At 42.8% G+C, this 204,295-nt stretch overlaps 1 protein-coding gene across 1 annotated transcript; it reads left to right on the forward strand.

Annotated features, from left to right (window-relative positions):
• Positions 1-434: 434 nt before the first annotated feature.
• ADAM12 (ADAM metallopeptidase domain 12) lies at positions 435-178,046 on the forward strand. The gene is made up of 23 exons (XM_053949228.1): positions 435-561; positions 16,987-17,120; positions 46,918-46,991; positions 100,013-100,091; positions 103,607-103,683; positions 114,767-114,950; positions 118,822-118,887; positions 119,657-119,728; positions 121,252-121,421; positions 123,393-123,477; positions 128,261-128,409; positions 148,044-148,221; positions 153,164-153,253; positions 154,557-154,752; positions 162,435-162,543; positions 162,648-162,846; positions 165,345-165,422; positions 167,894-168,002; positions 168,491-168,626; positions 169,241-169,349; positions 170,155-170,337; positions 175,530-175,642; positions 176,950-178,046. The coding sequence occupies exons 1-23, from the start codon at positions 435-437 to the stop codon at positions 177,008-177,010; spliced, it is 2,778 nt and encodes a 925-aa protein (XP_053805203.1). The 3' UTR covers positions 177,011-178,046.
• The last annotated feature ends 26,249 nt before the right edge of the window (positions 178,047-204,295 follow it).

The following is a 204,295-nucleotide window of genomic DNA, read 5'->3' on the forward strand; positions in this document are numbered from 1 at the left end:
TTGTGTGTGGAGTAAAAAAAAAAAAAAAAAAGGGAAAACTCGGGGAGCAGGGATAGGAGGGGGGACTCCAGAGCCCCCCTGGGCTGGGACCCTGCAGAGGGGCTTAGGATTAGGTTTGGTCCTTGCCAAAACAACAACAACAAAAAAAAATACACGAAGTAGCCGACACAAACCTATTTAAATAAAGGGGAAAAAAAAATAAAAGAGGAAAGAAAAAAAAAAATCCTCCAACTCTTCTATTTTTTTTTCCCCCTAAGCAGCCGAGCCCAGCTCATCAGCAGCTGAGGCAGGAGCAGGAGGGGTTTTGGAGTTAACTGCATGCAGGAAATCTCTCACATCCTGAGTCCCAGCTCGCTCCTCTCGGTAACTGTATATTATGGGGCTGCTCTCCAGCCCCAGCTGATGAAAGTTTGTCTTCCTCAGTCTGGGCTGCGATGTCAAAGCGCCTCCAGGCAGCGCAGCCGCGCTCCCCCCGTGCGCTGCCCCCGGCCCGGCTCCCCGCGCTGCTGCTGCTGCTGCTCGGCCCGGGCCGGCTCCTCTCGGCATCGCCCCGCGCCCGCGGTAAGTCACGCACAGCCCCCCCCCGGGGCTTCTCCCGACAGGATCCCGAGCCCCGCGCTCCGTTTCGGCCGGACGAGGGGCAGGGAGATGGATTCAGAGCGCTGCTCCCCCCGCCCCGCTGCGGGGATGGAGCGGGGGGTCCCGGCCGGGCACACGCGGAGCTGCGGAACTCCCGCTCCTCGGCGCGGCTTCGCGCAGATTTCCCCGGAAAACTCCGCTCTGCGGCCCCCCGGCACCCCCAAGCCCGCCGGGTGTCATCCCCCGGCACCCCCAAACCTGCTGGTCCTGTCTGTGCGCCCCAATCCCCTGGCACCCCCAAACCTGCTGCTCCCTTCTCTGCGCTCCCATCCCCTGGCACCTCCAAACCTGCTGCTCCCTTCTCTGCACCCCCAAACCTGCTGCTCCCTTCTCTGCGCTCCCATCCCCTGGCACCTCCAAACCTGCTGCTCCCTTCTCTGCACCCCCAAACCTGCTGCTCCCTTTTCTGCGCCCCCATCCCCTGGCACCTCCAAACCTGCTGCTCCCTTCTCTGCACCCCCATCCCCTGGCACCTCCAAACCTGCTGCTCCCTTCTCTGCACCCCCAAACCTGCTGCTCCCTTCTCTGCACCCCCGTCCCCCGGCACCCCCAAACCTGCTGGTCCTGTCTCTACACCCCCATCCCCCGGCACCCCCAGCCCCGCCGGTCCCATCCCGGGGACCCCCCTGTTGTGCTCATTCGGGGGTGCCCTGCAGGGTCCCGGGGAGAGGGGTGGGGGGGGTGTTTGGAAATCCTCCTCCCACGCATCCCCTCCAAACAGCCCCCGGGGCTGAATTCAAAGGTCTGGGAGTCTTGTCAGAGTTTGGGCTCTGTTTCCAGCTGGGAAAAATTGCACGGAAAAGCCAAATAGTGATGGTAAAGGCGTCCTGGCTGGGTAAAAGTTTTCTCGCGGCCGCTGTGCTCATTCAAAGTGAGCTCCAGGCGGGGAGCGGGGATTCAGCTGTGGAGCGCTGTGCTGTCCATGTTATACGGATGGGGAACAGCCTAGGAAGGGATTGTCTCTCCCTACAGCAAGTTTGGGGTTTATTCTGGAATCCTCAGAGCTCCCAGGTCTTCGTTAAGCAGCAGCGGACAGTGCATATTTTATGTGAGAGAGGAAAAGAGAATACTCTAGGAATACATTTAACAGCACCGAGGGGTGCCAGTGTCCCTGAGTGTTACTACAAACTCCTGTGTTTGGCCTTTTTTGTCTTTTGTTTTTTCCTCCATTGTAACTTAAAGCTTTGTAAATGTTTGCTTATCTTCAAATGTACTGACAGCGACTTTCGCTGGGGCTTTGGCTCTGAACTTGCTAAGAGAAAAGATGGGGAGATACTTTAGCACGTGGAAATCCCAGAGGGGGAAAGGACAAGGTGTTGCCTTTGATCAAGAACCTGGAATTTATCTTAATGGATTAGCAGGAGTTGAAGCTTTGCCTTTGGGAGGGGTCTTGGTTTCTCTTTGCCAACACTTGCATTTGCACCAAATCAGTGGCTTTGGGGTGAAGGCTGCAGAAATTCCCTGGCAGATGAAGAGAAATAGGTGCGCCGTGGCTGTTCCCTTTTCGTGGGGAAAGGAAGGCTTGGTTTGGGTGGGAGGATGGCTCCCTTCTCTGAGTATGGAACCCACTGTGACTGGCCAGCCCCTCCATGGTTTGGAAGTTCACTTGCAGTTGGGAAAGTTTGAGGTAAAATGCCTCAAAGTGTTTGTCCCTACAATACCAAGAGGGCAAACTGTGGGTGACTTGGCTCTAGCACACAGATGAGTGAGCAGAATGGAAAGAGGAGGTGGAAATCCGGTTCCTTGTGGCTCAGAATTCCCTCAGAGCCAAGCTGAAGCTCTAAGGTTACCCTCACACTGATGATTTAAGCTCTGTGTAAAGTCTGTGCCAGCTGCTCATCCCTGTGGTGTCTTTAGGTGTCTTTATGGGGTTTAGATGTCTACATTTGGGCAGCTGTGGTGGTTGCCGGCCCCTGGATTTGCCTCCTTGTATTTTCCTGCTTCTCTTCTTTCTGTACCATGTCTGAAATTTGCTCTTTTCCATCCAGAATATTCAGTGAGCATCCCCTGCCTTAATTCCACTTTTTCCTGTGGAAGCAGAGCACAGCTTCAGCCCTGCCAGAGCTTGTGCTGCTTTCTTGGGCACGGAGGTGCTGAAAGTTCCAGGCGCTCCTTTCCACGCTCCCAGTGACAACAAGTGCTCCTGGCTGGGCTGGCACAGCTCCCACTGGGCGTTCTGGAGCCCTGCAGGACATCCCAGTGCTGCCAGGACATCCTAATTTTTACGTGAAGTCATGCTTAGTGATTAAGACAAATTGGAGTTATGATACGCCTCGAGGAGCGGGTTTGAAATGTGGCAATCTGTCTGCCCGAGTGACAGGTCTGGTATTAAACAGAAATTATTAAACAGTGTGTGTTATTAAACAGAAGATATCAGGTTGTGGGCTAGACAACCTAAAAGTAGCCTTGTTGCTTGCTTTTGGTATGTTTTCATTCAATTTTTTTGTGGTTTTACAATTGCCCTCTTAGTTTTCACTCTTGCGCAGGGTTTCTGCTTAAAGGAACTCATGGACAAAAAAGAAAACTCAGGCAGGCCAAGTTAACTTTATTGTCCTTGTGGAGTGGGATATAAAGTAAGATAAGATCTGATCTTACAGTCTCAGTCAAGTACCTTAAAATCTACACCTGTACAAGGTTTCTGTGCTCAAGTCTGTCCTGTTCCTGCAGGGCAGACAAAGTGATGCTGTGGATAGGTAAAGTCCAAATTAGAGATTGTGTGTGTGTGCACAAACTTTTAAATTTCTTCTGAATATTGCGTGTTAGCTGGGAAAACAGCAGGGGGAAAAAAAAAGACTTTTGGGATGACAGAATGGTTTGGGTTGGAAGGGACCTTAAAAACCTTCCACCATCCCAGGTGGCTCCAAGTCCTGTCCAACCTGGCCTTGGGCACTGCCAGGGATAGAAGAGCCACAGCTTCTCTGGGCATGAAAAAATGCAAATCCTAAAACTGCAACACAAAATTCTTTACCTTCAGTTAAAGTCACTTTTGTCTAGATTTTAATTTGCTACTGATTGCAGCTTCCTTGGGTCTAATGGAAATAAATTGCAGGAGAAGAAATGTTGCTTTGTCTTGTGCTCTAAACCTGATTTCTCCATCTCCCTCTGTTTCAGAGCCTGTCTTCTCTCAAAGAGAAGACAGCACTTGTGGCAGATATTTTTGGTGTGTGTGTATAATCACCTCATTGTCTGATGATTATCCTCTTCAGACAGCCTGGAATGAGCTGTCCCTGTCCATGGGGCTCCAGAGATCATGCCAAAATCCCCCAGCAGATGAATTTTATTGCCACTCTTCAGCAGTGTTTGCATCCTTCACCTCCAGCTCGCTGGGGAGCTGACAGGTTCTTCACTGCTGGTTTTTGGGTGTCTCATCTCAGCTCTGCTTGGGATTTTTGGAAAGGTCCTGATCCAGATACAAAGAGCATCCTTGAACTCATGATTGCCAGGCTGTGTTTTGGGTGGTTTTGCATCCTGCTGGGAGCCCCAGTGGGATTTCCCTGATGGCACCTGGGTGACTGCAGCAGAGCAGGGCTGTGTTTATCTGTTTATCCCACTGAAGATATCTATTTATCTGTTATTCCCACCAGGGCCCTCACTCACCAGCCATGATCATGAAATTCTGTTCTAAAAAGGCTCAACTCATGTAAAGGCTTATTTGCTCCTCCACCAGCCTTCCCCAGACCTCACATCTCCTCCTGACAGATTTATCCCTGCTGTTGCCAGCAGATCTGACACTGCCAGGGCAAAGTGGCCAAGGAGTCCAGCTGGGCTCTGGTTTATTTGTGTTCCTGAGCCTCCTTTTGGGCTGTGGCAGAGCGAAGGGCGAGCCCTGAGCTGCCTTGCTGGGCTCTTGGGGTGGGTTTCTCTTCACTTGTGCTGTGAGAGCTGCAGCAATAATCCAGGAATGGACATTTTTAAGGTGCTTGGAAATCTGGAATACTGTCAGGTTATCCAGCCAGGCCCTGCCATGCCAGCAGGCTGTCCCCAGCTCTGCCTCACACCATCCCATCCTGCTTAGGATGCCAGGCTGTCCATATTACAGGGATTTTTTTAATTTAATCCCTTTTTCTGATGACTTTCCTTCCTCTACAACCTCCTATGTTTCACTGCTGGATCTGGCTCTCCCCGTTGCCTGCACTTTGTACTTGTATTTCAAGCAGCTCCTCAAATTTCTCCCCGGACAAAAGCACATCATCTGCACAATTTTGGAGTGCTACATCCCTAAATCACACCTGCAGAGGCTTCTCTTAGGTCCTGCTGAGTCTCCAGGGCAGATCTATGACCAAGTAAATTAAAACCCCACAGTTTGAGGGTAGCAGTTGATTCCTCACAAGGCAGTGCAGCCCAAAAGCTCAATCTCTTTTGTTTCTGGTTAACACAAAGTGCTTCAAATGTATTAAATTTTCATCTTTTTGCTACCCCACTAACTAAGAGAAGGGATTGTTTCTTAGTAAAGTCCTGCTCCAGCATGTTGACCCTTCTCTTTTTAGGGTTCCTGCAGGATTTCGAGACTAAATTGGTATCAAGTGACTTGAACTGCATAATCTAATCAGAAATTAACCTGTTTAATCCCTTCAGGTTGTTCCACCAATATTTTACACCCCATACAAATGAATTTGCTGCTTTCCATGACCTGGAGCTAGGATAAGAAAGAGTTTGGAGGCAGGAAATTGTCCTTTCACAAGGTCAACTTGCTAAAAGCAGTGATTAGAAGAACAAATTCTTTCTTGTCCCAAATCTATGATGTAACAAGGCAAGAAGTGAAATGTGTCATGGCCTGTTAGCTGTGCTGGATAATGCACATCAAGGCAGAAAAAGCTGGACGCGGAATTTGGCACAAAAATATCTTTAACTCGTTTATTTTGAGGTATTTTTTTAAGAGGAACTGTGTCAGCCCCTGGAAATTTAGTTTAATAGTATATATCATATGCATTTAGTGAAAAACCTTTTTCTGACAATGGTGAAAGTTTGCTGCTTTCTTGCTTCTTTTAAATGTGTTCTAATCCTGCAAGCAGCTGAAAGATAAACCCCATGTGTGACTGCTTACCTCTGCAAGAATATATTAAGGTACAAACTTCAACAAATTCAAGTATTTATGGGATTGTTTCGCCATAGTTATGCAAAAAAAAAATTAAAACTTACAAAATCTGGACTTTATAGTTTAGTAAGGGGATCATATGGGCCTGAGCACGAGCAGTGTTTCATCCAGCAGCACTGAATGCAGTGATGGTCTGTGCTGGAGGTCCCCTGCTACTTCAGCTATTAGATGTGAGGAGGATCGTTCAGCCCACATTATTTCAGTTTATATTCCATTCCTTTTGTGCCACTGACAGCACTGTGATGATAGAGAGAGTTGGGAATAAATTCACTGAATCCCTCTGGAGCGCGCAGGGATGGACACAGCGCCTCAGCCATGTTCCCTTTGGAACTGGAGATCACTAAAGGATCTCCAGGTTAAAACCTGCTCTTGCATTTTGATGCGTGCACTGATGCATGAGGTGAGCATCCCAAAAGAATGAGGATTTATTTCTTCATCTCTTGCCTCCTGAGTAAGGCACAGACACCCTTTGGGTGAACACCAAGGTGAAAGTACGGGATTATTGCAGAAGAAATCCCAGAATGGTTTGGGTTGGGAGGGACCTTAAATCCCACCCAGTGCCACCCCACCCATGGCAGGGACACCTCCCACTGTCCCAGGTGCTCCCAGCCCCAGTGTCCAACCTGGCTTTGGGCACTGCCAGGGATCCAGGGGCAGCCCCAGCTGCTCTGGGAATTCCATCCCAGCCCCTCCCCACCCTCACAGAGAGAAATTCCTGATATCCAACCTGAATTCTCCTCTTTTAGTTTAAATCCTGACACTTTAGAAAGAAGGAGCTATTTACTCTGCATGCTGTGTTTTCCTTGTTTCTATGCCTGACCCTCGTTTGGGATAAATTCCCTCCCCTCCATGGACCTGACTCCTTTGTACAGCCTGGTGCTCATGTCCTGTGCTGGCATTTAAAATCCTTTCTGCAGCACCAGAGCAGAGCTGTTGTAGTGACCTGGGGAGATATCCTGCCCTGAAGAAACCATAAAAATAAATGGTCTTTGCTCCTGTAGCTCATCTGCTGGAGGAATGTGTGAAAATCAGGAGCCACAGAGCGACCCAGGGCTCACGGTGACACTTTCTGCAAGGTCACACTCATAAACCTGAGCAGGAGAGGTGGCTTCAAGAACATTAAGTAACTCCAAGTAGTCTTTTCATTCATGTTTTAAAAACCAGAAGAGAATCAGTGACAGCTTGTGCTGGAGCAGGTGCAGCTCATTTTCCTCTCCCTGCTGCTGTGTGATGTGAGGACCAGGTATTCCCCACACAACCAGGAATTCCTGATGGATGTAAACTCCTGATGGATGTAAACTCCTGGATATAAACTCCTCAGCTCCTTTTCTAGGCTTGGGGAAGAACTACAAATCACGTCCCCTGCCTGCTCACCTAAATTAACACTGCAATTCACCTCAGCTGGGTTTGCTGTGTTTCCCAGAGAAATCTGAAGGGATGATTTGTGCCTGTGAGGAGCACAGCTCCCACTCCCATGCCGTGGTGCTTTTCTGTGCTGATTGTACACAGTTAGGAACATCCCTCAGTTCAGCTGTGCTGAGGATCCCTTGTACTCGCTGAGGCAGGTTAGTAAATCACTGCAGAGAGGGATTGCACTGTACCTTTTGAGAGACCAAGAGGAAATTGTATTTTGGAGAGTAATTTGAACTTTACTCACTGAAAGTAGCCTTTCATGAGGCTTTGGAGGGGAGGAGTTGGAGAGGAGCACTGGTCCTGGATTTTCACATAATTATGTGGACTCATTGCTGAAAAGTGAAGATATATTTAGTACCTTTTTCTCTGCCCTTGGAGCTGGGTGGATTCCTTGTGCTTGTAAAGCACAGGTCATTATTTCTCTGCCTCATTGTTTTTTGTAGGTGCTGCTGGTGCAGAAGTTGCAAGGCTGAGTTCATAATCAAAGATCGGTGGGACTCTTTGGGGAAGAAGCAGCAATTTAGGAACAAGCAGATGTGTCCCAGAGTTGAGAGGGGCCATCCTTCACTCTGGCAGCCTGGGAATACCTGTGGGAAAGACACTGTGCAATCCCTGAGGATTTTCATCCATTATTAGCCCTGTCCTGCCTGTTTTTACAAGAGGGAATGGCTGGGCCATTTGATACAGTCTGGATCAGGGCTTGGAAAAGAAACAGCTGAAAACAGGATTTGCAGCAGGAGAACAGAAGTTCTCCTGATCTGCTGTGCCATGGACTTTCCAAAATTCCTTTGGGTTGGAATCTTGCATTTCTAACTTGCCCTCTTCTGTGACCTCCAAGCCCTGAGCTCTTCCATGGGGGGAACCTCTCGATCCTCCCCCATGACCCACTGTGCTGGAATGCCCTTTCCTTCAGAGCTTCACTGCTTTATTTCTCTATATTTTAAAATGTTCTCTTCTAGGAAAAAAAAAAAAAAAAAAAAAAAAAAAGACAACTCTGTCTTTGGACTGGTCCTGAATAGTAATTCCTCAGTCAAACATAACAGCATCCCAAATGAGGCTGGACAGCTGTTTCCCAAATATATCCCTGTACATATTCTGTACACATCATAAAGCTGGGTTTGGGTTATTTGAAACGTTCTGCAGACTCCCTGCCCCCTCCTGCAGTCAATGGCAAATGTTGTTCTCCCAGCTCCACTTGTCACATTTTGTTCTGGAGAACAGGGAGGATATTGAGAGATACTGGCTTCTCTCCTTGACTGCATTTCAATATGTATTTTGTATAATGAGGGCCCAAATCCTTCTGCCATTACTTGTGCTTTAATCACACTGTGCTCTGCCCAGATTGCTTTAATCGCATTTGCATCAGCAGGAGTTGCTCTGTGATGAGCAATATTTCATCTGCAAACAGAGCAGACACATCTCGGGCACTCGAGGAGGAAGGAGCTGCCTGGCCTGAGTTTGTTGCAGCACAGCTCTCCAGTGAAAGATGCTGCAGCATCCTGATTGGAGAAATAGATTTTCAGGAATTAGAAGGAACAAAGCTATTTTTACAGGTTTTGTTTTTTGGTTGGTTGGGTTTTTTTTTGTTTTTTTTTTTTGTTTTTTTTTTTTTTTTTTTTTTTTTTTTTATTGTTTTGTGGTTTTGGGTTTTTTTTTTGTTGTTTGTTTTGTTTTTTTTTGTTTTTTTTTTTTTTGACCTGTCAAGTGTGATAGCTCCCTTTTAATTTTCTAGTAAATGGCTTTTTGGCATGTGCTATCTGCTGAGAAACGCCCGGTGCAGAGACATCATTTTGTACTTCAGCCATGACATTACTCTAGATGAGAACTGAAAAGTTATATAGATATTACACCAATATATAAACCATGTGTGTTAGGAAGACAAGTTCAGTTTTGAAATATTTGCCTTAGCTATGCTTTTCACTTTCAATCTGTGCCAAACATGTGCTTGAATGACTGATGGAGTCATATGGTTCCCTGAATAAAGCACTTTATTGTGCTCAGACTTGGAGCCTTCCAACAGTTGTATTACAGAAGCTTGAAGATTAAGATGATCCAACTGCTTAGGGGGTATGTCCCACAAGGAACATTTTAGTTTTTCTTTTCTTGTCACCCCCCCTTCTCAATTTTTTGTCTTCCTCTGTGTCATCAGTTTGTTCAGCTGGTGGGGCAGTGACATTGACCACAGAGAGTTTGGTGCAGGAGAGCAGCGAGTCACCTCCAAATTTCAGCTTTCCCTGCCGTGTCCACGTGAACATGTTGAACCCATGACGTATTCCAGGCAGTTTATGGGATTTCATGGGGGAGGGGAGAGAGGGCTGTTCCCTGTCGCTGATCATTTCATCAGCAGAATCAGATTTCGGGAAGGAGTAACTGTGCATGAGCAAGTGATGACAGGAGGTAGATCTGAGAATTATGAGCCCCAAATATTGAAAGCCATGTTTTTAATGCTGTTCAGTTAATGGGGATCAGGGAATCTCAGCCCTCCATTTCTCATCCTGGAGCTGCCTGGTGTGGATCACTGGTGATGCTGCAGAGCTTCATCCTCACAGACCCATCAAGCTGGAGACAGGATCTTTTTCCATTAGAAGCCAAAAGAACAGAAAATTAAATTCAGAAATGCATGGAGTCATCTTGCTGCTGCCTCTCCTCAGGCTCATCAAAGACCTTTGCTGACTTCTCATGTTTGAAAAAATTTTGTACACTAGTAGTAATTTCTGCAGTGTAAAAAAAAAAAGACAAAATTCAAGCTCAAGAAGATCCATGGAATTAGTTGGTTTCCAAGGGTTACTTGTGCTTAAATGCCTGAGGTCTTGGGTTTGGGAATTTGAAAGAAGGGAGAAAACAAGTAAAACTTTGTGTGTAGTTTTTCCTTTTTTAAAAATGGTTTATTTTCTAAGCAGGCCATGAAAGAGCTAATTTTCCTGGGTTTTGTAGAAATAATCAATGTACTCCTTAGAGGAGCAAAGGTTAGCTGGGAAAATAATTCATGATTTCGAACTAATAAAAACTTTATTGCAAGAGATAAGAGTTTTACTTATGCACAGTCAAATCTTGGCCAGGCTTTTGTGCTTATAAATAAAGGAGAGCAGAGTCTGGTGCTGTGCTGCCTTTTATGAAGCTGTGGAAGTGCTGGAAGTGGGATAATGGGAAGCATCTTATCAACGTGGTGATTTTTGTCCTCTTTTTTTTGAGAGGGTGTCTGTGTCCTCAGCTGGTGGTTGATGTAAAATTTAAGCTGTTGCTTCTTTGACCCCGTGCAAGTCTCAGGGCTGGCTTTGTTTAACCATTATGCAGTGGAAATCTGGTACTGGTTTATTTTCCAGCATTTTCATGTTTATTATGAGATAAAATTACAGTTTGCTTCTTTTTTTTTTTTTTCTTTTTTAATATTAGTGCCCAGGGAAGTCGTGGATTGCCATCCCTGGAAGTGTTCAAGGCCAGGTTGGAGCAGCCTGGGGCAGTGGAAGGTTCCCTGTCCACGGCCGGGATGGATGGGCTGAGCTTTATGGTCCCTTCCAACCCAAACCATTCTGCTATTCCATGATTTTATCAAGTACCAATTTGTTTTTTCCTGTCTCAGGCAGAACAGGCACCATTTTAGGTGGTTTCAGCAAGGCCTGTGCCTGGATGATGTTTAACTTGAGAAATGTTTAGGCTTTTGCTGGAAGGTGGAGTGAAATAGAGGACTGGAATCACACATCCCCAGACCTTGGCCACATATGACACTTTTTTTTTTTTGGCATGATATAATCTGACCCCCAATGTTGACAATTTCCATTCAAAGCAAGTTGGTTTTTCTTTTCTTTTTGTTTTTCTTGATAGGCAAGAGCGGGATGTGATCCTCTGTGCAATTCCATATTGGAATCCTATCTCACTTTATGTATAGCCACTTTATACTCCTGCCACCTATAAATCAGCACTGGCAAGATAAATACCAAGAGGCATAGAGAGCTAAGAGACAATCATGGGTCCTGTCACCTTTGGTTTTCTAGATTATGTAAAATAATTCTTTTAGTTCCCTTCTTGTAATTCAGACTTTCCACTTCCCTGCTCTCCCTGGCAGCCTTTCCAAGCCACCAGCTCCAGGCTCAATTCATCTTTTGTGAGTGTAGGTGAGCAGCAATGCTCTCACCACTCTCAGGATTCACTTGGATCTCTGGTGCTCCCTGGAAACACCTCTTTTGATGCAGCATTATCAGTGGTGTCCCCAGGACCATGTGTGGGTCATTCTGGTCTCACCTGCTTTGAAGAGCAATGGCAGGAGCAGAAATCCTGATGATCCCTAAGGGTAAAACCCTCCTGGGTTTCAGCCCCTCGCTCCAGCCTGCAAGTTCTCGTGTTCTTTGTAAATTCCTGTTCTTCCCTGAGCAGTCATATCCCACCTCTGAGCAATGGATTTCAGGAGGACTCTTGAGTAAAGGTTGCTGAGAAAAATACACACTGATCCAATATCTTTTCTTTCTGAACTGTGGTAAAATCCTTTCCCTTGCCTGGTTGTGGGTGCTGTGTTTGTGGGCAGTTTCCAATTCTTACCCTGTTTCACTTCCATAAACCTCCATAAACTTACTCTGTTTCACTCCCATAACTTCCTGAAGTTCCTAAGTTCACTTCCATTTCGAGTCATCCCCTCTGTGTGTAAGCTTGGGAATTCTGGATTAAAAAATCCAGGTTTGAATTTTTCTGGAGGTGGCAGAAGAATCATCCCAAAGCAGAGAAAAGCCCCTGATGGGGGGGGATAAAGCTCTTTCCCATCTGCTGGGCCCCCAGGCAGCAGTGGAGGCTCTGGGGTACGTCAGGAACTGGCCACAAACCCTGAGTGCTGGGTGCAGCCAGGTGTAAATCCCTTCTTCCATAGCCAGGAATGACCCAGCCAGGTCATGGATGCCACAAACTGAGAGCTAAACTGAGGAAGCTGAAGAAAATGAGGAGGGAAATGGATAAAGGATGTCCTTCCTGACTTCCAGGGCATTGCCTGTGGCACAGAGCACTGCCAGTAGCTGATTTCAGTTTGCAGGAAGATTACTCTGTTCCATTATTCTTTTCAATCCAAAGATTATTCCAGTGGTTTGGGTGTTTTGCTGCAGAGAAAAAACGAGGACAGGCTGTGACTTAGGATTTTGAGTCAGTTTTTAGTAGGAAAGGTAACACGAGGATAATTTAATTTAATCTTTTTTTTATCCCCCCACTTCTGAAATGTTCATAGCCCAGCAGTAAGTGCGGGGGGGGGGACATGAGGGGTGTTTTGGGGACAGTGTGAGGAGACAGAGCTCCAGTCTGGGGTGGAAATGGACACCCCACAGCATCACTGAGACCTTGGCTGGGCTGGGCTTTTGTGAAGCTCTGGGGCTGTGTCAGTCCTTGAGTACCTCGTGACTGATGGGATCCTGGAGCCCCTCTGCTCTGGGACAGGTTGGGAGAGCTGGGGGGGTTCCCCTGGAGAGGAGAAGCTCCAGGGAGAGCTCAGAGCCCTGCCAGGGCCTGAAGGGGCTCCAGGAGAGCTGGAGAGGGACTGGGGACAAGGCATGGAGGGACAGGACACAGGGAATGGCTGTAAGCTAAAAGTGGGTAGGTTTAGATGGGATTTTGGGAAGGAATTCTTGGCTGTGAGGGGGCTGAGGCCTTAGGACAGAGGTTATCCAGAGCAGCTGTGGCTGCCCCTGGATCCCTGGCAGTGCCCAAGGCCAGGCTGGATGTGGCTTGGAGCAGCCTGGGACAGGGGAGGGTGTCCCTGCCATGGCAGGGGTGGAATGGGATGATTTCCCAGTTCCTCCCCACCCAAACCATGTGGGATTCTCTGAACCATTTTATTTTTGTACCCCTGTTATTGTGTGGGACCAGAACGGGCCCATCCTCACTGGGAAGGAGGCTCAGCACCACAGCTGGGCTTTTACTTCTCTGTGAATCTGTGTGTTAGGGATGGATGTTGTCTATAAACCAGCCCAGGTCTGACTCCTGTCCTGCCCTGTGCTAGGGGGGCACTGGCAGCAGGGTTGGGGCGTGCATTTCGCAGGACATATCCTATTTTCCTTGCACTTAATCCCATTTTATCCAGAGCTACTCAGCACTGGGTGCGTTCACCTCTTTGTTTGTCATGAGGACAAATAAATCGCCCTGCCTCACTAAAAGCTTATTAATTTTAAGTAAATGCAGATCTGGAGAGTGTCTGGGTTTTTTCAGGAGGCAGTGGCCACTAAGCAAAGATGTCACATCACATGCTCGGAGTTTATTTTGTACAGAGCTTGGAGGAATTGAAATAAAGGGCAAAAAGATGAAAACCATTCTGAACTTCTTTGCCAACAAGCCCTTGTATGATACTGTGCAAAGCAGAAAAGTTGTAGAAGTACATGGCAGATGAAAAATATTTAAGCCACACAAAAGTCACTGACAGGTAACATCTACTCATCTCACTATTTGTACAAAGTAGCTTTTATATTACTGGGGGAAAAAAAAGAGAATAAAGGGCGCTGCATCAGCTTGTGGGCTGCTTGTGGATCAAAAGCATTACCTTCAGTGCAGGCTGAAAATAGAAAACAGACACAACTGTGAGGTTTTTCATGTGAAAAAGTGGGAGACGAGCTTGCGTCAGGAAGAGCTGGACAGAATTTCACTGAAATGGAAAATAAGTAGGTGAGTAAGTAGGTGCATGTGACACAAAAGATAGGAAACCTGGGTCTAATCTAACTTTCTGGTATTGCAGATGGCCTGATTTTCTTCTCCTCTCATGACACAGCACAGAAATTTCAATTCTCTGATTTCAATTATTACACTATTTATACTGCTGTAGTACCAGGAGTCCCTAAAGAGAAGAGGCCTCATTATTAATGGAACACAAACAACTCTAATGGTTCAGCTTCAAAGAAAGCCTCCTGAAAATGGGGAAGGGAGATGCAGAGTGGCAGAAGGGAAATACCAGCACGCCTGTGTGCATGAGGAGCTGCAGCCCTGGGAGCTGGGGGGTGGTTTTGGGGTGGTGGAAACCCTTCCTTGGTGCAGATGTGGGGCCCATCCCACGGCTCCTCTCCTGGAGCCCCCGGGCTGCTCTTTGGGAGGGCTGGCTTTGTGCTCAGCGATGGGGTCCCAGAACCCCCAGGAGGAAGCTGGGAGTGGGTTTTGTTCAGATGCTGTGCAAGGACTGGGGGATGTGTCCCTGACTGGGATTGATTCCTTGGTGGCTCCAGCTCAGGTGAGGGCCAAAGGCTCTCCAGGGTACCAGGAGCTGTCCCACCCTTGTGCCCACCTGGTTTTATCCCATTTTTCCCACGTTTCCTGCACTATTCCTGCTTTATTTTTTTGGTCTGACTCTCTCCTTTACATTTTTGGGTTTTTTTTTTTCTTCCTGATGTAGACTATTCCTCTCCCCATGTCTGTGTGCCATTGCTCAGTGGCCTTTCAGATCTCTCCTACTCAAGAGAAGTGTGGGTTGCTCTTCCCTGGCTATGATCCCTTATTTTCTGCCCCGTGTTCTTCAAAGCTTTGCAATCAGGCTGCAGAATCCTATTTAAAGGATTTACCTATTTATCTTCCCCATCTTATCTTTTTTTTTTTTTTTTTAATTTAAAGACTGAGTTAGAGTTTATTTATCAGCTATTCAGGTTTCTTTGTTTTGCACTCTTTCAGAAATATACCCAATCCATAAATATAATGAAATTTCATGAGAAAAACATTATTTGATATACAAAAGGCACCGTACTGTGCTTATATCACACTGAGGGCAGCTGGGAGTTAAGCAAGTGCACAGTGCATGTGCCCAAATTCTCTCCAGAATGAGGCCCAAAATTGGGCTGCAGTGCTTCCTCTGCCTTCCTCAGGAAGCTGTGATTTTTATCACACCCAATAATTTAAATAAAAACATTCAGATAAGCAGCCAAGTATCTGGCTCAGGGAAAGCAACTAGACAGAAATTGATCTCGTGTTTTATAAATGCTGCGGCTTCAGAAGATTTGCAAACCCTGAAGCTTGTCTGCTTTGTTTCCCCCCAAATAAATTATCTTTTCCAATAAAGATATAACTGCTGCCTATAAACCTGTCTTGATGTCTGTCTCCAGACTATCAACACTTCTGCACAATGAGCCTTTTCAGCAGATAAATAAGCACGTGTGGAAGATTAAATTTGCTCATTGTAACCTTGCTTTGTTCTGCACCACGAGCATCACTTCGCTGGGATGGAAGAGAAGTAGGAGTGGCAAAACTGAGCCACACTTGGTGTGGATTTTCCTCCCTTCTCCCATTGTATTTTTGTAGCTGCTGCACCTCCAGACCAGGCTGTGTGTTTAGGGAATAACACATCTGTGCACAAATGCTCATCCCCTCCCTTTTTTTCTGCTGTTTTGGGTAAGTCCAAGCTTCGCAGAATGGTCAGGAAAGGCACATGGAGGAGCAGCAGAGAGACTTTGATGTTTCCTGAAGTCACCCTGGCAGCTCCATGGTGTCAGACTCCATGGAAGCTGTGCAGACAATGCATCCACGGGAGGACAAGGAGCTCCTCCAAGGGGCTCTGAACACTTGGATCTCATGACACTTTCAGAATGCAAACCCTACAAATTAATAGAAGGGCCTGAGTCATTTAATTTGTGTGGTTGAGATTGCTCAAGTGGGCCAAGGAGAAAGGAGAGCGGGGCTGGAGCCAAACTTTTCTCATTTTGCTGAGATATGCTTCATAAATTCCTGCTCTGAGCAGGGAGCTTCCTGCCTGATAATGAGAATAAAGGCTTGGAGTTCTGTCTAGACCCTCCCAGGCTGATGAGATGGTGTCTCATGTGCCTCCCCAGGGGAGAACCAAATCTTGAGCCAGCTTTGGATCATCTCTTCTAAGGGCTGACATTGTGTCCTCCCAGCCCTCAGTCACTTGGGCTGCATTAAAGGGGTGTAAGAACTCTGTATAACAAACAACTTTCCTCTCTCCAATATATTTGATCTTTTTATCTTGTGAGATGGGGTTTTTTTGGGGGTTTTTGTTTGTTTGTTTGTTTGCTTTTTGTGGTTTTTGTTTGGTTTGGTTTTCTTGTTTGGTTGGTTGCTTTTATTTTTTTGTTTTGTTTTGGTTTTCGGTGTGTTTTAGGTAAAGTGTTGTATTTTTACAAGCACGTTGAAAAATACCAGATTTTATTTCTGCTCACATTGGCTTAGCCATAATGACAGCACAGATGTTTTTAAGCTAATCCTAACAATGATGAAATGGGGGTAATTCTGCTCAGAATATGATTCTTGATCCTTCATGAGAGCATTAGGTGAGCACAGAGAGTGTGGCAAACCCCACCAGAGTTTTGACTATGCTGTGGCACCTGGAAGCCATCCCTGTCTTCTCTTTGATTTATTCTCAGTTATTTTTCCAGCTCTTGTCCTGTGATATTGGTTTTAGGGCTCTGCCTGGACAGGCACAATGCCATTAATGTGTTTAGGGAGAGGAAAAACGCTTGATAAATGCTGCATGCAAACAGCTTTTTGACCTGGTGGTATGAATGGAAGTCATCTGCCTGTGGAGGAGTGAGTGTTATTTCAATGAGTTTATATTCTCTTTCTCTTCCAGACCTTTTTTTCCCCCACTAATGAGACTGTGCATCCTCCACGATGACATCCTTGCATCCTGATATCTCTACTCTGAATGTGCAGCCTTTGTCTTCTGCTGCCACCATCTAATCCCCCTCCAGCTCTTCCCCCTGAGCCCTTCTGATTTCTCCCTGAAATTCCTGTAGGTTTTGCCACTCTCATTACGAGTGTCATGTTTAATCCTTTTCCTGAGTTATTTCCTTTTGAATATGCTGCCAAGTCCCTTCAAAAGCAAGGTTCACCTGGTCAGAGGCTCTTCCCAGCTAACCTGAAGTGCTTCTCCCTGTCCTTAGGTGAGAATGTGGACAGCCAAGTGGAGTCCCCAAGGCTGCAGGTGTCAAAGGACCAGTCCAAAGATTATGAGATAACAATTCCCTTCCTTTTGAATGGAGAACAGTGGAGACCAGTGAATGGCATTTATTCAAAGGTTAGTCTTCATTTTGCCTATTTGTTTATTCTGAGGTGTGTAACAATTTAAAGGCTGTAGGGAGAATTTAATGCACTTTCATCCTGTAGGTTATGAGAGTGTTTTGATATAATTGTTGCCACATGTCTGAAATTGCTGCTTATTTAATTTAAGAAAGGCATAAGGTTTTTGGTTGAAATTAATACCTTTTTCCTGCAGAGATGTATTCTTCTTTCTGATGGCAGAAATGAAACTTTAAAGTGAAATAATAGCAATTAAATTGCTTGAGATTCTATCACGCAACAGCAAAAGGAAAACTGAGGGAGGGGCAAACACACCAAACAGGTTTGTTTGAGTAAATAGTCTGACAGCAAGGAATTTAGGGACCAGTGAAAATAATGTTGCTGTGCTGGCTGCAGCCTGAGGCATTATCTGGGCTTAATTACCCCATGGGAGACCCCCAAATCCCATCCCCTGTGTGGACTGGGAGTGAGGGGTGACTCTCCCTTCACACTCTGCTTCCCCTTTCCTAACCACTGGCTCTGAGATTGTTTCCCCCTCTTGACAGGCCCTGATAAGCTTTGCTCCCTGCACCACAACATTTGTGAACAATATAGGAAGCTGCTTTTAGGGAAAAAAGGCTGGGTTTTTTCTCCTTCCTGAAGTATGAAGACAGTTTGTGGTTTATTATCACTAAATGGATCCTGGGACTCTCCTGCCCAACCTTTTAACTCAGGTCTAGTTTGACTCCAGCTCACTTTTTATGTTGTTCTTTTAATTATCTGAATGAGGAAGGGAAAAAGCAAAGTTTTTAAATAGTTAAAAAAAAAAGAAGGAGAAAAAAAAAAATAAAAAACAATGCAAAAAGCCCAGAGAGCCAATTAGAAACAGCTTTTTTTTTTGGATTGGGAAAGTATTCCATGGAGAAATCCTGCTTGACTACTGCCACTGCTTGCAGGACATGGCTTTGGGTCATGTTGCTGATTGACACAAGTAGGTGTGAAAAGATATTTCCAAACAAGGGCTCTGACTTTCAAAAAAAGCTTGTCTAGATTAAATTTTTTCCTTCTTCTCCTCTGTCCCTTCCTAAATAGGAAAGAAGGGCCAGGCCCAGTTCTGAATCTGTGCAGCGATGAAAGGGATATCAGAGTGGGTGTAGAATGGCTTATCTTGCAGAGATAACACAGATGGCTTGGTCCTAGATGTATGTGCAACTCTATTTTTAGATTATTTAATTAGAAACAGGCGTTCTCCATATAGAGAGAGGCCTTTTAGCTACTCACTGGAGCTCTCCGAGAGAGTTACATCCCAGTATCATTCTGTGAGTAATGATAATGTGATTTATATCGTTAATTTGTTTCCCAGAATTACTTTCAGTTTAAGATGAACACTAGAAAAGATTTGTGGCTTGGTAGAAAGAGCCACGTGCTGTATCAGCACTTTTTCCCCCCACCTTTGAATACTTCTTTTCCATGGAAACTTATAAATTAAATACACAAAAGTGCACATCAGGCTGTGGGAAGAACAACAGCTTCAGTGGTAGAGGAGAAGAGTAATGAATAGCTTGTCACATAAATATTGATCAAAAGCACAAAAGTTAAATACTGCTGTATTTGATGGCTAAATGGGATCTATTGTTCTTCAACTCATTTCAAAGTGTTCATCTGCTTTATTTTAATCGTATATGAAGTCAAAAAAAGCATGTACTTGTAAGAGGGGAATGGTATTGCAATAGGATATATAGTAAAATAAATAATGGAGTGGCTATAAAAATGCCAAGGGATTAAAGTTATTTGTGTACAGATAATTGCCTGGCAATGATGGCCCCATTCCCCAATCCTTTCACTGTAAATACTCCTGCTTTACAATTAGTCCCTGGGAAAGCACACTCATCATTTAGTGCAGCCTTCTCTCCCATCTTGGAGATAAAACTGTCCTTTTATTTACCCCAGGAGTCGCTGCAGTATCTGTTGGAATCTCTCACTTGGAATCTGCCAGCAATGATTATTAAGCTAATGACTTTCTCGTTGAGGGCCTACACTGAGCAAAAAATGTGAGATAATTCACACTGTCTAATGGCACAAACACACAGAACTGCTCAGCAGCAGTGAGGAAATTCCATTTACTGAGGGGGGAAAAAAAAGAAAAATTGCTTATCTCTAACCAGGTTTTACTTTAATACACTTGGGATGTGCTTTTTCAAGGACAAAAATCTCGTGATTTCTGTGCTTCCTATGAAAGTTTAAATTAGTGGGAGGCAAACCCCAATTTAAAATTCAGACATGTAGTTAAATTATATTTAAAGAACTTGGGGTTTCCCAAGTGTAGATGAAGTGTTTCGTGCCTGGGGAGAACTGATCATTTACTGGGCAGGTCAAGTTTTCTCTCCACCTTGCCCAGCTCAAGTCAAAGCTCTATCAAACCAAGGCCAGGATTTCATGGTGCCATCATTTCAGAAATGTTGTTGCTTTTTTCCTGTTCAAAAGATGCCCATGCTGATGCCAACACTTTTTATAGAATCATGGAATCTTTTAGGCTGGAAAATACCCCCAAGGCCATCAGGTCCAACCGTTGGCACCATTAAACCACAGCCCTGGGTGCCACATCCAGTCATTTCTTTAAGGCTTCCAGGGATGGGGACTCCAGCACTGCCCTGGGGAAGCCTCATCCAATTCTTATCCATTCTTTCAGTGAAAAATTATTTCCTAATATCCAACCTGAGCACAACTTGGGGCCTTCTCCCCTTGGCCTATCAGCATCCTGGATAGGGATGAACATTTTAAAAATAAAATATAGATACTTAAAAGAAGCTGCTATGGAAATACTTCAATTTGTACAACTGTGCGATGCTGTTTGTTTAGTTGGGCTTGTTAGCATTTCTCCTGGCATCTTTTTTTGTTTTACAATTCAGAAAATGTATCATTTTCAGCAGGAATATTTTGCTGGTACCTAATTCTTCTATTAACCGGAAAAGTTAACTTCTATTAACTTCTATTAACTTCTATTAACTATATTCAGTTGCCAATGCTGAGCAGGCTGCTAAAATGAGTGGCTGCTATTTTGAGGGTCCAGTTGTTGCTGCTCAGGGCTGCTGAGGAGAAAATGCTGCACTTGGGGCCGTGTGGCAGCAGGATCAGGCCCTGAAGGGTTGTGCAACATCACCCCGTGCTTCAAACAATAGCTGCCCATACTCCCTGCAGATGTGATTTCCTCCTTCCCTGGAATTTTGTGTGCATTACAGCACGTGTTGATAGGTCATTATACATTAGAGCTCCAGTTGTCCTTCCACTTCTCTTCTTTCATTTGCTCAGCACTTTGCATTCTGTGTTGATTACCACCCCCCACCTCAGTGCTTGCTTTAAACACACGAGGGTTGGGCTCTATTTTTCTTAAATATTTCTAAGGTTTGAACGAAATGGTTTCATTTTATATAATTTAAGGGCAGCAAAAAAACCCTCTTTCCTCCCCCCCACCAATATTTCCAGCTGAATATTTTTCTTCCAAACTTGGCTCGCGATTCACAAATCAAGCCAAGTTTGATGAGAGTTTGGGTAAGTGATGTTTTAGTACACAGAACACTTGAGGGAAGATTTTTTTTGAAGACCATCTGTTTGGCTTCAGCTTTTATCCTCACACCCTGTTAGGGACACAGAGGGCTTGGTGTGTGCCAGATCCCTGCAGCACAGGAGCTCTGGGTCAGGTAAAATCAGTGGTGTTATTCCGGAGCCTGCAGCACATCCCTCCTCTTGGGGAGACAAGAGCCAGGCAGGAGATGTTTCACGTGGGCATTAAGGGGCTTTTGGCTCCATTTCTGTGCTTTAATGGTCAGCACAGTGGGGAAATGCTGCCTGGCAGGGCAGGCATGGAAAAGCTGGAACGCTGTGGGGATCCCAGTGTGGCATTGCCCTGGGCTGGCACTCGTGTTCCCAGAGGGACACAGCTTAGTGGAGCTGCCTTTGGACCCAGGGTTTGGTGCAGATTGGTGAAATGCATGGAGTTCCTGCGAAATGGGAAGTATTTGGGGAAGGTTTGGTGTGATCAGCTGTGCAGGTCAACACAGAGAGCTCAGGGTGTGGCAGCAGTCGCTCAGGTGTGGGGTTTTCTCTGCTCCTGTCTGTGTAGGACCTGGCATCCCATTGCTGGCACCTGCAGGGCCTCAAAGAGAATCAGGACCAAGTGCTGTGAGAGATTGAATCCTCTCAGTTTTCTAAAAGCACGTGGGCAAGTTAGGTGCAGCTTTCCTTTCTGGGGGATATTCTGCACATTTTGATGGGTATGGATCTTTTGTAATCCTGATCCCTGTACCTGTCCAAGTGCAATATTAACCTGTGGGTGCTCCAGTCAGGATACAGATGCCATTCATAAAAATAAATGAGAATGAAGCTGAACCTGGACAGGTGTTTGAGCACCTGCAGCCTGGAGCTGAGTGTGGTTCCCAAAAAACCCTACGAGAAGCTGGAAAGCCCTGAGATGCTTGAACTTGATTTGAGTTTGCAACTTGCCAGCCCAGGTTGCTTTCAAATGATGGAATTTCGGACAGGGAATTTGATTTTTTGATGTTAAATTTGGGGGATATGTAAATCAATGAGCAAATTTTGCTGTGTGACTTCTTTAAAACAATGAACTGTGGGAAAGTAGCTGCACACAAGGGTTAGACCCTTAATCCACTGGGATCACTGTGAGCCTCACAGGACTCTTTTAAAACACTGTCACTGACCTCACTTCATAAACATAGATTGGAAAATCCACCTCTCCCCCACCTTGCAGAGAGTGAGACCTCTTGTTCTGTGGCTTCCCACACCCCAAGAGATTGGGGTTGTGTTGGAGTTTGAGACGAGCAGAGGAAAAGAAAGAAAGGTGCCCTTGGTGAGCAGAGAGGATGGCAAGACCTTCAGGACATTTCCAGCTCTCACTTCAACACCAGTGACTTCTAAATCCAAATAAATCAGAAATTCTTCTCCCCTTTGGGGAGGGGGCAGTGGATTCAGGGGCCAGTAATGCTGCTTTGCCAAGCTGAAGTTTTCAAGGCCAGATTCTGAGCTCGTGTGAATCAGTTTCCTTCCCTTGCCCAGGCTGGAATAAATCAGGGCTGCAAATTGAAATCTTAAAGAAGGGTTTTTAAAAAAAGAGAGAAAGAAAGATGAGAAGGCAGAGTTGCTTTTCTTGTAGCAACACTATTTTTTTCTTTCTTGGTGTTATGTTATGCTTTGAATATAAACTCTAGCAATGAAATGCGAAGATAAAGATGAAAGCCAGCTATAAAATATATATTTAGACCATATTTCTTCTGGTTTTTAAGTGTGCACTTGTCACAGCTCTAAGATTGTGTATGTGAAGTGGCAGAGGATTACCATTTCCTGCTGCTTAGCATGCATTGCATCTCCCTTTGCTCCTGAAGAAGCAGCTTTTGCATCCTTGCCTGCCCCATTCCTAAGCATTGTGCCATGGATTGGATTCAGGAGCAAACATCAGAATCTTGATTATTTGTGTCGAATTCTGGGCACTGATTGCGTGAATCTCAGTGTGAAATTCTCTGCTATCTATAAAAGTATCATCAGCTCTGACAGTTGTTGCTTATCTTTATGATTCTCCAGATTTATCACATCTATTGAGTGTTACACTGCTGCTTTTCATCTTTTTGCATTTTTTTATGCCTTCATTCTAAGGCCCTAGTTCAACACCTACTAAAATTGGGATATTTTTGCCAAAGTACCGTTGGCAAGAAGAGGAAATAACTTTAAATTTCTTAAAAAGCCACCACAATAATGCTGGAGATTCAAGAACACATTGGGAGCTGCAAACTGGCAGAAGGGGCAAAGGCAGTGATAGCCTGGGTCTTATGCAGAGTTTTGCTCTCCACAGCAGTTCCAGTTTTATTAGGAACTTATTGGGGCATCACACAGACTCACAGATTCCTGGAATGGTTTGGGTTGGAAAGGACCCCAGAGTTTGTCTTTTTCCTCCCCCTGCCATGGGCAGGGACACTTTCCACTGTCCCAGGCTGCTCCAGCCTGGCCTTGGACACCTCCAGGGATCCAGGGGCAGCCACAGCTGGCTGGGCACCCTGTGCCTCCCCACCCTCCCAGGGCAGGTCTCTGTGCTGGTTCCCATTTCCCCTCTTGTGTGACTCTCACAGGCTTTGATACACAGCTGAGGGGCTCACTCTGTCACATAATTAATTTAGAGCTCAGTGTTTTCAAGAGCAAACCCATTCAAGTTTATTTCATGACTGGCATAGCCTTCGTGCAAGTGATAATTGTTTATATTCCCTTCAACTGAGCCTCCTGCTGTTCCTTTTCATTTGAAATAATTACCAAAGTTTAGACTTCCTGACAATTGTATTAAGGGGAATCATACAGTGCTGCTTAAACAAGGCTTTGAAGGCTGAGAGGACAGCTTTCATAGCTCTTTTACATGGTTGTTTTACATATCTTGAGAGAGAGAGAGGCATAACCAGAATTTATAGTGCTCTCCATATTTTTTATGACTCATGAGCATCGACTATAAGAGGCAGAGCTGTGCTCTCTCCACAAGCTGTGTCATCAGCTGGGAATGCAGCTTGGCACAGGCAGAGGAACAGCACTAATCCTCCACAACCTTCCCTGGGAGATCCTCTCCTTGAGCCTTTAATTAATAACCTGGAAGTCATTAATTTAATAGCCTGGTAAACAATCTGATATTTCTTTTGCTTTTCCTCATACCCATACTCCTGCCTTGCAGGGCCACTCTGAGGAGTAATTAGTGCAAATATGCTCTATTAGTTAATAACACTTGTGTGTTTGTTTAATTTGGAAGCAGCATAAGTTTTGCATGGACACAATCGGGGAAGGGAGCGTGGCACCTCCTCTGGCAGTCAGGGGATTTCTGTGTCCCAGTGAGCCAAAGCAGCTCAAAGCCACCCCTCTCACCTCACCTCGTCCAAGAGGAGGAAAACACGTTCCCTTCCTCCCATCCAACCTCGTTTAACCAATTGATCCATCTGATAATTTAATTCATGTCATCTTTTAGAAATGCTGGTAGGTGTGTCCTGGTTCCAGGGACTTGCTGGAGCTCACACAGCAGCTCCAGGGCTGAGAAATTCCTGGAGCTGGGACCACCAATGAAAACCTAGTGCTGGTGATTGAGTGGGGAAAATTCTTTTCTCTGTCTGCGCTGAATCAGTGCCCTGGTTCCAGCTAGATACACGAGGATTCATTTCCTGCACACTGGGAAGTGTTAAGCAACTGGGATTCATCCCAGAAAAGAGTCCATTGCATTTTTAGCCTGAGTGATACAGCGTGTTCAGTTTGCAGAGCTCTGTGTGAGCGTTCCTGCTCAGGTATTATTGGAAGCACTGGGTGTTTTAAAGAGCAGAAAATGGAGAGCTTTGTGGGAACAGCCCACCAGACACCTCCTGCTCTCCGTGGGGGTTTGCAGCCTTCCTTAGGGTGAAACTGTGAAATTCCCCTTCATCAGCTTGTACCACGCTGGGCTGCTGGAGGAATTCTGTCATACTTGGCCAGGGGAGATCACCAGTGATATAATGGTGGGGAGCTCTGCCTCCCAGTACCAGCCCTCGTGGCCAGGGGCTCTGCAGAGGGTTTGGTTGGGACCCACCAGCTATGAGGTAGCGTCTCAGATCCGAGCTCCAGCAATCCTTCAAAAGCTGATGGGGCTGAAATAATCCACTTTAACTTGAGTTTTCAGGCTGGCATTTCAGAAAAAAAAAAAACAACCCCACAAACAAACAGGTCGTGCCTCCTGCAGTAAAATGGAGGGAAAATATTTTTATTTTAATGATGCAGTTCACGTTAGCCACCCTTTAATGTGGAATTAAAATCTAAACCTAAGTTCCTGCCTTATGCTGGGTTTGTAAAGTGCTTGTACTGAGGCATTTTCATATTGAATTAATTTAGCTTATACTTGGCTATTTCACGTCTCTTGCAACAGATCTTGCGAGTGTAAGGTATGAATTTCAGTGTTGGATTAAAAGAATGCTTTGCTTTCCAGCTCTGAGCATGTGATCATTTTTTTTTGTTGTTGTTTTTTACAGGCAGGAGGAGAATCTCCCTTGTTCTTAATTCCTATTGTGAGTGCCTTGGGTCAGACTGAAGCCTAGACCAGAGCAGGCTCTGTCCCACCAAGCACCCCTGGTACCAGGAATGTGCAGCTCCTGCAAGGAGTCCTTTGTGGACTTGGAACAGCAGCAAAACTTGGGGCTTTTCCAAGGACTGAAATCCTCTGAGCAGGGGAAACCATGAGCTGCTGACATATTTTGTGATGAAGACCCTTATTTCAGAAAGCCACAGTAAATTGAGTTGTTCTCAGTGTATATTTTAGGGCTGAAGAAGTAAATTGAGCTGGTCAATCCACTGAGTCCTACAGCTAACAAGCCCAGTGCCTTTGTTGTTGAATTATAATTCTATTTCAATATGATTTACTCGAGCCCCAGTTGATTTGCCTCTTCTATAGGAATATTTCTCATTTTTTCAGAATTGTAATGAGGAGTCAAAGAGGTTATATGCAGTTTAAAGCCTGATAAAAAAATAATTAGGATTGATAACAAGGCTTTTTAAAATGCAGGAATATCTTGACAATAAAAGCCTTTCAAGGTGTTGGTATTTTTCTAGAAATAAAATGACTGCCAAAAAACTCTGCCAGCTGCTTTCAAAAAGCTTGTGTAGATGAGGTAAAAATTATCTGTATCATTTTGATATTGCAGCAGAAAGTTTGTGTTCAGTTTTCAGCTCGTGGAAATCGTGTGTCCCACTTGTGTGGTGCCTTTCCTCAAGGACACACTTCTAAAGCAAAATGGAGCTTTTGGAGCTGAATATTGCAATTTCCAGCCTGGCACAGGGGGTGGGCTGGTGGAGCTTGGAGAGGCTGGGGGTGAAATCCTTGTGAGATGCATTTCCCCTGAATATTGTGAGTGCTGGGGCTGCTGCCAGAGCCTGCAGGGTGCTCTGGACTTGATCACAAATGTGCTGGGGCTGTTTCTGCCCAGTGCCACCATAACTGTGCTGGTGACAATGTCCTGGAGCTGTTTCTGCCCAGTGTCCCCATAACTGTGCTGGTGGCACTGCTATGGGGCTGTTTCTGTGTCTCCATAACTGCTGGTGGCACTGCTATGGGGCTGTTTCTGTGTCCCCATAACTGGGCTGGTGGCACTGCTATGGGGCTGTTTCTGTGTCCCCATAACTGCTGGTGGCACTGCTATGGGGCTTTTTCTGTGTCCCCATATCTCTGCTGGTGGCACTGCTATGGGGCTGTTTCTGTGTCCCCATATCTCTGCTGGTGGCACTGCTATGGGGCTGTTTCTGTGTCCCCATAACTGGGCTGGTGGCACTGCTATGGGGCTGTTTCTGTGTCCCCATATCTCTGCTGGTGGCACTGCTATGGGGCTGTTTCTGTGTCCCCATAACTGCTGGTGGCACTGCTATGGGGCTGTTTCTGTGTCCCCATAACTGCTGGTGGCACTGCTATGGGGCTGTTTCTGTGTCCCCATAACTGCTGGTGGCACTGCTATGGGGCTGTTTCTGTGTCCCCATAACTGCTGGTGGCACTGCTATGGGGCTGTTTCTGTGTCCCCATAACTGTGCTGGTGGCACTGCTATGGGGCTGTTTCCGTGTCCCCATAACTGGGCTGTGCTGGTGCCTGCTCTGAGGTGTGTGTGCTCTCACTGACACAGCAGCTGAACACACTGCTGGTGGCTCTGTCCCTGGCGCCAGGGAGGGCTCCTGTCCCTCCCGTGTCACACCAGGATGTGTCCAGCTCCGTTTAGATCCCCAGCTCTGTCCCTGCCCTTTGATGCTCTGCCCAGGTCCAAGATGTGAATGTGTTGTTTCCTCTGGAGCTGCAGTCACGCTCAGGAAATGAGGAGCTCCTCAGTCCTGCCCTCATTCCTCCTGCCTTGGGATCAGCTTTATTTGGCTTCTCCTGCGTGACCTTGTTCCCCCTTCCTCTTCTGGCCCTCTCCTCCACCAGGGTGGTTCCTTGGCAGGGCTCGTCTCCTCTTTTGTTCCTTCTCTCTCCACTGACCACATCCTTTGAGGAGCATTCCCTGAATAAAAATGGTCTTTTTGGGATGAACCTGCCAAGCCCTTCCCAGCCAGTCATCGTTGTCTGGAGTGATTCCTGGAATCCCAGAATGGTTTGGGTTGGAAGGGATCTTAAAGCTCATCTCATGCCACCCCCTGCCATGGCAGGGACACCTTCCACTGTCCCAGGCTGCTCCAACCTGGCTTTGAACTCTTCCAGGAAGGAGGCAGCCACAGCTCTGCCTCCTTCTGAAGTGGCAGCATTTTACATTCTGTGCTAAATGAAACCTATAAATAATTTTAATATTTATAAGAATTTTACTAGACCACCTCAGCGAGCACAGGAGCAAAGATTTTTAGCCAGAGCTGCTGCCTGGGGACGGCAGGGTCAGATCTTCTCTGAGATGCCCAATTTTTGTTGATTTTTTTGCTGGATGTTATTTTCTGGCACTCTTCATCCTTTGGGAGTGCTGGGCACGGCTGGATCCTCCAGGCAGCAATCCTGGATGCAATCCCACCCTGGTGTCTTCCATTATTTACTTTAGCTTCACCCATTGCCTCGTCTCTGCTGTTTCCCTGCGAGGTACAGCCTGTCCTGGGACAGAAACGCTGCTGGCGAGGGGCAGGGAGACAAAAGCTCTGAGATGTGAGAATTGGGACAGCCAAGAGCCTCCCTGCCCCAAAAAAAGGGCCCTTGCCCTGGCAGGGCTGAACCTGCCTTGCAAAGGAGGTTCTGGACATGGATCTGCTGCAGGGAAAAGTCAACAAGAGGAATTTTGTCCTCAAAGCATCTCCAAGCCTGTTCCTGTGTTAGCATTGCCCACTCCCTCCAGGAGAAAGAGTGGGATCCCTAAATTCAGTGTATCCAACAGAAACTGCCTCTCTCTTGGTTTCAACAGACAGAAACGTTGTTGAAACCAGACTTTTTTTGGCATTTACTGGCATTACTAAGAAAGAGTTGGCCAGGAAAGCTGGCAGAAGGAGATGAGTTGGAGAAGCTTTAAAGATATTTTTTTTTCCTATAAAATGAATATCCAGAAGCTGTGTAAATGTAATTTTTTCAGTTTGAAAAGTGTATAGAAAGACAACATATACACATTTCTGACTGAAATACCATCCAAGCTGGCTGTGCCCTCCAAATTCTTTTCCCTCAATTAAAAAGATGGGGGAAAAAAAATAAAAAGAAATGACAAAACAAAACAACACCTCAGGAAATCCCTAGAATGTTTATTCAGGAGCAGAGCAGCCTGTTACAATCATTAGCTTGCAAAGGTATTTCTGTTATAGTCAGAGGGCAAAGCGAATTTTAACCTTTTATTGCCAAGAGATGTCATGTTTTTCGTGGAGGAGCTAGTGAGGTGTGTAAATCCCTGTGAATGAGTGAGTGGCATCTGTAAAAACCCCAACCAAAACCCCAAAGCACACCCTGCAGAGGGAAACTGAAATCAATTTCAATGCCCACAGTTAAACATTAAGTACTACATTTCATGCTTTATTGAGTTTCTATTTATTACTTAATTTCTGCTTGTAAAAGGCTCCAAGTGAAGCAAAAAGATATTTCTCAATATTTGACTCCCTTTTTCCTTACGAGCTCAGTGTGGAATTGCCAGCTGCTATGGGGTTTTGATTATAAAGGGAAAAAAGGGCTGGACTGGTTTTAAATGTGATCTGTGGGAACCCTCCAGAGCAGGATCTTTCCCAGGAACCCCAGAGGAGAGAGAAAAGAAAGGAAAATGCAGCTCTAGGGAGACTCAGGGTCAGGAGCCTGGGAACCCTGCTCGTCACGGGGGCACATTTAGGAAATGGATGGAAACTCTTGGGATTTTAAAGATGGAAACCTGAATTATTTGCTTTGTGTATCTCCCCTTTATTGTCCTGCCCCTTCCCATCTCTAAAATGGGAATAAAGTTTAACCCGGGCAATGGGGCATCAACTTGATTTTTGTAATGCCATTTTAGACCAGAAGTGTTATTTGTGTTCCTGCTTGGGATGTGCAACCTTTAGGAGCCAGGAAATTGCTGTTCTGGGGGAAAGAGGGATGTCTTGCACATCTGGAAAAACCCCATATGCGTTGTTTGAACGAGGGAATAGATATTTTGAAGATTTTAGGTCTCAAGGAATGAAAGAGGAGGAGTGGTTGCAGTGCTGAGCACGAGGATTGTCACTGTTGCAAACTCAGAGGCAATTTGAAAACATCTTGTAAATATTGTGAAGAGCATTAACTGAGATTTTTATAGGGTATGATGAGCCTATAACTCAGTCCAAGTTTAGACAATCACCTTTCTTTGATGGAGACCAACAGGGACATGAAAACACTTGAATTTAAGAAATATTTTGATTATTAATATTTTGGTTTATTAAGTATCTCTCATTTATATAATTTTTACTTCTTTCAACCATGCAATTTAATCACTAAGCACCATTTTCTTTTTAAATTGCATTTATCAATATTATCCCACTTCCATACATCCATTAAGTAATTTAAGAAGAAATCTTGATGTGTAGAATAGAAATCAGCTCTAATTTCAGAGCCTTCCCAGAATTAGTATTTAGCAGTTTCCCTAAATCTGTGTGAGATGGAGACAACAACAGCTGGATTTGAGTAATTTCTTTTGTAGGGAGCACCACAGTGCTGAATTTTCCTGTATTTGTATTAATGGAGTGGATATATCTATATATATATCAATATGTGTGCATATATATATCTATATATATTAAGATCTCTATCTATACTTACACAGCTCCTCTGTTTCCAACCTTATCTCAGGATTCAGCTCTCGAACCAGGTTTTGAATTTGTTTTTGCAAAGCTCTGCGAGGAAAAAGCAGCTGAATAAGGCTACAGCAAGATCTGGCATTGAAATCAAATCAGAAAATCAAGCAGTGGAGGGGGAGGAGGATGCACAGCATGGAGTGAAGCTCTTATCAGTGCTCTGCTTTTCTAGGACAGGTTATTAGGGAGGAATTTCATTTAGGAGCAGAGCCTTTATCAGTGTGTCCTTGTGATGGACTCAGCAACGCCATAAACTTCATATATGGAGATGGAGTTGTTCTAATTTTAGGGTAAGGCATTGAGGGGAAAAAAAAAAAAAGCATAATGTAAAAAAATAAAGGCTATTCCAAGTGTGGATATTATCTGTGCCATCACTGCACAGCTTCAAATTGCAGGAGGATCAGCTGCTGCAGATATTTTGGCTGATGTGGATGAAATCAGTGTCTTCTGGAGCTCCCCATTATTGTCTACAGTATTTCCAGTAATACAATTACTTTGAGGCAGATAACAAAGGGAGATGTTGATATTTCTGTGCAAAAAAAAAAAAAAAAGCATTTTCAAACTCTTCACAGCCTCATTTACTAAACAATTTAGACAAAGAGTCCAGTCTCTGTTTGAAGGATTCAAAGGCAATGTTGGCTTGTTTTTCCAGCAAAATCTTTATTTTTCTCAGTGCAAGAAAAATCAATACAACCCTGGTAACACAAAGCTTTGTCTTACCAAGGTATATTCCTTAAGCTCAGTTTGAATTCTGACACTGGCCGTCACACTCAAGCCAAATTACTTGGTAATACCAAGATGTGCTTGGTTTTTTCCAGCAGCCATGGTGTAGTTTTTATGGTTTTGCATTCTATATTTTTATATTACATGAAGATATTTCCTTGCCAGAGCAATGAGAGTTTCAGAAGTTCCTCATGAGCCACAGTGAAGTTGTTTTCATGCTCTGTCCTTTTAGCGTGCTGGCTGGCACCTGAGCTAGTGAGACATTTATTCAGCATAAAATAATAATAAATGAATAAAAAATATAGAATAGAATAGAATAGAATAGAATAGATATTGTATAATATAATATATATTGTATAATATAATATAATTAATATAATATAATATAATATAATATAATATAATATAATATAATAATATAATTAATATATACATAAAAATAAAATATTCTGTATTTTTATATTATATTTCCTTGCCAGAGCAAGGGGAGTTTCAGAAGTTCCTCATGAGCCACAGTGAAGTTGTTTTCATGCTCTGTCCTTTTAGTGTGCTGGCTGGCACCTGAGCTAGTGAGAAATTCATTCAGCATAAAATAAAGTCGCAGCGATTTATGGCTGTTGCCGCCTATCCCACAAAATCACTCCTCTGCATTCCTTGGAATGCACAAATTTGCTCCTTCAATTTTAGGGAGCTCGTTTATGGATGCAATGTCACCGTCACAGCCTTGCTGCAGGGAGAGGAAATAAGTTGTATTTAGCCTCAGGCAAAGTTTGTGTGTTCAAGGTGTTCTTATCTGTGAATTTTGATTTGCAAACTGCAATTTGATGGAGTTGTTTGGGGGGGGGGGGGGCACAGCTGCTCTAACTCCTTTATCAAATGCATAATGAAAAGGATGTTTGCTTAAAAACATCCTCGGTGTAAAAACAAGTGTTTGTCGTCTGAGGGGAATAATTCAGCATCCCTCAGCTCAGCAATCTCTTGGGGTGAGTGCACACTGGGCATCTCTGCCCTGCCTAATTCTTTCCCTAAGTGTAACCAATTTAGTCAATCCTCAAATGTTATTTTCATGTGCCCCTTGAGGAGTTGTCAGAGTTCCTCTCTGAAATTCTTCAGTCTTCTGGTGATCAGGACTTCTCATTCAGGCTGGGATATGGCCCTAAAATGTTCCTTCCCTCATCACCTCAGGAAATCAGCACAGTGGGGGATCCCCTGCAGAGCCCTGCTCTATTTATATGTTGATGAGCCTGGAGGAGAATTTCCAGAAATGCTAGATATACTTTTAGACCTTCCAGAAGGCTCTGCCTGGCTCCTGTGCTCCAGAGCCCTGCTCTGAGCACACTGTGTCTGCTGACATTTTGGGATACAACCATGGCACCCCTGTCTGGGAACCACTTCCTACTTACAGGGACACTCCTGAACCTTTCCAGGAGCCTTTGTCTTTTTATTCTGCTAAAATATATAGCTTGGCAGTAAAAAAAATGTCAACAATATGTTATTTATAACAGCAAAGTTTTATACACTTGTGTAGTTGAATGCTATTTAAACAGGTAAGAAGCACAACATTAAGGCTTTTTTTTTGTAAAGGAGTGGTAATTCAGTAGTTTAGGTGCATATCTTGGTCAAAAGTTGGGCTTGTTGCTGTCTGGAAGAACAAAAAGCAGTGTTAAATGGCTCAGGAACAACAGTGGGGTGAGACTCGTTCATTCCTTGGGAAGTGGTGGAGTCGCCACCCCAGGAGGGATTGAAATTTAAGTGGATGTGGCACTTGGGGACGTGGGTCAGTGGTGGCCTTGGGAGTGCTGGATTAAAGGCTGGACTCCATGAGCTGGGAAGTCTTTTCCCCCCTAAAGGATTCCATGATCACAGGGGTAATTTCAACCTAAACCATCCCAAGGTTCAGTGATTAATAACATGGGGACTGGAGGACTCAGGAGTGCAGGTGGGAGGCTGAGGTTCTCACAGGAGACTCAGCTCCAGGGACTGGAGAAGTTTCATAATAGCTCCTCCTTGAATTATTCCTGGGAAGGAAAACAGTCATTAAAATAAATGAGGGAGATAACTCAGCCAAGAGGACATGGGAAGGAGAGCCAGGGATGGCTGGAGAAACCATGGCTGTGGTGAGGAGCAAGGAGCTGGGGCTGTCAGGGTGGACAGGAGGAGGCTGAGCAGGGCCCTGGTGGATCCTGCAGGGTGGAAATGGCTGCAGGGAAATCAGAGGCAGTAATTAGTCTGTGTGACACTGTTAGATGTGCTCCTGTCGAGCAGGGACAAGAAGAATGGCCTTACAAGGCAGCGAGGAAGAGCCCAGTAATAAAGATAATGAGAAAAGGATGTATTTACATGCATATCATAAGGAAGGGAGGATAAAGGTCTCTGAGTGCACTGGAGTTTCAGAAAAGCCAGAGAAGAGCTGCTAATGAGAGTGGTGTTGTTGATCCTGACATGGGGCAGGAACCTCTGAGGTCCCCAAAGCCACATTTTCTATGACTGGATGCAAAGTGGAGGCTGTTCCTTCTGCTTCATGGAAACCTCCTTTGGGGAACTTTGCCATCTCTGCATTACAAGGGATAAGATTTGGATTTTTCTGGATTTTTTAGATACCTGAAACTTTATAGGGAACACTTTCCCTCTGAGGTTCCTGGGCAGAAACCTCTGAGGTCCCATAAGCCACATTTTCAATGATTGGATGCAAAGTGGAGGCTGCTCCTTCTGCTTCATGGAAACCTCCTTTGGGGAACTTTGCCATCTCTGCATTACAAGGGATAAGATTTGGATTTTTCTGGATTTTCAGATACCTGAAACTTCATCGGGAACATTTTTCTGCTGTGGGTGGAAAATGGGTGCCCAACAGCTTTTCTTTCCCTTGTAATTATTGGCTTTGTACAACTTGGAACCAGACTAAATAACACCTAGACAGCTAAAACATTAACTCCTTTCTCAGCTGGGTGAAGAGAAAGAGAATTCTTTAGCAGAAATTCAGCCTTTTGTTCTGTTAAATTTTGTTTTTAATTCAAGGATAGATGCTGAAATCAGAGAGGTGGATCAGTATGCCATGGAGGTTGGGATGTCTAATATTCATCCTAATTGGTTTAGGGTGGAAGCTGTGGCTCTGGAAGGTTTTTTAAATTTTGTGTTGTGCTGCAGTTCTCTCCTACCTTGCCAAGTCATTGGCTTCTGGTTTTGGGGATGGAAGCAGAGGTAGAGTAGGATTATACAAATAATGGAGTGAAAAGAGGGGCAAACACTGTAAAGACAGGACTGAAGGGTCTGTTAGCAACTGAGAGCTGCCCTGGAGGGTGGGTAAAGGCTCCTCTCTCAGCATGGGCTGCTCTGGCAGCCCAGGTTTTGCACAGAAGATCTTGGGAGAAGATCTGACTCCATAAAGAACAATTTAAACCATGTTTGTAACTTATAACTCCACTTGCTCCTCATCTCAGCTGCAGGGCCACTGCTGCTTTCCCCCATTATTCCCAGGTTCCTGACAAGTCCCTATGGACACTGGACTCCAGCACCTGCTGACCTCTGTTCCTGCTCGTTCTTTCTGTGATGCTCTGCTCCATGGGGCTGAGGGTGGGAAATGGAGATGCTCCCTGAGCCTTCTGCAGGATTTTTCCCTCCTTCCCAGCCCTGTGCAGTCAGCTCAGAGCAGACTCAGGAATATTCTTGTTCATTTCTCACTCTGAAGGTGAGAGCAGACTTCGCTTTATGCTTTTATCACGTATTGCAAATGCCTTTGAGATGTTTCTTTCTTTGTTATCTCAAAATTCTGTGCTCTATTGATTTTTGGGTTTTCTCTAAGGGGCTGAAAACTTCAGCAGTAACCCTGAAACCAACTGAAATAATTGATTATCTGTTTTTACCTCCTCTTCAGTTATTTACCTCGTGCCCTTCGATGGAGAAAGGCTGTCCTATTTCTCTATGATTTACTGTAAAGCAGATCTTTGCTGAGCTTTAATATCAATTTATATAACCTTGATCCACGGGTTATTTTTTGAGAGCCACGGGTTTATCTAATATGTCATGGAAGAAGTTGTTCTAGAAATATTTTTTTTATAGCTTATTCTTATGGAACAGATGGGTAATGTGAAAAGAAACATATTTTCTATAAGCTCAGATTGCAATTGAAATTGCTTAAATTATCTCCAAGAGTAACTGGGTGCCTAATGGACTTTATAGCAAATTTAGATATCTTAAAATGCATTTTATTGTGAATAGATACTTTTATATCTATGTACAGGGTTTTTTTTCTTGTGTGGATATTAATGGCAACAACATTTTTATCTGTGTTTTGTCTTTACCTTTGTGGCAAGAAATATACTGGTCATGAATACTTTAAACCTGGGGGTATCAGTCAGAACACCACATGTGTTTTTGTTCTAGGATGAGTGTCCTGAGATAAATTTACTGTGCTTTCCACACTCCTTTGTGCCATTTGTTTTCTCCAAGAATGTCACTGTATAGGTGGGGTGTCTCTGGGCAAAGTCTCTTTCTAATTAAGCAGAAAAATGTGAGATGCTGCCCCCAGGTTTCAGGATAATTTACTTTACTAGGAAATCTTCGGATCCTTCTTTCTCTTAGGGCACATTCCAGGATATAAAAATGATTCATGTGTCTTGGAAGTACAGCTTTGGGAAGTTTGTCAAGTTATCTTGAGTAGCCCAAGAGTGGGGTGAAGTCGCCCTTTTCATTAGTTTAAAAAATATGAATATTTTATCTGCCTTTGTATAAGGCATCCATCATCTTCGAAAGATCACCAGAGACAAATTGTGGTTTGAAAGAGTGGAAGTCAGACCCCGACTCCTCAGTCCTGCCCTGCATTCCAGAGTTTGGGATGCAGCAGGGAACTGGAATCCAGAAGCAAATCGGGGACTGCAATAACAAATTAGCACAGGAGATTTAATCAGAGCCACATAACAGGGAAAGATGTTTCGGGAGAACGAAGCCTGAGCTCAGAGATCTTGGCACAGGCCTGGTGCAGTGGAACTGTGTGATGGGGGGGGGGAGAGGGAGGCTCTGAAAGTGAAGAACAGCATATAAATTAAGCCAAATAAATTAAGTAATTCAAGCATTAATCTAGCCAACCCTCCGAGTTCATTCAGAGAGGCAAAACATCTATCATTGCTTCTCTGGAGATTGTAGCATTGTCGAGAATTCAGTTTAGCCAGGACATTTAGACCAACCCTTGCATTCAAAAAAAAATCCTTAATTCTCTCATTGTCTGAAACTGATTGTATCTTTTTGCCTTTCAGTAAGTTTCACTTAGTTGCAATTACTTTGGCTTCAAAATCTTGAAATTGAATGAATTAATGAAAATGGAAAATCAGAACTCTTTCCTAATTAAGAACTGAGCTTTTCAAGGAATATGAAAGGATTTAATTTAGAGAGAGATGTTTGGAGAGCATGAAATGTGGCTTGAAGGAGATACACGTGCATTTAATAGAACTCACTGAGCCCAGCCAGATTTGTATTGACAGGAAACAAAAAGCATCTGAAATCCTCTTTCAGTGACAGGAGAATTTATGGGATTTCTTGAAGCACTCCGAGTTGACTTCCAGTTCAGGGAAATGGGTGGCCACCTCTGTTTGTGTCTCAGTGAACACAGTTCCTACTGAATTCTTCATTATTTCTCCCTGTGGCAATTTGCTGAACTTTCAGAGTGGGATTTTGGGTTTGATTTTCCATGGCTCTGTAACCCTTCCAGATGGATGGGGGGAAGCCTCTGTCCTGGCACTGCTGCAGGTGACACTGAGGGGTGAAAGGAGTGGCTCAGGAAATGACTCTGACAGTTCAGAATGGATTTTATTCTGTATTATCCCTGAAATCCCATTCCGTTGTGCTGCTCCCCCGGCAGACACACACACACCCCTTGTGTCACAACCCCTGTGTGACACCTGGGGCTCACCTGCTGCTGCCCTCCCCAGGCAGCTCCCACTGAGAGGAACGTGAGCAGATAGCACCTGGAGGACAGGCCATTTCTTATCCCTGGAAATTTAGTAGTAATTATCATCATAATTCTCCTCCCTCACAGTGCACAGCACGTGCTGGGCTCCCCACAAGTGATAATTCCATGTGTGGAAGGGGAGATGTTTCCAAGGAGGGTCAGGCTGGCTGCTCAGCTCCAGCTCTGTTCTGGAACAGTGGATGTGTGGGTGGGAAATTGCAGAGCTATTAGCTGGGAATACCCTCAGGAAGCATGGTGGGACAGAGGGAGTAAGGTGCAGAAAATATAATTACACTGGGTAACGAGCTGATGAAGCCTTTGACGTGGTCCATGCTTGACCTTGGCTTTTTGAGCACTTGGAGAGAATGTGATGTTGTAATCAAACTTCTGGTAAAAGGAGGTCACAGCCCCCATTGTCCTGACAAAGGGGAGGAATTTTATTTTTCCAGACAGGAACAACCCGAACGGGATCCGCTACATTTGCACTGCAAGGTCCTCAAAGAAGTCCATGTACATTTCAAATTGGCAAATATCAACAGCTGCTCACTCCCATTATAATTACCCAAATTGCAAAGGACCGTCTGCAGCGAGCTCTGCTCCATAACTAAGGCAACCCAGCCCCAGTGAATTGCTTCCTGCCTGCCAGCACTATTAAGTTGTGTTTTGTGACAATTTTCTCCAGCCCAGGCATGTTTGTTTTCTTTGCACAGCCTTGCACCAAGCATTGTTTAAGCAGCACATAATGGATTCCAACCAAGAGGTGCTTTCTGCTCCCATCTGTTTGATAGCACAGCGAACAGTTGTGATTCATACGTGCAGTGTAAATACTGGGTAATGACTGTGGCTCTCCTTTGAGCCAATTCCAGGTTGTTTCAATCCTGGGCCAGCTTCTGGGCTGGTTTTGAGGCAAGGAAAAAAAAAAAAATGTCTGAACCCAGGCTTGAAATTTTCAGGCGTTAAATATCTCTGGAACAGAGTGACCCATCTTGGTGCAGAGGTGACAGTAAAAGCTGCCACGAGCAGGAGCTGCCATGAGCTCCTCCAATCTCTAAGGCTGTGTGGTGCCCAGTTGCCTTTTCTGAATACAAGGCCACCCAGACACTCCCCCAGAAACCTACAGGGCATTTTCACTTTAAGCTTTTGGGGCAACATCCCTGGCAGTGCCCAAGGCCAGGCTGGACACTGGGGCTTGGAACAACCTGGGATAGTGGAAGGTGTCCCTGCCCATGGCAGGGGTGGAACTGGATGAGATTTAAGTTCCTTTTCCACCCAACCCAAGCTGTGATTCTGTGAATACAATAAGGAAAAGAAATATAGGGGATGATTCATTTTTTAGGCCATTTTTTTAACCAGACTCTTCAAGGAGTTTTTTTGAGTTTGCTATTTTTTTCCCCTCTATTAAAAAAGATTTTTTTATTTCCAGATCTTTCAAAAACTCAAATCTGTATTGGTGCAATCAGTCAACCTCCTGGCCACCCCCTCAGGGTGTCAGAGGACAGGCAGGGCTCTGGCCAGTTTAGGGGATGGGATGGGATAGCAAACACACCCTTCCATCAGGCTGGGATTCAACAGCTCTGCTGCTCTTGACCTGCTTCCAAGCTGAGATCCTGCTGCTGGTCCTGCTGGGCTGGATGGGAAATCCTGCACTCCATGGAGTCACTTCAGTACCTGGATGAGCAAATCTGGGGTTCTTGGAGAGATTTGTGGAAGCAGCTCTTGACAGATGTTGTGTTTGGGATACACTGCAGTAAATGAGGGCTGGCTAAAAGCACACATATTTTATTATTATTTTTATTGCTTGTTCTTACTACAAAATCAAGTTCACACTTCAGTGCAGCCATTTCATTCAGTCAAAACCATATGCTGTTGCATTTTCCTTTCTTCCCTTTTTTTTGTGGCCTGTGAATCCAAGGAATCCCCTCGGCCAGATGCAGAGCAGACTCCTCGCAGGTCACCAGGCACTCAGGGAAGGGCAATAAATCCCCACCAGAGCCTGCCTCGGGCTGCTTTGCACCCAGCCTGCTGCAAAGATGCAGAAAGGCTCCCCTGCATCCCCTGGCTGCTTTGTGCTCCAGCTCCCAGCCCTCTCCCAGCCCACATCCTGAGCTGGAGGATCCAGGAGCTCGCTCCCCATCGGCTCCTTCAGAGTGCTGGCAGCACCAGTTCCCCTTTTCATAATTCACCCATGTTTGTTCTCTCAGAGCTTGTGTTTGAAAATCTTTCAAAGATTTTTTTTTTGTTGTTGTTGTTGCAAGGTTTGTACTGAAAAGGGAATACTGATTTTGACTTGGTTTTAACCAACATAGTTCAGAGGATAATTGGAGAGCTGCTGTAAAAACCAAGGCTGCCCTATCTGCACTGCTTAGATTCAACTAAAAAGAAAGAACTTATTTTACTTTGTTTTTTTTTTTAATATAAAGCTGAAATTTTTATGCTACTCCCTTTTTAGCTGGTTAAATGCAACTTAATATATTTTAGTGTAACCTCAGTGCTTGATAATGAAAATATGGTGTAACGGTTGAATTCAGGTTTTATGCCTGACTTTTTATTGATACTGAATAAATTCACAACATAACTCAGCCTGACAAGGTGCAGATTTCTTTCAAACGTCAAGCCAGTTATTTTGGATCTGCTCCTAAAATATTTGCTGCTCCATGTTATGACATTTTGAACGTGTTTTAGCCTGGTTATCCTTTGATTTTTAAAAAAATGTAAATCAGGAATAGCTCACAGAAAGGATGTAGCTAAGTTGTAAGCATGTTTTCCCTTTCCAGGAGCAGTCATTAGCTTTGTATTGCTGCATGGAAAGCAGGAAATGGGGAGCTGGAGCTGTGTAATTTTATTGATTTTGGTCTCGCACAATGAACTTCTGGGTTTCCTCTTTCTTGAGCGTTGTTTGCTTGGATTTTTAACTCTGGATAGGGATCCTGGGACAGCAATAGCTGGGAATAGCAAGGAGCTGGGAATTTAAACACAGCAATGGAGATTCACAGGACCTTCAGCAGATGCTGCCAAACAACCTGATGGGCAGAGCCTGGCGCTGGCACTGCTGTAGAGGCAGCACACAGAAATATTGAGATTTTTCATTTGAATTGAAAGTGGTTTTCGCTTATGAAGAGAAGTTTCCCAAATTAGGGTCGTTCCCAAGTGCTCCTATTTTATCTGCATCCCATGAGCTCCGTGGTGGGGTTTTCTGCCAGCTGGTGGAAGGTTTTCCTGCTCATTGCAGGGGGATTGGACTGGATCATCTTTAGAGGTTCCTTCCAACTGAAACCATTCCATGATTCCTGTAAGGAAGCCAGGAAAGGAGCATAAAAGTTAATTTAGGACCTCATCTGCCATGGGTTCTGCCACATCGTGTGGGGCAGAAGGTTTTTAAAAAAATATAAATTAAATTATATATATCTATCTAAATCTTCCATAGATTTATAATATGACAGTGTGGAAAGTAGGAAAAGGAAAGGTTTTAAAAGCCTCACTATCCCCAAGCAGCAGTTGCAATTTGCCATAGGAGTTAAGAAAAAGAAGACAAAAATAAAATTAAAAAAAAAAAAACAAATTTAGCTATTGTGTCTTCCAGCTAGAGGAATCTTGCATCTCTCTGTACAGCCAGCAAAAAAGCAAAAATCTGATCATTCTGCTTTCAAATAATCACTTTAAAATAAACTTGGGGACAAACTTGCAAGTTCTTTGCTTTCCTACATTATTGGACTGGCTCAGCCAATTTGTTAAGGGCTTGGGAGTCTTTGCTAAGCCATTAAAGAAAATAAAAAAAACAACTGCAAAAGGCTCTGTTCTCTTAGTTGGTGCTCATTATAAGCACCCACAGGGATAGATCCTTCTCATCTGAGAGCAGGCAAAGCACAGCTGAATTTGCTGCCCCCAGGAACCTGCAAAACCTTAAGAATTAAATGTTTATGCTTTTCATGTCCTGCACATGAAACATTGCTTAGTCTTGGAGGTGTTTGCAGAAAACGTTGCACTTTGTGTTCACTTCTAAACTGAAGCCAAAAGAAAACCAGGAAATATTTATAGATTTAAAAGCATTGCATACAATTTACAGCATTTGTTGCAGGTTGTAATTATCTTAAATGTATATATTTTGTAGACAGCTTGCATTTGTTGGATTGACTTCCAGTTTCCATGGTAAGATTCCCTGAGTGACTTTATTTCTCATAGATTTCCCAGCTTCTCCCTTTTTGTGTTTTATAGATAGTAGAGGAATAATATCAGCCCAAAGATCTGATACTGTAAATACACCTTTTAGCACTAATACAGAATGTCAGTGTGTGATAAACAAGGGAAATAAAAGGTATTTTCATGTAGATAGCAAAAAATGGCATGGGATTTTTCCCTGCTGGAAATAATGGACTTTTTTCCGAGTTATGCAGTTTCTAATTCCTGGTGTTAAAACTCTTCTGATCCAAGAAAAAAACATATGTATGTGTGTGGAATGTGACTACCTGATAAATTTCAAAGGTCCTTAATTTCCAGAGCCCTGCTTAGGAGATAACAATCTCACAACCCTTGTCTTCTGTGCTGAAATTTCTGGTTTTAAGAGCATAGAGGAGAAAGTGCATGGGATCATGGAATCACAGGAAGGTTTGGATTGGAAGGAATCTTCAAGGTGATATGGGGACGTTAAAGGTCATCTAGTGCAGCTCCCCCCAGGCTGCTCCAGCCCCAGTGTCCAGCCTGGCCTTGGGCACTGCCAGGGATCCAGGGGCAGCCACAGCTGCTCTGGGCACCCTGTGCCAGGGCCTGCCCACCCTCACAGGGAGGATTTTTCTCCCCAAAATCCCATCCATCCCTGCCCTCTGGCAGTGGAAGCCATTCCTTGTGTCCTGTCCTATCATTGTCACTGCTACAAATGAAGGGGTGGGACTATTTTCAGGCTAAGAACGATTTATTGCTCAGATAAACATCAGTCCCAGAGGCCCTGAGATTTTAGAAGAATTCAGCCACAGCTCAAGAGCAGTCACAATTCTTTGTTCCAAGGCAATGCAGAACTTTCTAACCCAATGGACAGTTGCCACAGGGTTTGTTTTGCTTTTCTAACCCATCACCTTTACTCACTTCTGCTGCACTGAGGATACTTTTATCTAATGGGCTTCTAACTCACAGGCACACATCTGCTTCTGTCTAACTTCTAAACTCTTCAGTGTTTAGAAGTTATAATAGAGTTTATTCCATAATAGAGTTTATTCCATACCCACCTTAACCACACCTCTACACTATAAACCCTTCACCATCTTACCCATGCAGTTTCTCACTTACTTCAGGCATATTCTTACTTACAACTATAGAATTATGAGTTTATGATTTTCCTGCTTAATATCTGTGTATTGTATTTTCACATCAATCCAAGCTTCTTCCAGGGCTGCAGATCAAACCCTTCAGGGTCTGTGGGAGTTTCTGTTTTTCTGCTCCCCACACTCTCCCTCATCCCTTGTCCCCAGTCCCTCTCCAGCTCTCCTGGAGCCCCTTCAGGCCCTGGCAGGGCTCTGAGCTCTCCCTGGAGCTTCTCCTCTCCCAAGCTCTCCAGGCTGTCCCAGAGCAGAGGGGCTCCATCTCCCTCATCGCCTTTGTGGCCTCCTCAGAGCTTTCTCCAAGAGCTCCATGTCCATGTCCTGCCCCAGAGCTGGACCTGCTGCTCCAGGTGGGCTCTCTCCAAAGTGGGCCTTGCTCAGACAGCAAAACATCTGTGTTTTTAGCACAGTTTAAAACTGTGGATGAAAAAAATGCTCCCAAATGACCCCTTGGCAGAATCCATTGTCTGTCAGATCATTGACTCTGGTTTGACTTGATGTAGTTTCTCTGTCTTCAGACTGAAGGCCAGGCAGGTAATTATGGAATGTGACACCCTGTGAGGGGAGGCATTTTATGTAGCTCCCTGTGGAATGTCAGGAGCCACATTGCATACAACTAATTACAAGCCATAATTCTCCTCTCAATTATTAGTTTTTCCTTTCTATCTTACCGATTTTTACCCATTTCAGTGCTGCAAGGGCCAAGGTCACCTGGGGCACAGGCAAAGCTGAGCCTGTTGCAGGGCTGGCTTTAGCAAAGTTAATACCAGCTCTGGAGGGCCTGGAAACCACTTTGCTGGATTAAACAAACCTGCCTATTTCAGTCTGGCCCTGTCAGGATATAATTTAAAACTTGGAAACCAGAGAAGCAAAATGACCCCTTTTGGTTCTATTTCTTGTGCTGATCTCTATCCTCAAACAGTGGATTTAGACACTGGATACAGCTGAAAATGCATTTCTGTTGCCAAATGAATTAATGCTGCTGGTTTGAGTTCATTTTCACTCTTTTCTTTATCTGTAGATATTTCTCTTTATTGCTATGATGTAATTTCTAGAATTTATTTAAAGTTGTATGTGCTGATCTAACTCATGCATCTCAATCCAGTAAAATCCTTTATTTTTATAGAGAGGGAGCTGCAAAGATGGATGTGTTAGGACTCCCCATTCCATCAGGTTTCTGCTCTTCAAATGTAATAAGAAATGACTTGGAGTCTTCTCTCCCAGTTCCCAGTAGGGAAAAGCTCACAGCCCTGCAGTGGGATCACAGCCCAAAGGAAAGGGGGATCCAGCAATAATTAAGATTTTGCTTAGTGACAAATCCTTTGCATTCAAATTTCAGAATGGGCATCCCACCAAGGCGAACAAATTTTCTCCAAATGCATCTTCTCCCCAAGTATTTCAGGAATAGAAATGGGTTATTTTGTGGCTAGATGTCATTATTATTAGACAGTATTCCCAACACCACCCCCATATTCACAGGGGAAGCCCTTAGTCCCTAAACTGTCCTTTCTTTTTTCTCCTTTTCTCTTTCTCAGTGAGGATTAATGTGATTTTAAAAGGGAAAAAAAAGAAAAAAAAAAAAAAAAAAGTAGTACTTATGAAACATGTACTAGTTCAAATAGTTTTACTGCAGAACTTTTCTGACTCAGAAATAGGTTATCCCTTCATCTTCTAGTTAATCAAGTGCTGATTTGTTATTTTTTTAAATCTGCTTTATCAGTGAAAATTCTTGCTTGACCTTTGCTTAATGTTTCACTAATTTCCTTCAGAATACTGAGTTTTTCTAACATTAGTTCAGACCAAAACCCCTCAGCTCCAAGCAAGGAAGAAGCAAATTAAGGGGGGCAATGCTTTTCCTGTTTTTTTGTTTTTGTTTTTTTTTTTTGTTTTTTTTTTTTTTTTTTTTAATACAATTTAATGCAGATTTTGGATGCAAATCTTCTAAATAAGAGGGAAAAGTTATGGAGATTCCTACTTCAATCATCCTGAAGTTTGGCCTCTTAGGATATCAGAGAAAAGCTTTTGTGCACTGATGAAATCTTCTCTTATGCCACAAAAAAAAATTGCCAAAAAGCAAAACAGCAAACTGCATTTTTAGGAGAGAAGTAGAAAACTTGAGTCTGTGGAGAAAAGAATGTAGAAGCATAAAAAAATCTTCATTATGGTTTAAATAATGCCACTCTCAGCAGTCGATACTTTAAGGGGAGTGGATAATTTTAAGGGGATCAATGTGGGAATAAGTTGTGGCACCAGCATAGAAATTATTTTGTGGTTCTTAAGAAAGACTTAGAACAAGTGTCTCTCAAACATTCTGAGCAGGAGGCTCTGTACCCCTACAAGGAGCTTTTTTTGATTATTCTTTGTGGAAAATATAAATAGTCATTCCCCTTTCACCCTGCGACTCAGTTTTGAAAATATTGATAGTAAGGGGAGGGTATCACAGTGTTTCATGGGATGTAAAATGAACTTTTAAGGGCTTGTGGCAAAAATGTGCAAAATCTTTAGGGAAGACTCCACAGCCACTGCAAGAAAAACCCCAAAAATAAGCCCTAACAAACAAAAAAACTGAATTAATTTCACAGGAGTTTGGATTAAAAAAAGAGGAGGAAAAACCAAAACACAAACCTCAAATACCCTTTCTGAAAGACACTCATTTTTCTTTACCATTAGAAATTTATAATTTTGTGTGTTTCTGTTTGTAGTCACCCTAACACCTGTGCAGTGGGTAATTTTTGCTGTATTTGTGCTTATGAATTCCAGTCAGACTAAGAAAAAATATAGTCTCATCTCCTCGCAGATGGAAAAGAAGGAAATGAGCCATTTCTGTTTGAAAGAAAAATCCATGGTGAAGCAAGATTCTGAACCTGGGTCTTGTGCAAAGCAATGCAGCATCCATAACTGGGGCCATTATTGTGCTCCATGAGAAGAAGTTTCAGCTTTAGGAATTCTCTGAGAGATGATTTTGTCTCGTAACAGCCTGTTCTATTCTGCAGCTGCTTTTTTAACTTTGCAACTTTACCAACATCCATTGACTGTCAAATAAGTACCACTGTGAACTCATGAATAAACATAGTTGTCATTTCCATATTAAGAGGGCCTTCAGCTGAAAAGAATCCATTTGTGCCACTGCAATATCTTAATTATTTACTGTGTTATATTGTAATTAATTGTGGTTTACTCTCTCAAAACTCCACATTCTGTAGATCTCACGGGTTTTGGAAGCAATGCACTAATACTGAAGTCATAATCAACACTGCTTCTAAATATTCATGCCAATAAATGACTCCCATGTGTTTGCTGAGTGCCAAGGATAGTCTGAAGCATTTATTTAGCATTCTAGTGGGATCTGGTTTCTGCAGAGTTCACAGGGATGCAGAATTTCAATGCTGCTGCTGAGAAAGCACGTTTGGATTCTCACGAGCAGGACACTTTGGATAAAGCAATGGCTCAATAAGGCCTGAGAGCACTGGGGAGTTCTCAGCTATTTCTCATTTGAACAATTTTGTTTAGTCTATGACAGCCTCCCAATAATTTTGCTTTTTGATAAACATCTCTAATTTTTCAAACAATTTTGAAAATCACTGCATTCCATGGGCAAGAATTCTCTGTCTGTCACAGAGGTTCCACTGGGGCTCTGCTGCAGCAATCAGAAATTCAGAAACATTTCTCAATAAATCAATTAAGCACTAGAACCCTAAAATGATTCTAGCTGCAACTGGCTGACACAAATCTCCAGAAAAGCATCATGAGTGTACGGGGGAACAGCTGATTTATGGAGCTACTGTTGGAATTTCAAACAAGGAAATGCTGTCGCGCAATCCAGTGAGTTTGTTTAATGAAATGTAAGTTAAATGTAAACGGTTTTAAAATATATGTGAGCTGAGTCTTTTGGATCAAGAGTAGCCAGCATATTGCAAACTGTGCTTTCTCCTTGGAAGTGCAGTTTCCAGAGCCTGTGTAGGTGCACTGCCCCTTCCTGCAAGTCTTTAAGGCCTCCACTGCTCCAGATCCCCTCTCACAGCTCACCCAAAAAATTATTGGGTTGTCACACTGTGACACGAAATAACTCACAGAAGCAGGCTAGATGTAAAAGGAAAGATAAAGAACTTAAAAAGGTAAACATTATTTTCTGACTCCACTATAGATACAATAGCAAAAATGACAGTGGACTGGAGGGTGAAACTGCCACCTCTCCAACCACACTGGTCAAACCAACAGTCCATCAATTCTCTCCACCCACAAAGAAGAATGCAAAACAATCATTATTTACATGAACATGTGTGAGAAAACTCAGTTGAAATATGTAAATATCAGAAGGCACAGGAACTTTTAGAAGAACTTCAAAACTCTCAGAAGAACAGGGTGACATTGGGTTTACCTTTGGGTGCTTGAGATGAAGAAGATCTGGGGTTTTATTATGAAGATTGCACGCAGTCATGATGGTGCTTGAAAATGCAACCCAGATGTCCTGATCCATGCTGGAGTGCAACTTGGATTTCTGTGGGCTCTGTTGCTGGTGTTTTGTTTAGAAAGTTCTCTTAAATACTTGTATATGCATAAATACTTTGCATGTTGTTGTCACAGAGATACTTGGTAATACTGTCGACCATATTTTTATTGATATTTCACATTTTTTGCACTTGACAATCCTTATGTGTCCCTTTCAACTCAGGATATTCTAGGACCTTCATTCTGCAACACCACTTCTTTCTTTTAAGATGAAACTTAATCATGCCTTATGAAAAAGCTTGAAATGCATCTTAAAAATTTGAAATACATCTTGTCTATTAGGAAGGAATTGTGAGGGTGGGCAGGCCCTGGCACAGGGTGCCCAGAGCAGCTGTGGCTGCCCCTGGATCCCTGGAAGTGCCCAAGGCCAGGCTGGACACTGGGGCTGGGAGCAGCCTGGGACACCATGGGAACTAAATGGTTCTTAAAACCCTTCCAAGCCAAACCTTCCTTTGATTCCATCATGTGTCCATTTCCCTGGCAGAGCTGGGTGCAGGATGCTGGGCTCTGGGTTTGGATTCAGCCAACTCTGTTTTGTTTTTTTCAGAACCACCCAGCAGTGCTGCAGTTTGTAATTCAAGCTGAAAATAAACATCTGGTCATCGATCTGGAGAGGAATGAGTAAGTACCCTGCTGCATGGTCACTTTGTACTCTTGGAGGAGGGTTATAATTGTAAAATTGATGGTTTAAAATTAACCTGGGGCCAGTTTTGCTACTGGTCCCCTATAAAGAATCCCCTAACAAGAGAGTTTTGTTCCAGTTTGGATTATGGGTATTTGTGCATTGCTGATAGAGCAAGAATTTCTATGGTTGTGTGCATTTATGTGGGGCTGAAAATGGACATGTTGCCTCTCAGGGTTTTCCTGTGTATTTCTTTTGGATTTGTCCTCCTTTCCTGTGGTAAGGCCTTTTATTTATAGTAATCTGGAATACCCTACAGTCTCTGGAATTTTTGGGGAGGACTCATCCCTCCTAATGGTGTCTGCACCCATGATCTGCTCCATGCAGTGTCCATCAGGGGTGATGAGTCAAGACTTGGGGATTAACCCCTGCTGGAATGTTAAATGGAGCTCTCTGGGTTTGCTGGGAAGGGGCTGATGATGGGATGGTTGTGCTGTTCCTGCAGCCCAGGACCATTGCTGGGCTTGAGCCTGTGTTTGTGTGCATCTTGGCAAATCCTGCTCATGTCCGTGAGATTTCAGAGAGAGATCAGGGGCTGCTGTAGATCTGGTCCCATGGGCAGAGTTGTTAAAAACCAAAACCATACAGGAGTGAAATAACTGCTCTGGAAGTCCATGACAAATGGAAAAAGTCATCAAAGTCTTTGTCTACCCCACAAGTGTTCAGTTTTCCTCTAAGAGAATCTCAAGGATACATGGTGGGAATCCAGATCAGGATAACTGCGTGCTGTCTGTTAAAGGCAAACCAAAGATCACTCTCAACCCAGGGAAAACTTTTTGTAACAAGGATCTGTGAGTTCTGTAGGTTCCCCTGCTGGGGAATCCAAGCCACAGAGGTATTTTTGTCAGTTTAACAGAGAGAGCGTGGACGTGAGCGATGCAGTTTGATGTGTTAGTTGGAAGGAATGTGCCTGTGAAAGCAAAAGTCCAGGGGAGGCCAGGGACATCCTGCCTCGGGCTGGGGATGGACAACATCAATGGAAAACCATGGGGCACCTCTTTAGTCCTCTGGAGTAAAACAGTGCAAGATGCTTTTTATTCCCAGCCATTTGGATGAACCCCAGCGTTACCCAGCTGTGATGAATTCCAGTTCACTTTATTATTCGACATCGAGCCCAAATCTTGAGCTTCCTTTATGTTATTTTGAATGTCCCTTAGCTGTTGAAAACCTGTCCTTGAAGGGTGTGTGGATCCCCCATGCACAGGTTGCTGTGTTCCAGTAACTAGAGGAGAATTTAATTCCTTTAGTAAACAAGGATTTCACTTTATATTCTCTTAATCTTTGTCGAAGGGTGTGCCTTCCTGCAGGAATGGGAAGTATGCAGCAATTGAGGAAACTATTTACATTCCATGTCAGCGATTAAAAGAACATAAAAAAACCATAAAACTGCTAATACAGGCTTTGGTGAACATACCAAACTCTCTTGTACCTGTAATAAAGTCAGATTTAGAAGATTGTAAGATGCAATCTCCACCTCTTTTAGAAGCAGGGCAGGAAAGTGCAATAAATTACCTCTACAGGCGTCTGTGTGACTGCGTGGATTTGGAGATGTTGAGATCTGCTCCTGAAGAAATACATTTATCAATGTTTATTTTTCAGTTGGGGTAGACTGGGACTGTTTTTTTTTTTTAGTTTGGTGGGGTGTCCAGCTGAAGGTTTGCATTCTGGAAGAGCTGTGTGTGGTGTTGACAACGCGAGGTTCCTCATCTCAGCAGGAGCTTTGAGGCAGTGTTGTGGAATGGGACAGCCAGCCTGGCCTGGGTTGGCATTTGTAGCACACGAGGCACTTCACAGATCCCAAACCACAGGAAAAAATTGGTCACGGTCTTGCAAAATAATTTTTCTCTTTTCTTCAGAGTTTCTGACTTTGATTTTCCTAAGAGATTACGGTCTGAGTGTTGCAAATCCACACAGAAGTTTTCTCAGCGTGTGCACGGTCAGTTTCTGTTTCTGTAAATCACACCAGGCACTGATCTGCAGGACTGGGCTGTGCTTCCCAGGGAAAACAATGCCAAGCTCGTTGTGCTTGTCTGTGGAAATTGTGGTTGTGTTTCTTCTGCCTGTAGTGCTGGTGTTGGGTTTGTTGTCACTGGCACAGGAGGTGACGGGGCAGGAGCATCCTGCTGCTTCCAGGGACTCTGCAGGGGCATGGAGTGGGAAATAAAGCCCAGGAGAGAAATGAGAGCCTGAGTTTCTGCAGAGCAAACATCTGATGGCAGCAGGCCAGGCTGGACCTGTGGGTTCTGGACTCCAGAGGTGGGAAAAGCTCATCAAAAACCTGGGGAAGGGAGCAGGGTTCCCATCCCCGTGTCCTGGGAATCTCCAAGGATGCAGATGAGCCCCTGCTCCCTCTTTCTGATGTTGGTGTGGAACAAGGAGTTCAAATGCAGGCATTGAGCCATTAATCACCTGCTGCAGGTAGGAGGGGAGAAAGAAACACAAACACCTTGTCTGGAGTAGAAAAGTGGCAGCACACGAAGCTCTGAGATGTGTGCTGTTATCTTTCTGTGGTTTCATGTAAAGCATTGGAGAATGGTGGGGGTGGAGGTGCATGGGACCTCTAAATTACATAATTTCTTCATTGGGTCATGCAAAAAAACCCTGGATGTGATTTTCCATGATTAGGAGGAACAGCTGCTTTGAGTAGTCTTGACATTAAACTCCATTTATTGAAAACCTTAGAGATTTTCCAAACCTTGAGTTGTATTTCAAAACACGATTCAGATACATTAGACAACCCCAAGTGGGGAGCAACGTGTGAAACCATCTGTTATCTGTGGAAATACTGAATGTCAGTTTGGTGTTTCCTGATATTCAGACCCATCAAAATGTACTGGGCAAGATGTTCTGAGTGACTTCTGGAAGAGTTACTGGTACCTGACTTGGCAGCCTAGGGTTTGAAATCTCGATGGCTTGCAGCTGTTGAGATTACTTTTGTGGATATTCATTAAATACTTTGGTGATTAATTTCCAGGCACTGCCCATTTGTAATTGCAACCCCAAAATTATTTGTGCTGGATTCAATTTGTCACAGGCAGAAAACCTGAGAGCGAGCTCACGTTGCAAGTACATTCCTTACCATTATTTAGCTGCAAAAGATGATTGCACTCTTGAGAACCTTCAGCTCTGTAGTACCTTAAATGTTTTAGAACACTTGTCATATGGAGAGATTTCCAGAATCAGCAAAGCATCCATCAGCTGCAAAATAAACCACTTTTTGGAGCAGCTGGCTGGGCTGGGGTGCATTACATGTGTAATACTGATGCTCTGCTGGTGTGCAAGGGACAGTAATGTATGCACTCAGAAATCCCTTGGAAGTTGATTGCAGCATGTGGGTCTTAGAGGGAAGCAGTTCACGGCTGTGTCAGTGAAACAGAGCCCCTGTAAGATTAAATCTGAGCTGGAGAGTGGAACAGTCTGTAGCTACTGGCTGTTTGTCTGGGACTGGAAACGTTTTGCACTCTGTCAGGGCTAGGTCTGTACACAGCAAAGCTCTTCGGTGTTCTTTTAACTTTAAACACGTGAATGACCCAGGTAAAGTCAGTGGAATTACTGATTTTCAAAATTAATTTCATGCTTACATGATCTGCTGACAAAGGTCATAATTATGAATGTCAGAGCAATGTAACTCTGAACAGATGCTGGGGAACTTTCCCAGTGCTGACTCCTGTGTGTACCTGAGGCTGGGGATATCACACAAAGACAAAAAGCTGAGATAAGTTGAGGGTGAGTATGGAGGGAGGATGGCTTTGTCCCTGAGGACATCAAGAACATCCCAGGTGTGTCCTGGACAGTTTCCTTCTGCCAGGATTTCATTGTCCAGCTTTGCAGAGGGAGCAGTGAGGGTGACATCAGTGTGGTTGTGGCTGGTGGGCCACTGGCAGTGTCCACTGGAACATGGAAATGGAAAGAAAAAGCTGGAATATTTTAGAGGAGCTGAGTTCACTCTTCATTTCCCCATCGTTTTATGCTCCTTTTTGTCAGGTTTGTAGCCCAGCCCTAACAAAGCTATATAAAAAAAGGCAATATATGAAGTTACATTGCTGCCTTTTATTCCCTCTGTAAAAATTCTTCCATTTCATCAGGAGACAAGGTCCAACTCAGGCCATGGTATAAGCCTCCCTCTCATCCTATAAATCCCTTAGGATCCCAGAGAACTCCAGAGGCTTAGGTCATCTCTGAGTGTCTCCCTTGCACATTTTCCACTTCTTTGTGGAGACCCAGGGTGGGTTGGGATGTAATGGTCCAGTGTTGGAGGTCACTCTGAAAGGATCGAGAAGGCTCCAGCAGAATTCCCTGGGCTGGAAATCAGGCAGCAGCCACCTTCATGCACAGAGCTGATGTGACCAGCTCCAGTGAGGCTTCAGAGTTCAGCAATATTTTGTTTTCTCTTTTTGGTTAAAAGAAAAGAAGACGTTCTCTCCACTTTTCTGCCCGACCTCCCTGAATGGGAGCACTGATTGGTGTGCAAGTGACATTGGAGCTGGATTAATTTAGCAGGGAAACAACCCATCCCCAGTGCCAAAGAAAGTAGCTGACAGGATTTGTTAATGAACTGACATGCTTCTATAGAATCAAGGGCTTGAAATACAGAGAGAGAAACAAATCTAAACAAGCAAACCCCAAACAGAGAGCTGGGACCTGTCAGAATATACTTGCTATTATAACTCTGTGCTGTGTCTTAGCCAAAAAACTGCGACCTCAGCCTGGTTTATCTGCAAGTGCTGGAGCTGGCAGCTGTACTGCAGCATTTCAGCCCCAGGTGACAGTTGGGATTTCACTAGAATTGAAGTTTCACTTGACTGGAAGGAGCAATTTTTCCCCTTTTGCAATGGCAGCAGTCACCACCAAAATATGGCAATTCAGCTACCAGAGCTACAGTAAATTGGGATCAGTCTGTGGCTCTAAGGTACAGTATTTCCCACGGGTTTGTGGTATAAAAATGCAATATTTATCATGGGCATGAGAAACAAAGGTTTGTTCCATGTTTTTTAGCAAAGGCAGTCGAGGTTGTGTGGTCAGGGCTACCTCTGGCTGTGTCATTTTGGAGTGAAAGGGTCCAGCCCCATCAGGAGAGAAACTGCTGCTTTCTTGGTCTGTTTTTTATCTTCATAGTGTCACAGAATCATGGAAAGTCTTGGGTTGAAAGATACCTTAGAGATCACCTAGTTCCAACCCCAACAAACATGAGGAGTTCCCCATGAGGAGTTCCAACTCCTCGCATGTATACCCCAAAAGAAAGGAACAGATATTATATATGAAGAAGATATTTATATGCTGATATAACATGCTGGAAGGGGAGAGGATAAAGAGACTCAGAAATACAAATTCTGAGACATTCTTGTGGCTGTCATAAAGTCTGTCGAGGTCAATCTTCTCTTCCAGTGCCTACAAAACAGCAGGATAATGGGGCTGTGCCAAATTCCCTGGAGAGAAGAGAGGGCTGTGTCCTACTCACATCCCAAACCCTGGTCTTGGGGGCACACTTGGGGTCAGGGGAGTCAGTGCTGTCCCCACCCTGCAGCCTGGGCACGAGGGAAGGACTGAGGGATCAAACCCTTTTCTCTGGGAAAACTGAGATGTGGGAAGTTTCACAGACAGTTGTGTGTGTTCTGCAGAAATACAGACCTCGTTCACACAGCAAACAAAATCAGTCTGGTGGGTGGGACAGGTGCAGGGTTTCTCTGCACGACTTTTCCTGAGCTCCCTGAGTGTCATCAGCTGGCAGCTTCGAGCCAAGTGAACCCCAGGGTTTTACTTTTTCACTCTTGTCAGTCAGAGCAATCCTGAGCTGTCCCTTCCAATTAAAGATAGAACAATATTAGGCAATTGTTAACAAATTTAATATAGAATTCGCCTGCTTTAGGTCCCACTCTCAGAATACATTGCAGCAGTAGACTCCAGTATTTTCTGAGCTGTGTTTTAAGCTCCCCTTGGTGTGCAGAGTGTGAGGTTCTCAGCACTTCCCTTGGTCGTGGCCCAGCAGAGAGGTGGGGAGGAGAGCTGGCTGTGGGGAAAGAGCAGGAATGTTGTTCCCTCCCTCTGCGGGCGGCTGAGCTCAGCCCCAGCGCCGTGACAGCGAGCACACAGCACGGTGCAGTCCTCTAGGAGAGAAAATTCATAACGGGGAGGGGGGGAGACAGGAGATAAAAACCTTCTGGAAACCTGGTAATCTCCTGCTGATAGTGCAGCCCACGTGGCGAGGAGCGCTGCGTGTCCCAGGCCCTTGTGCAGGTTGGCAGGAAAAGGACGGGAGCGTCCAGCTGGAGCCAGGCTTGGCTCACAAACCTCCCGAGGGTTCCTCACGTGGTTTTTCTATCTGCTCCTTGGGCAGGTTTCAGAATCCTTCTGCTTATTGGGTTGTTTTTTTTTTTTTTTTTTTTTTTTTTTTTTTTTTTTTGTAAATTTGTTCCTGACAAGAGTGAGCAGTGAGGGATAAATGCTGAGCTCAGCTCTGCAGCCTCAGTTTCCCAGCATGGCCCGGGGTGTTGGGGCTCCTTCACACAACACCTGTAAAGAGACCAGGCCAGACCCAAGAGGATTCTCCTGACTTTCAGAAACGATTGTGGTTATTGCTTTCTGGCTTCTGAAACACAAGGAGGGCTTAAATAAGTTTTAAAATCACAGTTGAGGGTGGGCAGGCCCTGGCACAGGGTGCCCAGAGCAGCTGTGGCTGCCCCTGGATCCCTGGCAGTGCCCAAGGCCAGGCTGGACACTGGGGCTTGGAGCAACCTGGGACAGTGGAAGGTGTCCCTGCCATGGCAGTGGGGGAACGAGGTGATCTTTAAGATCCCTTCCAACCCAAACCGTTCCATGATTTTATGATTCATGGAATTTTCCCTTCCCTGACTTTGCCCCCTGGGATTTTAGCTGGGGGTTGGATGTAGCAGAAGGGAGATAATAGGAGCAGGAGGAGGAAGACATGGCAATGTGTGTCCATGTCAGAACAAACCGGGAAGAGATATCACAACAGAAAAAAAATTCAAAAACCCAGATGCAAGATTTAAGATTATTTTTATCATGCCTTTCATTCTAATACTTGATATTAATATCCTTGAGATTTTTCTGCAGAGCTTTGCAGAGAAACTTTGCCACAAGTTTTTTAAAAAAACCAACAAACCAACCAAAACCAAAGCCCTGATAATATTGTCACAGTCGTGCTTAAATCCCAAGGTTTGGCAGCTTTGCCATGGTGTGGTCATGGAGTTTAGATAAAAGCCTTCCCCTCGCATCTGCCCCACATGATTTGTGTTTTGAGGTCCTGGGATATGGTTCTTCCAAGGCTACATCCCTTAGAAGAACAAATTTGTATCACAAACTGAGTGTAGGGATTTTTTTAAGGGGCTAAAGAGACACTGGTCATGCTGTTCTCATGAAGAGTTCAAACCTCAGTTTCCTTTAAAGATCTCAGTCAGGAGCTGAGTGCAGGAACTTCCACCTAAATATTCATCTAGCCTGTCTCTCTTTTATGTTTTTTTTTTTTTTCTTTCATCCTTTCATTTTTTCTTCTTTATTTTCTCTTTCCCCCCACCCTTTTCCAAGCTCCCTTATGAGGGATTTCCAGGTGTGTACGAATTTCCATAGGCACACTAGGGCAGCCTTCAGCATTTCAGGCAATTCTTTCCTGCCAGGGCTGCAGGGAAGGTGGCCAATGTGCACAGAACTCTCTCTAAAAACCTTGGGGTCCTCCTCTGCCACAAAATCCATGGAAAGAGGAGGGAAAGCAGGAGAAGGGAGCGAATGTGTGTCCACAGCAGAGTGTGATTCCTGGATGTTTCTCTGGGCAGGATCAGATTCAACATCCCTGATGTAAGAGCTGCTTTTCCATTTCTCCAGCGCGGTGTGCGTGACTCAGGCTGCAGGCATGTCTGCAGAGCTGCTGCTGCAACAGCTGCCTCTCTGCACCTACTTCTGCCTCTGCAAAAAATAAAAAAGGGTGAGGAAAATATCGAATAAAAATAAAAATTAGGGAAGGAAGAGAGAAAAAGGCAGGTGAAAGGTATTTGAGGACAAGATTTTTCTGTGTATGGGGCTGAATTCAGAGGAGAAGCAGACACTTTGCTGGACGCTGAGTTTGAGACGCTTTCCAGAAAATGTCAGTTCCTTTCCAAGTGACAGAGCAGTTTCTCAGGGCTCCAAGGATGGCAGAAAGTGCTGCTGGAGGAATCCAAACCCATCCCTGCCTGCAGAGCGTGCAGGTCCAGGAGGTGCTCGTGCTCTGTCCCAGCCACCCACCTCCCACAGCCCCGCAGGGAAGGAGGGATCCCCGCATTTATTTGTCTCATTTCCTCCCAGCAGAGCTTTGGGGATGAATTTGTTCACATTTTGAGAGCCTCGAGGATGAATTTGTTCACATTTTGAAGATGAAAAGCAGCGAAGTGTTGTGATATCAGCCAAGAGGGCTGATGCAAAAAGCAGAGTCTATATGAAGAGTGGGGAGGAAATACATACATGGAAACATAAGCTTGGCAAGAGGGTGCTTTTTTCCCCCCTCTTCTTTGATGTCTGGCCTCAGTAATCCAGACAGATTCCTTCAAGAAATGGGTCCAATTTATTCCTCTGCTTTTATCTTTCTACCTGCTCCTCATTCATTTGAAGTAGCTGAGTTACCTGGCTGTGTGTGGAAGTGTGCCTTTTGTAGGAAGAAGGGAATTTGAGAACACCAGAATGATCCCCCAGAATGGGACTATTCCTGGCAATTTGTGCTTCCCAGTCCTCCAGGGAGGGGAGCAGAGCTTGCCTGTTCATCTGCCCCACATATTTGCAGTCTCTTGGTGTTGCTCAGTCCAGGAAAAGCTCAGTGTCCCTTTCCTATCTGATGCTCTTCCTTCCCCGAAGGGAAACAAGGGTTATGTTCACTTACACCCCCAGTCAGGGTTCAGTTTCAAGGCAGTCTTTCTCATGTTACATATTTTATCTGCCCAGCATATTCTGTTACAGATTATGTATTAAAAGATCATGTTTTATTACAGGTTTTTTTTCCTGTAAAAAGAAAGAATAAGAAGATGTATCTCCTGTGCTCTGATAATAAAACACGTAAACTTTTGGCTTCAGAAAAGCTGCACGTGACATTTAGGAATAAAAAAGCAAGCTTCATCACCAAATTAATCAGGAATACTTACATACAGCCCACTCTGACTTCAGGGGAATGGCTTCCCATTCACATCAGAAATGAATTTGATACATTTGAATGTTAGTTTCACTCTGGATATTAGATAAAGAAAAAAATGCACAACTGGATGTGAATTAGGAAATGGAAGTAGAAATATTTTTTCAGCTTAGCCTGAAAACCATGGAAATGACAGTTTTCTTTGCATTACACACAGCCCCTCAAATACAGCTTAGAACCTGTCAGCTGTGCCTCGTGCTGATGTGGTTTGCAGACAGCTTCTGCCTTTTCTCCTCAGCACTGGGCCTTGCTTGCACTTTGTGCCCTCCATCCCTCTCCCCCTGCCAAGCCATTGGTGAAGCAAACTGCACATTCCACCCCCCAAACCCATTTATTCCTGCTCTAACTGAACACCAGGGCAGTAAATGCCTTATCAGTTTTGAAGCAGCGGGCTGGATAATTCCAAGCAGATGTCTCCCTCTCCTCAATCACAACATCAGCTATGTCTTGGTCACTCTTGATTAGCTGATTCTTACATAATGAGGAGCTGCAGTTAATGGCCACTTCTCTGTGGGCTGAACTTGCTGAAAAGAGCAGCTTTGCCCCTGGAGAACAAGAGGCTGATGAGGCAGTGAAATCAAGCTCGATGGAATGAGGCTGCATTATGAGTCATTAGGAGGGATGACGCTCTGGGAACAGATGAAATATCTCTGATGGAGACCAGTTGTAAAAGCACAGCTCGGTGCTTAATAAATGTGTTGGGGTGACTCAGAAATCCAGGGGCCACATTTGTCTCTGGGCAGTGTTTCCTGTGCTGGAAGTGTCTGGCCTTTGAAAGGGACACCCTTACACTCGCTGCATGAAAGATGACTCCACCATCAGTATGAAAATAAGAGTGATCAGACTCCTTGAATATGGCTGAAAAATGGGCAGATCTCCCATAAAGTGCCTGTTAGGTGTAGTATAATTTGACTAGGTTTAAAACTCATCTAGTTGAAGACTGGATTGTTGGAAGCTACAGCAGCTCCACAAGTTCCACAGAGCAGTTAACAAGTTCCACAGACCCCTTTCATAGCTTTTCCTTGGACAAATAAAAATCTAACCTAGGAAAAAGCTGAATTCTTGCTACACAAGGAATGAAAAATTGAATGTATCCCTTACCCCTATGTAAGCAGCAAAAAAAAACAAAAAAAAAAAAACAAAAAAAAAAAAAAAAACCAAAAAAAACAAATACAACTAAATAATATCACATTATTAGCTGGGTGATAGTGTTGAGGTAGAAGTGATTGCAGCATAAATACTTCTAAAACAAAAATATTTGGGGAGGAGAGGAGGGGATGTGCTAGAAAGATTTAATTGTTTTATTAGAGAAGTGGGTAGTTATTAGTGTCTTCTGAAAACAAAGCAGTCAGGAGCAAGAAGCTGCTGTTTTCACATGCTTTTGGGTTGGATTAATACAGTTTTTGTTCATAGAGGGGCTTGCATTATCATTAAAATCTTCGTCACTTTGTTTTGTGGATGCAAATTGTGGCAAATTGATGCCTTTCCAAAGGATTCTGTGGATAATGTGGATAATGGATAAATGCAGGGCACGCATTTGACTTCCTTTGAGCTCAGAGGCCTGGTGATTTGCTATAGAGACCTTTTTAAAAGGAAAACAAAGCCAGTTCTTGTTAAGATATTTTCACCTGGTAGCACCTGTTTGATCTAGTTAAACAGTGAGTGCTGTTATTTTCCAAAGAAGAAAATGGATTTTTATACTAATTTAGAGGAGTATCCATCAAAACTGCAGTAGGTCCTTGGGAAGAGTTGTGGGTGCCTCGGTGCAAAGATGGGTTTATGCTGATGAATTTCCCCAACCTGTCCTGCAAGAAACCAATTCCCTGAGCTTAGCAATTCCTGGAAGAAAAAATACTCAGCATTGTCTGGGCAGCGCCAGAGGAACTGCTTTATTTTGGATTTTCCAGGATGTGAATTCATCTGTTTCATTCCCACACCCTCTAATAATTTAATTCAGATCAATGGTGCAGTCCTTCTTCCTTCAGCACAGCTGGCATTGCTATGCACCAAAACCTCTGAATAATAGGGGGAGACAACACTTGCACCTTCTTTTTCTTCCAGTGCTGGTGCCACCAGCCCAGGGGCAGCATCAGTGTCCCCCCGAGGTGTTGGGGGCCAGCACTGAGTCACCAGCAGCAAAAAAGAGCCAGCAGCAAATATATGGTTTTTTATAAGTAATGAATTCACTTAGTAGGAAAAGGCAGGCTAGAGAATGAATTGTTTAACAGATTAATGTGAATGTCTTTTATATTTTATAAACCTCTTAATTCCCCGGTGTGCTGAGCCAGGTTTTGTTTATGTACATGGAAACACGAAATCTTTTCCAGTCCCTGTGCAAATAACACAGAATTGGACTTCATTACTTTGGCTAATTTAACAAGTCCTGGGAGGCTTTTTTGTTACTGGGGGATCGAGGAGGAGCCACGAGCCCAGAAGTGCTGCACCAGCACAATCTCTTGGAATGAAATAATCTGCCTTTGCTTTCAGAGCTCTCCAGGAAGGCTTTGCCTGGGAGGCCTGAGCTCAAAGATTTGGGGCAAAACCCAACTTTCCTCTGGGCTACCCGGGCAGGCAGGAGCCTCGGGGGCAATCTCCAGCCCAGCTCCTGCTGCAGCACACTCTGATATTGGTTCCTCAACAAAGAGGTGGAAGCATCTAGTTTTAGTGAGCTTTAATGAAGGCTTTGGAGATCTTTTCCTTATAATGAAAAGCATTAAAATTCTAAGACTGGGAATTTATTTCTCTCTCATAACTGGTGGATAATCGTGGTGCTGAGAAGCAGGGCATTTAAAACTGCTGATATTATTGCTGCTGTGCCAGTTAAACAGAACTAATGCAAGCATTGCATAAATATTTTAATAGCTTTTTACTGTATTTCTTTGGAAAATGTTTAAAGAGCCACCTAATGTCAGGCAGAGATACTTCCTGAGTAAACCCTTGTTAATTCTCTTTTAATGGCTTTATTAACATTGTGTAATTGAATATTGATACATTTAGCAGCCCTTTAAGGATCCTGTTTTATTGAGGTGTTGCACTCACATATTGATAAGTAGCACAACGTTAGAGCACTGATTAATTGCATCTTTGCTTGGTTCTCCTTGAACTGGTTCAACATGAAAGATGAAGCATAGGTACAGAAGAGCTGTCATTTTTATCAGCTTGATGTATTTTATATGCATAGTTTGTACCACTTAATTGAGCTTCATTTTGATTCCCAGTCTGCCCAGTTAGTACAAGTATGATCACACTGCCAGAGATGGGGGAGTCTAAATATTTTACTCTGTGAAATGTTCTGTCTTTTATCTCTTTTCTTATGAATAATTTACTTGTTGGTACAACTTCAGAAGTGAATCCTGTTCTGCAAAAACATATATATTTTACTGGGAAAAGCAAGGATTACAGTGATATTACCTTTCTCCTTGGAAACTCTCCTCACAATATCAGAAATCTGCAGAGGATTGTGTTGTGTTCCTTGTCTTGTGTTCCTGCAGTGGTTTTCCTGCTTTCCTTCCATCAAAGCTCTGGCATTGCCATTCATATTTAATCATAGCATGGCTGATTTTCTCATCTCCAGTGTTCCCCTTTGCTTCTTTATGCAAATTTTTTACACAGTTCAAGCAGGGTGAAAATTTACCCAAGAGCAGAGGGAGCATGGAAGATCATGTAGTGTCTGCAAACCACATCTCCAGGGCTTCTGCCACTGCTGGAATTTGCATATGAGCTGAGGTGAATTTTCTAGGTCTTCCTATGTTTACTCTGAACCATTGTTAAGATAATTAGAAAGGAAAGAAATCCCTCTTTTGTTGGCTTCCACAGAATCCCCTTATTAGAGGTTGTGGCTTGGTGTGGTCGGGCTCTGCTCCCAGGGAACAGGGACAGGATGGGAGGAAACGGCCTCAGGCTGGGCCAGGGGAGGCTCAGGGTGGACAGCAGGAGGAATTTCTTCCTGGAAAAGGTGGTTTGACATTGGAAGGGGCTGCCCAGAGAGGTGTCCAAGAGACACCTGGATGTGATGGCAGAGAAAAGAAGCTGAGATAAGAAACACACACATTGAAACCTTCTGTGGAAAACCTCCCTTGCCCAGCAAGGTTGCACAGGAGCTGCTGCAAATGAAAACAGAGTGATTGTGGTGAGCCCTGGAAGTCAGGAGATCTTTTATGCACCCAGATGGATGCTGAAACCTGCTCTGCTTTTCACTCCTGGAGGGATTCCGAGATCAGAATTTATCAAGGAGGGATTATTGGAATGCAGAGATAAGGAAAAATTAAGATCATATCTCAATGTGAGCTAAAGATGAATGTCAGGGATTGACAGTACTGATAGGGCTAAACCAGCATTCCTTCAACCCTGGCAGCTGCACACCAGACACGAGGTTGAGTGCCCAGCTGGGACTGGAAGAGAAGGCTGGGAAACTGTCTTTCCCTTCAGGAAATGAAGTCAGGAAAGAAGCATAAGGAAACTGATATGATGTGATCATCCCTGACTAAAAATGGCACAGGAGGCATGGGTTGGATTGTGGGGATACTTTGCTCATTTAAGGTCACCTTAATTTGCAAAGCTGTGTTAATGTCAGTGATGAGCAATTCCTGTGGCTTCTCCATGTCAAGATTTTTCTGTTCTCTTAAATAAAAAGATGTTTTGGAAGAAGAGTGAGCAGGGAGGAAGACAACAGGTGGAAATGGGAGAGAGCAAATTGATCGCAGGAGAGATCCTTTGCTTACAAAACTTGTGGAAAATGGAAAACCACTGGAAAATACATCCTAAAAGAGAATTAAACAAAGCCACTGGTGTGCTTCATTCCTCACAGAATTCCCTAAAGGGAAAGACACTTCCAAGGATGGGGCAGCCACAGCTGCTCTGGGCAACCTGTGCCAGGGCCTCCCCACCCTCTTTGGGAGGAATTTATTTCTCCTCTCTAATTTAAATCTGTCTTTCAGTGGCAAATGAACAAAGACTGGTGAGCAAATGGTGTTGGGTTGAAATTTGGTCAGGGAAAAACTAGGAAATGTGAGTTTTAGGATGTGATTTGAGTTTAAAATTAGCCCACTTTGGAGCTTGGATACCTTAGTGCTTTTTATCAGCTGTGTGTGTTTGGTTCAGAGGGGAATGGGAACTGCACCCAGACATGCTTAGAGAAGAACAAATGTTCTATATTCAGATATTTTAGTGAAATTCAGTTCTCATATATTTCCATGTATTACTCATGTCATTGCATGAATCATTGCAAAAGATATGGAGAGAAAAAAAAAAGTTAAATTGGGAAGGCCTAGTATTTTTCATACATTGCCAGTTATGACATTTAATCTTAATTGTGTCTGAATTTGACTGATTTTCCAATTGCCTGAGTTTAGCAAGAGTTATGTTGTTGCTAGGACACAGAGACTTCATGTGATACAACTGCCATCAACCTAAAAGAATGATTTTAAAGACTGAATCTTAGATTTACACTCACAAGTACATTTTGAGCAGTGCAATCCTAGTGCAGAAGGACCACAACATCCTAACTCTGAGATAAAGTCATCGAGCAGTGGTTAAGAAATGTCTCATTTTTTCATCTTTCTGTGGATAAACGGGAAAGAGGAGCGTGTCCACCCTTGTGGTCATTTCCTGTGGTTCCTTAGTCATGGTTTGTTTGGCCTTTTCATGGTCTCAGTGGTGAATTTGGTCTGTTTTGGTTTTATTCTGTTCCATGAGGTGTCCCAGCCCTGTCCATTTCTGCCACTGGTTTGAAAATGAATCATTTATTTTTGGTCAGAACTCCTGGGCTGTATTTTACACAGTATTTCACTGTGCAATCCCTCCAAGGGCACCTCTTACTGCCATGGCCTTGGGGAATTCAGTGCTTGTGTCCATGTGGTACTCATGCAGTAATTCCAACTCCTAATTCCACACTGGTGACTTCCCAGGCCAGCCTCTGGGATTTTTTTATGGAAAGATTTGAGGCTGTGGGTTTTATGAATCAACTGAGTGCCTTGAGCAGCAGCAGCACGTCCAATTCTGACCCTCTCAGCCCTAAAAGCCCACAGCAGGGTTTCTGTAATGATGTAGAATAAGAGCTGTGGGGTCCTTGCCAGGTGTGATTCATGTCCCTAAAGCCACCAAAGCTCTGCAGGTGGCTTAGATGGAGAATTGCTTCCCCTAAATGTAGTAAATTAACTAAGTGCTAATTGGGTTGAGCTATTTATAGCTGTGAGGCAGCTCCTACAGCAGGTCACAGCTCTGGGTGCATTGCAAGACTCAAAATGTTGTCCTGGCTGACCCGAGAGGTCCTTTTTTAATCCCGAGAGATAACTAGCATGGAAATGGACTCATTAAGGCTCAGCTGTTAGTTAGGAATCTTCCAAATGATGGCCATGTTTGGGTCCCAGTGAGTTCACACCACGCCACAGGATCCACCCAGTCACATTTATTATCTCTATATGGTCAGAAAATCTTTAGGATGGCAGGAGTGGAGCTGAGAAATCCTTTGGTTTCTTGCTCTTCTGTTCTGAAGACAGAAACATTTCTGGATAAAGCCACTAGAATTTTTTTTTTTTTCTTCTGAGAAAATACTTTGCAGGAAACGTCATTTTGTGTGTGTGTGTGAAGGATTGTAGAAACTGGCATAAGAAAACAGGGATTTCTGGACAAAACCCTCAAGCTAACAAATTATTCAAAGTGCAGGGTATGATACTCCAAAATAATCATCATTTTGAACTGAGCATGGAATTATTAAGGTTGGAAAGTCCTCCAAGATCATCAAGTCCAACCATTAAGGCCACCACTAACCCATGTCCCCAAGCACACAAGTAAGGGATCCATTTAGACCACGCTAAAACGTTTAATTTCCCAACTCTATAGAGAATTTTATTTTTATAACTAAAACTTTTGCTGAATACCAACTTTTTTTTTTGGGTGGAACTTAATATTTCAGCACAGGAACGTGGTGCAAGGCCAAGGCCACTGCAGTGTGCGATGAGCACAGTTGGAATGTGATTCATCTCCTGAGTTCTTGATAAACTGAAAGAAGTTTGAAATTGATGAGAGCAGAAGACAATGAGTATTTTACTAGGGCCATTTAGGACTGTCATTTGCATGAAATTAAAGATGGTGCCTTATAAATTTATGTATGAAGTTCTGACAATCCACATCTTTTTGGAGACAGAGATTTAGAGGGTGATACTGGAATAACATTTGGTAGATATATTGCTAGATCAAAGTCTGTTGATATTAATATGAAATTTCAGTTTTCTTTATCTTTTACAAGGAACTTTTTTTTCTGCCCTGGAGGAGTCTCCAGTAATGTGTGGTTCAGCAGGATTTTAACAGGCCCAGGGAAGGGAGGAACCCTCTTTTCCCACACTTTGCTGCTGGATGTCTTTAAATATTTTCTCCAAAAGGGCACTTTCGAGGTGACAATTCAGCTCAGGCAATAAAAAAGCTCCTTTATCCAACGTGAAAGCTCAGTGTGGCCAAAACCTGACATTTCATGGTGTCCAGAGAAACTCTTGTGCTTTGAGGGTGGAGTGGGATGTAGGTCAGATACCAATTCAGATGCCACAGAAGAATGTGAGCAGGAATGTTGTAGGCCAGAAAAATAGGAATGGATGATGTTCTGCTGAAGAAATATGCTCATGTTATCACCCTTGGCTACCAATACTGACTTAGCTTGGGGTTTGGATTAATTGCTACAAATTGTGGGGGGTTGTGCTCACCAGAAAGTGCTTTACTATTACAAATACAGCTGACATCATGCAGCTGCCAGCACCATTTATTTTTAAAATAAATTCCATCCTCTTACCTCTTCTGTGTTTTAATGTATGCATCAGCTTGCCAGGATATCAGATTATCTTCTCCAAGTGTCTGTGGTCACTGACCTGGTCATATCTGAAGATTTTACATCCTGACCTGGTCAGTAAAGTGTGTTCCAGCCCTCCAGTTTCACTCCTTATCTCTATAGTTACAGAATGTATCTCTAATGAATCATTTCCAGAACATCTGGAAGGCTGTGGATAATGATATCCAACTGGAATTTATCTGGTGCTTAATTCATGATTAATATTTCATCTATATGGTCATGGAATCACAGAATGGTTTGAGTTAGAGGAGACCTTAAAGCTCATCTCATCCCACCCCTCTGCCAAGGGCCCACACCAGGTTGCTCATGTGTAGAAATTTTGTCTCAATTAAATCCTTTTTATTTACAAAATACCTGTTTATCCTGATGGAAACAGAGGAGCTCCTCTGTAAAACAGAGGTGGGTGAATGAGTACAAATATCTCCAGATCATTTGGCCATCCAGGTGTTCCCAGCTGTGAGATCAGCTGCTGATGGAGGGTTCTGAGACAGTGGCCGCTCCTTTGATCTCTCCTGCTTGTCCTCCTGTGGCCCAGCACAGTTCTGTGGCTTCCAGGCTTGTATTCTTGAATGTTTTGGGTTTATTATGAGGTTCTGGGAATTTCGTAACCTCAGATGGACAGAGGAGTGAACATTTACAACCAGGTGATTCCTTCTACTCCTACATTCTTGTGACTCCTTTGCAAACTATTAATGTCAGGAAATTTTATCCAGCAACCCTCTAATGAGGTCATTTGAGGATGGAAATACAAAGATCAGGGACCTAGAATATTGCGTGAGCTTTTGTGACCTATTTAAATTATGTCTAAGCATAAAAAAATTAATTAAAATGAAGTTACAATTAATTTTTAATATGTAATAAAGGTCTTACCTGCTGGATAGAAAATATTCCTTTCTTAGTGCAACTTATCTATAGATGGTGCTTTAAAAATACTTTCAATATTAACATTTTGGGTTTTTAACTGAACTCAACTTTCCAGATTATCTTTTAAAACCTCATATATTACGAGCAAACACGTACACAAGACCTGATTGACACTCCAGTATGGTTTAGTTAATGATGTCAACTCAGGAAGATAAAACAGAATACATATGAATTTATTTTTGTGTCCATGCAAGCTCTCTGTAGTGCAGTGACTGATTTCTTCAGGGAAAAAATATCTTTGACCATAGTCTTGGACCAGGTCCCTGCAATCTGTCCAAGTCAAGCTTTCAATATAATTTTCAAGCATGTTTCTTTGAAGAAAGTATTTGACCTAGTAAACCATCATATTTCACTGTCACAATTATGATTCCCTTGGGAATTAGCCATGTTTATCCAATTTCACATGTTCTGTTGTGCTGTTCCTCACTGTTGGGAAGCTGATGCTTTGGAAATGCAGTTCTGGGAGGGAATTATGTGACCTTGAAGGACAGACCTGCAGTTTATATCTACTTGCTCTTTTTCCAGTTTATATCTACCTGTTTCTTTCTCCAGTTTATATTCACCAGTTCTTTCCCCAGTTTATATCCACCTACTTTTCCTCCATTTTATATTTACCTGTTTCTTTCTCCAGTTTATATCTACCAGTTCTTTCCCCAGTTTGTATTTACCTGCTCTTTCCCCAGTTTATATCTACCTGCTTTTCCTCCATTTTATATTTACCTGTTTCTTTCCCCAATTCATATTTACCTCCTTTCCCTCCATTTTATATTTACCTATTTCTTTCCCCAATTTATATTTACTTGCTTTTTTCCCTAATTTGTATCTACCTGCTCTTCATCCAATTTATATTTGCCTTCTCTTCCTCCAGTTTATATCTACCAGTTCTTTCCCCAGCTTATATTTACCTGCTGTTCCCTAATTTATATCTACCTGCTCTTCCTTCAGTTTATATTTACCTGTTTCTTTTTCCAGTTAATATCTACCAGTTCTTTCCCCAGTTTATATTTACCTGCTTGTCCCCCAGTTTAGATTTACCAGGTCTTTCCCCAGGTTATATTTGCCTGCTTGTGCCCCAGTTTAGATTTACCAGGTCTTTCTCCAGGTTATATTTGCCTGCTTTTTCCCCCAGTTTAGATTTACCAGGTCTTACCCCAGTTTATATTTCCCTGCTTTTCCCCCAGTTTAGATTTACCAGGTCTTTCCCCAGGTCATATTTGCCTGCTTGTCCCCCAGTTTAGATTTACCAGGTCTTACCCCAGTTTATATTTCCCTGCTTTTCCCCCAGTTTAGATTTACCAGGTCTTACCCCAGTTTATATTTCCCTGCTTTTCCCCCAGTTTAGATTTACCAGGTCTTTCCCCAGGTTATATTTACCTGTTTGTCCCCCAGTTTAGATTTACCAGGTCTTTCCCCAGGTTATATTTACCTGCTTTTCCCCCAGTTTAGATTTACCAGGTCTTTCTCCAGGTTATATTTGCCTGCTTTTTGCCCCAGTTTCTCTGTCCCTGCTCTTTCTCCCTGCTGGCCCAGTGGGCTGGTGAGTTGCCCTCAGTGCAGGACAGCTCCTGGGGACAGAGCGGGGAGCAGAGCCATGGGCAGATGTTGTGCAGTAAATCAAAGCCTTGCAGGGAGTGCTGATCCTTCTTTATTCCAGGGAATCTGTGACGGGATCAGGGCTTGGAGTGCACAGCACTGCTGAGGGGACGTGGGGATATCAGAGCCAGAAGTTCCATGGTGAACTTGCATGGATAAACTTCCATGAAGGCTTTGGAAACAGGGCCCTGATCTCAGTGGCAGTTTTGTTATGGCTTAGGGAGATGCAGCAGTTGTAGGAGTTGTTGGACTGCAGTGTTTGAGTTTGTTGGGGTGACATTGCTGGGCTCCCAGGCATGGGAAGGAAACCCAGCTGGGGAGGAACCAGCCTGGATCATCAGCTGTGAATCCCTCATTTGCCTGCAGTGGAAATGATGGGAGAGGAATAAATGGAACCTCAGGGGCTGGGCTGGGCTGGGAGGGGTGTGGGATCCAGTAGCACTTTCTAGGCAAAGATAAAATCCATCTGTAAATGGAGCTGAGAAAACTCTGAGTTTGTGCAGGACAGGCTGGGTCAAAACCTGATTTGGGCAGGGAATTAAGGGTTAATCCTTTCAGGGACAGCCAGGGAATTCTTGACACTTGTGTGTCCTCCAGCAACTCTTACATCTGTGTGTGACTTGTCACACTGACGCTGAGATATCTTCATCCAAACTCTATCAACACTGGGCTCTTTTGGGTTTGGTTTTTTTAAAGGAAACTTGTTTCAGTGAGTTGGTCTGAAACACTGGGACAACAACAAAGCATTTGCCATATATTAGCAAGTGTCACAGCTGAGCTTTATGCTGTAAAGGGCTTTTCTACAGAGGGAGCAAAAGCCCAGCCTGGGCAGCAAAACTTCTCTGCTTTGCTCGTGGAGATTCAGAATTATTCCTCTTTCTCTGGGGATCACAAGGAATCAGTGACAGAATATAAAGGCTGTGCATGAGATTTTCCAGTACTGACCTACTTCTTCTCTCATTAAAATCACTGTGAGTCTTACCATTGACTTTTCAGGCAGAGGCAGGCCAATATTGTGTGCTAATGAAATTGCTTTCCAAAAAGCTTCTCCAGTAGTTGTGTCCAACTGTTCCAAGCCATGGGTCACAATAGGATTTCAAAAGCACTGAGGAGACCATCAGCATTGTGAAACGTATTTCCTGGCCCTGGGTGGCTCAAATTTGCATCTCACAGGCTGTGGCAGGAAGGAGGAACCACACAGAGGGCCCTTTCTGGAAGATTCTGTTTGTGCATTTGCCTTTGTGGTCTCCTCCTTCGGGTCTCCCCCATCTTGTGGAGGAACCTGGCAGGAGCACAGAGGGCTGAGTTACCCCAATATGCAACACAGGGGGTGCATAAGACAGGTGGTGTCAGGGATTTCACTGCTTTATTATTTCTACCCTGTGAGCTTTTAACATTTAGGATTTTTTTTTTTTTTTTCAGTTTGTTGGTGATTTGCTCCACAGTTCAGTGTTTCACTCTATCTGGACACTCAAGAGGCCAGAGAGCTCTGCCAGAGGAGCCCAGCCACAAGGGAAAAGGATTTCCTTTGGGCTCAAGGCATTCCCATGAGAAGGAGCTTTACCTGGGTCAGGTTTATCCTCAAGGAAATGCTGAATAAGCATAACAGCCTAAATGGATGGAAGTCTGATTTTCCTCATATTAACGGCAGGATCAGAGCCAGGGATTTGGTTTGGGGCTAAAGGAACTGCAGGATGTAAAGCCGAGACCAAAAGAAAAACAGGATTTTAAACTGTGTGCTTTAAAGTTAATGAATAGTTACACTGTCTGGAGCACTGTGCAGGAAATAAAAACTGAGCTTTTTTCAACTCGTTATTTCAGGGGATTTTCCTTCTTTTTTCCTTGCACAATTCAGCAGTCAGGGATCTACAAAAGTAAGATCTCAGCATTCAGATAATTTGAGGGGATCAATTTTTTTTTTTTTTTTTTTTCAAAGGAAAGAAAGTGTTATCTCTCCAAAAATCGTTGAGTTGAGGCTGTGCAAGGCTGCGAAAGCAGCAGCATTGTGCCCTCCAGTGACGGGAGCTGCTACAGCAGCAGGAGCGACATTCCTGCAAGCTCCCGGGGGACTCCTCCACACGGAGATGCTCGGAAAGTTAATATGAATTAATCAAAAAATGAAGTTAATCCAGTCTAAGTGAAAATATCTACATTCCGCTCTCCCCACTTTCCCTTCAGCAGATGCCTGCCTGCTTAATTTGCTCCTAATTTGTGGTAATCTCCCTACCCCTGGACATTCCCAGAATTGTTTTTGGCTTTTAGACTAAAACACACCAGGAAAGAATGCAGGCTCCACATCTGTAAGGAGCTGCCAGTTGTAACAATTTTATGCTCTTTGATGGGTAGTCCTGCAGGAGCAAGGAGCTTTGTGGTGCACAAGATTTTGATTTTGCGACTGGTTTCCAGAAGGAATGCCACTGGTTTGGGGCAGGGGCTGGAATGAGGGTGCTCAGCATCCTGCCCTTCGCTGAGCTGGAATCACTCCAAGGGCTGGTCCCGGGAGGGAAATGTTGTGAGAGAGGAGAGAGAACCTGGAAGTGCCCAGGGCCAGGTTGGACAGGGCTTGGAGCAGCCTGGGATAGTGGAAGGTGTCCCTGCCCATGGCTGGGGGTGGGATGAGATGACATTTAAAGGTCCCTTTCAACCCACACAGTTCTGTGTTTCTACTCTCTAATTGTATCTTCGTTTAGTTTTCCAGCACTGGTGTGCCCTAAGGGCATCCCCGAAATGTGGGCAATCCAAAGGTCAAAAGTGCATTTCTGTGAGAATATCATGATTGAAAACTGAGCCTTGTTCCTCCTCATGAAGAGGATAAAACCCCTGACAGGTCAGAGCTAAACTCTCTTTTATTGTTTGAGGTGTGAGATTGATGCAAGGCTCCCCCACCCTCCTTTTCTTGTGAACAATGAACAGAATGCAGAGAGAAAAAGAGAAATCCCCTGAGCAGGCAGGGTCAGCTTGGACATCAGGAGTTTCTCCATGGAAAGGGAGACTTGGCATTGGAAGGGGCTGCCCAGGGAGGTTTGGAATCCCCATCCCTGGAGGTGTCCAAGGAAGGGCTGGATGTGGCACTCAGTGCTGGGGAATGGTGGCGATTGATCACAGATCCTTGATGATCTTGGAGGTCTTTTCCCACTCCAATCATTCTGTGATCCCAAAACAAAGAGGATGCCAAGAAAGGGGAATGAGGCCAACGCAGCTGAACAAGAGGCAGCGCGCTTGAAGAGCAGTGTTTTGTTGCTGTGGGTGATGTGGGCAGAGGTTTGCGGGTTGATGAGCAGAAGTTGCCCTGGCTGGCACTGCTGAGGAGCCCTGTGGCACACGAGGTCTGCCTGAAACGTGGGAAGAGGGAAATCCTTCCTCTCCAGTGGAGTGCTCATATGGAGAACAGCTGTAATTGAATTAGAGGCTGATTTAATGAAATGCTATTAGAAGTGACACCGCCTTGCTCTGTCGTGGCAGCCCTTTGGAGCAGCACTCAAAGCAGCTGCCAGGTGGGAATCACCAGCTTTTAAACTCTCATTTCCTGGCTTTTTTCTCCACTTCTTTTTCTGAAGGGGAAAAGTACAAAGAGACCTCAACTTACGCAGACGTGAGCAAGTTATCCTTCGCACAAAAAAAAAGAGATAGTTTGATAAAATAGGGATTTTTTTGGTCAGATCACTGTATTACATCAGCTTTCTGAGGAATATTTTCAGTTTGCACATTTTTTCTATACCCTCGTGGAGTTTTGAAGGGAAAAAGTTGGTTTGCAGAGGAGGAAAAATTGCTGGTTTGCAATAATTGTCATGGAAGTGAGGATGCAGGTTCACAAAACCACCTCGTGTTCCCTGGGTGTTTTCCGTGGCAGGGATAATAGAATTCATAACTTCATAAATAATTAAATCTTTTGGTTTTTAAAGTGTGTAAGTTCTCTTTGCAGTCGTAATTGGTCTCCTTTTTAACGGGAGTCTTATATGATAAATGAATTAACTTGGAGATATTGACTGAAAGCTCTTCAGGATTCGCTGGTTTCGTTTGTTCAGCACTAAGGAGAAAATTATTTTAAATGTATCCCATATTCTTGGACTTTTAGCTTCAAAGTAATAATTAGTAGTAATAGATTAACACAAATTTCTGCAGAGCAGGAAAAAATCAGTATTTTTCTTTCTTTCTGTCCCTGGTACCAAAACTTTCTCAGCCGTGATAAGGACAAGAAATTCTATTGCAATGACAGCTCAAAAGCAAAATTATTAATTTCTATATTTGCTTTAAATCGAGCCACAGTACAATTTTTTTTATTTAATCCAAAAAAAAAAAATAAGCAACTCTCTTTAAATGAATGCTGAAAGAAAACCAGAAAACTATGAATAAAAAATGTCCCAGACATGATAGGGCTGGTAATTCCTGATTAGAAATCACTGCTGTGGATGTTAGTGCTGTAGATCAAATTCACAGCTGTCTGGAGGTGTTACATTTAGAATAGTCTCGTTTGTAAATCATTATCAAACTTTGAACACACTTTGGGGGTTTTGCTTTTATTTTTTTAAAAAATTTTTTTAGCCTTATTTACATCTAGCTTGTTGAAACAATTCCTATTTCTGCTCTTTGTGTTTCCTTCCTGTTTAGTTATTAGGGCAGCAGACTTTAAAAGGCAAATTTATTCATTACAGAGGAGGACTGTGCATTATATAGAATTCATGCTGTTTATCAAAGCCTGAAAAAATAATTATGGAATTTGTGCATGAAGGAATAGAATTTACACGTGTTAGTAGGATGATATTGTTGTTTATCCACCAGAAAAAATTTGTTTGCCTGAGGCCAAGAAGGTGCAGCATTTCACAGGACTCACTTATCAGAAGCCTCCTAACTTTATAGGAATTATTACATGGATTTGACTGCCAGCCATCCTCTTGCCTGAAATAAAACAAAATAAAAGTAAAATAGGAGCCTTCAGCCATTTTTTGTCGGTGGTTTTGAGGTATTTGGCCTCATTCTGACCTTTCTGATCTGTTCAATTTAGCTTCTCCTAGGGAGGGTGCAGCTCAGGCAGTCTGGGGCTGTGCTGAGCAGTTTCTTGGGGGCTGATGTCTGTCCTGAAGAGAAATTACTCAGTTTTGGATCCATGAAAAATTTAAATGCATATTAGACTTGACTTAGTTTTCTGCAGAGGTTTCTGTTATGAAGGTTTAACTGCAGCTTTAATTTTATTGTCGCCATGAATCTGCCTACAGAAATTCGTCCTTTGAAGCCAAGTCATTTTTACTCAGTTGTTTTATTTATATTTGTAAATATTTCAGAAACCAAGGGTATTTCTAATTGCTTAAATCACAAATTATACAGCAGAAGGCTTTAGACTGAATGGTCATCTCCCTCCAAAAAAAATAAAATAAGCATAGAAAACAATAAAGACAACAAATAATTAAGACAATATATAAAGAACAATAAAGTCAACAGCAGAGCCCATGTTCAGCCTTAACTGCATGTTGTAGACATTGTTTTTTCTTTGTAAATCAGAATTTCTGTGGTGTTTATTCAGTAGGAAAAGTAGAGACAAGAGAGTCACGTAGCTGAAGCTCCTTCCACTGCAAAACCCCACCTGGATAATTTCCATGTGAATTGAATCTCTGGAGGCTTTGGTCAGGATAGACATCATCCCAAATACATCCCTAAAAACATCAAAAGAAATCATCAAAACCTCTCCCTTCAAATATTGTCACCAGCAAGGGACCTCCAAACTTCAAGCCAAATGTTTGCATTTCTTTGAGACAAAACAAATATACCCAACCTTCTAATTGCACCACAGCTAAATTAAACTGAATGCAAAATGGTGTTTTAGGACTTATGGAGCCTCCTGCAGTTTCACAGAAAAAAAAAATATATGAAAAATATGTGCTATTTTATGCAACAGCAATTTGGACTGCTACAAAAATAATTACTTTTAAAATCCACGCTGCACATATGCAGATGGTTAACAAACTCTGGCTCAGCCTGCAGATGAAAATGATATTGGGAAAATCCATGCTGCAGAGATAGTGCCATTCCATTAGAAATGTGCAAAGTATGCAAGAACATTACAGCCAGATTGTTTTCCAGAACAGCCTGGATCTCAGTGCCAGATGTTTTATTCTTTGTATATCTCGTTGTAGCTTCACAATTGCTGCTCTCTGGGTTTGTCCAGCCTGGGAGAGGAAATGGGAGGTTTAGATGTGCTGACCAATGCTGGTCTGCTGATGCCTTGTGAAGCTACCCTGGAGCAGAGGCTGGGCAGAGTCACAGAATAAAGCAGGGATTTATTCAAAGGATCTCCTCATGGATCCACCTTGGGCAGCACCAGAGCCCAGCCAGGGCTGCAGCCAAGAGGAACCAAAATGGTCCCAAAATGCACGAGCGCTCCCGGGGGCTCTCACTGGGATCAGCTCTGCTCCATTTGCACCTTGCAGTTCATTGTCCCATTCCAGCTTTAGCCCAGGCACTCCCATCCTGCTTGTTTTTCTCTCTCCAGCCCACGCTGTTTGTGCTCCTGGGCTGAGATTTGGATCATTTGTCCTTGGTGCCCAGCTGGAGCAGGAATTGTTTTGTCTCCCTGCTCTGTGCAGAGAGCTCACCATCCCCTAAGATGAAGCCCAGACCCACACACTAAAGCAGCACAGAATCTGAAAATATAAAAGCTAGAACCTGAGGCATCACTGGGACAGACAGGAGGTTCCAGGTTGTTCATGTTTCTCCCAGCTCCCTCCTGGTTATTCCTGTTCCCTAAATCACACAGGGCTCATTCAGGTTTAACTGCTTTGGTTTTCAACCCAGGTTTAACACATGGCAATGGTAACACTGCAAAAGCAGAGCTCTTGTGCCAGGCAGGACATCTGAGCCAGCTGGAATAAATGGGATTTTGGGGCATGGAATGGCAGGAAAGGGATACATGAGCCCTGCTCTGCCCTCACTGACCACACTCCCAAAGTCTCCTTGCCTTTGTCTCAGTGAGTTTGTTGGTGATAGGAAAAACCTGTCTTTGAAAATGAACATTATTTTATAGATACAACCCTGGATTTTGCTGAAGTGAGATTTGTAAGATTTTAAATCAGATATTTTGTTGGATTTTTTGAGAATGTTGGTATTTATGTGTTCCAAAAACTGCCCTTTGTAGGCTTCCACAGATCCTTCCCTTGACATGGGATCATTGCCAGGGCAGCAGGACCTTGGCACCTACCTGTGAGTACCCTCAGACATTTACAGGTATCCAAAACCCACATTTTTGTGGTAAAAGTAATTTGTTCAGTTAAAACTGGCTGAAAAACAGTACATTTTCCTTTTTTCTTCCTTTTCCAGAGCATGGTTTCCCCCAAAATTTCTAAAGCATGAGTGCATTCTGTAGTATAGAGATTTTTATCCTGAATTAAATAAATTTCAGTTGTCACCCTTTATCCTTATTACTGAGTTACTTAATTAGTAATTTCTGAGAGCAGCCATAACTGTCACAAATACTGTGGGAGAGTCATCAACACTCTGCATGTTGATATAATTGCAGAGTTTTGTTATTTTTCCAAGTGTTCTTGTTAAGCACCAAGTGCCATTGCCAGTGTTTTGCCCACAGTATCCCATGATTGAAGGAAATCCTTCTTTAAATCACTGTGGACTGCAGTTGTAGGCGCCCCTTGAACTGCAATCCAAGTTCTGCAGGAGCATGTGTCAGGAAAAGAATCTAAAACATGGTTTAACAAGCATGTGACAATAAATTAAGGAAATACATTTGGATATGTGAGGAAGAAATGGTTTCCACAAAAATACTCATCTCCTCCCAGTCACAGCTGTGACTTTTGAATATGTATTAAGCTCTGCAAGGAGAGCTAAGCTCGGAATTTGGCAGTGATAGTTGATTCATAAATATACATGAAATGTGAAAAAAAAAGAGTTTGTGGAGTTGGAAGTGAGCACTGGCCAGGGTGAGCACACATACCTTGAGATAAAAATTGCAATTCACTGTCAGCACATGAGGCCTCTGATTTCAGCTGATGAATGTAACAGTGTCATTAGATTTTCTCATCTATTCTGCATTACTTATAATTGAATAGTGTACTAACAAGTGAATGGTTGTTTAAGGGGAGAGAAGGAACCTTCTACCCAGGCAGTTTAAGGTTTAATATCTTCTCTCCAACAGAAACAACTCGTTTAACATTCAAAGAGAGATTTTTGGCTCTTTCTCCCCACTCACTTTACCTCCACAAACCAGATGGCAAATGTCTCTCTGAAAGAGCCAGTGCAAACAGAGTCTGCATCTGCCCATCCTCCTGTTTGCCCTGCCAGCAAAGGGGAAACAACATTAAATTTAGGGTCTTGTATCAAACACTTGCAGCTACATTTCCAGTTTTTCCCATTTTGCATTCTCACACGTCATTGAGCCAAGCTACTGACAGCTCCTACTCATTTTGATCTATAGCAGGGAATGAAATGTATTTATTGACATCCTGTTTCATGTGGCATCTTCCAACAATGAGCAAGTGTGCCTCTGACTGGTACTTAATATTCTCCTCTGACTTGTATTTGATCGTTTTTCACTTATATGTGCACAGAAATCTCCTCATTTCTAATAATTGTCTGTGATTTGAAAATAGGATTATCATGTAAATAGATGTTTGTATTTATATATACATACACCTCTAGAAGCCTTGGTGGTGAAGAGGAATTTTTAGAAAGGAAAGAATATTGGAACAGCAAGGGTAACATATACCAAGAAAGCAAATTAGATATTGGATTGGATTGTGTTTAGTAAGAGCTGGTGGTTGCACCTCACTTATTTTGTATTGAACAGATTCTAGTTTGATTTAGCAATTCTACAACATTTAAACTTTCATATTTAGGGTAGCCAGAAAGCAAATGAGATTATTTCTCAGGTTCTTTGCTGCTTGCTTCACCACTGAGAACTTTCCAGAAGAGCATCACACATTGCCTTCAGATTTCTGGGTTTTTTTTTCCTGTGCCCTGTCAGCCAGTGGGAGTCAAGACTCAGGAAGAATGGAGCATATGGAAAATGTTTCCATATTCCTCCCCATGAAAATCTACTTGGCATTAATATTATCACATTAAGACTTTGATTCCTGGCTGATGAGAGGAAAAGCAAGGTAATAAATGATGATTTCAATGAGTTCATGTGGGAAGAGTAGGTGTGCTTTAAAGGACGCCTTAAATTATGACAAAACTCACAATAGTACAAGAGTTTCTGGTCCAGTTTGGTGGTAAAAAGGAGTTTTTTAGAAAGGAAGGATGTTGGAAGAGGAAAGAAAGCAAATTAAGTATTGAGTTGGATTGTGTTTAGCAAGAGCCAGTGCTTGCTCCTCACTTAATTTGTATTGCACTTATAGATATTTTCTTTATCATTTAACTTCCTTCATGGTGAATATTGCAGTAGAGAGCTCTTTATTGCAACATGGATTTAACATGGGTTTAAAATACTTCAGAAGCCAGATTAAAAGTATATTGTTAAAATAGGAAATTTGAAAATGACGACAGCAGCGGCAGCGCTTCCCTGGGCCTTTTTCTGAAAGCACCACTACTATTTTCACACAAGGGTGAGAAGAGGGAAATCAGATGTTTTAGATTACTCTTGAGATAGAAGATAGATGTGATCAGCTCAAAGAACCAGGGGAGATTTTGTTTGCATAAATTGTAGCTGCTCTACATAGTTAACCTTGAAAGCCTTCTGTCAAAGAAATGCTGTTTTGTTAAAGTGGTACCAAATCTCCTGCTCTGTGATATCTCATTATACTGGAATACTTTGCATTCCCAGGCACTCTAAACACTATTATCTGCTACTTGTCCACTTGAAAGCAATGTCCAAATTGCTTATGCAAAGGAAATAATGGTGTTTGTGGAGAATTCACATTAATTTAGAGCTAAAGTCCTCACTGGAAGTTAATACATGGACTGGCTGACTCATGGCGTTTTCACAGCAGTGTAATTTAAAGAAATACAGATGTATTTTTTAAAAAAACAGCTTTTCCTGATGCGTTTTTAAACTTGCACCACAATCACCTGATGGATGTGCAGTAATTACAGGCAACAATGTATAGCAGTGCTTGAGGAGGATTTCATTAAACCCACAGAGGCAGGAGCACTCTGAGTAGGAGCAACCCCCAGATTTATTGCCAGCAATGCTCCTCAGCTCTGTGCTCTCTGCAGAAGAATTGTGGAGCTTTCAGAGGGGCTGGGAGGACACAGGAGTTGAGATCTCACTATGAAAGGCTTTAATTTAAAATGTTGGTGTTTAGCAGCATCACAATCACCTCGGTGTTCTCCAGACCACTGAAATCCTGCGGCAAAACGGGCAGAGCATCCCACAGCCACAATTCCTCATTCAAAAAAGCCCTCAGAGCTGTTAAGCCCCTCTGTCTCTCCCTTCTTTGCTGCATTCTTCCTCAAACCCACCACTGATCTGTCGGTTTACCTTGGAAAACCCCATCCCTGTGGGATGGTTGCACAAGTGGCCCAATCAACAGCAAAGTCCTTTCTCCCTCATCCCATGAAATCCCTTCCAAGTTCAAATAAGGTGCAGATGACTTGTTTACTTCAAAGTTGCTGATGGCAGTGCAGAATAACACAGCACCTGCCAAAAAAAAAGCTCATGGGATCCCACCAGGAGCTGGATAAGAACATTCCTTGCTGATACTCATTTTTTGCATTTTCCTGCTTCACTAATCCCTGTTTCATTTAGGATCTCCTGCCCATGGATCTCTGCTCAGTACAATACTGGGTCAGTGCCTTACAACAGTTTGAGCCATGTAATCATCTTTATAAAAGCAAACATGTAATCATATCAAGGAATGAAATCATTTTTGCTTGGCATGACCTATTTTCCTCCAGCAGTGCTGACAAAGATTAGATTCCAAAACTTCCTTTGGCTTGTAATTGTTTTATAGGCCTCAGCCCATTTAAAATGCAAGTTTAGGGGTTTTTGTCCTGAATCCAAGTTCTGACATTTCTGACAGGGAGAGCAGCTCACAGTGAAAATCCTGCAGGACAAGTATTGCTCCCTAAAGTGAGGTGGGTGAGCACTTAAAGGGGGTGACTCTTGCTTTGGTGTCTTCTGCAGCCATCTGATAATGGGGGAAGGGAAAAGGGGGTGATTAGAGTTATAAAATGTGCCCTGATATGAAAATAAAGCACATGGAAGCCTTTGTGATGCTGCTTTAAGAAACATTCTTATGTCAGTGAGGTTTGGGATATTAAACACCCTGGACTTAATAAAACCCCCTCTCAACTTCTCTTGCTTTTTGGATTAGGCTCATTAACATGATTTTTGTGTTTTGATTTGAAATACAATTTTATAATTATCATTCTGATTTCCCTGCAGCTTTTAGCCTGCTGGAGAGTGCCTCACCAGCTCAGTTGTACCAGCAGCTGCTCAAACTCTGAGCCTTTGGGTATCAGTGACAGAACCCCCATCACTTATTCCCTTTTAAAATCTCAGTTTCCTAATAGGTGAAGCAAATGGGTGCCATTCAGGCCTGAAAGTGAATATGTGAGTGACAGAAAGGCTGGAATGCAGCAAAATGCTGCATTTGGAGGCAGAGAGCACAATGGGCAGCTGAGGAGATCCCTTCAGTGAAATGCAGCCAGGATCAGATCAGAGCTGGGAAGTGCAGGGACAGGCAAAGCCACTTTCTGTACAATCATGGCAGAATTCAGAGCTGGAGAAACAGCCATTAATAATGTCAGGATCCAGGTCTAGCTGCTTTGTGTCTCCTTTGTGCTGCTCATGTCTGCACCTTACAGAGCACTTGAAAGCCTCGTCCTCCTGAAGAATGGGGGATGATTTTAAATGTGCACTGAAAGTGCACAAGATAGGAAATGTGAGTTCTATCTTTCCTGTATTTTAGCTGGCAATGCTGAATTTAGTCTCCAGGTTCTCCTTCAGACAACTAACTAGTATTAAAACCAGCAGTTTGCAGATTATCTTGTTGAAAAAAATAAGTCATTTTGCAATTATTTTAAAAGTAGGTTGAGTAAGAACAGTTTTTCCACTTGAAAGGACTCACAATTGTTATTTATCCATAACTCAGCATGTGACTCTGAGCTTTGCCTCTTGATGAAATGGAACAAATATGATGGATAAGAGTGGGGATGTAAAAATGACCTTTTTAGTTGAGGGCTTGGACTCTTATTGTGGCTGAGAACAAACCAGTGGCCATTTGCTGCCAGCTCTTCATCTGTGCTTACACTCTTCTTCATTTGTAATTTCTGGCTAAATACCTTTCTAAAAGTTAATTAATACTATCAGTATTCGTTTAGTTTATTAGGATTAATTAATTAATACTACTAGTAATTATTACTGTTTCAATATAATATCGTAGTTGTTGAAAATAGACTAAAACTGCTAAAACATGAATACCTGGCAGCAAAACACAAGAGAAGTTACAGACAAAACCTACAAGTCTAACAGGATTACACTGGAGTTTTACTGGAAAGGTAAAAATAGAGGCACTGATTCAATTCTAGAATTAATTGACAATAGAATGTTGTGTATTTTTATACAGACAGCAGAAAATGTGGGTCTAGCTCGTTACTTAAATAATTTGGAATTCTATACATTAAGATGGATGATGATTGCTGTTTAGGAGTAGTTTTTGTTGTCCCATTTCCTCCCTTCTGGGTCTGTTCTCTCACCTGACAATAGCTTTGTCCTCTTTGTGAACTCTCAAGAGCAGAACATGTAATAGTCCTGCAGTCTTTCTCTACTGGCAATTTGGTAATGTATTTCATGTTGCTAATTAATTGTAATCAGGCTAGAATTTTCCACCATGAGAATATGATGGGGTCTTCTGTGTTCAGCTCTAATTTGCCTGTGGATGTAGCCACATCTCCCCTCTGGAAGTCATGCCTGAATTATGTTTCAGTTTTAATTAAGACTTGGGTTTATCTCTAAGACCTTGCATTAGAAGCCTGATGAAACCAGATGTGAGACACTTCCCATTGTGAATTCCTGGAACTGTGTCTGTCCTGCTGCACAGGCCTAGGTGAGATACACAGGGCAGATCTCCAGGTCCCACTGCCTCCTCTGCAGTGCTGGGGGTGAGACCATGACTGCATTTCACACATGAGGAAACCAAGGAGTTGGACAAATGAACAGAATTCCAGAAGCTGCTTCAGGATAGAAGAGTTAGAAGCAGGCCCAAGGAGTACTTGCTGCTTATTTTTCTCCTTTGTCTCCCTTATTGCTGCCTACTCTCGAGTATTACAACCCCTGAAAGGTGGCTGTGCTCAGCTGGGCTTGGGCTCTTTCTCCAGGCAGCACTGACAGAACCAGAGCACACAGTCTCAAGCTGCACCAAGGGAAATATAGGTTGGATTTAGGAAAACCTAATATCATGGAAAGGGTAACAAAGTTCTGGAATGGCTGCCCGGGGAGGTGGTGCAGTCACCATCCCTGGGTGTGTTTAACAAAGCCTGGATGTGGCACTGGGTGCCAGGGTTGAGTTGAGCTGTTAGGGCTGGGTTGGACTCGATGATCTTGAAGGTCTCTTCCAACTCAGTGATTCTGTGAATTCTGTGGATAAATGCCAGCCTGCAGTGCCTCTTTATCCTCTGCCTGATTTCCTCTTAGGCCATGGATGGATCCCTTCACAGAGCCTGGCCCCAGACTGAGCTCCCTCCCCATCTCACACTGATGGCCTTTGGGGCACTTCCTGCCTTTCCCTTCCTTCTTTCCTCCTGTTTGCACTGGAATTGCATGGTGCCATCAGCTGATGTTTTAAATCCATTTGCAGTGGCTCAGCACTTCACAAGCTCCTCCACTGGGCCCAGCACCACCGAGACACCCAGGACAGGAGAGGGGCAACTCTTTAATCCTCTGTGTTTAAGTCATAATGGTTGGCTTGAACTGGCTATGAACATTTGGGAAACCACATGGAAAAGATGCTTTTACCCTGGAAATTGTGTAGCCACTGACACCTCAGAGGACAATTTGGACCACTTTTGTAGGATAATGATCCTCCCTTGTACTGTAGCACAATTTCTATTGCTCTTCTGCACTGCTTGGCTCAGGATACTGGAGAGCCTGAACATTTTTGGGATCTCTTGCTGGGATGGAAGCACCTGGTGTTGGCCTGGAGGACACAGACCAGTGAGGAGACGTAGAAAACCCCACCAGTTTCCTGGTACAACCTCCAGATTTTAAATTCCTGTAACTAAACTGAGGAGATTAGGTTGTGCTTTATGTCTAAAGCTTCTGCAATCTTCTGATTTTCCAGAGCCATAACCCTTGCCTCTTCCAGTTTCTCTCCATATATGAAAATTTCCCCAATTAATTTTATTATGCTTCATACTGCCTACAGTGCAGAAGTTGCTGATATTGGAACTGTAAATACCGTGAGGGCTGCAAAGGGACTCTTTCCTGTAGTTACCCTTCTTTTATTTTAATGAAGATTTTTGTAGCCTTTTCCAAACTCATATGAGAGTTTATCAGATGTGAGGCAGAAAAATGCTGATAATTATGGATGACCAGGAGGATAATTCTGGTTTTTCTTCCTGTTTGCTGCCTTTTGGCTTTCAAGATACAGAAACACCTTGGCAGAGAGCACCCTGAGCAAACCTGGCCTTGCAGAATGCACAAGCCCCAGTTCAGACCTGCACACTTTGAGAGCTGCTTCTCTCCTCAAGCACTTGTTTACCCAACATTTACTTTTATCAAACAGTTTTCAAAGAAAAACCACACAACAGAACACTTAAAAAGCTTCAGCTGTGTGCTTAAAGAATTTTCTGAAGAGAGCTGGAACTAAGCACGTGATTTTACATAAATGAGTGCTGAAATCTCAGCTGGATCCTTGCCATGATTCTGCAGTTTCTATTCAGGCCTGGTAGGCTTTGCCCATTGGGAAGATGAGGAGGTGTTTGGCTAAACAGGAGAATGAAATTGTCCCCCCCCCACAAGCCATTGGCAGGGGAATAGAGGGAAGAGAGAAAACTTGAAAGTAATTTTCATTACAATGATTGGACTTCATTTCCTTGTCTGCAGTTCACTGTTGGGATAATTGATGCACGTCCACCTCTGGACAGACCCAGTTTAGCTCTCCTGTGTATGATCTGTCTCTGTCTTCGATTGAACCCTGCCTGCTGGAGTACTCCTCCTGCTGCAGATAAACCATATTTGCTGTGATGATTTGAGTGAAATACCAACTCTGATGAAGACAGCTCGGGGTTTGACTGCAGCAGAGAGGTTTTTATCATGTGTGGCAGAAAATGACTGTGTGACCTGTAGCATCATCTGCAGCAGCCAAGTGTGAAATCAGCTGTGCCAGGCAGCTCGTACGCTCTAATGAGGGAATAATTCCTCTGTGGAAATAAAAATATTCATGCTGTGGCACACCTGCTCTTGGAACATTGAGACATCCAGTGGGAAAGGGGATTTGTCAGCCTTTCTCCTCCGCTGCTACTCACAGCTGACACTTTACAATAAACCCACAGGAGGTTCAAGGCTCTGTTACAGCAAGAGCTGTCTCCAGGAGAGGACAGGATTTCAGAATACAGATGTTTGCAGAGGGATGAAAGGTCTGAGCAGCTCTCTGAGTGCTGCAGCAGGGAGTGCTGACCTGGGATGGGTTTGGTACCTGTGGCAGCTCTTTCAGAGAATCACAGAATGGTTTGGGTTGGAAGGGACTTCTAAAGATCATCTATTTACAGCCCTCTCTTGTGGATAAGGACACCTTCCAGTAGATCAGCTTTTTCTTAATTTTTAACCCCTGGAATGCCATTTTCCCTTTCTCCCCATCTTGGCTGCTTTTTGTTTTAATAGCTGTGTTTACATCTATACATATACCCTGGAAAGGCATTGTTTTCTTCAGGATTCCTGTCATGTTCTTCACATCTGCAGTCCCAGGAGCAGATAATGATTAGGAAGTGGCAAAGCTGAAAAAGAGCAGTGCACACTCCCCATCTCCCTGGTGGCTGAAAGGCTGCGGGCAGCTGGTCAGACTGGGCTGCAGAGCTTGAATTTCCATGGCATTGATGCCACGAGCAAAAAAGCTTTCTCCCTTCAGCTTTTCCACTGCAGCTCAGCACATAAGTGCTGTGATTTAACAATTTTACATGAATTTGCCTTTTGGATTAATCTTTGACATCTCGAATTTGGTGTTTTAGGGGAAAAACACGCTGCTGGGGAGTGAATTAGTACTACTGTTGCAGTCAAGAAAATAGGCTCATACCTTTGAGAGGCCGGGAGAGGAATATTCTGGGAAGCAATTTGAGCTGATATTGTTGGGAGGGTAATATTGCCTGACAGATCTGCTGTGACAGCTGAAGATGTGCCGGAGCACAAAATAGAAAAGGAAAAGATTGTTGTTAGGCCAGCTCCAAGATGAAACCCTACTACTTGTGACAGCTGTTGGCAGCATGAAATGACTGTCCTCAAGCTTTGCACAGATCTGCAGCACTAGAAACTTCAAGATCACATTGGTTGTGTGTTTCTGGAGATCTTGTTAGGGGTAATGCTCCCTGGCAGCAGCCAGTTGTAATTGGCAGTGGGGATCCTTCAGATACCAACAGAGAAACAAAACCTCAGTGCTGATCCTCTCCCAGGGCCACTGGTCACTGCTTTCCAATTGGAACCATCTGCAGCTCAAAAAGTTATGAGATTTCTTGTTTCTAGAGCATCAAAGGGGAAAAAAAAAGGGAAGATGTATCAGCCCAGTTAAGCTCAGTGAGATGCAGAGGGAGTTTTGGGAAGCAGGGGAGGCTTTGCCTTCTGTTCGTTGAGGTGTAGAGTGACAAGCCTGTGTTGTAGAAACTTTTAACACCTTTAAAGCTCTGTAGATCTCAGCAAACTTTAAATGAGGGAAATCTCACTGAGAGCTGATGTCCCTGTGCCCTCCCCTCTCCAGACACACTCCTGGCTGTTTTCTTCCCACCCAGGCTTTTCAGGTACTTCTGCTGAGGTTCTGCCACCTTTCCAACTTTTAACCATCAGGAAGCTGAGACAAGCCAAAGAGTCTCTGCTCGGGTCTTGCTGAAGTCTAAAATGCCTTTTTGGCAGAGCTCTGTGTCTTGGCAGATTTGGGGCTCTGGAGCTGCAGTTACTCTCCCGTTTCAGTGACACTGTACTTTGAGCCTCTCATCCATCAGAAAGGCCAAGAAGTATTTCCTCTTAGGAGAGAGGATTTCTGGAATTCCAGGGCTGTGATGTTTTCTTTTCTTTCCTCACCAGCTACAATTACTGTCTTGCATTAAGTTCAAAACTCAGCTTCATGTGTTTGCTGCCTGATGTTAATTCAAAGAGTCTCTTTTGCATTCTATTTTTTGTTGTTGTATCTCTTTCAGCTGATAGGACTCACCAGAACTCAGTGGGAAATTATGAGATTCTGCTGATCTGCCCTAATATTTGTGAAATATTTCTTCCTGTGCATTATCTAATTGTATCCAAAATATTCCCATGAAACCAAATATGGGCATTCATCAGTTGAACTACTTAAGAGTAAAGCTTTTATCAGATCAAGGTAAAGAAATTAACAGCTGCACTGATGATCACAATCCAAGGAAAACCTCCCCATAGCTCTTGATGGTGGAAAAGACCAATATTTTGAACTGCAGAGCAAAGCTCTTCTCTTTTGGTGTGTTATGATAAGGAGAACATGTCTCAGGAAGTCATGAAAATTGCATAACATTGCACTTCCCAAAGTGCAGCTGGAATATTCATCCTGTCTGGAGCGTGACAAATTGGAGCAGACCAAGGGGAATCCAGGAGCAAGCAGGTCCAAGGACAGAATCAAGAGAGATTTCATTAATGGCATCTAAATCCAAGGCTGTGCCCAAGATTATCATAACAGCTTCTGCCTTCCCAAAAAGCCATGGCAGGGGACATGTGGTTTATTGCTAAAATGAAACGCCTGCTTGCAGCTCAAAATGTGAGTCCAATGAATATGGGTTTTTTTAAGGAAACAACAACATCCCATAAAAACTGCTCAGGAATTGGAGAAAAGCATTGTCCAGGTTTTGGCTGGGCTAGAGTTAATTTTTTCTTAGTATTCAAAGCACTCAAAGCAGTGGAAGGTTGCTTCAAAGCATTGCTGGCACCTGGAAAATACCTACAAATATTAACCAAAAAAAAAAAAAACCCACCCATTTCTCTGGTGGTTTTTGCTTTGATTTCCCTTATTTCTGTTTGCCTTTTGTGCCTTTTGTTATTTAGCTGGCTGAGCTGCTGGGCTGCCATCCCTGGGATTGATGAGCTTTGCATGCAGGAGGTGTCAGGCAGTTTTACTGCACCTCTTCATGCTCTGCCCACTCCGTGCACCTCAGCCGTGCTCTGCCCCCTCCTAACGAGGGAATATTGGGAATTTCTGCAGCATCTCCTTCCTGCTCAGCCTGATAACAAAACAGAGAATTGTCACAACTGAGGGGAAAGGGGAATGTGGCTGGACCGGGTCAATTGCACGATGATATCACTGTCTAATCTCAGAGAAGTTCATTTTTTGCAATCTACACATCAGCCATCAGTTAAAATAAAAACCCAAAACAAAGAAAAAAAAAAAAAAAAAAACCACCAAACAAAAAATAAATCAAAACCCTTTGCATTATTTTGGACAAGGATCTAATTAAAACCAGAAGTCTAGAGGGGAACAGCTCAGGATCCTATTACACATTTCCCAAATTGTTGCATTCCCTGCTATTTTGTTGGTGGCTCTGATTGTATCATCTGCTCCCTCACCTGATGGAACTTTTCTGTTCAATATTATTGAGATATCCCTGACAACCTGGCACCTCCCTTCTCTTGTGCTTCCTCTGCAACCTTTGTGGACCAGGCAGTGGGGGCAGACAGACACAGGAGTGGTAGAAACCCTCGTGCCCCTGGCTGAGCAACCAGCACAGCTCTGATAAAACCTGATAAAAACACCTGCTTCTCTGCCATGGAAAAGTTGTAGGGGAACATTTCTCACCAAATTAAACAGCCTTGTTTGCCTGGGAGTATTGACCTGGCTGGAGTGAAAAAAACATCCTTTGTTTCAGGTGTGACGTATTTTATGTCTCTTTTTGAACATTTAAAGAGTAAAAATTCAGCAGTGTGCGAGGAAGCAAAGAGAATTTTTTTATGCTTGCCATGCACTGGATAATTATATGTTGATTGCCTCGTGCCTAAGACAAGGAGAAATGGTTTTAAACCAAAAGAGAAAAGATTTAGATGAGATATTGGGAGGGAAATTGTTTCCTGTGAGGGTGTAAGGCCCTGGCACAGGGTGCCCAGAGCAGCTGTGGCTGCCCCTGGATCCCTGGCAGTGCCCAAGGCCAGGCTGGACAGGGCTTGGAGCACCTGGGACAGTGGGAGGTGTCCCTGCCATGGCAGGGGTGGCACTGGATGAGTTTTAAGGTCCCTTCCAACCCAAACCATCCAGTGATTCTCTTGTGGTATCTCAAAGTTTTCTTTTGGAGAACTCTTTTGGAGGGATTTCCTGCAGGGCTTTTGTCTCTCTGGTTCACTAAAGACCATCCCTCACCTCACCTGATCCTGTCCAAGACCAAAACATGGGTGAACACGTCCTGGCCTGAGTGTACCTCAAATGAAAGAAAGATGATTCTGAGAGGTTTGGTAATGACCAGGAGACAAAGCCAGAAAGTCTGACCTGTTGTGTAATTAACCTTTCCTTTGAGATCCCACCTGTAACAGTTGCCAGGTTTTCCTCTTGGCTGTTGTGGCACCCCCATATATCTGCAGGTTCTGTGGGTTTGGCTTTCTGCAGCTTGCAATGGCAACAGCCTTAGCCAAGGCACTGCCTTCTCCTCCTGTCATCAGCAGGAGACAAATTTAAGGGAGAGGATCACACAGCTTCAACTTTTCCGTGCTGCTGTCTAGCCTTAAGCCTGCTGGCAAAACTTTTACCCTGCTGAATTCCTTGGTGATGAGTGTTATTTCTTTGACTGATGTGCGCAGGCAGGGGAACATTTCTACATCACTGCCCAAACTTCCTAAAACATACTTAAATAATTTACATAAAATCCAAATCTGCGTGTGAAATACCCTCATGAGTCAAAGGTTTATTCACTGTGAATCCATTCCGTGAGTGGGAGGAAACCTAAACTGTCTTAGAGAAAATGACCTTTATAAAATATAGATCAATTTCCTAATATTTATGTCAGATGCTTCTCATTATGGGCTTTTTCTTTCTCTTCTTTCTTATTTCAGTCTGAAACTGCCTCAGCAACCCCTTGCTAGCACTGCTTCATGTGGATGTTAGCACTAAATCAGGAGAGTTTCTTCTGTGTCTGTCTCATTAAATATTATCTCTCCGATTTGCCAGCGTGGATTACAATAGGGACATTCAAAAGACATGCATCTGTAATTGCTTTTTAATGCCACTGCTATTTACAGGTGATCTGAGTTTCAAAGTAACATGGGAAGTCATGTAAAAACATAGAGCTCTTGGTGATAAGGGGGTGCCAAGGAAAATCGATCACACTTGAAGTTAATTAATTCAAGTAGTGTTGAGGATCCTGGAATGAAGCAGATTTCTGTGTGCAGTGTGTTGTGGTTGTGCCAGTCAAACTCAGGGTTGTACTAAATACTGCAACCTCAGAAGCAGCAAAACCCCATCAATTTTCTAGTTCTGTATAAGCATTATTAACAAGAGTCATAGCAGTTCCAGGTATGACAGACATAGCCTGATCTAAGAATAATAGGAAAAAAAAAAGTTAATTTAGTTCTGTGTGGAAATACAACTCTACATCTATCCAGCAATCCCAATTTTCACTTGTGCATGACACAGTTCCCACAGCAGAGCAAGCCCAGCTAGCTCAGAAATCTCCTGAAGGGTTTTGCATCACTAAAAACTTCCAATACATCACTTAAACCTTAGCTGGGGCAGGGGGGCTCTCCAGAATCCTCTTGAACAGTTTCCCAAAATCCTTGTTTCTTCACACAGTTACACAAAATAAAGCAAAGGCTGCCAGGATTTCTCAGGTCAGCAGTAGTAGCATAAACTTGCTGTATTTAAGTGTGAATAAATCTGTGTGGTATAAGAGGATGGGGCACCATGTGCATATATTTCATATAGAAACAGATAAATGTAAGTATAAAATAAAAATCTAAAGGGTTTTTTGTGTTTGTCCAACTTGCCCAAGTGCTTTGGAGAAGGCTGATTTTCAGGGAGTGGTTACCCAGGAGTCTGTAGCTCTCTCTGAATTGGCAATTCATTTTTAAGACTGTTTAATGTATGTGAAAATGCATATAGTACTCCAAAGTATATATATGAATATATTTGTGTGTGTGCACATATAATTTCTGCATGCTTGACTCACATCTGGGTATTTGAATTGTTTGCCTATAATCCTGTGGAACTTAATTTTCTGGCAGATGAGTCTATATTAATTCCTGAAACCCTGAGCAACAACGGAATTACTTTGCAGTGTTAGGGGGGAAAACATTACAATAAAAATGAAGCATACTTTTAATTATCTGTAGTCATTTGGATGAAATCTATAATGAGCTTGATAAATGCTGATGCTCTAGGCATCAATTTTTCAAATGACAGTAGAACCAAAAATATCTGAGAAGGCATTGTTAGCTCAGACTGCACAATATTTTTGAGGTCTTGGTTAGTAGGAATAATTAAAATGACTTATGTAAGATAAGTGTCATATCTCTGTCAGCAACTAAATGTTAAATGTTATTATAAACTAATTACTTCCTGGAATTGAAAAGAAAATTATAATTTTGTGTCTTAACCACTAAAAGATGGAGTCTGATCCTTCTCTCACTAAACCAGCATGTCTGCAGTGACTTCACTGCAGCCTCAGAGTGGGTGAGGAGCGAGTTTGGACCAAAAACCTCACTGCAGAGAGGAGTCAGAATCTGCTTCTGACGTTAATCAGTTCCTAAATGAGTGCAAGAAGAAGGAGCTGCTGCTGTGGGGTTTCTCTCTGTTTTGTGTTTGTGAGTGCAGGAGGAGGAGGAGGGATGCTGGTGGCTCAGCCCTCTGCTGTCCTTCCTTCCCACGTCCATCTGCTCCGTGCTCAGTCGTGGCTCACCTCCCCAAAGCCACAGGCGTTGCTCTGGTGCTCCCCTGCAGTCATTTGCTCTTGGATTGATGGGTTTAATTTGCTCATAAAGGGGTCTGACACATGGCAGAGTCAAGGAATTAGATTCAGGGGAAGTGCCGAGCAGAGAGAGAGGTGAAAAAGCAAAGAAAGACGTTAAAAACTAATTTACCCTTCCTGATTTCACTGATTATTCTTCCTCTGCTGCCTGAAAAACACGAGCATGGTGCCTGACCTGACAGCAGGGGTGGTGAGCAGTGCCACCTCCATTAAAGGTCCCACTGATGCCACATCTTGTGGAGTTGGGCTCTGACAGGTGCCAGTCTCCCACCCTGCTGTGGTACCCACAGGTTTCAGGCTTGTTGAAGAAAAGCACCAGCGTGGTCGTGTTGCTTTTTGTGTTTTTATGTACCAAGGAAAATGTTTCTCCTGTTGAATAATAAACCTCAGCGTGCAAGAGGTGATGAAAGAGGCTGGGGGGAATGATGCAGGGAAAAGGAGAGATGATGGAGAAAGGTTAAAGCAAAATGCAGGGAATGTAGGGACATAATGGGTAAGAAAGAGAAAGGAAGGAGGAATATTTCAACCCCCATCCTTTCAGCTGCCTTCACCCTATAAACTCCCTCATTGCTTGGTAGCTCAGGCCCATGGTTCTGTTTTGAATCACATCCTAATTTTAAGTCATATCTTGAAGCAGAGTCAGTTGGAAATGAGCCATATTCTCCTGAGAGTGTAGCCTGATGTTATTTGAAATATCCCTCCAGGCTTTCCCAGGACAGCACAGTGCCATATTCCAGCAGCTGATCAGAGTTTGGGATGTGTTCCCCCGGCCAGGGGCTGAGGGTGGGGGCAACCCCTGTCTTTGAGGATGTGCTTGTTTAAGAAGTGGATCAGGCATCATCCAGTGACACCTCTGTGCAAGAAATGGTGCTGCTGGCAAAGCCAAGAGCAGCTCTGGGGGTTTGGATGGGAATGGTGTTAACAGGGGTTGACAGGGGTCCCACACAGCTCTGCTTGCCCAGGTAAGAACAACCCTGACACCCTAGAAAAGCCCGTGAGCATTCCCAGGCAGCTCCAAACAAAACCACCCAGGCTCCTGACACGGTGGGAATGTTCCTGGCTGGTTTTCTGTCCCACTGAACTTGTGCTGGGCACTGAAATCAAAGCCTTCTCCACGGGAGCAGCCTCCAGAGCCTGAGCACAGAGCTGCAGCCTGGTTGTGCTGCCAAATTAATTGATTTTCATGGAAGTCACTGCTTTAATTGGGAAGGAAGAGTGGCAGGAGACACTGAGAACAGCCTTGTGAGCTTGTGTTTAATCTCAGCTTCCACCCTGCATTGATCCCTGGCTCATGAAGGATTCAGAGGCAGAGCAGGAGCAGTATTTTGGGGAGATGCAGAATGCTTCTCCTCTTCATGAGTTGTATCCTTAGTATTGGCCACTGGTGGAGACAGAATATAGGACTAGGTGGACCTTTGGTCTGACAAGCTGCCACTTATTTTAGTGCTTTTGCACCTACTGAGTTTTAAAGCAGATTTATAGGCTTGGGATTTAAACACAAAGATCTCCTTACGACCTCTGCCCTCTTCACCCAGCATTTTATAAGTTTAGTGAGAGGGACACTGAGGCACAGGGCAAAATGAAGACATAGCTCTAAAAATCCATAATTCTGCAAGTGAAATATGAGCACAGCCTGCTAAGAGCAAATGGTTCATGCTGGTGGCAAGGAGGAAATTGTGGGTTTAGTTAAAAACAAAAGTACGATTTCATGTTTCAACAAATTGGCAGAAATGGCAATAAAACTTCTTGAAAATTAAAAATGCAAATGCAAGCCTACAGGCACACACTCCAAAGCAAGAATAAGGTACAAAAAAGATGCAATTGTTGTTTGGAGTCTAAGGATAAACTTAGGCTCAGTGACTTTTCATTACTGTAGGAGCTTGGCTTCCTAAAAATATTGCAGATGCTTGCAATAACCTTTTGTAATCCCTCAGCTCTGTTTGCATTTCGCTAGTTCTATTTTAATAAGTTCTGATTTTTCATTGGAGTTACTTAAATTTCTATGTTTATAAATTTTCCGTGTTAAGAGCGGTTTTCTTGGATCTCTTAACCAGAATTCCGTAGCAGTCTGAAAATGTTCAGATGCAAGTACAGTCAGACAATTTGCCCAGTGACATCTGTTCAGCAGCATAATTTTACTCAGCTACGAGTGACATATTTAATTAACTGAGACATTTCAAATAGAATCTGACAGCTTTCCAGCCCAGTATCTCCAAAGTTACTACTGACTGCAAATATGCCATCCTGGGAGTGTTACAGGGCCTGGGAAGAATGTTTTCATTTTATGAAAGGCAGTGCTGGGATGTTGGAAAGGAATGCATTAAAAACATCATGTCTGCCACTTGTTGTGGATTTTTTTTAAGGTTTTTAAATTTTTTTTAAATGTGTGAGATGGTATTTTTTGTTTGGATTCAGATGTTTATTAGTTTTTATTTATATTACAGCTTCACAAACTGTGAGCTCTATAGTAATTTACTCTAATAAGTTAAAAATGGAGTTGTATCTCTTTTTTTATAAGGCTTTTTAAGGATAAACTGTCTAATTAAGAAATGACACTTAGATTATTTTTACTTTTAACTTAATAACTAATTACTTGTGTTCCACAATGTGGATTTTTTAATTTAATTACACAATACTACGTAGACCCATAAAGAAAAAGGTGAAGAAAAAGGTAAAGGACTAGTGTCTGGTTTAAAACTTCTATCTTGTTTTATATATATTATATATTTTAAAACTTTAAACTCTAAGTTTTCTGCTATGTGATATTACACACTTCTATTCAAACTACACGCTCATAATCTCATTTTTATTATTCAATTTTGGAAGTTTTCTCTACGGCTTCAGGTTAAATGTAATGTTTTTTTTTTGGGGGGGTCAGTGTTTGTCAGTACAGAAAGTCTAAAATTCTCAGTAACCAGGGTTCCCAGAACCTGTGATGTATGTGCCTCTGAGCTTCTGAAACATCTCAGTGATTCTGGGGAGTCTTTCAGGCCTTGGTTTTGTTCAGGGTTCCCTGCATCTGCAGCTCCAACTCTGTACTGGGCAGGCAAGATCAGAATGTCATAAAAAGCTTTTAGATTATCTTGTACAAGTTTTAGTGGAAGCACAGCGCTGGGAAATGTGATTTCCATCCAGGACCACAGCACTGCCCTGTGAGGAGCAGATCCTGGAGGGGCAGCCAGGAGCTCCAGAGCCGTGGCAGTCTTTAGTCCAGCCCAAGCCAGCCCAGAATTCTCGCTGGCACAGACGGGTCTGGGCTCAGCCTGCAGGGTGGCAGAGCACGTTCCTGCTGATCTCTGCCCCAGATACTTCAGAGGTGCAGGAGTTCAGTGGTTATTTCACTTTTTTTGCCTCAGGGTTTCACTGAGGCCACTTCCATTACACTCAACGCAGCTTGAGCAGTAAAGTCTGCCCAAAGCAGGCAGCCCACAGGCTGTGCCTAAATGTACAGAATTGTGTTTTCCCATCAAAAATCCATTCACCAATAAGCACCAGCACCTCTCCATCACTGACAACAATCTGTGGCTTGTGTTATTCTGGAGCCTTTCCTGAAATGTTTGCTTTTCATGGCACCCAGCCCAGCTGAACCAGTGACAGGATTTCTGTTAATCCACCACACCGGGAAGCTCAGGGAGCTGATATGAAATATTCCTCACAAGCACAACTCCAAGAGAGGTGCTGTAAGCTCTGGTATATCAGAACTGGACAGTGAAAAGCAGTCAGGAAGTCTTTGAGGTTAACATGGGAATGCTGGGAATCCAGTTGTGAGTTTGGCTTTTGGGATGTGTGAGATGGATCAGCTCCAGTCAAAGTCCATGGAAGTGCTGCCATTCCCTCTCCTGCTGGAGAAGTCTTGCTGTGTCTGAGCTCTCTTGTGGAGACAGAGTGAACCTTGCTGGTCTTCCTTTGATTCCCCCACACGTGCTCTGTGTGTTGTTTCTTCCCTCAACGCCCATCTGAGGTGTTGGGTCACCTAAACCCATCCCATTAGGGATACCCTGGACATCTTGACCAAGTTTAAGCCATTTCAGCGAAATAACTTGTTGTTACCCATCTACTTTGTTGGAACACTGTTATTTATCTCCTTTCTGCTTTCCCCACACACTGCTTAGCAGTAGCCTCTTCATTAACATTTTGGAATTAGAGTGATAAATAAATGCTGAAGTTTTGGCAAGTAAATGGTGACATAAATGTGACAGTGAGTGATGGAAGCAGGGTGTGCACTGAGGGCCCAGAACAGCATGGGAGGCTGCCAACGTGCTGGATTTCATTTCAGTCTTTGCCTATTGAAATTTGGGGAGGTGAAGCTCATGGATTATTTGCCCAGCAGTCAGGGAAGAAGAAAGCTCTCAGTCACTGGGTGATTGCCAGCCAGGGAGCTGCGTTCCTCCCTCAGCTGTTCAGATTTGTTGGCTCAGGCTGTTGGGGTTTCTGCACGCTGCCGCCACATGCAGTGACGAGTTATGAGCACAGGGTGCTTGGAGGCTTGAAAAGGTGGATTTGTCCTTCTTCTCTCCCTGCTCCCAGCAGGCCAGCGAGCAGCTAAGGATGGGAGTGCCTGTTCCCACACACTGTTCAGGGATCACCCGGAGCATGGATCTCACCTGCAGCATGTGTTTGTCAGAACTGGTTCTCAGTGTGCCAGTATTCCACTCATTCCAGGGGATAGATTTTAACTTGGACTCCAGTAGGCAGAGGATTATATGAATTTCTGCATCAAAAGGACTGGGTGCAAGCACAAAGACATATTTTTCAAATATAATGTATGATCTACTCAAATTGTCTATCTCCAGCCCATGTGAAATAGGCTGCAGGTTACTACCATAGAGTTACTATTGAAACCTGGGATGCTTGGTTGGTTTCCCAGCTATTACAGTTTTATTTTACTCCCGTCTTTTCCTCTGAATTGTTGTGCTAATTAAGCTCACGAATTTCAATCTCTCAGGTTCTTCAATTATGACATTGCAGCCCCTCTGTGGCAGCACACTGGAGTGTGGCAGATAGGATATTATGAAGTGGAGACATTCAATGGGAAAATGTCCAAAAGCAGTTCAAATCACTTAAGATAATTAAACAAGGGAAAGAATGTGGTGTGTTTATAGAGTATGAGATGGTTTTGTGAATAGAATGGTGTTAGGTACCCGTGCATGGGAAACTCATTACCCATGCTGAACTCGTTTTTTACATTGTAATGGGAAAGAAGAATTGAAAAACACCTCTGTGAACATCACCTTTGAGCGCCTGCACTGAGACCACCACAGCAGAGGCAGCAGGTTCAACAGACTTGTTTACTCCTCTGGGTGTACCTGGGGGAAAAAAATGCAGCAATTGAAGAAATAACAACTAATTTCAGTGTAAAGGTCAACATGACCTGAATTGAGATACTTAAGAATTAATGGAGTAGGCTGGTGTCAGCAGGCAGAATAAATGACATTTTTTATAACTGCCTGTTCACCATCCTGTTTCAGTCTCTTCACCTCCCCCAGATGTAGGAGAGGTTTCAAATGCATTGCCAGAGGGGTTTTAATAAGAGTTTGTATAACAGAGTGAGGCAGTGCTTGAATGGAGGAGAAGACAGGCACTTGATCATTGGGAAGGACTAAACAGAGTAAAAAGTCTGAGTAAGGTCAGGGGGGCGTGTGAGGGCAGGCAGCAGCCCAGAGGGGAAGGGAGGAGCCCAGCCACACCTGAGCCAGCCCTGCACCACCTCTGTGGGCACTGACACAGGGCAGCACACCGACTGCCACCCTTTTCAAAGTCATGGGAGTATGTAGTGTTCTTCCTAAAACAGCAGTTCCTACAGTAGAGTGACCACACAGAGCTGTGAATCAAAGCCAAGGGGAAGCAGAAGATCAGCCTTCAGAGCACACAGAATGTTATGTTCCTCTCCAGAGGTCAGTAGGGCACAGCACCTTCTCTCCACTGCTGAGAAACCAGGTAACCAAAGGGGGGCATCCCTGTGATGTTGGACCCCAGGGTCTGCTCCTGCTGAGATGATGCTGAGATTTTTCCTGAGTAGCACTGTATAGTAAAAAAGGGCAACCCTGACGGGGAAGAAATGATGATGTCTGGCTCCAGATCAGAAGGCTGAAGGATAGCTTTATTAAAACTATGCTATATTACATTAATATACTATTTAAAGAGAAACTCAACTATTCTACATACTTACTTCTTACTTACTTAACTAACAAACTTGTGACTCTGCTGAGAGTCCGAGCCACAGCTGATCCCATTGGTCACTGACCCCAAACAACCTTCACCGGAATCAACCCAGCAATCACTGCAGGTGAACAATCTCCACACCACATTCCACATGGGGAAAACAAAGGAGCAGAGGTAAAGATTGTTTTCTTCTCTCTGTGTTTCTCCTGAGAGACAGAATTGTGTCTCTCTGTCCAGAGACTGTGAATGTCACAGCACTGACATGAAGAGTGCACAGTTCTTGTCCTTTTTTACAGCCTGATACTCTGTACTTGGTGCTTGGATGGCTGAAGGACAATTTGATAATAATCTGCACCTATGTAAACGACAGATGTACCAAGAAGGAAAGCAATTGTCTCAGCTGGTGAAAGAAGTGGGCTAGGAAAAACTAGAAAAGGCTGGATTTTGGGAAATGCATCATGACAGCAACATCTGTTGGAACGCAAAGTAATCTGCCCTGGAAAGTGGTGGGATCAGCATTGCTCCTGACATTTGCAGCTTGATGAGACAGAACCTGGTTTGATCTATGGCACACTTGGCTTCCAGGAGGCCCTTGGTATGATCCACTAGATTTTTTTCCATCTCTGACTCCTGTGACTGTCTGTCTGACTCTCCCTGGGTGATGAAATATCATTATAACCTTTTGAAATAATATATCGGTGCCTGGAGAGCAGAGACTGATTTTCTCATTTGCAAGTGAGAGGCAGTGTGTTAAATTACCACTCCTGTCATTAAATGGATTGAGGAAAAAAAAAATCTGATGTGCTTGAACCAGGACATTTTTTCCCTCCCCAAACAAGCCACCTCAGATTTCACCTTGTGGGGGGCCAGGAAGGTGAGGATTAGAAGTTTAAATAAAATTCATCATATTTTCTGAGGCTTAGGTTACTTGCTTGACACCTGAAAATGCTTCAGCAAGTCTGACATGGAAGATTTCTGCTGACTTACAGAGGATGAAGGAGACTGTGCTGTGTCTGTCAGAGATCAGGAGGCATAAAATTTATCTTTCTGGGCCATGGAAGCTTCTGCTTGTTCATTTGGCTCTGGGAAATTTGATCCTGAGCAACCTGGTCTAGTGGAAGGTGTCCACGCCCATGGCAGGGGGTGGAACTGGATGGGGTTTACAGTCCCTTCCTTCCCAAACCACCCTGTGATTCTGTGAAATGTGAACAAATCACTGCTGATAAACACAGTGACTAAGTGCATAAGTAATTATGCTCAGGAATTGCACTTTTGGGTCATCAATGAGAAAGCTGTAATGTTGTTTCAGCTGATTTTTTAAAATCACATCAAGCAGCTGATGCAGTTCTTCATAGCATTTGTTTCTGTCTTTCATGCAGGGCAAAGTATTGATAATCATCTGGTACTGCTGAGCATTGTAGCTGGCAACATTTGAAACTCCAGACATGGTGATGAATTGCTCTATGATATATTAATGTTATTTTGATCCCTGCTCTATCAGAATTACATTGATCCAATTAGGTTAAGTAGCTTGCCATCTAAATTAATTTACTTTCCTCTATTAATCTCCTTTACTCTGGGTCAAAACCAAAAATGTAAATCAATCCATTGTATTGCATATCTTTGGGGGGGGTGGGTTGGTAATTAAATTACCTGGTAGTTACATATGCTGGATTGATTGTTTGCTATGTTGAACATCATTGCCATAATTGGAAAGCGAAGTGGTGCACACTCAGTAGTGGAATTTGAGTGCTTGTTACACTTAATTTTCATAACCTGTCAAGAAATGCCTTGCTGTCCCTGGGCACCAGCTCTACATACCCAGCTACACAGCTTTTAGAATATTGGACATTTTGCAAGTGGGGATAAAAGCTCCCTCCTCTGCCAGGAACTTTTGGACTCCCTGGCACCATGTCAGAGCTCCTCGCCCTCTGCAGTGTGGCGAAAACCTTTCCCTGGCTCATTCTCAGGCTGGCAGCAGCACGGATGTGGCAGCAGGGCAGATGTCTCAGCACTGATGTCTGAGTTACCAAACTGAAGGAGGCTTGGTGCAGAGCCCTGAGAAGCTGTCTTCTTTTCCCAGTGGCATGGTTTGATATCATGGAATCACAGAACGGTTTGGGTTGGGAGGGGCCTTAAATCCCACCCAGTGCCACCCCTGCCATGGCAGGGACACCTCCCACTGTCCCAGGCTGCTCCAAGCCCCAGGGTCCAACCTGGTTTTGGGCACTGCCAGGGATCCAGGGGCAGCCAAAACTCTGTGTCTCACACTGGGGCATTCTTTTGCTTGCCTTAGGTTAGTCCAACAGTGGGGTTCCATCATCTTGGTGCTCTCACCAGTCTTTTACAGCTCACACTGGGAATTCTTCCTCTCAGCCAGTATTTTCAGGATCTATACCAAACTTCCATCCTGACAGGGACATTGCTGACACCAGGAATTTGTTTATCTGCTACATTTCCTCACTTTAGTGGGAAGAACTTTCCATGGAAGACTCAAACAAAAATAAAGCTCTGATGTGAGGGAATGAGATCCAATTCAGTGGCTGGAAACTGAATGTTGGCACAGTTAAAATAGATAAAAAGTGCAGTGGGTTTAGGTTGGGCTTAGTTAAAATCCTGCCAGGTTTGTGATAGCTCCATCTTCATGGGAGATTGAGGCAAGGGCTCTTTACAGTAGGAAAATGGATCTGGTTCCTTCCCTGTCATTGTAGCAGAAGATAAATTCAGGTCAGATGACCCCTGCAATGGGGCAGGGCAGGCTGGTGACCACAAATCCCTTCTGGTATTCAAACCTACAGATCTGTGAAGTATTTTCTAAATCTGTGCCTTAGAGCAGAATGAACAGCAGCAGAAAGGTCACCTTTATCATCATTGCTGTCAAACACCTTGGAAACAGCAGAGCACAAAGCAAGTGTGTTGCTCAATCACTTTGCCCTTCTGCTACATCTGTTACCTTTACCTGTACTTTTGTCCCATTCAATGAAACTCACTCCCCTGTCCTGGATGAAATCCCATTTCCAAAAGCTGCACAGTGAAACTCTGTTGGCTTCAGCGATGGGATCTTGCCTTTACAAAGGCAATTAATGCCTGCCAAGTGCAGAACTTAGCAGTGGTAGATAAATAATGATAATTATGAAAGCAGCTGCTCTTTGTCATAATGAGACAGAGAGGGACTTTTTGCAAGAGTGTGTAGTGACAGGACAAGGGGAGTGGCTCCAAACTGACACTGAGTGGGTTTAGATGGGATTTTGGGCAGGAATTGTTCCCTGGCAGGGTGGGCAGGCCCTGGCACAGGGTGCCCAGAGCAGCTGTGGCTGCCCCTGGATCCCTGGCAGTGCCCAAGGGATGTTGGATGGAGCTCTGAGCACCTGGGATAGGGGAAGGGGGTGGAACTGGAGGATCTCAAAGATCTCTTCCAAGCCAAACCACTCCATGGTTGCTGGATACATCCCACTGTGCTCCTGGCAGGGTTTGTGGAGGCTGCAGGCACAAGAGGTGAGATCACCACTGCAGTCAAGTGTCCTCCGAGGCCCCACAGGTGTCCCTGTGGTTGCTGTGATTTATTACCGTGTGTCTAAATCAACACGAGGTGTTTGGTTGGGCACCCCAATCCTGCTGTGGGTGTGGTGGTTACCTGAGTTCCAGTTCCTACAAACCCACCAAAGGCTGCAGTGTTTTAACATTCCATATCTATTAATATGCTAATATTTCCCACAAGCTGAAAAATTTAAAAGTTAAATGTGAAAATCTGTGCTTGAGTGCTCACTATAATGTGTTGGGGCTTCATTTTTTTTGCCTTGCCACTTCCTTATTTTCTTTTTTTCCCTTTCTTTTTTGTTTTTGGTCTTGTTTCCTTATTTTTTTTTCCCTACATCAAGACAGAGGCTTTTAAAGCTGGGTTTTCTCCCTTATAAGTGTTTGTAGAGTTCCTAGCACAACCAGATCCTGATGGAGCCAGTGGATATTAATGTGATGCAAATTAATCAGTAATGAAAATTAAATGTGTGTTTATGCTCCAGTTATAATGTTTATACAAACACAAGAAACGTGTACCACGACTGTGTAATGGTTCCCACCACAATATTTGCAAGGGTGCAGCATTAATCAGCTTTAAATAAAAGAAAGGGCCTGGTTTGTTCAAACGGACAACCCAACACCTCTTTGAAGTGGAACAGAGTGAACATGGTGAAATGCAGAGCCAGGGATTTTCGATATTCTACACTCTCCAGTTTTCTGATGCTGATGGTGGCATTTGCCTCTTGGCTCCTTCTATATCGTGCTTTTGCAGTTCACCAGAAATTTTGTCAAAACTCAAGGATGTTTGTGATGAGGAGCACAACTCAAGACCTGTGCTAGGAGTAAATGTGAATGAGTGTTCCTCCTCCTGGCTTTGTCAGAAATGCTCTTTAGATAAGGAGTTGAAAACAGATCAATAGCAAGACTTTTTTTTTTTTTTTTTAAGAGGCAGATGCAGCTTTCCCTCTTCCATGAGCTCCTACAAAAAGAGAAGTCTTCATGGTTGTCACACATGCCCCTCCCTGAAGATTCCTGTAAAATGACAATTGCAAGTCCAAATTTTTTATCTCATTGCCAAAGGCAGGAGGGGAAGTGTGGAGAGAATGGGAACAGACTGCCTCGTCCCAGACATGATCTTGCACAGTCTCCTGTGAAATCATTATATTTCCATTCCTGAATATCCTTTCAGATGATCAGGATAAATCCAGTGCTGTAAATTCTGTGATGTTCATGCAGTGTTTTCCCTGGAGTGTCAATAGGAGGAGTTTGTTTCACTCACCAAGGGCTAAATTAGTCTTTGGGTGGTCACTTGCTGATGAATACAACAGATTAGATGGAAAAATAAGGAACACAGGGAAAACATTTTCTTTTTCAAAAATCACCATTACTTAACAATACTCTAAACCCCAGGTGTCCCTAGATTTAACCTAAGATGTGTTGAAAATTACATGGAAGATTCAACACTGAAATGTGCTGGCACAGAGTCCTCATTTGGAAGAGAAAACAGTCTGGAAACTTGTAGTCTATTCACAATTACCACAGGAAGTGTTCGTGTCCTGCAGCTTCAATATTTGGAGTTCCATTTTCCCTTATTCCCCATAGCGTTTAATCCTTAATGCCTGGCTTTGATCCTTATCTCAAACAGAGCCACTAAAGGATAAATTCAAGGTGAGGTGGCCTCAATATTCCCTGTGCTCTGTTTTTTCCAGGGGCCTGCTGGCCAGAGGCTTCACAGAGACCCATTATTTGCAGGACGGCACTGACGTGGTTCTCACACGCAATCACACGGTAAGGCTGGGGTGTCCTGGGTACAGATGATGCTTCATCCTTAAAATCCAGACTCTTCTCTGCCAGGATCTGAGCCCTGGGATGAAGCAGCTCAGTGTGTGGCTTTTTATTTTATTTTATTTTATTTTTTACTGTTGCCTTCAGTGTCTTTGTGACTGCTCTGATCCTACATTTGAATTTTTAGAGGCAGCCTTTAGAGGCGAGCTCTGGGGTTTGAACCACATGGCTTTTAACATTTGTGAGGGTTTTTTTTTTTCAGCTTCTTGGAAATAGACCCATTAAAATTTGATAATTATGGCACTCATGTCTGATCAGTTATGGAGAAAAGGCCTGGTTCTGTTTGGGGGAAAAAAACACCCTAAGTATCTGATTTCCAGAGTGCAAAAGTTCATGTCAGAGGTTGGAAGGCTTGGGTGTCTTTCCTCACTGGAGAAGTCACGGGTGGGGTTTGGGGGAGGGTGTTGGTTGAGTTTATTTTTAAATCCAGGCCATAAGTGTGGTGTGGATGTACTTTATACTTGTATTTGTGTGTATGTATGTGTATATTTATGTACATGTATAAATATGGATCTATACAAAATATGGCTTGTTAAAATAAGCAGTTAAAACCTGCTTTTTACAAATAAAAACCCCTTAAGGCAGCAATGTTTTTTGTCCTCTGACAGCATGAATGCCTTAATTAGAAATAATGCAGCAAGCCATTTTAATTACAAAGCTTATCTTTTATCTGCCTAAGTCCCATAAAGTATTTGTTCTGTTATGGTATTTACTCACTGGCACTGTCAGCAGAGACACCATGCTTTGTGTTCCCATCCATAACGGGCTTTGCTGGGATCAGGGGAAGGAATTATTTCTCTGCATTACATCTTACTTCTGAAAGAGCATCTTCATTATAGCTGCAGACACCCCAAGTAAAGCAATCATTTCAAAAGCTTTCAGTGCTTTCATTTTGCTGGGTGCTCATATCGCCTTCAAAATCAGCTCAGGAGAAAATAGTCATTTGTTTTGGGAGCAGGAAGGCTGCAGAGACTCCTGAAGGAAGTAAAAGGAAATAAATGAAACACATGAGTCTTCTAGAGATTTACCTGAGTTAACAGGAGCATGTATACAGCTAATGACAGGTTTTCTGTGCTAAAACACAATATCTGTTTGCAAAATGGCAAAGTAAGTCATGATTAGTAATGACACTGCATTTTGCTGCCTGAAAAAGAGAGCTCAGTGCATTCATTTTTCATTAAATGCTGCAATATGGTTGAGAAAAGATAAGTCTCTGATTTCATTTTTATATCTCTTCTTCACTGAGGACATCAATACAGTCTGGAGTTGAAACCAAATCCGATTTTCCATTGAGAAGTTGCTTAGTCAAATCCTGCTTGGAGGTCAAAGCAAGGCAGGTTTGTGGAGCTGTCACTTGGGCAGTTCTCTAGCACACGAGTCAGTGTCTAGGTTACTTTTCAATTTATAGCACCTGGAAAATTGTCAAAAGCTGCTATTTATTAAATGATCTCAAGCAAGGGTAGAGTGAGGTTTTAAGTATCATGGATCAGCCTTGGTAATTATTTGTTTTTAAGGGGTCACCCATTTTATAGACTCGTTTGCAGGAATAAAAAAGATTTGATAGCAGGAAAAAAATCCTGAAATTCAGTGGTATTACTGAGCTAGAAATCAATTTTCTCCCCGTCCTGTTGCAGGCCATGCTCTGATAAGTTTACATTTTCGATATTGAACTTTGGCATCACATTGCTGGATCTCAGAGAAATTGTGAAATGGGCCACAACCAGGAGCTCAGAGTTAATAAAACGACAAGTTGTATGTGGAGAGGGAAAGAAACCAGGCCCTTTGCCATAATTCACTCTTAGATAAAGACAGCTGGACCACAGCAGCAGCTGCATGGAACAAGATATTGCTCCCCTCCCCATCTCACTGGGGCTCTGCTCAGCTCTGGTGATGCTCAAACCCAAAGATTTCTTTCTCAGGAGCTCTGAACTTCACCTCATGCTTGCTTTAAGTAATGAGAATAAACCTATTTTATTTTTGCTTTTAGCATATAAGAGATCCAGTGCTTGAGTGGGAGGGGCATTGATTTTCCTTCTATCAACTGGATGCATGGAACTGATAACACTGAAATGAAGTGAAATAGTGCACCCACACCAAAAGTTTGACATCCATAGCAATTGTGACTGAAGTGATAACCCCCCAAAAATTCAATCTGTGACTCCCTTCTACTGTGGCTTTATCTTTGCTAATGTGTTACTGACTCTTTATGAGGATTGATGATAAAAATACCCAAGAGTAAAACACTCTCACCCTGTTTCTGTCATCTCTTCCACTGACAAAGATTTGAGATTTGTATTTAGGAAGTCAGAGCTGTTCTGTGTTCACTTGCTCGTGCTGGAAATCAAACAAACGTTTTTCCTGGTGTAAACTTATTAGCAGAAAAGTCCTGTCTGAATCATTCCATCTTGCCCAGACTGTTGCTTTCTTCACCAAAATCAAGCTGCTTTTTAGAAATCTGCTGTGACTGAAGACCGTGCCCCAGCCTGGAAAGGTTAATTAATGCAATAATGAACCAAGCCATAAGAGGCACAGGGAGATGACTGTTAGGTTGCAGCACTGATAACTTCCCTCTGCACTGATCAGATGGGAACCTTTCACAGCAGAGTTTTCAGCTTCCAGGTGGTATTGGGAATGCAATATAACCTTTAGTCAACAAGAAAATTAGCCTTGATTCCAGACAGATATGTGGATGTGCTTAGAAACCCTCTGCTGTGGGTGCCTTTTGCAAGCAGTGGATTATTAAAGAAATATAATAACCTAAGCACAAAATGAAACTGGACTGTTGTCGCTCAAAATAGAAGTCCCCCTTTATTCTTGGTCATTTTTAATAACATGCAGCTTCTTGGGTATTTCAATAAAAAATTTCCTTTCCAACCTGTTTCCCTTCCTTCTCATTTTTATGATTTTTATTTCAAGTTCTTTGTGATTTTTATTTCAAGTTCTAGGGTTGGGATTGGCTTTGTTCTACTTCTCTTTTCACATACCTACCTCCTATAGGGATACACAGATTTAAATGCCCTTAAATAAAAATAGGGGTCTCTACAGCAGCAGCATATTTGTTAATCTGATTATTTTATAAAATATTATAAAATATTAAAGTTATATAAATAATATTAAAATAATATAAAATATTATCAAATATTTAATATTAGAGCTTTAAATACATAACACAGAAAAAGGGGGTCAGTCATACAAATCTAACAGTATTAATCCTGTACAAAATAAAACCAAACAAAAAAAAAAACCTCCTATAACTTTTTGGGATTTAGGAGCACTGATGGTTTTAGGACTATTTGGTCCGTTAAGCACAGAGAATATTTGGTGGGACAGGAAAGGTGCTGTCAGTGTGGTTCTGAGTGCTGTGGCCTGAAAGTGATAATCACCTTGGAATGAAAGGGCTGGAAACCCAGGAGCAAAGAGCGTCTGTGAGCACTGAAATGTTTTCTCTTCCTGCACAGGGTCACTGCTTTTACCATGGCCGGGTCCAGGGGTTCCCCGGCTCCTCCGTCAGCCTCAGCACCTGCTCGGGACTCAGGTGAGCCCAGATTCCAGCAATGTTTGAGCTCCTCAGTGCTTGCTTTGGCTCTTAATGCATGAATCAATACTGGGGAAGGGGCTGGGGGAGCTGGGAAGGGGCTCAGCCTGGAGAAAAGGGGGATCAGGGGGGACCTTGTGGCTCTGCACAGCTCCTGCCAGGAGGGGACAGCCGGGGGGGTTGGGCTCTGCTCCAGGGAACAGGGACAGGAGGAGAGGGAACGGCCCCAGGCTGGGCTCAGGGTGGATATTGGGGAAAATTCCTTCATGGAAAGGTTTGTCCAGACCTGGCCCAGCTGCCCAGGTGGAATCCCCATCCCTGGAGGGATCTAAAATCCATGTGGACGTGGCATTTGGGGACATGGGGCAGTGGTGGCCTTGGCAGTGCTGGGGATGGTTGGACTCAGTCATCTTAGAGGGCTTCTCCAACAGAAATAATGCCATGATTCTATCTCTTTTTCAAATGTTGGACGAATCCCTACAAATAATTTTCCCTCTAGCTGCTCTGAGGAGAAAAAACAAAGAATAGCTAGCACAATTTTGGGTGATTTTCCAAGAGCCATCCCTTCTCTCCTGCTGCCCATCCCTCTTTGTGCCCATTCCTTGGCACATTTTCATACTGGCAGTGTCCAGTGGCTTTCCAGGCCTCTTTGTCCTCAAAACTGTTTCACCAGTGCTGTCAGCACTGCTTTGCCAGCTGTGGAATCACTCGTTGTCCAGCAGCCTCATCATTAGGAGTGGTGGCTTTAGCAATCAGGGACTCAAAGATTCTATGATACAGAGAACACACGTGGCTGTGCAAGCTCAGTAATTGTGTTTATGGCAGGTAAGATGCTCAGCTTTTGGATTTTAGCTGCTTGTTAACAGCAGAGCAGCAGATTCCTATTGCTGAAAATCAAACCTCTTTGAGTTTGACAAAGGAGTGGGCTGACAAAATTTCACATACACAACAGACACAGTTCAGGAAACAATTATCTTTCCTACTTGGACAATCAGAGACTGGTATTTACTCACAGAGCTGTTCCAAATCACAGTAATTAACTGTAAATTGGCTCTATGTTCTCCTTGGAAAACCCAGTTTTCCTGTCAGATTTCCAGCTGTCTCAGCCTTTTCTGGGTTTAATTTATCTACAAACAGCAGGAGTAGCTGGAATCTTTTCCCCTTGATTTTGCATTTTGTGCAATAGTGGCATTGTCAAGGCTTTTGTAAGGGAGCTCTGGGACAGACAGCAGCAGAGAGAGCAGAGTTTGATCCCAGCACCCCATTCCCTATGGGAATGACCCATTTGCTGTAGTGGATGGGATTCCTTTGGCTCATTCCCACACAGAGGGGCTTTATGGGTGCTTCACTACGGATCCAGCATCTTCCAAAAGTTTGATAAACCCCTTGCATGAGCAGTCAGCTGTAAAATATATCCAGAATTTAAAACTGTTTGTAAAAATCTAATGCAGAGCTCTCAGTATTTTAGTTAAAGGATCACAATGCTGCAAGATCCACAGGGAAAATTTGTACCTCGTGGGACAGGGTCTGCATCGATGTCCTTTCTCCAGGACTACCTGGAAATTAATCACTCTCAAGAGAAAATGCCTTTTTCCACATTAGAAGTCTTTTCTTTCTTCTCCAAAGTGCTCTCTTTACAGTTGTGGAGCTCCCGGAGTCATTTCCCAGTTTTAGGTGGTTCAGACCAGTCAAGACAGCAGATGCTGGCAGGGACATTTTCCTGGAACTGTTGCAGACAAGTCCCCAAAGTGCAAGCTGACAGGATTAGGCTCCTTCTCTGCAAGGAAGCAGAGCAGCACCTTTTTCAGTACAAAAGTGCAGAAATTTCCTTTGCAGTGCATGTTTTGTTCGAGTAGGAGATCAGATGAGGACAAATCTCAGTTTCTGTGCCTGTTTCACTGCTGGGATTGGTAAACAGAGTGTCCATGGGTGGGAACAGTTTGTGATAAGAATTCTGTGCCTGTTGATCCACTCCACCAAACCTGTTTCACAGCCCAACAACCAACAGCAACAACTCCCAGACAGAATAACTCCCAGATATTGCCTGTGCTTGATCACAGAAACACAGAATGGTTTGGGTTGGAAGGGACCTGACAGCTCATCCAGTCCCACCCCTGCCATGGGCAGGGACACCTTCCACTAGACCAGGCTGCTGTAAAAAAAGGACAGTCCAGAAGAACACCTTGGCTTACTTTGCTGGCAGCTTTGCTAGCTTGAAAGAATAGATCTGGATAGGATTGGAAAGGATGGGATGGGATATGTGACATTCACAGTCTCTGCACAGAGAGACACAATTCTGTCTCTCAGGAGAAGCACAGAGAGAAGAAGAGAAAACAATCTTTACCTCTGCTCCTTTGTTTTCTCCATGTGGAATGTGGTGTGGAGATTGTTCACCTGCAGTGATTGCTGGGTTGATTCTGGTGAAGGTTGTTTGGGGTCAGTGACCAGTGGGATCAGCTGTGGCTGGGGCTCTCAGCAGAGTCATGAGTTTGAGTTAGGTAAGTAAGAAGTAACTATGTAGAATAGGATAGTCTCTCTTTAAATAGTATATTAATGTAATATAGTAGAGTTTTAATAAAGCTATCCTTCAGCCTTCTGATCTGGAGCAGACAGCAGCATTTCTTCCCATCAGGGGTCATCTGATTTACAATGTCGGATAGGATAGGACAGGATAGGACAGGACAAGATGGGATGGGATGGGATGGGATGGGATGGGATGGGATGGGATGGGATGGGATGGGATGGGACAAGATAATGTACTTGCCACCAGCTTGATGGAGCAGGGACTCTTGTTTTTCCACAGCATGATAAAGACTCCAAGGTGCAGGAGCAGAGACATAAGGTTCTGTGTGGCCATGGAGCCCCAGGTGGGGACAGTCCCTGGAGCAGCTGTTGGAAGGGAGGCCAGGTCTCGTTTTCAGGGTCTGTTCCTGGCTTTGTGACAGTTTCTAAGTGAATCAGACAAATCTCTCTGTCTCAGCTTCTCCATCTGTGAAATCCATTTAATGATTCTTACCTACCTCACACAGCTGCTGCGTGGAGCTGGGGTTCAAGTGCCTGAAAAGCATCTAATGAAAGGAAGTGCGTGCTGTCAGCCCTCTGAAATGCTGGAGAACCAATATCTTCCCCTTCCCAGCAGACAGGCACTGTGGGCATTGTTCCAGGTGTGGATAGGTAGGGGCTGTGCATTTTCCCCCAGACCAGCAGAGTTCATTAAAAGACATGAAAACTACTCATAAAGAATAGGCTCCACATTTCAGTGTGCTCTGAAGCCTGAGTGCTCAGCAGCAGTCAAAGAAGCAAAAGGGATCATAGGAATTACTGAGACAGAAATAGAGGATAAAACAAGAACCCTCATTACCACTTTATAAATCCACAGAGCGCTCACTTCTTGAGTTCTGCATGCAGTTCTTGTTTTCCCCTCTCCTGCTCCATCTCAGAAGAGGAAGAAGCAATATATCCAGAAAAGGTACAGAGAAGGGCAAAAATTGTGATCAAAGGTATGGAGCAGCTTTTATCCAAGGAGAGAAAATAGACGAGGATTTGTCACTTTTGAAAGGCGGTGACGGAGAAAAGGAGCATGATGAAACAAGGTTGAATGTCACGCTGGAGAGGGGACAGTTACTGAATACTCTTCATAACCTCAAAATTAGGAGACATCAGCTGAAACTTGAGAGCAAAGGAAAGTACTTTTTATTCACATAACAAAGCACTGGAGCTGTCACAGGTGGGTGTCAGTGGATCACTGACAGAATCAATGGATTCCAAAAGGATGTGACAATTTGGGAAGGGGAGCTCAGGGAGCCTCTGCAGGGCTGTCAAACCCTGAGATGTCCCTGACACTGCTGCTCTCAGAGCTGGGGCTGCTTGTTCTGTTCTTATCTCTCACCCCTGAGCTGCTGCTGTCAGGCAGGGCCAGAGAGAAGCTGCTGAGCTGGAGGAACCTTGCTCTGACCTCCCCCAACCATCAAGGTCTTCCCTCCACGTGGCTGAGCAGCTGAGATGAGGTTTTAGCTCCTGAACCTTTCGTGATTGTTCTGTGATGAGGAAGAATTGTGTGAAACCTGAAAACTAAGGTTAGTTTGGTTTAAGTTTCTCAGGCAGATAGAGGAGCGAGAGATGAAGAGGAGGGAGGAGGAGGCTCAGCTCTCTCAAGCACACATTTTTCAGCTCTGTTCCATCCTCACACACACAACATATCAGCTCCTCACCTCACGTAGGAGCACAATGGCAGAAATAGTGGGATTGACACTGAGAGCTGCCTAAAATGCAGGTTAGAGGAGAATATAATCATGTCTTAATCTGTATCCTGCTGGCTCCTCCGAGAAGGAGGAGCTGAGTGGCAGAGAGAGCTCGGGAAATGCTGAGTGCACGAAAAGGGAACAATGGCTAATCAGGATTTCTGTGTGTCCATCTACATCAGAAAGCCAATTAGACTGTCAGAGCTTGTGGGAAGGTGAAGGTACGACAGAGTTGAGCCATTTCCTTCCTGTCCTCAGGAAATACCCTTCTGTTTATCCAGCTTGGAGGCTCTTCAAGTTTTTAGCAAATAATTTTGGCCTGTGGCCACCGCTCACATCTTCTGTGATGAATTTGTTTAGACTTGAATGATTTTTCCCTGATTGCTTTCCCTGTGAGTGCTGAGTACACCCAGAACTGCAGCCTGGGGAAGGGCACAAACCTCCCTGGGCCAGGGGCTGGCAGAGGACTCTGGCATGGGAATGTGCTACAAAAGCATCTGCAGTGACCTCTTAGATGGGAGGAGCTTGAGAGGTGCTCCCAAAAATTCCTCGGGAGCCTAAGGATAGAAATCTCCCAGGGAGCCTTTTTCTTCTGAAACCCCAAAATGCACTTGAATATCTTCAGATATTTTACCCAATTGTTAGGTAATTAACCCAGTGACACATACAGAAAGTGTTCTGTCATTGTCCAGCCTCATCAGCAGCTGAAAGATGCAGTGTCCACAGTGACAGGGATGGGGACAAGGCCCCAGAATGGAATTGATGCTCATTTTTACTGGGATCACAGAGTTATGGTACCTGAGGCTGCCAATAGATTTTTCAAATGGTCTGGCTGAACTCACTGCAGCCCAAACACAGTCAGCTGAAGAGGGAATTTAAATGTGACACTCCAGACATCAACTATTGAAAAAAGGAATGGAAGTAAGAAACCAGTGAGAAAAAGAAATGTAAATTCCTCATGACTCCTCAAGCATCATTTTCCCACAGAAGAAGATATTTCATCCAAAAGTTAAGTTAGGAGAAAATCCCTGTTGAGAAAAGCACTGGTTTGGATGTGAGCTTTTCCTCCATACTTTCTGAAGAGCTTTTAGTTCATATAAACATCCTGCATGGTTTGTAGTTTATCTGACCTGGAAACTCCTGGAGGATTTTGAGCTCAACATTAAAAACCATTCACTTTCTGGGGTTTCATGGCTTCTGTGTGCTGCCTGTACCAGAGGAGCAGCTCCTGGCTCAGGGTCACCTCTGTGATCTGAGATGAGCATTGTGTCCAGCCTGTGACCAATGTGTGCACAGGGATCACTGCCAGGACAGGAATGAGGGATGATCCCTACCCAGGTGTTTGAGCTCCTTCTCCGTCCACTCTGCTTCTGGCATTTAGTGGGATGTGCAAGTTGGAATCTTCTTGTCCTGTCTTCTTGTCCTGTCTCTGTTTGCTGCAGGGCGTGATAAAATGTGCTCACTAAATTGGTACCAATGCTAATGCCCCTTTCCTTCTCCTTTCCTTCTCCTTCTCCTTCTCCTTCTCCTTCTCCTTCTCCTTCTCCTTCTCCTTCTCCTTCTCCTTCTCCTTCTCCTTCTCCTTCTCCTTCTCCTTCTCCTTCTCCTTCTCCTTCTCCTTCTCCTTCTCCTCCTCCTCCTCCTCCTCCTCCTTCTCCTTCTCCTTCTCCTCCTTCTCCTTCTCCCTTTCCTTCTCCCTTTCCTGCCCCCTTTCCCTTCTCTTCCTCACCCACACGTGACACTCTCTCTGACAGCACAATTACACCATTACTGTTCCTTGCAGCCCAAATGCTGGACATGAAATCACATTTTCTCTTCCCATCCAAGTAACTCCTTGCTGGAATTCCAGGAATCAAAGTTGCAGCTCGATCTGCGTCCACTCTGGACAGATCTGCCCTGCACTGAGAAAGGATGAAGTGCGTGCTGCAGGAGGCTCTGGCCATGATTCCATTTTAGAGAATATATTTTCTGGTTCATGAAAAGCACTGGCTGGAGCAGAAGCTCTGTGAGTGATGATGTGTCTGTGTGAGAACACCTCCACCACTCCTGTGAGATGTAAATGCAGTGGTGCTACTGCTTCCACCCCCTTTGAGAGGCTGCCCTTGGTTGATTTGGGTCAGATTTGTTATTTTAATAGAATCCTGCTGTGCAGTGTAGTAGGATAATAGGATTGTTTTTCTTTCCTATTGTGCTCTTCATCAATAGATAATGTTTTTTCTGTGGATACTAAAATTTCCTCTATTTTAGAGGTGAGGAGTTGTTGCAAAAAGAGGTGACCAGGGACAGAGGCAGAGACAGGAGCACATCTGCCTCCAGACTCCTGTTCTCTGTATTTCCCAGTCCCTGAAAGAATGACCAAACCATTTGAAAAATATCTAAATATCAGCTCTATTAGAAAAACAGTCAATAGATCATCCTGCTCATTTATCCCCATAGTATCCATCTGCAACTTATTAAAACGTCCTAAAAGTGAAGTCCTCATTCACCACTTCATTTTTCTTCCCCTTTTGTTTGTTTGCCTGCTTACTTGCCTGGGAAATTGTTATACAGAGCCCTGGGAATGCAGAATGAATAATAAAAATAAATAAAAATGCCCTCTGAGTGCACAGATCACCCCTGAGTCGGTGCCTGTTGAGCAGCCCTGCACTCCAGGGCCACAGGGCTCCAATTCTGGTGCCTTTTCACCTTGAAAATCCGTGGAAGAGCTGTGGGATCAGCCCCTGTCTTTGTGAAGCTGTAGCACTGATTGTGGAATGAAGGGCCTGGAGGTTTCAGGTGCCACAGGAGCACTGCAGTGTCTGTGGGCAGGCACAGACTTCAAGTGAATATTTTGTGTGTGAGCACGATTGCCCTCTAATTCATTTCTCACCAACCCAGGACATCCTCATTCCTCTGCCAGTGGAAATGGAGCTTTTTATTATTGTTGTTTGAAAATGAATGTAACTTTGAGCTTCATTAAAACCAAATGTTTAATTGCACTCAAAGATCTCAGGTTTATCAATTTACTTAATTTCCCCTGTATAGTGCAGCAGAATAATATATAATAGTTTCATATAGTGCTGTCCCAGCCAAGTTTTGCTTCAGCATCACAATTTCTCAGACAAGTATGTGTTGATGGTTTGTGTTGGCAGGACCTTTGCTTCTGCTGACAAGTTGGAAAAGAAAAATCCCATTTATATTTTGAGATTTCCTAAAGCCTGTTGATTTATGAAATACGACTGGCCTCGCTTTAGGTTTTGTTTTGGTTTTCCTTTTTAAGAGGAAAAAAAATAATTATATTTGATTTTATTGACAGTTTAAAAAGTGGAATTATTCCATTAAATTGCCTTTCCCCGATTGAGAGATTCCTGGCAATGTGAAATGGTGTGAGTTTTAATTTCTGTTTGAGATGTTTTAATTTCTGTTTGAGACGGGGAGAGCTCTCCCATCCCATACTGACATTCCCAGGAGTCCACGTGGCTCAGAAGGGAGGACAGGAGGCAGAACCCCGTGAGATTTCCATGTCCAGGGTGGCTCAGCAGGGATGTGGAGGTGCTTGGTCTGGTGTTGACCCCAGGCATGAGCAGGGACCAAACCCTGTGCTGAGCTGGAGTCAAATTTAACCAGGCTGGGGACCACACTGGAGCTGCTTCCAGTTGGCCTGGAGCCTGGGAGCTGATGTCTGGACGTGCTCTTGGGGTGGATATTTTCCCTCCCTCTCTGCTACCAGTGATGGAGGAGACAGAGGGAGAATTTCAGGTAGGGTTGGGGCTGTCTCTTGGCTTTCCTGCCTGCCTCGTTTGCAAATCTTTCTGACTTCCCAGCATCTGTAGGTTTGGGACCGAGGAAAACCCAGAATTAGACAACTGACACTAAAATTTGAATACTTCATATTGCTTTTTTCCCCCCCTCAAACATTTGTAATGTTTGGGAATTCTGGTAGCCTTTTGTCCCATAGAAATCCCACAGACCGGTCTTAAGGACTTGCTGAAATCTCTTTGGGGTTCTTTGTATAATTTTTGATTGGGGAATCTGTAGTTTAATATGCCATTTGCCACATGAATATTTTATTTGCCACGGTGGAAAACATTGCATTGTTTAACATTAATGGCTCCTGAAAAATAGAAAAGTTTCTGGGAACATGGGCTGACTCAGGAGTCTGGGAGAACCCTGCTGAAGAGGGAGACACAGAAATGGTGGAGGAGTAACAGAGGCTCCTTGGAAACACCTGAGGAGAGTGGAAGGAACCAGTAGCTACGGATTTATTTTATTTGCCTCAAATTCTCAGCCCTGAATGACTGGTGGGTATTGTTCACACACACAAAAAATAAAAAAGAAAGGAAGCATAACTCTTGACTCGTTACATTTTTAAGGTGCTGTGCTTGGCACTGCACAATGGGGGAAAAAATGCAATTGTAGGGAAAGAAAATTAGTCAAAACCAGAGAGCTGGCCAAGAAAATTCATATTTGATATTCATTATCTTATTACAGATGGTCACAAGCCAAGTGCTGATATCCTGTAGGCAGCACTCAAGGGATAAGTGTGCTTTAAATGAAAAGTCTGGTTTTCTTTCTGCCGAATCCGCAGATTTTCCTTCTCCTGGGATTGCTCCATAGGCAAAATGAAACTGTCCTTAAAGCCCCAGGCTGTCCCATGGGATGGGAATCAGAGTGGTATGCTCAGGAAAAACCCATATTAATCATTCTGGGATCCAATAATTTGTCCATACCCTCAGCAGCTAAAGGAAATGAGGGGTAAAGAAATAGTTATTTAGTTCTTTTTAAAGAAATGGTTATTTAGTTCTTTCAGACAGAGGTTGGGTACATGAGGGATACATTGGAAATGTGGCATTGATGTGGCACATTTTGGATATGAACTCCTGAAAACAAGATGCTCACTTTAAAATATTTTTTAAAAAATTAAAATTGAGAGAACTCTACCCAGGATAGAACTACGTCTCTACCTTTCTAGTAATGTAAGTAATAAAGAAAATTGTTCAAGCTTCTAATTTTGAAAGTGAATGTTCTAAGAAAGGCAAACTTAGCATTAAAAATAAACCCCTGCATGCTTTTCTGCTGTTTCTGAGTTGTCAGCACAGGGAGCTGGTCAGGCTGGCCCATTTCAAAGAGTGACTAATGGAGTCCTGCCTCCAAAATTAAATGATTAATTGCACAAGGCCAAGAGAACAATCCTTATTTGATTGTGCTGATTACAGGGCTGCTGGTTTTTGGAGTGAAGCAAATATATTGTCCTAATTTCCTAAATCCTCCACGGAGTGAGGCAGCTCTGACAATAATTTAGAGCTGTGAGGTGTGAGGTTACTCAGATCATGGGGTGACCTGCCTGAGGTGCCTAAGTCAGGAAGGTTGTTGGGATCCTGGCTGGAGCTGCAGGGCTGCTGGGATAAATCAGCCCAGCTTTTCCAGCCCTGATCCATCACTCCCAGCTGCTGGGTGATGGGTGAACGTGTCTCACCTGCTCTGCCAAGGGGACTGAGGAAGCTGCAGATGAATTATCAGGCCCTGAGCCTTGGTTCAGGTCAGTAAAACAGGCTCCTGGACTGCTGTTAGGCAGATTTTGGTATCGTGGCTTTCGAGGCTGCTTTTTTTTAGCTGTTCCAGTCACCAGTAAAATGTCTGTTGGCTTGGCTGAACTGGTGTTAATGGTGCTCTGAAGCAAAATTGTGCAGTCAGCTTGGAATAATACTTCAGTTAATTTGTTAGCAGACCACAGACTTTGAGTTTTTTCATCATATCTTCCTAATAAGAGGATAATGACGGTAGCTTTACCCTAATAATTTTATTTTTATTTTAAAATCAGTCTTCTAGTATCATTAACCTGCTTTTGGGTCCTTTTTCTCCTATTTCATCCTTCTTTTTTTTAACTTTCTGAAAATCTGTACAGCGACACTGGTCTCACAGTGGTTGTTGTATCTCACCTTTGTCACAGCACAGACAGAAATAAAAAGGGCAGACACTTTTAAAACACCAAAAAAGACACTCTAAGAAAATAAAGTCGCTCCATTCCTTGTCCCAAGTCCCTCTCCAGCTCTCCTGGAGCCCCTTTAGGTACTGGAAGGGGCTCTGAGGTCCCCCTGGAGCCTTCTCCTCTCCAGGCTGGACACCCCCAGCTCTCCCAGCCTGTCACACATTCAGCCTTTTGTCACCTTTGTTTTGCTGTGGCATCTCAACTGGGCAGGACCCAGCGCAAGGACCCTGTTTCTTTCCTCTTCCAGGTTGTAGCTTAAAGAGGTCAGCAAGAGAGCTTTCACTGGAAAATCTGTGAGTTCCTCAGGGAGCAGGTGGTATTGCAGCCAAAATTATTCTTTTGGGCAGTACAATGAGCGAAACAGGAACCAGCTCTTCCTGTGTCTGAGCTTCCCCCTGCTGCCCCGCTGGGCAATATTTAATAATCCATCCTGACACCACGAGGCCTCTTGGATCTGGCAGGGTTTGGTTTAGCAGCTGTAATGGAACTGCAGACTGGAATGAATGTTTTCCCACTGTCCCTTCCTTCCCAAAGCCTTTCTCCAGGCTTTGGTTCGCTCCCGTTTGCCGTGGCTCCGTCGGCGTCGGCAGTGCATCACCGGGAGAATGGAAAACAAATAAAGCACAAATATCATTTTGCTCTGCAGTGCAGCACTTCAGAAGAGACAAATTTCTGTGAGCCATTGGTTCTTTTAAAGCATAGTGTGTGCTGCAATGACAAATGTACAGCTCTGATGTTTCCTGCTCTGCTCGCCCGTGACATTGTAAATCAGTGTTTTGCTTTCTCATACTCCATCACTATTAAACTTGGTGTAACTCTGGTGTAGACAAGCTCCTGAAAACCACGTGTCTCACTCTGCCCTCCTGTGTCCCAGGGGAATCATTGTGTTTGAAAACAACAGCTACGTTCTGGAGCCACTGGAAGGTGCTACAAGAGAACACAAGATCTACCGAGCGGAGAATCTGAGAATAGCCCCGGGATCTTGTGGCCACCAGCTGGACATCCCTGCCACAGGGGCTGCTGCCAGTGCCACGTCACAGCACTCTCCAGCTGCCAGGGTAGGTGGCTGATGTGCTTTTCTGTGTCTGCTTGGCAGCATTTCCATATTACTGCCCACCACAAGAGCCTCTACTGAGCAAAACCTTAACCCACACCATCGGCTTCCCTTGGTGCCGTCTGCTGAAGTGCAGATGAAATTATTTGTTAAAGCTTTATTACTTTTCCTGGACTCTCTGTGCATAACTTGCTTTTCACTTCCTTTTCAACACAGAAAAGTTTATGGGTTCATATTATGGTCATATATTTTGGTTCTTGTATGGTTAGAACCAGAATTTGAGGCTCCCTGAGAATATTCAGCAATGTCTGGAAAAGTTCTTGCCCTCCCAAGATGAAAGAGAACATGATAGCTGGGATACTTTGCTAATACCAGGTTTGGAACCTCTATATTTTAGTAGCAAAGTCTCTTATGCAGACAAAACAAATTCTCAGCATATTATTTTACAGATGTATTACTGGAGTTGCTTTGATGTTGGCAGAAATGTACTTCATGTGAGATGCATCTAGCTAATGGAAATTAGAGAATGAAATGAGCCAAAAACCAGGAAGAGGAAATGCTGTAACAAATTCATCTGCATGTTGGATAAGGGTTGTAGAAAAGGCTGGGTTAGGTGTTCAGGAATTACATAACGATACAAATCTGCCATCAGCATTAATTGAATGTCACATATGGAGATTTGTATTTGCATGTACAACTCAGGCTTTGCATCAGGTCCATCGTTAAGGAAAGTAACCTCAGTGACATCTCTAGACATAATTATGCAATGGAATTAATTTATTTTACATTTTTAGGAATATTACATCTAGAGCATTAACCTTTGCATGTAACATTATAAGAATTAAGTGTATTTCTAAAAGCATGTGTGGGTGGAAAACATTGGAAACACAACTTTATTAAGTTTTCCCCAAATTGTTTGTGACTTTGAATTCCACTGAAGTAGTCAATGTAATGAAGAAATAAAATGCATGCATGTAACAAACTGACACAACCAAAGCCATTTTATTATTACCTTTATGGTTCTTCCATTTTGCTGCTGTCTTCAACTACATCTCAAATTTCACTTTAAATATCTGGAAAATATTTTTGCTGTGGTTCAGTGGACATAATTATAAAACCTGTCAACAGTCACATCATATGGATAGGTACAATATATTTAATGAGGAAGTTGGTTAAGCTTCTAATGTAGGAATTTTGAAAGCTGTCAAATGTCATGTGTGCAGTGAGTTTTCATATTTCAGTGTTGTCACTAAGCAGAATGTCAGTGGGCATGTCAAATAAAGATGACCTGCAAAGTGGGAAGACATAAAGCTGCTCCAAATCACACTGGGTGACAGAATTAAACAGAAATCTGGTCTAAGGTTCAGGGCATGATTAAAATATTTGACTTCTTGACAGGTCTGGGGGAAGATTTTTGTTTGGTTTTATCCCCTGACTCTTCACTCAGCCACCTACACGAAATTGTTATTGAGCAGAGGTGAAATGTGAGCTCAGTGTATCACCAAGGGCTTTGGTTAGATGCTAGCACGGATGAAGGATGGGACAAGCAGCAGCTTCAGCTTCCCAGATCCAAGCAGGAGCCCCCGTGGAGCAAGGCAGGAGATGCAGAGGGTGTCACAGACACCTGTGCCCAGCTGGAGCAGGGTCTCTGTGAGTGCTGGGTCGTTTCCTGACTCACTGGACCTCAAACTGCACCAAGGAGCATTTTCCAGCTGAGCTCCATTGAGACAGGGCCCTGCAGAATGTCTGGTGTGTAGGACACTCCCTGCAGTAGGGAATTTTCTCTGTAGCCACAAGGGAAAAAAAGCCATTTTGGTGGTGCTGGTGGCCACAACCAGGCAGGGGATTTTTTTAGAGCATGAGGAAAGAGAGGCTGCACCACTGCAGTGTCCATCCAAGCCATGCCAACTCCCAGGCAGGGAAGGCTGAGGAAGGGGTACAGCTGCTGGGACAGCAGGTTTGGGACAGGATCAGGTGGGGAAGAAGCAGAGGAGAGTGGAACAAAGTCATGTCATGGTCAGTGGAACAAAGCCCATTGTCCCCCAACTCTCATGGCTGTGTCATTGACTCCTCCTTTCAGTTCTGAAGGATTAACTCAGCAAAGAGGTTGAGCATTGATGCAGCTGGCTGCAGAGAGCAAGCTGAAAGAAGCCATAATTAGGTATATTTCATAAATAAATATTGTATCCTAGGAATTCACATAGCCTTTGGGCAATTCTCAGGAACAGATTTGTTATGCAAGTCAGTCACCAGAGGCTTATGTGATTTTTATGCCTGCTAGCCAATTTCTCTCCAGCTCACTCCAGTCCAAACAGTTTTACTCTTGGTAAGAGGGAAATGTTTTAAACTGAATGATGTAAAAGAGCTCTCCTTGCTCCTTTGAACCCAGATTTTCCTGTACATCTCTTCTTCTTCACTTGGAGGAGGATGAGAGGCACCTTGGAGATGCATCTCTTTAGGCCCTCATAATAAATTTCAGGATGGGAGAGTTTTAGTGTCTGAGAGATCAATTCCATCACAAACAGCAGCCTCATGGCCATTTACCCTTTGTGGCACCTCACTCGTGTCTGAGTGACAGCACACCCCAGTGCCAGAAGTTTTAAAAGAATCTACCTCAGCTCATTTGCCAGAGCCCCTAATAAGTGTAATCCTGTCAAGAGTTTGCATCCTTGATGTTTAGTTCATTAACAGCAGCTTTTACTCCTCTCTCCATCCATAAATATTGTCCAAATGAAACTTTATCAAGTTAATGGAGTTTGCAACACTATGAAATATTAGTTGAAAGTCAGATACTAAAGATTGCGTCGCTCACTTTTCCTCTAATTCTTGCAAAACATCAAAATCATTAATCTGCAGATAACGAAGAGGAACAGTTTGCTAATGTGAAGAAAACTTAGTGAGATCTGGCTGGAAGGAGGTGTCCAGCTCTGGCTGTGCTTAAGGGATCTCTCAGCTTGCCTTGGAGCAGTTTTCCTTGGAAAGCTTTAGTCATGTTTCAGGTTAAAGAGCTTTGCTGCAGCTCAAGACATGATGGTCACTTGTAGGTCAAACATCTGTTTAAGCCCTCCAAGTTCTGGCAGGAAGATCAGATATTCTGCTGAGACCTCTTTTCCCTAGTCCAGACACGAGGAAGGAATGATAGGATAGATAGATTCTGCTGCTGTAAATCACAGAACTTCTACAGGACTAATAGGTCACTTAAATTTAGGGAAACAAAGAAGCTGTGATGTGTTTTGTACTCTTACAAAATAATTTCTTCACTGATTTTGTTTTTTCAGTTAAGCATTATGATTCTCTTAGACCTGCATTTTATATGAATATGCAGATACAGAACTAAATGTGTGCCTTCCATTTTTCAAGTATTAATTTGCTTCCCCAGACACTGACAGTTGGTTCTGCTTTTTTTTTTTTTTTGGGTTTTTCTTCCTATATAATTTATCAGTTGTCTTCTTGACCTCTTCTCTGCTTCACTCAATATCCCTTTATCTCTCATTTTTCTTAGTAACCAGTTTGTCTATTGTGTGAAATGTTTGTTAGAAGTTACCTCATCTCTCCTTTAAAAGTGCCTCAGAAACAGCAAAGGTCTTTCTGCTGGAGGGGATATTCTCCTGTGAGGAAAGATAACTCAAACATTTCAACTGCAGAAAGCTGAAAGGTTGAGAGACACTTTGCACCACTCTCCTGCTTTCTGTGATCAAATCCTGAGGGGTTTTGTAAGGAAAACTTCCACGAGGAGGAGGAATACACTAGAAATCTGTGTGTAGCAAAATCCCAGTAAAATGTAGGAAACCTGAGACACTGTGTATTTCCTCTTGCAAGCACTTTGTTGTATCAAGGCTGAAAACAAAATAAGACTTTCATGGTTTCTTTGACAGTACAAGAGGGAGACTCTGAAGACAACGAAGTACGTGGAGCTTGTTATTGTGGCAGATAATCGTGAGGTAAGGAACTGCAAAATAAAAAGTTATGTGAGCAGCAAAGGGGCAGCTCAGTTCAGTTGCCATGGTGCTGCAAATAAGGTGCTTCAGACAATAATATGATGTTTTCTGAGGTAAATCATCCTCCCTAATTAGGGCTGAGCAAGGAAGGAATTATTAAGATAGGACAACAGCGATACTCAGTTGCAAAATTTCTTGCAATACCTCAGAAGGAGTTTGACTCTGAAATAACTGTGTCAGTATGGAAGAGGCAAATACTCATTCCTTGGGCAAGTTAAGTCCTCACTGCCATTCACTGTGCCCTCAGTGGGGCTGTCAGGGCTTCTGGAGCAGTGCTTGGCCATCACAGTCCATGGAGCACGACTGCCTTCCTGATGGTTTGCAAAGGGACCTTCAAAGTACAAAGTACCCAGCACTGGCTGTAAAAATGTTCCAGTGAGCTGAATGGCAAAGATCTGAATCCTGGCTTGAATTTTTTTTTTTTTTTTTTTTTTTTTTTTTTTTTTTTGGTCTCCTTGAACACTGCTACTTAGAGAATTGCAAGACCTGAAAAGACCCCTACGTAACACTTGGAGATTTTAAAATCTTTTCACGACGACCAGAATCCTGTGCCACAGTCTGGGTTTCTTTTGGGGCAGACTGTGAATCCAGCAGGAGTCTGCTGGTGGATTTTGGCTGCACCCTCATTCCCAAAGATCCCTGATGTGCTGGCTCTTGGGGGGAAGCTCTGTGACATTAGTGCTGCTGGTACATTGACCCTTTGCATTCCAAGTTTCAGAGACAAGGCAAAGATGTGGAAAAAATTAAGCAGAGGCTGATAGAAATTGCAAACTACGTTGATAAGGTAAGAACATGAGGATTGTTTCCCTTTTCCCAACCTTACCACACTTTCTGGAGGATGCTGAAGGAGCTAACCCTGCAGCTTGGTTGGTACTCCAGTTCTTCAGAGCAGAGCTTCTGGAAAAGCAAATCTAAACCTTTCATTTGCCTTTTGATACACAAAGCCATGAGCTCTGCTCTGCTGCATATGAGATGTAAAGATTTATTCCTAAGAAAAAGCCCAATTTAGCCCTAGGATTTTATTCACCAGGGAAGAAGGTGGGGATAATCACCTATAGAACAACCTGTAGAAAAAAAAAAAAAAAAAGATTATTTTTAAGAGAAATTTGGAGAACAAAGACATTTGTAGCAACAAGGGAAGGCCCAGTTGTAAAGCCAACAAAGGCCTGTGAAAACACAGTTAATAACATGTGTAATCCAAGGAAGATGGCAGAATTAAAAATAAGGAAGCAGAGTTGATGGCTGAGTGAGAGCAATAAGAGAGGGACATACACTGGATTTTTTTAGGTCTTGAAATAATTCCTTGACAGTAAACAATAAAGTGTGGTTTTTGAACAAACTAGAGTTTATTTTTGTCAGGCTGTATGGCCAGAAAATATTAGGATTCTATTAGTGAAATTATAACTGAGAGTGTCTTAATTTATCTGAGAACTTATCAAGTGATACTTCAAGGGCAGCAGCTCAAGGAGAAGCATTCCTGATTAAAAACAAGCTGCTGAAGACACCCCTGCCTCATCCACAATTGTCTTTTTGACTTATTGCCAGAGGACAGGTGTTTATATGTTACCTGCTCAAAATTAATTTTGCATATTGTCGTATATTTTTTGTTTCATGCTTAATTTATGCTCAGCAAACGCTGGCGTTCTGCAAATGACTGGAATGCACAGAAACAAGACAAAGATCTACTGGGTGTTTTCCTCAGCCTGTCAGGCAAATCTGGACTCGATCAATCCCTGACTCCTTCCTCACATTACTCTCACATTAGAACTGTTGTCGTGGCTCTGCTGATGTTGCTCTGCCTCCCCTCTTGCAGCAAAATGGCCTTTGCTGGTGGGGGAATAGATCAGATCACTTGGTTTTATCTGCTCTGCTGCAAGGCTTGATGACCCTGGCTCGTTGTCAGCAATGATTGTGATCCACAACCACAGCACAGCACAGTTCCTTGGCCTCTGGAGTGGGATCTGTGCAGTGCAGGGTGGGGCAGCCCTGGGACGCTCATCTGCCATGGCCAGGAGTTCCTTCAGGGCTGAAGGCCATGGGCAGGGAGTTGAGGGTTGGGTAGGACAGGGAGAAGCAGGAAATCCCTGGATCTCTTTGAATGCCTTATGGGTACTGAGTTGGGTCAGAACTGTTTTTTGGGAGTCTTGGAAATATTTTGTCTGAGTCCCGTCAGGTGTTTTGCCCTGAAGAAGAAATTGTTTTAACCTCTACAAGAAAGGTTCATTATGTTTTTATTGAAGCATTCTAATCTGAATATTCTAGTCTGAATTTTTTTTTAGACACATACATCCTACTTTTCTCCTCTAGTTCTACAGGCCACTAAACATCCGAGTGGCCCTGGTGGGAGTGGAGGTGTGGAATGACATGGATAAGTGCTCCATCTCCCAGGACCCTTTCACCAGCCTGCATGAGTTCCTGGACTGGAGAAAGCTCAAACTCCTGCCTCGGAAAGCCCATGACAATGCACAGCTGATCAGGTAGGCTTGACTCTGGATTTGATACCCACCAGGATTTTGGAGATTTTGGGGATTTCAGGACAGTTGTGCTGAGTCCTTCCCCAGCTGCTAAGCTCTTGGAAGGAACATCTGTGTTCCTGAGGGTTTGCCTTTCCCCTCTGCAAACATCAAACCTAAAATCACTCTGCAGGGCCCTGCAGCAGATGCTCCAGACGAGTTTCCTTTTCCAGCCCTGGTGCTCAAAGCCTGTCCTGAGTACAACTCGTGTAGAGCAGGAGGATGTAATCAGCTGCTGCATGCTCAGGGTGTGAATTTACAACCAGTTTAAACTGCCCTCAGTCTAAATTTTCACTGGAAAAGACAGTCCTGCTCTGACCCTAATGTGAAGCCTCTTTCTTAATGAAAAGACCTCAGTATGCTTTAAAATGCTGTCTAATTTAGACAATTCATTTGCATTCATGATTTAAAAACTAAACCATAAACATATTTGACCCTGCTGCTTTTTCTTGGAATAAAGTAATTGAGCAAAGGCCCCTGTCAACCCAAACCAGTCTTTGGTTCTGTAAAATCAAAGCACTCTTAAAAAAAAAGGTAAGAGGAACACCTCTTTGTTGAATAGGTATTATTTTGATCAATTGACTATTCTTTATACTGAGCAGATAAACACACCTGATGTCTCAGTAATTAAAGGAGTTATTTACTTCTTACACTACCTGAATAAGAATAAATTGAGCCCTTCCAAACTGTCCCTCCTGAGATATTTGTTTGCTCTATATGTATAATAACACTTTGTTTGAAATTATTGCATTCAAGGCTGTGCATCATCACAAGTAGCACATAAACTTCCCCCTGCATTACAGCAAACCTTCTCTGAGTTAGGGACGTCGTTTTTATGCTTGTACTCCTGCTCCCAGCCTCAGAAACAAACAAAGGGAAGAAGGGTCCTGTTGCAGCAGTAAAAACTAAGGAGGGTGATCCAGTGGGGGTGATCCACTGGAGATGATCCAGTGGGGATGATCCTGTGGGGGTGATCCAATGGGGGTGATCCCACTGGAGATGATCCATTGGGGATGATCCTGTGGGGGTGATCCAATGGGGGTGATCCAGTGAGGATGATCCAATTGGGGGTGATCCAATGGGGATGATTTAGTGGGGGTGATCCAATGGGGGTGATCCAATGGGGGTGATCCCACTGGAGGTGATCCAATGGGGGTGATCCCACTGGGGGTGATCCAATGGGGATTATCCAGTGGGCATGATCCAATTGGGGGGTGATCCAATGAGGGTGATCCAATGGTGATGATCCTGTGGGGGTGATCCAATGACGATGATCCAGTGGTGATGATCCAATTGGGGGTGATCCAATGGCGATGATTTAGTGGGGGTGATCCAATCAGGGTGATTTAGTGGGGGTGATCCAATGAGGGTGATCCAATGGTGATGACCCAGTGGGGGTGATCCAATGAGGATGATCAATTTGGGGTGATCCAATGAGGGTGATCCAGTGGTGATGATCCAGTTGGGGGTGATCCAGTGGGGGTGATCCATTGAGGATGATCCAATGGGGATGATCCAGTGGGGGTGATGCAATGGGAGTGATCCAGTGGGGGTGATCTAATGGGGGTAATCCATTGGGGGTGATCCCTTTGGGGGTGATCCATTGGAGATGATCCAGTGGGGGTGATCCAGTGAGGATGATCCAATGGGGATGATCCAGTGGGGGTGACGCAGTGGGAGTGATCCAGTGGGAGTGATCCAGTGGGAGTGATCCAGTGGGGGTGATCCAATGGATGTTCCAAGAGCTGGGACACTGTGGTTCAGTTCAGCTGAGGCAGCGCAGCCCATCTGGGCTTTCCACTGCTTCAGACCTGCAAATGTGGGGAGCAGAAACGGGGTCTTTGTTTGAGACTGGCAGAAACCCAGAACTGGAAACAACGGGGAGCTATCTTGGCACTGACTGGTGGCTCTGTGTCTCCTCTCCCCCTCCTGCAGCGGGGTGTACTTCCAGGGGACAACCATTGGCATGGCTCCCATCATGAGCATGTGCACAGCAGAGCAGTCTGGAGGGGTCGTCATGGTAAGTGGGGCAAGCACTCAGCCACTCCAACTGGCCCAGCTGGGGTGACACCACACCAGGTCCTGTGATCCAGCCTCCTAAACCAGCCCCATCTGTCCCATTTTCCATCTCTCTGTTGTCTATATCCCCGTTCAGATTGCTTGTAAATGATAGTTTCCATAGTGAAAAAAAAAAAAAAAAAAAAAAAAAAAATTGCATTAAAATATAGCAGGGCCTCTTTGCAAGTTTATACCTCTAATTGTTATTGAACCAGGTGCTGAGGTGCTGGGAAGGAAGAGAACCAGAAGATGTATTTGTTATACACTTGGGTATACTTGTGTTACAGGCAGCAGCAGTCTATCCTGAATCTTTTATTGTATTGATCTTATTCTGTATTTATAGAGTTTCCTGTGTTAGGCCTTATTTTCCATCTTTGCAGCAGAGGTTTTATTGCATTGCCAGACAGCAAGAACAAACAATGGCAGCATTTATTCCAGCTGAGTCTCTCCCAGGGCATTACTGTTGTTGTTAGATGCAAGACATGGTGAACAGACAAGCAAACATCTTGTCCAATTTCTGCAAGGAGTTCTGATGTACTTTCTTTCTGATTTTTTCTTTTTTTGAATTTCAATTTTACAGTGTTTTGTGCTAAGACGGAGGGAAGAAGCTTTAAAATAGAATGATGAAATCACATAATCTGGGAGAAGTTGTGTCAAAGTTGTAGAAAAGACAAAGGTTTCAGGCTCTTGATAGCTTGAGAAGCTGAGTCTGTAATTGCTGTCTGTGACAATTATTCACTGGGTACCTGGGGGAGAGGTACAGGAGGACAAAAAGGAAGGAAGAGCTGTAGGAGTGTCCCAGTGCACCTCCAAGTCTTGGTAAAGGCACAGATGAGGCACACAGCCCCATTTTAGCCATTTGACTCAGCCCTGCAGTCACTGCCTTGGCTTTATCTGCAGTCAGAGATGCCCTTCATGATGACTTTTTGTCCTTTTAATTTTTAGCATAAGATTTAAAACACTCCACAGTATAATTTACAGCCAAGTCAGTTCTCTTTGCTCTGGAAACTGTCACTTTAAAGAGAAATAATTACAAATAGTTCATTCCAGCATCAAGAAAACAAGAATCAGCATTTCTTTAGAGCATTCTAATAAAGAGGGGACTGATTTATACGTCCAGGAGAAACCCAGGCTCTGTGGACGAGTCCTGGGCCAGGCTGAAGCTTCTGTCATGAAAGGGAGCACGATGTTACCCAGAGACTCAGTGAATTTAAGCTTTTGAGGTGCAATTTAACTTGAAACTTGCACAGAATAACCAGAAACGTTCTCCAGCTCTTTAAGCAAATCCTCAAAAAAGAGCCAAATCCAAATGAAGCAAACACTCACCCCAAAACCCCAAAAGTGCAGCTGCCCAATCATCCCCTGAGTTAGCAAAGGCTGATTCAGGCACAGACAAAACAAATTTATTTATATTGGCTCCTGTACCCTGGCACAGCTGCCCAGGGAAGAAGTGGAGTCCCCACTCCTGGAGGGATTTAAAGCCCTGTGAAGGTGGCACTTGGGGACATGGGGCAGTGGTGGCCCTGGCAGTGCTGAGGAATGGTTGGACTCCATGATCTTAAAGGTCTTTTCCACCTAAAAGATTCTGTGATTCTGTGAAAGAATGAATCACTCTCAGCCTGGGAAGGTCAGGGGCTCAGGTGTCTCGACACTGCACAAATGAAAATTTGGCCAGCCTCAAAATTCAGCCAATTTCTCACCCATCCCACCCCTAGCATTCAACACCAAAAGCTCCCACACTCTAAAACCTGTTCTGGAAGAAAAGACAATGAGAGACTGCGTCAGAAATGACATTTGAATACAAAATCTGGAGTGACTCTTGTCTGATGTGATTTTCCTGGTTCTTTTTGCAGTTAGTCTGCTCTACTTTATGATCTAAATTCCTCTGTCATGCCTCCCTGGGAGCCTGCCTGTCTCTTTTCTATAGGGCTGAGCTCTCTCAGTGGGTGACACCCTGTCTCCATTAATTTTCAGAAGAACTCAAAGCAGGCAGAGCAGCCATGTGAGTGTGAGAAGTTTTAACAAGACCTTTATCATTTCATTTTCCTGTGAAGTTTCTGTAGTGTCATAGAAAAACCAAAGAGAAGTTGACATTAAAGCAGGTCTTTGACGTGATTCAGTCTTCATTCTTCTGTTTCCAAAGGTTGCCCACTGAATTCATGGATTGAAAAGGAAAATATTTCTGAGAGAAGAGGAAAGTGACTTTTTATCTGGGCAGATAGTGATAGGGCAAGGGAGAAGGGTTTTAAACTTACAGAGGAGAGATTTAGATTAGATATTAGGAGGAAGTTGTTCCCTGTGAAGGTGTAAGGCCCTGGCACAGGGTGCCCAGAGCAGCTGTGGCTGCCCCTGGATCCCTGGAAGTGTACAAGGCCAGGCTGGACAGGCTTGGAGCAGCCTGGGACAGTGGAAGGTGGGGTGGAACTGGATGATTTTTGAGGTCCCTTCCAATTCAAACCACTCTGTGACTCCATGAACCGAGTGAACCCACACTGAAAATACCAGGAGCAGGGCATTTGCCTGGTGGAGCTGTGGGTGACAGCATTTAATGCTTAGGATTTGATTTAAATCCCAGTGGAACGAAGCAGAATTCAGCTGAAAGCAGCTGCGTGTTTTGTGCAACAGCTTATAATGTCTTAACAGTAGATGGTTGCTTATTCAGTGGTTGTGAAATGTGTTTGGTAATGACTTTTACTGCTCAAGTTAACTTTGAAGGACCCTGGTGGAATAAATCAAAGTCACATTGCTATTCATTTCTTTAGTCCTTGTGATACTTAAACGGTCTCAGTATCAAATGCAACATGTCACTGTTTGTTTTGATAATCTTCATTTATGCTGTCTTCAAATAACCTCTTTTGCTGAGACATCACATTCCTCCTCCTAAAAACCCTCTCTAGAAGCTGATAAAATTGCATTCCAAGTGGATCTGAGCAAGAAATGAGAACCGTATGGGCTGGAATAATTGTTTGCCTTTTCAAGTCCCAAATTACATTTCACATCATTTATTGCTCCACTTCTGGAGTGGACTGTGTGAATCCTTGTTTTTAGTTTTATTTGACATCTTCAGAGTATTCAGAGAAATATAATCACTGCTCAGTACGTGGAGGAGATACTGGAAAAATAAAGAAAGTCTGAGCTCAATTTGCTGTGTGTCTGTAGCTCAGTGAGGAGTTTCTGCCTTGACCAGATAGCCCAAATTTCAAGGCATCATCCAGTGAGTCAGTGGTAAATTATATGGAATTATTTTGCTGTTTTCTTAATCTTCAGCCCTGCACTTTTTTCCATTTGAGTGAGAGGTTGTGCTCTTTTAATGACATCAGGTTCAATTACACTGAATTGTCTAAGTATTCCATCAATTACTGTGTGCACAAAGATAAACCCATCTGTATCAGACCAGTATCTAGATAAGATATCTCATTATGTAGGTGTTGTGCAGGACAAATTGCACACAAACTGGCTGTCACAAGATTTTTATAGAAAGGTTTTAAAATTCAGGGAAGAAAGAAAAATTAAATGAGACATTTTGCGAACAGATAAAATTCTTTTGAGTTGATTCCAATTGCAGAAGGAGCATTTCGATGTGTTCAGAATGACTGTATTCTCTTCTTGATTTTGTTTGCTGCTTGAGAAATGGTTCACTAAAAGTATTAGCCCAGACAGATGAAAGAAGAAACTCTTAAATCTACCCCAAGTCATGTATTAAGGCCTCCATTAGTACTTAGATAATGTTTTAGACAGTTTTGCCTTTCACTTCTTTTTAGTCTGGAGTTTGGCTTAGATGATGTAGGAAGAGTTATTTAAAGTGAATATATTCATGCACGCTTCTAGAGCAGGCAGCTGTACACAGTAATTCCATTTACTGACTGATAAATAGTGGATCATGCATTTATATTACATGTTTATGCCTTCAGGGAAAGCTTTCTTACAAGTGTAGTGGATTTTTTTTCCCTCAAGGAAAAATGATCAGTGTGGAAAGGTCTCTTACTTGTGGTTAAGCCAAAACATCATTCTGATCAGCAGCCTGTAATCAAATCATGCAGTGAATTTCTCAGAAATGACTGTCCCAAAAATCAGCATTTATACATGGATTAATGTTAAAATTTCAAAATGACACTTTCAACATTTAGAGTATTTATAGGTTAATAAGAGGCCATGGAAGATTTTGGCTTGCTTTGGCCTTTCATTTTAAAAAGGAAATTTTTAAAGGTTCTTGGTTTTTCTTAAAAGGTTTGTGAAATCTTGGACATTCTGATATTGAAGAAGCAGTCTGAATCAAATTAAATAGACTGAGTGAAATATCTCACTGCATTTTTAATTTTGCCTCCTGACATGAAGGATCTTCTCACTTCTCCCTCACCACACTCATCCTCACCCATAAATGATTTCCCTTTCCAACACTCCATGTCTGGTGACCTCTCTCTGGCACTGCTGGCACTTGGGGGTTCAGGGGATTTCTTGAACAGCAGAATTTTAAGCCCCAGTAAAGAGATTTTCACAGCTTCTCAATGGTTTCAAATGTCTAATGGGGAAACTGGGTGGCCAGAAAGGCTGTCCTGAAATTCCCACTCTGCCCTGTACAAGGATGAGTTTAAAATTGAGTTTATTTAACAACAGAGTAACTTCAGCTGTTAAACTCATAAAACATTTCAGAGGACGGGCGATAGGACCTTAGAGGGGGAATGTGTGCCTTGAGTTGGGTTTATATGCTGAATTGACTGGTTCTCCTGTGGATTTTTGTTTTAAAGGATCACTCAGAAAACCCTCTGGGTGCAGCAGTGACGCTGGCTCATGAGCTGGGGCACAATTTTGGGATGAATCACGACACACTGGAGAGAGGCTGCAACTGCAAAGCATCCACTGATAAAGGGGGCTGCATCATGAACCCCTCCACTGGGTAAGTGCCAGGCTCAGACTGGCAAGCTGCACAAGCTACAGCTGCAGTGGGACAGCTGTGCCTTCATTTTGTGCCTCAGGAACAAAAGGTACAAAAAAAAAAAAAAAGTTTTTCAACACCTGTTAAATCTTGTTGCAAGATTTATCCTCTTCAAGGTGAAAAAATTAAATGTTATCAGAGCACATGTACTATTGCACCTTTCTATTTCCAGGTTAACAATGTGAGAGACAAAAATGCTGTAAGAAGCTGGGTAATTAAAAAAAAAAAAAAAAAAGCCACAACCAACCAAGCTGTGTTGCAAGTGTTAAATCAGAATTTCAGAATTTCACCTTCTCTCATCTTGCCAGCTGAGCATCAGTCACAATAGGAAATGAGCCAAGACTGAGATGAGTGGTAGGAAATTCAGTAATGCAGGAAATGCACTCTTAGGCTCTCTGCAAACTCTTTGTCTCGTGCAGAGCAGGTGTTTAGGTTTGCACAAACTTTAGTTGCAAGCGTGGAGCACTTTTAGCTTGTGAGAAAATTAAATCTGCAAGGTCGGTGGGATTAAGGCTGTTCTGTGTCCAGAGGGAGATCTTCCAAGAGAAGAGATTAGAAATGTGGGAAATAAAAACCAGTGAACCTGTGCTCACTTCTGTGAGTGCTGGACTCGGTGATCCTGGTGAGACCCTTCCAGCTCAGGAAATTCCCTGATTCCCTGTCAGGACTGAAGGGAGGCTCTGCTGGTGGCAAAGGCACTGTGCCAAGGCACAAGAGTGTTTTGTAGACACTGAAATTTCAGGCACCCTGGGCAGAGTGAGCTGTCACTGCTTGCAGGGATGTATTTTTAATTCCTATTGAAATGGACGGATATGAGGAATGAGTTCTCCATGTCCCTGTTCAGACTAGGACTGAAAGGATTAAATCAAAGTAAGATTTGCCAATTAAACTGCCTGTGACTGGAATCCAGTAAGAACCAGTGGGGCAAATATCTGCCAGCAGTGTAGGTACATCTGGATGTGCCTTAGGACAAGAGGATGGTGTGGATGTTCTCTGAAGACCCTTCCAGCTCCAGTGTTCACTCTGTGTGCTTAAAGTTCATCTGTTGCTTAAAAACCTCTTCTGGGAATTGTGATCAGCTCTCCCTCTGCCTTTTCCAAGGCTGCAGGTTTCTGGGAAAGAAGGGGAGCAATGTGGGAGAGGCCAGGGAGGGTTGGGCAGGGTTGTTCCCTGCTGGTCAGCCCAACAGCAGCCTTGGAATCCCTTCAAAGGCAAAGCTGTCACCCTCCATCAGGGCAGAAATCAGGACTGTGGCCAGAGGCCAAGCACAGCAAGCTGAGAGACAAACAAAAGAGAGTTGTGAGAGTGGAGGAGAATGAGAGGGATTTCTACAGTCTGGGAAAGAAAAATAACTCAGCTCTTCTGAGACAATGGGTGTTAATTATCCCCATGGAATTGCATCCTGCACAGGTCAGGGCTCTGTGCACACTGTGGGGACAGAGTGAAGTGGGAGAGGGCTCTGAGCTGAGCTGAGCTGAGCCCTGGGCAGGCAGGGCTGGGCTCTGAGCTGAGCTGAGCCCTGGGCAGGGCTCTGAGCTGAGCTGAGCTGAGCCCTGGGCAGGGCTCTGAGCTCCCCAAGGAAATGTTCCAGCTTCTGTCAGCCCAGCTGAGTTACTGGCTCTGCATGCAGCTGCTCCACTTTGCAATAAACACAGGGATGCTCTCAGGATAGAAATTTCTGGACACTTTCTGAACTCATCTGGTGAGAGGGACATTAAATAGCTCTTTCCTCATTCTTCCTTCACGCTGGGGTCCTTTGGGTGTGTCTGACCCTGTCCTGGGTGCTGGATGTGCCAGTCCTGACACTGGGCTTGGGCTGGCTCAGGGCAAGGTCAGAGCAAGGCTGTGCCCACTCAGAGCTCCTCAGGATATGAGGAGTTGGATATTCCATTCCTCATCCCAAGCAGCTCAGCTCCCCCACTGGGATTTCTGCAGAACCTTCCAGGTTGAAGGCTCTGCCCACCCCCAGCACCCCACAGGTTTGGGCAGGGGGAGTCAGCCCCACCTTGTGGATTTTCACATCCCCCTCTTTGGATTTTCACCAAACTCTGCATTCAGCTTGTGCCCGAGGAAGAGCTGTGGCCTCAGAGCCCTGAGCAGGCTGATGGTTTGCACTGATTATTGATTTAGAAATGGAAACTTTGGGTTATAGCCTTAGGCTTTATCTTGACACCGTGCTGTCAATCTGTGACAAATATCCTGGAGAACACTTCATGCCTTGAGCCAAGCTGCATCTCACCAATTTCAAATTAACACTTTGAATATTTAATTACCCAACGTGTCTCACCAGTAGCAATATTCCCTCAAGCACCATTATTTAAGGAACACTGAAAAGTTTTCCTCTCTGAAAGTGCTTGTCTGTTAAGGGAAGGCCAAATGAATGTTCCTTATCTCAAATGCACTCTGGAAATAGCCAAAAAAAAAATCAAAACTAAGTGCATCCCTCGTCCACTTAGAGAGACAGCCTGCTCTCAGTGTACTCACTGCACTGACTCTGTGCTTTTCTAATTGGTTTAAGGTAGATTTAATGGGTGGAATAAAAAAAAAAATCTAGCTGAAGTTAGTGTAAAAAGCACTGAGAAGTCCTTATCTGATGTCTACAAAAATAGAAAATATCTAAGTTATAGCAGAAAGGCCTCTGTGAATTTAACTTTGGAGTTATTGGTGTGGTCATGCACAAAAGGGAATGTTTTAAGGCTGTTGGCTAAAAAGGGATTTCATCAATTATTGTAATTTCTTTCAGTTCTTCTGTTTCAGTCTTTGAAGAGGTCTTGGAAATTATGTCTTGGTGGGAAAAAACCTCCAGGGATCAGGGTGGAATTTAAACTCTGTTGGATCTATCCTTTAATCAGCTTTCTATAGTTTTGATTCTTAAAAGATACCAGCAAGATGAACACCAGTTGTGTGTGAGCTACAATTGTCTAAAGACCTACTACTTTAGCAAGATGTATTTTTTGTAACATGGAATCAAGCACAAAACCCCACAGATTTGTGTCAATACAGGACTTTGAGAGATTCAAATATCTGCTATGAAAATCACATCAATCCTTCTGTAGAAATGGGGGTGGTTCCTATAAAAATACTATTGATAAGGACTATTTAATACTAAAATTAGTATTTAGTACTACAGAATATTAATATTTAAATATGTTTAACATTGATACCAATCATATCAGTAAGGAATATTTAATACACATTGTGTTCTTTTTTATGCATCTGTTGTAATGATATTCCTCTAGTTTATTTAATTGTCTTGTACATGGACAGTTGCAAGTGACAAAGAAGGAATATTAGAGAGATTTGTGAAATTTTTTTACTGAGATCTTATTATCTGGAAACTAAGGGACTGGCCTGAGCCAGTGAGGCCACTTCAGTATTCCACTTTTTTTTTCAAATATCTCCCTAAGATGTCGCCTCTTAGGAGTGAAAATATCCCTCCTGCCAGGCAGGTAAATACCAAAGACTTCTGGTGCAGCCCAAGGCATTGGGCTGGATTTATGCCCTTGAAATGTGAGCAGAATTTAGCACTGCAGAGCAAAAAGCTGCCAATTAGCAGCGCTCGTTTATTTAATAATTTTGGAAATGCAATTTTTACACGCCCTTCCTCATCAAAATTGAGCACAGGGCCTTCCATGGGGTTTGAAGCCAGGTGAGCTCCCACTAAGAAATTGAAATATTGACTTCAGAGATTTTTTTTTTTGCCAGCCTTAAGGGAAGCAAAATTTTGATAGTTGGTGCTCTCCCTTCCTGTAAACTCAAGGGTTGAACTTCCCCTCACCCACTTTCCTGTGTCCTTGAGTGCTGTGCTCTTTTAGCTTCCATGCAGGTGATCCATGTCACCCTGGTTATCAAGAGTTTTCTAAAGCCTTCTGAGTTTACATTCTTGTAGAGAACTTTCCCACACAACTTTCTGTAAACAACCTATTGTTTTGCATTCTTTCATAGAGGTGGAGAAATTTGATGTACAGGTAGTTTGTCCAGTGTCGCTGGAGAGGTGGCACGTTCACCCTCCAATGCACTGGCACCTTTTGAGAACTATAAAAGGTTGGAGTCAGAGAAAATAAATTATTATCTTCATCGTGACCAAGGCTGTGGTGTGTTGTTTTTCCTTGTGTCATTTGGTGACAGATCCACACAGGGAACTTGTCTGCAGGGAAATTTGTTCTTCCCTCCCTCTCCCAGGGAGTGCTCCTTGATGCCTTTCCATTTCCTCTTCCTGGGTGAGGGTAGTGAGAGCAGGAATCCTCCCAGGATGGGCAGTTTCACCGAGCCCATTCAGATGCTGATCCTACAGTTGTTTTTTCCCTTTGGGATGCCCAATGCCTGCAATAAAATCCACTTTCACTGGCCCCTGGTGGAAGTGTTTTCTCTTCCCAGGTTCATTTCTTGTTGCTGGATCATCCCAGCCAGGGCTGGAGTTGGCTCCCAGCACAGAGCCATGTCTTCCATCCCTCTTTGCCTTCCCGTAGGCACAAGCTGGTGGAAAATGGGGAAAGGGCTGCTTTGTGCTGTTCCCCTCCAATCCCCCTTGCACCTGGATATGGGAATGGTGGAGATTTTTTCTCAGGTCTGTCCTACTGCCCTACATCCCATTGCTTTCTTTATATATTTATTTTGAGGTGGAACACCTCACATTGATCTGGAAGGCTCTTCTCAAAGCCCATGATGGAGAAAAGATTAAATAAATGCAAAATAATTTAATATACTCAGGAAAATATAAATTCTGTATGGGCTATTGTTTCAGGATATGTAATGAGCAGTAGAAATTCAAGAAGTGGAAAATCTGATGTGTGAGAGAGCATGGCTATTGCTATTTGCTTAACAAACTTCTGAATGAAAGAACATCTCTTGGGAAACTTCTATTTTAATCTAGGGCCCTAGCAGACCTGGCTTTCCTCTTTTCCAAGAGTTCCAAGGCATATTCTGATTTCCAACCCTTGATGACACACAGGAAGGAGGAAGCAGCTTCTTTAGGATACTTCCCCTCAAAACAACTCCCCATTGTCTTGTTCCTTCTGTGATGCTCCTTTTGAAAAGTCAAGAATGAATTGAACCCCTCTGCCTGCCTTTTTTCCCCCCCCCACTATTCTTATCTTGAATCTTGTGTTCCCATTTCCAATTTTCACAGCTAGGATTTAAAGTCAGTCTCTCAGATTTTAAATTGAATTTACTTAGAGAAATATGACTGTAAGTGTTACAGGGAAGTGGAGCTTGGGCTGTGGCACTGCTGGTGGAAATTCCTGTTCTGTGTAGTGATGACCATGAGTAGAAAAAAAAAAGTAGAAATGAGATCAATTTAATCTCTCAGCTATAGATTATTATTTTAGAGGATTTTTATGGAATGGTGTCTCACAGGAAAAAAAGAACAGCTAATTTTGAGTAATTGCCTTTCAGTACACAATTTCACTTTAATTATTACGTTTTTGGAGGCAGGGTCTGGGGGAGGAGACCAGTTAGGAGCCCAGAAACAGCACAGAGTAGAAAGCATGCGTAGAAAAATATGGGTTCAATTACTGTTGTAATTCGAAGAAGACATTTTTCTAACCAGTCCCAAAAGAACCTGCTGTTATCAGTAAATTTTTAAGTAAAATTCAAACCTTTATGTTAGAATTAAAGCAGGGAGCCAATGGGAAGCTGCCTATTTGTGAATGAGAGTGAGAGCAAAGGTGATCTGTTAAGAGTCAGCTGAGTGACAGTCCCAAATTAAACTAATGACTCCAATTAAGCACTGCTGAGGAGAAATGGGGGGAAATTAACCATGGGAAGGAGCATCAGGTGGGCTTCTTCCAGGTACCACTGAAAAAGAGCCTGAGTGCTTACTGGGTTTTAATTCCCTCCAGGAGCAATTAGATATTCTGCACTGAACACTGAGTACATCAGCAGTAATTAAGGTGAGATAAAATATTTAAGTGGAAACAGAGTGGCTTTTTCCTGAGCAGTAGCACCAGATGTCTGTGAGGGCCTCAAAGTGACACCAAGAGCTGCACAGGAGATGCAGCAAATGTGAACATTCCTGTTTGCCTCCCTGGGGATGAGCTGGTCCATGGATCTGTTGTAGAAGTGATCCAGGCATCCCTGGATGAGCTTAGGAAACATTTGGTATTTAGAGGCCAATTCCTGTGCTGTGGAATCTGGGAGAAGTTATCCTTGAAAGGCAGCTCTGCTGTGAGTGAGGAAGAGTTCATTTGATGCTTTGCTTCCATTTGTTAGCTTCAGTGGCCAAGGAGGGGTGCATCACACTTTATTTTGTGCTTATTTATAAGTAAACACCCATTTCTGCTGGCAAGGAAAAGCTGGTTTTATTGGCTCCCCTCTATTGACAGCTTCTGTGGTAGCAAATATATTCCCAGAGATATCTAAAATAGCTTTTGCTTGTTTTCTCTTCCTGCCCTCATTCCCATTTCATGCTTGTTCCATACTCTGGAAAGTCTTGCTGATTTTCCTGGTCTAAGGGCTCAGACTTTGCAGATTTCTCTGGAGTTTGTGCTGAGTGCAAGGGCAGGGTTGGCAGAAGCTTTGGCATTCAGGTGCAGCTGTAATTGCAGGAGTCCAGCAGCAGAACAATCCCTCTTCCCCAAACTTCTGGGCTCCAAGGATGCATCTGGAATGTTCTCCATGATGCCTTGTGCAGGCTGCCCTGGAGCAGAGGCTGGGCAGAGTCACAGAATAAAGCAGGGATTTATTCAAAGGATCTCCTCATGGATCCACCTTGGGCAGCACCAGAGCCCAGCCAGGGCTGCAGCCAAGAGGAACCAAAATGGTCCCAAAATGCACGAGCGCTCCCGGGGGCTCTCACTGGGATCAGCTCTGCTCCATTTGCACCTTGCAGTTCATTGTCCCATTCCAGCTTTAGCCCAGGCACTCCCATCCTGCTTGTTTTTCTCTCTCCAGCCCACGCTGTTTGTGCTCCTGGGCTGAGATTTGGATCATTTGTCCTTGGTGCCCAGCTGGAGCAGGAATTGTTTTGTCTCCCTGCTCTGTGCACAGAGCTCACCATCCCCTGATATGGAGTCCAGTCCCCACACACTAAAGCAGCACAGAATGTGAAAAATAGAAAAGCCAAAACCTGAGGCATCGCCCAGAGCCACTGATGTGCCACAACCTGGATTACTGAATATTCCTTAATTAAATGTTAGGTCACAGGTGTGTGAATTGTATCTGTGTCCAGGGTCTCTACCCAAAACCATCTGATATGTCTTGTGGAAATAAGGGTTTGGGAAGAGAAGCTGGCCTCTGCACCCAAACCCCAACCTGGTTTGCTCTTGTGCTGCAGTTTGCTTCCACCTCTGGTGAACTGGAGCAGCATTTCTGGGAGCTATGTGAAAATCCAGCTGGTGGGAGCCAGCCAAATGAAAAGCAAGGTCTGTGGAGGCAGGAGGATGTACATTGAGGAGGATTCCTCAGGATCTGCCTGGCTGTCCAGGAGTGCAGCTCTCCTGCTGGAGCTGGGGTAGAGGAGCAGCAGGGTTGGCTCAGGCTGAGGGGGTTCAGCAGCTCCTTCATTGCTCCCCTGGGGCAGCGTCTGGGGGAGCAGCACCCCGTAATTAAAGTGCTCACAACTGCTCTCCTTTGATGGTGCTGAAGGTCTGTGCTTCCCTGTGGGTCCCTCATTACCATTAATGAGGTTTCGGGCTGCACATCAAAAGCAGGCCAGTGGCAGCAATGCTGATTTTACACTGCACAAGTGAATATTTGCATCTTAGAGGGCTCCTGGAGAGCTGCTGGGCTCAGTGGGTTTGCGTCTTAAAGGGTTTTCTGAGGAGCCTTCTTATTTTGTCATCTGCTTTTGTTTGATTTTTTGAACTGCCACGGGAAAAAAATATTTATTTAACAACTTTATAAACATGTAGTTAAATAAATAAAACACAGTGAAAAATCTCTTAAGGACAAGTTGGGAAAGTACTGATCACTTGTGCCATTTGTTGTATTAAGTGTTAGTTTCAATCACTTTTCTCCTTTTTGAAAAATGATCTTAAGGAAGCAGAACATAAGGTCACCCTCATTTTGGTTATTCAAAGGCTGAACTGGAGTCTCCAGGTGTGAAAATATACACCCTCCAGAGATTTCCAGCACGCTGCTCCAGAACACAGCCAGGTATGCCATGAAAACAGCATCAACTTGAAGGGAAAAACACTTTTTCCAGCACTTCTCCGGACTTTAAAAAACCCCCAAATAAATAAATGAAGCTTAAAAAAAAAGACAAAAGGTCAGGGTGAAATGGGAAAGAAAGCAGAAATAGAGTGTGGGAAAGGACACTTCAGTCTACTGAGTGGTTCTCTTTTTTTTCTTGTAGACGTCTTGCAGCACCTTGTAGCCGCAGAGCTGTTAAATGTTAGATAATCAAACCATTAGTAGTTAGCACAGAATTCCCTGACCCCTCTCAGTCGGTTTTCAGCTGTTCAGACCTCACTTAGCATTTTTCAGTCTGGCAGCTTAGAGCCATTAAACTCTGGAGTCAGCAGAACTATCTGGAATTACCTCTGTTACAATTTGAGGAAAATGAAATTATCTTTCAGATGTAAACAGTTTCTAATTAAACTCCGAAGCTGTTTATGTTTCCAAACCAGTCTGAGCTGAGCTCGGCACAAAGACAGACTTCTTTGTTGTCTTTTTCTTTTTTTTAATAAAGTTGATATACTGATGTAATAAATTACTTGTGACAGAGCTAGGTCTGTTGTGCCAGCAGTGCAACTGCTTTTTTTTAAAAAAAAAAAAAAACTTTAAGCAACATATCCCTCTGCCCCAGTAATTTAGCACATTGCATTCTGGTCCTTCCTTTAGTAGGAAACAGCCACGAGATTACAGAATAGATTTATGTCAGTCTTTCCCTTCACTCCAAATAGCCCCACGTCTGCAGTGCATTTGGCCTTCTTTTTTTGTTAATAATTTCCATGCCTGGCAGATACATTTAATTTTTGTGATAAATAAGATCTGTGTTGAAGAATTAGTAGCACTGGTTGAAATCCATTTCATTTTTCCCAGTCCTTTGCAGGAGTGGGTCACTGTTAACAATTAGCACTCAGAACTATGGGGCAAAAAAAAAAAAAAGGATAATTGCTTTTTATTTGGTTTAGTCTTTGCCATTTCAGTAGATGTGCTGTTAGAAGGGAAAATAATTGGCTTTGCTGGTGTATTCTCAAGGATAACTCACAGATTGACAGCATGACTTTGCTGTAAGTGAAGCTGACAAGGAGAGAGGTGACTTCTCAAATGAAAACACATTTTACTCCTGGTGTGATTATTTATAGCAGATACTTAAGGACAAGCACGAGATGTATCCACTTTTCCTGGCCTGGATGCTGGGGTGAGAGAGCTCAGCTGCCTTTTGTCTTGTTGCTGTAATATCCATAGGAAATATAGCTCTGAGAGGGACATTTTTATCCTGCAGTGCTGCTATTGCCATGACCCACGAGAACAAATCATATCAGGACATTTCCCCTTTATCTTGGCTTTCTGTTTCATAAAAAAAAAAAAAAAAAAAAAAAAAAAAAAAAAAAACCAAAAAACAACCCAAACTTTTCAACCTGCAGGGATAAATCTGCAGAGCAGTGCATGGAGAATTAAGCACCCAGTGTCCAGTTTTAATTGGTATTTATAAATCCAAATTCCTGTAAGCACCCAATGTCCAGTTTTAATTGATGTTAATAAATTCCAAATTCCTGGCTTAAAAATGGAAATGTACCTTAAAGGGCAAATCCTTAAAGTCACATGAAAGCTCCTTTTTGAACATGTGTTGTGTGCCCAGGAGCACTTGAAGGAATTTCTGTGGACTTGAAAGGCTGAATCCTTGTAATTAACTGGTGCCCACAGCTGCATTTGCCACAGTTGTCATGGGAATCACAGAGCCCTTTGTGCCTTCCATAGATGTGCAAAATATTGAAAATTTTACCCTGACAATTCCTTCCTGCAAAGTCATTCTTGATCTTTTCTAATGTCAAAGCCTGTCACAGAGTGCCGGGCACATTTTACTGGGGGGTTCTGGTGGCAGCAATGCAGGGAGGCTCCAATTCAGCCTTTGCAAATGAATGATGCAGCCCCAGTGATGGATTAAGATAAGAAACCACCTATTTTAGAGTAAAGGCACTGAAAATGAAGAGGTGAAATAACTTTGGTGTCCTGGAGAGCCTTTCTGTCTGCCTCTTTCAGCATGGAAATTGTGTTCATCTCCACCCCTGGCAGCCAGACACCACCAGGTGAGAAATCCAGAGCTGGGAGGAAAACTCCCAGGATTTCATCAGGGTCCATATGGGTTTGGGGTTTTTTTTAGATTTATCAAAAGCCTTTCATTCCTGTGAGTGAAAGTTTTAATTTGCTCATTAAGGATCCCTAAGTCTTGGATCATGGCTGGATCCATCCTGTCCCCATGGCTTAAAATAATGAAATAAATACAATGTGGCAGCTAATTTTTCTTTGTTCCAGCTCTGTGAAAAAGAAAGGGGAAGGTAGAAAAAATGATTCCTTGTTATTATATATTTAGGGTTTTTTTTAAGAATTCCATTTCCACTCATCTGAGGTGTTTTAGGTGATATGGGATAAAGAGCTTTTTTCTCATAACAGAAGAAGGGAAGGTGGGAATGCTGGGGAAATTCAGACTAATTTCTGGCACTGTTTTTCCTCACTTATCTTTCCTTTGGATCTTCCCAAAGAAGAAAAAACTGAGCTGTGATCCTCCTGTCTTGGAGTCCTGATTTATTAAGAGCCCGGGTAGTACAGATGCTAAGTGAAATCAATATGAGCCTGTCTCCCAGGTATTTATTATTCCCAGCTTTTTGCAGGCTCAGATTCTTTTCTCCAGCACCCCCATCTCACCAAGTGGCATTTCCATGCACTTCATTCCCTGCTCCTGCTCTTCCCAGGGAGCAGCTTCTCCACGTGCTCCATCCAGAGGGCTGATCCTTGGGGTTTGTCTGTGCCAGGAGCTGGACTCGAGGGTTCTTGTGGGTCCCTTCCAACTCAGGATTTCCTATGAAATCCCTTCTCCCTGGCCTGGGTTTCTCCTGGTTGGGTTTAGCCCTGTTTGGGGTCCACTTCCCTTAACTTGGTGTCATTTGATCTGCTCACCTGATGTCCAAGCTCATCCTCACCCAAATCCTTCTCCTGAGCCTGAGCACCCTCTTTATGATAGGTCTTTCAATCAATCTGAGTCCCAAAGTCAGATTTTTTTTTTTTTTTCATCCCTGTCTTCTCCTGGCCCATTTAAAAAAAAATCAATTCCAAGGTTTTTCAAGGGAGAAAATTAGAATGTAACTGCCTGGAACAAAAGCAGATTGTAAAATCATGTTGAGAACTAACCAAAGCACCTTTTCCCTAATCAGAAATCAGCAGGAAGCTGATCTTCAGCACTGGTTTGGACCATTTGTCTTTATTTGCTCGTCACATGCTGAGGATCTTGTGTTTTGTGTGACAAAATTTAAACGCAGGGCACTCTGCTTGTGCTCCTTATCCAGATTTTCCTTCACTGCTGGGAGCTGCTGGCGGGCACAGGGTGTCTGCATCCTGCTTTTCCTTAGCCTGGGACCAGACCTGACCTGGCCTTTTCATCCCTCCCTCTGCTCTGCCTCACTTTTTGACTTTTCCTGTAGTCAGCACTGGATTAGCCTCAAATTCTAAGCAGTAGATTGTGAAACCTGAACTCTCAGCAATCCAGCAAGTTTTTATTAATGAGGTAGTGGTCTAAAAGGAAACAGAGCAAAAGATGAGCCAGAGGCAAATTCAAACTGATTACAGCTCCTTTCCTTGGCTGTCTGGTTTCCAACAGGAAGAACAGTTGTCTGAGTTCAATTCCCATGGAGCTTTTGCAATGCAGATAACTCCAGCACAGAGTCAGGATCCTGTCAGGGGTGATAAATTGGTTTAGTATTGCTTCACCCCCAGAACACAAAGGAAAGTCACAACAGGCCTCTCCTCCAAGAAAAAACTTCTCTGACCATCTATTTGTCAAAGGGAAAGTAACTGCTAATAATGTTTTATTTGGCACTTTTGTGACTGCCACAACAGTCTATACTGTATAAAGCCATTAAGTGTTGCTCCCTTGCAGAATGGATTTTTGGGAACCATCCAGGCATTTGTTCTGTCGCTGCTTTCTGCCCTGAAGTCCCACATTCAGCGTTGTAAATCTGCCTTTTTGAATATTCCAGGTAGTTCAAATTTCACCTTCCATGTAATGGGAGAGGTCAAGCCTCAGCTGGGGCTGTGTCAATCCAATCTGGGCACCTGAAGGGAGATTGCAGGAATTCATTCTGGGAATCTGCACTGTCCCCAGGGGAAAATTAAAACCAACTTAAGGCAATTGTGTGAAAAGTTGAAACATTTCCTTGGAAAGGCTTTCCTTCCAATAAGCCTGGAAATTCCACTGTAGCACACCAAGGCATCCAAGCAGACATCAATTAAATGAACCACCAGTGTGATATATTCCCAGTTTATTTATTGGAAGGGTTAGCAGCCACCATGTAGTGAACATGACAAAAGCTGTAGGAGAAATCTGAGTTTGTTTTGAACTCACTGACCATGAACTCAGACAGAAGAGCTTTGATGTCATCTCTAAATACATGGCCCAATTCCGTGCTCTACTTTATCGATGCTCTAGGGATTAAAACTCTAAAAGAGGAGCAAGGGAGTGAAAAATAGGCTAGAAAAATAAGTATGAGTTGTCAGACATCCTCTACCTTTTGAAGCAAACTTCCCCTTTAAATACTTTATCAGCAGATAAAACCACTCTACATTTTTAGCTAAATCCTTCCAAATCACCTGAAAAAGATGTGCCCCAACAGCTCTGGGACTGATGTCTTGGGCAAAGCTCTGCCATGTGCTGCTTCCAAGAGCCCAAAGGCTCCTCCAGCTTCCCCCCTCCTAATTTTCCCAATTTGCTGTTTGCAAAAGCTTTAGGTGTGAAACAATCTGTAGGTACCTTTAAGCTCCCCCTTTATTGTGCTGGTGGGGTCAAAAACTGCATTTGTGCCTTTCTTCCTCATAAGTACTTAGAAATTAAGACATTGTTTAAATAATGGATTAAAAAGCCCTCCCATATTATGGCACTTGTCTAATTAATGGATTAAAAAGTCCTTCCATATTATGGCACTTGTCTAATTTTAAACAATTGCTACTAAAGCGTGAGGTGTAGGAAATAACGTGTAGTGACAGAACTTGATACACGAAGGGATCTGTAGTATTTGAACACCTATTTCAATATCAAAGAAAACTGGATTTTTATCTCCTGCTTGACACCTAATTCTGTGAAGTTCTTTATGCTTACTAATTCATTAACATACTTGCTGTACAGAAGAGCTGGAGTGTCAAAAAATGTCATCTAATAGCAAATTCACTTTTATTCTGGTAGGCTCATCTCTCTTAGGAGCCCATAAAAAGTTGCTTTCAAAAGCTGGAGAGCAGTAATAATGTCTAGAAGGTTAAAACCAAGGGAGATGCTTTTGAGTGCAAAAGAATTACGTCAATTAGATCAGGAGTTAGAGGAGGCTGGAAAATTGTCACAGTTCCTTGAAATCAACACCTCCCTGGGTCTAGAAACATTCACGCTGCTTGAGTTTCTGCCTTTTAGAGGTTTATTCTTGGGTTTCTCCCTCTAGTGCTGCCATTTTTCCATGGAAAAAATTAGTTACACCTGTATTACCAAAACCAACCCTATCCCTATTCTTTAATTTCATCCCCCCCCCCCCCCCCCCGCCCCCCAACCCTTATTTTTATGTTCCTATGTAAAACTGGGATATGCAACAGAAAACTCACATATTTCTGTGTCAGGCATTCTCTAGAGTCTGAACAAGGGGGAGCTCAAACTCACCTCTCCATACTCCAGTAAAAGGGTCTGCATTGCTCATCCCCTCCAGCTGTGAGCCAAAAATCAAGAATTTTGGGAGTAAGGAGAGTAAATATTCATATTTTTGAATGTCAAAGGTCGAGACAGACACAAAGTCGCTGTGGTGGTCAGTTCAGACAAGGTGTTGTCATGGAAAATGTTGGAAATTCAGGTGTTGGACTAGGGAAGCTTCTGACTCAGCACCTCTCTTGTCTTCAAGCACCTTCGTGCTCCTAAAAAGCACAGCTGATGCCAGAGCTAATTCCAGATACGGCCCCTCAGGTCTGGGTTTTCAGGAATTCTGAGCAAAGTTCTGTCCCAGTTTTCTGCACCTTTGGAAATTAGCTAGCCAAAAGTTGTTTCCATAAGCATGCTCAAAAAAAAATTAAAATGTCCCTTTTAAAATTAATATAATCTCCAATTATCATATTACCTCAGGGAGGGGGGTCTGGTGGTACTTAACAGAGCTCTTTGGGGCTCTTGTGCATTTTAATTGAGTGAATAATTGTAAAGCACTTCAGGGTCTTTTGGTAAAAGGCTCTGTATAAACATTGCCATAATGCTGAATAATCAGGTTGTGATGTGAAGTGGAAGAAATGAACCCTATAAATAGATGTGTATGTACATACAGTGTCTGTGTGTGTGTGTGTGTGCACCAACATTTGGGACAGAACAACGCAGTTCCTTTAGAAAAGAGGAGCAGCTACTGAATAATAAATAGAAAGTGAGATTGGCTAGTGATAATCGTAATAATCAAAATGTTTTCAAGATATGGTGAGCCTGTAGTGTATCCTCCTGTGCAATGGATAGAGAATTCTCAGAATCATTGTGTTACCCCTTCAGTGGCTGGGAACCAGACAAATCTGTGCTGGTTTATGGTGGAGGAGCTCAGGGGAGGTGGACCCGAGGTTCTGAGGTGTGGACAGACAGGATTTGGAGGAAGCAGAGGAGTTCCACCTTTCCTGAGGTGCTGCTGCAATGCAGCTGGAGGGGTTTGGCTCTCCTGCAGCTCAAGGCAGTGCCCCTCCAGGCGTATTCCAGATGGAGCAGTGGGGAGGACAGGAATGGGAACGTGCCAGCAGCCTGAGCAGTGGCACCAGTGCTGGAGGTGCAGCTGATCTGCTGTGAGCTGCACGGGTCAGCTCCACTGCCTCTCCTCAGTGCTCTGCCTGGCTCATCTCCCCAGCCTGTAATTTTCTGGGGCAGTGGCTCAGTTCCTGTGCTTGTACTCTCCTGTCATTCAGCCCCTGAGGAAGGGGAATTCCTCTGAAATGGAGATGACGGAGATGAGCTTCTATATTTCATGGGGAAAAAAAAAAAAAAAAAAAAAAAAAAAAAAAAAAAAAAAAAAGAAAAGCCTGTGCTGGGCAACGAGGTGCTGGTACAAAGAATCCTCTCTTCTTAAATGGGACTTGACAGAGTGCTGATGCCACTTCACTTAGTTAATGGAAGGAGCCATCTAATACAGGCTAAATGCAGAACTGCCTAAAGGAACCTGGCATTTGGAGGGCTGGAGTGCTTGAAATATAAATGAATGGGACAAGCCCAGGCTCTGTTTCCCAAGGAATCGATTACCAGGGATCCTCTGACAGCTGTGAAGGTCTTATTTGCAGGAGCAGGCAAAGCTATTTTTGTTGGAAACTGGGATATTTGTTGCTGGGGATTAAACACATGTTTTAAGCACCAAGGAGACACCAAGGAATGCTGTGGATTCGAGAGGGGCAGAAAGACTGAAGTGATTTTCCTTGCTGTAAAGCCACTGAGGAGACTGATGGAAGTGCTGGGAACAATTTGAGTTCTGTAGAGTTGCACCCACAGCCAGAACGGTTTGACAAAATGATCCATTGTGTATTAAATCTACAGATTCAGACAGTGTAAAAAATGCATGGGGCACAGCATTTTGGAATAAGAGTTAGGCTGGACTAAAGTGTCCTTTCTCTTTCCAACTGTAAAAAAAAAAAATAAGGATCTGTAACAGAAAATGTCTTGAGTGGAGATGAATGGAGTATAAAGACTGCAGATGAATTTTTTACCTCTGGAATGTTCTCTCGTGTCATTTATGAGCTGGTTTCCAACAGAGTAAGTGTCTGAGTTACCACAGGAAGCACAAACGTCTCTGTTTAGGTATCACCGAAATTTTGGAGACAGGTCAAGGGCTGACTTTACTGTGGAGACCCCATTTCCTTCTCCCACCCTAAGGCAGCTCCTTCCAGGGAGATCAGAAGCCTCTTTACAGGGTAGTGGGAGGAAGCTCCTGCATTTGTTCAGAGGATGAATTCCTTCCACATCACCATTCCTTTAGCATTTTTCACAAGCTCCAGATCCACTCAAACATTGGTTTGAATGCCTCTGACATCTGATATCTGTGACTTCTCTTCCCATCCCATCTGCCAGGCATTTCATTCTTCTGATGAAGCAGCTCTAAAATTGCAAAGACAGACAAAATACAGTCTAAAATCACAACAGTCAAGTTCTGTGGCTGTTACATGGAACTTTATTGGTCAAAAAAAAAAAAAGACTGGTTGTGTATGAGAATATCATATTAAAGTTCAATCAAGTTTCCAATGAAATACCAATTGGCACCAATTGATGTGGGACCTTCTCTTGCATGGTGTGGTTACCCTGAAGTTTCTCTGTTTCCACCAGCTGGGTTTATTTCTGGGTTTTTATTGCTTTATTTGGGGATTACTTGGTAAAGAAGAAGCGTTTCAGGAAATGTCATCATGTGCCATGTGCTGCACTGATGTCAGCTGAGGAAACAGGCATCAGGAGCAGGAAAAGCCAGAAGATGAATGGACCTCTGAGTCCAAAATAGGAAACAGCTTGAAGTTCCTTTTGTGGGGGAAACATAAAGCTCATTCATCAGCAGTGGCACAATTTCACCTCTGGCACAGAGAGAGGACTCTGCCCTCCTGCTGATGGGCAGGCACACCTCACATCCATGCCAGTGATCCTGGGAATCCAGGCATGCAGAGGAACAGCCCTAAAACGTGACAGTTTTGACTGGTGAGCTGTCCTCGTGATCTGTGTGTGCCTGAGAGGTGTCACATGGAAATCTGCATTAATTGTGCTCCTGAGTGGATTTCATTCCCTGTGAGGTGTGTGTCTCCTGGTCTCACCCCAGTGGGTAGCAAAGCAAACCTGTGCCACTGAAGTGCAGATCTTGCCTGGATGATGCACTGTTCATTAATTCACACTTTGATATGAGGGCCCTGGCTGATCAAGCTCTCACCAGGATTTATCAGTCAGATGTATCTGGGTTTCCTTGTTTTTTCCTGCTGTTTGGCAGGAATGTGCACCCATCTACTTGTTCACAGTCACGTACACAGAGTTTTATGAGGTTTCTTCTCAGTCACACTGAGGGCAGGACAGAAGTTTGTGGTGCCCTGTAAAAAACATCTCCAATTGCTCACTATAGAATGGTCAGTAGTTTTCCAAGAGCCTTTATTTTCTGTTCCATTACTCCAAGTACCTTCCCTGTCCTCCCTTGGGGCCCAGCTAACAGCCTGGCTCCTGCCTCCTGCTATTCTGAAATTTCTTTATTTATCTTAGACTCTGTCATTTTGCTGAAACATTGATATTTTCCAGCAATCAGCTTATTACATGGAGATGCCTATTAGCTTTCTGAAGTCATATGTCAGTGAAATTCAAAACTGTTTAGTTTAACTTGACAAGCCCTATAGTGATATTGGAAAATTATTTTCTTCTTCAGACTCATGTTTATGTTCTTTTCCAATGAGCTGGCTGTTTTATTGCAAAAGAAACTGTAAAAGAGGTAATTTTAACTAGGCACAAAATATGTTCTGTTCTGTAATGTATCCATAACCTTCTAGAAGATCCTAATTAACTTCCTAATGTCAGCATAGGAAGCTCTATTGCATTTGTAGTTGCCAAACATTTCTTTCTTTTTAATAGAAATTATCCCTTTCTAAGACCTACGGGCATCATCATTCCCAAAACAAGCTTTTCATCTGAGGATATCAGAAACACCGGGAGATTAATGGAAGTCTGAAGTTCAGCAGTGCAGAATTTCTATCTGTTATCTTGCTTGTCTGCAAAGATAACAATCCTAATAACACGTGGGTGCCACAGAGCACTCAGTGAGTAAAGTGAAATTGCCAGGTTGGCTCCTGAGCTGCTGAAATGTTGAGCTACTGCTGGACCAGGGAGGGACAAAGGTATCAGTCTGAGGGGAGGAGCTGTTTTACACCGTGTTTGTGACACAGATTCAGTGCAATTCAAAGTGGGCATGAGATTTTTGGAAAATTGTTCCCTGTGAAGGTGGGGAGGCCCTGGCACGGGTTGCCCAGAGAAGCTGTGGATGGAGCAGCCACAGGAAGTGTCCAAGGCCAGGCTGGCAGGGCTTGGAGCAGCCTGGGATAGTGGAAGGTGCCCCTGGAGGAGGAATGAAATGGTCTCCAAGTCCTGTTCCAGCCCAAACTGTTCCATGACTCTGGTTCCATGACATCTCAGCACAGAGCTGTCACAGCAGCCCTTAGGATGATACCTTGGGTTCTGAGTTTTTCTCTTCTGTTTTGGTGTGCAGCTTTAGCTTTCTATGAAGTGTCACTAGGATCTTTTCACGGGGTGGTGGAGCCAAAACAATCCTGTTCCAGCTGGAGACTCAAGGACAATCTCTTCAAACTTCAGGCCCAAAGCACAAACAACGTGAAAAGAAGAGGGCGGGCAAGCAAGCAAGGAGGATGAAACTTCATCATTTGAAGCTGTTAATTGGACAGTTAACTCCTGTATGCAAATGGACCAAAACCTATAAAAATGTGAGATCTCATGACCAAGCTCTTTTGCTTCCACCGTGGAGCCATCCGGGCACTGCCAGGGTGTGGCCTTTGAAGGCTCTTCAATAAATTTCCACTTTATTCCTCTGAGCTCCATCTAGCCTCTCTCCAGCTCCTCAAGGCATCAAGGACACCGTGCCATCAGCCAGGCCCAGCTGTCACTTGGTCCTTTATCTGTGAGGCAAGCTGCAAACGTTCATCAGCAGAAATGGAATTGAGTTCTGCCCGAGAAAAACACCAATTCCCTGCTGGCATTTGTACTGCACGGGACCGTTCTGTCCTCTCTGTCTGGGTGTTTTGCAAAAGGGCTGGGAGCTGGTACGTGTCTGCACAGCAGGGCCCAACCTGCACTCAGCACTGGGAATTCCAAACAGGAATATTTCCAGTATACACTCCTGCTGGTTTAAAATAAGAACTGTCTTTGCTCTAATCACGCAGTTGCCAAGCTCAGCTTTGATGAATTGCAGAAGCAGGCTCTTATCAAGTAACAGTGGGTTTTTTCCTATTTTTTTTTTTCCTGAAAAGAGCAGGAAGTTTGTCATTCTGCAGAACAAGATGAATGAATTTGCCATTTGAGGCTGAATTTTCCAAGAAGAATTAGGATCTTTTGCAGTCCTGCAAATGCAGGATACTACTTGCAAACCCAGCATTTCTTTAGGCTCATAATCATAATTTGCATTATAACTCCATAAGCAAAAGAGGGAGAAGGAATTTCAAATGTGAACACTTCCAATACTTAACAGCAGCTACAAATTGAAGTGAAAAAGTGAAAATTCCCTTACTCAGAGTCAGAAATTATTATTATTATTAATAATGGGTTGAGCTCAATTTCACAGTGAATTGCTGTATCTCAATTCTGTGTGATAAAAAGTGAGCACAGTCTTCTGTTCAAGGCACAAATGTGCTAAAATATCACTGGTGTGACAGGAGAGAGAGGTTTTCATCTCATATAACAACCCTCCTTTTGTCTCCATGTGGGTTTTCTCCAGCTATCCATTCCCCATGGTCTTCAGCAGCTGCAGTAGAAAGGACCTGGAAAACAGCCTGGAGAAAGGAGTGGGAATGTGTCTCTTTAACCTGCCTGAAGTCAAGGAGTCCTTTGGTGGCCAGAAGTGTGGGAATGGCTACGTGGAAGATGGAGAGGAGTGTGACTGCGGGGAGCCTGAGGTAAGACACCACCTGGGAGTTACTGCTCGTGTCCTGCCTGCAGGGTTTTGGCAGTGCAGGGTTGGTTTGGTGTGTTTGGTGTAAAACAGAGCTCTGCCTTCTCTGCTTCCATCCCATCAGCTTAAACCCCACAGCCTCAGAAGTGCAGGGAGTCTGGAGTGTATTCAAGGTGGTGAAGTTTAAGCAGGGCTTGAGTTAAGAATGTGCTCAGTTCATCCTTAGGGAGCAAACTCTGGCTTGTCCAGCAGACTGGCCATGACCTCATGTTCCTAGAAGTTCCTTTCAACATTACTAATCAGCTAAACTCAAAAGAAGTTTGAGAACTTGGCTCAAATTTCTCACGCAAACATGCATTAGTTGAAGGTTTGTTTCTGTCAATCAGAAGCCACTCCTATTTATATTTATATTTATATTTATATTTATATTTATATTTATATTTATATTTATATTTATATTTATATTTATATTTATATTTATATTTATATTTATATTTATATTTATATTTATATTTATATTTTATATTTATATTTATATTTATTTCTAATTTATGTCAATATAACCATAGAAACTGTGCAATCATAGAATGGTTTGGGTTGGAGGGGACCATGAGGATAATCACATTCCCCCCCTGCCATGGGCAGGGACAATTTCCACTGTCCCAGGTTGCTCCAAGCCCCAGTGTCCAGCCTGGCCTTGGGCACTGCCAGGGATCCAGGGGCAGCCACAGCTGCTCTGGGCACCCTGTGCCAGGGCCTCACTATCCATATATATAACACTATGTAAATAGAAATATTAATATTGGCCAGGTATTTTTCATTGCAGCTTCAGTTTTGAGGTGCAAGACCTTTCCCTCCTTCACTGTAGGATTTTTCTTTCCCTCTAGCCAATTACCTCCCAACAGAAAGAGCCTTCATTGCCTCCCAAACAGATTGCTGCTGCTTCAAAGATTGTTCCATTTTGTTTAGTGGATTTGTCAGAGGACTGCTCAGATCAGCAGGAGATAGGCAAAACCTGGGGGTCAAATAATATCCGAGCTGGCATCCTTATCCCTTTTACATCCTGTCCTCATTGGCTGTATTGAACTTCTCTCTGATTATCTGAATTAAAGGCAGCAGCAGATCAGGGATTTGTTTCCTGTGATAAATAGGGAGTACAGACAAAAGAGATGGGGGCAGTTAAAGCAGCAAGATATTGCTGCATCCTGCCTATGGAATGTATTGGGTTTGTCCAAGTGAGGATTTCCTGACACTTCACTCACTCTTGAGGGTAGCAAGGTTGGAGGAAGCAGCCTTATCTCCTTGTTTAAAGTCAATAGAGTGCAAGCAGCTTGCAAATGTCTTTCTAACCCTGTTATCTTTCTTGTTTTCATTTCTGAACATTAGTGATACCTTTTCAAGTCAAAGCCACTTAGTGTCAGCAAGCACTGCCTTGATTTGCCTCTTCTTTCTGTCTTTTTTGCCTTTTTAGTTATACTGGGGGGGAAAATGCAGCTTGGGTGGAATTAAATTTATTTAGGATTTACTGCTCTAACCTGAGTGGTTCCAGAAAACCTGTGTGATTAGTTACTAATTCACTGCCCAGTCATTTGTACCAGCTGAGTTCTGTCCATGCTGTTGCAGTATCCTAAGAATGAGTGATGTTAGGATTAAATTCTTCTGTGAGGGTGGGGAGGCCCTGGATCCCTGAAAGTGCCCAAGGCCAGGTTGGATGGGGCTTGGAGCACCCTGGGATAGTGGAAGGTGTCCCTGCCCATGGCAGGGGGAGGAGCTGGATGACTTTTGGTCTCTTCAAACCCAAACCATTCTATGATTTTATGATCCTAACAATTTTAGATTATATGACCAAAAATGCCTGATGTGCTGGAATGTCTGTGGAAGGAGGGCTAATGTAAATTATAGATAGATAAAAGAATGAAGAGAAGTAAAAATCCTCGGTCCTTGAAAGATGAAAATGTGTCTTTTATAACCAGCTGCAAGGAGGAACAGAAAACTACAAATTGCTAACTCAGAAGTCAGACAAATTGCAAATGTAATTAACAGCTGTGACATGCCAGGGACGAGTCAACACGGCTTTTGTGCCAGCAACTCTTGTCTTACAAAATCTTGTCTTACAAAATCTTGTCTCGCACATCCATCACAGTGCTCTGAAGAGCTCAACAAGTGGATGGAAAGGGACAGGGCTGTCACTGCAGCCTGTGAGGGGTTCAGAGAGGCTTTGGACTAAACCTTTCACCAAAGCTTCTGTGGGAGATTGAGCAGCTGTAAAGGAGAGAAAACTGCATGGGCAAAAAATGGGTTGAAAGATAAGAAATACAACCAGGTGTAAATCACCCGTTTCATGCAGTGGCAGATCTGCTGTGCTGTATCCATGAGATGTGTCCTGGGACTACACAACTCAGCATTTTCATAAACAGCCTGGGAAGAGGAATAGTCTTTAATTTGCTGATGATATTAGTTAGGCTGCTAAAGATGAAAACTAGCTGTGAAGGACTGCAAAGAAACCTTCTGAGGCAGCTGGAACAGGCATTAAGATGAGAAATGGGATTCACTGAGGACTGATGCACGTTCCAAAAACACAAAGAAGATGATGGACTCTGAGCTGACTCTGACCATAGAGGAACAAGACTTCATATTGCAATAAATAGTCTCATGAAAATGTCAGCCCAGTGCTCAGGAGTGGTCTAAAAGGTAAATAGGCTGTTAGAAAGTACTAGGAGAGAAATAGGGAAACAAAACAAAGCACCAGCAGACCTCTATAAATCTGCTGCGCCTGAAACTGCTTGTGCAGGTTTTCCCTACCCCTCCCTGATACCAGGGAGGATAAAGCAGAGTGAAAAAAGATTGAGAGAAAAGCAATAAGGTGGTTCAAAGTTTCAAAAGGGCTCTGGCTGGAAAAGAAGAAAATGAAGGAAAATGCAGCATAAGCTGATAAAATCGTGAGGGGAATGGAAAGGGTGAGGGAGGAGAGATTGATTGTCCCTCATGAGAAATGAGAAGATGAAGTCAGAAAATGGCAGGTTTCAAACAAGCAGAAGGAGCTGCTGCCCTGATTGTGTTGGTTACCTGTGAGTTCCTTTACTCTGACTCTTACAGGTGCTAAAAATGCCCGTGGAGCCAAGGGAAAGCAAAGGGAAAGGGCAGGAGACTGGGAAGGTGTCAATGTCCTTGAACACCTTCTGCTGGCTGCTCTCAGGGAGACACAAGGACAAAGGAGTTATGGGCTGACCCAGTGGGGTCTGTCCTGTCTTCTTAGAAAAGAGAAGGGGAAAACCAGGTGTCCTGTCCACAGGACAGAGCCTGACATCACATAGGTGGTGCTGGGATTGTTCTGGGGTTGGGCTGCTCTGGCTCCTCTGAAGAGCCAGGAGAGCCACACTGAGAAACCTCCTCCCATCACTGCTGTTGTTATCAATAATAACTAATAATAATAATAATAATAATAATAATAATAATAATAATAACCAACTCCAGCACAGCAGTAATTTCAGGTGGCAGCCTCCATCCTCCAAAAGCCTGGTGAGCCTTGCTTGTTTTTTTGCTTGTTTATGTTAAAATCATTCCTGACAATTTGATAGCCCAGGCACAAAAACTATTTACCAAGCTCATTCCCTACAATGAGCAGTAAGTGAGGTAGAAATTGGAAATATCAGAGGCTGCTGAAACACCTCTCCAAGAGCTGTGTCTTTATCCCAGTCTGCCTGTGGAATGCTGAACGCTGCTGTGGGGCCAGAGGATGGGGTATTGCAGCTGACTGTTTCAGAAGGACCTTAATGGGACTGACACTCCATCCTGCTTATCTCAAATTGTTTCTGAGGTGAATTGATAAAACGTGCTTCTGTGCAGAGGAATGTTACTCCTGACATGCAGCAGCTGCACAGGAATATTTCTGTAGCCTGCTGCCTTCCGGTGAGCAAAAACAGGAGCAGGAAGTTGTTCCTCTGCTTCAGAGCACAGTTGGCTTTGTACATCCAGGAGGATAATACCTAAAAAACAGTGAAATGCTGAGAATCCTCCTGTTTTTTTTTGCTGGTGAGTCAGTGCTAATGCTGCCTTCCAGTTGGGAAGCTTTCAGAAGCCAGGGAAGTAACAAGAGGCTGTGAACATCACTCTAACCCACTCATTCCTCCTGTGTTCCCTCTGCTGTCAGTGATCCCTTGCTAAGTCAAACAGACTTAACACAGCTGAAGAGCAATTTTATCTGCTGCTACTTCTGTGAGAGAGATGAGATTCCAGCTCAGCTGGTGTAACTTGCAGCTTGTGGGCATTATCTTGGAAAAACAAATCCATTCTTTTCTGAGGCTCCTTACGAGCTCGTTCTACTGACAATAAAGTTTGCAGGAGCCCACACACGGCACCATCTAATCCACAAGTGTGAAATTGGGATGTATCAGTGAGTGAGGCTGCAATTCATGCTCATTCCATATCTCACAGCTCTATTACTGGTGTGCTCTGATAAGGGATTACATGGAATCGTGTCGTTGTCTTCCTCTGTGGCAGCCCCAGCCTCCATCCAAACAGGAGCCTGGCCAGCAGCTATCACAAAACAGAGCTGTGGTCATGATGCTCAGCAGCAGCAGCAGCCCAGCTCCTGGATCCTCTCTGGAGGCAGTGGAATCATTCCACTGGTTCCTGTGGAAATAAAACACCCCAGTGCTCTATCAGGGCTGGTGTCAGCGTGCTTGGGTTGTTTGTGACATTTGGGATTAGATCCATAGCTGGAATAAACCAGCCCTCCTCAGCAGCTCCTCTGGTTTTACAACACTTCTTGGGCTTGTTGAATGTGAGGGCAGACAAGGCTGTTTGGATCAGGTTGTCGAATTTCATGCATAATTCATGATTTCATGCCCAGCTTTTCTTGGCAGAGCTTATAGGCAGCCTCTTGATTTACAGCTCATTGTGACTGCACGTTGTCTGCTCTAAATTTACCCTCCAAATCCATCCAGGAATGTACAAACCGGTGCTGTAACGCAACCACCTGTGCCTTGAACCCGGGAGCAGTGTGTGCACATGGGCTCTGCTGCGAGGACTGCCAGGTGAACCACGGGAAATGTCTCTGTTTGGGGTGGGGAGGGCAGAACTCTGCATTTTTCCCTGCTTCAGTGCAGTAAGCAATGATGGAGGATAAGTAAATTGGTATTGATAAGCATTAAGACACTTGCGTGTCATGTGAGCAATTAAAAAATTCCCAAAATATAAATTATTGAAGGAGCAGATCAACAGATTTTTTTAAATTGTCCCTGTGCTTTTTGTGGCTACTTCAGTTGCTCATGCAAAACTTATTTTTCATGAACTTTTATGTGCTTTAATTTTTCTCATTCTTACATGGCAAGCAGTCATTAAATGCTTAACCCTCATTTTTTGGGGAAGGCTCTTAAATTATTAATTCTATCAACAGCATATGTATTTTCAATAGCAGATCATCAGCTGTTGTGGTCTCCTAACACTCTATAAAAGTCAACTTACCACAGGCATTTACCTGCTTGAATTCTCAGACCATCCCTTTCCTGTGGGCTAATAAAGCATCCAGCAGGTTGTGTGTGGCAATCCATGAGCTTGGAGCAGCAAGGGATCCCCACAGCCAGGAATTGCTTTTTAGCAAGATCAATCTATCTTCATGTCCTTTGCTTTTTACCAAAGGCAATGTGATTAAAATTCTCCCTGAGCAGACCCAACTTTTGTGGCTGCTGTTGAGGTGTGAATGTTCAGACTGGCACGTCCCACCATCAATTACAAAACAAATATCATTTTCCATGGAAATCGGTACAGGACAGACAGTTACATGGACTAATCTTGTAACCAAGTTTGAGGAGATCTTGATGCCCATCACAACAACATTTCCACGAGGAAATGGTGACTCCATAGATCCATTCATGTTCAAGAGCTATTCAAGATCACTGAATTGAACCTTCCAAGCTGGGAATTGTTGAGCATCTGAATCCACACTCAAGTGGGCTGGTGGCTTCCTGAGCCCTAACACAGCACAGTGTTCTGTGATCAGCCACCCTGCATGGAAAGGTCTCTCATCTGACTTTTGCCCAGTGCTCCAGGTCCTCCTTTCCAGAGTTCTTGTGTTCAGACACAATGAAGGAGCCACCTGCAAACATGTGGTTGGGGTTGCCTTCTGTCTTGAGCCATGTGAGCCACGTGTGCAGCTTCATCTGACGCTCCTTCCTGCCAAAGCCTCCCAGCATGGCTCAGATCCGTGCACGCAGAGCTGTGGAATCCCTGCCCTGTCCTCTGCAGCCAGCTGGGGCCGGGCCAGTGGGCAAATCTGTTCCTGTGCTGCAGGGCTGACCCAGGCACGGCACGGCCGTTGAAGTTCTGTTTGTTTTGCAGCTCAAGCCAGCGGGGATTTCTTGCAGAGAGTCGAGCAATTCCTGTGATCTGCCCGAGTTCTGCACGGGGGCCAGCCCGCAGTGCCCGGCCAACGTTTACCTGCACGACGGGCACGCGTGCCACGGGGTGGATGGCTACTGCTACAACGGCATCTGCCAGACCCACGAGCAGCAGTGCATCACCCTCTGGGGCCCAGGTGAGTGCCAGAGATGCCTCAGGTTTTAACTTTTCTATTTTTCAGATTCTCTGCTGCTTTAGTGTGTGGGTCTGGGCTTCATATCAGGGGATGGTGAGCTCTCTGCACAGAGCAGGGAGACAAAACAATTCCTTCTCCAGCTGGGCACCAAGGACAAATGATCCAAATCTCAGGTCCAAGAGCACAAACAGCGTGGGCTGGAGAGAGAAAAACAAGCAGGATGGGAGTGCATGGGCTAAAGCTGGAATGGGACAATGAACTCCAATATGCAAATAGAGCAGAACTCATAAAAGTGTGAGACCCTGTGACCAGTTGTCCATTTTGTGACCATTTTGGGTTCATCCTGGGTGTAACCCTGCCTGGACTCTTGTGCTGCCCAAGGTGGATCCATTGAGGCCTTCTAATAAATCCCTGCTTTATTCTTTAGCTCTGTCCACCCTCTGCTCTAGGGCAACCTTCACAAGGCATCACCAGCACAGGGACACAGGTCTGACAGAGGCTTGAGGGGGGGAATAAAGATCTGGAGGATGCAGCACCAATCCGTAGCTATTTGAATAATGAGGGAATCTCTGGGTGATTCATTCCAGTCTTGATTTGCTGTCGTGTTCGTTTCTCGCAGCAGGAGGTAACGAGGCTCGTGCTGCAACACGCTGCAAATGGATAGGTGAACTTAGACAAATCATTTCCTCCTGACTTTGATAAGGCCTGATGTCACCCCACAAAGTGCTGAGCGCTCCTGGCAGGTTGAAATCACAGCCCTTTTCAGGCTGCTGTGTGAGCTTCCTCCTGTGCTCCAAACAGCTCATCTGCAAAACAGATGTGTCTGCTCCATCCCCAGCCAGGGCTCAGATTTTGACACTAACATGATATTCTTGGATCATTGTGTGTATTTTGTTAACTGGTGTCACCTGGAAACTGCCTTCTGACAGTGCTTTTAGCAGGGTGTGCACTGAAGCGGAAAGGGGTTTATTCTCCCATGGGAATTTGCTCCCTTTTTGCAGAAATCTGTTAACATGAGTTCTTGAGTTGTTCTCAACATCTGTCCCAGGAAAGCTGTTCACCTTTCTATAAAGCCCTGTGACCCTTCCACTGAAATGCAAGTATTAACTCAGCATTTTGGTATGAATCCAAATCATGTCTCCTTCAGCATCTCCGACCTTCCACCTCAAATTTGAAAAACATTTACCTCTCCTAAGGAGAATCATTACTTAGAGATAGGTGTAATTATTTCTTTTAAACTAATATTTCCAGCCTCTTTCAATTCCATTCAATATCTCTAACTCTGCTCCAAAACTTCTGTATCAATATAATGGCACACAGATGTTTCCCTTGGTCAAAACCCTCCCCAGAACACCACTTTAGAAGAATTTATCTGTTTCCTTCCCAGAGAACATGGACTTTTTGCAATCTCCCTTTAAAAGAGCATTAAAGCATCTCAAGAAGCAGCCCCAGTGGTACAGACAGCAGGTCAGCTTGGCCACGTGGGTGTAAGAACACGTTCAGGAGGAGTTCCAGCTCAGAACTGAACTCCTCACGTGGAACAAAGTGTGCCTGTGCTCCACTCCCCCGAATCCCACGCGCGTCATAGAGTCGATACGGGCTCACAGAGCCATGGACAATTATAGCCTCCAGCCTTAGTCAGGCTGGGACTTCTAATCCCTGGATACAGACACATTTTCTCTTGTAGAAAGCAAAAAATCTTCTCCTGAACTACTTTCCCATGCCGTGGAAAGTTACTTGGTCAGGTTGTTTGTGGTTTCAGTGGCTGAGAAAAATTCCTCTAAAGGTCAGGGAGCAGCGTTGCTGCAGCTCCTTGCCAGGTCTGCTTCCTAACACAGCAATTCCACCAAAGCCCTGGGATCCCCTAATTCTTTCCTGCCTTCCTTCTTGGGACTGTTTGATATGGGCACTGCCGGGCGTGGAGGCTCCAGGCTGTGGGAGTCTGTCTATGAGACAGATGTTGTGTTAAGAACAGAGCTCAAACAGACTTTGGCTGGAATACCCTTTGGTTTGGTCTTGGGAAGGCCCAAGGATAAGGATTTTAAATAGGGAGGATGGGACATGACCAAACCTGAAATGAAAATCTTAATTCTTGCTACGTTTTTGGAAGCATAAATTAAAAATAAACCCAAAATCCCAGAGTGATTTTGGCTGGAAGGGACATTAGAGATCATGTCATTCCACCCCCTGCCATGAGCAGGGACACCTTGCACTAGACCAGGTTGCTCCAAGCCCTGTCTAGCTGGCCTTGGACACTTCAAATAATGCCTATATTCTGGATTTAAAGACTAGGGATGTGAATATCCACTGCTCTATCACACATCTGGCTGAAGTATGAGCAGATTTGGGGTGGAATAAGAAGAGAGGTGGGGAACTCATGCAGTTAGAAAAATATAATGGTACAGATTAAAAAAACGACACGTCTTTGCAGCTTTGCTTGCAGCACAAAGAGAGATTTGACATTCTAAGATGTTGTCTCTGAACTTTGTATCAAAAATATACATTGGAACCTTTTACCGGGTTGTTGTGTCTGCTAGAACTGTTTTTAACAACTGCCTGTGTTGGAGTGAAATTGTTTTGTGGTTTTAAAAAAAAAAAATCTCCCCTCTAAAGAAAAATCATATTACAATTCATTTTCATTCTCTCCTTATTTTCTTCTTCCCAGTAGGAGGAATCCATGCAAAACAAAATACAATCACTTTTCCTAAAACAATATTCAGTATATTGAATTCCTTACTAATGTCTTCCCTTGTACATCTTTCTTTATTCATCAGGTTACAGATGTCCAGAAGTCTGATGATAAATGTCAATCTTCATGTTTTTAGATCTATTTAAAGGAAAATGATGAACACTGTCAGAGCTTGTTTACATTAGGCTGAGCAGTAGGAACTTGTTTCCAGAAAAGCACTTGCATTTCCTTGGGGTTGTTTTTGTTACTCTCAACACAGTGGTTCAGATAAAATAAAGGAAATTTTTTCCTGCTCTTTCTTATCTGCATGGAAAGCTTGGTGGGAAGGAGAAGGGAGGAGCTCCTGGGGACAACCTCTGAAAATAGCCATGAATTCCTCTCAGAGCCCAGGTTGATTCCAGTCTTCTCCCAGAACACCCAGAGTTTTCCATTCTCTCCATAATTCATGTCATTTTTATCCTTGGGGAGCAGAAACTGCTGGTGACCTTTTTTTGGTCCATATTAAAAAATATCAGATTGCACTGATCTGACCTCTTGATAGCAGTGACAGCAGTGGTGATGCTTTGTGTGGTGGCTGTGACTGCACTGGCATTTTCCAGGAGAAACAGATATACTGATAGAGCTGCTCAAGACAGAGACATCATTGATTACCAAGGAACAGGCGTTTCTCAACTTTAAACTCATGGCTTTTTCTACATTGGCAAGAAAAGTATTCTTTAGGGAAGTTTGTCAGTTTTTTTCACTGTATTTCCCCAAGTGGGAAAAAAGTGGGAAAAAATTATTTTGGGGAGCCAATGGCAGGCATTGATTTAATAATTAGAACACATTTAAATGTGTCACGTGGACTTGGCCATTTGTTTAGACAGGAACATTCCTAATTTAGTTGTCAATAAGTGTTACTGTGTGAGAACTTTGCAGGTTTTGCCAGGTAGAACCCTACAGACATAAAATAAATGGGCTTCCCACCTCAGATATACGACCAAACCATTGCACTGCATTTTTATGAATTCAGTGAAATCAAACTATTTTGATCATCACAGATTTATGGCCAGGCCCTTTTCTTCTGGAGATGAGAAAGATATTAAATAATATTCTCAGGAGTGGTGACATCATCCTCCTTAAATGCAAAAAAAGTGCTCAACCCCATCTTGCTCTTGCCCAGACAGAACAGGGATCACCAGGATGGGGAGAGAGGCCAAGGGCAGCTCGTGGAACTTTTGCTTTGCAGCAAAAACAAATTTAATGAGCTGATCACACGACAGAGACCTGTGGTTTTTATGCTTATATTCATTTGCACAGTTATTCGTGGTGCTGGCTGGCACAGCCTGAGCCACAGAACTCCAGCCTGTTAGTCAGAGGTTGTTTTCTTCCCCTCTCCCCACCCACAGACAGCTGGGAACTGAACTGAAATATCTTCCTTTTCTGCTGTCAGCGTGATAGACGATGTTTCTCCTGTTCATGGAATCAGCACCATGGTCAGAAATTTCCCTCATTCCTTTCAAGGGACCGTGTTGGTGTTTTTCTATGGCAGCAGGTCTGAAATGACACAGCATTTCTGTGCCCTGCAACTTCTCTTTTTTTTATTATTTTATTTTTTTGCGACTGCATAGGGAAAGAAATGGGCTCATCAATATACACATTTGGAGGAAAAAACCCAACAATCTCCAGGCTGCCAGCTGCAGTGGTGAGCTTTGACCTTCTGCAGCTTCCAGGGGTTGATTTCATCCCTTGAATGAGGCTTGGCATGGAAAGGCTGACAGGACCTTAATTACAGGGTCATGATACTATAATTACCAATAGCAAAGTGAAATAAACTCTGCTTATCCAGCTCAAACCACTTAATAACCACCAGAAATCCTTCACAAATCATTTTGCCTTCTGCCTGCAGAGGTATAAAATAGAGGAAGACAGGACTTTCTGCTTCAGTTTATGTGGTGCAGTCGTGATAAATGGGTTTCCTCCAGAAACACAACATTACAATTCTCTTCCTTAAGCATCCTCTGAAAACCTCCTTTTAACTTGGTAGCTCCATCTGTTCAGCATCTTACACTCTGATATGTTTTCATCCATAAAGAAGTGCAAATATTGTGAGAAGCCAGTGGGGAGGGGGAACAGCCATCTGAATCCCACGCAACAGCGTGTCTTGGTTGGATACCAAAGGCAGAAATGGAAGCTGGATTTTGGTTTCCAGGCTGCAGATGATCATTGGGTACCAGGTGTTTTCACACACAGACTGCTCCCAGCCTGGCAGGGGGGTGCTTTTTTGTGCTCCATTAGATCCTTTTTCTTGTCAAGTGTTATTAGCTGGAGTTAAAGCTCAGTGTCTGAGCCCTGCAAATGTGTTTTCCATCCTGGGGGCTGCTTTCCATCATCTTGCAACGCCTGGCTTCTGAATTCAGGAAAAAAAAGCAGCCACACCAAAAAAAAAAAAAAAAAAACTTCCACCAGGTGAAAGAGGAAGAGAAACACCTTAAACTCTCTCAGTGTTTAGTGAGTGCATTCCCTTTTGAAAACCATTTTTAGAATAAGCCTTTGTTGCATCCCTCACAGTCAGAGCACAGGACCTGAGCATTCATTTGGCTTTTGGCAGATTTGGGAGGGGACACCACTGAGGGGACAGCGTGTCTGGGCTCTGGGCTGCTGCTGAACAGCTCCACGGGAGCATCCAGCCACTGCAATTCCATGGCATCAGCTGAGCTGGGCTGAGGCTCCCAGCCAAAAGCAAGACCCAGGGCAGTTGCACACAACCAGGGCTGCACAAGCTGGTCCTTGCACATGTGGGAGAAAAAGCAGGTTTGGAAAAAGCAGCTTTGGAAAAAGCTGGCCTCTTGCTCCCCGAATGTTTCTTCCCTCCCCAGCCCTTCCAAAGCTTCTATAGAATATGCACATGGTAATGTTTGTCTCAAGCTGCACACTGAGTGTGCCCACCCTGGAAAGATGAGGAGGGATCCACATGCTGAAAATGGAAATTTAACTTTTTGCTTTTTCTGCACAGCACCTTGTCTGGGTGCTTTTGTTGATTTTTTTTTTTTTATTATTATTATTATTGCTTGAACTGTAATGGAAAAGAATTGAAAGAATCCTGTGTGAGTCCCTTTTAAGAGTTCCAGATTTGAAAAAATATTCTGAACTCAGCAAGCTTGATCGTAATCTTCCAAAGAATTTCAAGCTCTTGTCCTTCTCTCCAGGGAACCATCAGCTCATATTCTGTTCCTTCTGTGCCTTTCTTTCTGAATTTTCCAGTTTCAGCATGTAAAAATGTTAGAAGGAAAGAGGGTGACATCTTAAGCCTCTCCAAGTTTTAATATTTTCTCCTTAATAGCATTAGATTGCTGTTCAGCAGTATATAGTATTAGTCAAGCTTCTGACTATGAAATGAAGATAATTAATTGAAGTTTTAATCTCTGAGTTTTTACTGAAAAGATCCACACTGGCTGGAAGTTTTACAATCATATTTTTATTTTTTTCTCCAGGAATCTGACCCCCCTTTTTTTTTTTTTTTTTTTTTTTTTTAAGAAAAGGAAAAAAAAAAAACATCTTCCTCTTTTAAGGCTTTCAAATTAAATCTTCAGTCTGGCTTAAATAAATGCAATGTTTTACCCACAGTTAGAGGTATACACACTTGGAAGTGGCTCCAAACATTTGACAAAATGTAGCATTAGTTGAAATGCTCTGTCTCTGGTAAGATCAGGAGTGCTGTAGAAATGGGATATTCTCAGCCTTTGGGCTATCACATCACTTGCTGCCAAGTTCTTTTTGCTTTGGTTTGGCTGGTCTGTTAAAAGCACAGAAATGTAGGTAGCAGGTCTCTGATCACAGTTCTAGCCAGAGTTTCTCCTCAGCTCCTTTTCTGCTCAAAGCCAGTCTCCCTTGTTGGAGCAGTTGAAATGCTGGTGGTGATTTGATGGTGCTGATAATTATTTTCATGGAAAGAAAATACAGAGTAGTAAAGATCCCTAACAAGGGGCCTCTTAATCTTGCAAGAAGCAGCAATTATTGGCTGGAAATGAAAGCCACACTTCAGTGTAGAACAAAGGGATTAAATTCCAGTACACAGACTAATGAATTGTTGCAGCAGTGAAACCAGGGAAGCAGAGCCTTCACCTCTTCAACATTCCAATGAATGGATGCATCTTCCCCTAGAAGATATTCTATAATTGTTTCTAATCTGGAGGGAAATGAGCAGGAGATTGTGTGCATAAAACATTAGAAGAGATGTTCTGATAGTACCCTTGAACTTCTGAAGTGCAGGGATGAATAATCTGCCTGCACAAGCTTTTCCAGCCCTACTCCCACCAGGAAGTTCCTTTGCCATTAGGATATGTCTCTATCAGAAAAGATCACAGTAGATAAGAACCAGATGCTGCCTGAACTCCCAGATTCCCACTTCTACCGCCATGGCAGAAATGCCCCTTCTTCCATGTCAGTCTTTCCTCTCAGGAGTCGATGTCCTGAGGATTAAGGTGGGATGGGCTCCTTTCCTCACCCCAGTCCTTCAGCCTTAGTTAATAGCAGCACATTTCCCTTTGCCATGTCAGGTCCTCATATCTTTACACCCAGTTTAAAACTGCATTTTCTCTGTTGTCTTGCTCTCAATTGCAGTCAAACAGGCCCTTCTTGAAAAGAATTTTCTTTGGGGTCTCACTAGAACATGGACTCCTGCAAAAGAAGAGAGTCAACTTTCCAGATGGCTTTTGTCTGTCTGGTATTTGCTAGAAGTGTTTGTGTCCTAGGAGGGTTGGCAAGAGGGCTATGACCTCGAGAAATCCTGGAAGAGAAGGAGTTCTGCATTGCCTGTTGCTCAAGAGACGAACACTGGCAATCCCACCCATCCAAACTCTTCCATTAGCATGCAGATCCAGCACCGCTGTTTTGTTGCCTCATCAACATGCAGCTCACATCCTCCCTTTCCCCTAAAGCACCAGCAGAGCTCAAAGGAAATTATTAAAAACACCTTGTATGAGATGAGAGTTCTGATTAGGTTTTGTTTCAGGTGCGAAACCCGCTCCTGGGATCTGCTTTGAGAGAGTCAATTCTGCAGGAGACCCTTACGGCAACTGCGGGAAAGACTCCAAGAGCTCCTTTGCCAAATGTGAACCCAGGTAGGGCCTCTCCCTGCAAACACAGCAACAGGTGCTGGGAGAGGGCTTGGAACATTTCAGATTATTTACCTATTCCTTGCTTGTCTTGTGTTTATTTCCGTCAGGGATGCGAAGTGTGGAAAAATCCAGTGTCAAGGAGGAGCAAACCGACCCGTCATTGGTACCAATGCAGTTTCCATAGAAACCAACATCCCACTCCAGGAGGGTGGCAAGATCCTGTGCCGTGGCACCCACGTGTATTTGGGGGATGATATGCCTGACCCTGGGCTGGTGCTGGCAGGAACCAAGTGTGAAGATGGAAAAGTAAGATTCTGGAATACTCCCAGACAAGGGGAACATCTCTACCATCATTCTGCCAAGTGTTTTGTACTTCTTTTTATTTTGGGATTTTTTTTTTTTCCCCATAAAAGAATTGCTTCTCATTCTCAGACTGAGACAAATTTTGCTCCCTTCTGACCACTGTTCTGGATTATGGATTTTTCATATGCAAATCTGAGCAACCTGATCTGGTGGAAGGTGTCCCTGGCCATGGCAGGAGGTTGGAAATAGATGAGCTTTAAAGTTCCTTCCAACCTAAACCATCCTGGGATTCTGGGCAATGCAAGTTGCTGAAGTTTATGACTGATATTTTGAAGACAGTCCCCAGTATCTGCCCATGGAGATTTGAGGTTTTCTGCAAAATAAGTACAGCAAAATACATTACAGGCTTATTAATGAATTCCTGAGTTCAATGTATTCCCTTTCCCAGCATCTCTGGCATTGCAAAATTGTCATTAACTTCACTTTAGGTTTCAAAATGTATTTTGTCTTCTGATTATGGCTCTCCACTTCTTTTTTTTTTTTTTTTTCCATGAAGGAAAACCTATCTCTGTATGCACACATAGAAAACTATAAACCCATTGATGCTCAGCCACCAAAACTGACTTTTGCATTTGTGTTTTGCAAACTTTGTGAATTACCCACTGTGAATGCAGCCCAGATTTCACATGGCTGTCTCATCCTAAGTTTTCCTTTTGTGAGGAAAGCAACTAAGAAAGATGGGAGGCAGCCATGAGTTTACAGGGGGAGGAGGAATGGAAAGCAGTCCAAGAGCTACTGAAATGAAGGAGGTTTCCATACCCTCCGTGGATTGCTTGCAAAAAGGAGGAAAAACAAGTGCTTTGATAATTTGTGGTAAATTCAAGTAAACCTCTGAATTTCTGAATGCTTTTGAGTTACGTTGGATTATCTCACAGTGCTGGGAACAGGTTTGAAATCCATCCCCAGTGAAACCACAGCTCTGCTATGGGAAAACAACCCTTACAACATTTCTAAGTCAATCTGTTCTAAAAAGTCTTTTCAAAGGCAACTCAGCACTGAGAAAGCACCCCATTATGTTTTACTAATGAGTATTTAATCTTTCTAATCTATCTAATCATACACATCCACACTATAGAATACACAGGCTAATACTTCTGAAATTGTATGTTTTACTTCGAGGACATTAGTGCATTTGTATTATGGATTAAGAATATGAATTTAAATATTCTTGGGTTTTCTCAACTGGAGATGCACAATTTGAAACACAGCCATTTTAATGTGATCAGAATTCTGGGAGCTGCTGCACTGTGAATATTTGAATTGTGAATAGTGCTGTAATCAGACCATATTCTCTCCATGCCTGCATGTTGATGCCAATTCACTCTAATTTCCTTTCCATTTTTCCTTCTCCCCAGGGGATAAGTGCCCTGATTAAGCATCCCTGTCGCCTCCTTCAACACCATTCCCAGCTTAATGCTAATTATTGTGACTGACTTTTAGTACTACTGAACTGCACTGCAGTTAAACATGAGCAAAATGTGCAGTGTAGGGCTTTTTGACCTTTTTTGTGGTCAGCATAGCATAGGAACAGTTATTCCAGTCCTAATTTCTTCTTTTTTCATTTTGGAATGGGGTTACTTCTCATTACTGACATGCTCATCAGTTGTGTGGTTGTTTGATGTTATTATTACTCAGCACTCATCTTGCTTAAACCTCAATTTTCAGCTCCATTGGCAGAGGAAAGTTTATCTGCAATGACTGGAAAACAAAAAAAATTTTAATATTATCCCTGTGCATATGGTATTTGTTTACTTCCATTTCCTATAAATATTAAATGTTAAATAGCGTTGTTTTGTATTTGACACCAAAAAAAAATTGTTTAACGTGGAAAAATTTAGTTTTCCTGGAAAACAATGAGCCCATAAAAATCAATGACCTCACTTAAATATTCACCTACCCTGGATCCACGTTCTGTAGTGGAATGAAAAAATATTTCACTCTTGATATAAAACTCTGATAATTTACACCACGAGGATCCAACGTTTTGCTCAAGGAATCATCTCCTGCTGTGAAGAGACAAAGGCAGAGCAGGAACCTGAAGGAATCCTGCTCAGTGCACTCCTAGTCCTGAAAAAATTGCAAATTACTGATTTTTAAATTGGCTTAAAAACCTCCCAAACCCCAGGGTCTCCCCACTAGTTCCACTTGAGTGGATCTGTGAGGGTTTGCTTGCAAAAACTCAGCACATCAACACTATGAAGTGTGTGTGGAACCAGGGCTGGCCAGGAGAGCAGAATTCAACTTGCTCAGATTTGGATTTCAAAGATTTAAAAGGGGCTGAGGAAAATAAGAAAAGACCCAATCCTGGTGTCCTTTGTGTCCATATAATTTTATATATTTACATATTGGGAAATATTTAATTGCTGAAAGAAGGGATACAGTGCCCTGGGAGCCCCAGCAGCTCTGTCCCTGCTCAAAATCCTTTTTTTTTTATTTTACAGATTTGCCTGAACCGCCGGTGCCAGAACACCAGTGTTTTTGGAGTCCATAAATGTGCCACCAAGTGCCATGGACGTGGGGTAAACATCCTAGGAAAACATTTTTTACAATCACTCCATAACCACTGGACAAGAAATCACTTTTTGTAATGGCTTTGAGATCTATAATTGCCTGCAATAGATCAATCAGAGTCACTGCAATACATTTTTATTATGTATTTCCATTTCCACTGTCCCTTATATGAAATTGGTTTTATTTGACAAAGAAATGTTTATCAGGCAGTAATTCTCTTGTTCTTAATTGACAGCCTGTGATACAAAGGAATCTTGTAATCCTCAAAGCAATTTGAAGTCTGACCCTCCATCATGAAGAACTCCCATTAAAAATCAAAAATACACTTTCTCCATAGATACAAAGAAGTTAAAGTTTTTGAATTGAGCACTGGAAGCATTTGGATTGAGAAGCAAATGAAAACAGCATTTCCAAAAACATTTTAAAAAAGTAAAACCATATTGATGAGTTTGGGGCATGAAAGTGGCACAGAATGAAAAATGTGATGATATCATTTAATAATATCAGTGGTTTGAAAACCAGTTTATATTATGATAATGTTAATTATGTCAAGCTTTGCCTTATTAACCTTGATGTGCTGATGAGCTGTTTGTTTCTCTGAAAAGCTGTGGCAGCCACATTGGAAGAGCCATAGAAATTCACTGTCCTCTCTGAGGAAAGACTTTAATTTGCTTTAACTTATTTTATCACCCTGAATTTGCAAAGCTGAGCAGTGTTGATGGTGCTGCCTCTTATCATGGAGGATGGAATGAGCAGAGGCTTGGACTGGCATTTTTTATGTCTGTACAAACAAGAACCTCTGGTGACTCCTCAGTGGCAAAACTGGCCTCGTGGAATTGTAAATAGGAACTCCTGCAGGACTTTAATTTAAAAAAAATAATGCTTAACAAAGTATATTTTCAATTATCTTACTGTCTTTGAAATGTAAATTTTTTTTTTTTTTTTTTAATTTTACATGACCACAGCCAGTCTGAGCTCTCTGAATATTTTAGTGCTCTGCAGACACAGGGAGCACAGTGTTTCTGAAAGCCTGCCAAGCTGACCTGGCCAGAATATTGCATGTTCAGAATAACCCAAACTCCTGTGAACTGATTTGTGTCTTACTGAAAACTCATTTATTAATCTGTGCTGTGATCAGTGATGGGTTAGCACAGAATTAAGAACCTTATTGACAGCAAGCCCTAAGCCCAAAATCTTTATTTACAAATTGATTTGAGCACATAAATGTGACTTTGGATCCTGGGGTCAGTTTGGGGCCTCTCAGGACAAGACATTGAGGGGCTGGAGTGTGTGCAGGGAAGGGAGCAGAGCTGGGGAAGGCTCTGGAGCCCCAGGAAGGGCTGAGGGAGCTGGGAAGGGGCTCAGCCTGGAGAAAAGGGGGATCAGGGGGGACCTCGTGGCTCTGCACAGCTCCTGACAGGAGGGGACAGCCGGGGGGGTCGGGCTCTGCTCCAGGGAACAGGGACAGGAGGAGAGGGAACGGCCTCAGGCTGGGCCAGGGCAGCCTCAGGGTGGATATTTGCAAAAATTTCTTCATGGAAAATTTTTCCAGCCCTGGCCCAGCTGCCCAGGGCAGCAGTGGAGTCTCCAACCCTGGAAGGATTTAATATCCATGTGGATATGGTGGCACCTGGGGACATGGCAGTCCTGGGGAATGGTTGAAGATGTTGGAGAAGTTTTCCAGCCTGGGCAGTTCTGTGACTCCATGCTAAGCTCTGTGTTCAGCACACAGCAGCTGCCTGAGGAGCAGCAAAAGGAGATAAGGAGCATCTGGGCTGTGGGACCAGCCCTGGATGTGCTGCTCCTTGCCCTGTGTGCAGCAGGATCAGGCTGTGCTAGTGCTGAGCTCCAGGCCCCCGGGGCTCTCTGGTCCCACAGGGGGCACTGGGTTGTTCAGGCCTCACGAGCTCTTCCCTCACTCCTGTTAAAACCACCACAGAGACACGGAGCACTGTGTCTCTACAGCCAGTGCAGGTGAGATACCAAAGCTCCCCGAGGGTTTCCGCAGCCCTGAGCCCATTTCACAGCTTACTCCAGCAGCTGGTTCATCTTGGAGCCATGGAAAAATCCATGTGGGGCCCAGAGCAAGCCCTTGATGGAGAGGAGAGCTTGGGGGGCTGACAAAGCTCTGCTTCTCCTGTGCAGGCAGGAGGAACTGGAGTTACCAGGCAGATAATGCTGCTGCTGGAAGCAAACAGAGAACAAAACTTAAGAGCTGTCTGATTATGCTCATATTATTGATGTTGTCAGCTGGGGCAACTCCAACGATTACCTGCCAAAGAAATAATGGTTTTTAGGATCCCTCTTCCTCAGTGGCGAGTTGCTCTTTGCCACCTCAGTGTGCAGTAGGCAGCTATCAGCACATCTCCTTTCTTCTCCAAGTTTTATTCCTCTCTGATGTGTCACTGATTAGAAGCCCTTATCAGCCAGGGCTGCTCTCGGATGTTTTTTATGTTAAGCCATTTGTCTTGTTTTGCAGGTCTGCAACAACAAAAAGAACTGTCACTGTGAGGCTGACTGGGCCCCCCCCTTCTGTGACAAGCCAGGCTTTGGTGGCAGCGTGGACAGTGGGCCCATCAGACAGGCAGGTCAGTGGGAATTCAGGCTACACCTGTTTTTTTTTAACAGGATAAAGAGTGGAAATTGGTCAACCTCAGAAAGAATTATTTCCACACATTGTTAATTTTACAGGATTTCATTATTCTGTGCCAGTTTTTCCCCCAGAGTGTTGGAACATTAATAACCTCAAAGAGATGTTTCTGGTTTATGTCTGAGGACATGACAGGACAAGCAGTCTCCTCACAAGTACATGTATAAACTAAATCTCAATGGGAAATAATGTCTGTTTTCATATGAACAATACTGTTCTAAACCAAAATGAATTCTCTTCTCTGCATGCCAGATGCTGCAGTGGGTGGCAATACTGAAATTATGACAGCACGGGTATTTCCATGACAAAGCTTCCCATCATGATTTCACTCCTGAAAGATTTTTGTTTTTTGAAGATAGCAGAGAAACCCTGGTGAGGCAGTGAGCAGGCCCTAGGAAGAAGTTAACTCCATGTGATTTTTTGCAGACAATAAGAGTTTGACCATAGGAGTGTTGATTACCATCCTGTGCCTTATCTTTGCTGGATCAATCATGTACCTCAAAAGGAAGACTTTCATGAGGTGGTTGTTTACAAGCAAGAAGACAACAATAGAGAAATTAAGGTATGTCCATTTTCCCTAATTATATTCCAATAGATATTAAGGAAAGGAAGCAGTAAACACAGCAATTCTCATCACCATGAATGTGTTAGGAAGAACCAGTCTTGACAAAAAATATTCACCATTATCAGCAGTGTTTTCCCTGGGTTGGTTTAATTTCATTGATAGGCAGTAAATACACAGGTATTGGTTTGAATATATCCCTCTTTCCTTCTGGGATGAAAAATTAAGCAGCAATGGAAGTATTGTCTTTATTTTCATTTGCCTGAAACAGTTTCATTACACTGTGTGGCCTTTTATCTAAACTCAGCTGAGTGAGCTGAAACTTTCCTATTTGAGGTCATTACTGTTTAAATGTTAGATTCATTAGAATAGTCTCCTGGGTGTTACAAAGCTGCATTTCCACAGATTGCAGAAGCTAATTTAACAGACTACTGGTTTCTAAAAATCAATATTTATTTTTATTCTTGCAGGAGTGCTAGACAATTTTTACTTTCCTTGTTTACTATAACCAGGCAGAAAGTCCTTGCAAAATCCCATTCTGAAAAGAGGCTCCTGTTTAAGAAAATGTTTCAAAGCAGAACATTGTGTTCAACAATTAAATGTTTGTATTGCAGGTCTGTGAGTCCAGCAAGACCTTCCAGTTCATCTGAGCCAAATCATGTTCATACCATATGTGTTAGCAAAAACCTCATCACAAAGCCACAAAATACAGCCATCCAAAAAGTGAGTCCCTAAATATTTTTTTTTTTAAAAGTGGGGGAAAACAAAAAACAAAAAAAAAAGTCTCATGTATTTTGGATCTCAATTATGTGATTTATTATAATACAATAATTGCATGAACTTAATATCATGTAGGACTAACATTGAGTGAAATGGGAGAGGATTTAGGCTTCAAAATTCATTTATGGCTTCCACGTTGAATACAGGTGGAGATGTCCAGTGCAAAAAGGAAATAATTTTGTCTCTAGGAGAGAAAAGCAAGGGACTACCATGGATTTTAAAGCAGCAATAGGCCAGGCTTGATGGGGCTTGCAGCTCCCTGGTGGGAGGTGTCCCTGCTCATGGCAGGGGTTGGAACATGCTGGTCCTTAAGGATGGTTTGGTCCTTAAGATCCCCTCAAACCAAACCATCCTGTGATTCTGGGACAGAGCTTGAAATCTGTAATTTTGGTGGATGATTGAAATGTATAACATTGGTTGGATGATTGAAATGTGTAATTTTGGTGGATAATTGAATTGTGTAACTTTGGTGGATGTTTGAAATGTACAGCTTTGGTTGGATGATTGAATTGTGTAACTTTGGTGGATGTTTGAAATGTACAACTTTGGTTGGATGATTGAATTGTGTGACTTTGGTGGATGTTTGAAATGTGTAACTTTGGTGGATGATTGAAATGTATAGCTTTGGTGGATGTTTGAAATGTGTAACTTTGGTGGATGATTGAAATGTATAGCTTTGGTGGATGTTTGAAATGTGTAACTTTGGTGGATGATTGAAATGTATAACTTTAAGGATGATTTTTCCCAGAGAGACGGCCCAAGGCGGCCACTGCCATATCAGATCATCGACATCAGCAGCCCTGTGAAGACACACGAGGTGCCACCATTAAAAACACCCCAGAGAGTCCTGCCACCCCTTCCCCAGCTGCCAGGCCACCAAGCTGGGCCTGAGAGACCCCTGCCAGCTAATCCTTCACTGAGGTTCTCCCAGGTAACCATTGATTCTCTTCTGTGTAGTATTTACTCTGTGAGCGTCTGGAGAAATGAAGTGTTTTCTCATCTTTCCTGCTGCCCTTTTCCCACAGTGTTTCCTTTATGCTTTGTGTTAGTTTAGAACTGTGCTGTAGAAAAATTGCTTTGTGGCAAGTGGAGCTGTGATCCTAAAATTTAGGATCCTGAACTCTGCCTTCACCACTCAAAAGACAAGAGAACAAACACATTAGAGGCAAGCACATCTTTCCAGCTGCCCAAGCAGAGAGGAGCTGCACAGTTTGTTAGTGAAGTGCCAAGCACAGAGAGAGTTTAGGGAGTCATGTTGCAGATGTGATGCACAAGAGCAAAAGGTGTCTCAGCTTGATGTGCTTCTGCCCTGCCAAAGGCTGCATGAAGCACAGTCTGTTTTTCCAGGGCACAGACCTGAAAACCACTATTTTCTGCAGACACGCTTTAACTGCAAATGTTTATGTAGAGACGGTAAATATTTTTTATTTTTTATTTTTGAATAAGATGCATCTCAGGGCAATAGGGTAGGTAAAGCTGTCTGTTTTAAACAGTGCCTTTTCTTGTCACTGGCTGCTCCTTTTTGGTGGCACTTGTGGAGTGACTGTTTCTAAGCAAAGCACCCAGGCTGCTCCTGTTCTGGGTGTGCTGGGAGGTTAAAATGAAGTGAGTGTTGTTAGCACCAGGCTCTCCCCTGCAGGAGCCCTGGGAGCTGCTCGAGACCCTTTCCCAGTCATGGATAGGAGGAGAGAGCTCTGAGACAGTGCTGGAGTGCAGGGCTTTGAACAGGGATTGGGAAAATGTCAGAAACAAAGAGGGATGAGAGAGGCTGCCCAGAGAAGTTGTCAGGGTGCCCAGAGCAGCTGTGGCTGGCCCTGAGTCCCTGGAAGTGCCCAAGGCCAGGTTGGACAAGGCTTGGAGCAGCCTGGGATAGTGGAAGGTGTCCCTGTCCATTGTGGCAGCAAATAAAGTGTTTCTAGATTTAATTTTTTCTAAGTCTCAACATTGTATCACTCAGGTTAGACCAACTTTTACAAGTGCAATCAGTGTTTTATTTGCTTTTTTTGTCTTCCCTTTTCCATGCTCCCAGTCACTTTCCTTTCCAGGGGAGTAAGGAACACTGATTCATTCTGAAAGAAATTTTGTAGGGAATCAGAAGCAATATTGATTCCTGTTGCTTGTCTTTAGCTCCAGTGGTCTCATTGTTCATTTTCGTGTATTCTCTAACATTCTGCACAATTCACAGTGGTCATGGGGAAGATTTCAAGTGCAAGTGATTTTCTGTTTCTTAAGCAGAATATGGATGGAAAAAGGCTTTCCAAGGAAAAAGAAAAGGAGCCATTTGTCATTCTGTTGCATCTGCACTTGCCCCAGCCTCACTGCACATCACAGCATCCCAGTGCTCCCCTACAGCTCATGTTCCTAAATCCTTGTGCTCCAAATGCCACCCAAACTGCCAGGTGGAATATCAGACCTGCAGTACTATCACTAGCAAAGTCTGACAGATCTGAAATTGCCAAAAAGCTTTTCAGCTTGGCAGCTCAAATTAATTGTGACAGTTCCTTCATCAAGCAAAATATCACCATTTTCAGTCTCTGCATGGAACACAAACAGATCAGCTCAAGGCAGCCTAAAGAATGAGCAAGAATTGATTCCATCAAAATTATATCATAGCCTCAATATTGTCAGAAACAGCTAGTTTTTATATCAGAGGGACCCAAAAAAACACTCTGTGGGGAGAAAATCTTTCATTCCTAAGTTAATTTTTTTCCCTCAAAGCTTAGAAGTAGTAAACTAGCTTAAGAATAGTTTGGGATAATAAATATAGATCCTACTTCATGTATTGCTTCAGCTCTCTCTTGGAAGCTTATCCAAAAGGTCAACAAGAGGAAGGACTTGAAAAATCATGGCTACATTCAGGATGTCACCCAGATGCTCAGTACTGTAGGATGGTGCTGTAAATTATATAAAATTTCCTTCAGTTGTAAGTAAAATAGTTAAAAAACAAAGACAACATGAAATAAACCAAACCAATCAACCAAACAGAAAATCCTCAGCGAATTAGCTCTTGCCAAGTTTAATATTTAATTCTCTTTTGACTGAAAAACAGCTTTTCCTTCTTTCAAATGCTCTTGCAAGGCAAACAGTCTTTATTTATGGGCCAGATCCACAGTCAGTATAAATCAGCAGAGTCCTGTGTGAATCAAGAGAACAGTGCAGGTTTATCTTAGCCATGGTTTCAGTCCAGGCATTTGGATTTGATCTCTTCCCCTTGATTTTGTTGCTTGTAGTATTCAGTTGCTGCCTCTGACACTCTCATCCTCTTGTTACCAAAATATATCTCATATTTTACAGCTCATGCTAATGCCAGGAAATAGAACTTTTTTACTTCAAAATTTTGCCACTTAAAAAAAGTGGTTTTACTTTTTCCTCAGTAAAACCGAGCTCAGCTCAGCTCCTGCTCCCTCTGCCCCAGTTATCCTGGGAATATCTGTCCCGTGACACCTCAGCCTGGCTGTAGACACAGAGAGCTTTCACTTTCTTCTTTAAAAATCAGTGGAAAAAAAATGGAATTTCATGCACCTGATGTCTTTGGAGCTGCTCAGTATAAGAATTGCATTTTTCATTCCAATATTTAACACAACACCTCCCAAAGCAGGGCCTGAATGCATTAAATGCCAGGTTGTGGATATAAAATGGACAAAGAAATCCATCCATAAACTCTTTGTGATGAAGGGCTGAAGCTTTGTAGGGGAAGAAGTGGAGGAAGAGGAATGAGGGAGGCAGAGCTGTGCTGCAGATTTCCAGCACATCAAAGGCTCTGCAGGGCCCCACACGAGTTAACACACAAAGTTTGGATTCTCCTGTGGCACAGAAAGAATAGAGGAGAGCCTCCTGTAATCAGTCTGGGGGATAGGATTTATTTCTTCAAAGGGCTTATCCTCTCTTCCTAAGTTTGTGTGTTCCTGGTGGCATCTCCTTTCTATCAAGTGCTGCTCCATTTTGCTTCATCTCAGCCACCATTTATTCTCCAGCTCCATTTTTATCAGAGTTCCCTCCCTTTTTAATTTTTTTTCTTTCATTTGCCCTTTCCTAGCAGCTTGCCACATTACACTTTCTGTCAGAACACCTGGTTGCTTCCTCCTTAAGGACAGTTTAACTTGAGGACATTTTGAGTGGGAAATGAATGAATAAATAAATCAGGAGTTGGGCCTGTGTACCCATCAATGCTAGTACTTCTTATGCAGAGAATTAAACAGAGGGTGGACATTATATGCAACTATAAAATGTAGTTTGTGGCAAATTTGAACTTATTATCTATGAGATTTACTTAAGCTCATGTATCTTCTTCCTTATCAAAATGCCTGTGGATAATCAATCTGCATTTCCTTCTTGAAAGAGCAAATATTTGCCACAGAAAGTAAAAAAACAAAGGGATGCTCAAAACAAATAATGAAAAGTTGGACTTTATTCAGGAGCAATTCATGCTCTGATTGCTTGTTTTGATCACATCTTTCAAAGGATCTTTAATTAGATTATGCTTGTAAGCTCTTTTTGTTTCCTTTAATTTTACTAATGATACTTATGGCAAACTAAAAACAAGGAATAAAATTCCTTGGGAAAAGCATGGCTCTGCAGCTCCAGTAGTAGAAAGATCTGAAGAGAGTTTGGGGATAAACTGGAGAGATTTGTGTGCCCTGAGCAAGCCACTTAATGTGTCCCAGCTCTCCATAACGAGGAGCACAAACAGCCAAGCCTCTCTGTTGGCAGGGACCACCCAGAGGAGCCACTGGCCCAGCCTGACAGCAGATGACTTCTGTTCTTTATTAATGGAGCCTTTAATTCCACAGAATGAAAGCACGGCGAAAAAAATCCCACAGATGCTCCCAATCCAAACCAGACTGGGCCAGTTTGGTTTTGTGGCCATCTGAATTTCCATTTTAAAGTAATGTCGAGCATTCCCACCTTTCTACAGAACTGCTTCTACAAAGATATCTGTTGAATCTTTGCTGTTTCCATTTACCACAAATTCAGCATTGAGTCCAGCAGAGATGCACCCTGCAGTTCTAGAGCAAAGAATCAAAAGTCATAAAATCATGAAAATATAGTATTAAATCATTGGTTTAAAATTAGAGTGGCAGCTTATTAAAAATAAGTTACTTTTTACTCATTTAAACTTATCTGGTCATAACATATCTTCAGTTTAGGTTTAGATTAGGTGTTAGCAATAAATTGTCAAGTTGGAGGTGAGGTCTCAGTTTTGCCCAGAGTTGTGGCTGCCTCCTGGAAGTGTCCAAGGCCAGGTTGGATGGGGCTTGGAGCACCCTGGTGATACTTTAAGTTTTAGCTTTCATATTTTCCAGAATCTGTACCGCACTAGGATATAACTCTGAACTTCATACAAAGTGTTGGCAAGTTCTCCTCACAGCTCAGGCACACAGAACAATCCTTTTCCAGCCCCAGAACCAAGGACACCTCTGCAGCTTCAGCCCCAAAAAGTGCAAACAGCAGGGAATGGAGGAGAGAAAATTTGGGAGGATGGGACTGCATCACCTGGAGCTGGAATTGGACAATTAACCCCAATATGGAAATGGACCAAAAGTTATAAAAGCATGAAAACTCATGACACGCTGTCCATCTTGGGTCCATCTACATTAAAAATAGAATCAATATCGTCTCCTCTATTTTAGCAAAAATACTGCACAAAGAAACTTTGATTAAACTCCTGGCTGTCCATTCCAGTCAGATATTCTGAAAGCAACAACATTTCAACATTAACCCCAACATGGAAATGGACAAAAACTTATAAAAGTGTGAAAACTCGTGACTCATTGTCCATCTTGGGTGGAGCCCTGGCTGGGCTCTGGTACTGCCCAAGGTGTATCCTGTGAAGGCCTTTTAACAAATCCCTGCTTTAATCCTTTAACTCTGTCTAGCAGAGTTTATTCTTTAAACCTTTATTCTTTATTCCTTTAACTCTGTTCCAGGCAGCCTCTCGGGGCATCACTGGCACAGTGGAAGGTGTCCCTGCCCATGGCAGGGGTGGCCCTGGATGGGCTTTAAGGTCCCTCCCAAGCCACCCCAGTGTGTAATTCCACGATTCTATGGCTTTATCTCAGCTGTGGCTGTGTGAAGGGTGTGATGTCCCCTCTGAGAACTGACAGGAGCTCGTGTTTCCTGCAGGAGCCCCCCAAGCCCAGCGCCCCTCGGAAGCCTCTCCCCGCTGACCCCCTGGGCCGAGCGCGCCAGGGCCCCGCCGGACACCCCAAGGCTCTGCCCCACGCCACCCCTGCCAGGTCAGTCCTCACCCTGGTGCCTTGGGATTTTAGCTGGGGTGTGTTTTTTCCGTGTGTTTGTAATCCTGCCGTGCATCAGTGTGCAACTCCTAACTCCACATACGTGTCAGCTGCTGCTTCCCCATCTTGGGCAGACACAATTCCTCTCCAGGCCTGGCAGTCAAGGACACCTCACTGCCTCAGGCCCCAGAATTGTAAACAAAAGTGAGTTTTGGGGGGAGAAAACTTGAGGTAAATGACTTCATTACCTGAAGCTGTAATTGGAATATTAACCCCCAATATGCAAATGGACTAAACTGATAAAAATGGGAAAACCCATGACCTGTCATCCATTTCTGGGTGTAGCCCCTGGGGGGCTTCATCTGCCCTAAATGTACCTGAAGGCCTTGCAATAAATATAACCCCTTTTTATTCCCTTAATTTTGCCTAGCCTCTGGTTTTAGCTAGTCCTAAAAAGGTATCAATCCTAACACCTGGATTTTAGCACTTCAGCAGCAACATGGCTAAAATGGCTCAAGGAACTGCTGCAACAATCACTTCCAACATAATTTCCATCTCTAATTTTACTTATCACACTGCTGCTTCTCACTGGGAGTGCAGCAGCACAGTTGCTCTGACTCCCACGGAATATGAGCATTTATAATACCTGTGAAGGTTTGGCTGTAAACACCTGGCTGCGTATTTACAAAACTAACCAATAAATAATGAATTTTCTCCTCAGACCACCCCCGCATCTGAATTAGGCTGAGAATTGAATGCTGCTAAAATCAGCCACTAAAAAAGTGATTTCCTGATCACCCATTTCCCAAGGAAACATCAGTTGACATCATCTGATAATAATACCCAAAAGATTCAAAAAACATAGAAATTGTGCACTCCAAAAATATAATGTTTGAAAAAAACAATCAGGAAGTGGAATAACGACACCCAATGTTAGTGGGTTTAGTCAATGCTGTTTTCTTACCCAGTGTTCTTCAGGTTCCAGTGAATAAAGTGAGCTCCAAGGAAGATAAAAGTGGTGTTTTAAGCTACAAGAATTCTACCAGTAAAGCACTTAAGTGCTCAGAAACATTAAAAATAGAATCAAGATAATCTCCTATATTTTAGTAAAAATACTGCACAAAGCAACTTCGATCAAACTCCTGGCTGTCCATTCTAGTCAGATATTCTGAGGGCAACATTTCAGCTTTTGGAGACCACCTGGAATTCTGCAACATTACTGACATTTTTGATCAGGTACAAAATTGATGAGCACCCAAAGAAATGGAGATTAAGTAACAATTTGCTGTTTTCTTTCTTTCCAACAGACCTGCTCCCAGACATCCACCACACGTATCCAGGTCCAGCAACACTATGGAAGTGAAATGAGTAGAAAACCTGACACCTTTATTTTAAAAAGTGAAGACAGAAGTTTGCACTATCTTTCAACTCCAGCTGGAGTTCATTTCTATGACAATACTTAGAATTTTTAATGTTTAAAACAGCATTATTTTTAAGAATTCTGAGCTACTGCCTTTGGTGCTGTGCTGTGCTATGGTGCTCTGTATACTTGCTCAGGTACTTGTAAATTATTAATTTATGTTGAATATTTATTACAGTGCAGTGCACTGTAGTAGATATTTTTACCATAGCTGAGTTTTCCTAAAAAGGAAACCTTTTTTTTTTTTTTGTAATATTTCACTGAACTTGAATAATTCTTCTCTGTTGGTCCTATGTAGATTTCTTAGTTTTGATCTATTCTTTAAGGAGTGCAGATCAATAAATGTGTAAACAACTCCATCTCGATGGTTCTTACCCAACTTCTGAATAAATATGGCAGGGTGAAAAGACAAAATCTCTCCTGGAACTCGGTGAAATGCCCAATATCTGCACCCAAGCTGTAACCTGCATTTAACCAAAGGCTCACTCTGTGTTTGCAGCTATACTGTAATCTCAATTTTCATGTTACTGTTTGAGATCTCCCAGAAATCTCTGTGCTGAAAGAGGATGTATCCACCTGGGAGAAGTCCTCTCACTGAAGAAGTACTGTATATCACAAAGCTGTGGTGTTTTTAACCTCATTTTCCTCAGACACAACCTGGTTGATACATATTAATGCAGATATCAGGCCTCCCTGTGCCATCTCCTTTTTGATGCTTTGGTAATTAAATTCCACCATCTCATTGTTGTCCTGATCAGACTGACAGTGCATTACACCCAGGGCTGGGGGGAAGCCAAGAATTACAAAGAATTATATTTTAAGAATCAACTTTTATATTATTTCCTTTTGCCTCACCGCTCTGCTTATCACCTGTATTTTGCATATTTACTACTGTTTTGTATTAAACTTCTACAATGTTGCTCCGGGTTTCTTAATTCCCAAATCAAAATGTGTATTTTAATACATAGACTTGGATTATCAAAAAAAAAAAAAAAAAAAAAAAAAAAAAAAGAAGTTCATCTCTGCTCTGTGATTACACCTGATCACCTGATCTCTTCTGTGCCTTCTCAGTAGCACAGTTTCACCTGCAAAACAACAATTTTTAATTGTTGAAGCAGAGGGAGAAGGGACTATCACCTTTAATGGTTTCCTCATTGCTTGTGGTTTTTGTTTCCTTAAGCAAAAATAAAAGCATTGATAGAAACTCACATCTGGCTTCAGGAAGAGTCACTGTATTTCATTTTCCCAGTTATTCCCCCTCAAAGCAACACAACCTTCATGTTTATTGAGAGGCTGAACAAACCAAAATCGACCCCAGCTTCACAAATGTATTTCAATTCTTAAAGCACCTCCAAGAGCAGCAACAGGGCTTCGTGTGTGGAGAATCACAACAGGAGGATGCAAACATCCCAGCAATGCTGGGGGAGCCAAAATGATGCTTTATATGTTCTTTGCATATTTCTGTATTTCAAACACTATTTTTTTGTATCTACAGTAGGGGGTGCCTCTATTGTAAAATGCAGGGGAACCTGGTGGGAAGAAATGCTTATGTGTGACTCCAGTTCAGAAGGCTGAATGATTTCTTTATTAGAACTATGCTATAATACATTAATATACTATTTAAAGGAGATACTAAAACTGCAAACCTACTTTTTCTAACTACCATATTTAACCAGCTCACAACTCGTGCCCCTCTCTGAGGGTCCAGCCACAGTGGATTGGATTGGATTGGATTGGATTGGATTGGATTGGATTGGATTGGATTGGATTGGATTGGATTGGATTGGATTGGGTTGGATTGGATTGGATTGGATTGGATTGGATTGGATTGGATTGGATTGGATTGGATTGGATTGGATTGGATTGGATTGGATTGGATTGGATTGGGTTGGGTTGGATTGGATTGGATTGGGTTGGGTTGGATTGGATTGGATTGGATTGGATTGGCCACCAGGCTCAAACAATCCTCACCAGAATCCAACCAAGCAATCACCCCAGGTAAACAATTCTCCAAACACATTCCACATGGAAATGTGGAAAAAAAACAAGGAGCAGAAATAGAAATTGTTTTCTCTTTCTTTCTCTCTGTGCTCCTCTATGAAAAATCCTGAGAGAAGAATGTGCCTGCCCCAGTACCTCCATTTGCAGCAGCCACATGATCTCAGTTTGCTTTTTGAATGCTTCCATTTTATCAGAGTTCTTCTGCAAACTGCTGAAAACCATAAGGTGAAACTGTGGGTAGTGAAAGGTGGCATGAAATGACTAAAAAGTGTCTCTTCTCAGCAGCAGGAGTTCTGAATTTAACAGGAGCAGCTTAGGTAAGACTTGGCACGTGTATAAACTTAAACATGACCAACCTAGGCAGGCTTAAAGGTATAGAAAATAGAAATATCCACACCATGTGTCAAATTTCTTAACTATTCCTACTAAAACAAGCACAGGTGTCATGGAGTTTAGTCCTACAGTTAAGAACATGTTATATACCAGACTTTGAGATTTCTAGATGTCTGGGAAAAAAATCCCAATTCTGTATCTGGAACAAAGGTAACAAAACCCAAAGATCCTATAAAAACTAATACCACTACTTGACACTACAAAAAGTTCTTACTGAATAGTACAGAATGATTTTTTTCATAGCAAAATGTGGGTGCAATGTAGGTAACAGCCATAAAATGGGGAATCCTTTCAGTCAGCAATTTGCAAATTTTATATTTTTTTATCTTTTTATTTCACAGAATTCACAGAATGACTTGGTTGGGAGAGATCTTCAAGTCCATCCCATGCCCTAACACCTCAACTAAACCAAAATATATATTTATATTTATTTATATTTATATTTATATTTATATTATCTGCTGCAAAATTCTACAGGCAAGAAAAGGACCTGTAGCTTGGGGTGGAATGGGACAACAAACACCTGACAACAAGAGATGACACCAAACGATCCATCAAATCCTTCTTCTCTTTTGGGGAATTTTATCAGTAGTAGCTGGTTTGAGGTGTTTTCACACCTAATTAGTGCCTTCCTGATTAGAAATGCAGATGGCATGGAAAATTCCACCGTGGAAAGCAGGTGAATGTTTTTACATCTGTAAGGGCAGTGTAAGGAAATTAATTCCTGTGGGATACTCCAGGGTGTGAAATCCAAGGTGTGCTCCTTGCACAAGCCCTGTCCTAATAAATTCAGTCCTGTCCTAATAAATTCCTGACCTCCCTGCTCAGCAAATCACCTTTAATAATTAAGGTTACACCAACCTTTAAATCCTCAGTATTTTATGGGTCTCAATTTATCTTGGTGGGAGAGATTTTTTTTGTGCTGATTCCTCCTTTCTGTCTTTTCCCACGTCCCTATTCCAGCCTCCCCCTCTGGAATTTTGCTACAGCCAGGCTCCCTTTCCAGAGGGAAGGCAGGAACAGAGTGCTCTCCCTGAAGCTGCCATTATGCTAATCAATAGAACAGAAAGTACAAAACACCAAAGAAAATGAATAAATAGGCAGTAAACAAAAGAAAAATTGCATATTTACCATCTTTCTCCCCATCAGGTCCCTTGGGTTTAGTATTCCCAGATTGTTTGTAAAAGCTAGCAATTATCAGGGTAGCAAGATTTATCTCCTTTTAATTTCATGGAATATTTTAAAAGCCTTTTCAAAAGCTCAGAGAATAAAGAGACACAGAGCTTTCTCCTTTGTTTCAATTCTGGTTTCTTCTGATCATTTGAGTAGGCAATATTCTCTTTTATTAACTTCCAATCAAATAACAGCAGTTTCCAATTTAACTGTAAATTACCATGTAACAGTAAACAAATTCATTCTTTATCTCACTCTGCAAAACATCATTTTCTGAACTCGTTCTGCACAGAGACCATCCTTCCACAGAACGAGACCACACATAAATATTCCCCATAAATTACAGGCAGCTGCCCTTTTCACACAACACTTATAAGAGAAATTAAAACCTAGAGCACATTGAACATTTAGAACTCTTGGGATTCAGCTCATTCAGGAATTTAATATCCAACATCATCAACATCATCATGACAAAAGAAACTTTTCATTTCCATGACCCTCTTTTATTTTTAAGCAGTGTATAAGACCACGTGTATCTGTAGAGGTGAGCAATACATTTTTCTGCTCTACTTCAGGTCTTAATTCTTACATATTTAAATTTATTGCTTTTAATGTACTTAGGAACAATTGGGGAAGGGGCTGAGGGAGCTGGGAAGGGGCTCAGCCTGGAGAAAAGGAGGCTCAGGGGGGACCTTGTGGCTCTGCACAGCTCCTGCCAGGAGGGGACAAAGAACAAGGGACAGGAGGAGAGGAAACGACCCCAAGTTGCAGCAGAGGATGTTTAGATTGGATACTGGGGAAAAAAAAAATCTTTCCTTAAAGAAGGAATGTGGAAGAGAATGGCATCTCTCTGCCTGTGTGTTCTCACTGCTCCCAGAACCCACAGCAAAAATTAAAAGTTCCATCCAACAGGTTGCCTTTTGTATGTGCCATATCTTAGATTATGCTGCGTTTGCAGGAAAGGACTGAATTTTTTCTAGTTTTTTTAAAGCAATGTGAATTTTCCATTTCTCAGTGTTTTACTTTGCAATCTTGATGTTGCTTGATATAAAGACCTCTAAAACTACTTTTTAAACCCCCAAACCAGCACTTTCAGGAATAGATCTGAAAAGACCTCAGATCATTTATATATTTATCATATATCACTTGCTTTTATTTAGCAAATACACCAGATTATTTTACTGTCAAAACTGTAAATTATTACTTAATTTCAAATCCAAAATATATAAATATATATTTTCTACAAAGATTCATTAATTTAGCCTAATTTTCTGTAAGAATTTTAGATGCCTTAACAACGTGAACATAATTTTCACTTCTAGAGCTGAAGCTAAATTTGTTGCACAAGCAGCTCATGATTTGAAGTATAGAAGCACCTCCTTGGAAAATTTAAAGATGAATATTAACACGGCTGGGTAAGAAATGCTAATTTTTGTTTACTAAAGGGACAGTCATGAAAGCAAAAGAGGTCTTGATGAGGAAAAGGAAGCAGTAGAGAAGAAAAAAAAAAATCAGTATTTAATTCCCAGCAGTTTTGTAATGTCCTCAGGGGAATGCCAAAAAGTATTTCTGTTTATTTGAATTTCTTGTTTTGCATCTAACTCTGTGTGTAAGAGGGTTCTGTAAGGATTCAGTGCCTGTAAATCCCATGGATGCACTTAAATACAGGAGGAGATGCTGAAGAGGAGGCTGAGCTCCAAAATTTAGAGTGCCAAGGACCCAGAAATCTGAATAATAGAGGTGAAACAGGCAAGTTACAGCATTTGGGGCCAAATATTCATCTTTTCACTCTCTTGATAGGAAAAATCAAAGTTATCTGAGGCATCATCTCCAAACTAGGGATCAGCAGTTTTTCTCTTAGTTTTTTCTTCTTGACTTCGAGCAAATTGACCAAGCTCCAAACAAATATAAATCACAACAAATGCAGAAGGAAATCCATTTAAAAAATAAACTCAGAGGCAGAAAACCTCTATATAGGGATTATTTATACCTACCTGTGAAAACTTCCAGTCTTTTGTAATACTGAAAGGAAAGAATCTCCCTTTTCACAAGGGAAAAAACCCAAAAAACAGAACCAATATAATCTCCCACTGCAGGCCTGGGTAACTCCTGCAGCCCCAACAGCACCAAGTGGAAAAATCACCCTAAATCCTGTTTGAAAGGTGGAATCTCCATCCTACACCCACCTAATCCAGGGTGTTGCTGCCTGGAATTAAACTATCAAGTCAGGTTTTAACGAAGCATCAAGTCCCAAAGTGCTTGAGTGCCCCTGCTGCTCCTTGCAGCCCACACAAGGATGCAAAGCAGAGGCATTTCACTGCTACAGAACCCTTTAATTTGATTTTAGCACTAAGTAAAGCAGGAAGTAAAGCCCAGGAACTTGGAAACTGCAACAAGTAGATGGTTTGGGTGATATTTTAGGCAGTCTGCAGGAGATATACTTATTTAAATTAAAATATAGGTCAGGGACAGCTGAGAAAATTCATCAAACTCCTTGATCGAGCATAACTTCGGAGTGCTTTAGGAATGTATGAAAAATATATTCATTCAATGAATACATTCAGTCTGTAGAATTTTTTTTTCCCTAAAAATGTGGGTAAAAATGTGGTTTGGGCACATTTTGGACTATCCCTTCTTCTGCAGTTACCTTCAAGCTATTACCTGTAATTACTTACCAAAATTAAACCAAAATAACAGCTCTGAAGACAGAGAATTGTGTGGATTTAAGACAGCAGGGAGATTTTATAGAATTCCAACATTCAGTAAGGATTCAGTAAGACATAACAAACTACAGGGCAATGGCTTTAATATTATTTTTATGTTTTAAAGTTTCTGGAGCTGAAATTTCCAGTGTCAAGCAGGGCTGTCCTTCCCCACATCCAGAGGGGAAAGTGGCTGGGCTCAGGGGTCTCTGCTTTAGCACTACCCCCAGCGCACTGCCTGCCCCTAAAAAATCACATTTCCTATTCAGTTCCCATCAAGAAACTCTGTACAGCCTTGGCACTTCCACATCCAGCAAACCCTCTCTTCAGATTTTCCCTTTTTATCACTTTTGGGTTGTTTTCCTGCCCTTCCTTCCTTCTTTTTGTCACATCCCTTTTGTGCTCTTGTGTCCCTGTGGCTCTCCCAGTCAGTTTTATCTAAATCCCAAACCTAAAGGTGTTTACAGAGGAAGATTTTATAAAAACCTCTCCAGGGAATCTTTTTTTTTTTTTTCCTTTATTTTCTCCCCCTTTTTTTGTGTCTGGTTTCTGTGATGAAGCTTTGCAATCTCAGATGAGCACTATAAATCTCCAGGAGCACCACCATAAATAACAGGAAAGAGTTAAATGGATTGATTGGAATAGATGAATTACACTGGCAGGATGTTCCCAGTTTGGATTTCTCTTCTCCTACAGCTTTGACTTTTCTCCACTGTTGAAATAACCTGAGATTTTCTCATGTGTCATTGTCTGCTTTATTCTCAATATCTACCTGCCACGCCTGGTGCAGGGACCACACTTGGAAAAGTCAGGAGGGTGTGTTTAAAATGTTACAGGTTGTTCAAAAGGGTTGAGTTAATAATAACTAGGGTTTGTAATGACAAATTGAGATGTAAGAAGAGGAGCCCTTAATTTAATCTCTGTCCCTTTATTCAAATAAAGTCACAGGACTCCTCTGTCTCCTTCTGATGTTTGTGGATTTTCCTGACACACTCTGGAAAGAACATGAAAAAATTCAAGAGAAAAGTCTCTCAGCAGTGACTGCTGAACAGGAATTTTTCTAAATTTCACCTCTCAGGATGTGTTTCCCCCCAGCAATGCCTCCCAGAGAACTGCAGGTCCCAGTAAATAACTGCTTTTTTCTCCTCTGAAGTCATCACTCCATAAGCATGGACAGCAGGCTATATTCTACAGCAATGCACACACATTAAATAATAAAAATTATATCATTTCAAACACTTTAGCCATGGAATTCCTGGAGTAACAAACCTCCAGCAGAATTGATTGGTTAAGACAGAAACTCTGGAACCTCCTGATGGCTGAGACAGAAAGGCCCAGTAAGTGAGAATAATTGTGCTCCATCCTGCTCCCCAGAGCTGATTCTTTGCTACCAAACCTCCATTCCATGGTTTTCATCCTCCTTCCCTCTTCCAAAGCAGCATTTCTCCCCCCTCTAAGGGGAACCAGTTCACCATAAGCCCAGGTTGATGCTGGGAGCAGAGGGACACAGAATTCCATCACTGCTCACAACAGGGGATCTGTGAGGAGAGAGGAAAAAGCCACCCTCACTTCCATAAAATAAATGCAAAACTAAATTCTATCCCACAGGTTTTAAGTGTTACTTAAAGGTTTAAGTCCCATACTACTGTTGCACATTATCCTGATCATCTTTAAGAAAAACATTAGAAAAACTGCAGCTTATCCAACACATGCCCAACCCTCTCTGGTCCCTTCAGGAGCATCTATCAAGCTGGTTTTTTTTTTTTTTTTTTTTTTTTAATCTCAGCTTGTTTTACAGGTCATCAATTTCATTTCTCCATGCTTTAGGTGCTCCCCTCTTCTCAATTAGGATAACATTACATCCATCAGTTCTTATCTCTGAATCTTCTGCTTCTCATTCAGCCACCCAGCAGTCTTGATCAGAGCTTATCAGCTGCAACCCTGTTGGTTTAATTATACCATCCATTTGCTAATATTTACTCAGCCATTACTAAATATATCCAATTTTGTTTGCTAACACACATCCATGCCTGTTGTGAAACCAAATCCAGGCAATCATGCCCGTCTCCTGTTTTATGGTAACCTGCAAATAAAACTGAATGCTGTAGTTTGATTAAAAATGTGGATTATAAGCAAGGAAGGCTCCCTATTATAGCCTGTATCAACTCCTAATTTTCTGCCACCCTGCTCCCTATGAAGGAAAGACAAAGAGAGGAGTTCTAATTGCAAAACCACTACCATGGAAGCTTCACTGCCCTAAAGACTTAAAGGTTATTCCAGTTATTGCTGCCATATCAGCAGGGTTTTATCTGCTGCTCTGTTTTCCAGCCAGAATTACACAATTCTCCACTTTTTTGAACCCATTGCCATCATTCTTTTGGGCAAATGAGTTTCCATCAAGCAAGAGCCCAAAGGATTCAGGAATGTATTAGGGCAGAACTAACACGAGGATAAAAATTAACCTGCTCACTTTGGGGACAGTGCTGCCTTCTCTGCAAAGTGTAGGGATGAAACTCTTTCATTTCAACACCATCAATCACCAGGCTAGAGCAGGACAACTGCAGCCCTGAAAAGTTGTGTGACCTCCCAGATCTTTGCCTTCCCAGGAAGCACCTGGTGAGCTCAGGTACTTAATCATATCCAGGTGACCAGCAAAAGTAGCCAACATCATCATTAAAAGTGCAGAAGAAAAGGAATTTAACCTGCTGCAAAATCAGGACATCATTATCATCATTAATAAAAAAATTTAATTAAATGTGTTCAATACCAGGTGAAATTCTGAGCAAGAATGTGCCAGTGGTAACCCAGCTCTAACATGGGAGACATCTGAAAATATTTGACCTCTTGGAGATAAGGAATAACAGCATAAATATATTTGAAACCCTTGATGCACTCCTAAGAGCTCTCTGAAACCTCTGCCTCATGTCAGAGGAGGGTAAGAGGCAGACAAGCACAGAAACAAACACTGAGAAATCCACATCCCAATTCCAATCCTCCTACTGCCTTCCCTATCCATTAGCCCATAGAAAGGATGTCATTACATTAATTTTTTGCACCAAATGTTCTTCCTCCTGCTGAATCCCCAATTCCCACTCTGGCACAAGGCTGTGACCTTTGTATTTCCAGATGCCAGCTGGAAATTATTGAAATCTAAAGGACCTGGACTTACATCTCTGTTCTAAAACAATATGTGGCTCCAAAATTAGGTTTCCTTCCCTTTGGGTAAATCTTTAAAACACCTTTTTCTTACTTAACATCCGAAGGTATTTCAGATTATTTTATTCCCCAGAGATTTGTCACCAGTTGCTGAAGGCCAGTGTCTTCCTGAGAGTTCTTGCCATGCTGTAACACTGGCGAGCTGTGCCCTGGGAGAGCTTCCAGCAGCTGTTTCCTGCCTCCAGCAGCTCCCTAATTACACATTATCTCCAGCACAAATGGAGAGATCTTCTCTCTGCACCTTTTCTTCGGTGAATTCTGCACCTGCCTCCATCACAGCATCACAAAAGCAGCAGGGAGGGCTCCAGCCCTGCTCCTGCCCCAAGCAGGGGCAGCTCTGAAGCCACACCAGGGATTTCTCCAGGTCAGAGCTGGACAATGAGGGATGGAGGGGAGGCAGAACCTCTCTGTGCTCCCTGTTCTGCTGCTTGGCAGAGGAGCCCTCCTGGGGAAGGGATTTTTCTCCCACCCAGCCAGAAACCTCTCCTGCCTGAGTTCATGTCTGCTGTCAGGGGACTTCCAGCACCTGTAGGAGCAGACAGAGTCAGGTTTAAACTTTAACAAGTGTGTGTTTGGCATTCTCATCCTTCCTCCCTTTTTGTTGAATCCTGTGCCTCGGATGCTCCGTGCACACCAGTGGCTCCTGGCTGATCCACTTCCTCATTTGGTCTAAAATCCCTCTGGTTCTCCAAACCTTAACCAGAAACAGGAAATTAAAAAAAAAAGATACAAGGATTTGGTAATTAATAAATAAAACAAAATAAAAATACTGGGAAAGAACCCTATAATATTTTAGCCCTCCACCTATAGAAATAGCTCAGCAGGATAATTCTTTTACATTTTTCTTAAATGAAAAGAATGAAAAGATCAGCTCACTGTGCTGATTTTCAGCTGACATCCTCTGTCAGTATGATTCTCCTGTCCCTCAGGGTGGTACCACAGCATCTGTCACATCATATTGCATTTTACATCTTTTATATATAGTTATATACCTATATATCACAGAATCCCAGAATGGCTGGGGTCTGAAGGGACATTAAAGATCATCTAGTTCCAACCCTCTGCCATAGCCAGGGACACCTTCCACCAGTATATTAAAATTTATGAATACAGGACTTAAAAAATCTTCCAGATTATCAAGTCCAGCCTCCTGCTGTTGCAACCAACCTTATTATTTTATGCCTTTCAAAAAGTTAGCACAGAGTCCTCAGTGCAATGAGAATTTAGCCCCTGCTAGTTGGATAGCTACTCCAAAAATCTCCCTGTGCTGTGTAGAAAACCTGTTTGTACTGAGGCAGTTCTCTTTTTTTTGGTTCTTTGCATTACAGTCAGACCCAAATCTGAGAGGTGATTAATTACCTGTATTTATCTCTCAGAGGTTACAATTAACAAAACTGTAGGAGTGTCTCAATTAATGAGTCTTCAATGCAATGCTTGGCCAAATAACACTCAATCACATCAAAACCAAATTCCAGCTATGTTGTTTTGTTTTGGTTTTTTTTTTTTTTTCACTTTTAAATGAGAAATCATTTAGACAAATCTATTTATCACAGTGCTTTTCCAAATACTGGGATGTATTTGATCCCACCAGCAAGCACAACAACCCCCATGGAAATGTGTCAGTGAAACTCTGGTTAAACTCACATTCAAACCTTGCTGTCTTGGAAATAGCAAAGTTTAATGTCATTCAAAACACAACATTTTACTGCTTTACCCCATCACTGAGTTAATAATTCAATACCACATCAATACATTTACTGAATGTGTAGTAAAAATGTAAATGAAACAAATTCAGCTCAAGGCAGGGTTTCAAACCCTGGCTCCTTGGTTGCAAATTTCATCTCTGACAGAGATGAAAACACAACAGAAAACTTGTTTTTTTTTTTTCAAGCAAAGACAGACAATCATAACATCCACTACTTTGAGAAATGCAGAAGAAATCTCACAAATTTTGAGACAATATAGACATAAGGAAAAGTTCACCAGTGACCCCACAGGTTCTTGGAATACATTCAGCAGCCCCAGAATGATGGACAGGCCATGAAAGAAAGCAGGACACACCATTCCCTTTCTCCACAAATCACCCAATTTCCAGGCAGGACAGCAGAGCTGCATGTGGGGCTCCAAACTGCCCAGGAAAACCAGCACTGGGTACCAAAATACTGAGAAAATCAGCAGAAGGCATTTGATAAATGCCTGGATGCTCCAAGGGGGAGAACTACTGAAATTGTGTGGCTGTCCCAGCAAACAGGACAAAATTCCAACAGAGAAATTCCAAGTTACAGCTCATAGAAATAACTTCTGAGGACGACCAGAGCCCGAGAAAGAAAAAGCCAAGAGAGTTAAGGAAAATGTTCAGCGGGAATTCAGGTGTTCAGCAGGGATTGCTGGAGGCCAACAACAATTTGATCAAATTCCCCTCCATCCTGAGCTGGGTGATTGCCAACCCCGGGGCTGGATGGGTGTCAGACAATGCAGCAATCAGCACACGGGGCTTTTTATGGATTTTTTTTTATGGATTATGCCTCTCCCCAGCTCCGGGGAGAGGCAGCTGCTGGATCCCAAAAGAAGCCTTTGTGCTGAGGTTCTGTGATTCCTGGGCTGCCCTGGCTGAGCCCCAGGATGGAGGTTTGGTGACAGCCTAGAAATTAAAGACATAATTACTCACTAGAGAACCCTGGGACTAAAGTGACATTATTGGGATGGTCTGCAGAAAACTCCTTCAATTCTGAAAAGGAAAAGCAGCGCCTAATGCAGCTTGATTTAATTCAGAGCCACTTTTCCTTCAGCTTTCTGCTTTAAGCAGAGCTGCTGCACACTGAACTCACCTGCCAGAGCTACTTAACTGCAGCTCTTTAATCCTTCAGGAAAAGGGACTTAAAACCTGACCTCCAACAAACAGAGGCTGGCATTTGACTACAGTTTGGATTTTCAGTGAAAATGGCACAATTCCACCTCCAGCTCCAAGGGGAGATAATCAGTAGGATGCAGAGCAGAGGGTACAGTGAGTTACAGTGAATTTTTGCTTTTGAATACAGAGAAATGGGTTTTCTTCACAAAATTCACATGAAGGGGAGAGGTCTGACACTGGAAAAGTGCCTGCTGATTACCTGGCAGTTAAGGGGAAGTCTGAAAGAATTTAGCTCAGGACACACAGGTTTAAATAAAGATATTAATTCTGTTTGATTTCTTTCTTTGCAAATCTAAGAATATATTCATGGATTAGTGAAGGGGGAAAATATCATTATTGGGTAGAGCCAAGTCCCTACAGACCTTCAGAAGGACATAAAGAACACCCAAAGACGAAGTCTCCTCTCTTTAGATAAGTTTGTATGGCCTTTCTATATCACATAAAAATAAATTCTCAGTATACCTGAATTTTCCACTTCCTTTATTCTCTCCCTTTTAGCTCTCTGCGGATGCCTGCAGAGTGAGTTTTATCTAGAATTTGCAAACACAACAGCTAAGCCTGATCTAAAAGAAGATACACTGATAATTGAATTTTGGAAGCACAATAGCATCTCATTGATGGTATTTTAATGTTGTAATAGCAATTATAATGTAAATGAAATTTACAGAACATCGTGTAACACCATTATTAAAACATTTAAACAACATAATAAAGCTATTTAGCACTTCTAAATCTGTACTTTCAGACCAGAACATTTTCTTACCCTCCTTGAATTATTTTTAAAAAATGCCTCTGCATTGTAACAGCCAATGGAATTGTTCTCCATTCATTGCTTCTCCTATGGAAAGCAAAGCACAAAACATTTTTTCCAAAAAAATAGTTGGAACATTCATTTTAGTTACACAGCATTAAGCCACTGCTGTAGAAGATTAATCTTCATGTATAATAATACAATGCTCTGATATTCAGTTTTACTGTATTACTTCAACAACAGAACCCCAATTCTCAGTTTGCTGTTTAATGTGACAGATGATTCAAAGTTCTACAAGACCTGATATCATTATTACAATCAAATATTTCAGATAGGGCCTTCTGCAGAGACTTAGAAATGGCTGCAGAGCCTGTCTTAAAAATACCCTTTAAAGGAAAGAGAACAGGATCAAATTAAGTGTTTGTATCCTTTGAGTTGATAAATTTTAACTTATTTTACTTATTTAACTTATTTTAACTTGAATTTTAACTTACTTTTACTAAAAAAAAAAAAAAATCAAACAACCCAGAGCTGTTGTTTGGATTTTACATATTGTAAATGTAAAATGTTTCGATTTTACATCTTTATGGTTCTATTTATCAGCCAGATAAAGGAAATATTAAGCCAATATCAACCCAAAGGAAACATTTTTCAGGTAAATACCCAGCACTGGAACAGTCCCAGGATGATGTGGAGAAGCCCCAAACCATGTCTGGAGAGGGGAAACGAGGACAAAGAAGGCTCAAAGAAACAAACTGCAAAAACAAAATTCAAAGAACAAACCTAGAGGCAAGGGCAAAACAAAAGATTAGAACAGAACAACTGAGCGCAGCTGCTGAAAAAATTACTCACAAGGAGGATAAAAGAAAAGGGGATACAGGAGGGAACCAGACTGGAGAGAAAAGGGAGGAAAGGAGAATAAATCACACCAACCTTTGTCAAGTTGAAGTTTTGTATTTCACTCCTGTATTTCCCTGGGAAAGTTTGCAACTCCACTGCAAATGATCAGTCAGAAAAGAGGGACAAGGGCAAAATCCCAACCCAAAAGTGGAGCTGTAAATGAAAGTAACAGAGAGGTTGTGGAAAATAAATAGAAATAATGAGAGTTCTGGAGGAGAGGAAGGAAAGAGATGATGGAGAGACTCTTCCCCCACGTGCACAATGGAAGGCCAGAAATCACCCTAGATGGTGGGAAATTCTGACTTGGTACAAGAAAAGAATTTATTTTACCATGGAGGGAAAAAAAAACTGGAACACGAAGAAGCTCCAAAACTCAACTGAACAAGACCCAGAGCTGGATCCAACCTGAGCCAAAGGCTGGACCCAGTGACCCCTGAGGGTCCCTTGCAGCCCACAGGAACCTGTGGTTCTACCCCAGAACCCTCTGTCAGAGTTCTGGGGAAATCTCCAGAGCTTGGTGTAATTCCTAACAAGAAATGAATCTTTCAGCCAGAGGAATTAAATTTGGTTTTGCCTTGGTTTCACACAAGAGATCGGACCTTTCACAGGAAATGTGATTATTAGATGAAAACAATGAAGCTGGGAGGACGAAGGTCGCACCCTCATCTCTTGGAATAAATTCTTCACGTACAGTCTGAGCTGCTCAGTCCCAAATGTGCAGGCAGTCCTAACTGCAGGGTGCTAACACCTTTATTTTCAGCATTGAAGGCAGTGAATAAATGATGAGTCCATTGGTGGAGACATTCACCAATTAACCAGCAGCAGCTGTTTGTCTTCTTTTCTTAGGGTACAATTGATTAAAATTGCATGCTTCATTGAAACAGAATTCTCTTGTACTTCACCAAAGGGGGAGAGCAAACTTCTCTTCTGATTTATAGAACATTTTCCAGCTGAATACAAATTAGAAACCTATTCTGCCTTGTTGTTTATAATGTGCAGACATGATTTGAAAAACCAGAGGTAAAATATTTTGAGTGTTAATCAGACATTAACTGAAACAAAGCCCAGTTGGTGCAAGAAGTTATTTCAGGCTTGAACCATCCTTCTTTTCCTACTTATTCCATGTGTGGATTTACACAGATCCACACACCATTCATATGGGATATATGAGATACCTACAGCCAAACTATTAAAGGCATTTTTGATTTGTGCTGGTGTGAGATATAAGAGCTCAAATGCAGTTAAAAAGTGTCCAAAGAGGGGGCAAGCACATTTCTCTCTCTCTCTCAGGATTTTTCATTGAGGTGCACAAAAAGAAAGAAAGAGAAAACAATTTCTATTCCTGCTCCTTGTTTTTCCCATGTGGAATGTGTTTGGAGAATTGTTTACCTGGGGTGATTGCTGGGTTGGATTCTGGTGAGGATTGTTTGAGCCTGGTGGCCAATCCAATCCAATCCAATCCAATCCAACCCAATCCAATCCAACCCAATCCAACCCAATCCAATCCAATCCAACCCAACCCAACCCAATCCAATCCAATCCAATCCAATCCAATCCAATCCAATCCAACCCAATCCAATCCAACCCAACCCAACCCAATCCAATCCAATCCAACCCAATCCAATCCAATCCAATCCAACCCAATCCAACCCAATCCAACCCAACCCAATCCAATCCAATCCAACCCAACCCAACCCAATCCAACCCAACCCAACCCACCTGTGGCTGGACTCTCAGAGAGGGTCAGGAGTTGTGAGTGAGTTAGATATGGGAGTTAGAACAAGAAGGTTTGTAGCTTTAGTATCTCCTTTAAATATTATATTAATGTATTATAGCATAGTTATAATAAAGAAATCATTCAGCCTTCTGGAGTCAGACATCAGCATTTCTTCCCACTGGGTTCACCTGCATTTACAATAGGGGCAAAAACTGGTGCAGACACCTGAGCCCTTGAGTGTAAAGCAGAGGCAGAGATGCACTGAGTGCACTAATGAAACACAGCAGAAACAAGGTGTGCCCCCTGGAGCAGGGGAGATTCATCTCTGCCATCATTTACCTTCCACTGCAGCGGGCTCCCCACTGTTGCCCCACTTCAGCCATCAGCAAGAATTTGTAAAGAAAATCCAATTTTAGGTTATGGCAGAGGTGAGGTTCTTCCTGGGATGGTCTGAGCAAAATGCCCAATACTTCTCAGCTACAAAATCATTTTAACCAAGCTCTGATTGCTTGTGAAGCTGAAGGTTTGTAACAAATGCATGAAGAAGTAAATCTCAGCTTTGCAAGTTCTGCTTCAAAATAAATTAATCTACTTAAGCTTGCTTTATTTCATCTAAGTCTCAAACATTCCATACAACACCATCAGTTTAAAGCATCTGTATAAACAGATATTCACATTTTAGGAGAGCTCTCCTTCACTATGGGAAAAAAACTGCAATTCCAGCTTGGAGATTCAATGAAAAAGGCTCCTGGTAAAAAAAAACTAATTCCTGAAGTCATTGCAGGTGTTACCTAAAAAATATGTAAAACTCCTGAAAAACTTGAGGATGAGTTGGCTGTTTTCAAGCAGATGTTATTCAAGCCTAAGAATGTCTTTTTTTGGGGGGAAAAAATGCATTTATAATTTTCATTGTTAATGGTACTAACATTCTTCTGGATGCTGAGCATCCCCCACTGCCAGAAGTTACTCTGGCTGCTAAACTCCTATAATTGATCTCATCCCACTGGGCTCCTGCAGCACCCGTTTTTCACAACTTCCAAAGTTCTTAAAAACATATTCAAGGCAAAATATTCACTGACCCATGACTCAGAGACCTGAAAAGAAATGCAAATATAGTCTCACTAAAATATTCTAAGGACATGCATGTCTAGACTTCCACTGATAGAAACCTGGGATCACAACCATGTTCTTCCTCAATCCACATAAAATCCAGACTTGCTTCTGCACCAGCTTACCTTGGGCAACCAGCAGCTGGCTGAGGAAAAAATTATTTTAAAAATCATTCAAAAAATTAAAAAAAGAAAATCAAGTAGCATTTTTTCCATTATTTTTGGAATTATGTCAGGGAGCACTCTAGAGAATTTTATAAGTATAATTTAATCTACTAATATTCTAATTAATAGAATAACTTTTGTCCATATTAGTTAACCTGAGTGTTAAAGTAAAATTATATTATTTCCCTCATGCCTGCTCAGGCACATTTCTTAAGCTTTTTTTTTTTTTTTTTTCCTTAAACCTATATAAGGAAGCCTTGAATTAGTAATTTCATTATAATTTAAAATCTGGGCTATTTTCTGGTAGGGAACACAGGGATAACTGGACTATAGTGAGGGATCCTGTAGGGCTGGTGACTTTAATCCATGTCTGTAGGACACTCTTGGCTCACAACCTGTAGCACATCCCTGAAAATGAAATTTAAATTGTTCCTTCAAATATCCCAGAGATTTCAGCACACAGCAAATGATCAGAGATGTCTCTCTAATTTTTTTCCCAAACATTTGCTTTATCCCTCAAAAGGAAAAAATCTCCTCAGGTTCTGCATGGCTGCTCCATCTGTCAAATGCAGGCACCAAAATATTCCAGCCTCCATTGGAACACCAGGATTGTTTTGATGGAATAAATGGAGAGCAGAATGAAAATGCCAATTCCAGCAGAGTTTTTTTCCAGTTTTACCCACATCCCCAACCAGAGAGATTTCAAATTGGCCAACACAGGAAAAAAATATAATTTGTAACATCTTTAACTGGGGCTGGGAACTGGGGGTTCTCAAAGGAAAAATGGCATTTAGAGATAAAAAAAGAGGCCATTTTCACCAAAAAAATACCTCATTTGCACCTGTGGGTAAGGCAGTACCTAAATATTTGACACCTTTGGAAAATGCACATCTTTTTATTTACACATCATTACAAATTTGAGTGGTAAAATACTTCTAATATTCTATCAAAAATGAGCAGGTTTTATCTCAAAGGGAATGTTAATGAAATATTTCAGTGATTCTGGAGTCCAGCATGGTATATCTGCTATTAAAAAAAAAAAAAAAACCTCATGAGAAAACATTGAATTTATTAGAATTTATTGTAATTTTTTAGAATTTATTGTAACTTATTAAAATTTATTATAATTTTGATGCTTTTGAATGCTGGGTATAATCAAAGGGGTATTTAGGGAATAGAAAGAAGTGGATAAATCCTCAGGAATGCTGGCACTAATGCAGTCTGATCCTGCCACCTAGTGACAAATTTTCCTTGGAAAATCACTACATTTCCCCAGAAAACACATTTTTCTGCAGGAAAACAACCAAAGTGTGGAGCCTTTATAACCAAACTCTGAATTTTACCAGCACTTCGTGTTTGATTCAAAGGAAAGGCAAACAGACTCAGGAATTAGTTGGGCCAGTAGCTAAAAAGTAAATTATTCAAGCACAAAGAAAATACTGGTTTGGTACAAATGGTTCTGGAGCTGTCAAGAGCTTATTGTGAGAATAAATTTTATTTAACTTTACATTTTACCTCTGAAATATACATTTACAACAAATATTCAGCATTTCAATCCCTCCCAGATTTAAAGTGCTTTACAAATCTGAGGAGAGTTTCACATTAATTTTGCACTTCCATAATATTGGAGGCAACATTGGAGCTCCTGGAATGTCAGAATTATTCTCCTTATCAACCTCTTTATCAGCTGAATATGGGGCTGCAACAATTCTGTAACAACAGGATGTGGTCTGTTGATGGGTCTTTTTCCTAAAAATTAATAATTTTTAAAATTTATATATATATATATATATATAAACATATATATATATATATGTTTTATATAAGTACTTTCATATATGAGAAGATGGATTTTGGACATTCAATAAATTATGTTATTATTTGATATAGCACTTGGAGAACAAACTACACAGAAATTATTTTGCATCTATATCTAAATAACCGAATTAACTTTTCAATTCACTGTTTCGTGGAGGAATTGTATTTAAAGGTATTTTATTGAAGGGCTTTATGGTTTCCATACTGAGCAGTCAGCTGTAGTGCAGGCTCTATTTTTCACTGTAAATCTTTCTGTGCACAGTATAAAAAGATTGATAGGGAAAAGAAATTCAGTAAACTCTGAAATTTCTTTTCATCAAAACTGAGATGCTACAGGCAGGCTTTGTGCTGCTGTATAGATATAAAGATAAAAGTAAATACAAATATAAAAATATAAAACAATCTAAAATATAAAATAGAAATATATACATACATGCAGCTGGAATCATGAAGCAAGCAAATCTAGGAAATGACAAAAAAAAAATTTGAAATAACACTTCAGAAGCTCCCTTCTATTCTTCTATTTTCTTTAAAAATATGTTTATCTATAAAATAAATATAATAAATACATACATATTTAAAATCTTGACAAAATAAACATATTTGGATTCTATATTATATATTCCTCAAATACTGAATTTCCAGCCTCTACAAAAGGCAAATTCCTGTAATAAATAAAATATAACTCATGGCTTTACAAACAAACACCAAAGGTAAGGACTGCAAAAATCCATATGGAGGCATTTAATTAGGCAAGATATATTAATGAAGTTAGTTATTATTAGTTATTATAAGTTAAGTGACTTTAGAACCCAAGCAACACTTTTGTTTCTGGTTAATCTACTTCCAATAAATCTGGATATAAGAAAGATATAAAAAGAAGGATTCTGAAAACAAAATGGGACTCTTGATAAGCATTAATATAATGAGAAAATACATGAGTGAGGGAAAAAAAATCTGTGTGCAATGTGAAAAGAGATAAAATTTGGCTTTGGAGATCTTGAGGGAAGAAAAGATTTTATGAAACTGAGAGGAGGGTGGAAGATGTGATGATGATGATAAGGTGAGGAAAGGCACTGATTTTGTGCATTTTTGGGAAGTCTGAGAGCCAGGCTGGTGAGGAAATATTCTCAATTCCAGTGGGGGAAAGAACTGGGAAAACACCCCCACCCCCTCAGGAGCTGGGATGTCAACACTTGCAGCTGACTCTTTAAAATGTCATTTTGAAATAAATGTCCTTTCATAAAGAATCAAAAAACTCAAACTCTACAGGTGTCAGTCTCTCAACTATTACCTGAATTCTGTGACAACATTTCTAGGCTTCCTTACGAAGTTTCTGTTTACAAAGGCTGTGAATGGAGTAACCATAAAAAAAATAATAAATTGTTTTTCAGTTATGTTTTAAAACATTGCAAGTTATTTTGAAACCGTTACAAGAGATCCAGGAGTGTTTGCTGTGAGCTGAACTGCACTGAAAGAAAACAGAGCAACCCCAAATTTTTTTAAGCCAGTGGGCAACAAAAATCCTCTTGCATTCTACAAAACCCACTCATTATTTACTCTCCCGACTCACTCTATTCTGCATTCACATTCCCTTTATGCTAAAAGGTAATTTTGCCACTTCTCCCATGGCAAAAATACCTTTCAAATGTATTCTTAATGTGCTATTAGATAATTAACTGCTAAGTATAAATTATTAAATAAAATAATAATAAATTATAAAAGGCATAACATTAATTAAATTATTTGTAATTATAATAATTATTAATTATTATTAATCAAATAAAAGTATGAAATTATGATAAATTATATTTTAAAAATAATACAAATAATAAAGCAGGAATTTTTCTTAATCAACACATGAAATTATTTTTGCTTTCTTTTAGAGGTGAACAGAAATTGAAGGGCAAGAGTTGACCTGGCTGCAGAATTAACTAATGGCTTGGCTGTAGAACTTCCATCCCTTCTGCACAGGGTGACAGCCAAAGGTGATGGGGTCACAGGGGGGTAACGAGGCCCAGCAGCCCCCAGAGAGCATTATTAATTATTCATTATTAATTAACCAATTTCATGTTGCCCACCAATGCTTCCAGCAGGTTTTACATCCCCTCCGTGTCACACTTTCCTTTCTCAGGGCACACCTGAGTTTGGTTTCCCTGGGGAAAATTTCACTGCAAAGCCAAGAGCAGCGTTAGGAGCAGGGAAAGGTTGGGGTGGGAAGGGACCTTAAATTTCCTCTTCTTCCACCCATCAACCTGGCCTTGGGCACTTCCAGCACTGCCAGCCCCTCTGGGAAAGCAGATCCCACCTGAAGACACTGAAAAATGCAAACATTTCCTGCAGGATTTTCAAATCCATATTTCTATGACATAATCTGGGTTGCCCATCCTAAAAACCAAAGCTTATCTGCACTCAGGTTTCTAGGAGTATGATTTTATTGCTTCAACTATTATTTCTTAAAAGCTTTTCCCCATCACCCCTTGACTTGCATCCCATTTGTCTCCTTTCACTGGTGTTTCATCAAACATTGTTGCTCTTCATTAAGAGCACAACAGCGCTCTTATTAATTGATATATTTTACCTACAGAGAAAGAAAAATAAAACCCCTGCCTTCATTACTTCCTAGAACCAAGTTGTGATTTATGGTCCCACTTGTACAAGATTGTTCTTCATGATTTATGCCATAAAGGCCATGACTGGGAGTAACTGAAAATAAGAGTAGGTGAATTTGAATATTCAACACCTCATCCAAAGCTCATGAAAACCTGTGTAGTCATTAAAAATAAACAATCTCATTTATCCCATCCAATTAGAATCAAAAGTGTAAAACAAAATACACATACAGATGGTAAAGATATTTTCTTACCTCCACCCCAGCATTTCAGTGGCTCTAAAATGTTTTAAATCACTGTATTTATTATTAAAAGGCTTCGGGTTTCATTCATAACCAGGTTTTGTTCCCATGAGCATAAAGCCCTTCCTAACACATTACAAAAGGTTCTAGTGCTGCAGTTTGCTTTAGCACTAAAAAAGCAAAATCAAAGTTGTCTTTCAGGAGACTTTCAAAGGGAAGGTGAAATAAAAAGAGAAGTGGTTTCAGAAGAAACAACACAGTTACTGGGAATGAAGAAAAAAATAATAAAGCAGGATTTTTTCTTAATCAACTTGTAAAATTATTTTTGCTTTCTTTTAGAGGTGAGCAGAAATTTAAGGTCAAGAGATGACTTATTATCTACCATTTACTTTTTTGCTTGCAGCTGAAAACTCTAACAAAGCTTGACAACACACTAAGGGTTACACTAGCTTGATAAAATAATCTGCATTTCCATAATTCTTTTATATGTCACAGACATAATAACCACACTTTCTGAAAGAAAATATGGCTTGATTTAAACCAGATTTTAAAATCTGGTTTGATTGCTATGGATGTAAAAATTCCTATTAATTTTTTTTTAAAAAAATTAAAGTTAGAACTAATTAAAAAATTAGTTCTGCATCTGTATTGGAGCAGATTTTCATCCTATTGTCTGCACCTACCCCAGCAGGGAGGGCTGGAACTGGCCCAGCACAGCCCTGCCAGCTCACATTGGCTCCCCTGATTTTCTGCCTTAAAGGCCAAAAAATGGAGACTGATTTCACTTCTGTCTGCAACAAAACTCCCACTGACCTGGTCATGGTTGGAATATTGTAATAAAAAAAGGTGTCCAAAGGCTCAGGGTGGGATTTTCTGGGTGTTGAGTTGATGGTGACATTGTGACAACAGGTGAAACCCAGCAGTGCCAGTGCCCAAATGCACAGAGGGACACTGAGGCAGGGCAGTGCCACGTGAAGCAGCTCCAGTGGCCAAATAAACCAAACAAACCCAACAAACCAAACAAACCAAACAAACCAAACAAACCAAAAGGGTATTTCAGAGCACACTGATCTGTGCCAGCTCCCTGTGACAGAGGAGAGCAGCCCTGGCATCAGCAGCTCAGTTCAAACAGCAAAGGCCAAAAATGTCCAACCCCAGCAGGCAAAGTCCTCATCCTCCTAAAGGCAAAATTCTCATCCTTCCTAAAGGCAAAGTCCTCATCCTTCCAAAGGCAAAATTCTCATCCTTCCTAAAGGCAAAGTCCTCATCCTTCCTAAAGGCAAAGTCCTCATCCTTCCTAAAGGCAAAGTCCTCATCCTTCCAAAGGCAAAATTCTCATCCTTCCTAAAGGCAAAATTCTCATCCTTCCTAAAGGCAAAATTCTCATCCTTCCAAAGGCAAAATTCTCATCCTTCCTAAAGGCAAAGTCCTCATCCTTCCAAAGACAAAATTCTCATCCTTCCAAAGACAAAATTCTCATCATTCTAAAGGCAAAATTCTCATCCTTCCTAAAGGCAAAGTCCTCATCCTTCCAAAGGCAAAATTCTCATCCTTCCTAAAGGCAAAGTCCTCATCCTCCTAAAGGCAAAGTCCTCATCCTCCTAAAGGCAAAGTCCTCATCCTCCTAAAGGCAAAGTCCTCATCCTTCCTAAAGGCAAAGTCCTCATCCTTCCAAAGACAAAATTCTCATCATTCTAAAAGCAAAGTTCTCACCCTTTCCGCCCCGTTTTTATTTCCAGCAATGTCTTGTGCAAGATTTGTTTATCAGAAACATCTGTAATGTGCAACACTTTCACATCTCATGCTCCATTAAATAAGTTATTAAGTTACAAGTTCCTTAAAAGTTAGCATGGATAAAAAACTACTGCTCAGTGAACCTTGTGAGGCCCTTCCAGCTCAGCATATTTTGTGATTTGGCAAGAAATAAAAATCTTTGGAACGTGAGAGAAATCAATAGCATTTGTACTTACAATAAAGGAGCCACAGAATTTTTTTTATATATAATAATAAATAAAATAAATTACTTTTCTGCATGTTTTTCCATTCTCCAGGATCTAAAGCATCAGGAATCCATACCCACAGAGAAAGGAATAAACCTCAGTGCAGAGAAAGGCAGACACCTGTGCCATAAAAACACTTGGGGGGGTGTGTGTAATATATTTTATTGGGCAAATATAAAAAGCAGTCACATCAATCAAACCCTAAAGAGGCATTTGGAAGACCTTAGAATACAGAAAAATAATTCTGGAGTACAGAGGCTTCACACTCCAGCATCCATCAGAGCAGCAATGAACACTCCCAAAGTTTCACAGCTGCTGCCAGGAGTTGTAAAGAAAACTGAAGCCATGAATTCCCCAAACAAGAGCTGAGCCCTGCTGCTGACACAGCAGCTCTGCCAGGCCCTGCAGCCTCCTCTGCTGCTGGGAACAGCTTCTCATTTGGGGTGGCTCCTTTCAATAACCCAGAAACTGCTTCTCAAAAATCTCTGGGCTAAATCAAGGCTCCTTTTCACCTCCTGCCACAGCCTTTGTGTGACCAAAGCTTTGCCTTCCATTTGTCAGCTGCCCATCAATCCTGTCACCACCTGTGTTTGTCTGTGATAATTCCACCTGGTCCATTTCCCTTTGTGTTGAACACCTCCCTCTTTCCCTGCTCAAAACCCATCCATTTCCTCAAAATCCACAAATTCATATTCCAGGCTGTGAAAGTACTTCTGCCTTCAAAGAAAAGCATCACCAGATCACCAGTGCTTTCACAAATACAGTTCCTAACTTGTACCAGGAACCTTGCAGAGACTATTTCTCGTCAGTTTTTAAAGCAGCTCTCTCAGACAGCCCAATGTCTCTCTACTCCCTGCACTGCCACAACTCCAGTTTTTGTTGCTGCCCCATCAGACATTTTGGCCCCCACCCAAACACCTCATCCCTTGTTGCTGTCATGTGGAAAAAGCCTGTACTAATACCATCCTAGCTGACTCTTCATCTCATTTTAATCCAAACTTAAAATATGTTTTATTCTCTTCCCAATGAATTATCTTTATTTCTCCCTCCTCCTGCAGCTCTGGAAAGTGTTTACTCAATAGCACACATGAATATTGTACTGAAAATACAAAGCTGGTCTTGCTTTTCTAAACAACAGAAAGAGAATAGAAAACATATTAAGATATCCCATTATATTAAAAAAAAAAACCCAATAAATTATAATAAAATCTCATTTAGGCCTCCTATCATCTGTCTTAAGCTGTCTTGGTGTTTAAATTGTCCTCAAAGCCACTCTCAGGAAACAGCTCAGGAAAAAATGTACTTGCAAGAGGCACAGAGAGCTAGGAGTTTGCTTTTGATGCCATCATTCAAATGCAGAATAAAAGCACAGATCAGCTGTGGGGCTGACAGTTCTGGGGGTGCTGTCCTAACGCAGCTTTGCAGCAGATAATGAGATAACCAATGGTTTTATTAAGCAAATGCTGGTGAGGGATATGGTAATGCACAAAGAAAACTTGGTTTGAGCTGTCTTTTGTTTCTCGTTGTGAACACTCGGGGCGTTCAGAGAGTGCTCCACACCAAACCAGTCCATCCCAGTCCTTTCCTGGGGCTGACCTGGGGTTGAAGGTCCTGGAGTAACACCCCAGCCAAGTATATTGGATAAATATGCACAATTTCAGCTCCATTCTCATAGCATTTCCATGCAATCCTGGGCAACCAGTGAGGTAAAATTAGGTATTTTTTATATCCTGACTTGAATCACCTTGTTCTACACCAACCCATCACTGGCTGTCAGTACTTTTAAGAGCAGTAATGCAAAATATCTTACTTTTTGAAAATTAAATATTTTGAAACTAATATTCCTTTTGTGATCGTGTTTTAACAGACCAGGTTGTTGACTGATTAACTTTATTTATCTCTGCTAAAATTGGGCCTGTAAAACTTCATTTTTCTTTTCAGCCAGGCTTTCAGCAGGACCTTAATTAAAACACAATAGAAGTGTGACACATCTGTGCTGCTGGTGTGTCTCTCACTGGTGAAAATTCCCTGCTTTAGTTTTACACTTTGCTCAATAAACTGTAATTTAGTCACAGTATAAGCAAGGTTAAATGCTGCTGTCTGTAGGCCAAGAGAGAAGTAACAGAGTCTCCAAATGAGAGGGGTTTTTTTCACATTTATTTGCTGTCTCTTGGCCAGGCACCAAGCTTTCATATTCATAGCAGCATAAAAAGCAACCAAAACAACAACAAGAACTCCTGCTGAGACTATTAAAGTGTCATTTTCAGCAGCAGGACTCCATAAATCACAGAGACATCCTCACCTCAGGGTCTGCCCCCGCAGTCACTGCAGCTGCTTTGCTCACACAGGTGACTGGATCAGCTTTGTTATGCACAAGGAGACCCCAGTCCCATCCCCTGCCCTGCTTTTAGCTCAGGCACATCTTCCATGAGGATTTCATGTGCCAAAACGCAGCTCTCAGCCAGCTTTCCTCCTTGCATGCCCTGCCTCGGGCTGTGGATGATGAGCTCCAGCTCCAGCCTTGCTCACACCTCTGCAATCCAACAGTCTCGGATCATGGGAAAACAGAGGCTCAGCAAGATAATCCAGTCCCAGGAAATAAACTCAGGTGCCTGGGCAGGTAAAACACAGCCCTCGTTAGAAAAAACAAAGTTCAAGTTGGTCCCCAGCTCAAGATCTGGGTCAGCAGATCACAGATCAGCCACACAGACAGAAGGAGGAAATATTAAAATATACCAGCACTCATCTTTGTGGGGGGGGTTGTGTTAAAAGGGAAAATTATCAAAGCCTTCAGGATGAAAATAATTCAAGGTTAGGAGCAGCCCCTCCACTTCCAGCTGCAAAGATGCTGTTCCACATCCCACTGGAGGGATTTGGCATCAAAGAGTCTGGGCTGGAAGATAGGATGGAAGGAGGAACTGCTCTTGACAGCATCTGCTGGTTCTCATTTAACAACAATAAACTGTAATTCTGCTTTTAAAAGGCAGGATGTTTCATCTTCACTTTTCACAGGCTTTATTCACTGCATTATAAAGTAAATTTAATCAAACCCCCTCTATTTAAAAAACATTCTTGGGGTAAAAAATAAAGAAGTGACACCCTTAAATTCCCATTGCTATTGCAAAATATTTCTGCTGAAATGGGGGAGGAAAAGTGGGGAAGAAAGATCTCTGTAATGCCACTGATAGCACAGATCAAATTCTTTTAAAATGCACACAGAAAATCCTCCTCCTCTGAAAGGTTTAATAGCAAAGCTACAAAGAGAAGCTGTGTATTAAGGAGTCTTTATTAAATACCCAGAATATGTTATGTGGTATTTATTCCTTTCCTAGGGTGCATTATCATCAGCACTTGCACAACAATATATAATTTATATCAATAGCAAAGTTCTCATTGATATCTTTGAAAGCAGCTTATACCCTAATTTACTAAAAGCACTCAACTGCAGAGAGTGTTTCTGTTATTTATCAGAATTAATTAAATCCTTCTGTATTATGTTAAAGCACCCATCTTGTAAGTCCTT

This window comes from Vidua chalybeata, chromosome 8 (genome assembly GCF_026979565.1).
Source record: "Vidua chalybeata isolate OUT-0048 chromosome 8, bVidCha1 merged haplotype, whole genome shotgun sequence".
Classification (NCBI taxonomy): domain Eukaryota; kingdom Metazoa; phylum Chordata; class Aves; order Passeriformes; family Viduidae; genus Vidua; species Vidua chalybeata.

Coding starts and splice junctions, on each gene's coding strand:
- ADAM12 (XM_053949228.1), top strand. CDS start 435: ATGTCAAAGCGCCTCCAGGCAGCGCAGCCGCGCTCCCCCCGTGCGCTG. Junction 119,729..121,251: donor TTGCAAACTACGTTGATAAG/GTAAGAACATGA, acceptor TTTCTCCTCTAG/TTCTACAGGCCACTAAACAT. Junction 168,627..169,240: donor ACAACAATAGAGAAATTAAG/GTATGTCCATTT, acceptor TTTGTATTGCAG/GTCTGTGAGTCCAGCAAGAC.